Genomic DNA, 278,096 nt, shown 5'->3' on the forward strand with positions numbered 1-278,096 from the left:
AAAATGTTGCGGTAAGTGGAGCTACATAGAGGGTTATCATGGGATGATGAGTGTACTCACACAGCTATAGAAGGAGCTTCTCTGTCTGCTCATACCTCTGCTTGTTTTTTGAGATAATGTTTTGTTTTTTCTTGTAAGATTAAAGAGATTTCTGTGATTTAACAGGATTAGGCAACATTTTAGTGATTATTATAAACACGAACTTCATATTTAAAACGCAAAGTTAAAGAAAATTAGAAAATAGTATTTATTAAAATACTATATTGTAATATTAACAATCAAGAGAAATCACTTACATATACCCAGGGTATTGTTGTTTGAATAAAATCAGCTTTTATTCTGCAAATCTCAGCATAAAATATGGACACAGGAATGTTGAATTCAGTACATAAGATGATGCAGTGCAGTGCAGCCATTTGATCTGTTTGTTTATCCCATTATGAGGCACCATACACCTCCTCCATCCTGGAATTTCACATGCAGCAAAATCCTAAATACAAACTGTTATTCATGCATTCATATGGTCCCCAGCAGCTCACTGATCTGTGCTTTTGCACTGATGGTACTGCCGTTGAAACTCCCTTCCCTACACCTCGGGCCTCTTTGAATGCGACTATGATAAATGAGATCAGTCATGCTGATGAAGCTGCAGCAGCCCCAGAGAAATACAAAAACCTGTGTCGTTGCAATTCACATGGGAGGCACTTTAGAAACTGGAGAATGGGATGAAACTCCCGCAGCACATCCATATACTGAAAATCCCCAAACTCTTCCAAGACATAAAAATAACTTTGAATACTGTTGCCTTATTTATATGTCTCCAAGGGATTTTTTTTCTTAAAACATGGAAATAAATGATTTCTGGTGTTATTTCAAATGAGGATCATACAATTATGTGTTTTTGCATTTGTCAAGGGATTAGTTCAACAAGCTGTTGCGTGTAGGTTGTGTGTTGCATTTAAATGTAGAGATTTTTGTCTGTGAGTGTTTTAATGATATCCTTGCTGTCCCGTGTCTGGGGTTGAATTAATAATGAGTGCAGGAATTTTATCACTGTTAGTGTGTTCATAGAAAAATAACAAATGTCACATCTTGTTGGAGCGAATGGTAAATACAGTCTCTTTAAAAATGGGCTTTATATTAATTCACCCAAAAATCTTTCGTGTCCAATTCACCACCTTCCCTTGTAGAACAAAAGGCTCACCAAGTTGTAGCCTGATTAGAAAAAATAATGATAAAGTATTGATTGCTGTCATGGACCTTTTGAGCTTTTGTATAGTATTTTCTTATGGGTTTTTTGTTTGTTTGTTTGTTTTCCATTGGGGGGGAGGGGGGTAAGTTTAAGCTTCTTTATTCTTACTTTTGAAATGCAGTTTCATTTTACCTTTTGAGTTTCCCTGTTTTGTGTGTCTTACCTTCTGTTTTACATCCTGTATCATTATTTATGGATTTACTTCACCTGCCTCTTCTTCCCCAGCTGTTTCCATTCTCCCTTATTACCCTTAAGTGTATTCATAGCCCTGCCCTTCCCTTCAATCCTTTGTCAGAGTGTCTGTTTACCTTCTGTTGTGTGTGCGCTTTGTGCCTTCTTTGGGATCTATGCCCTTTAGTCTTATCTGCTTAACCTTACAGTACCTAATACCTTTGGATGATAGCTCAGTACTAACTGAGTATTTTGCTCAAGTACAGGTTTAATCTGCTTAATCTATTTATTCTACTATTATTATTTATTTGAAAACTTGTATTTCTTATTATTTTGCAGATTAATCATATTATTATCAATTAATCTATCAAGCAACATCTCAGGAATTAAAACTGAAAACAGCTGAAATATGAAATAGATAAATGCACATCAGTGATTTTTTATTTACCAGTAACTATGATCCATTGATCCAAAATAATTTAGGTTTTATTAATCTGGAAAAAAAAACCTCAATTGTATATTATAAATATAATTTGGGGACTTTTAAGCAGTGCACAACAGTTAAGCTGCTTAAGTATGATAATAATTATTACTTAATTAAAAGGTCTAAACACTGTTTAAACCAATTATCCGACACAAAGGGAGATTTCCGGAGTCACTTTTCACATAGCAAATCTGTAATAAGACAATCATCAGAAAATCATAGGCAATCATTTTTATGCTAGTTTTCTTCACTGATTTTATTTGTGATCAAATCTTCGAATTTCCCGGTGTCTTGACATCAAATAGCTCAAGCATTGTGTGACAGCAATCAAATCAAAGACAAAGGCAATGCAATGTGCAAAGGCTCCACACCTATTCATTTCCGGGCAGGTTTTCTTTTATTAATCTGTTCTCAAAGTCAAGGCGACGCTCCACAGGATACATACAAAAGCGGAATTGTGCTCCTTATCATAAGTACACTGCTATGATTGATTGAGGGCTCTTATGGTAGTTTGAATAGGTTTTTTACAGCTATTAACATGCAAATATTTAAAAAAAAAACACAACAACTTTCAGAATAAAATATGAAGCTATTATTTCTTCTTATTCTAAACAGCAAATGCAATAAGAGCAAGAAGTCAATCTCCTGATAATAATAAATTTGCTCTGAGGTATTTACATTCCCATCCTTCCAATTACTTATGCATCTACGCCAGCATTTAATCTTTGTCAAACTGTTCTGCACCTTCGGCAGCCTATAGCTTAGCACCTCCCTCTATGAAGTGAAGTCTGGTGTAAATGCTCTGTTAAAATGTTAATCTAGTAACATTATATTGTGCCTTGAAGCAGTTAAACTTATCTTCCAAAGTTGCAAAAAAGAGCCCAGCAGAGGGCAACCTCAACACACAGTGCACTGTTGTCAGCATCCATATGAAGTTTTTTGAGGCATCTTTGTGGGTTTTACTGGTAGCGGATGCATGTCTCTGTTGCATTTCTTTCACTCCTTGAATATGTCAGATATATTTTAACAGCAGAAAAAGAAAAGATAGGATTTATTCCACGTACTGCAAATGTCCCCCCCACCCCTTGTCAGCAACCTACTGTGGAAATTTTGACGTGCGTGGGGCGAGAGTGCATCCTGAAATGACAGTTTATGGAAATACAGTTTACCTGGTGTACACACACTCTGTGCTATGTTTAAAAAGGGAATTTGTAGTTTCTGCCAAAGATTTCCGACGCCACGTTGAGGTGGAGTGCGGATCAGCATTTATTCTGCAGTAATAAGCGTGGAATTCAGACTTTCCTGAAAAGCGGATTTTCAGTTGAAAGTTGTTTTGAGCATTAACTCTGAGTGGCATCGTTAACAAGGCTCTGGTGTGTTTACAGTGGTTCAAAAAAATCAAGCACTCGGCAAGAGACAAACTACACACAGGAATGCACGGCGATGCTCACAAACATTGACTTTGCAAATGCATACACATGTACACCCCCATTACAATTAAAACGTACAAACTCATACACACACAGATGTCCTCGTACACGTCTCTCTTCCTCCCGTCCATCCTTTCTGCTTCTCTTCTTGCCCCCAGATGAAGAAGTTTGGCTCAAAAGAGAAAAATACTGACTGAATCCTTTGCGACTGCTTCTCAATTTCAAATTTAAATCATTATTTCAAAGGTTTTATCATCAAATAGTTTGGCGCAAAGTGCTCCTCGCTAAGGATCTTTAATGTAGTAGAAAGGTAAATAGGATGTTGAATTCATAAACCCAAGCCTTCATGCTCTCATTATACTGTGGAGAAGAAGAAACTCCATTTGTGTGATTGAAAACTGTGTAAGTGTGGACTAAAACCATATTTTTATATGGCAGAACAAGTATCTTTGCCTTCACATTTCTTCTTGTTTATACATGCAAGCAGGAGTTTCTATGCCAAATAGAAATAGTACAGTAATTACAAATCTTCTCTAGAGAATACCCCATGTATCAAACAGCCTAATTTGAATGAGGAATCCAAATCATGCAAGTGTAATTAAGTATTGTGTAGCCTCATGCATAATGCAGAATTTAGGTATTGACTAAATACCTGATAAACAAATACTGTGAGTGTGGAGGAGGATATGTTTGTCATACCACAAGCAACCTTCCCAACAAATCCAGTCAGTTCGCTAATTTGCCTCCATATGTGGCAGGGGAATCTCCCACCCGCTGCAAACTGAACCTTGACCTTTGGCTAAGGAGGAATTTTGGAGACAAAACAAGACATGTCAGTCTGAGTGGCAACTGCAGGTCAAGGGGGGAGGGAGGAGGTTCTCTTATGCATGGCCGCACAGAAGTGACTACCAGGCCACCACTTTCATTTACAAGCCTGGGAAAGTGACAGGAGTTGTGCGTGCCATGGCAGACAAACAAAGGGAGGAAATAAGAAACGTAAAGCAGTCTGAATACTGGGCTAGAGGCAGATAAGAACACCTAATGCTTGAGCTATCTTTGTGTTTTATTGTATATTCAAGATGCACTTTAAAGGAGGAAAAAAATCTCGCTGTGCTGATTTTTTTGTACTGGAAGTATTTATTCAACACAAAGTGGTTTCTCTGAAAACTAACATTTGTAGAATCGCAGTGTGGGTGATCAAATGTAAGAAGACACTGTTTCTTGAAATTAAACTAATATTGCTTGGTACACTTGATAAGTTAAACCTTTGCAGAAACCAGACGTTTAATTAGTCCGAAAGGAGTTATGCACTGTTGCTGTTACCGAAAGCCTTTTGATAGCTACATCAGCGGCAGCAGAGTTCTTTTATTCGGTTTCAAACGTCCTCATTTTACAGCGATCACAAGTTCCAGCTTCACACATTCACACAAAATATGGTGTGATGTTGTTACAACCTGTCAACAAAATTGTCTCCAGTCATTTTACAGCCACATCTGCTTATAAGACTACTTGCACATTCAGAAGAACCAAACAAGCAATTTGTCAAGTGGTTGACAACTGGATTTTGGCTTTCCTCCTCACTCACTCTGTTGCTCCTTTCACATGCAAAACACCCACCACCTTTTAACCATCATCTGTACCTCCTCTATCTGAAGATCGAATCCTGATTTTATCCTCACCTCACTTCCCCAACCCCTATTTCTCCTCCTTCCCCCTCTTGCCTCACTTTTCTACCAGAGGAACAGATGGGGTGGAACTCAGGGGAGGGGGAATGATGGCTGGGTTTGAATTTAACAGGGGGACAAGGTTGCTACACTTTGTGTTACATGCCAGTCCTGTTTTTGTGTCCAGGTTTCACTTTCAGCTTAAAATTAGGTTGGAAAACATTAAATGGGGTGACTAAAAAGTCACTCATATCATTGTAGACGTACACAGAAGTTAAGCTGAGTTGCAGTTCCTGCTACCTGGCCCACCCAGGCTGATGGTTCACTGGATAGATGTTTTAAGTTATAGCAGCGGTCCCCAACCCCCGGGCCTCGGGTCCGGGAGTCGTTTGGTACCGGGCCGCGAGAGTTGAGGCTCAGGGGTGAAATGTATGGTTTTCAGAGTTTTTATCGGTTTTCAGCGTTATTTTGTTATCGTTTTTATCGTTTACTCGGTTTTCCTGGGTCTTTTCACGTCTATTATGAATAAATCTTCTTTTTTTCAGTACCGGTACTAGTTTTATTTTGTTGTATTTATCCGCGACACCTTAAAGGCCAGTCCGTGAAAATATTGTCGGGCCTAAAATATTGTCCGTGGCGCAAAAAAGGTTGGGGATCGCTGAGTTATAGCAACTCCCTGCAATTGCTATACATCTGCATGCCACTTTCCAACCCAGCCCTACCTCATGATCATCATCTACTAAGAGTTCACATCCACTAGCTCGCTGGGGCCTTTCTGCATTGACTTGTCACATTCTCCTTGTGTTTGGATAGGTTTTCTCTGGATTCTCTGACTTCCCACAGTCCAAAGATGTGTATGTTAGATTAACTAGTGATTCTAAATTGACTGTAACTCTGAGCATGAAAGGTTGTCCCTGTGTCTGAGTTAGCTAACACCCTACTGGGGTACACCCTAACAAGTTGTCCAGGGTGTACCCTGCCTCTTGCCCTATGACCTCTGGGATAGGCTCCAGGCCAACCTTGACACTAAATTGGTTAGTAGAAGTGAATGGATGGATGCTTCAGTTTTTAGTATCCCAGCATTGAAGATGCTGGTTCACTGTCACTCACCCTTAAGGATACTTGAGCAGTTCTTCTCTCTTACTTACCCTGATAACTGAAAAATGTCTCTTGTAAAACAGGTATTTTTTCTGATAATCTCACCGACCACTTTCTTGTAACTTTCGATCTGTGTTGTTACAATGTTGCCAAAGGAACACTTTCAGATGTCACAAGTTATCTATAGAGTCCAGTGTTATCGTAACCTTTACAGGATTATGGTCTGGAGCTAGAAAATTATTGACAGCTATGTGAGCAAAGGGCTGGTATGTTCTTACTTAGTCTTGGTAGTGCTTCGGCTCTCTTTCAGCTGCCTCAGGAGCACTCCCTGGGCTTGCCACCCTTAACGAAGCCCCTAGTCCACGCAGAATACACTACCCCTTCACACAGACGCTGGAAAGAGTGAACGACTGCCACTTTAACCCAGAGATTCTATTCTGAGGGAGCTCTGCCATAAAAATAACACAAAGCACCTTGCACATGATGAAATATCTCTGCAATGTTAAGTCTCTAGTTTTTAATTTGTCAGTAAATGTGTAGTCAAGTCATTATCTCAAAATCTTCTCCTTCCATCCTTCCTTCCTCCCTTACTTCCTGTTCTTTTTGTTAAACACGTGTTAAAATGTCCTGCGCTCATACAATATATAAAAGATGCATTTCCTAGCACCTACTCACTAAACCCAAACAGCAGGATAGCTGTTTTGCAGCATTGCAACTGAAACCTATTTGAAAATAAACCTCAGAGTTTTTCCAAACAGCTGCCATTATTCATGAATGTCAGCTAAGGGGTGTATTTCATATGTCACTGTCAAAGAGATTATATTATGTTACAACCTCTGGCTGGTGTCGGTAACGTGTTTTTAATGTACCAAACAGTGCATCAATAAAATAAATATTGCATGCTTTTCGCCTTGAAGGATGCGGTGTATATTCTAACCTATGCTCCAGGAAGTGTCGTGTGTCAACCATGAGAGAATTATGTCTTAGAGGAGAAGCGCTCTCCTCCTTAATGTTCATGCATTACATTTTGGAATACTCAGTAGACGGGAATCTTGCTGGGAGCTGGAGTTTGGGCTTTGGCTCACTCTCATGTAGGTCACACCTTATTATGGCAAATTTAAAAGTTCTTGCCACGACTCTGTTTAGAAAATGAGAAGGAGGTCCCCTGTGTGCATGTGTGTCACGGATTTAAACGGTACCATTTCACCTCCTTTCTGGAGTGTTTTGTTTGATCTAAATGAGAATTCGGAGAAAGTGGAGCAGCTTGTGAAGGAGCAGTGAGAAATCGAGACTGACGTTGCCACCTCATAGCCCTGAAATTGTGTGGAGTAGTTGTGCCAGTGTCTTTGTTTGGAGATTAATGTTGCGTCAGTCACATTCTTTGTATGAGGGACACTAGCCAAACTGCATGGTGAAATCTAGCTACATCAAAAACACCCATTTTGATGCAGAGGAAAATAGGAGAGCAGCATTTGGAGGGAATCATAAATTTATCTGACATGCATGGGCTCCCGCTGTTATGAGGTATTGATATTCTGCCAGTCAAAGCTTGCCATTTGTGGCATCATCAACCTCTGTCTTTTAACTTTGTGTGCATGTGTCTTTGTATGTAGGTGGAACATTGCAGGGTTTTGTTATGCGTAGTTGTACACACAGAGTACTGAATTAGAAGGCCCCTCTTTCCATTTTTTTCCTCCCCTTTTCTGCAGGCTTTGCTCAGGGGCATGACACATTTCTGAGGGGCTTTGGATCCACTGGCCTGATAATTCCTTCAATTATTAAATGGTTGGCTGGCAGATGAAGTGAGGCCATGAATAAAGCAAATCTGCGGGCATACAAACTCTGACAATACAAACACTGTACGGCAATCATTTCCTCTGCTCGTCCTTGAAGATACACTACAGTATCCTGAGTCTGTAATTATAGAGATTTTCCTGGGCATTGCTTTGAGTCTCACCACCTGTAATGGCAACAAAGTCAGTAGAGGGTCAGAATCATACACTGAATCCCAGCCAAACTCCTGCAGGAGCGATCTGCTTGTCGGGTCAGCTCTGAGGGCTTTGTCTCTCTCTTTCCGCACTGGTGTTTGTAAAATCAGAAAAGGGTTTTATCGGTGCACGCTCATTGTGAGTCAGAGCATCGAACATGCATCAGATTGTAGCTCTTTTCTTGTCAAGAGGTATGATGCCTGTGATAGAGCTGTGGCGCATAATAAAAAGCTGATCTTCTCCGACACACTATCCTAACTTAGATCAGTCAAGTGTAGGACAAAAGCAAAAGAAGGGCTGCTGTGCTCCGCCCTAATGAAGTTGTAGGTCTTGTTCCTTGCTGCGCTCTGTTGGAGAAACAAAGCTAATCATAGTGAGAGCAGCCCCAGACTGCTACAACAGAGGGACCAGGTGCTTGTTCTTTTTCCCCCCCCTTCTTCTTGCTTTTCTTTTTTTTTTTTCTCTCAGAGCACCTGCCTTTAACCATCTGCACCTGCTGTCTGTAATAAGACGACGGTGCAGCACTCACAGCACTCCCTGGATGTTCGACAGATAGCACAGTTCACTGCGATGATGCCTCAAAGACATACAGAGCACACGTATCTCTTATCTCCTCCTGGGTCTCCGTAAATAAATAAAAAATGGGGGGAGCTGACCTTTTTGTTGCTCCGACAGGAAACCGAACTTGTCATAGCAGAAGCAGAGATTTGGCTTTTTACAAGCAAAAAAGGTTAAAACACCACAGCTTCAGATTGGTGCCACATATAGGAAGCACTGGCCCCTTTTTCTTCTTTTTTTTGCTCCTGCAGTGCCTCATTGTTGCTTGATTTTAATCTCCTCAGCAACAGACTCCTGGTGGATTTGGTTCACAGGGAGGTCAAGGACGAGCCAAACACTCCACCCTCTTCTTCCAGCAAAGCTTGGGAGGAAGAAGATAGACCTCAAAAACTCAGTACTTAATAAACACACCTTCCCCACAGATGAGAAGGTCAATTCTGCTTTTCTTCAGTGTAGACTTTTACCAGGAAAAAGTTCTCTGCCTTCAATCATTAATGATATAAAAAAAATTAATTAATAAATCTTGCTGCGGATGAAATTTTGGACAAAAACCAATATTTTTAATCTATCAAGAAAAATCCAAATTTAGAAATGAATAACGAAAATGGGATGCAACAGAAGATGAACTGTGTGCCACGCTGCGCCTTAGCCTTTCACTCTGTAGCCTTCTCTTTGATGTGCGAGGTGGAGAAAGCATTGCACCTGAGGGAAGTGTGAGAGGGCGATATGGTAGAGAGAAGGGGAAGGGGAGGCTGCAGCACTGTGAGCCACTGCCAACTTACTTGAGTGTCTATCCACCTTAGCCTGGTATAACCATTGCCAGCATTATTGTGCCAGACTCTGCTCTTCCAGATAAATAAATGCTAGACAAATTTCTCTTTGTTAAACCTGTGTCAACTGCTGCATCATAATGAAGGCTGTTGCTGCCAGAGCATGTGTCCAGCCAGTAATGATCCTCCTGTCTGAGAGGACAATGAGGAAAGAATGTATTCATGCAAACGGATCCCTCTGCTGCTCTGTAGACTCTTTCTTCCCGGACTGTCCTGTCTCTGGCGTCATTGTGCATTTGTAAACACAGTAGTCCAGTTACTGTGCGCAATTATCCTTAAACGTATTCATAGGAGATCTGGACTGTAGTCATTCTAATCATTATTCTTATTATACCAACGACTTATCATTCAGCTGACTCCAGTATAACCCCCAGTTAGCATTTGCTTGCACTCAAGAAGAGATTGTTAAATTTAAATTGCAGCATGGTAGGAATACATCGCATCAGTGCTTGACAAAATGCCAAATCTGGGTGATTTTATGTCAGGGATCTGTCAGGGCTGTCTTAGTATCTGGCTCCAACAGGGACCACTGCTTGTTGAAACAATAATACATTACACTGTGCTTCTTTAAAATCCTCCTCTTGGTTAAAAAAAAAAAATGTTCGCTATTCTCACAGGACTCTACCTAATTATGCATGGAAGATGTCTGAGGGCTGTGGGGGGAGGAGGTGAGAAAGGATGGCTACTGGTGGACTTCGCATGGCTCGAGTGCATTGCTGAAGGCAGCCAAAGACTTTGATACCTGGCAGCTGGATCTCCCCGGTCCCGATTAAAATTACTTTCAGAATATCATGCATCATTACGACTGAAAAATTGGCCAGATCACAAGGTTACTGTGATAATGAGGAGAGGACGACAAGGTAAACTGCTGCAGTGAGACACGGTTTCAAATGTGACGCATATTTACCTCACAGGGTTTTCAAAAGGGGACCACATCTCATTTTCTGGAGGGCGACCCCTTTCCAGAGGTCATATCCAATTAAACAAACAAAACGAATGCAGAGCTTTTCGGTAAAATGCAAAGAGGCGATCCCCAGACTGGTGTAAAAATGCAAAGACTGTCCAAGAGGATTTGATCCACCCCCGACTCCACGCCTCCACTCACTCGTGTGTAATATCCTTTCTGTCAAATATGTATGTAATGAGAGTGTAAGGAGTACTAAAACACATTGCCCTCATAAAATGCATTTTTTACACTGCTTCATATGCAGCCATGCATTTGATGAACATTTAGCAATGTATGAAAGAGAAATGTGATCTGAAATATAAAAAAGGGTTTTTTTTTATTTCATATATACGTTGATTTTTATGTTTTTACCTTCTAAGTTTAATCGTTCTTACAGTTTATACAGTGGCATGAGATTTGTTTTTTATTTAAAAGTACACTCGTGCGTTTCTTCACATTAGCTATGTGAAATGAGAGGTTTTGTTCACCAGCCTGTGAATTCTCCTCAGTTTTTTAAGTCTAATTTAAGCCCACAAATATATTGTTTGGGTTGCTTTATTTTTTTAAGCAACAGCAGCTGTAAAAAAATAAAAAATTAAAAATTAAATAAATCCACTGTTTAACCCAGAATATACAAATAAGCTCAGCCCACATTCCCAGTGCATCAGCTGATCTCAGTTCCAGCCCACAACAGCTGATGGCTCAGCTAAATTCTGCTCATCCTGTTAAAATCTCATATAGGAGGCATCTGCCTACAATGTTGCTCCCTCTGCAAGCCGCTTAACAACCCATCTAGGTGGGCTGGAGGTGTGTGATTGCTTTGTTACCTACAGAGAAACAGGAACTCAGGCTGGAGTTATACAGTTAAGGCTAGGGGGATGGGGACTAGATGATGTTATTGACACGTGAGTCCACTCAGGAACTCAGGAAAAACATAAGGCAAAAGGGCATTGTTTGCTCTCAGTTCTGGCATCTAATCATCAATACAATTACCTTAAACGTAAAAAAAAAAAAAAATGTAACTATCTTGTTCCGTCCATGATCATTTCCTGTTGAACTTGTGACATTTTCAGCACAATGGGACAACAGGAAGTGAACAGGCTCTGACTAAAACTGGTATTCAGATATAATTCTTATTGAAATTGAATCTGCTTTAATATAAACATATTTTGTACAAGAAAATGACATTTTTAATGTTACTTTGTTCGGGGGAGTGTTTTGTTTCTTTTTGCACAATTTATGGCAACTTATGTGTGACCATAAAGCCAAAGGCAGACTCTACACATTTTGAAAAGTTAAATTCATTTTAATGTAACGCAGGTAAATAAGACGTGATGACTCTGAAATGAGACCCCCGTCTCCTTATCAGCAGCTGACCAGAACAGGCATGTGTCTCCTCGTTCTCGATGACCAAAGTGTGTTTTGGTAGCTGCCTGCTGCTCCTGCTGCTGTTGTTGCTCCTTCAAATGACAGACGCTCTGATTCAGTTTTTATTACTGAATCTTACTCCGGTAATGAAGTTGGGACTGTTATGTTTCTCTCATTACCTTTTCATTAAAGATATGACTAGAAAATGGGGTTGCCATGGAGATGGCTCCATAAAGTCTCCAAGCTGTATGCAGGGCTGCATTGTTTACTCTTTTGCCAAGACTGCTGTCTTCAATAGGGAACGAAGACTTTTTTTTTAAACACCCCTCCACCCCCCACGCACGCACGCATACACACACACCCACCCTTACCGCTCCTTCATCATTTTTCCTTTCTTTTATGGATCAAACAATGACCTGATACAAATAGCGCATTCTTCAGTGGTCCTATTTGTTAATGCTGAGAGGTTCCATTAGCTTGCTCATTGCTCCCAAAATGATAGATGATGCCACTCGGTGAAATGAGTGAAAGGGAAAAAAAAGTGATTCACAGGCTGTAAGCAGTAATTTACACAGAAGACATTCAAGAAAATGGTATTGAGACATTTTGTCTAAATGACGGTTGGACTTAATGTCTACAAAAGCAGCTGCCAGCCTCCTTGAGCACTACCTGCAAGGCAAGTAGTGTCACTGGTTCATATAAGTAAAAAGTAGCTGACATTCAAAAGTGCATGTTAACCCATCTATCCAGGCATCTAACCATCCTTCACGCCGTGTCATCCAAAAACGCTTTGGTATCATATTCAAGATGTAATGGCGCCCAGAAGCAAGGTAAATAAACGAGGGTAAAGACAGAGTCACAACCTTTTCTCCTCATTCATCAGCAGCATTTTCCAAACCATTAGCCCTGTCATTGCTTCCTGTACTTTTCGTGTCTGCTGGCTGGCTTCACCTCAGTACTGTGATTAGTTCAAGCAGGATGCCCGCTCATCGATTTTGCTCCACTGGGTGTTAGTTAACCCTCTGCCAGCTTTTAATTGCTTCTCTTGCCTGTTAAAGCACTACACATCTTCTGCAGAAAAAAAGAGCTTAAGATTGATTTGTTGTTTTTTTTTAAATTTGCATGCAGAATTGTGCCTTTCGGAATATCTAGATGTATCGAATTGTATCTACGCTATCAAGGAATACATGTTTTACTTGTATCTAAGAATAAGGTGATTAATTGAATGTGTTACCTGCTGGCAGCAATTTCTTTCATGCCGAGAGGTGGAGATAAAGACGGAGAACAGATGAAAGAAGAGAAACGCTTTGTCTTTCTCATGCGACTCTACCTCTGCCTTTCGAGCTTATTGTGTTTGCTGAAAATAACATAAATCTAGCGTGATTGACAGAGAGATGATAGTTGCAGTAAACAAAAGGTGCTGCACATACACGGAGAGACGAGGAGAGCGTGGAATGGGTTTTTTAAAACAATAAATCACAACTTGCACAAAATTCATGCTGCAACAAATCTCATTTGAGTTTCATTACTACCCCTGGATCCTTCATTACGCAATATGTATCTGTTTATATCATGAAAAAGACATTTAGACATAAATTATAAAGTTACTAGAGGACTCTTTTCCTTCATTAACTCAAGCTGTTCACTGACAGTAAAACATTGTTTGCAATGGATTTATATTTGTGAACAGAATTTTTCATTTTACACAATCAGCCCTCTAATCACACCTGCGCAAAGCTAATCTGTAGATCTAACCATTTTAATATCGGAGCTCTACTTTCTGATCTATGAAAACTTCTTTTGAGGACCCCATAAGCAATCGGTTGCACGTGCCCCTGGCTTCTTGGAAACCAACTGAGAACTGCTGCAATAAATGATCCCAGACCTGCTAACAACCCCGAAAATGTATATATGTTTGTCATGGTTTGATATTAATCCACCCATAAGGAACAGTTTGTTAAAGCTAGACAGGAAAAGTCGGCAGATGCTCTGTCATTAAGACACGAGAAACATCATTCACAACGAAGGATGATATATATGTTTTTATATTGTATCTGAGATGAACACTGTATGAAATTCTAGCAGTGAAAATGTCATCTTGTGAACAAATGGCAGAAAATCATCTGCAGCAGGAGGAGCCGATGTGTGCTGATGGATTAAATTTAGCAATTTGTGGAACAAACAATTATTTTAAATGACTCAATATTTGGTTGGAAGCAGCACCTTCTCTATGAAAACAACATTTGTAAATGAGACTAATACATTTTATCAACATGTTGACAGAAGTCCTAGAATATGGTTATGAGGGCCTCATAAAGGCAGCCAAGCAAAACTTCAATACTTTGCTAAATGCCCCCTTGGTTTTCTACTCCCTATCATTATTTGAATGCTTTTTGAAGGTCTTTAATTTGCATCCTAATGCTGTGCCCTTGTTCAATTTAATTTACAATGCAGATACAGAAGCGATAAGTGTGATGGAGGTTCATCCCCCAAGAAAAGGAAGAGAGAGAGAGAGAAAAAAATAACAATAAGGGGAAAAAATAATCATTTTACTTTTATATGTCTCTCATATGAATTGAGCTGATAAAACATTCATATTAAGCGAAAAACCATTCACATCAGCAAGTGCATTATTAAAGAATACATGTGGAGACATAAAATAATCATTTCTGAAGCTGCTCAGAGGAAATTTCATATACATCTACCGTATGACTAAGCTGCCCCTTGTTTCACGATTTGTTTATCTGCTTTTTTGCTTCATGTCTACATGTTTGCTTAGCAGTAATTTATGTACTCACAGTCAACATTAGTACATGCAAACAAACAAGACAGAGGCGCACATTTAGGGAAGTGGCAGAGCTGGCGCAGAGTGAAAATGACAATGGTGTCACAAGAAACAGATTGGATTTGGGCATTTTGGGCCTTTTTTTCCCAAGGAAAGGGTGTAAAAAGTAGGTTGCAATGCTGGGGGTGTATGTGCCCAGCCCCCAGGGCTGTTACAAAAAATATGGGGCACTCTCACTCTTTCTTTCTCCTACACACACACACACTCACACACACACACACACACTTCCTTTCTCTCTCTTCACCTCCCTGTTTTTTCTCCCTTCCTCATTATATCTTCAATTATCAAGTCAGGAGAGAAACTCATTATTTTTGGAAGTCAATGCCCATACCGGTGTTCTTTTTGACACAACACAAGAGGGGTGCAGACAAAGTCCATTTGTCGAGATTCCAATCTCTTAATACCATTAGCTAATTGTGAGAATAATCATTTTAAAATTACACCGAGGAAAATATGATTTTATATTTTCACTTTTAAGCTCCTAGAATTAACTACGCAAAATGATCCTTTTATGATCCTGTGCAGCTGTATCATTAAAGAGCAGGGAGTAATTACTGTTGGCTGATTTCACTATTTGATGCAGCATTTTAATTGTCTTACGGGACACTTTTCGCAAGCCGTGACCAAGCTTGGCGGCACGTGACCCGACTCCGGGACTGTATCTGATTTCATTATTAGCCCCAGTTTGGCTGGCTTAGCCCTCATATGTACCATGAACACCTTTACCCATGGGTGGCTCGAGTTAATTACTTCAGCCAATAATGCCTGAGATACCACCTAATAAGCATGGAGAGTTACAAATTATGATGCTCAGTTGACGTGTTGCTTGTATCACATCAGTATTTGGGGGTGCTTTAAAAAAAAGATGTTGAACTTTTGGCATAGTCTTTGTTTCTGTGTTAGCTTTGTGTTCTGAATTGATTAGCCAGTCGAACTTACCAAAGTCATTAATTAAATTTGCTCCTAGTCTACCTAGATATAGATTCTCCCTCCATAACAGAACAATAGAAGTGAAATGTACTGTGTGTGTGTCTATGCATGTGTTTTGTAAAGCACTCTGTAAAGCACTTTGAATCACCTTGTTGTTGAATTGTGCTATACAAATAAACTTGCCTTGCCTTTTACAGAACTGCCTCCTAATGAAAGATGTGCTGTTGATTTTTGGGAGATTAGTAGACCACACCGTTAGCAGTTTCCACTGAAACTGCTGTGAACAGTGAAAGCTGCTGATTAATTAAATTACCTGTGAAACTATTAACTTTAGTCACGAGCGCCAAATGGCAGGCTCTAAAGATCTTACACTTTCCTAAATATACATTTTTGTTTGTTACACTGGCTTTCCATAAAAATGTGTCTATAAAGTCCAAGCAAAGATGACACAGACGAAAAAGAAAAAAAAAAGCTGTGCCCACAGGCTGAGTAGTACTATTTCTCAGGAAAATTAAGTTCCCGTTTAACATCAGCCAACAAACACTGGAAAATACCACCATTTTCCAAATGATGCTGCCAAACCCTCCATTATTCAGACAGCACACAGGCATAGTGATCTAGAATAATGCCTTGTGCTCTCAAAGTGTCTTTTTAAGAGCTTTAGTATGAGCCCTCTTGCACTTAGCGAGGTTAAGTTCAAACTGTCTAACAGTTAGCATGTGCAAATGGGCACAGTTCACCGATGTGCAGAGGACGCAGGCTGTTTCATGGCGATTAGGTGTATCTAGGGTGGTAGGTTTGTGACTACACGTGTGGGTTGGCAGTTGGGGGAAAACTTGAGACAATGGTCCACTTCATGAGCGTACACTGTAGAGAAGCCCTCCCACACAGCCTTTGTTAAGCGTTCTCTCTTGAGCTGGCACTCCAGCCTCCCTGAGCCCATTGACTCCCCCTGGATGCTCTCCACAGTGTTTCCTGGGTGAAATATAAGGGGGCCTCTTTAATACTGTAACATCCGTATCCATTCCTTTCACACATGCCCCCCTCTCAGTAAACTACAGCCAATACAATTTAATCCCATTTTGTAGGCAACTTAAATTCATCCAATTTCACAGATTAGGAGTTGTGGTCTCTCTGCAAAATTTTGCTTGGTTGCATTCTTGATGTTTCTTTAGCTTTCATTTTTGACACACTAACACACAAGACACACAACTAGGGCAAATTTTATATAAATATATATATATATATATATACATGTTCATATTATCTAACCTTTCCACTCTTTAATCTGTGCACTAATTCTTATGAAGGCCATATAAACCGCTTGCATATTAGTGTATTTTCCATAAGCCTGCTTTATTTAATTTCAAAGACCTTGTTGGAACAAGTGTTGTTTCTATAACAACCATAAATCACAATGTAGCTATAGGGTCCACATAATTAAACTGAACATATGAACATATAGCGCGAATGGGATGCAAGTCTTATGTAGCATTTTTATTTAATTACAAAGTCTTAATTATAAAATTGAAAAAACAGAAAAAAGATGAATTGTTCTTGAGCGTATTGTGCTCGTCGTCGCAGCCCCTGACAGAAATGGGTACAGTGTCATTTGTTAAAGGCTTTCTTGTGTTTCTGTGAGACAAGCCTCTTTCCCACGTTATAATTTCACCTTCTCTGATGAAAACTTTTCATTCCTCCTGCCAACTTAAAGCCTGCGTAGGGGTCATAAAGTAGCTTGATGTGTAGTGCACTTCTAAGGGTTTGTTTGCTCAGTGGGAAATGAGAAATGCAGTAATTCTTTCAAAAACTATACAGCGCAAATAGATGTATTGCACAGAAGGATGATGGAAGAGGTGAGGGGGAAGGAGGGGGGGGGGCGCAACCTCTGACAACAGAGACTGGTCTGTTTTATGAAAACGAACACCGATGGTTTTAATTTACTGACTGCATTAGTCGGCTCCTCTCTAACCAAGCTTGGTGTTGTCTGTTTGGCAGCAGCAAAAGTTATTAATGGTGCAATAACAGGAGGCAAGCCTGGGCACAGAATATTCTATTCTTTCTTAGATTGTGTAATGATTTTCCACAAGCGAGAGTGCTGCCTGCTATTCCTCTTTGCAGCTTTCTTTTTAATGGAGTGATGAGGGGAGGAGGTAGCAAGAATGCGGTCCTTTGGGTTAATTGACTTATATCCTTCACACTGACATGCCTTGTAAGCATGAAAAAAATGTTTGACTACCAGAGAAGATATGAACCGACATTCACCTACTTCAGTGTATATGTATTATATGTCCTTTCCTTTAACACGAACTGTAGCTAAAATAAAATAAAAATTGAAAATGTTGTGTTTCCGGGGGGTGGTGGGTGGGGATACACAAGAGGCCTCTTTGTGCATATGTTACATGAAGCATAAAAGCATAATAAATACAGACAGGCCTAACGCGCTCTGTTACATATTCATTTTCTAATCTGGGAGCATATTTGTGACCTTGCATGTTAGCAGATGGATTCAAGAAGTCAAGCGGTCATTAGAAATTCAAACCAGACAAAGGAAGTGAGTTCAGTAGGAGATTTAGATGATGACCTCCTGCCTGGAGACTTGTTTTCGGTAGCTCGTTCAGGTTTTATAATGCCAGCTCTGCAGGTTATGTTTTTAACCACAATTACTGGCCAATTGTCCAAGTCTGTTCTGTGATTTATGGGTTTTAAAAAACAGCGTACGAGAAGGTCAAGTCGCAGGGCAAAAGTGGTTGGCATTACTGACATGTCCTCTCTTTTTTATCCTCTCAGGGAAACTAAATTTGCCTACACTTCAGTGAAAGATAAACTTTACATTGATCTAAATGTGCGTACAACCCAAGGTTAACACTTCCTCTACTCTGTACTTTTAATGCTACTGAGTATGAATCAATACACGCTCAGCCCCCTCTCCTCTCCATTTTTTTTCCACTAGTCCTCATATTGATTCCATGCATGAGCCTGCAGAGTTATCACAAAACAAATTGCACAGACTTGAATTTGACAATCCCTTTATGAGGAGCGCTTCATTGATTTCTGGATGGTGGCTCTGCTTGGCTCCTTTACAGAGGCGGGAGGGAGGGGGGGTGCTCATTGGAAAGACACACAGCACGGCTTATTCTAATTGCCTTATTGCCTATTGTATTCTGGTGGAAGCTTATGCAGCACAGCGTCACAGGGAAGAAAGTTAGTGACTATTGCTCACATGTACAGTAAAATATACAGTGTGTTCTCCACCTTTTTCCATGGTCATATTTCAGCCCTGCTGGGAATAGCTCTGAGTTGCCACTTTTTCAGGATGCGTCGTGTCAGCGAAATCAGTCCTGCAGTGAGAGGCTTGACACTGCAGTGACAGCGCAGCAATATTTCTCCTCTTGTTTCAGGACATATTACCAGCAGCATGACATCAGAGGACTCACTGTGCACCTAGACCCCCTTCTTACATGCACCACTGCCCCTACAGTCCTCTGGGTAAAAGGTGCTGCATGCTATGTGATTCTAATCATCTTTTTTTTGTTTTTGTTAAGTTAAAAAACAAAAAATCTGACTGGGGTTTCTGTGTGGAGTTTGCACGTTCTCCCCGTGTCAGGGTTCTCTCCAGGTTCTCCAGCTTTATCCCACAATTCAAAGACATGCAGTTAATTTGGGTTAGGTTAACCGATGATTAGAAATGGTCCATAGGTGTGAATGTGAGTTGGTTGTCTGTCTCAGCCCTGTAACAGACTAGCAGCCTGTCCTGGGCACGCCCCACCTCTCACCCTGTGGCAGCTGGGATGGACCCGGTGACCCTGAATTGGATCAACAGAAGAAAATGCATGGATAATTTGGGGAGTTTGTTTTTTTTATTTATGAGTAATTATCTTTCTCAAAATACCTTATAGCTGTGTTCTTTCATTGATTTATTCATTTGTATCTTACATTTGAAGTACGTGTGAGTCTAAAGCCATTGAAATGGGCCGCCATTAGTTTTTTTTCCTCATATAAAGAAATTATTCACCTAAGGCACTTTCCATTTTTGTATTGATAGGCAGGTAAAAGGCATATATAAATGGCTCACAGTATACAGAATGAAGAGTATAATATTATGAGACATTGTGTGTCTGTGAGCCACCTGATGCAATCCACCTCCAGGGTTAAGAGTTTATCCAGACCTCCAAGGTACCATATATTTCTTGTTTACTTCTCTACATACAGTAGATCACTTTGATACAGAAATGGCCACTAAAAGCCACTCTTCTGCCTCTGCAGAAAGTGGTATTCATCTCTGCGATGTCCTTTCTTTTTCACAAGGTTTTTAGGTCTTCTGTGTAAAGAAAAAGGGGAGGGGGGGGATTCTGCCTGCCTCTGCCTCCTTTTTCCTCCGTGTGGAATAAAGCTGCATTTTGAGGGGGAGTACTGTCATGCATCATACACCAGGAGAAGCAGGAAAACAAACAGGGCCAGATTCATCAAACAGGGGGAGTTACTCAGCAGGGTGGGGGAACGTTGGGTGTTAATCAAAGTTGAACAGCTCAACTCATTTTATTCCCAGCGGAGAAAGACGGATCGAGGCGGGGGAATAGCAGAGACTGCATAGTGTGTCTTGTCTATGAAAGCAGTGCATACGAGATGACATAAAAGTGTGAAGACATAGATAATTATGTTAAAAAGTTGAAAAATCCTTCCAGTTTTCTAACTTCAACTGAGATTCACGTTGCAAGGATTCATTAAATAAGCCCAGCTGCAAATTGTGAGTACGCAGTTTAACATATTTTCAGCTTGTGCGGCACAACCTAGTCACTCTGGCTTATTTGTTTCTACGTCCTGCAGACTTTGATGTGGCCTGTAATCTTGTCCAGTCTATTAGGATATTCAGATCGAAGCGGAGAGTAAATTAGTAGAGAAGCACTCGTCCAAATCGTGTCTTTTAAAAAATAAAAATAAAAGTAAAAAATCTGCAGTCCCTAATTGGATGAATGGATTTATTTTGTTTTTGGAACATCCGTGGTGAGGCTTCTGTTTAATCTCCGCGGGCCCCTCATCCTGCTTCCCCACCCACTCACCAGATTGATTGTATCTCATAACAGACAATGGCATCAATGAATTCAAGTAGTTTTTCCCCCCCTCTTGGGTAGAGAAGAAAGAAAATCATTTGCATGCAGGTGACATGTTCAAACAGGGCAAGGCAAGATGAATCAAAATGCAACTCAACAGTTTCCCTAATGCTTTGACCTAATTATGCACCCATTTTTCCTGCCTACTTTTTTCCCCCCTCCACATTGGCTAGTCATATCAAATCCAAAAACATGCAGGATTGGTTTTGATGGAAAAGTCTCTGCTGATTCACTGATTCTGTGTCTGCCTTAGATTAAATTTACTGGAAGATTTGATGTCTATAAAAGAATGTGCAAGATCAAATGCTTAACCATAAGCTGCGCAGAGACCAGACGAACCTTTTCCCTTTCTGATCAGCTATATTAGTGAGTATTTCCCCTTCAGGATGCTCTTAAGGTTGGACATATCATCTTACATCACACTAACCACAACAGACAAATCCAGTGGGCAGAAGACTATACTTGCGCAGACCAAATGAGCATCAAAGAGCATCAGATTTATGATGGTGGAGTATTGATCCCAGAGGAAATTAAAATCATGTTTATAGGAAATTACTTAGATGACCCCACAGATGCTGTCTTACCAAGACGAATATGAGCGCGAGCATTGTGCAAAAGGAAAAAAAATCACTGATTTGAGTGCAATATTGAACCTGAACTATAAAATATAAGTGACAAGTTAAAGTACAGGTTCAAGCTTAACGCAGTGCAGCTCAAGAAAACACATGCAAATACAGAAAGTACAACCTGCATACAGAGGAACAGGCTTTTTCCCCCCCAAGGGGCACTAAAAGGTGACAAACACATTTGTCGTTGTGGTACCTTAAAAAGTCACTTAAATCTAAAACCAGATGGCAGAAACTGTGTCCTGGCCTAATAGCATTTCCTGTTCCTGTGTGTGGTATTTGCTTTATTTAGTTGTGTTTTTTGAATTAGCAGGGAGGGGTTCCCCTAAAGGCAGCGTTAAAGCGTCGGAGAAGATGTTTTTCTCACTTTGCTTGTAATTTGCCTGCTTGCATGTGTTTTCTCAAATCATAGTGCAGCAAGGTCTCAGGGTCACCGCACTTGTCTGGACTTTTGGATAACAAAGCAGCAGCTATTTTCCGGCACAGAGAATACAGTCTGAAATGTGACTGCTTGTAGGCTTTTGTGTTTATTAAAAAAAAAAAAAAAAGTTGTAGACACTTAAGCTGCACTCATGAAATCCAGGAATGAAATTTATGCTTAAACTAGCTATGTGTGCTTGGTGGAGTTTTTTCTTTTTCCTTTTATTCTGTGGCCGTCTTATTGCTTCTTTCCAAAAGCCGTAACACACCACTGAAAGAAAAGATTCATACCATGGCGTGTTAACCTAAATGAGAAGAGTGGGAGCTGAGAAATAAAAGAAAACGTTCCAGTCATTGCCACCACCCTGTACTACAGTCTAGGCCGACATTAACACTGAAATGAGAATGACCTCATCATACGTTCAGCCAAATCATCATAAGTGACATGATATTAACTCTGCCAGACAGCTTTATTTTTTTTTTTTCTCGGGCAGTTCTCCATTTTGCTATAGTTTGTGGTTCTGTGCCCTTGTTATCTGGCCCTCCAGACTCTACTCTGACTGTGAAGCAGAGGAGCAGAAAGATGGCAGTAATTCATTTTGTGCCACGCCACAGGCAACGCTCTTTTTCCCTTCTGCCCATTACCTCTAGACCAGACTCTACGTCTCAGCAGGACACCGCTTCCTTCCGCTCTGGCCCAGACCCACGGTACTCCAGGGGGTTGAGGTTAGTGGACGACCCACTTCAGATTCTGTCAGCGCCACCCGCAAGCATCTGAGGCACTCCATTCTACCTCCAGGAAAACTGCAAAAACGATGGCAGGCTCACAGTCAGTTTAATCGAAGAAGCAGTGCCTGTTTTCTCTTCATTTATCTTCATATACAAGTTGGAACTCCATTTTAAAAGACCTCTTAGACTAGACTTGTTTGTACAATCACAGCCATATTGTGGCACGTGTGTGTGTCTGTGTGTCTTTTCGAGCTTTTTTGCAATATCCAAAAATAGCATTGTGTTCTACTATGTTTTATAGTTTTGTGGTAAGCAGGAAGGCATTAAGTATTTTTCTAAGGTAAAATATTCTAGTTTGGAATGGAATAAGGCTCAATTACAGTCCAATTCTTCAAAATGAGAAGATGTGCATCAAATACAGGATGCCTGGATGTTTTTGAATTTAGAGTGATACATTGGAAAAGCACTTTTTTTGCAGTATTGCCACAAGACCTAATTTGTTCCCCCGGCAGGCATTTGAGTTTTGTTGTTTTTTTATCTTTATTTTGACATGTTGTTGTTCATGAGAAGATGAGGAGAAATATCTCATTAACAGGCTCTCTCCTATCTCCCTTCATAAATCACTGACATGGAAATGAAACTGTCCTGACAAAAAGGGAGATGGATAGAGGAAAACAAATGCAAAAACATTACATGTACATTCATCCCTTCGCCCTCCTCGTCGCTGCTTCACACGCAGGCATTTCAACAACTGGAACAATTTCTGAATCGACAATTAGAAATGCAACAAAAACCTGAAGTGATTTAAAAGAGGATAAAAAAAATCTAAGAGGGCACTTGTGCTACACTGCAGTGTTTTCACAGGATGGCAGCTTGAGTCTTGATTCATTGATTCTTTGTTCAAATGTGACAAAGCCACAGATCTCTGATTACTGAGACAATGATTACATTTGTCTCGTGTTTGTGCAAGGTTTTTGCAGTCTCTTTCAAAAAACCACACCTGCATGGGTCAAAAATACAGACATATTTAAAGTTTTCTTCTCATTCTCTTCCTACGCTGAGCATGGGTAAATTATAAATAATATAACTTATATATCTAAGTTTTGGAACAATGGTAGTAAATAATAAAATACTCATAAGCTCTATCTTGTTTCTGCAAGAACCTAAAAAAATGAGGAAAAAAAGAAAAGGTTTGAAACCTCGTGAGTTGAAAAATGAAGCTAACATTAAAACACCCCAAAATTTTGGGCTTCTTGATTAAAGCTCCCTCCAAAAGCATAAGCAAAGAAAATTCAATACTAACGTTCACACCTTTACATGAGGAGGCTAAAAATGAGGTCACAGTCTTGTCCAAGAATTATTTTTAGTTCTCTATGTTTAATGTTCCCCTTCTTGACATGTGAACAGGAGGTGACTCAACCTTTATTTGTAACTATATATCACCTATTTATACTATAAGGCTTAGACTTCTGTAAAGTAAGAGTGTGGAAGCTTTGACAGAAGGCTATATCTGCTAGCTCTAACTCTAGAATCAGACCTCACAAGTTTTTTTGTGGTTTTGTTGCATTTGGGGGCACTTTTGATTCAATTATACATTTTATATATTCAATTTTTCAATAATACAGCTTGTTGTGCAGTTAATTGTAGTAATAGTCCAGACAGGAATTGTGTTTGTAGGTAAGCGAAATTGCTGTCTGGATTTGTTTACAAAAATGGAGTTTGCGTACATCTCTAGCTAATTAGCATTAGCAAAAAAATTGGAACTCCACCCACTCATGCAAACGTGGTTACTTTTAGGACTTCTTGCTCCTTCCATCTTTTGCAACTTTGTGTAAAAACCAAGCCGTAGCAATATTTTTTAATTACGAGTGAAGTTAAAGCTGTTATGCTGCTAACTGAAACGTTATCTTTAGCTCAGCAAGACACAGCAAGCACAAGTGGCATTTTAATTGCCTGTTTAAAAATGAACTATAAGAAAATAATGTCAACCCATCTATGGTGTACGCTACTTCTCGCCCTGTGAAACCTGGGATAGGCTCCAACTTTCATTTGCAAAAAGGCAATAAAGCAAAGTGGACTCTAAAGTAAGACCAACTGCAGATGAAGTCATTTGCAACAACAAGCAAATGCAGATTGAGATGTCAGCCAATGGGATCCCAGGGGACAGTTCAATTCACAGGTACAGTATCCACTGAGAGAGACGAGAGGTAGGCCCATGCAGGTGAGTCCACAGGCAAGGGTGTAGAAATGTTTCAGGTGATTATGTTTGAGATCGAAACTAAGTAAGCTAACTGCTTGCTTAGTTTGCCTGAGCATTGGTCTTTTTTTATTCTGAGAAAGAGGTTTAGGAAGGTGAGCAGGCAGGTGAGGTGATCCGCTAAATTCTCCAGTGAAGGATTTCAAAGAGGGAGGACCAAGTTGATGAAGAAGCCACTCTTCCACCAAACAGGGAATGCTGGGAAACAGGGAAACGCAAAGAAAAACTAAAAGGCTTAGAAAATCACATGGAAGAGCCTGTTAAACACTCAAATGTAGCAAACAATCTGACAGAGAGTGGACACTGGAGATGGTCATTGACTTGTCAGAAGATGGATGGATGGATAGATGGATATCACTGACCTTTTGAACACGGCTTCTCTTTTGTCTGACCATGATATTTTTTGTTTTGAATATACCCTGATGTGTTACAAATATATCCTCTTCCCCTCACGTTCATTTATTTTTGAGTCAATTTCCTTCATACACTCCAATAAAATTTTAAACTACATTGCATCTGACAACGCTGACACTTCTATCACTCTCCCAGACAAGCATAATCAACAATCTTTGTCAATTTTGTTGGATTTAAACTCACAGATTTACCCAGTGGTTGTTACACAAGGGAGTCCGCAGCCCGTTATCCAGTACACCTTCCTCAAGGAGCAGCTGACATTTACTAGTGTAAATCTGTCATCTCAGGAGCTATCTGTATGCCACAGTGTTTTGTGGGGAGAACTTTGACTTTGAGCATGCATTCGTTAACAGTGTAACTCAATCTGAGAAGTGCTTCAGCCTAGCGATGAAATCTAGAAGATTGCAGCTGCGAAAACAAGCAGCTGATGAGTCCCTGAGGAGGTCAAATCCTTTTGCACAACTGAAAATAAGCTCTGATGCGTATGCAACCCTGCAACGGGCAAATCTAGATATAAACAAAGTCCTTAATTGAGATAAGTAGCTGCATTTACCTAATCTTGACTATTTTCGGTCTTGTCCTAGTAATTATAATATCACTCCACAATGTGCAGGTACACTTGAAGTAATTGCTGGGTGTGGGGTAAGCCTTGATGAAGTGGGATGCTGATAGCACCCGTGATTGGATAAAATATAAATCTTTTGATCTCATGTAAAGGTTAAGAATAGTGCATCAAATTTCTCTTTAATTCTTTTTTTCTTTTGTTTTTTCAAAGCAAAAACTCGTTTTTGGAGTTTCATCTGACTGAAATAGAAAATGAATATTTCTTTGATCTCTGAATGAGAAAAAAATGCCAAAAGCGATCACCAGCCAACAGGGAAAGTACAATAACCCAAGTCTAGTAAATGGTGTTCTAGCAGAAGGAGAAAGCAGAGCTACACAATACAGCTTTTGCGAACAAATGCAGAGGATTAAGTAAGTTTCCCTTTGAGAAATTAACTAGTACAAAAAGTGGAGATAAAAGAAGAGACAGAATAACAAGGCCTATTCAGAGGTTTAGCCATGCATTAAAAATCATAGTGTTAAGCTTCCTGACAGATGCTAATGAAGTGATGTTTACATTTTTGATTCGCTGCCTAAACAAAGATAAGACATGCTCTCAGAAAACAGCAAACCCTGCAATCCAAACACATCCATTGAGTCTGTCACCAAAGACATGACAGCTTTCTTCCCTTTCTTTAACAACAATAAGCAGCTCATTTCCATATTAATGAGAAAAAAGAAAGGCAAGTGGATGAAGGGGGGGTGTCGAGCACGGAGGGGGCGATGTTGCTTCTTGTTGTCTTGGCACCTATTGACAAAGTCTTCAAATAGGTTGTTAATGACCAGCCTAAAACAAAGGGAGCAGCCTGTGGAGTAATCATATCAATATGTTGTGTATGTACATCGTGCTGAGTACTGTCGCCATATCTCCTGTGTGATTGCTCTGGCGTAAATGTTTTTTGCCACACATTTAGATATACGCACGTGTTCACGCAAGGACACGTGCGTGCACGTGTATTTGCCGATCTATAGACAGTGCGAAACATCTTTAAAAATCAGACATCCTCATCACACAGGAAGTAAGCTTCAGTACACCCAAAGGGTAAACACCAAATTAGCAGAATTAGAGTACACAAAGCCAAATTGAGAGGGGGGAGGGGTGTTACAAAAGATCTATTGGATCTCTTAGCACCGATGCCACAAAATGTAAACTGTTTATGAGAAAATGCTGTTGTCTTGACCTGCAAAGTAAAAACTGTACACTTCGGATTGGGCCATAAAATCCGACTTAAAGAAGGGGGCGGGGTACCGTTTTTACACTGGGTTCATTCAATATGTCACAGAGACTTCTAAGACTGTGATTTTTTTCTTTATTTGATGTGAACAAATAAGTTGGGTTAGACCACAAAGGTATTTTAACCACCTTGAAGAAAAGAAAATTTCAGCTTAATTTCATGATCCAGCATTTTTGGATCTTGCACCACTGAAAACTACATGTCTGCGTATTTCAGTTTCAGTTTCAGTCTAAGCATAACAGTAGATTCTTTAAGGTATGCAAGAAGTTGTCATCAAACTATCAACATCACTCAACGTATGCAAGAAAATGTACAAATGCAAATATCTGCATATTTCAGTTTCTTATATGACTTAATCCTGGATTCCCCTCAAGGATATCAGACTCACACTTGAAAGAGATGAAAATTTAAAAAAAAAAAAGGTTTTATTCACAAATTACATCATAACTTATTATAAATAATTTTGTTGTAATCCATGTATCAAAGTCCCAAAATGTAAATTGTGGCATCTCTGTAATTTGTTCCCGTATTCTGTGTAATTTCTTAGGAGGCATTCGCCAAGGCAACACTTGACTCCGAGAGGCATCTCCTAAACACAATCTTCCAGTTCATAGTGCATGTCATTAGCCTCCTAAATTACAAACATCATTAGGGGAATTGAATCAGCTTAGCATCCTGGGGGGGCTCAGTCTGCTGTTCCTACATGGTGAGCTCATTCTGAGTGTGGTGTCAATCCTATTTCACAAGTTCAAGGAGACCCATTGGGGGTCTGAGCCGTTCACCCCCTCTTTATTCTTGCATGGTGAAGCCCTGTTTCCTTATTAGCAAAATAAAAAAAAGAGGTTGTAGGTGGGTGGGTGCGTGGTGCAGCCTTCATATATGTTGAGCATGTAGGAGCAATGATGCATACTGATCTTTGCAACTTAAACAAGTGCTGGGGCATGCTTTGGCAGCCGTGCATGTTATTATTGATTTGTTTTTATTCATTAGAGAAAATAAATATATTTTACAACTCAACCAAAAACAAAAAAACAATACAAAAAAACAGAGAAATCAGACTGTAATAACTTACCAAGAAATGGAAAGTGTGGCGATGAGCAGGTGCATGAAAATTGCGATTGAGCTGAGTACGTGGGGAAAATCCTTTTGAAAAGAGTCTTCAAGGTGGAAGTAAAGTACCAAGGGAAAGCAACTGATTCATAGGAGGGGAACTGAAATATAGGAGGGGTGACTAGAAACACAACATGAGGAAAAAGAAATTTAAATAAATTCGCCCCTCGAACCTCCAGTGCAACATGGTCCTTGTACTCTGGAGCAACAACTAATTCCAACCGATGTAAAAAACATGGTGGGGGTGGTGTGCCTTCAATAATTCATCTGGAGTTTGAAAGATGTGTGTCTCCAGAGACCGTAGTGTAGATAGCATGTTGCACAGCTCTCCAGGGGACTCGCCATGAACTCTGCATGTGAATTTGTGAGTATGGAGATTGAGTTCAGGGTTCAACATGAGAAGGTCTGATATGGCTCTACACTGAACCCTACCTCCTCTTCTTACAGCATAGAATAAATTCCTCCAGTACTCAAAACTCCCCACAGATCTCCACCAATCTTTTATGTTGATGCAGTGGTGGATTCGATGTGAAATGCAGATCACAGTTTTTTGCATGTTCAGCAATAAAAAAAAAAAGTAACATGGCACTTTCCTATTATATATAATTCACAATTCATTTGTCCATCTATGATAACAACCTGTAATGGCTCAGATGCAGCATGTCAGAGGCTGTTCTAGATCTTGCTATTGGGGAGTAACAATGGTCTCACATTTCCTTCGTTTGTACACAATCTGTCTGATTGTGATACATAACAGGCAAAGTCCAAAGATGGTTACAGATGGTTTTGTGACCTTTTCCAGCTCAATGAGCATCAATTCCTTTTCTTAGGTTCTCTGAAATCTCTTTTGTTTGGGCCATGATACATTTCCACAGACATGTGTTGTGAAGGACAGACTTTAGGGATTCTTTAGAGGCCTCATATTTATACTTGAACCTCATATTAAGATAATTTTCAACTGCGATCTACAGGCATGCTGCTGCAGGAAACAAGGTGGGTTAGAAAGATAAATAACACTCAATGGTTTTTCTGTAAAAACACCACTACTTTGTCATTTTTAATTAACTGGGTTCTGTTTTGCAACTTGTGCGAAACGTTTTCAGGTCAGCTTTGTAAGGAAAAATAGAAAATTATTAAGGATTTCCAAAGTGGCACTACTGTAGATGTGTTTCTTCCTTTAGTGTGAAAATGGAGTATCTGATATCATAAAATAGTCACAGTTTTCTGCCACCATTTTCCGTTTTTCCAATTATCTCACCGAGTTCGGTTCAATTCTTGTCTTCTTGTGCTATAAGCTGCCCAGCCCCCACATATAGCCAGTGTTCTGACAAAAGGTGGGCAATCACTGATGGAGAGACCAATAGAGAAGGGAGGTCAGGCAGAATAGAGCAATAGGAAAGTTAAAAAAAAATGGCTTGCTCTGTAATGTAATGAGATTGAGAATGAGATATAGAAATGCATTGTGGTTTCTTGAATCTGTAGCAGCGTTCAAAATGTTTATCAGAGGCAACCTCTTCATGGTTTAATCATATGAATCAATGTGTGTCGTTTGTGCAACAAGTTCCAAAAAAAAAGATAGTAAAAATCAATCATGTGCTGTCCTCCATGCGCCCCACGCTTTCACAAAAAAACTGGGGACGTGCTCTTTGCTGTATATTCTTGTCAAATCAATTGAGCATGGGTGAGTCCAGTGTACAGCACAGTTAAACCATGTCTAGGACTAAATTAAATTCTCTGCCTTTACAAAAGCCACGGCACTACTTGCAGAATAATCACTTTAGAGAAAGCAAAGGAACTCCTAACATAATCAATATTGGGTTGTTGAGATTTGTACAACTCCTTTTCTGTAAAAACGCTCTCTCTACACAGAGCGAACATAAAAAAATCTAAGTGTGTCTCTCCTTAGATCTACAAGGTTTACCCTTCCTTCACCTTTTACTCACTTGGCTGTGCTGTTTTATGAGCTTTCAGTCAGCAGCATCCCACAGTGATCCATACTAAAGAGCACCATTAATCATCGGTACAATGTAATGGGGTGAAACACAAATATCACAGCCTTGTACAGTCTCCTATAACATCTTAGTAGTATGTTAAAGCAATTCCATAAATTATACATTGACTGCAGACTAAAGCACTGCTGGTACATTCATAATTCTGTGTGGTAGCATTGTATGGAGAGAAAGAAAGAATAATTTTGACATATTTGCTTGTAAAATTTTTATCACCCTATGAAGTTGGGTAGAATTTATGTGACAGGCATGCAACATTTTGTCATCCATGTTAGTGGAAGTCGGGGTCGGTGCACTCAGACATCGCATCTAGTTGAAATTTGGACCACACACAGATAATCTGGCTCTCAGGCAACACTGGCAGACCAACAGCCAGAACTGACTGCTATGGCATATTTTACAGTTAACGCCAAGTATTTGAGATTTGACGTGCCAGCGATTTAAAATGAAGATAAAAGGCAAAGAACTTCCTAAACTATTCATGATTGGCTAGATGCTGGTTTTCTCTGCCATTTGGCGAAAGACAGGAATTTTACAGGGATTTTATTGTAACTTTTCAATGAAAAAGGCTGAGTGGTGCACCAAACAACGCTGATCAGAGCAGTGAGATGAAAGTGTTGTGGTGGTGCTGTTAAGTGATTAAGATTATGATTCCAATATGTTTGATTTGATCCCATTGGTCAATGCCCTATTCCTATTGCTTAATTTTAGCTACTGCAACTATACTTAAAGCCGGATCAGGTGACCCTGAACCCTGAACCACCCCTTTCTTATTCTACTATTGGTTCAGACTTTTGCAGGACAGAGGTTTGTTCCTGTTAAAAGAGAGTTTTTTTCCTTACCACTGTCGCAAAGTGCTTGCTTCTAAGGAATCATCTTAGAAAATGCAGGGTAGAGCAATTTAATTCAGTCTTATTCATATAACGCCAAATCAAAACAACAGTCACCTTAAGGTGTTTTATATTGTAATTTCTCAATAATAAAGAGAAAACTCCAAAAAACAACCTTTTGGGTAAGCACTTGGTGACAGTGGGAAGAAAAATCTCCCTTTCAACAAGAAGAAATCCCTTGCAGAACCAGGCTCATAAAGACAGGATAAAAGACAAGGTGCAGAACAGAGTCAGATTTTAGTTTTGAGCCGAATCTTGAAAGATTGCATTATATTATTGATCATATGATTTGGTACTATAAAACTAAACATGCATTGAATTGACTAGCACTCTACTGTGATTTATATAAAAGGTGAAATCATCTTTTTTTAAAAAAAGAAAAATAATAACAGCAGGCCACGGAACCAAAACAATGAGCTCAGAGAAACTGAACTATACTTAAAAACAATATAGCCTCAACACAGTGATAAAAAAATTATAATAATAATAGTTGGTACAGTTTTTAAGAACTGAGAAGCAGAAGTTTGACAAAAAAGCCACATATAGCAATACATCAGATAGTTAACTTTTAAGAGTTCTTGAACTTATCTTCAATGCTCTGAGCATCACAATTTAAAAAAAAAGGCATTCCCCAAGAAAAGCACTCCTCACCTGAAACTAAAACTATCTCAGTTTTAAAAACTCTTTTAAAAAGAGAGAGAGAGATGCGGTCATTCCAGAGGAAGAAACCAAAAATGACCGCATCATTTATGCTCACCGCGGTAGAGGAAGGTGTGTGTATAACAGAGAGAGAGGGGGGGGGGGAGAGACGGTGGCGGTGGTGGTGGGGGGGGGGGTGTTCTTCTTCTTCTTCTTCTTGGTTTATGTCATTGGTTTAAACGACCCAAGACCCCGCCTTTATAAAAAAGAGAGTTAGACATAGTGTGACTACAGCCAAAGAGAGAGAGAAAGAGAGAGAGAGGTAAAATAAAGCAGAGAAGCAGTTAGACACCTACTCGGCGTTTATGCTCCGTCGTATTTGAATAAACAAGGACTCGCTTCAACACATTGTAGCTCGTTCCCTGCTCGGCTATCACTCCTCTCTATCCGGTTGTTTCTTCTCGCCTGCCCCTAAAAGAGAAAAAGAGAGGGGGGGAGAGAGAGAGCCCGCGAGAGAAGCCGCTCGTGCAGCGCGCGGAGGATTAATAATAAGGTGGAATCAGAATTACTCCAAATCTTATTTCGTGTCCCCGAAGCGGATGATGCTGCCGCCGACGTGTGCCTAAAAAAAAAAAAAAAAAAAAGTCGGCTTCTCAACTTGCTATCTGATACCATTCATCCAGGTAAGACTGCATTTACAGAAGCAACACCAGCCGTGCAGATTTAACTCGTGTAATTCAGTTTTGGAGGAGGGATGGTGGTGTTGGTGGTGTTGGTGGTGAGGAGGGGGGTTCAAAAGAGAGTTGGCCGCCGTTGGGTTTCGGGTCCGCATACGGCTCTGACCATGTGTGTCCACCTTACTGCGCCATGAAGATGGGGGAATGGTCGGTCGGGGTGGGTTGTACACACGGGAGGGAAATTATTTCTGACCACGTATATAGCACGCTGTGTCAAATGTGGACACGACCGGACCGCGTTTCCCTCCTTACAGTGTTGACATTTACGTTCCTCACCTTTACATGGCGAAAGGTAGCTGTTCGGCAAAGGCATGCGGAGTGTATTGTTTTTGCACACAGCCAGACCCCTCACGGAGTGCGTGTCGGTTAAAAGAAAATAGGAAGTGCATTAGTAGAGTGTCTGTTGAATGGCTGTGGAGTTGTACAGGCTGTGTTGTGCTTTCCAGCGAGACTATTTGCTCATAAATCCTCTAATACCCCATGCTTGATCCGAATGACTGAGTTTTTGTAGGCATAATAGTGTTGTAGAAGACGTCATCCTGTGTAATCTTCAGCGCTCCTCGCTGCTCAGCCTGTGTCTCTTAAAAAGAAAGAAGAAAAAGGAAAGAAAGAGAAACGCACGCGCAAAACGCACGCACACAAGTCATCCCAACAGGAGCACATTTGCTGCATCACAATGTCACTGACCATTCACGTGTTTGTGTCCTTGCACACATTTTAAGACCTCTTTTGGAGACACTTTGCAATAAGCTGTTACGCATGGTTACGGAGGATCAGAGGGCCCCTTAAACTTTTTTTTTGAATTGCAGGGCCCCGCAAATAGATAGAAGATCAAACACCTGCATCTGATGACATTTTGCCCCGAGGAAACTCACCTGAAAGGATTTGGTGGTTTAGTGTGGAGCTGCAGAGGTGCAGTTTGCCAAATAAAAGTAAGATTTTAGAAACTGATTAACTTAACAGTTGTTAAGTGGATGGCGTTCTCTTGATCCCATAGACGATGTGACTTGAAAACCGCTAGAGGAGAATAATGAGCTGTTTTCTGTAGTCCCTGCTCTTAATCAGTTAGCTGTATTTTACATAGAGGTGAGTGTATATTATTTTAATTGCTGAGCTGTTATTTGCAGCTGGAATAAAGTATCACTTCTGGTTGGGTAAACTTTAAAAAAAGTAGTAAAGAAAGTGCTTCCTCTGTTTACAGCCACCTTTAGGTGCAGGCAGCGTATAAATGAGCTGCTAATTGCCTTGTGTTAACTTGTTAATTACACCCACTAAAGTATTCTTACATATTATTGGACTAATTAATTCACTGATTACTCTGAAAATATGACAACAGGACACGTGTTGGATTAATGAAGAACCGGGGTTATCCCAATTCCTTATCGCTCATCATTAAAAACATCATCGTCAGTAATTAATTCTTGTCAACTAAGATAATTTCCATCCAGCACCCACACCAAAAGAAAAAGTATAATCTTGATATAATCAAAGTAAATAATTGGATCACTGCAAGCTAAATAAGAGGTGACCTCTTTGTCTGTGCATGTATTGACTGAGAAGGGAGGGGGGCGTGTGCGCCTTAAGGAATATCAGACTGTTACAGATGTGTGCAGCTTGGACATCTGCTCCGTTGTCAGCCATTGTCAAGGAAGCAGTTAAGATGGTGGGCAGATCAGCTCAACAGAGCTCCCTTGTTAGGAAAAAAACGATAAACTGCAAAAGTGCAGCAGGAAAGAGCTCCTAACACAGAGCGGTATTCTACATTCACAATTACTCCTGGTCCACAGTGGATCAATTCCTCATTCATAACCAATAAAATCGCTACACATACGTTAAGATACATATTTTTTTGCAGAAGGCACCCTTTGTTAGGCTCACCTTCCCACACTGTGAGTCAGTGTTATCATTTAGAATGGGACCTGTCATGTTTCCACAGAGGAAATTGAACAGACTCAGTTAGCCGACCCCGTGAAGAGCCTGCCCTCTGCCATCCTCTCCTGTGTTGCCGAGCAGCACCCTATCACTCAAGGCAATTGAACGTCTCTGAGGGGACCTCTGTTAGCCCCGTGCAATATTTATTACCATCCATCATCCCAAGACTCTCGCTATATGGGTGAATAACAGTGGCTGCTAAGTTCTGTGTTAAAAAGTTCCCTCGCCAGCAACCATTAGAAGGGATTTATGAGAGCGGCTTCCCAAGAAGTGCTGTGGAAGGGAGAGGGAGCATGTTTTAGAGTTGCTGCGTAGCCTGCCCGCTGGGCTGTGCTGCCAAATATGTCATGGTTAAAATTCTGACTGGCTGAAGAGCTGCCTGAATGTCTCATTTCCATTTCAAGTTTGTTTTCTTAATAGGTTCTATTGCTTTAATTAATTAGTAGACTGGAAGAAAATTTCCCTGAAAATGTCACTCTTTCACTGTTTTAAACCTTCTTTGAATGGAATGTGTTTGGTTTTGGGTGGAGGGAAACATTTTGAAGTGCTGGAAAGTTGCATTTGGCATTTTTCTTTATTTTGACCTTTAGTAGATAAAACAACTGATTATTTGCAGCTGCCTTGCTCAGTGCTATAGTGACACGTGTAGCATTTAATACACCATGCTGTGTAATTCCCATATTTGCTGAATTGTGAAGCTAACAAGATGTCTATTTTCAGTGTATTTTCTTTGTAGATAGTAATGATGCTGATCTAATGTTCACTGTGGGCTTTAATAAGAATCAACTAATGTATGCATGCTGTGCATACAGAGCTGGTAAATTCTGCCTTCATGTCCTTTGAATGAGCCTGTGTGCATGTTGTGTGAAAATTACGTGCTCGCTACATCTCGATGTAGTCTTTGATCCTGCAGAGATGAGATGGGAGAGGGTTTTTTTTCAGTTTTCCACTCTGCTGAGATTATTTGTTTGTCAGGGTTGAAAACAATTGCAGTGTATCTAAAAACGGGTGAAACCATGGGTATGGGACAGCACCATAAACGAATGCCTTATTACGCTTCTTTTAGGTCAATTTGAATATGTGTTTTAATTGGTCTCTGAAGGCTAAGACTAGTCGTCTTTTTTTTCCTGCGTTCCTCAAAAGTGCCTGTGTGATGTGACTGCGTAGAGCTGACGAGCCCGGGAGCAACGGTGTTCATTTGAAGCTCGCTCAACGTGCTCATTATTTCCAAGCAAAGTGAAGATTGATTTAGCTGAAAGCTGGGATAGTGTTTTTAATGTTTACTTTTTCTGCTGTGAAAAACGTGGCTGTAGAAACTGATCGAGACGGTAAATCCGGAAATCTTGGAAACAAGGTCTTTGCTACTCACGGCAACAAGAGATGTCATTACTCAGCAAGAGGTACTATCTCATGCTTTGAAAACTCCTCTCACCTTTAGAAATGCTGTATTGAAAAGATATCTCAAAGAAATAGTTTACTTGTCATTCCCATTTCTTTGCTTTTTCTCTTAAGGCATTGTGAGTCTTCACTTTTACGCACATTGAAGAGCGCGTGTGTTCAGTGTGGGTGTGGTTAGAGGGGGACTATCATCGCTAACCAACCCCCACCCCCACCCTTTCCTATAATTTCATTGACAGTAGCAGCAGTTGTGTTCTCCAGAGCTACACAGGGGTAAAGGATAATTGGAGCTGTGGATGTCTTTTTCGTGGTAACGGGGAAAGTGGAACCCTGTGCCAGCACTATTCTCTGTACTATACAAAGGGACAAGATCCAGCGATAGGGTGTGCATAAGAGATCTACAGTATTCGCTAACACAAACAGATGTATTTTATTCTGACTGAAACTAGTAAGGCTGAACCTCATGTGGCTTCTGAGTTGGCTGGCAGTTTTTTTTCCCTGCTGTTATTGGAGTGGATGCACTGCAACAGCCACTCTGTGCTTTTACCTTGCACCACTCTACATTAGTATCAGGGGAGAGCGATGTGCCCGTGTAATAAAGTGTAGGTGCATTGTCTTTCAGCAGTGCAAAAGGTCACGCAGCGCTTGTACTTTGGCCCCTGTTGGCCGTGTCAGAGACCATCTTGTTAGCATTAAGGTATGAGTCGTTTGGCAAAGCAGCACTACAGCAATTAGAGTTATTAATTATTTTTTCATAACTTAATACACTTTCGTTTAATGCATATTAATTGATGTGCTCCCAAATCTGCACTCACATAATCCACCAAGGATTTCTCAAAGGCAAGCACAAAAGGCTTTTATTATCTTAGGAGGAAGTGGTCTTTTGGGACGTAAAGTGCCCCTACTCAATTGTGTATTACAATATGAAACAGACGTAAGTGAAATGAAATTACAACATATCATCAGCACGGTGAAGGATCCTATTGAATTATTACCTCGGCAGCGCCATTGTTGTAATGTCAGGCTTGCTCTCTTGGATGTGACAGAGGGGTTTTTTTATAAAGTCTTCATGCAAGGAAGTAAAAAGCAGTTTCAAGGTTAAACTGTGTGAAGGCCAAATGTTTGGGGAGGCTGGATTAATTTCATGTCCCATAATGTGATTTGCAGTATCTCCTCCTCTCCTGCCCTTGGTTTCTTTGGAGATGTGCGAGCCTGATGAGAGCTGAAAGCAGGAGGGGAGGACGGGGGGGGTGCTGCTGTAACTATCTGCTGCATTTATAAGTGTTTACAGGACTCCTAAATGGAATTAGGGAAGATGGTGCGTGCTTACAAATTCACCATCATTCCCACACCCTGTCTCATTACTGAATACTAATTCAGAGGTTATTCCTTTGGTGCGCGGCAGAGAAAATGAGCTTTCTCTCACACATGCTAGCACGCACAACCACAGACAGACATATGCTTAAATATAAAATAACAGAACACACACCCAAAAAAGCGCAATCACACGATGGGCGCTGGTTCCCGAAAAACAAAAATTAGTGGACGTTATCAATTGCAGGGCAGGCTACGAAGGAAGGGGGACCACCATGAGAACAGCAGCGAGTCGGCCTAAGAAGCATGCTGTACCCAACACTTTATCACACAGCATCTGCAGCTTAGCCGTGTGTATCTGTATATCAGCCCAGTTAATGAAACTGTATTGCATTGCCTCATCTTATACATACAGATGTCTTTATAGATATGTACACATTTCATATGGCACCATTAACACAGATAAACTTGAAGTACGTTTGCAATACAAGGAAGTGATAAAATCAGCAACTGAGGTCACTGCAGGGAGTGTTTGAGGTGTAATACTGGTGGGTGAGTGGGTGGGTGAGGGTAAGTAGCACCATCTCATTACTGCCATGCTGCAACATCAGTGATTGAAGTACATCAACACTGGGGCTGCTCAGTTTTGGTACTTAGATTAAGATTTCTGTCCAAATGGAATCAGCAGCATGTGGGTCATTCTCTAAATTGGGATGTAAATGTGATACACTGTGCGGACAAAAGATGCTCGAGGTGAAAGACGCAGCTCAGTACACCTGTGTGGACTGTGTATAGTTCGGATGTGGGTTGAGTAAATTTAACGTGTGGATAGCTGGGCATTTCTTTCCCAGTCTCTCCTTAGGTAGCTTTCAGTGAGGGCAGTTAGTATAATGAGCTGTAAAATGAGTAGGGAACAGCGAGTTTAGGCTGTCTGTTGCAACATGTTGTAGTATTTTAAACCTCTCCTTGGCAGGGGTGCGCTCAGTGGTCTGTGCGTCAAGTTGCTGTTCCTCTCCTTCTCAATTTCCTGCAAAATATAAATGTAAGTGGCGTCAGTATCACCAGTAAATTTTGTTTTTTGTTGTTTGTGTGAGTTTTTTTTTTTTACCTCTCCAAGTTCAGCTACAGTCAGATAAAGAATTAGATCTGATCTTTTGATCTATCCTTAAGCATTCACCCCCCTAATTTTAGGGAATTGTTGCTGATGCTATTATAGGGCGCTGGCTGATGCATTTAACATATTAGGGAAATTAAGAAGCTTTTGTTTGTAGGATCTCTGAAACAAATTGTTTTTGCCCCCGCTTTTGAGATAGTGCATTTCAACATCTTGCAACACACTGCTTTTATCAAACACAGTAGAACACGTCACTTACCAGATACTTTGTGGTATAAAGTATTGCAGCTGTGCTTTGATGGTATGAAAAACACCCCATGTGAGGTATTGGCATTTCAAATGCCTTCAAACTGCACTTATTCATATTTACCCTTCACATACACCCTATAGCAACGCCAATGTAGCCCTGTAGCGCTATTATATGTCTGAAAGTGCAGTTGGTAAGAAGAATGAAAAGACCAGGGCTGCTGTCTCACACTTTCTTATCTTGTTTCCTCTTTGGCTTTTTTCTTGTCCTCTAATGCACATATCCATCTCCACACCCCCACCCCTCCCCCATGCTAGTGGAGGTCTCATTGCTTATGTAATGTCTCTAAACATTTGTGCAGCATTAGGGGAAGTCAGGCATGCCAAAACTGTGCAAAACGTCCCTCTGTGCACCCCATAGAGGTGGGACAGATGGCAACCCTCGTTCCCAGTCTTGTAAACTGCCTGTGACAGGCGAGATGGCATATACACAGCTGAAGTAGGGCAACACTAACTAAAGCTTTACAGACAGTGGTGGACACAATTGCATGCACCCTCATCAGTGAGGTGCTTACTATGAAAGCCTCGTTTTATTGCATTTAGCTGTTAATTACAGCACAGTGTTTACCGCTCGCAGATTCGTGGAAAAGTTGATCCGCACTGTAAACGCACCGTCGCTTTGCCCCGCCTGTGATCCAGATTCTGGCACACCTATAACAATTGCTATCAAATTCTCGCAAGAGATCATCCATCACAATGTTAAAGAAGGTGACCCGGAGTTGTTTTCTAATTCAGTCGTTAATCACCGCCACAGCAGAGTGTCGGGCACTTTCACTTTGTTCCCCTTAACAACTCTCTGGGCAGAGTCCATTACTGAGTAAACAGACAGTGAAACACAGAAGAAATGAATGAAGCTGCCCAGCACAGAATCCCCAGAGGTGAGATCAAATGGCAGGCCCGGTGATGATGAGGGATGTTTATGGCTGGCACTCCATTAAGAGGAGGCTCTTTCCTGCTGGCTCATAATGAACATCTACCTTGTGAAATGGTTACTTGGAAGCTTTTTTCTTTACACTGAATTACTGGTCATTTTCATCAAATTTTGCCCTAATTGCTCTCAGCAGTGAGTCAGGGGAAGGGGCACTGATAAAAAGAATGAGTTTTAGGGTAAGTTGGCAAGGTGACTGGCTTATGGCAACATTAGCCATTTTGATTTGAATAAATCTCCACCACCGTTTCTCCCCCCTTTGTATGTTAATGAAAGCCAGCTCCGTCCTTGTAGGATGATATTTCAGGCCTGAACTCTTCTTCTTTTCTCTGTTTACTCGGCAACGCCTCCTCCAGATGTCCCCCACTGCGGGAGGCTTTGAGGCAAATGTGAGAGGCTTCCCACTAAACCATACACTCTCACACACACAGACATGCACACACAAACATGCACTCTCACATCACCTCTGGGGGTAGCCACTTTAGCTGACCTGTTACGAAATATGACTTCATGGGCTTCAGACAAAAAGTGTGTTGTTTCTATCAAGAAGAGACTTAAATATTGCTGACAAAAGGTGCAGCGGATGTGTTGGGGAGAAAGGAAAAACATCTCTGAAAGGAGAATGTTTTCGTAAATCACAGACAATGTACCATCTGCACCCGGCGGGGTGTATGAGCGACACTGGACTACTGCTGTGAGGAACTATTGCATTGTTATTAAATGGCTGTTGCCTCACTGGCAACCATATTAAAGCCTCAGATCCTGTGCCTGATGCAAGGCAACGAAGAGGAAAAATTTAGGAGTGGGGTGGGTGGCAGAAAAAAAAATCCCAAACCAGCCTGGCCTTCTGGACATGTTGACACAATGTGCAACTGCAATTGCATAGATTAGAAGATGGCAGTAAAACGTCTTGACAGTGAAAAGAAAGATTTTTTTCCCCTCTCGTCTTTGCCTGCTCTAACCTCTCTTAAGTCCTTGTTGCTGTCCATCACCACTACTTGCTCAGCATCTTGCACATGCTGCTGTGAAAGGGGAGCTTTTTTCATAGGTAGGATCTATGTCTTAAGAAAGGCAGATGTTACAGTTCAGGCTATACCAGAAACTCATGGTGGGAGGGTAATTTTCTTTTCCTTTCTAGATTTTCTTTTTTTTTTTACTATGACCATATTCAAAGAAGCTACTTTTTATCCCTTAAGCAGTTCATCTTCAAAATTCATTTACCATTTTTTTTTACTATAGGATGTTCCTCCCATCTCATGGCGAAGGAGCCTGGATCTACTCGTGCTATATCAGCGTGCTCACTTATTGATGACGGGGTTCATTTTGTGCACGTTGAACTACTAGCAGAGAGTTCGTGAAATGCCACTGAAGAGCGAGAGCTGATTAGCTCGTCTTGCTCTCCCCTCATTTCATTCTCGCACATTCGCACGCTCTGATAACAGTTTCTTGTTAACTTTCTTTGTGTCAGAGGTTATTAAAATGATGCAGTTTGAATATATAGTTGCTGAATTGACGCTGACCTGTGCCAAGCTTTATGTGCAATGTCTGTCTGTTATTGAAGGAAGTATTTTTTGTTACTTTTTTCTTGTATTTCCTCCAAATGTTTTGACCCTGAACAAACTGCAGGCTTTATGAAGATTGTCCAACCTCCCCATTTTGTTTAGTTTTGGTCAGTTGCTGAAAAGAAGCTTCAGCGATGTGTAATTAAATGGTTATTATTATTTTTATTATGGGATTTGGGGAATTGTTTCTAAATATTTTCTTTTTTCTACTTTTCCTAAATGGCATGCAGTGCACATGTGCTTTTATACACATGTAAGACTTAGTCTCTGAGGGTAATCACATATTTTTCTGGGCTTCTAGCGTAGCCACTGGAGACTGGAGTCAAAACTCCCTTTTTGCCCCCCTATCATTGTTTCCAAAAAATTCGAATGAATTTTTAAAAAGTTAATAAAAAATAATAATACGATTCCGAGCCTTTAAAGGGCAAAGGTACCAAAATTCCAGATATTAAAAAGCCTTCCCTGGTGAGAAATTAGAAGTGGTTGACAAAGAGGACAAAAGACTCAGCTATTTTAATAATCTCTGCAAAAGACAGACCTCGGATCATTTTGTCTTATCATGTAGAAAAGTTACAAAAAAGAGAAATGCATATATTTCTATCACATAACACAGATTCATTGCAGGGCAAATACCACGTATAGTCACCCACCAAGGGCACATTGTGAGCCAGGAAAAACCCCGCTGGCCTGAGAAAAAAATAAATAAAATCCTAGTATTTTCTCAACTGTGACACAGAACGAGCACAAAACCCGAGCAATACTTGTAAAATGTGGAGTCAAGTGACTGTCAGATCAGTAGCTCTGTCCCATCCCTGCTCTGGTAACTCTGCGAGGAGTGAATTTGTGAATGCCCATAAATATGCATACGTACTTGAACTCTGCTGCTTCTTTTTTCTGTTGTTTTTTTTCTTTTTTTCTTGACAAAAGTTTCCGCGGGTCTGATTCTTGAAGGCCGTCATGGAGCTTGACGAAAACCTGACATTTGGAAAGGTCTGCGAGAGGGATTTGTTTGTGACAGCTTCAAATTACAGTGGCACGGAGGGAGCAGGAGAAAGGGGAGGGATGCAGAGATTGATGAAGAAAATGGCTCCTGCTTATTTAAATGTCAGTTCAGCAAGGTGAATGCCTAAGCTTCTTTTTTCCCCCGCAAGCATTACATGTGTATTCCTCACAATGGAAAAACATTTCTTGCCATCTTTTATTCTGTGTGTGTTTCTCACCGTCTTTCTGTTTGGCTCAGGCGGTGTTATTGGCAGGAGGCTTTATGCCTTGTGAAGCTTTGCCAGCATCTTGACAGTAACCACAAACCATTTAGTTGTTTGTTTTGTGTAGGTAGTGACTGAAGGACCAGTCACTCAGGTCCTATTTAGACTGGAGGTTTATTCTGGACCATATATGCAGCAGTATAAAATACATATTAATTTTCCGACTCTTGCGCTCTCTCTGCAAGCAAAAGTAAGAAAGACATCACTGCGAGTACAATCTGGGGGAAGAAAGCACACAAGGAAAATAACTGATAAGTATGCTGCAGTTTCTGTATATCCAGAGTGATTTCTGTTATGTAACAGCAGTTTTTTCCCCCCCAACAAAGGCTGTTACTTCTTGTCAGCCCTCAGCGCACTTACGAGTGCACAGGGAGCTCTGCCTGTCACTGACCTTTTTAATAAGGATGAGATGACCGAAATACACCAAGTGTCCCTCGGTGATGATAGCCAAATGTCACTCAAACTAAAGGACTGTAGCCAGACTTTCACATTGAGATTCCAACAATAGTACAGAGGAGGGAATGCAGAGCCCCCTATCTCTTTTCCTTGACAAATAGCTGATGACACTGTTGGATTAAGTCCTCACAAGTCATGCCAGCTGCTGGAATCAGATGACAAGTACCTCCATGTCTACGTGTCTTAATCTTTTTCAGACACTTCCAGCCGTCGTGTATAACTGGAATATTTATCACACAGGTTGCAAAAGCCAGTAAATTATGTGACTTAAGTGATGCCTGAGTTTGACAACTGCTTTCCTGAAAGGCATGTGCCCTTTTGCCTACTTTTTCATTGTGTCCTCCTGCCATGACACATTTTATTGAAGAGCTGTCTGCGGGCGTACCACAAGAACTCTATGCTGTCTCTAAACTGCAGCCTGCACAAGTTCCCACAGTAGAAAATAGACTTTTCGAATCAGCTACTGCAAACAGAACCTGTTTTAACAGAAGCATTGCCCATAATTAAACTAACGCATAGGAAAGTATGCTGGGGTGGCTCCCGTGATTAATGGAGCAATTACATAATCCATTACACTGAATTATGAATGTGCTAATGATGAGCTCATGTTGGGTAATGATTCCTGGAGTTTGCTTGTGTAAAATATGAAGAGGGAAGCAGAGAGGACTGTCGGTGTTTGCAGATGTTCCTCTAATCACTAGGAGGTAAGGCTAAGGAGGAAAAAGAAAATGTGCGACTTCCTACAGAGAGTGGCACCTCCACCATCACGGGTCATTGCTTCCTGTTCTAGAAAGAACGCCTCCTACTGTTCCCACTTGGATTAGATGGCGTAGATTTGAGTGTCTCCTGCTATGAAATACTAAGGCCATACTAATCTAAATTAGTGTTTTATGTAATTTTTATGATGGGAGCATAAAGTATGCAATTAAGGAGGCAAAAAGACAACATAAAGGATGACAGCTGGTGACTAAGCCCTGTCATAATTTTCTTGCCTAAAACAGTGACTGGCTGCAAAGCATTAATTTGTTGTTTACATTCTTGTGTCTTTGCTATGCTTGCTTTGGTGCAGGAAATGCCTCAAATATCTTGTATCATGTTAACAGAATTCTAGTTATATATTAAGTAAAATCAACTGTTTTTACTTTATTTGCGAATTCTGGTGTTTTTTGGTAAAGATGCACTGATCGACCGGCCAGGGGTCGGGATCGGCCGATTTTCCGTGTGCTTGGCCCAGATTGCCTGGTGAGTCTCACATATGTCCAATTATGAGCTGGTCTGTTTCATGCATGTCGTTTTCATGCAGAAAATAGCTGCTCACACAGTTACGGCTATATGCTAACATATTGTTTGTGTGCTGTAGCCATGAAGCAACCTTATTGAGAGACTTAAACACCCTCACCCAATTGAACATGCCCAGTTTGAACATGATAGCAAAAGGAAAGTGGCTAAATCTGAAGTAGCCAAAGCTCGATATGAGCCTTGGTATAAGCAGTGAAAAGACCAATGCAGTTGCAAGGAAAATTGCGGAGATGGGTCAAAACAGGGTCAATGTCAATGCAAATAACTGTTGTACCTGCTTTTGTTTGTTAAGCTAAAATATGTCAGGTAAAGTCGGGTGTACAGCTAGTTTTATTTTCAATTATGTAAGTGAGAGTAGATCCTGCAACTTACTGCAGTGTGTGGGAAATTGTAAAGTTGAATCATTTCTTTTATCATGAAAACCATTAGAACTGAAGAAAAGTTGGGTTTTCTTTGTATATGCTGTCAGTTATAGTGCTTCGAACTGAAAAGAAAATTGCAGCGGATAGATCTCTATCCTTCAGTCCAGCTGCTACAGGTGTATAAGATCAAGCACCGAGCCATTCAGTCTGCCTTTAGGAACATTTGTGAAAAAATAGTTTTGAAGAGCTTACTGAATTTAAGTGTGGTACTATAAAAGGATGCCATCGTTGTAATAAGTAAATATAAATAAGTCAACTGTGAGTGGTATTATTGCAAAGTCGAAGCCTTTAGCAACCACAGCAACTCAGACGCAAAGTTACAGATTGGGGTCTGTAAGCGCTGAAGGGTGTGGTGCGTCAAAGTTGCCAACACGCTGCTGACTGAATAACTGCAAGGTTTGAAACCTTTTCTGGTGTTAACATCAGCACAAAAACTGTGCACGGGGAACTTCATAGCATATGTTCCCATTGGTGATGAATAGTTGTGTCCAGATAGCGTAACTTTAATTTGCTAGCAATAGCCAGAATAAGCTCATATTGGACCAACTCTGAATAAAAGTGTACTAAATTGATAAAAGATGCAACAGTGAATGCAAGATGAAGGTTTTGCTGTTTTCCCTGGTATTAATTTTTAATGTATGAGTAAGAGCACTTTATCTATGCAAATTGCATTTACAATCAAACATAGTTCTTATGACACTGTGAATGAATGATTTGGTATTGTCAGAAGATTTGAAGACTTGTTTTGTTTTCTTTGTTTCTTAGTTATTTTTTCTGTGACCTTATTCAGCTTCACATCTTATTACTAGATAATCTTGAAAGTACATGCAGCGTATCTGATGTTGAAATTGTCATCTGGCATTTCTTGTGTTTAGTTTCTTTAAAGCACTTAAAGCAGTGTAGGAGGGTTTCAGTTTGTTTTTTCTATGTAATGCCTCATCCTTATTTTTCTTGTTAAATAAAAAGACTTCAATTAAGGGTTTGAATAATAGTGCATTTCAGACTTAACAGACATAACAGCTACTATTTAAATGCAATAACAACTTTAAATAATAATAACTTTAAACCCTCCTAATGACTTTTCATGAGGTTTATTTCTTATAGCTCCTTCAGGGTTTTTACAGACAGTGCAGATACCTCAGTAGTACATTCTTATGAATATACTTCATAACGTTCTCATGAATCTTAGCTTAGGTCACCTTCTTCTTTTGGTTCTGCAACAGCCTAACCACAGAGATACCACCAAATGCAAAAAGCACGTGTTTGGTCTTTGCATCTGGCAGACAACTCGCTGCAGATATGTATGTAAATACTGCATCTGAGATAATAAGAAACACATCACAAGACAATAAACTAAAAATGGATCTGAGTAAATATTTTAGTAGAACTATTGAATATCTCTCATCGATATGGATGAAACCATGGCTGATGGCTGGATTAACTTCACGATGGATGCCTGGTGATTCTGTCTGTGGATGCCAGTCTTTGTAATTGTCGGTTGAGGTCTTACAATTCTCTTACAAATAGCATTGCTGTGGAGTTTCTGTGTCTTATTTACTTGACAAGCAAATAAAAGTACTTTACTGTCTGAAAGTACACAGTTTATCTTGTTTAATTAATAAATGCTGTTAAACCATGAATTTACTATATATATTGTTGTGAACATTCATGAATCTTCACACAGCATCTCCAGAGAACAAAAGTTCATTGCAAAAACAAGTTTTAATGGGGCTTGTGTTTACCAAGCTATGACCTCCATGCCCTGAATCCACATAAATGGGCTTCCTTTTTTCCTCCAATTATATTCTTTTTATGTGTACAAATAACAGAATCTGTTTGTTGATGTAGCTCAACCTGCTTCAGCGTGTTAGTGGACCTCTTTAGCTGGGATGATTGACGTCCATTATTTTTCAGCATACCTTGTCTGTTATAAACTTGCTGTGGGTGCGTCTGCATTAGATCTGGTTCATTTGAAGTTCACCGTGAGTCCATTTTCTTAGGTAAACAAAACAGCCTGACTGTCAGCTTCCAGCTGAGGACAGTTATCTGCTTATCTGTGACTGAAAATTTATTTCTTCTTCCTAGTGGGAAATTCCTCTTTGCATTCTGTCAAGGTAACAGTGTTTGTCATCTTTGAGCGAGAGGTGTACTCCGTGCTATCTGCTGTAAGGGAGTCGCTTCGGCGTTGGAAGCTGGTAAATGAATTTTGTCTGTTAATTTTATGGGGAAACAATTGCTAGGCAAAAAGACGAAAAAAAAACTTTAATGGTTTCAAATATCGCAGTAAAAGTTTGTAACTGTTGAGAAGCGTGTCTCCTCTCCAGAAATTGCCTGTATTGTTTATTGCTATGGTCAGAATTGCAAAGAGGAAACATTATGAGAGTTTTGATGAGGTTGTTAGTTTGTGTATACTAGCACGTGTATGCGCAGGAGTCCATCCGAGCATCTGTTGGCTGTTTTCTCTCTGCGTGTGCTGCTGAGTGGAGCCACCTTTTTTATATATGCAATTATTATGTAAACATGCCATTTTGGTCTCAGAGCCACTTTGTCTCACATTGGCTCTGACTGTGTTGCAGCTCAAGACTGAATTGAATGCCACTGAATGCCATGATTTCTTATACTTAAAATACTTAAAATAAAATCATACACACATTGTGAGCTGTTACGGTTATATTTGTTTTTTTCTGATTCAGTGTGTGTTTGTGTGTTTTTTTTCTTTGTTGTGTTGTGTTTGTTTTTTTGTCTGATTCTTAGCAGGATTATTAAAAAAGGTCCGGATGGATTTGCATGGAAAGTTTTCAGAGAGGTGTGGCATCGTCCAGCTTGGAAGAGATAAACAATTGGACCATTAAAAGATAGGGCAATGCTGAATATGTCATGTCATATCTTCAAATTTGTATTTTTATTAACCCGTTTTTCCCATGACAATACTCATGCATGACGTCTACGCAAAGGGCGTTTGGATACAGACACATTCAGTGACAGTTTATTTCTGCAAGCTGCAAAACTGTGACTTAAATGAATACTTAAAGCTAGTTACAGTGTCTGAAAGAGGTTTGTGTGCAGTTAGGGTCCCTTCCTGCCCTCCCTGCTCTCCAGGCCGCAGGCAGCACAGTGTCCTTTGGTCTTTATAGTGGGCCTCTGGGCTCTGGGCCACTAGCTCTGCCTTGTTCAGGTCCTTGTTCTGCTCTGCTGGTTGCATTGGCCCTGTTGTGAAATGTGATCAGTCAGCTCCATTAGGGCCTGGACTGGGTGCTTTTGGAAACCAAATGGCCCAATTCCTGGTTGTACCACCCAGGAGTTGATCTCAGGGATTGGTCGGAGCGAGTAGTGTCTGTTGCTTTGTAGTAAGTCTGCTGGGAATGCAGCCACACTGCCTTGTTGTTGTGGTATCGCGGGCTTGTTTACCACGTTCTGCCTTTGTTTGGACTCTTTTACATGTTAGGTAACAGTGGATTATGTATTTTCTTGTGGACACACAGTATGCCCAGATATGTTTCAGGTTAGTTTAATAACTTTTCTTATTAGTTATTTTAGGGCTGCTGTTGAAGTCAGTCGTAAGTACCCTGAACTCCCACCAGTATTTTTAAAGCCACCTTTCAAGTTTACAAAAGGTGAGTGTTAGACCCTTATTAGATATTTATACGCTATATATTTGTTAAAAAATCATTTTAACCCATCACATCGTCTTTGTTGTTTCCATCTGTGTCAAAGATAGAGCAGCTTTGTTGACTTTTTGCCATTTGTTGTGCTGATTTGTGACTGTCTGACATGCTCAAGCTGAGTGACCCATTCCACTTTAACCTTCTTGTTCATGTTTTTCCAGCTGTGAAGTGAATGTCCCCGCCTTTTTTTATGTTCCTTGAAAACTTGAACATCAAATTTGTGGCTTTTGCTGAAAATATGAACAAATACAAACTCTAAATTTGGCATCCTGTTTATTAGACTGACATCCTCTAATGTGTGTTAGTAGTTCATTTGAGGAGGGTCACAAATGCACAGAAAAATCTGATACTTTACACGAGTCCTGACTTGGAGCGACCTGTTAGGTGGATACATGGGAAGTCTGACAAGCACGCTTTCACTGCAGCGCAACTTTTCTAAACCAGTCTGCTTTGCATAACATCAACTTGGCTGCCTGTCATTATTGCTTTGTAATTAACCTGCAGAGGCTCAAAACGGGCGCCCTCTGAATGGCTTAATTAACCTGTGCCTAAGAGGCGGCTATTGTCCTCTTTGCTTCCATGACCTGCACTAAGCAGCCTCAGTACCTCGTATTCTTTCTGCTCTCATGTAGAGCTATAATGGCTGAGAAAAAAGCGTGCCTGCATTTGTACTGAGATGATATAAAATCGTGCATGGATAACATTCGGGTCTTAGCTTTTAATTGGCGCCATCAAACACTCGATTTTTGGAGTCAATATTGATTTTAACAATAAAGCACAAATTAATATGAATATGCCAATTTACTTTATATACTTAGAAATGCTAAGGAGACTTTTAATTAGGTTTAATGCTAACAAACTATTTGGCATCTTATCATAAAGATAAAACAAACGCTGCATGCTACTGTCTGCTCAGCTGTGATACTACTCTGTCTACAAGACCTCTACTGGGCCACTGTTAATACTGCAGTAGTTTTGAAATTAAAGCATGCATCTGAGTTACAGTATGTTCTGTTTTTTATTGGGTCATTTCAGATGACAGATACAAATAATCTCCAATATACAAATCATCCTCCTTATGTATGGAGAAGGTCAGGAGAGAGAGATAGAATAGGGAGTGTCTACAGCCATAAAAACTGATGGAACACAGAAACGTACTGTCAAATTTTGGTCCATCTTCAATGTGTCTGACTGGCAACAGCTTAATTTTTCAGCATGACAATGAACCCAGACTCACTGCCTTTGTAGTAAAAGCATAATGGATAGACTTTCAAGCCCTCTAGAATTATACAAACTCTATTTCTGCCATATACGCTGTATTTCCATCTATGTTTGCACATGTTTCTATAAATTGCTGCTCCTATTTTTTCCAATAAAATATCTAAAAAAGAGAAAGGTGAGTCAAAACTTTTGCACGGTACTGTTTGTGGATGCTATGATAGGCTGATTTTCACCAGTGTTATCACTGAAAGTATTTACTATTCTGGCTTTTAATTACCAGGCAGGGGATTGGTCAAATGGCAGGAAAATAATTATCACTAGTTTGGCTGGTTGTTTGTTGTTTATGCTAACTGGCATTAAGGCAGTCTGTAAAGCTATTAGCGAGTTTACTGACTTTTTCAAGGCTGCTTCAGGGTTTTCAGTTTAGTCAGAGGATATATGATGGATATAAGCTGTTTTGTTCACAGTTTATTGTTGACAAAGGCAGATACATTAAAAAATGTTTTTAAAAAAAAGCTAATATGTGTATGTTAATACCAAATGCATTCTCATTTAAGCCCAAGAACAAGTACAAATTGCTTACTTTAATGTAAATAAAGACTGCTCAAGTGTGATTGGTCAGTACAACCCACACAGCAAGCATGCTGCAAATGGAAACCAGAAAGCCTCCGCTATTATAAATCGTCTCCCTTGTCTAAAGATTTGCATAATCATATGCAGATATCTGTTTATAGATATTAGCATTTAGCAAGCAAATGTGCCTAACACTTTGTTACTCTGCAAAAAGGGAAGATTTTCTGCTTCTTTTTAAATAATATGCATATTAATGTGCACTAGTGAAGCTTAAATAATAGTTTTCTTTTGTTGTCTACTTCTTATTGAATAATTAATGAGAGATTTGTTGATAATAAAAGCAGGCTAGTTGGTTTCATCCCTGGGCTCCCGCTTAGCTGAGGAAGCAAAAGTTGGGATAGCTTTGTCAGATAAGAGCATATAATTTCATGGCATCACCCTGTGGCATGGCACACCTTTTCTCATCCCACCTAAATTGAGTTGTCTCCTTGTTTAGTCAGCTTGATTTTTCTCAACATCAGCATGGAGCCCTGAAAACCCTTGGGATTTGAAATCTGTAGATGTGCGTTTGTATAAGGGAAAAAGAAAAAGGAAGAGGTAGACTGCAAGGCTTGTCTCTAGTCAGTTGGAGCAGTCTGTATGTGTGTCATCTCACGAGTGGAACACCAGCTTGGCCCACTTCTGCCTGACCGACTATACTCTACGGCTCATCTGGGCTCTTCCCTCCTGTCTCTTTTGTTTAATTTGCTCTCTCTTCTACACTCCGTCCGTCTCTTCCCTGCGTGGGGTCCACTTCTCATGTCTCTTCTCGATATTCAGAACAGACCAACCAAGGCTCGCAGAAGATGTAGAACGTCCCAGGTGAATCGGACAGAAAGTATTAGCTCACAGTCAGCGTGTACAACGAAATCAGACTGGACCACCCAGTGCAGATTCACACACATACAGTTCCACACCAGTGCATGCATACATACACATCTAGGTCAGACAGTGAAAGGGGAAGAAAGGGGGGAACCTTTAGCTTACATCATGCCAGCTCTGTTTTCACAGACAGCAGGGGCTCTGAGGCTGTGTGAGATGATATGGCCTCCCCGTCATCTATAACTAAAGCTCAGACACAAGTGGTACGTTAAGCCAGAGAAGCTGTAAATGATTCAACCTTTGTATTTGGCTCCATTTTATCTCACTACCAAGGATGGAGATTACATCAACAAGTAGAGTGAATACTTGACAGAATACCTGCTGTCAAATGTCAAGTAGGCCATTAGGCTGCTAAACGCTACACTAGGTTCAACATCTCTAATTGTGCACCTCTGTTTGGTCATATAATATAACTCACATATTTAAAGCTGTATTCTTTACGGAAAATGACGATAAAACCAAAATAAAGTACTAACAGATATTTTCATTTGCCACGTTTCATTCTAAAAATTACAGTAAGTTAAATAAATGTGGCGAATGAATGTCAATGATTATGTATTCAGAGATTTCAATGCTGGTATTATTAATATTTCACATGTCAAAAACATGTGAAGGTTATTACAATGACAGCTCAGCAGGATACGATGTGTTCATTTTGAGCAGGTGCTAGAAGGGTTTGTGTTGATGTCTCAGTAAAGTAGAACACTTGTCAATCATTTATTGTACAGCAGAGCTGAGAATGAACCAGGTCCCAAGAAAATGCACTTCAACTTTGAAAGGATGTTGAGCAAAGCAGCATTTTTTTTTCTTTCGCTTTTGGTTTTGGCAGACTATATATTATCAGTCTCTTGCTGTCTACATTTTATCTCTTAGATCACAAAATTATATAAATGGTCTCCAATTAGGTGTAATTTAAATGCTTAATCTTAAGCTTTCTTGTAGATTTGACTTATATTATGAATTAAATCAATTTTATACAGATATTTACAGATCGTTTGTATCAGGGGTTACGTTTGGATTTCATTCCAGTTTCAGCTGTTTTGTGGTGAGGGTATCTATTTGACATCATAGCCAAGATGCAGATTCTTGGCTTTCTGTTATGAAAATTTGTAATATTTATCACGTTGGCACTCTGGATTGAAAGGCCAAAAAAAGCTTCTTTTTTTCATGCAGTCTTTATGTTCTGGCTCTTTCCCAGTTCGTTAGATACAAGCTTCAAAATAACTGCATCACCAAGACAGACAGGCTGAGCAAATCATCTCCAACCTGTGGTTTACTGTTTATACGTGAGAGTTGAGATGCCCTTCTCTTTTAACAAAATGTCAAAGTATTCCCCTATTTACTAAATGACGGAAAATGTGAACATTTTTTATACTTGGAATTTTTTTTTATTTTAATATCGTGGCTAAAGCTCTTCTATAAAACATGATAAAATTTTAAGCCTTGAGACCGAATTAGGAGTCAGCTAATACACATCAGCGGGTAACTAGGAGAGTGCCAGAATGATGGATACTACAGACACGTCATCATCCTTTGTGTGCGTGTGTGTTTGCACACTCATTGCCTCCATCTAAGACCTTCTCGCCGCCCATGGCCAAAAATGTCACTCCAGGCTGCTGTGGGTTCATTATGCCATTATCTACCTCAGGCCACAGTCCATTTGCCGGGCAGAGAGTGATGAAGCTTTTTCACGGGGTCACCCCTCCTGCTGGAGGCCGGTCAGCTGAGGTGTGTGTGCGTGCATGTGATGAGAAAGACCAAAAGACAGATTGTTCACCTGTATTTGACACTAATCATGATTTAGCACAGGATGAGGAATGTGTTTTGTATTGTAACCACTCCATACATATGATTTGCTCTGATTCACATTGTCTGTAGCTGATAATATCTATCACTGACAATGTACAGCTCAAGATGATGGATTCATTATTGGCTTTGCTGCAAAGCAGTAAAAGCAGTAAGTACACTTTGTAAATGCAGCACAGCAAACAACCTAAATCAAATCTAATGGTGTATCTGTCTGTCATTTGGAGTTACGCACACTCAGTCCCAGCTAGGTAATTTTCAGACACTGCTTCATATCTCAGCGTGGGAAGGGTTAATCCATCAGAAGCGAGTGTTCTTGTGTAGCTGAACCATATTCCCTAGGCCTTTCACCCATCCGTTGCCTGAAGAGAACGGCCAGCTTATTTTCTCTGCATATTAAAAACTGCCTGGAGAGGTGGCAGGCAGGGCCTCAGGAGGATGCAGATAGCAGGGGAAAAATGAGTGGTAAGACAGAAACTGCATGGGCGAGAAGGGGTGGGGTCTTTTTTTTCCTTTCTTTTTTTTTTTTAAATCAAATAAATGATTAACTAAATACATCTCCCATTCCTGTCCAGGTCCAAAAAAAAAAGGACCAGCTTTGATCTGCGTGGCCCTTTGAAATGATCTAAGGAATGAGGGAGAGGGATATGAGGGAGGGGCAGGGGTAAGTAGGTGAGACAGGGACAGGAAATGCCACGCCTCTCTGGGTTTAGAGGGGAGATATCACAGGTATACTTGCACAGAGTGCAGCAAAAGCAGAGCTATAGAGAAGGGGGAAGTCTGCAGTGGTAAGCTTTTGGATAGTAACTGAGGTTGTGGGAGTTGTTTGGCAGCTACTGTGTAAAGTGAGCACAGCTTTAAAATGCCTTAGGATAGATTAGCCTCCCAGGATCCCCAGAGATCAATGGGGCAGCGTATGCCTCTTCCCCATTCAATAGTAAATTTGGCTTCACTTTCTCATCACAGGAGGCTGAAGTACTTCTAGATGTAAGTCTCATATCTGCCATGCTTGGCGGCCCCTGTAAAGAGCACGATGCCGACTTAGGCAGAAAGGTGCACCCTGACTTACTCCTGTAAATGTTTAAAGTACTTCTCTTCCCCTGCAGCTATTCAGCTTTCTTAACTTTCACAGCTGCGCTCTGTGACTAGTTGCATGGGCATTAAATCATCTGGTAGGTCTACTTAGTCTGTTTTGTTAGTTTTAAACCTCTCTTTAAATCACTTCAGACAGCAGGGTGCAGATTACATTCATTATCAGCAAGAATATTGCTATAAACAATGGCACAATAGTGTGTTTGTTTTATGCCATTGAGTGTACAGAAGAAGGGTAACTTTGTGTTGTGCTGCGGCAATTAAAAAAAAAGCTTTTGTTAATGCAGAATGTGTTGTAGCATTAAAGCCATCTGGAATTCCCAACTGCAGTGGTGGAGAGAGCAAGTGATGACTTGTACTTGTCTCTGTGGCTGTGGACTGACTGTGCTGGAACGTAAGCTGTATAGCTATACCTCCATCCGTTTTCCTCAGCTTATCTAATTCAGGGTTTTAGGGGGTAAGAGCCTGTCACACCTATTACAGGGCAAGAAGTGGGGTAGACCACAGACAGAACACCAGTCTAACGCAGGGGTAACACACAGAAACAGGCACTGACTCAAACTCACATTCACACCTAGGGCCATCTTGGAATCTAACATGTATGTCTTTGGACTGTGTGAGGAAGCAGGAGTAACTGGAGAGAACCCAGGAATTCCTCCAGAGGGAAAACATCCAAACTCCACAGTGAAAGGACCCAGCCGGCTGGCAGATTTAAATCTTGTACCCTCTTGCTGTGAGGCGGTATTGATAACCACTGCACCACCATGCAATATATCGTTTTTTCCGAAATTTGAGAAATGTAGTCTCCTATGTTAAAATGCCCAACTAAAGCCAAAGAAACATCAGCTAACTTATATCAAATGCTTTCTTTGAGCATTTAATGCAATTACTTAGATATCTGTGTCTGTTAATTGCATCCATATAGTTATAGGATGTGCCTTGCTAACTGCTAATCAAGCTAGCTAGCATTACCTGAAAACATATCACTCCTATCGCTCTTTCAAACATGGTGACTTTCGATAAAAACAGGGAAAAAAGGTAGTCAAGGCTGACATCGGTCCATAAATAATAGGATGACATCACGGTAGTACTGGCCATTTTTATAAACAGTGTATATGCTGAAGCTGCACTTTATGCTAACTGCTAGTCTTGTAGCAGCTCTTTAGCTTATCTTCAAAAACATTTAGAATTCCAAAAGTTTGTAGTTGCTGTCTTTTTCACTCGTTCCTCCCTATGTTTGCTTCCTTATGTAACAACAAAATCGTGGGAGGAGTGGGTGGAGGCCTACATTTTTTTACATTTCCATATAACTCTACCACTTTATATAGCTTAGCACTCAGTAACTCTTAGAATCATCCAAATGTGATGGATATAATTTAAGTACCTCTCGTAAGTACGTCTTAGCTGCCTATTCTGTTTCATTATGGGTACTAAAGATGCATCAGCTGCAGTTTTTCTATGATTACAAGGAGTATATTTCCTTTTTTGCTAAGGAAATGCCTGAATAAGGTACATGTGTATATCAGCGTGTGTGCTACACAAAGAATGTTTTGTGATAATTTCACATTATTATGCAGAAATGTTTAACACACTTCACATTTATCTAATTATAAACGTGCAAAATAGCCAGGAGCCACGCTGAGTGAAACACAGGTGTTGAAAACAGAACAGCCACCATGTTTAAACAAGGATTGACGTTGATTACCTCATCTAGAGATGTTTATTATTGAGCCAGCCTAGCATTTCACTGAAAGGCTACTGCTTTGTATCAGTGACTCTGTCTGTCCTTGTTGTTTTTTCAAAGCCAGGAAACTTGGGTATTTTCCTGAAGTCACCTGATGCTTTTAATTTCGCAGTGCGTCGGTTATTCTGTTGGAGTTCTTTCTTAGCGCTTTTGTTCCCACGAGACCGCTGGATCCTCACTTTCATTAAAGTTGTTTGGAGAGTCTCTCAGCTTCGGTGCCTCGTAAAACAAACTATGATGAAAACAACTAAAAAAAGCCCCACACAAGCCAACGCTACCCCTCTGTTTTATTAGTACATGCACACAGAAGCAGACACACATACACAACAAAATACTGTTTGTTGAGGTTCTAATGAGTCCCAGTAGCAGTGGTTTGATTTTTTTTTTCCCTCTCTTCCTAATTTGACATGCTTCAATTGGGCTGGGTCCCTCTCGCTCCGCAGACCTCAAATCCTCCATGCAGAGGCCTAATGAATCTTCTCCATGTACACAAACAAAGGACAAACAAAACAAGCAGGAAACGCTCACTTCCTTAAGCTTGTAATTGTCCTAAACATGTCAGTCAATCACAGCAGCTTGCTCGAGTCTACTTTCTATGCAGACAAAAGGGTTATTAGTCACCCATGTGAACACACAAATCTTCTGATTTCCGAGAGGTATGCTCGTGTCTTGGGTTACAACTGGCGGAGTTTTCTTTCATTTCTCTTCAGCCGAGTTGGAGCATTCAGCATTGTACTTTCTGCTTAGGAAGGTGACACGAAGAACAATGAGTCGAGCCTCACCGGTCTCTTAGGGCTCTCCGTGTTGAGGTTCAGCAGTAATTGAATCGGGGCTTTTGCTGCCCACAGAAGACAGTGTGAGTGAATTGTCTCAGATAGTTTATAGGGTAATAAACTCCCTCGACACCAACACCTGCCAGCTGCGCTCAGCTTTGACCAGTTCTATTTAATACCTCTTGCTGTGCACCTGCAGCCCACCCATAACGGTCAACTCGGATCGCACCAATCGACACAGCCAGTAGGCGGTTGTCTCTTTTTGGATATTCCTGAAAGTTATGATTAGGGCAATTAAAATCTTGACTCAATTAGCCCTGCGCTGTTGACCTTGTTTGCAGGTTAGGATGCTGTACAGTATCTCTAGCCAAATGCAATTACTGCAATCTTTTTTATCTTATCTGATCCCCTCATTATCTTACCTCTTATAAATAGTGACATTTTTTTCTTTTTTTTTCCTGGACTTCTCTTGACAGCTGCTCACAGCTAAATCAAATCCGTCTCTGTTAAGAGGAGCAGCTGAGTGGGTGAAGAGTAGGTGGGCAAATGGATGCAGCGCTGATGGCATCTAGAATTGTATTTGTCACAAAGGAGTCTTTCATACATTACACTCCGTGTTTACTTAAGCCAGTTTGAATTTTTGGTCAGTCTGCAGTGTTCAGATGTAAAAAACTAAATAAATGTTGCAGTGAATAATGCTAATTACATCCCTGACAAAACTGCACCTTTAAAATGCTATTACTGGGTGAGCATGAATCTTCTCTCTGCTTTTGCGGCCAGCTTTCGGTATTATTAAGGAATTGTGCATTAACAGGAGTCAGCAGTTTCCAGTGCTGCAATCTCATTACATTTACAAGGAAGGGATGAAGAGCAACAAAAAAAAATTAATTGGAGGCTTGCGATAGTTAGGACAGGAGCCTGGGCAAGGGCAGAATAAATCAGAGATCCATTTGACAGCTTTATGGCACTGGAGAGGGAGAAGTGGTTGACTTTAATGAGTGGAGATAGAAATGTTGAGTTACTTTATTTTTTCCTCTTTCTCCCTATGACACGCACTCCCCTCCCCCCCTCATCAGCTTAGGCACACAGCCCCTCACCCCTGAACTATTTGGCCTGGCTTGATATATTGAGTTAATTCAACCCGCTCTGTGCAATAATTCATGCGTTTCATGCATTCACTGTGATGCAGATGCAGTGTGGGGTGGATTTGTTCATTTTCTCTGTAGAGATTGCGAGCCTCTTTCCTCACTCACACACACACACACACACACACACACACACACACACACACACACACACACACACACACACACACACACACACACTTCTGTTCTGCCTGTCACCTACTCTACAAACTGTCCCCACCCCCAGCTCCTCTCCTCAGCTCTTTGGAAGTTAATTTAGGTGAAAGAGTGTCCGTCTTCAGCAAGTAATTCTTGCAGTTTCAACAGTTTGTGTCCCTTTTCAGCAAGGAAAAAAAACCACTAAGCTTGGTCGATGCCAGCACAACAGCCCAGTACGCTCAAACGCTCCATCTTTCTCCCTACCTCCATTCTAAAGTCTCCTGGTCCTCGCCCTGCGGTCACATCCTGCCATCACCCCCCATCACCAAGTTCACTAAGGTCATCCCCACAAGGGGCCAACCCCTCCCCAACCTCCCTGCTGACTTAAGCCTTGTGCTTTTATAATTCGGGGGGAAATGCTGGCTACTAAAGCAACCGGTGAAGTGGCTTCTGCAGGGCAATGGGGCCCTGCTCTGTGTGCACTTATTTATTCTGGGCAGACCTCTGTGTGTGGTGTGTGGGGGTGGCATGTGTTAGTGCTCTAGGATTGTTGTATGCTTTTGTGAGCAGATGGATAAGGTCACACCTCAGAAGGCATTGTTTGCATATTATACCACATAGTGTATACAGAAGTACCTGAAATGTAGAGCTGCAGTTAACATGTGAAATACGTTGAGCACAAGGTTGCAGAATAATGTAATGTGTTTAACTTGCATGTTTTGTCAGAGAAGATGTTCTCTGTGTTGGTAGGAAGTGAAAAGAAAATGACGAAAAGCAGCAAATGTTCACATTTGGGAAGCTGGAACCAATGAATGTTTGGTATGTGTGCTTGATAAATGACTGGAACAATTAAGTGAATAGCTGAGCCCTGCTAAAATCATTTGATTATGAGCGTGTATGAAGAAAAACAACTGTAGTTAACAAACTACACTAACAGGCATTTTGCTCTGACATTTCAATTAAGTCATCTGAAATTACAAGTGCAGCTCAAGCAGAAAGGTCTAATTAATCTCAATCTGGTACAAAAACCCAAAACAAATGTTTTGCACATTTGTAACTCTGTGTTCAAAGGCATGCCATCACTTTGCAAGCTCTGCTTTGTTTTCCTTCAGGTTTGAGCAGTGGCAGCGTTGGGTTTCTGCAGTGTTTCAGAGGCCTTGGCTAAGACCAGCCAGCCAAAGATAAACACTGAAAAGCATTTCCCCCCAGGCCTTGAACACAACTCAATATAAAGTCGAAGCCGTCACCTTCACTTTTACATGGAAACTCTCGAGCTGGAGTTAGCAGAAAGAGAAAAAAAACCTACTTCTTTACGTGGTCTGGCAGAGTTGCAGAGCACATTGTTTTCATTTATTTTATTTCAGTTGGCAAGGTAGGGGTGAGTTAAGTTTTTTTTTTCTGTTTTACTTTAGCAGTGGGAGGGAAAAAGGAGGTCACATTTGTTGGCAGTGCTGTGGGAGTGCACTGATACGAGTGCGAGGGCTTTGTGTCAGGAGACATTTTGTGGCAGACAGGAGAGAAACCTAGCGCAGTGACAAGGGCTTTTCTGCACTTTAAAAGGCGTGACGACCCCCGTGACCCAGTGAGTTGAAATGGAGGCCACTGTCAACTCTCATGCCTGATTAAGAAAAAAAAATCTCTGGCAGCAATGGTTTCCTTATAAAAAAAAAATACCAACAAAAAACCCAAACATCTGTGGGATGGCGATTTAGATTTTAAGCAGTGTAAAAATTGTTTTTGTGTATGTTTTCATGAGGTCTGTGTCACTGCTGCTCAGACAGCACAACTGACCTAAATGATGAGGTGGTCAGTGTGACTTTAGTGTAAATACAATGCCATGATTCGTGTCCTCGTCCGTTGTGTTAGGGACTGTGTACTCTCAGGAGATCTCATTGACTTTTTCCTGCACTAATACAGAGATATGCACATCTTTATGTACCCTTTTCATCCTACACTTGATGCGTTTAAAATGCGGAACACTAATACTAAATTTGTAGATAAAGCTTATGACATTATATTGATAATAATGGTTTACTGGCCGCCTTTGATGTGTTGATGGTTGATAAATTATGCTTTGATTGGTCTTTCAAAGGCGACTCTTAACTGTAACAGATGGCAGCTTGCAGTGTAAAGTTTGCCAAACTTCTCTTCAGTTTATGTTAGTGCCTAGAAAATTAGTCAAGTAGCTGAAGCATCTATGAATAAGCCTTTATTTGTCACTTGTAGTTGCCCGCAGCGAAATTGGACAAGCTATGTTACTCAAATTTGGTTTCAGCATCCCAGAAGTGCTGATTTGCTGATTTGCTCAGTTTTGCATCAATGCAAAGAGCTTATCTCTAGATTTTGGTCATTAGTTACACAAAAGAAGAGTTTACTTATGAGTGTTCCTGAATAATTCCACAGGTTTCCTCAAATTCACGTTCTTGATATACAATCAGTCATATAATGGTCACCAAAGAGCATGTGGATTATTTTTAGGGAATGCAGTGGTTGGATAATATGACATGACCAAAATTATTGTGTCTGTGTCCAATGAACTTACAGTGTCTGTGCCACTGAAATAATTGTGAGTGGTTTAGAGAGTGGTGTACAACATTTTAATATATTATAGAAACTAGTAGACTGAAAAGTTCCTTGAAAGGATTCCTCTGGTTATATAAATACATTCATATTTTTTATACATGTGTTTAAATATATTGTGTAATAGCAGCATGTAGAGCCCCTGCCCTGGCATTGTAGTAGTGTTCATTGCCCCAACTTTAGTCTTGTGGCTGCTTATTCTTTAGCATTTACCCCTAGATTTAAACTTATATTTATTTAGTGGGTTGAATAAATTGAAGCTTGTGCAAGTGCTTTGGATCTCCTTCACAAAGACTGGACGTACTAGTTCTTTTCTACAAGGTTGACTTGAAGCATTTACCACTTTGATTAAGCTCTCTCTCTAGCTGTTTCAGCTGAGTGGCTGGCCTGCTTTTCCATCAAGCACTTGCTTGTTATCTGTCTTTGTTATTTCTCTTTATTTTAGAGGTGGTTATATGGATTGAGGTTAAGGTTTGGTGTTTGGTTATGGAATATATGATTTAAGTTTCTCACATGTCAGCTTCAGAGAAATGCAGGAACAGCAGAAACGCGACAACACCGTAGAGATTGCATTTGTTCGTGAGAGCTCCTACAATGCAGCCACATGTTTGATGATTCCTAAAAGCAGTCACACAAAGTAAAAAAAAACAAATCCCACACTATCTATTAAATGCATTTTAACTGATTTCTCGCACTTTAGTATTGAGGAGATGCAGAGACATGCTCCATCTTTGGAAAGAGTGGATGCTTCTGCACTCTAATCAATTCAGGTAGGGCAGCTTTATCTGTGGAGCTGCCACCAGAGCCACGCTGTACAATAACTCAAGGCGGGCATTTGAGAAGTGTGTGAGTTTGATCCTGTGCCAGGGTGATGAATAGCTGTTTTTTCTCTTTTGTTGCCCATCAGCACTTTTATTCTGCAGTTAATCCGCCAGGCCATGCGTACCTCCCCGCTGTAATTTTTCACCTTGCTGCGTGAGATTGTGTTTGTGCATTTGTGTGTGTTTCCCTATCCTGCTGTCAGTGGTTGGACTCATGCTCCCACACAAACACAACACCTGCATGTGCTCCGCCCTGCTGGGATTGGAGGTTGATTTAAAAGTGTGTGTGTGTGTGTGTGTGTGTGTGTGTGTGTGTGTGTGTGTGTGTGTGTGTGTGTGTGTGCATTGATAGGATTGGCATCTTGTGAAAAGTTAGTGGGGAGTGAGAGCCATATATAACATGTCAGCATGCACTAGTTGGGGGGAAACGCCTGTTACTGAGATGGGTCGGGTCTTAAAAGGATTGTAATCTTGTTACAGATAATGCAGCTTATCCACCTGTTTTACTACATCAGTGGATACTGGACTTTCTGCTCAGGCTCACCTCCCACTGAGACCATGTCCGCACTAAAATAATTACAGCTAACAACCCATTTTTTCCATTTATCGTGCCCTTCTGCATGCACCAATCTTTCTTCTCATTCAGACATGGATATTTTACCAAACATTCTGCAGATTGGATACATTGAAAAACTTTTTTTTCCATCTGGCTCCAGCTTGGCTGCTTGAGACAATCTCCTGCTGTTATTCCCAACACGAACGTCTCCAGTGGGTCCATGGAAAGCTCAGAAGCTTGAATTTCACATGAGAATTTAGGAAGTCCTGTAGTCTGTGGTCACCTGTGTTTTTGAAAGTCAACACACATGGTGTTCCTATTGTCACATGTTTGAGCTATTGTGATTGGTAATATTTAAACATTCCTGTGACTCCATCTGACTGCAGAGCTCCCTTTCAAGGTTGTCTCTTTGTGCACTTCTGGACCACTTCCAGCATAGCTGTTATTTTTAAATCTCTCTGTTCTTACCACTTGCATATGTGAATCTGTGGATTTATCTCTGACCTTGCACAGAGAGACAACATTAACTTTCATGCCAGCCAACCAGACAGCACTGTTCAGTGTCCCAGCCCTAAAGAGGCACGAACAGGAGATCAGGGTCGTGCATCATGAATGTGTCTGTCAACACAGACTTCTGCTGTAACATCGGCAGCCTCTAAGGGAAAATTGCACACCTGTTAACAACACAACATTAAGTCACAACTTGCCAAATTTGGCTTCTTGGACCTTCTTCCTTAAACGAAATTCAATTTCAGCATTTGACATAATGGAGGAGATCCAGTATGTGTTGGAGATGCACAAATGTGGTGGTCAGAACTGTACTTTAAAGGAATGTCTGAAAAATGGCAGCCATCGTTAACGAGGAATGGTGGCAGGGGGTTATTCATAATACTAACAAAGTCTTATCTTTTGCTTGCCTTCCACTCATTCAGTTTACAGTTTACATAAGGTTCATTATTCTCCATCAAGACTTTGATATTTACGCAGATATAGAAGTTTGTCTTTTTCCTGTCCACAACTGCATAACATTTGAACTGGTTATTTTAATGCATCTTTAATCCTTGACACTCCATTCCTCTGATTGGTTGATTACCATGTTTGGGATCCTTAGTCCGCCTTTTACACTGGCCAGAGTTTTTTGGCTTCACTGGCCAGATGTTGCCTTCTTCTAGAATGAAAGTCTTCTAATCCTACTTCTGTAGCTCACTGGATTAAGGACACTGTTTTTTTCTTAAACACAAAAAATGAAATACACATTAGGGGCATGTATTGACAAATTTTGTGCAGAAATGGCAATCTTTATTTCTTATTTGAGAGTCCTTCTGGACTGAGTGCTGCTATGAAGATTTGTGTATGTGGTTGAGCCGGGGTGAGAAAGGTGTTTGTGTATAGAAAAAAAAGAATGATAAAATTGATCAAATGATGTCAGCAGTTTTGAAATGCCCAAGAAATAATTTTAAATGGGGGATCAACCACTCAAAAGTGCTATGTTTTTTTAATGAGCTGACTAAAACTTGCTATGACCACAGCTCAAAACGGGCATCTGTAAGCAGTAGCTGTGGTGTGAGATCAGCTATGTTAAAATGATCTGATGACATAAAGCCTGTTGGAAATTTTCAATGGTAAAGTGTGGCTACTGAAGAACAGATGATCCCCACCTGATAGTTTCAAGATTACACCGAAACTGTGGTGGAGCTTTCAGTTAGATGAAGCTGGACCCCACAGACTTCACATTTCTTCAAGACAGGAAAAGCGGATTTTCCTGTCCTCACTGAAGAAAATCGTAAATCTGATGTTTGATTGATGCAATGCAGCAGAGCAGGGACAGCTTTTACGAACCCTTAATAAACTTACAATTTTATTCTCGATGAGCTCTCGCTACAGAAGATGGGAATATATGTAAATGAGAACAATGAGATGAGGAGAGCAGAATTTCTTTACTAGATGATGGCTGGGATTTGTGTATTTACTAAAAAAAAGAACAAATGTAGATGTTACCTTGTTTGCATGCGTTATGTGGACAAAAAACCCACTATTACACACGCTAAACAGCATTTTCAGATTTAGCTGGCTCAGTGTAAATGCAGTCTGAGTTGCCGTCTTCATCCCCACTCCACCCCCCAAAAAACATCTTGGTCACTTACATTAGATCTCTTGCAGTAGATGGGTTATAAGCATACTGCACATAAAAATGGTTAATGAGGTGTAAGTGGAATGACCTGAAATTCTGTACAGAGCTTTACACCCCAACAGAAAACCTCACCACCTCTCATTTCTCTAGCTTTTCAGACTAGCTCTGATTAGGGAGTTCAGAATCCTTGTGGTCATATATTAATACAAGCCTGAGCACTTTGAGGCCCTCCTCAGCCTTGCGCTTGCCGCATCGCTTCATGGCGTTGCGGCTAGCCTGCCTCCAGAGAGCTGTTCTACATACGGCGGACAAGGAGCACAGCTTCACGCAAAAGCCTGCTGAGACTCTACACCATTTATCTCTCAGCTGCAAGGTTGGGCCAGTACTAATTGACTGAGCCGTGTGTGTCTGTATGTGTGTCTGTCAGTCTTGGTCCCTTGAAGCATGGCATATTAGTAGAGCTTGAAATGATAGGATGTGGTGGTAAAGAGAGAGGTAGGCCAACCTTGTGTTGCAAGCCCTTCCAAGGGGGCTCGGATGAAAAGCTCTCCTGTTAGTCAATTATTGGCTGTGGTTCTCCAAAATGTAGCCAGTAAAACTGCTGTGGGAGCAGACAAACCACACTGCTGATGCTGCATTTAAAGGAAAATATCCGTTAATTACAATGCATGAGTTTTTTTGTAGTTATGAGCATCACTGATGTTAGTTATATAACGTATAACATCAGTCAGATGATATAATAAATGGCAAGCAAACCCACTTAATCAGTGGGTGAAAACTGTGTGCGCCAAATACATCAGATGGCAGGTGAACTAGGAAGTCAGTATTTATACAGTGGTGGATGTTTGCAGTGCACAGGGTTTGTAGTAATGTTACAGTTAGCGTGAATGACTGAGTTGATTTAAAACATGAATTTCCTGGCCACACATATCACGTTACCACGTTTCAGCAATTAGGTTTTCCTTTTTCTTTGAACACATTACCAAACAAATTGATTGTCAAAACTACAAAACGTTCGACAATCTGGAATCATCCGTAAATGTTCATGGCAGTGTGAATCTCATGTCTGCTGCAGCACACCCTTCACTCTCTTTCTCTGTGTTCCTCTCACCACTCTGCTCTGGACTTTATCAACATGTTGTTTGACTTGGCTTCCACCCAATGTAAGCCCAAGAACAGCACGGAGTTGGCCGTTTCATCGTCCACAGGGAGAAGGGTGTGTGTGTGTGTGTGTGTGTGTGTGTGTGTGGGTGTGTGGGTGTGTGGCGTGTTCATGGGCACGTTCTTGGGGGAGTGGAAGAACCTCGTTCTCCTGGATCAGGAAGCTCTGAATCATGCTGGCTCTTCCTGGAAGGACCCAGAGGGAGCCAGGCTAAGCCGGCTGGACTCTGGCAGGCTGTCTGAGCCGGAGCCTGGCCTCTCACTGACACCAGGCTGGTGGTGAGTGCAGTTCTTACCTCACCCTCACAAGGCAGGCCACACCTTCCCTCTGCTCACCAGGTTGGCACGCTGCAGGCGTTTTCCTGTACTGGGAAGTGTTTTCAGCTTTGGCTCTGGCTGTGCTGTGTGCTGATAACCCCAGCCTTTGGAACACTGAGAAACAAGATTTTATTGATTGGACGTAAATAGCACAAGGTGGGCTACAGTGGAATACATTTTGAGACTAAATTTTCATTACTGATAGCAGTAGTTCAACAATTCTGGAGTCTGAAGGCATTCACTTTAGCATGCTTACCAAGCTAAATATAAGTGTGTCAAGCTGTCACCTGCCTACGCTGTCACAGGCCTTGTTTGGTTCATGGAAATCACACTCTCCACAGCCTGAGGTGCTGAGGATCTTAGGCATGAAAGTTGATATTAATAGTTGAGCCGGGTTGGTGCTGGAGGGTGTCCACACCTTCCTGTTTTCTCTTTCTTTGTTTTGGCCCACTGCTGACAGATTTACCTCTAGAGGAACTCCAGCATTTGAAAGGGAAAAATGGTCTCCATTGTTCAAAGGGGGCTCTAGTGGAAGGAAAACACAGGCCTTTTTTGAAGAAAATAACAAGGGGGTAATAATGGTTTGAGATTTCAATAGTAAACAACCTTGTCATTGAGACTAGTGTTTGTTATTTCTAAAGGAAATTGAGAGGATAGAGGTATTTTTCCAAGTGAAGTGTGCCTCTTTGGCTGGAAGTGTGAACTTTAGCTCGCTTTGAGGAGGTTTTCATTTCGGAGTCTCTGAAGAGGCTTGCTGAGCTTCAGCTTTTGATAGGAATCAGCAGTAAGAGGGATGGATATTGCTGTGCGTTTTCCTGCTGCACACTGTCAGATAACCTGAACCGGTTGTCTCGTCTCACAATTTTCCTGTCAAACTCCACAGGGAAATTAAGTCAGGAGAAGTAACTGCATAAGTTGTCCAACTCTATCTTAAAGCTGCTATTTTGTGCTTTTACTGTTTTGGCAAAGATCCTCGCAGAGCTCAAATTGAGACATTGCATTGAAATTGTAGCGTCAGCTGGGAAAGAAACTAAGATAAATACAGACTTTAAATTGTATTTGACATGTCTTTTGAAAGATCACATAAAGCTTTTCTGTATGAGACATAATTTGGCAACTTACTAAAAATAACCAGTTAGATAATCTAACTTTCTAACCATCCTTTCAATACAGATAAAATACACTGCCTCTCACTGCTGTTTTTTTTTTACTCAGAAACTCATTCATCATCAAAAGTAAATCAATACCCCATTGTCCGGATTCATTCCATTTGAAGATTGATAAAATCCTTGTTGTTTCACTGTGGTTTCTGTGTTTTTGCCAGATACTGAAAATGTGTATCGATTGACTATAAAAGATTGCCAAACAGTGGATGGGTTCGTAGTTACATAATGCAATTCAAACAACTCTAAATCAAGAGACTATTCCCATCTAATCCTGTAGTACCTCATTTTAATCATTGAAGATCTGCACCACGCGTCTTATTATTTTATATTTTAAAAAAACCGCAGCAGCTGTTGAAGATTTTTCGTCATAATTACTAAACAAATATTGAAATCAGCTCAAACTAGAAAGAGCTACGAGCGTGTACCTGTGCCAAGCCTCAGCAGTCTCCACATTTGTTTTTCCTAATAGAAAATGTTCACAAGTTTGTAATCTGGATCTTTATCGGATTAGACATGATAAACAATTGTGGGATGTATGTGCCAGGCTCATTTCTTGTTTCAATCAAGTAAGTGCAGTAGCTCGTGTGAGAAAACGAGTGCCATATGAAGGGAATCCTTTTAAAGCAATTACAAATACTATGAGCTGCGATCTCCATTTGTTTTCATTATCAGAAGATTTGGATTAATATTCTGTTCCTGTTTGTCATTCATTTTTATTTAATAATGGTTTCAGGTCTAATAGATAAGCACCGAAAACTAATCGCTGATTGGTTTGTTACTAGAGCAACTTTTTGTTATAATTCTGACATATGCAATACCACACATTGCTAGTTCTGGCCTGGAGCTCCTTTTCCCTTCAGAGCTGTCTTAATCCTTCATTGCAGAGATTCAGCAAGTTGCTGGAGTTTTTGGTCCATATTGACATGATAGCATCACATGCTCTATTGAGATCTGGTGACTGGGGAGGCCATTTGAAAACAGTGACCTCATTGTCATATTCAGTTAGCCATTTTGAAATGATTGGAGTTTTGTGACATGGTGTGTTATCTTGTTGGAAGCAGCCATCAGAGGATGGGTACTGTGTGGTCATGTTCAGCAGCGATACTTAGGAAGGCTGTTGCAGTTATATGTTGATTGATTGATAGTAAGGAGGCTGTGGTTTCCCAAGAAATGATCCCCCACAACATTACACGCTCGTCTGCATAGTCTGGTTGTAGCGAATGATTATTTGAGTAGCTGTTTCCTTCATGTTAGCTTGAAGCAGTCTGGGTATTCTTCCCAATCTGATGCTCAGTTTGAACTAAAGCATGTCATCTTTGTCATGTCTACATGCGTAAAGCCATCAAGCTGCTGCCATTGATTGGCTGATTAGATAATCTGCATTAACAAACAGTTAAACAGGTACAACTGTTATATCTGAAGTAGGGCTGTGCGATATGACCAAAATCTCATATCCCGATATAAGAATTCTATCATCCCGATAACGATATAAAAATGTATCATTTTCTGTAAATTATGTGAATCTCGGGCAGCTCGTCTTGTGGGAAGTGTTTCCAGCTGCGCGTCATGTAGCTGGAGTAGAGTGTTTTAACCGATGCATGAAACTATACATTTTTAGACATAAGTTGTAACAGCCGCTGTTTTCTTTGTGAGTATTTATTACACGGCGTGCTGCGGGGAAAAGCCTGTTCTAACGTTTGAGTCTAAGGTTTATTTTTTAGCACCTGGCGGCTCTTTTTTTTACTTCTTATCCATAAATAATCTGCTCTTTCACGTGATTCAGTTTATTTTGAAAAGTCTCAACAGGATCTTGAGCTTTATTGTGAAAGGTTTATGTGGTACATAAACAAGCGGACGCGATGGTGTTACCGTCGTTGTTGCTAACGACAAAACATAAAAACAGGTGCTTGTCCATCCATAGTGTGGTTATAATAAATATAAGAGAAATAGAGAACTTTAAGAAATTAATATAGCCACTACAGTGACCATCAAAACTGAGAAAAAATATTGCCGTAAACAGTTTATTTTGAGACACCGCGAAACAAACGATATATCATTATAACAGCCCTAATCTGAAGCATCCAGTGAGTTATATTGACCGACAAATTAGACAAAAAGTGCAACTTGTTGTTTTAGAATAATCAAGCAGAAGTCTCAGCAGCTATCATATTTTAGTCTAAGCATTAAGAGTCAGTGTATGCAATTGTCAGTGGCTGAAAACTCTCATGTTTTGACCCTGAGAAATAAAACCTAGGCCTGTTTGCTTTTGATGTGGATTGGAAACATGCTGAGTGTGGATTTTCTGGATTTATCTATCACTTAAATGTTTCATTGAGAAAATCCCCAATAAATGAATCCCCACGCTGTCGGGCATTAACTGACGTTTGTGGAAATGTATCACCGTTAGATATATAAATGTCAGAACCTGTCTGGTGAAGAAAAAAGAGACTCCCCCTTCAGCAGCAAGCCCAGGGCTTCACTAGCACTTGCTCAAATCCTTAGAAAGTAAAGCCTTACTGGAGCAGACCCCAAGGCTTAATGTCAGCAAATTAATTATGGATTCACCCAATTAGTTCACAAACTGCACTGTGTTCTAGGGAAAATGATCATTCCCCCAAATGATGTCTCTCTTCAGTCTTTGTCCTACTGTGCGTTGCGTCTCTCTTAGAACCGCGAGTGTGCATGCCGGCGTGTGTGAAGCGACACGCAGCAGGCAGGTAGCCTGACCTTTTTAATTATTCAATCTCCCAAACTCATCCTCAGACACTCTCATACCGTCCAACCTTCAGTTTAGCTTTCAGTTTAGCTTTTTAACTACTCCTGCCTGTCTAAATATATTTCTGTCTTTCTTAAAATAAAACATCCTGTGTGCTCTGTTTTTAAAGCTTTTCTAATCACACTGATCTGTGTCAACACATGAAGTGATGCTGTAACTCGAGTGACTCATTTGACAGTGTGAGATTGCCTTTGCTCAGTCTGTACACCCCCACCCTGTCTGATAAAGCATGTAATTATTGCTATCTAATGAAAGTCGGTCAGGGACGTTGCTCATATCTATTTACCAAAGCAAAATTATTTTCTTATTTCATCATCATTAAATTTCATCGCATTACAAGATGATGCTGCAACAAATGAATTTAATTTGGATTATTTTTTTTTTTCACATCCTCCTATGGTTAAAATCACAATGTTGGGTGGAGAATAACCAGGACAGAATAGAATTAATGCTTTCATTATTGATGACTGTATACGTTGGGTTTTTGATGTGTTAATTAATTGTTCGGTGAATAAAAGATCAAAGTAGAGCGCAAAATGCCAATCACAAGATCACCTAACAGTTTCTTCTGCCTTAAAAAAAGGTCAAACAAAGCCACAAAACCAAATGATGTCACTTACTTTATGTCTCAGCCTTGTGGTCTTCCTCAGTACATTAAAGGAAATAGAGGTCATATGTTTGGCAGACGATTGGCTTAGAGAGTCACATGGCTATTGACTTCCTGATCTGATATACATCTTTCTGATAACTAAAACCAGAATTGCACAGATCCGAATCTCCATTATACCACCTGCATTATTGCTCAATTCAATGACTTGTCATCAGCAACATGCGGTGTCTATAAACTGTTCACCTGCTCTCTGTTGTAACCTCACATATGCCTCCATATAAATGTGAAGGTTAATAGCCACACGAGGACCAAAGAGTCCTTCTAGGAAGATGATCAGAGTTATTGACTTCACATGTCTGTGTCATTAACGTTGTGCTTGATCGCTGCGCCGCTGCACATAGATTAAGCTTAGACACGCCCCCTATGTCAGTGCCAACTCAGGAAGTTAAATGGTATTAAAACCACTAAACATATCTATGGCAGCATATGTGTTACTTTTTTATTCACATATGTGTGATAAAAACACGTAACCTTTAACTTTGTTAAACCGATACATTAATAAATTAATATAACATGAGCCAGATAAAAGAATAACATTGAATAAAAAATTTAATTTAAGTCGAGAAAATAATAATGGATTATAGGTTAAAACTTCAAAAGTTCAGCACCCAGCAGCTGCATAAAACTTTAAAAATATGCTTAAGCTTAGCAAACAATCTCCCTATTTCAGTTGTAATAATACTAGGAGGTGTGAAAAAATGAAGGGGTCCTGAGACGGCCTTTTCTTATTAATTTGTTGGTGTTTTCTTCTGTCATAAATCACTTTACAACGAGATCAGTCATTTGAGACTGTTTGTCTTTGTGCTGTATTCGAAACCCCCGCTAACTGACTGCCCTTCCCCCACATCTGCGTACCATACATACTCTGACAGGGATCTCTGTGTGCCCCTGACATTGAGCAGAGTTTGCAGACTGTGATTGTGCTCACGGGTGAAGCCATCCTTGGGAGACAGAGCCGGCTGTCACAGATATGGATTCGTTCATTTAATGTTTTGGTGTCTCGCGCGCAAATGTTTCCCTTTCAGTGAGCTGTGGCCACGCAAGCGGGGGAGTTTTATCGATCATCTGACTTTTAATAGCTCTTAAATATTAAGATTCATGTATATGACCTTTGTGTTTGAATTGAGTGTGCAAAATTCCTGCCTAAATACCCTCTCATGCACTGCTGGCTGCACTGTCAGGCTTGTTTCACTTTTTCTTTTATAGTATTGAGAAATTGAACTCTTGATTCATGTGAGTTTTTCTTCTTTTTTTTTTTTGGAAAATGAAACAGTTCTCAAACCACAGCTTATAGTTGATTGTCTAACAGAAAAGAAACAGGCATATAGATGGGGAAGGTTTGGCCTCTGTGCGGGTCTTGTTAGCTTCTGTGAATCCTCCTCTTCTCAACTTCCCACCCTCTCTGTCGCTCTCACTCTTTATGTCACACACACACACACAAGTGGATGGCCCTGGAACAAGGGCCGGTGATTGATAACTCTGTGCGAGAGACCTCAGAGGCAGCGGCACTACAGAGAGATGGACAGATGAAAGGGGAGAGGGAGGAGGGACTGAGAGGAGACTGAAATGAAGTAACAGGGTGAGGCCTTCCAGCAGCAGTTAACATACTCCAGCCGGGGTACCATATTGTTAAAAAGGCACCCTGGAAGTAACCTTGTGTGCGGCTTCCTCTTGTCAAAATCATTCTTTTCTCTGCCATGACAGTAACTTAAAGATTACTCAGCTGAACAGGAAAATGATTAGCCTTTTCCACCTCTGCAGGGATTATTTTTAATGGACCCTTCTTTATCCAGGTTGTATGTTGTTGCATTTATGACCTGCTAAAGATCTTTAAGCATTTAGGTTTCCCATAAGTCCATAAAGGGAAAGAACTGAAATCATTAAAGGAGGCTTATAAACAGAAAACGGTTTTAGAGGGGACAAAATGGTGTGGCAATGTACGCTTAAATAGGAACATGTGGAGGATTTTTTCCTCAAGGAAAGGCTGCATACAAGTCTTTATACCTCCTGGTGTGATAGCTCTGCATGGTCCCATATGTGCAGAGGTGTCCTGATAATGTCACATTTCAGCACCACCCACAGTAGCATGTAGTTTCACATTTGAATAGCCAGTTCTGATGAATAGCACAGGTCGGCTCAGATCCACAACATATGAAATCTTTACCTTCTCACCCTTCTCGTGTTTTTTACCCTCGATATTTGACCACACAGGACCGATGAAGACTTTGTGTAATGACTTTGCTGTGATGCTTTCTGACACAAAGAGATATTTCAGTGATCTCAGCACTTTGTGAGAGCAAAGGCGCCTCAGGCTCTGGTCCTGGATGAGCACAATGTGGGATATGAGTGTTTTGAGAGAGAGAACGTTTAATCCCTGTTGTGCTGCAATAATTTAGTTCCATTTGACTCAGATGCTTTTCCCCGCTTTCCTTTGTAACAAAGATGCAATTGTACAAATAATTGCCTGCATGTCTGTGAGTGATAGCGAATTAAAAAGGCTTTGTCGGGTTACATTTTCAGACAGCTCAAAGTTACAAACTTCTCTTTATCTGAAATGGCAACTGTGATTATGTGTGCAAGGCCAAATCGTGGCCAAGCTAAAGTTATTTGAAGTTCAGTAATCATCTGGCTTCATATTGTGTGGATGTGAACATGTGTTTCTCTCTGGGTAGATTCTAACTACCCTCTATTGGTCTGAACGTGTCATTACATGACAGTCCATCTTCAGGTTCGACACATCACTTTATCAGATGATAAATTTCCCCTCTCCAGTCTTATCAGCTTCCTTCACATCGACTGTCGTCAGACTGAGCATTTCTGCGCTTGCTTTGTTTTGAAAAACTTTCACGGCAAAAAAAGGGAAGAAGTAGACTGAGTTGAGATACCTCAAATGTCACAGTGATCAATAAGAAATGTGATGAGTGACAAGTTAGATGGAGCTTCACATGAGTATTTGTCAAGGAAAGAAAACACACTTCAAACAGGGGAAAAGTGGAGCTTTTAGAGCACTGAAGTTTTGTCACTTTTTAGAGCAAATGGAGCACTTTGTCACCAGCAGTGTCTGAGTGCATGTGTGTGAAGCTGTGTGATTCACTGATTTCCTGTATATCTATTGCCTGCAGCTTCCCAGACTCTTTGTGAAGAAGACGCTGTGGGACTTTGTAGTCAAGGCGTCTTTAATGCATTCCTGTGTCAGAGATTTTTTTGGTGCTTTTACATCAATGATGTGTGTATATACAGTAACTACGTGTGTGTGTGTGTCTGTGTGCGCCCGCGTTGCTTTAAGCCAAGTTTCTTTGTGTTTGTGCCTTTTGTGTAGGTGTATGTGCCGAGGCGGTATGCCCCGGGGAGTAGTGCTGACAGTGCACTAGGAGTCTGAACCTTGTCAGTATTGGTGGCTCAGGAGGAGAGATACCCTGCTGTGCGGAGCAGAGCCCTGCCGTCCTGTGCTGTGCCGCGTTTGACGCCATGTCCCTGACTGACAAACACAAAGTGAAGAGACAGCGACTGGACCGAATCTGTGAAGGTAAAGTTTTGTGTATGTACCCATCTTAAACTTTTTTTGCACTCCCGACTCACATTTTCCTGCACTGCTCTTCTCTCTACCTTCGCGCCAGTTTTTGTTGTTTCAAGAGCTACTTTCAGTACGTACAAGCAGGCCTCCAGATTTTGCTGTAAATTAACTTTGACTGGGTGTCAACTGGGTGTGATGATGATTCTTTATATTTGGAGCTGCGCTGAACCAAAATCCTGGTTTGATGGTCTACATATTGAGGTTTAAAGTGACCTCAATTTGGTCAAAAGTGAGCATTTTTAGAATACAGGTTTAGCCTGGGTTTAACCTCAAAATCTGCATTTCTTTTGACCTGCAGAGAATGGAATTCTTGCTAAGTGCATCTCCTTGTTGCTTTCCTTTGGAAAATAAATCCTCACTTTTATGTTTTTCCTTCTGTCTTCATTGACCGCCTATTCTTGCTGTTCTTAGCAAAACCCTAGCACCTATCGGCGATCAGTGCCTATTGATTGCTATAATTTTCTGCTGGCACGCCGCACATGTCAGATACTACAGTAACCAGTCTATGAATGTTGACCTCAGCAGCAAACATTCATCTAGTGGATGTAAATGAAATTACTGCTTTACTCTGGCCTCTCTGCGAGCTGTGGTTGGTTTGTGTAGGAGTGTCTGTTATGTGACTTATGGTTAAGGAGAATCTCTAAACATCTGAACTCAAGTTAGATTACCGCAGGGGATTGAATGGTTTCCATCCTGTCACGCCTGTTAAAAAGCAGCCAATTTTACAGCATGAACTGCAGTGATTATTAAGCTTTAGGTGGTGGATTATAGAGCTGTGGTGTTGTATTGAAAGGCCTGAACATACAAGAGGAACCCCCTGCTGCACGCATAGCTACAAAGTAAGCCTAGGCAACAAGGAATATGAGTTTATGTGTGGGTGTATAAACTGTATCTGAAGCCTTGTGAATGTGCATTTTTAAATCCACTTGTTTGACTGCCCAGCGTGTGTTTTGTGTTGTGTGTGTATGTGTGTGTGCATGCGTGTTTGTGCGTATGGGTCTGTCAGACTGTGTCCTGAGGTAAAATCATCTCCTCTCTGCTGTCTGGGTCCCCAAGAGGCTTGTTAAGCTGCTAGGCCCTCCTGGAGCCAGCGCAGAGAGAGGCAGACATGACTGCAGTGCTGGAAAATGAAGCTAGACGCACCATTACCCCCAGTGCCAGTATATTTGTTTTGCAGCATGATGTAACCACCTCAGCTTTATGCACATGAAATGAAGGACATATGCCACACTTCCAGCATATAGTCAGGACCAAGAAACCTTGTCTGTGATGTAGCATTTGGAAATATATACTGGCATTAGGAAATTACCTTACAACCCTGAACCAATAAAAGCAAATCTTTAAGTTCAGCATTTCTCGAGTGTAATCAAGCTTTTTTTGAAAAAAAAAGTTGTCTGAATAACTAGTCATCACGAAATCAACCCCTTCATTATTTATTTAGTCAGTTTTACAAGTTTAATAATAATAGTATTGTTTTTATAGCTTTGACTACACTAACAGGTATGCAGTTCTGTATTATCTTGACAGCTAAAATTTAATGAGAGAGAAAGAAATAGGGAGAACCTGAGTTTTAAAACAACATTTTAAATGCCATGAGGTGCAATCATAACGTTTTTTGACTACACAACACCTGACTTAAATTTGGCTAATTGCTCTTAGGGCAGTGCTTGCCCACTTCCACTACAGCTGCTGACCACTCGCACTCTGGACCTCCTTTAGCGTGTTAAAACCTGGGGCGTCAAACTTGAATTTTTATTTTTGGGAAAAGACAGTCACAGGGAGGCATATCTGATATATAGGGCAGCTGATGAGCAAAGGTATTTTTTGGCTACAATACTGTGTTTTTCAAAGCACCCAATAGAAAATAACTCAGTCCTTTGGGTAGAACTCCATATTGACCGTTTGACCCTGGGGGATGAAATAACAGTGCATGTCTTAATAAGCACGCTCCCGGCTGTGCTTTTAATCTTATGCACCAGATATCCGGCTTTTCTAGTAAAGAAGTCTGCTGTTTGGTCTCATGGTTGTAGCGGGAGAACCAGCGCTGATCACCAGTGATGATCCCTGACGTGACAGGTGGGTTAGTTTTACCCAGACGTTGATGTCTGTTGTGTTGTGCGCAAGTTGTAGATCCATGATGAAATCCCTGACAGAGAAGTGAAAAGTGTTTAATAGGGGACTTTCACAGGGAGATCTGAAAATAGCAGGGTAAAATGGTAAATGCCTGTATTTATATAGCGCTTTTCTAGTCCCTAAGGACCCCAAAGCGCTTTACACATCCAGTCATCCACCCATACATTCACACACTGGTGATTGTACATTGTAGCCACAGCCACCCTGAGGTGCACTGACAGAGGCGAGGCTGCCAGACACTGGCGCCACCGGGCCCTCTGACCACCACCAGCAGGCAATGGGTGAAGTGTCTCGCCCAGGGACACAACGACCGAGACTGTCCAAGCCGGGGCTCGAACCGGCAGCCTTCCAATTACAAGGCGAACTCCCAACTCTTGAGCCACGATCACCCCGAAAGCATCAACGTTATACATGGTGCAGTGCTGCCCAAGAAGATGACCTTGAATTGGAGAACAGGCAAATCATTTTAATTAATTTATATTTTTGTTTTTTTGGTGGGGGGGAGGTGTCAATAGCAAGTTTATTCCCTTTGCACTCAGAGTTACATGAGAAGATTCATACCACATGCTACATGCTTTACCACATGCTTTATTTAAACAGCAGAACCAAGCTCAACGGGGCCATCATCTGCCATGGCTGAATGGGGGGTTAAGCAGAAAGAGAAGTGGGGGGAAAGGGAGAACAAATGGAGACTGAGACAAAAAAAACTAACTTTAGGAGAGAGAAGACAAAATGTAATGACAAGCAGTGGTGGCATATAAATACATGCCTGAAGCAGCATTCTTAAGGGATAAGGGAAGGTGGAGAGGGAGTCTCTGCCTTCCAAAATCCAAACTGGGAAGCTGCCCCCAGAAGCTGGATAGCTTAGCTAAGCATAAAGATTGGAAAGGGGGGAAAGCTGCTTTTGCTTTGCCCAAATCAACTTTCACCACCTGTAAAACTTGCGGAGATTTCTTGGCCAGGACTATTTGCCAGTCAACATGCAAAGACTCCAGGAAGTCACTTATCCCAGCCAAGAAACAATACAGTACATAACCCCCTGCTGAACTGTTGTTTTAACATGGAGGTTTTTCACTACCTAGGATTGCTGCTGATCACAAGCTGTTTCCTTTGGACAAAGCAGTGATAGCAGTTTTCTTAGTGCTGCTCAGCAAACCAACATGACAGCCTTATGAATCTTTTTTTTAACTAATAAATGAATGAAGCAATGAAATTTCCAAGATTTCCTTAAAGTTTTTTTTATGGGCTATAATTACAAATAAATTTTATAATACACAGCACAACAAGGAGATTTCCTTATAAAAGTTCTCTCTTCCCCCCCCCCCCCCCCCCCCCCCCCAAAAAAAAATAAAATTGAACAATAGTTCTTTAATAATCACCTGACCTTAAAGGTGAGTCGTAAGTAACAGGAGGATTTTTTCTATTGGTTGAAATAACTTCCTGATTACCATTGCAGTACAGATCCAGCTGCTGAATTTGCATGAATCAGACAGCTGAGGTAGTTAGTCATTCCTGAGGGAACAACAGTTTGTCTGCTTGGCTTGAGCGCAAAGCCCACAGGAGACGCATAGAGAGACGGTAACAGGTGTTGCTGTGATGCATGCAGAGCTGCTTCATGGTGAGCTTACCTGCCGACGTTCCTTCTCGCACACTCGCAAACACAAGCACGCCGGCGTGAAAACTCACACAAGATCTCCAGATGGCCGTCATACAGGATCAGTGCATCAGTCCCCTGGTTGCTATTGTGAGGGCATAAAGGGGGGGGGGGAGAGACAGCTTGTGATTTGTTCACGAGCCAGTGACCAGGCCGAGTTGTCCCACTGATTGCATGTAGTGGAGTGATAAGGCTGCTATGGCGATTGTCTCTGAGCAAGGAGAAAGCGTACATGAAGCGATCTGCTGCTTTTGGTTTCACACGCAGGTAAAAGCCTCACAGGACCTATTTGGCTACTGTCTGGAGTAACTCATCTTAATCCAGGTTCACACTTCAACCAGACTCGCAGTTGGCAAACAGATACAGACCAGATGAAGCCATGATTTGCGCTGTCTCTTCTCAATCTCTTTCAAGTGAAAATCTGGAACGTCCTCTTTGGAAAACGTCTGCTGAGACTACACTCTCTCTGCACTGTCCAACAGAGCCTTTGCCTTTGTTTCCATTGTTTTCCCAACATTAAAATACACCTCTTGTCATATCCAAGTCAGCTCTCGTTGCCACGCAAGGTGCAAATTGTAATTTTTTTTATATTATAGCATTTCCCAAATTGTTCATCCTGGCTGTCTTTATATTAGCATTTATGGCAGTGGGATCACATATGCTGTATCTCTGAAAACCCGGTGGCTAGATGACAAGGCTGATTAAGCCATTAAAGTCCTTGATATGTATTTAGCATAATCTGGCCTGTCTGCAAATAAGAAGGCAGGGAGCTGGTTGCAAATGTTTTATCAAAAGCTGCTAGTTAGCTCAATCAAAGCAGCTGCTGGGAAGCATCAGCCTTAATTCGGCTTTATGAGAAATAGAGAGATGCTTTCTATCTCTCTTTCTCACTCTTTCTCTTGTTCTGTTTCTTTCTCTCTCAGGGGTGGAGAGATTCATTTCTGTCATCTGAAGAGATGAGGAGTGATCTGCCACGGCCCATGTTCCTCCCAGCCTCAGGTCCTTTCATGTTCTCGGCTTAATTTGAGCTGAACCAATGTTTATCATTCTGCAGCAACTGGGCCGAGTGGCTGGGAGGGAGGACAGTTTTGCTCCTGATCCATTTTTTTTTCTTTGCAAAGATTGTTGTTTTTCTTGTAGACTGCATTACTCTTTTCCCTCTGGGTTAGATTAGTGCCGCTCTAATCTAGTCAGATAATGTTTTTATCAGCATCTGCATTTTATTCATGTTGTGCAACATGATGGCACTTTATGGTGGAATAATTAGGAATATAATTTATCCTTATTAGATGCAAAACAAAAGTAGTACTGCAGACACAGAAGCAGAATTGTTCTTTCTAGTTTCTGATTGCATTTGCTCATAACTGTTATAATGAATCTGTTTAGTGTGAACTTTGAACTGGATTGAGCACTTGAGGAAAAATAACGTGAGTCATGTAACTAGCTGTTTGGGTGTTCTTACCAGCTTTACTGATTCAGAGAAGCTTAGAGTCACCAGTTAAGAAAACTATATTTTTGGTGATCTTTTATTTAACTGATTATTCAATGAAGCTTATTTTGTGGCCGTTTTCTTTAAACTAGAACCCGATCGATACAGCTTGAATGAAAGGTTTAAAAATATATCTGTTGGCTGATTCATAATGAATGAATCAATGAATTTATAGCATTGAGGATTGAGGACTGCCATCCCAGGAATGGTGTCAAAATCGTTTCTTATATTTTATTGCCAGTTTATTGCCAGTTGATTACTCTAAATTAATTTTGAACTTAGAATATGTTTCCTTTTAGACTACAGCTGTGGCATGCTTTCAAGTAGTACAGTATATATGCTATATAGTTTCTCACTTAGTACATTAATTGAACAGGATAGTCCATATTTATTACCCATTATCCAGTTCAGGGTTAAGATAAGATAAGATAAGATAACCTTTATTAGTCCCACACGTGGGAAATTTGTTTTGTCACAGCAGGAAGTGGACAGTGCAAGGCTGTTGTAGCGAGGCTGGAGCCTGTCAGTGGATTTATATTTGTTAAATGTTGAATTTACACTGTAGGTACATCGCAGACATCTCTGAAATCCTACATGGTAGCATGCACCTCCCTGGAAATGTAAGTACATGTTGCTTCGACTGGCCTGTTCAGTACCGTCGATTCATTCTGTGCATTTCCAAGTAATTTTTTGCTGCAGTTTTTGAATTTGTCAGTGAGAGAACAGGAATGATTATCTCAATATAAGGACTCAAATATGTCCTGGAGAAGGATTGCAGAAATTGCAATTATTGGAATGTACGTAAGGGAATGACCCCCCAAAAAAGAGTGGAGGACCCAGGAGGGAAAAGCATCTTATTTGTTCCTATTGTGGCTGGTACCACATATAAAACACTGTGACACAACCATGAGGTAATTAACAGATTAAAAACCACACAAAGTCCTGAATGCCGGTAATGGTGTCGTGAACTGTTGGTGCTATAGGCTCGACAAAGATTTACCGCAGAAGTCTCTTTTAGCTAGCACTGGCATCACTTGCAGCACTGACAACACATCCACTGGCTGAAAATTGCTGTAATTCTTATGTCCTTCTCCTTTTGCTTTATAGCTAAAATTTTAATCACTAAGGGTAAGAAATCTGTTGCATTATATTTCTTTATAGGTGTTTTATCAGGATTACGTGCAGCTGCTTGTCTAAGACACTGATGAATGAGTAGTCTAGCTTATCTTGGGAGATGAAACATAGATTGCGGCTATTCTTAAATAAAAAGTGCCAGAAGACGTACTGACCTTTATACACTATGCATTAACACTACAGAAAATAAATAACGTTCGCCTTCTATAGCGTTCAGCGCATACGAATATTGCCACCCTTCCCCCACATCTCTGCTTTTAACTATAAAAAGCGCTCTTTCATTTAGCCGAACTCCAAATCATTTTTCACCAACGACTTAGAGAAAAATTACATTTTCTCTCTCTCTTGCTCTCTCCTTCCCTCCCTCTTCTTTCACTCAGCTGCAGCTCCAAAATGCAAGCGGGCTGTCGTCTCTCCCTTCTGTCTGCCCCATCTGTGATGCAGTATGGGCCACTGGCTTGATAATGATAGGCAGGCGGAGCGTGGGGCTGTGCACAAGGCAAAGATGGAAAATACCAACCTGCTAAAATGGAAGACAAAACTCTAATCAGTTGCTTCACCAAGTCTACTTGAGGTCTTGCCCTGTAGCGGCTCTCTCTCTGCCCTGCGTTCCTCCCATCCTTGAAATCTGTAACATGCTGAGCCGTGCACTGCAGAGATGCGAGGTGGTAAAGAGGCAGAGGACAGCGTCTTGATAACACAGCAGATGTAAACCCTCTGAAAGCCATCAGACCAGAATTGGTACCATGTGTTTTTCTTTCCTCATCGCCCCTCCTTCCTGCCTGCACTTGTGTTTGAGTGAGAAAAGGCCCAGAGGCTCGTTAAAACTTTAATATACTGTACAATCACAGTAATTGAGTAGAATTTTCAAGTTCTTCCAGTCATGGTTTTAATTTATGAAGTCCCTATGAAAGTTTAATGGATCAGCAGTTGTAGAGTCGCAGCTATCTAAATCATTCTGCAGCTATCTCTGCCTGCACTGCCTGCCAAGTCCCGCCGTTAGCGTCCTGTGCCCTAGAAAGATGGCCAGATTGCTCCAAAGGCACGACTGTTGCTGGACGTCTGTTCAACACATTGTACCTAGAGATCTTTCACAGAGCCGCATGACTGGCTGTGAGCTAGCAAGCCGAGGTTTTGGCATTAATTTTGATGCCGTTCACCACATATCCAGTGTTTAAATTTGGAGTTTCCCTTTATTGTATTATTCATACAAGCAAACACAGGATCCCTGTTGCTTGATGAGTGCAGTGTAGTATGCTCACTTAATTATGGAGCAACTCTCGTGAGAGAAAGGCTTGTCAGGGAAAATGCACAAGATGAATTTGCTACCACAGCTTCTTTTGCTAATAGATTGCGGGAGATATGATAAGCCACGTCCTTGTTTCGTTGTAAGCAACACCAGTCCGACCGTACTTGAGATGTTTATTATTGTTATTAATATTTTGTCAGGAAGCGGGAACTGAGTGACACACAGCCCTGAAAGGGGCTTATTAAAAGAAGTTATTGTCTGCGATCGCCGCAGAGAGATACAACACAGTGATTAATGGTGTGTTTTACAGTTGACAAAAAGGCGCAGGGAGACTCAGACCTGAGAGTACAGGACTGAGAAATCACTGCACGGAAATTGCTAGGTATGGGTTACCTCTAATAAAAGAAAGCATTCTTCAGATGTGCGACATCATGCGCTGCACAGAGCTGCAGGCAGAAACAAAACTGTTCTGATTTCTTCTTTGTTTGACCTACTTAATGCTCTCTGATTCAGATGTTCCATAATTAAAAATTCTCTTGTTGTTTTTTTGGTTTTGTTTAGATATTTTATCACTATTGCATCATTTAAGCCTGGAGTCGAAAACAAGGCGGTTCTAGCATTTGGCTCTGCGGTTTGACAGGTAGTGGGACAACATAAAGAGACACAGCATTATAGCAGTTTCTTGTTAGTCTTAAACTGGAATAAATTTAGCCCGTCTCAGTCACGCTGTCTCAGTGTCTTAGCTTCAGAAGCATCCAGATGATGTCACTAGAGACTTGCAGCAAAAGGTATTCCTTTAAACCCGAGGTGTCTATTTCATTGATGGGTAAAACGCAGAACAGAAACAATCCTATAGACATTTAGATGTGACAATCTATTCGGTATAGTCCAGTCATTTTCCCTTCCTTTCCTTCCTTGTCCTATTTCACATTATCTGTTTTCGAGGTAAAGTCAAAACTGGCAGCCTCTCACTTTATCGGCCTTTTTTCCTATCAGACACTTATCAAAGCTCCTTTCTTCTCCTCCTGCCACTGTTTGCATTGCTCTTATCACAGCAAGTAAACACTGGCAGTTATCTCGCTGATGGTGACATCTCATAAGCCACATCTGCTCTGCTGCGCATCTGGTGTGCAGTAGCAAAGTGTAAGTTCTGTGAGTGGATAAAAATGACGCGCACAGATGATATTGTGATGGCTCACATTGACCAGAATGCCTGCTGACAAACTGATAGATATAGTGGCTTAGTACCATGTAATAATGCACAAATTCAGTTCACACGTATTTAGATTTCTGCTACACACCTGTAATGTTCTTTCAGTGCCTTGTGCACAGTTGAGATACTATTATGTTGACACACCAGCCTACTGCAGTAGGTGTCTCTAGGATCATGCATTACAAGGACCATATAGACACTACTCATCGTAGTATAAATCAGTCATGACGAAAACAATCATTAGAACACGGCTGATTATAGGCATTCATATATGTCAACTTGCCCAGTGGTTTCCTGTCGTTTTCTACCAGTCACTAAATAAAATGTGGCCCACAGTAGTACTTGTGTGACTGGACACTGTAACCATCTCCTCCCCCTCTCTTAAGGGAAATACACCATGTCAATCCCCAACCTCCTCTGTCCCTTTGGGAAGATCCATTAATGCCCAGAGGGATACCGGCTGCAAGCCAATGGAGAGGTGAGCGGTAAACACTCGAGCTTTACTCTCTATAAACACATCCAGAGGTATCAGCAGTATGTTGGCTGTGTATACTATCTAGTTCAAGTGATGTCACAAGGGGCAGTGGATTTAAGCAGGTTTTAGTTTGATGCTAATCCCCTTGTGGCAAACGCAGTGGACAAGAAGACTACGCCTGCCAATGGCGTGCATCAACCCCCAGTGGATTAGTTCGCCTTGTCCCCTCCTCCATTCTGCTGCCATTGTCCAGCATGTGTTTTTTAACCCCAATTTCTCACCCTCAGTCTTAGCTTGGAAAGTAACCGTGATACCCAGCACAAGCATGACCTCTGCAGTAGAATGGAGCAGAGCTGCAACCTAAAGGTGTGTTAATTTTCTGTGTGTTTGTATTCTTTCTGTGTTTTTATCATGTTGGGCCTCTCTCCCCACAGATTTCTCATGTTTCCAGGACTGAATTATTTAAATAGGTTGCCAGCAGGGAGCTACATGATAGCATAGACTGAGAGGGGAGGGGGGCTTTCGGTTGCACATCAGGTAAAAGGGTACCTCCTGCTTCACCTTTCCTTTTTTCCTCTCTGTTCCTCTCTTTTGATTGGGGCTGAGTGTAACTGGAGAGTTGAAATACAACACCTGGCTCTATTTTCCGCCTTTATAGCTGCCCTCTTTATTGTCTTCACTGATGCCTAACTCAAGTGAACAGTCGTATTTTGGTGGCTCTCTGAGCCAGCGTGGTCCTGAATGGAGTGAAGGCCAGAACGATAGGGCTGCAAGTCGCTGTCACTACTGCGGTAACATTGCAGGGTGTAGAAATTCTTCTGCACTGTGTGGGGAAGACGGAGACGTTTGGTTTCACGGTCACCTAGATCTTGGGGAAAAACGGGATCCAGTCCTCCACTCCTCTCTATACAGACAGATCCAGCAGGACCAGCATGGGCAGCCACCACTGAAGAAAACCTCTGTACCTGACCTAAGCAGCAGTCTCTACCTCAAGGAGCTAATGGCAGGCCGGGCCTCAGCACCACCTCAGGATTATTACCTCACTGACGCCACCTTATCTGGTCATCCACCTAAGGAGTCTGGGTTTTACAGGGATAACCAGCACTTGCTCACCAGATCAGCCTTGCATTATGGGCCCAGCGTTGGGGGGGTTAGGTCTTCCTGGGATCAAGGACAAGCAAGAGCCACACCCTCTTTACTGGCCTCTGCTTCTACACCTACACCCGCGCCTCTTCCTCCTCCCCCTCCTCCCCCGCCTCCTCCGCCACCACCTCCCCCTCCGCTTCATGAGCTGAGCCGTTTGTACAGGGAAACTCTGGGATCTAAGATGATCCCAGACGTCCAGCGTATTGGTGGCAGCTCTCCCGCTACTGCGATCTTCGGGGCTCAGCCCCCGCTTCCTGTTTACGCTGCTGAACCGCTGTCTGCTCGTCAAACTTACAACAGTATCAACAGCTTGCGCCTGGATCCCCTTCAGCCAGCTGCCACCAGTTCATTGGTGGATCCAGCTTCTCAGGGAATGGACGCAGCTTTCCCCAGGGCTTACGGAGCTGTAGCCTCCCAGAGGCTGCCTTATGATCCAAACTATGACCCCAGCTCAGCCATGGTGGCTGCCACAGCTGGAATGGTCTCCACCTTGCCTCCTCACCAACCCAGTGCTGCAGACCCTAAGAAGATGGTGGACCCTGCTTTCTTGGCTTTCTTAAGAGGGGAAGGCTTGGCTGAAAGCACAATTACACTTCTGCTGCAACATGGCTTTGATTCCCTTTCCACACTGGGGATGATGGAGGACCATGATGTTAGGTCTGTGGCCCCTAATTTGGCCCAGGCCCGTGTTCTGTCACGAGTGGTGCTCAGTTGCAAGACAGTTGGAACGGCAACACGTGCCCGATCTAATAGCTTCAGCCATCGCAATGACCTCTACGTGCAGCCCCAGGGTTTGACTATGGACCCCAACCTGATGCAGCAACCTCCCACCACTGTCCAGACAGTTTCCCCTAGAATGGGAGAATTTCTGGGTAGAAGACCGAGCAGCGCACCCTCCCAACATCTCCTGGAAACCACCACCTACCCAGGAGCACGGCCGCTGGCACCTGGAGCTTTTCCAGTCAGCCCTGGAGGATATAGCAGTGCTGTGACTCAGGGAAGACCCTTCTCCATGTATAATGCCCACACCGGTCTTGCCATGTCTGCTCTCGGAAACCAGCCTCCACCTGCTCCAGGCACCCCTGGAGCTGCACCTAAAACCTTCTCTGGCTCCTATTCCCCGATGGAACTGATGAAGAGAGCCCCCAACTTTCCCCCAGCATCACCTGTAGGAGCAGCAAGCCCCCTTCACAGCCCACAACTTCTCCGCAAGGGGATCAATGCTGCTCCTGAGAGTACCATAGTTCCCGTCAGCTCTGCCACCACTCTTCAAGCGCAAAACCTTAACAACAACAAGATGGTGGGACGCCGCACCGGTCCACCTGTCATAGTCTCAACCATGGTCACTACGCCTGACACAAGTAATGTCCAACCTCACTTTTCTCATTAATTTATGCAAACCTTCCATCCTTATTGCTGAATAACCTTTTTTTTTTGTAAGTTGGTAATAATTTTCTTCTGTATATTAGTTCTACATATTTTGACATGGATTTTGGCATACTAGGAAAAAAATCACACTGACAGTGTTTTTGAATGGAGGAGTAGCATGCAAGATGCATCTGACAAGTTAAGTAGCTATGCTCGGAGGGGTCTTCTTTTTTGAATTACGCAACTATTTATACATGTATTGCAAGAGAGTTGTGTCATTTGCCAGAGGGGATCCTGTCTCATCATCAAGTTGAAATATTTCTTTTGAGCAGCACTGCTTTTATTGAGGTCAACATTTTTTCCATCTATTTCTTTTTAAAATTGTTGGTCAGAATTATTTTCAGGCACGAATGTGCTTTTGGAGTGGTTTGCAGCTCCGTTTTGCTTTTCAAGGTTGCCTGCACTTGATTTGGTGAAGTTAGAAAGCACATTTTAAACACTTTTGATTATTTAAGTGTAAGATATTAGACAGAGTGAGTTAAGTGACAGAATTGCATCAATGTTAAGCTTGTCTTATATGTAAAAGTTTATTTCCTTGATACAGAGCTACTGTCATTCTATTTTACGCTGCACTCTCTCCTAATCTGGGGCTTAACCGCCTCAAATCCAATTACACTAATTGGATGTATATTTGCGTCGACTATAGGAGGTAACTGTTTTTATAGACTCCACGCTTCCACTCAAATCCTGCTTCCAGTGCAGCGCAACTAAAAGAGTGTTTCTTTTGTTATAAACTCAAATTTAACTAATATATTGAGTTTATTAAGTAAATGTCCACTGATCTGCATTGTACACGTTTTCCAACATGCTCCAAGAAGCAGTATACAGTTTAGATTGTAAAATCACTGCTAATAAACAGCAGTTGATGTTCATTTCGAAATTTCATTATAGCTTTTTTCATAGTGACAGAGCCATTAAGGAAATAACTACTAAATTAATATGTTTTTGGAGCTTTCCTAAGTGTGCTTTTATATTTAGATCTGCGGAAATACAGTTATTAATGGGCCTCAAACAAGGCTAACACAAGTAGTGAGGTAGCGTTTTATGTCCAGATACTGCAAGTGAATTCTCCAATGAGGCATCATCTCAGCTTATTTTGATTTCTCCTTCTAACTAGTTGATATATTTCCCGGCTGATGAGAGCTGATGAGCTTAGGGAGGAATTAAATCTTTTAACCTTGTTTTCAGCCGTGTAACCCTGTATCTTGCCGGCCTCTCTAATGGGTCCGTGGGCCGCTGCACTTGTTATAGAGTAATGACTTTTATGAAGTGGCTTCCCTTCATGTGTTGTCAAGGAAATAAGAAGCGAGGTGTGAGAATCAGAAGAGGGAGAAGGAGATGTGGGGGAGGCAGGAGGGTTCCTCTCGCAGTTTCGCGGAAATGTACGCGTCTCTCCAAGGTCACGGCGACGGCCGAACGTACCCATAACACTTTTAGCAAACAAACTCATTTGCATGGCGCTGACATTTGTTGCTTCACTAACTTCATCTGATAATGGGCGGCCCTTGCTGCTGATCGGAAAGCGTACTTCTTAATTGTGTGTTGCCAGGCAACATAGGTTTCAGTGGTAATCAGAGGCAGATAATCTTCACATTTAAGGAAACAGGAAAGTGGAGCTCCGCATTCAGTGTTACACATTTAGTTTTTTTTAAACTTGTTACTTTTTTGCAGAGATAATTGAGTGAAAACAATAAGACGGTGTAGGCCATTTCTTTTACCCACCCGCTCCCCCTGAGCAGTGTACATCTCAAGAAATTGCTAGTCACTTTTCTGCAGAGGCGCTTGTATATCTGTGAAGAGCCTCTCGCATTACATGCATGGCGTTTTATGTTAAAACATGCATATTGATGAAAAGTTGACACGTAATTCCTTTTACACGTCCTGAATAAATCCTCCCAATACGAAGCACTGTCCTTTTCATCGTCTCACATTAAAGTGGACGTTTACACATAGCGTGAAGGCATCTACATTATCGTACCATTAAATTCAAATTTATTCTCCAAGGAGAGTTGTAAAAACAAAGACGTGAGCAGAAGTGAAATCGGTGCTTTCTTAAAATATTTATGTAGATGTAGGTGCAGGTGGGAGGGCCCTGCCTCCTCTCCGCTGGGCGCTGTCTTGGTTGGCTAAAGCTGTAAGTAGTGTTAATAATGGCATTAAACGGTTGAGTCAAGCTCTGTTGCACCATTTCCTTCAACCTTAAGTAGGGAGAGGGCCTCGAAGCACTTGCATTGGCCATGGAGTTGTCCGTCAGTGGCATCCCACAGAGCGGCACAGGTGGGTGAAACTTTCAGTGTCACGTGAAGCAGAAGAGCCATTTCCCTGGCTGTATGTGCGATTGGCTTGTAGCCTGAATTGTGTGCGTGCTCAGTAGATTAACAAAGGTGGACACTTGCACGTGGTTTCCTTGTGGAGATAATCCGCAGAACATCTTCAGCTGTACTTTTCTGGGCTGGAGAATTAGCAGGCAGTGTGGGGAGGAGACGGGGTATATTTTGGGAGCAGAGCTTGTAACTTACAGGGAGGAGTGAGACCAGAACTTGGCAGCAGCGCCTCATAGCCATATGGGATGTGTCAGTTGATGTGTTTACCTGAATAAGTCTGTTCTCTTGGTGACACACTCGGTGCCCAGGTTGTAGTCAAAACACAGCAGATCACCTTTTTTTTTGCCTCTGAGAGGAAACCATTGCTGTTTGTGGCTGACAGTTATGCAACCTTCCAGTGCATGGTTCCCATGGGGGGCCTGAATGGGATTTTAATTTCCCTGCCTGTGTTTGGAAGGACATTCACGAGGATGCATGCCTAATGTGCACTCAGCTGTCCTTGGCTAAACTGCTTTGTGTTCAGGTGTCTGACGTTGATTTCACTGTGCACTCGTACATGTTTTTCCCCCTAGCTAGGTGGAAAGAAACAACTCCCTGTGTGTCATTTTGGCCCTAGACTAGTACTTGCAAATGCTTTAGCAACAAGGTAGCGTCTGTCTTCCTGCGTAGCCACTCTGGTTTTGATTCTATGGGAGCAAAGCGCTTTGATTTATAGCTAACATGGTCACACATGCATAACTCCAGATATTCATGCATTACGATATATGGCTGTGTGTGTGCGCGCTGGTGGAACAATGAACGAGGTTGGCACAATCCACCATGCTGCCACACATGCACACAGACAACAGATGCCCGTCTCTCAACAGCAGGAAGTGCTCATTTTCATCAGGATGGCTGAATGTGATGAAGCTGACAGCAGGACACAGAGACAAGACCTTAAGTTTCCTCTATTTGTCTCTCTCTTCCTTTTACTAGCACTATCTACTATACATATAAAGTGCCGTCAGGAAGTGTTGCAGTAGAATTGTTTTAGCTCTGCTTTAAAAAAAATATCAGCTAACTTAAAAACTAGGCACATCACGAGCTACTGGAGCACAGCTGAAAACGTCTGTTTTTCTGATGTGTATGTGTATGTGCAAACATGTATGATCCAGGCTCCGTTTTCTTTAAATTCAAATGCCCTGCGGTGTTAAGGCAACACAAAAATAACTTTCCTAATACTTCCTGGCTGAACTGCATGTTTACCCTTTCCTTGCTTGTTCTTAATGCAATTATGGGTTACACATTATTATTGTGGAGGGCTAATAGATTAAGGCAGGAATAGGCGCAGAATTAGAGAGGTGGAAGCCTGCTGTCCACATGTATGTGTTTGTGCATGCTACTATACAAGCATCACGTGTTGCTGACAGTGTGTCATCCTCGCTAATCCCACTGATATGAATGAAGGGAGACAGACAAGAAGGTTCAGCTCACACATCGTCGGTACGAAGTTATTATGTGGAGCTGTAATAAGCATCTATATGTGCTTTTGTATTAACGCCTTATAATCACGCACATGCAAAACCCTCACTACTTTAAAGCTGCAGAGCAATTTATTCAGTGCTAACTCTTAGTTTTTTCCCTTTTTTGTTCACATAAAAGAGTAAATGTGTAGTAATTGTAGCCTTTGTGCTTATTACCTGTAATTTTATTGAAAATAATTGTGCAACAAACTGAATGAACTCATAACATTTGGACAATTTGTTCTGTAGTAAGTAAAACACATGATCGGTGGTAATCGGTAAGAAACTTTCCTACCCTGTGTGCTTCACAGTAACTTTGGGATTCTTAGACACTTGCCTGTTTGCAGTCTCTCTGTCATGTATCTCCAGTTTCCTTTAAAACCTGGTAGATGTTACATGAACTGTCTGCTGCTCCATCTCCATTAAAAATCCGTATTGTTTGTATCCCCGAGGAAATACGACAAATCTATTTTTCCACTTCAGTATTTATTTCAGAGAGAAAAAAAAATTGAAGGGAAAAAAAAGTGTTTTCGAGCCCCATCCTCACTCACCCCTCCCTCTGTGTTTTCTCATGGTTGATCTTTCCAAACCATCGGTTGCGTTCACAGAGGGATTAATGGTTTCTGCAAAGCCAGCCAACCCGTGGAGGGAATGGAGCCTTCGAGCGAATGAGGAACAGCTGGTCTCCCCCTGCTTGTGACAGCTTGAGTGTTTGAGTGTGTGTTTGTGCGTATATGTGCGATAGTTGCAGCTGACCTCTGCGCAGGGTCAGAGGTGTTCCTGCTCCGAAATAACACAAAGTTTATGTTGCCGCTCTTCTGCATTGCTGATAAATGCCAGTCAGTACTGTCAATAGGCCTATTTAAGTATTACGGGTTTGCAACACAAGTTTTTGTTTATACTCTGCAATTACCCTGTAATTACCCTTCAAGTTTGTGTGTTTTTCATTATTGAGAGAATTTTCTGTTATTTTGTGGTGATCAATTTGCTGTCGTCCTCAGTGCTAAAGGTAACTGCGATGGTGCGATGCATACAGTGTGAGTATGTGCGGGGGGTTTTCTCCAGCTTTTGTGGGTCTTCGTCTGATGACTTGTTATGATTGGTGGGAAGAATAATTTGGCTATTTCGAGAGACTGCATTGTCATGTTTATTCTACTAGTCTCCCCATCCCATGGCAGTTTTGTTTACAGGATAGCAACGGCGTGCGCTTGCTGCTCGTGCTGCAAGAATGGCAGCGCTTTGATATAATCTCCCCAATTATCTGTCGTCAATTCCGCTGTATATTATTCCTCTCTCCACAGCAGCTGGGGAGGAGACTGGTTTTGTGCTTGTCACAGAGGAACAGCTGCATCCACTAAAGCAGACAACTACCTCTGCATACCTCCCCAGTTATTCTCTCCTTTTTTCTTTTTTTTCTTTTTTTATCCCTCCCCCTCTTTCTCTCTCACTCAGTGGTGGGCAGGTCACCCTGAATTATTCATCAGTGTGAAATGAAAAAGCTCATGGATATTGAATATCCCCTCTGAAGTGGTGGCCAACATTGTGTTTTTTTTTCTCCTCTTCTTCGATTTTTTTTTTTTTTTTTTTTGCAACTGAAAAGAGTAAAGAGAGGCAGATCTCATTGCCAGGGTATTTCAAAGGTTAACCGATTGCTTTACCTCGTGCACATATTTACTTCTTTCATGGTCTGTGGTCAGGGAGGAGGGAGGAGGAGAGACACTGAGAAATACAGAGGATGAAGAATAAAACCTAGGAAGACAGATGAAAGCAACAGGATTTTTTTTAAAGGTGTAACAGTAATCTCTGTTCTTTTTTTTCCTGGAAGAACTTGTTTCTCTGACCACCATATAGTGGGTGATCTCATTGCCTAGCTGATGTACTAACCTTTTTTGTTGTGAGGCCTATTTTCTTCCAGTAAAAATTGCACTTCGGCCGGTTGTGGTCATCCTGATCGATCAGTTGTCATTCGTTCCCCATGTGGTCCTCTGTGCTTCTCTATTGTCTTCCGGGCTAGTCTTTTGTCCTGTGGTTTGATCTCCTGCCCGTGTTGCAAATCCATGTTACCGGTTGCCATTCATCCAGCACAATTGCCAGTAAACACAGCAGAGGCTCTCAGAACATTTCCCATGTGAGTTTATTTGTAATGGGCAGGGATAATGGGTAGAAATTAAAAATTCGGTCGAATATTTTTGTTTCCCATTTGCCGTCCTAAAAAGTAAGTGAATACTGATTTTCCAGAGGACAAAGATGTGAAACATCCTCCTTACTGCCATAGAGCAAATGCTAAAATAACAAATAAACCAAAATAATCTGCTCAGCAGCGAATCCCTCATCCCTTGTTTCCTATGTTGTACACACTAATAGGAGATGGAGTGCTTTATTTGTTCAGTAATACCTGAGAGAACAGGCAGCGCTGACCCTGCATTGCTCCCATTGGCTGCTACCTTTGCTTCCTTTCATTTTGGTCCATTTTCCTCCATTCCTGATTTCTACTGCAGCACAGACAATTACGCAGGAATGCTTTTAAAGGTATTCTCAAGCTTTACAAATGTTCCTACAGGAAACAGCCAGGGGTTCAAACGGCTATTTTTTTTTTATTTTTTTATGAGCAACAGTTCTTAACAGAGTCATAATGACTGACAACTGGAGAGAAGAAAGATATTTTATTTTCCCATGAAAAAAAGAGAAAGTCAAATTGTTTGTCTTCCAGGAAAGCCTCTTTTTTTTTTTTTTTTTGCTTTAAACTCATATTTGGGAACACGCCGTTACCTCTGGGTAATTGTGTTTTAGCTTGAGTGAAATGCATCAATTGTGACGGCGTACAAGTTGCGTGGGAACGTCGTTGTGGCTTTAAGGTGTCAGGTTTTCCAGGTGTCAAATTGTGCGCCCAAAATGCGAACTCCGGTTACAGTAGGTTTCAGGGTATTATATTTTGTGGGGAAGAGGTCTGTGCTGCCACAGGAAGTGTAAAATATCATTTGCCATGGTAGAGGGAGGTGGATGAGTAGGTGGGTGGGAGTTTCTTTTCAGAGGGTGTAGTGCGATGAAGCGGGGGGGGGCTATGATGATGAAAATGGCTGTAACTCTTTAGCAAAGTGAGCTTTAAAAGGCTGTAAGTGGACACCTCATAGTATCTGATGGCTGACTCCTGGTTGACAGGACCCCCATGACCCCAGTGTATTTATCGTAATGGAGCACAGCTGGGCTGCAGCTTCGATGGGTTAATAGCCATGTGACAGCTTTTGGGGGTTGGGGTGAGGTAGGCAGGAGGTATTTTGTGCACGTATGTGCATGCATTTTATTTACTCGTGCACTCCGTTGAGTGGCACACAGGGGCCACACTTGGGAGGGTTGGGACTTTGTGCTCCACTCTCTCTGCCAGGCCAGATGGCTCCTGTCACTGAAAGGGGAGGAGGAGCGATGGAAGGAAAAAGGGGAAGGATGGAGCTCTGAGTCGCCCTTAACGGCGCTAGAGTGGCCTGTCCCCAGAGCCACCACATCTGGAGACCACCTGCTGCTGGCTCAGCCTGCTTCCTCCATCCTCATCGCTCTTGCACACGCTCACTTTTCTCACTCTGTTTTTCCAGATGGGGGAGGTGGCGGTGGTGGCAGTGGTGTGTTTGGTCAGGCTGCGTGCCTATATTTCAGCAACTTTAGTGTCTGTGCTTTGGGTGGAGGAGGTGCAGGAAGGAGTGAGCTGAGGAGGGATGGGAAGAGGAGGTGGCGTGAGAGCATAGAAAAATATCATTTTATTTTATGACTGCACCAGCCTCTGAGAGTTGTGGGTTTTGTATTTGTTGTATTTCTTCTTTTATTCCTCCCCAAGTAAAGAGACAGAGTGAGAATGTTCGTTTTTCTTCTCTTAGCCGTTGCTGCAACTGATCCACAGGCCACGGGGGGGCTGTTCCTGCCTGGAAAATAAAGCCTGCTTGCCCTCGTTGGCTCCCCCCAAATAAAATACACTCATTTGCATTCCCATGCTGTAATTTAGCCCTTCTCTCTCACACATACACTCTCTCTCTGCCTTTGCTCTCTCTTTCACTATCTCTGTCCCTCATCCCTGCATCTTTTCAGCCCCGGTCCTTGCAGTTCCGCAGGGACTTGAACGTGGGAGGGGAAGAGAGGAAGGGAGGCAGAGAAAACAAAGGCGAAGAGGCAGTGTTGACTCAGGGTTGTTATCTGGACCGCCGGTGAGGGGGTGGGGGGTCTTGTGGGTATCTGTGTGTCTGCATACATGCCTGGGGGGTTATTTACCCTGGCTGCCACTGTCACGGCAGGTGCCTCCCAGTGGATAAACCTGGGCCTCCTAAATAAATATTCACTGCAGTGAAATTAGACTTGCATCACCAAAAATTAAACTAATACTGCCCTCTTTCCCTCCCTCTGAAGAATGTCCAGACCGCTAAAGATCACCCATATATTGATGTTGCATGGTGACTGGCTTTACGATCATCCTGATATTTTGGTTGGGTGGGATCAGAGGTTTCAGCTCTCATTTTAAGTTGTGAAGTGAACAAACATGATCTTTGGCTAAAGTTATTTTGCATTGCTGATTCCCTGTGAATGAGGGTTGAAATTGTTTTATTGGTCTGAACGGAAGACTTAGTTTGTTTGCTTTGGTCTTTTTCCCCCACATAATAAATTCAAGCAGACAATGCGTTCATAAGGGACAGATTTACTAAAGGTTTGTGGCAGTGCCAGCTCATTTCTGGAATAAAAAAACATGTTGGGATTTACTAAAGACATGCAGTGTAAAGTTAGCAATGGAAAGGTGTGGACTTTTTTTTAAGCCATGTTTGTAGGGCTTAGTTTTTCAGATTTACAATTTTGGGAAGTGGAGTCTGCTGAGGTTTGCAGTAGTCAGTTTACTGCCAAAAACATTCCTGATGCACTGAGAGTGTATGCTAGAAGGAAGAGCATTTTATTCGCTTGTGCTAATTTATTTTGAATGTGTTATCAGAACATATTAATTGCCAAGGCACGCTGTTCTTGCTGGAGGAACTCAAAGACTGCCCAACTAGAAAAAGTCACACAATTCCCGCTGCACCAAAAATCTTGCAACCCGTAATTCTTTTTTTTTTCCTTTTGTCCTCTTGTTATTTAAGTCAAGCAGGGCTTTATAATAAAACTTTTACTTTCACAAAACTGCCTTCAGCCTTAATTTCACTGAGTCTTTCCAAGTGAAAAAGTAATGACACAAAAAATTCGCATAGTTTTTCATGTTTCGGGACAAAACTGCATACAATGTTGCCACTTGTTAGACTATAACAGCCTAGCAGTCATTTATTCTATAGGTAGAATCAATCAGAATGTAGTGCTGTTGTAGCCTACACATGTGAGTTCTCATTTGTGTGTCTTCCTTACTCCATGAAGAACACCTTTCCCTACTATTGCAGTTACCTTGGCCACAAAGCTGTTCCAGATGTTCATTTTGGAAACATATTGAATATTGTGATTTGGAGGTATTTTATAATAACGATTGCATTCCTCCACTGGTCCCCAGAAGATTTCTTCTTCCACTGTTTGTGTAACTAATAGATTCTCTTGCTTATTAGATCTTTTTTTTAGGTGGATTTTCTGATTATTGGAATGAATTGGCTACATCTGAACTCACGAATGTGCACAGTGACTGTAATTACCTGCAGAGCTTGTAGTTGTAGTTGAACCTGTAGCTGAAATGAAAAGAAAAAAAGGTCTTGTCTGCTTCATTAACATTGCATTCCAGCGAGAATCAAGATATGCAATTTGTAAACTTAAAAGTCACAGTGTTTTTGGGATACTCGTGGCTATATTAGTACAGATTTTGAAATAAATCTCTTCACCCCACTGGTATGGTAAATTAAATTTGTGATGCTCAGCACTCTGTGGAAGCCAGCAGTATTCATTGGGAAAACTGTTCCGTAAAGTCTGCGGACATTTTTTGAGCAGATCAAGCATAAGTAGAAGTACAGTACAGGAGAAAATCATGGTCTTACATTGTGCTAGAAAAAAATTGCATTAAAGAATGCACAAACTCTTGATACCACTAAAACTAAAATAAAAAATAGAACACCAACACTTAGCTCTTAAAAAGGAGAAAAAAATCAAAGCAAGAAAAACGTACTGTAAAAGCTGTCTGGTGATATTCTCTGGGGTTTAACTGCTGTGGAGCTGAACCTCTTTTTGACCCAAGTCCAGCATCTGAAATGAACCCCTGAACCTCTGGTCATAATGTGGTCAGCTCAAGCCTCGTCTCCAAGCGGCAGGTTGGCTCGCTCTACCACTTACTTTCTTAAAATCCCTTTAACTGCTTTAGGGGGATTTAACGGGCCTCTACATCCACTGTGCTCTCAGAAGCCAAGTTCTAGCGCTTACATTAAAAGGGCGCACACAGTATAATTAGGCTGGTTAAAGAAGAAGGCTCCCTCTCATGGACTGTAAGAAGGCTTGGAACATTTGTTGGGTCTTCCAGAGCGTGAACGCTGCCCTTGATGTCTTACTATGCTAAAGGTTGGCGCTCAGAGAAACCATGCAGCAGGAAGGAGTGTAGACTGAAAACCTCAAGTATTATTATGCATCCCAGGAAAAGCAGCACTATTGCTTTTCTTGTAAGTGTGGTTGATTTAAAATTTAACAGATTTCTTTTTTTTTTTCCGTAGAAAGCCACACTAATTTTTTAAAGAGGCAGCTAATATAAAAACCCAGATTTACATCCTTGTGCAACTCAAAGCACCTGAGAGTAGGTTGATCACTTATGTTTACACAAAGACTGTGTTTACTATGTGTAAAGTGAAGAGAAAAATGAAAGGCTAAAATAAAGATCGGTAGACATTAAAAAAATTGGATTTCAAATGGAATTGATTAAATCTGACTTTAAGATTTTTATCGCACTGAATATTTCAGAAATTCAGCGCTAAGGTTTTTTTTGGTCAGAATTTCAATTAAATACATTTTGGGCAGCAAAACTGAAATGGTGTGGGGAGCAGGGATGGGATGCTGCAGTGCCAATCTGTCGTCACTAGTCTTCACTCGCCTCTTCCAAATAAGCATGTCGTTACATGCTCGTCAGCTTTTGGACGAGTGCTGGAGCACATCTCGCTTTCTTTGAACTGGGCCAGTGGTTCCCCATGCATAGCCTATTGCTTCTGTGCAGCTGCATCTTCCCTGCTTTAACCCAAAATTTTCTGCACAGAAAAATCGAATGAGAATTTTTGACCTTTGCGAGAATGAATGTAAATTCATCCACGTTTTCATTCACTAAAAACCAGGGGAGCTCAATGCAATTATTAGCATTCTGTCTTGGGGTGTTATTCTTAAAATACCCCCCTCACAGAATGCCTGCATCTTCTGGGATTCTGTGATATTCTTGTGTTAATATACTGCTGTCAGACAGACAACCCCCACCCCAGCTTTTTTAATATTATTAAAGAGAGAAAGATCAGAGGGGCAGCCATATCCCCACACTTTATAAGGAGTGTGAGCATGTCTGGCCGGCTGGCAGGAAGTGGGTTGCTACTGCCTTTGATGGTCAAACTCTCTCAGATGTGTCATTGCTGCAGACTGTAGCTCGGATGACAGGTCATGTCTCCGCTTGTTGGGCTCTTGCAGCTGAGATACAACAGCCCCAATAATTACCTGAGCAAGCACACACACTTTAAGCGGATATACATCATGGTCCTACACACAGACAAAAAAAGAGAAGTAGCTTTACACTTAGATGGACACTGCTTGTGCTGTTTCACCTTTCTGCTTTCACTGTGAGTGATGATCAGTTCTGGCGCGTGACCGTGCCGGACTCTTGCTGTATTGGTCACGCTTGTCACGCAGCTGACGGTGTGCGTGCACGTGTGTTTATTTGTATGTTCGTCGCCGTGCTCTGGCGAGTAGCAGGGAGGCTCCGATTGCTTTGTTATTCCAAACAGGGTGTTTACAGCCACTCATCCTCACAGTCATTCAGCAAGGCGATCTGTCAGCTCTCCCCTACAGGGACCAAACTGTGAACTTAACACGCTTGGCTCTGATGACTTCCCTGATGGTGTGAAGAACAGCAAAGTCTACAGCTGTAATGTTGTTGCTGGAGTGGCTTGAATGTTGCATTGTTCTTGCAGTTTGTGTGTGTGTGTGTGTGTGTGTGTGTGTGTGTGTGTGTGTGTGTGTGTGTGTGTGCATTTTCAAAGGGAGGTAGGCGGTATGAGTGTGTATGTCACTTCCCCAATGTTTTTCCAGTAAGCCCCCAAAATATCAGGGTGGAGTGAGTTTGTGTGCATGTTCAGTATTTTTGGTGGGGAGTGGGGAGAAGGTCTAGATGAAAGTAGAAAAGAAGAAAAGGAAACCAAATAATCAGCAGGGAAAGGGAGGTGAGGCTTAGGCTGGGAGCAAACCAGTGTGTGTGTCTGTGCGTGTGAGGGGGGGGAAAAGGGGCAGGCATTCTCAAAACACCATGGAGTCCAGATCAGAAATAAAACATAAAAAAGTGGAGAGGCAGGAGGAGGGAAAAAAGGGAGGAGGAATTGTGCTTGAGTGTGTTATGCGTGTGGATCCTGTGAAGTGAACTGAACACAGCCGTAAATTGTGCAAGCCCAGAGAGTCCAGCTCTGTATGTCCAAGCTGGCACGTCTGATTTAGACAGATCTTTTTTTTTTTCCTCTCTTTTCCCCGATGCAAGGTCTTTTTTTCTGCAGCTTCTGGTTTATTATCTGCTAAGACAAAGGCAGGAGAAAAAAAGCTAAGGAGAGAGAGCGATAGAGAGACACGCAAAGCGAATAAATGTTGCGCAGCTGACAGCAGAGGAAGCAGCGAGAGAGTTTCCAGCTACTGCGTTCCCCGACCGCAGCAGCCTTTTCTTCCTGGGAGATTTAAAAAAGGAAAAGAGAAAAGGACAAAAGCTCCTGCCCCCGTCTTTCTCCGTCCTGCTACCATCCGATCATCAGCTCTGACCTCAGCGTGTGTGAGTAAGCGTGCATATAAGGACGCCGCGGGTGTATGGTGCTTTTCTCCCTGCCCTCAAAGGCATGGACTAAAGATGATGCAGCCAGGGGCTTAGTGAGAGCCCGCACCGCAGAGACCCCTTCCCCTCACCAACAGGGCCAGACCGAGAGGAGCAACTCCAGGGGAAGGGGGAGGGGGGTTAGAGGAGTGGAGGAGGAGGAGAAGAGGAAGAAGTGGAGGGGGGGGGGGTACCCTCCATGGATGATTGCAGAGGGTCCTTCACTTTCCTTTTTTTGTGTTTTTTGTTTTTTCCACTCCCTACTCGCCTCAGTCATCTCCTGCTTTCGCTGTGATGCATAGCCTTTAAAAACGAATAATGTGGAGACAACATTTTCCAGGCAAGCAGCATGTTTCCTGTTTTCTCTTCTGGATGTCTAATAAAGTCTGGCATGTGGGAGGTGGGAGGGAAGTAGGTGAATGGGGAGGGGTAGAGGGAGTATGGGTAAGAGGAGAGGAGGGGAGCAGTGTTTTAGAGTGTGTGTGTATGTGTGTGGATGCATTGCGTGCCCGGTAAGGAGTAGTCATTTCGGGGTCTGTTACTTGTGCTGCTGAACTGGGCTTACTAGGTTTTTGCTGCCTCTGCAGTCTTGGGCTCAGAGTTGCACTTTGTAGCTCAGGGCAACGCCGAAGAATAAAAGAGCGGGAAAAAGAGAGAGGAAGGGGAGGTAATGGGAGGTCCGGCGTGGTTCTGCCATGGATGCTGTTGACACTCGCTTTTGTCCCGCAGTGGAGTGCGAGCTCCGGCCCGCCAGTGCACACAGAGGGTACCATTTAAAACAGCCGTGCGCTCATTTTCTTGGCAGGGGATGGATTGGTGTGGCGGGCAGCCGGGTGGTGACAGGGGTGGGGCACTGGCAGCGGAGGACAAGTGGCCTTTGTGTGCTACTTTTGGGGAAGTGAAGGGAGGGAAGGGCAGGGAGGAGGCTGCCAACAAAGGGTGCTTATGCCCGCCCTCCACACCCGCTCTCTTCAACTACTACAACTCATGCAATGACCTCGTACAAGCGCCATGTGAAATGGAGGGAAACTTAAGTGAGGAACACAAAGTGTTGTTTGACCTAACAGCACTGTAACCTGTGCACAGCAAGCTTCTCCTTTACCTCGCAGCAACCTCCTGGCTGTTCACCAAGGTTTGCTGTCCCATTCATTACCTCCCAGTTACATACTATCGACCCTCATGTCAACGTTTTCATAAAAATCTCACTTTGCCTTTGCAACCTTTTCCTCTACAAGAACATTTACAGCATGGAAATGTGGTTTGAAGGCCTTTTGTTGAACATGAATGTGGTTTAGAATCTTCTTCCTAATTAATTTGTTACCAATTAAAGTGCATCTGGTACACAGCAGACCATCCTATGTGCTCTGGCTTTCCTCTGTAGAGTTTTCTCATGTGACATCACATTGCTCAAGAATTGCCCACCTTAACTATCAGTCATGAGGGAAAAATGTGTATTGCCCAACTGGCTGCAACTGCAACCTCCTTTTAGTTGCTTTGGTTTCTAGCAGATCACCTCAGTTGCTTGTATAAATGCAGAGTGGTATAAAAGTGAAAAGAGGTGAGTGAAGAAGAAAGGCTCAGTTCATCATAGGAAGCACTCAGCAGCCTAGGTCTATTACAGTGTAACTGAGGGGTAAGCATCACCTGATCCAGCCATAACTATAAGATTTATCAAAAAGAAAAGTAGTATTTATAGTCAGGTATAGGGTATACATGCTGGCCTCTCGGTGCCTGTAAAACATTTGTAACATAAAGTTGGCCTACATAGTGTGTGCACCACTGTAGGCCTCTATTTTGGTTGATGCTGTTTTGCACTCTGTGGGTGATTTGGCATGTACTGTTAGGAAATGCAAGCAGCGGGGTTGTGACTAAAGTCAGGTTATGTAGGGAATCAGTAAATTATTAATATGATTTGCATGAAAATTTTAACCGGAACGTCAAACCTGAGAGACAATCGTGACAAGATTGTTCCACTAATATAAAAAAAAAAAAAAAGATTCAACTTTCTTCTCAGAGTTGTCTAAAACTTTTTCATTTTTTCCCTAACTCACAGTAGAGATGCCAATTTGCAGTGAGGACGTGAGATTTACTACAGCAGTAAGCTTTTGTTTGGCCTTTTTGGCAAGTTTCTGGGAGAATTATCTTTAATTAAGAACAGCTGAAGCAATCCACTGCGAGTGACATGTTTCTTTTATAATAGCCAAAAAAGGCATTCAGTCTTGATTTATTGTGTGGCGCATGTGACCTGAATGATTTGTAGAATCGTTTTTGCCAAGAAAATCAGCAATGATTTGATTGTAATTTGAATTTAAATCAAAACGAAATCCTTGTCAAAATGCCTCCATATTTTCTTTAGAGTGTTTAAATTATTTAAACGGCAACTGTTTCCGCTAAACGTAAAGGTAGATTGTCAACTATTTTGCCAGCCTGGGAAAGTCCAAATGAAACCACATGTTCATATGGTTTGGAACTGAATTTCCCGGAGGAACCCACCCGAGGGATTAATAAAGTTTCATCTAATCTCTAATATCAAAGCGCGCATGTAAAGCAGGCGTTACGTGACCATTTTATAACCCTTCTCTCGCCACCATCGACATGCCCCACCTCTCACACGCAGCCTGCTCCTTTTGGGCTTAGCAGGGAAAGTATATGGGTCATGTGTTAGCTCAGGGTGGCACAGTAAATGGCTGTAACAGTTAGCGGTCAGCAGCAACCCCCACCCAACCTTGTTGTTGAGATGGAGCCACCTGCAAACAGCAGCTTGGGGTTGCTAGGTAACCTGTGGCAGAAGATGATTATAGTATGGCGGAGGGCTTGTCTCTCATTAGCACTAAAGTGACTTCTGTTTCTCTGCTCTTCTCTTGATTTTAATTTCTCATTTCCCCGTTGCCCCTCTAGTCCCCCTTCCCCTCACTGGAGGCAACATAGCACCAGCAGCAGAGGCCAGTGGTAGGATAAGACTCCTAGCTCCCTTCACCACATAATGGAAACACTGGCCTCATCTCCCGGTACGCCGCTCTGCTACTTCCTGCTGCCAGACTCTGACTAAGTGTTTCTGGCTCAGAAACCGCAGCCTCCAGCCCGGACTGAGTTAGGGTTGTATTTGTCTAAAGGAATGATTAGAATTTAAATACAGATTTAAATACTGAGTAAGATTACTGGAAAAAAAGAAAGAGGAAAAACACTGATCTTATGAAGTTTGGTAATCTACATCAAGTGGTTTTAAGCTTTTTTACTGGAGGCCTAGATTTCCAAAATAATTTCCATTGTGACCCAGTTCTCATTTTCCACAACTGGTGTGCAATCTAATTGAGAAAAATGTTCTGTTTTTAGACCGCTAACTGAGCCCCCACATTTTATTACAGGGAATTAAAAAGACTTTAGTAACATAATATCTAGCAGCCATGGATGTCTTTAAAAAAAATCATTTCAAGGCTCGTCTTTCAGCGTCTTGGAGCCCTCATGATAAATATGTCTGTGCTTTTAGCAGGGAGAATTATTTTAGATGTGTTTGTGTGTTAGTTTCATTCCAAAAGTATAGTAATCACAAAGCAGAGGTATTTAATTGAATAATATAACCAGCAGATAAACCATGGATACCTGTACAGAACAGTGTCGTATCTATCAGGCTGTAAATTAAATGTTTTTAGATTAGTGGTTAAATTAAATAAGAAAATGTCACTTATGTCGCTAATTTTTGACATGTCGAAGATTTGCAATTAATTAAATAGTTGAAGAAAATCAAATAATTAATCACCAATGAAGAAAATCATTAGTTACAGCCCCAAATCTATCATTACACATATTACACCACAGCAGGAGGTGTGTATGCGTGTGAACATGCATCACATGCATTATTTCCTTTGGCAGGTAAACCCACAACAGCAGCTGCCCCCCTCAAAGAAAATTAATTCATCCCTAAACATCTCACGCGCATGCATTTGCAGCCTGGCAACAGTTAAGCGGCAAGCAGAGGACGCAAGAACTAGGAGGAAAGGAAATGAGGGAGATTAATTAATGGAGGAGTGAGTGAAATTAAGAGCACTCTGCCTCCTGCGGCTCTGACATTACCTCCAATACTCCACAATCCCCTGCCCTTCACTTAACACATTTGTTGAGATTTGGTGCACCGTATGAAAGTCTGTGCTCATGCTTCAGTTCAAATCCTCTGGCTGTTTGCAGTCAGGTGGCCAGCGGCCGCGTTTGCCAAGGCGCCAGGACGTAAACCTGCAGAGAACATGGTAGACCTGCTGAAAATGCTGTTTTACTCCTGCCTGTTGCCTCTGAAAAGGTGTTGCACAGCTGTTAAAACAAGTGAGCTTAGAGAGTGCTTGTCACAGTGGAGGTTAAAGCTTGTTTCCAAGGCTTGCAGTGCCTCTCACTGAGATTGTCTTGTTCCAAAGAGTTAAATTCATGCTGAGATAAAAGATAAATTGGAGGTTGACAGTAAATCGTAATCTTGAGAAAACTGCTGGTGGCTTCAAAGCACAAAATTATTCTAGTTTATGGCACTTTAGAGGGGATTTTTACTACCTTTTCACCCATAATTTGCAAGCCAAAAAGCCTTTAGATCGATGTTAAGTTTTTTAAACCCCGACTATTTGCATAGTTTGTATATAAATGATAGTCACTCCATTCCATCCCTCATTGGTTGATGAAATCCCATTATGAATTCTCAGGACCAGACTTCTTGAATGTACTTTCAAATGTACATTAACTGAAAAATAAGAAGGTTACATGAAAAATACCCCGTAAGGCACCACTCAGGCAGTAAAAAGAGACCCTTTACAAACTGCCGCCACCAGGTGGCGATACCTGTAGATTGAGTAAAAAATTATTCCTATTTTGAACATCTTTTTCATGTCACATTTCAAAATGTCATGAAACCACATTGGCTATCATCTTGTCAATCCCACGTCGGTAGCTAATGGGTGCCAGACCCGTCCCTCCTCATCACATCCATTTTTTGCAACCAAGATGGCGAAACAGAAACCCTCATATCAAGGATGTTACGAAGGAGAAAATTAACTATTGACGTGAAAACTGTCTTTTGAAACAGCCTGTGAACATGTTTATTTTAACACGAGAGTTTATTAGCGCTTTTGAAGCCAGCCTCGAGTGGACACTCGAGGAAGTGGATACTTTCAGGCACTTCTGCGTTGCCCTCATTTTCTAGCCCCGGGCGTTGTTGCCTGGTTACGAGACTATTACTCCCCATCCATTATTGTGACTTAAATATGAAGCTTTAAATTGTCAGATGTATGAACACATCTAAACACACACAATTCTATATTCTACTTAATTTAGATTGGTACAGACTTGTTATAGATGCACAGAGCACAGGGATGCTGTTGAGTATCACCACGGAGAAAAGAGGTGGTGAGAAAGGTGTCATGAACGCATCACCTATCAGAAACGGGTGTTGTGGTGTTGTGCAGCTGACAAACCCAGCGGTTCCGGTTGAGACTGGTTTGATGTACTTGCTGTCAATTTAACACAGAGGGAGTGTTGCCTGTCACCTCCCTGCTTTCCCTGCCTGAATATATCATATCCTCTCCATCAAAATCAACAGTGTAAGAATCAATCTGTCACACAGGAGGACATGCGCGCTTCGGCTTATAGACAGACAGACCAACTGGAATTGAGGGTCGGAATAGAAAATGGAGGAAAAGAAATGACAGTTGAGGTGAAAGAATGACAGAGAAAGGAGGGGCAGTGATTACTGAAAGACAGCTGAGGAATGATAGCAGAGGTCGGGGAGGAATTTATGTGAAAAGGGAGAAAAAGAAAATGAGATGCGCAGTGAGCAAACAGTCACTCAGGGCTAGACATCGGCAGCAAAGAGGAGCTGTCAGAAGATGCTATCATACAGGGAGAGATCTGCGAAAATACAACAGTGCCAACGATACTTTAAAATGTAGCAGAGGAAGAAGTCGACAAGAGGGAGATTAAGAGACTGAGTAAGAGACTGAAAGGTCAGAGGAACCCGGTGGATGATTCATGGAGTTCAGCCTATCTAACTTCTGCCTAAGGGTTTCACACAGCCTGTCAACCACTCCTCTCTCCTACTGCTTCATCTACAGCTTCTCTAACGTGCACACACACTGTGCGCCAATAATTGTTAGATACAAGTACACACTGGTAGGATGAAGCAGGGAGAAGCCATAATCAGTATTTTTCTTCATATCTCTGAATCAGTGACAAGTAACAAGTGGCATTTAGTTTTTAGCCTGTTTTAGGTTATTGTTTTTACTTTAGTGCACATTTGCACCTTGACTCTGAGCAAGAATAAAAGCTCATCAGCAACTAAATACATCTGCTGAATCCTAATGTTGCCACCTATGATAGACTATTTGTTAACAACTTTTATTGATAGTTGTGAGATGTTTTCTTCTGCCCTCTAGTGGACATGTAAGAAAATCTTGAATAGAATAAGCTTGAATAGAGTTTGTGTGATTTTTGGGAAGAAAAATAAGCCAAAGTATTTGGAAATGACTTATTACTGGCCTCTTACATAACTTTCAACAGTCCAAAACCCAGACGTGTTCAGTTTACAATGACATTACAAACAATCCAGTCATTTGTTTCACTCGATCGATCAACCACCATTCGTGGAGTGTTTCTGACACACCCTCGCCAGTTTGGTGTTGATGTTTTTGACCACTGCTGCCCAGTCTTTACCAGCTGCCTCTATTAATATTCAACAAGCTGTCACATACAGATGCGACAGCCAAGCTGGTAAGCCTCACCTTTCCCACCGTCATGTCAGCTGTCTTGAACAGGGAGCCTGATAAGGAGGTAGGAAGCAACGGAGGCGTTTGATGGAAGGCTTGAGATGAGGAGGCGGAGGGAGAGGGGAGGAGGCGGCTGTCTGTATGTCAGGGGAGAAAACATCTCCTCCGCCCTTTGCACCGCAAGAGTGGGGTGGATACGGCCGTTTGCGCCTCCGACCCCAACTCATGGCGCAGATGCCGGCGGTGCCAAAAATAAAGTGCATTAAAACTGGCAGCCAAAGCCTGTTAAGTGATCACCATGACAACAGGCGGAAGGCGCACGGAGACGACATCTTCGCTACAATCCTCCCCCCCTGCCCTAAGAGGCTACACTGCTGGACTGCTCGCTTTCTGTCAGCTGGGCTTTCTCTGCGTCTCTGCTGTCGTTTATGTGCTCCTTCTCCTTTCAGCCTCCTTCTCCCCTGATAAGTCTCCTGGGAGCTCTTTAAGCTAACAGGCAGTGTTTAGTCTGTTTTTATGCTTCCTTGTTTTACATTTTAATTTCACTCTTCTCTGAATCGCTCCTCTTTTTCTTTCCCCCTCCTCCCCTCCCACCTGTTGTTTTTCTCACTGTGCATTTTAACTTGTTTGTGCACACACACATCTCATCTTAAATCTCCTTATCTCACCTATATCGGTCCCAATGCTGTGTGCTGTAATCCCAAAGAGCACTGCCCTAATGAGACCTCCTCCACCTTTGCTCTCCTTTCCCTTTCTCCACCCTGCTCCTTATCGCATGGCGTCATTGTAATCTTCAGGATAACTTTGAGAGCTATGCATACACTAGTGCGTGCACAGAGTGAGGTCATGCATGAGCATCCCGATACAGATCTTAGCAGCAAACCTAGATAAGAAACGTGATGTCGTGAAGTCACAGGGAAACATCCGCAGGGGATCTTGTTGTCGGGGTGAATATGGTGACCTGTGCAGTGTTGCGATGCTGTTTCTTAGCAAGGAGCAGTTTTGCTTCTTCTAAAGTTTCTCCGTCCACAGGCCAGCATCTGAGGGAAGCATGAATATTGATGCTCCTCACTTGTTAACATTGTATGAAGCAGGGGCTGGTAATTGTCTGTCTTCGAAGCGCGACACGTCCTCTTCAGTGGGATGTGTGAGAAGGTCGATCCCGCTGGGGAGTTCGGCTTCTCTTGACTCATTTTACTTCAAGTGAGAAAAGTAGCGAGTAAGGAGAGGAGAAAGAGCTGAGCGGCGACAGAAACCCGAGTTACGACACGCACTTTGTCAAGTGTGCCGAAGTGCAGCTGCGAGTCGCTTCCGAGTTTGTTTCAGGCTTGTAGCGTTTTCTCCAATGCTCTTCATTTCAATGATGCATTGCTCTTATGAGGCATTTCTAAAGGTGTCCTCACAGTGTTTCTCTTTTCTTCTTCTTTTTTTTCACCCCTGTTCCACAGCAGCTGGTTCCACTCACACTGCCGTTTTTTAACTGGTAAAAGAGAACGACCAAAGTGTGCGTGTCAGTATGCACACAGGGGAATTTGTTCCCCTTCATATGATTGTGTGAAACTCTGTCTGCTTGCATTCGCCTATCTGTGTCAGTGTATGTAAATGTTTCTGTGTGCGTTTGAGAGCCAGACCCAGAGGATTCCTGCAAGTGAGCCCGTCTTCTAATCCAGTCTTGAGTAGGCGCATTGATTTATTGAGCAACTTTTGTTAGTTCGGAGAAGCCCCGCTTCTTGCTACATCCTAATCAGCACACACAAGTGCACACATGCATACACACAGCAGATGATTGTTATCTGAGTGTTGATTAACTGAGTGAAGACTGCAATTTAGTGATAGTTACATTTTATATTTTATTTGGATTTCATCTTTCCTGATTTTGAAAGCTACTTTCTTAATACCTTTTCTGTTTAAAATAATCTTTCCTCTTCTTGAATGTATCTCTCCAGGTATTCGGCCTCAAATCATGAACGGGCCCATGCATCCCCGCCCGTTGGTGGCCCTGCTGGACGGGCGTGATTGCACCGTGGAGATGCCCATCCTTAAAGACTTAGCAACCGTTGCCTTCTGTGATGCTCAGTCCACGCAGGAGATCCACGAGAAGGTAGGAAGACGCACGCACCGTAGTTCACTTTCAGTGTCTTCCACATCGCAGCTGAACCTTGATGGAGAGACGGAATTTACCCGTCACTCATATCTCCCTCTTCCTTTTTCTATAGCGCTGATATGTGAAGTGCGTTATATTGGCCTCATACACACCTGCCAGTTAAAATATAGTGGCTTCATTATGATTTAATGTCACTTTGTAGCACTGACTGTAACGCCTATATCAGTGCCATTGTTCTAATAGAGAATCTCGTACAGCGGGGATGCGGTGTAATTACATTGGCTTGTAGAGGCTCTTTATTGCTTTTTATGCAGCGCCGTGGTTACAAAACAATATATGGCCACAGAAATGGGTATCACCCAAGTGCTATCTCTTCATCTGCAGACAGAGTGAGGGCTGCTATATCTTCCATCGCGCTGTTTTTATGAAAATGGGACATATTAAAAAAGAAGCATTTGCATAGAGATCAATTCAATCAAAGACCTTGGGCGGTGAGGAGAAGGGGGGAAAGTGGGTAGCTTTTTGTTTGTTTTAACACTGCCTTATCAGGAAAAACATGATTGTAATGTTCACCTCGCAAGCATATTCAGCAGTTTGCAATAATAACTTGCAGTCTAGATACCCAGAGGGGCGGTATAGATTGAAAATGTCCAATCTCTGCTTTCTGCAGCATGGATGCGAAGATGCAGTGTTGATAACTCTGGGAGTTTCAGTTCAATGTTGTCAGGGCGGACAGCAGCTGCCACACTCCCGTACATATACACTAGACAACAATAAAAAAAAAAAAAATCTTATGGAAAAGATTGGCCGAGGATTGAATATGAAAGTTGCCTAAGGTTATGTGAAGTCTTCTACCTGGTAATCCTCTTTTTTCTCAAGTGATAGGGATACAATAAAGCACACAGGCAAATACCAATCAAGATCAAGTTACAATACCACTTCAGTGAGACCAAATCCTGTATGCAGCACCTGCGCTCCAGCATCATAATCCAAGGTCTCTGATCCCTCGTCTTTGTCACAGTCGTCGCACCTCATAACCACATGTGGCTTGTAAAAGTTGGATGAGAGCCCATATGGCAGGGAGTCAATATTGGCCTATTACTTTGTACGCCGCCTGACTGTGATCATCCAAAAGAGGTGTTAAGCTTGGGGCTTGCAGCTAATGACTCTTAATGTAACTAAAAGATGATAGATGGAAAAATTATGATACTGTGTTCAGTTAACAGTTCAATCTCTAAAATGCAGGGGGGGGGGGGAGCCATACATTGCGTGTTGTCGTCTCGCGTCATTAGTTAAACTGTGAATAGAAAGTCTTCACAATATCAGCAAATGTTTACTATTTTCCATTTATAAGAAACAATAAATTTTCAAAGCAGTAAATCCTTTAATAAACCCTAAATGGGGTTATATAGATATTTATAGCACTTTTCTGTTGTTAAAGTACTTCACCCATTCACATTCACATATTAAATGCTGTGCTTTATCTGTTACACACACACACAAGGATGAATGGGAGCATTTAGGAGGTTCAGGCTCTTGCACGAAAACAGTTTAAGGTGCATACTGGAGGAACCAGGTGTCAGACTAGTTTAGTGGACATACTGGTTAACATCTGTTTATTCTTTGGCACTAAGACATAACTTTTTTTGCTTTCTTGCTGCTATTTCACTATTTAGGTGGGGGACTGGGGTAAATGTGCAAGAAGCCACGTTGCTTTAGATAAGCACTGAGGCTGCAACCAGGAAAACTGGTAACCTCCCTCTGACCTAAGCGGCTGGACCTGGCATGTAGTCTTCTGTAAAATCAGCACATCTCGTGTGGACGGATTTGTTTTAGAAGTATTGAAAGATTTTGTGGAATCGATGCACTGCTAAAGTGGATTTTGAAGGTACAATGGCCAGTGGGGTCAGAGCTTGTTGTGTTATGACATATTTCACAGTATTTTGTGACGCTGTCCTGCAAAATGCTAAGCCACCTTCGTTGTAAGAAGTTTTAAGTAGTCTGTAGTTTTATGAAGCAACAGTTTGAGCAGCACAACATCCCTGCGGATCACTCACGGGATGACTTCATTGCCATAAAGTCCCCCTCCTAGAAGCTAGGAGTGTGCACTACAGTGTGCACATCACCAAATCAAAACTCCCTTGAAACAGTCTATCTTTTGCTCAGCCAGGCTAAATGTGAAGCACGGGCTTTGTGCCTTGTCAGAAAAGTCCAGGCGTCATAAGAAATGATAGATCCTTAAAGCGATAAGGGTTTGGTTACAGTGGAGAGGGGGATGTAGCTGAGGTCAGAGTTTCCATTAACATCAACTACAATCAGGCTAGAAGATTCCTTCCCCCAGCTCAAAAACAACACAAGACCTTCAGGATCAGCGCAGAGGGAGACAATTATGTATGTGTGCGTTTTGGCCGGTCGCGCATGTGCGTGTAAGGAGTGTTTTAACCTTGAACTAATATCTGGAAGGCCTGTCCAGGACACTGCTCTAATAAAAGCAGTATGGAAATTCAGAGCTAATCTACTAATCACAGGAAAGCTAATGCAGCTTGGCTGGAGGTGAATGTAGAGCTGTTATTTAGGCGCTGACAGGGGCCGGGGCTGATACGGAAGGGGAATAGTTTAGATCCACATCACAGGCCAGGTCACCTTGTCCACGTTAAGTGGCAGAGGAGCAGCATGAGCAGCATTTCACAGTGATTGTCCCCCCCCCCCCCCCCCCCCGTCCAAGGTGACAGAATTCAGACTTTTTTGGGAAATGTTTCACTTGGTACATCTTAAGATTGTTTTTATTTATTCTTTTTTATTTAACTTGAATGGATTGTCTTTGGGTAGGTAGATTCAACAACGCCACCATGTGGTTGTTTAAAAGCACAGTTAGTTTTGACCTTTACCTGCTTTAAAATAAGTAACAACCACTTTCACTTACACTTAGCTGACATGCATCTTTAAGCTGGAGTTTGCGCAGCCTAAAATTTTACTCAATGCATGAGTACAGCAGGTAAGAACATTTGGAAGAAATAACCACAAGCTACTAGTCTTGATGCATTCTCAATCATCCAAGTAAGTAAATCTCCAAAAGTTGATTCTGTTCATCTTCTCCCACTGAAAACGCTACATCCAGATGAATAGAATCAACTTTTGGAGACACAAGCTACTAGGGCAAATGCGGGATACATTCCCAGGAATCGGGAAATTTTGAAGCCTGAAATACAGAGCGGTACAGTCTGGGTAGTAAATTAGTTACTTTCTTTGTAATGGGGCTATTTTAATTCTATTATTCTATTTAATTTATAAGGCTTATCCTGCAATCAGTACCTCTCTATCCAGTCACTTATCCAGATCTTGTGTCCGTAAACGCTCTTGGTGCAATTGTGAATACCGTGCAGAACTGAGCCCCCGCAAAACAATATAATGACTGTTTCTACTTCCAGTGCAGGTCTGTTAAATGGACAATGTGTCAGTGTTGCTCGCGGCCATGTGATGTCTGTAGTTCCCCCTCGATGTGAAATCTATAATGTTCACAAATGTCGGAAGTCACGGCAGGCGTGTGATTTTCACAGCATCTCTGAAAGGAATGCGACAGTGTGATTGTCATGAGCTCTTGTATCCCCAAGTGGATTTAATAGCCGTGTTTTGCATGAGCAAACGAGTAAACTGGCCAACGGAAGACACAGATTAAGGAGGGAAAAGCATTTCATTCAGTTGTGTCATGCAAAATTTTATGAATACATGTGTCTGCAGGTGCTTAATGAGGCAGTGGGTGCCATGATGTACCACACCATCACCCTGACCAGAGAGGACCTGGAAAAGTTCAAAGCTCTACGCATCATCATCCGCATCGGCAGCGGCTACGACAACATTGACATAAAGGCTGCTGGAGAGCTGGGTATGAACTCTTTAAATAGCGGCTACTAAATCATAATCATTTTCTTCTCCACATCTGTGCTCGTGTAACAGCCTCTTTTTCTACATCTGAGCAAAGCTCTAATGTGTTTTGTGCTCCTTTGATACGACTATCCCGCGTCGCATTGATTTCTTGTGAGGGAGCAGGTCTGCTGATTTGCTTGTTTGATCGTTTGTTTGCCTGTTAATGACAAACGATACCTCAGGTGCCTGTAATCAGATTTAGGTGAATCTTGAAGGGAAGATTCATCACATCGCAGCGTTAAAATTGGACTGACCATCTAAAAGAAAAGCAGCGATGAAATAGAGCTAATAGTCGTTGTCCCTAAAGCGGACTACTTCGAATACCACGTATACCGTTTCCTTGTTTTTACTGTATGGATTTTTTCTGAATAGTATCAAAGGCTGAATAAATAGTCAGATGAAGTGCAGACATCCCGCTGTGAGCCAGAATGTTCAAAGAGACAGAGTAAAAGACACACGGGGAAGGAGAAGAGTTCAGTTTTCTCCCTGAAACACCACCCAGGCTTATATCAGCAGGCTGGTGGCTCAAAAAGCTCTTACAGTTGACAAAGCTGCCATTTCCCTGCCAATATGAGATACTGTGTCTAACTGCCACCCACTCACCGAAGGCGCTCTGCCTTGCAACACAGGAGTCAAAAGCTATCGTGCCTGGAGAAGGCGGCGCTGATATGACGGCTGTTCTCGGGGAGAAGAAAAAAGGGGCCATTGATTGAGCAGGCTCGGTCTATTTTTTGCTGTCTAGAGACGACTGCGCTGTTATTCCGAGATACAGAGTGAGATGAGGACATTAGGAGGAGAATGAGGGCAGGCAGAAGTGCTTAAGTGTTAGAACAGAGAAAAAAAAGTAGTCTGTGTTGTTGGAGGAAACGGCAAGGTAATACCACAAGGTCAGGCCTGTATATCGGCTGAAAGGAACAAAATTATGAACACTGCACTGGATAAGATCTTGACTTTACATATTTACGTGTGTATCTTCATATTATTATTGACGTTTAGCAGGTGATGTTTGGAATACTGATTACGTTGCCCAAATATAGACCTAATTAAAGATAACCCAAGTTATTAAGGGATCAGTTCACACCATTATCAACTTTTCATGTTTTTCCTCTGGCCTGTCGCGGGGGCAGCAGCCTAAGCAAAGAGGCCCAGACCTCCCTCTCCCCAGCCACCTCCTCCAGCTTATCCGGGGGAATACCAAGGCGTTCCCAGGCCAGCCGAGAGATATAATCTCTCCAGCGTGTCCTGGGTCTGCCCCGGGGCCTCCTCCCGGTGGGACATGCCTGGAACACCTCACCCAGGAGGCGCCCAGGGGGCATCCTTGTCAGATGCCCGAACCACCTCAGCTGGCTCCTTTCGATGTGGAGGAGCAGCGGCTCTACTCTGAGCCCCTCCCGGATGGCCAAACTTCTCACCCTATCTCTAAGGGAGAGGCCAGCCACCCTTCGGAGGAAGCTCATTTCTGCCGCTTGTATCCGCGATCTCGTTCTTTCGGTCACTACCCACAGCTTGTGGCCATAGGTGAGGGTAGGGACGTAGATCGACCGGTAAATTGAGAGCTTCGCTTTTACACTCAGCTCCCTCTTCACCACGACGGACCGGTGCAGCGTCCGCATTACTGCAGCTGCAGCCCCAATCCGTCTGTCGATCTCCGGCTCCCTTCTCCCATCACTCGCGAACAAGACCCCGAGATACTTGAACTCCTCCACTTGGGGCAGGAACTCATCCCCGACCCAGAAGATCTACAGAAGATATCACCCCTATATGGGTAAATATAATAAAATATACTTTTGGACCAAAAGCTTCCTTTGAAGTTTTTATAATATATGACCTGTGTTATAGTACATAATATCCATTCACGTATCCATCATCTTCTACTTGTCTAAAGTGAGGTTAGGGGTGGCAGCTGCCTAAGCAGAGTATTCTAGTCGTCCTTATCTCCAGCAACACGTTTCAGTTACTCCTGTGGGATCCTGAGATTCCCAGACTAGGCTAGATGTATAATCTCTCTAGCAGGTTCTGTATGTCCAAGGTCCTCACTCTATCTCCAAGACTGATCCCAGCCACCCTACAAAAGAAACTATTTTCATCTGCTTTTATTCGTGACCTTACTCTTTTGGTCATGACCCAGATCTCATGACCGTAAGCGAGTGTTGGAATGTAGACTGACTGGTACATGAAAAACATCAATCCGGCACACCAAATCCACCGGTCTGTTTCATCCTCGGCTGCAATGCGTGCTGGAGGTCACGCTCCAATGAAGCCGACATATTCTGATGTCATTTTCACACTCCCTTGAGATGCTGACCATGAATATCAGAAATCATAGTGACCCATGTTGGTTTTTTCGCCCTGGACAATAAAATCTCCCTCTGTACTCATATTTCACGTGTCACATACGTCTTTAATGTGCTTTTCAACCCTTCTGCCTTGTGTGTGTTTACTGTTCTATCTTTAGGCATTGCCGTGTGCAACATTCCCTCGGCAGCTGTGGAGGAGACGGCAGACTCGACCTTGTGCCACATCCTCAACCTTTACCGGCGGAACACCTGGCTCTACCAGGCTCTGCGGGAGGGCACGCGAGTCCAGAGCGTGGAGCAAATCCGGGAGGTGGCATCCGGTGCCGCCCGCATACGTGGCGAAACCCTGGGTCTCATCGGTTTTGGTGAATATTCAGTTATTCGCTTTCCTCTTTTAGCCTTTTTCTGGCTCCTTCTCTTGCTTTTTCCTCTTATTTTTATCATGTTTTTTTTTAATTTACTCCCCCTTCCGTTGCTTCCACTTTTGTGCTTTCATATCCTCTCACCACTCAGTGTGCCTTCTGTTTTCCTGCTCTGATAAGGTTATTTTTCACCCTCTGCCCGTCCCACAGATTATCTCAAGGTTGTCTGTTTCGCCTCCCTGCGGGCTGACTTCCTCTCTCTGCCTCACTGTTCTCATCCCACTGCTTTAATGCTCACCATTATATCTCTATTATACTCTCTTCTTCTGTTTTCAACTCTTCTTCTCTGTCACCACGGTCCCTCGACATCTTGCCCTGCCATGATCAGGCCTCATGGCAGACTAGATTCTTCCTCTGTGTGTTTGTGTGTGTGTGTTCTGACTTGATTCCCTCTCTGCACCTGTTTTAGTGGTGATTGTGTGTGTTTGTGCGTCACTCTGCCCTGTCACAACATCACCGGGCCGACAGATGCTCTGTCTTCTCACAAGCCTTTCCTGAGTGCCACCTTATCTCTCTGTCCACATACACCCCCCCCCCCCCCCCCCCCCCCACACACACACACACAAACACACAACCTCCTTCCTCCTCTACAGGTCCCAGACAGCTGCCTGGACTAACTGTGCCTGAACAGCGGGTCCTGGCAGGGAAGATTTCTCCCCCCTGTCTCTCCCTTCCTCATCCAGTCCTCCCATTTCCAGCCTCCTCCGCTGGTCTTTCTGGCTCAAGCTGTCTCCAAAACAATATCCATTGTCAGTGGGAGGTTGGGGACATCGAAGACCTCTTGGCGTTGGTTTCTAGGACTCTGCATATTCAGCCAGCTGCACAACTGTCAGCAAATACACAGACTGAAAAAAAAAACCCTCTAGCTCTGGGGTGACAGTAGACTCGAGGACTTGAAGTACCAAACAACCAACCATTTGATCTTCTTCTCAAAAATAAGTTCAAGCCTTTTAGTTGTGAATTATTCTGTTATTTCTCATATGTAAATGTAACCAAGTAGCTGTGGTCTGCCTATCTACCTCCAGTAAATATCCAGGATAATCCTATCAACTAAATTTGATCTGATAAAAAACTCATTTTCAACTTTGGAATTTGGGGAATATGTTAGTCTGGGAAGAGACATCTAAGATACCTTTAATCAGCATTTTTATATGAATGAAGGCTTAAATGATCATCAGGGTTCAGTGTGATAAGCTTGAAATGCCATTTTAGTTACTAAATGCAAAACAACATTTTTAACACATTATATTCCCCTAAAAATGATATTTTTAAATGTTGCATCTTATACTAAAAGTGATTGCAGACAAGTATAATTACTTTCTCTTGAAACGTCTCAAAGCAAATTCAAAACAAAGAAAATTCCACTTGCATATTTAGCATTTCCAGTTGGTCAAATCAAATTAGCCGTGCAAAGACAGTGTTGATACTGCAGCAGATGCAGATGAGGACCGATGAAAAAATGTTGGAATTCATTACCCAAGTCTAATCCTTCCCACATATTTCTGCAACATTAGCCGATTATGTGTCAAGGAAACATAAAAACTGAATATCCAACCGCCAAAGTTATGCTTCCATGTTTTAAGAGACACAATCGCAAGGTAAATAAGGACTTTTTGACAGCCTCTGGTAATTGCACATTTTTCTATGCTAACTGTACTCACTTAAATTTTTAATTAACAGAATCCCATTACATCCATCTTGAAGTTGCTCACAGTGAAAAGTCTAATCACTCAAACCAGTTTATTTGAGTGATTAGGTTTAGTTCACTCTCACCACTATGATCAGTATCATCTCCACATGAAGCAGGCAGCTGTTTTCAGACGATTGCGCACTACCCGCCTGCGCCGAATGGCACACAGACACAACTGACAAGTATTTGAAAGCTAAAGAGAACAAATAACCGTATTGCACGTTATTGGATTTTGCACTTGTTGCATCTCTTTGCAGAATATGGAAAATATCTCCAGTGATATTGTGATGTCGCCTGGTTCCTTTTGTAAAAACAGAGATAATCTGCCTGCTGTGCACAAGGACTTTTGAAACAATGTTTTTTAAAAAAAAACGTTGACCTCTTGGCCAATTGCCACCATGTTTGCCTCTTCACTGTTGGGTGAGACAGGGCTGATTTCAAGAATTGGTGCTTCAGCCTCGTGTTTTACTGCAGAATCTGAAACCTTTGTCAGCAGAAAAATTTGCAATGCAAAGCAAACATCTGCTGCCGAGTCGAGAGTGACATGACAGAGATCAAAATGTTCAGATCCACCTGAGTGGGTGGCAGACCCCCTGGTTTTCGTTGCATGTGGCATTGATAAGTGTGGGACGGGAGGGCGAGGCTTAGAAATAGAGACGACAGAGGAGCTGACATATTAAAGGAAAAATCCGCACAAAAAAAATACAAATTCTTTTTTTCCCAGTGCAACAAAGTTAGAGGTATTTTTAGATGCCAAAAACTTCAGCTGTTAACTGATCTCATTGTAAATCAAGATTGTGTAGATCTAGTTTCTCTTTAAACCCAGTTCTTTGCAGACATTTTCCAACAATCAGAGAGGCAGAAGAAATCATTGCAGAAGAAGTGATGATCCAACTTTCCACAGCTGCTCCAAAAGGTTTAGTAAATCACATCGTACTGCAGCTGCAGGATGACCTGGTCTGTTTCAAACTGACAAGAAAAATCTTTTTAAAAAATTGATTCCTTTACTGCTGCTGTCTGCATCGCTTTTTTAGCTTGCACTTACAGCAGCTCACACCCACGCTCTGTGTTGTGTCAAACGTGGCCTGTGAAAATTAGGAAAAGTAACGTTAGCAGAAAGAAATGGACAGATGAATCACTCGAAGAAAAGTAAAGTGCGCAACTGTGATCATTGCAAAATTTGTAGTTTTATTGTGCGATAGCTGCAGCTATATCTGGGTCTTTAGCATTGCACGTCTCTTATCGGCTGACATTGAAGGAGAAGAAGAGAAGGAGTGATTCTCTTCAGCTGTGGAGTGTAAGAGCAGGATATAATGCTCGATCACAAAGAGGGGACCTTGAGAGTGTAAAGGACCTTATCGATCCTTTTTACGAGCAGCAACATCCACCTCTCCATTACTCTGTCCCTCTCTCTCTCTCAGCTGCTGCTGCAGAGCAGAAACTGGCGTCTCCAGCCAACAGAGTGGATACTCGCATCCTACACAACAAATGGCTGTGAGAGACAGAGGGAGAGGCTCGAATGCTGCACATTCAGTTTCTGATTCACTGTCTCACAACTTCACCTCACATTGGGCCTCATTCACAAACAGTGTGTTTGCACAAACGTGTGCCTAATCAGCACAAACAAATGTTTTACTCACAAATCCGGGATCCATCCGTGTTTTCGTGCCTGAAGTGGTTGGTGCACGGCAAACGAACGTAGAGCTGCCTCAGACTTAGAAAATATAAACATACATGTTTTAACTAAATGCTTAGCAGGTTAAAACTGACTTAAAACAATTAAAAAACCTTTAATTTATTAAGGCAGTGGCCAATTACATAAAATAAACACAAATCCGTTGCCTTTCATCCTTGCTGGACGTCATCGCCGTCACCTCGCCACTGTTTCAACAATGTCCTACTTACGGATGTTTGTATAATCTGGTCGGTTATTCCTTTTTCCATAAACTTGTATCTTAAGCTTTTTTCTTATATCTAAGTCACGGTCTGTGCGTCAAGGATTCAGTATTTACCGCTTCAGTGATTGCAACCCGAGTCTCTTGGTGTGTCTTTCCAGTTTCCACCTTAGACATTATGTTTCCTCAGTCCACAACTTTTTTTTTTGCTTAAGTGACCTTTTTTCTCTTAGAACAGCTTCACAGCTTTCTCTGTGATCCGCCTCTAGGCAAACACGTTTCCTTATATAGAGAAAAATGGGGCCACGGAAGTATGCTGACTGCAAGTAACGTGCGTGCACCTGCTGATTTACAGTGATTCTCTAACGTGCACACGATAGTAAGAGTAAAATTGGCTGCTTTTGCACGATCCACAAACCTGACTTTTGTTTGAGTGCTTATTTTGTGCACAAATTTAAAAGCACACACGGTGAATGAGGCCCTTTGTTTGTTTGTTCTTGTTGTTTTTTAATTTTTTCATCATAGCTCCTTGTCTTCATCATAAGCCTTTTTTCCCTTAGTGATATTAAAAGTAGCCTTTTTCACAACTTTAATATAATAAAGCCGACATGAAAAGGCTGTTGCAACATGAAAGATGTTCAAGTGACATCCTGTTACTATTAGAAGAATGAAAGGTTTATTTTTTGTGAAGTTTTTTTTAGACATTGGCTTCTTTTTCGCTCATTTTCAGGTCAGAACTTGTACTTGATTATTTTCTCTTTTTTTATCATTCAAGCATAAAAAAGCACTCAAATCAGGGGATGAGCCAGTGCTCAATTTAGCAAAGAACTCATTTTAAATTGTATCTTTAGGCAGTTTGTCAATAGTATTCTATCACAATAATAAAACCTATTCCCCCCTTTTTTTGGATTGGCAAGGTGGTTTCTGAAGAGCTATAAGACAAAAACTTATATCTCTGCATTGTTTGCAGTGTGTCGTCAAAGGGTTAGAGTGGTGGATGGCTGTGGCTTAGAAGGTTGTGGAGTTCCCATACTAATTGGAAGATTCGTGGTTCAATCCCTGGTCCTCCTCTGCATAATGATATTGTGAGTGCAAGATACTGAACCCAATGAGTTCACTGGAGTGTGAATGTTAGATAGAAAACACTGCGGACGCAATTCTACGTACTACATCTTTTTTGATACATGTCTACAAACTAGTAGATGGTCTAATACGTCTTGATGCATGCTCAATCATCCAAGTAAGTAAATCCCAATCTGGATGTAGTGTTTTCAGTGGGAGAAACATTTCGTCACTCATCCAAGTGACTTCTTCAGTCTCAGCTGACTGCAGGTTTCCCCAACCTTATAAACAGTGCATTGCACAATGACTGAAACTAACATCACTGAATGAACGATGGGCTGGGAGGTCAGTTCCTTGATCATTAATGTGCAAATTCTCATGACCATTGATCAACAACTGACCTCCCAGCCCATTGTTCAGTGGTGCTAGTTTCAGTCATCGTGCACTCACCCACTGAAAACGCTACATCCAGATGATCAGAATCAACCTTTTGGGATGGTCTCAATGGAAGGGGTGGTTGTCAAGAAGACTTAAGCAAGGGAAACAGAAAAGGCTGAGATATGACAAATTACACAAGAACTGGAAACAGGTCTTATGGTATGATGAACCAAGATGAACCAGTGGTGTTGGGGATCTTGTCAAAATTGATGGTATTATGAACACAGAAATGTACCGTCAAATTTTGGCTACTATGCAATACCATCTGGAAGGCATCTGAGCAGTTTAATTTTGTGACATGACAGTGATCCCGAAACACACTGCCAATTCAGTAAAAGCATACCTGGATAGAAAACACACACAAACCATGGAGCGGTCGGACCTCAACATTACTGAAGCAGTGTGGGATTATTTTGACAGCGAACAGAACAAAAGGCAGCCAACATCCAAAGAAGAGCTTTGAATGTCCTTTAAGAAGCCTGGAGAACTATTTCGGAAGACTACTTAAAGAGTTAATAGTTAACAAGACATGTAAATGATCAGTGAACTGGTATTTAACAGTGCAACTTTTGAACTTGCCTGGCTTTTTCTGGAGAAGACACGCTCTGTTAACGTACGAGAAATCCCTCTGTGTCTTTGAGCACGTTGACAAACTTTATAAACTCTTTGTTTGTGTCCCCAGGTCGTTCGGGCCAGGCGGTTGCAGTGCGAGCCAAGGTTTTCGGCTTCAACGTCATCTTCTACGACCCCTATCTGCAGGACGGCCTGGAGCGCTCGCTGGGCGTCCAGCGCGTCTACACCCTGCAGGACCTGCTCTACCAGAGCGACTGCGTCTCCCTGCACTGCAACCTGAACGAACACAACCATCACCTCATCAACGACTTCACCATCAAACAGGTGCATTACTCAAAACAAACACAGACACGCGTCGCCCGCACACGTGTCACCCAGACAGAGCTGAACATCCCATTGAACAGCTGTGACCTGATGTGGGCTTAATGCGGTGCTATCTAGCAGGTAGACAAGTCGAGATGCTGGTATATTATTACTCTGTCAGCCTAGTGTCTGTCCTAAAGAGCATTATATCTGGCAGAAAGAGAAAGCAGGAAGAAGAAAAAAAGGACTGGAAACAGCAGCAGCCTTCCTGCCTGTACATTCCCTGCTCTTTATCTTAAGCTCCACCAAAGCTGGACACAAATTCATTCCTTTGCTCTGTCAAATGCAATTAGTGCCAGCCCACGGCTACAGCAAATATATCGACTAGGCTGCACAGTGTGAGGGGAAAGTGCTGCTCTCTGAGTCAATAACTGCACTCTTGAGGCACTGCCTGGGGTGACACCTGCAGGGCAGCTGAGGAACTGCACAAGCTGGGGACGCATCTTCCTTCTGTCAATATCACCCCGCACTGTGACACACTCTCTCTCTCTCTTTGTCTTGTCCCTCGCGCTCCATTCTTCCTGAGTTACAGTATGTGAGGAGATGAAGAGGAGTGGGTGTAGGGTAATAGCCTAACCCAGTTAACTCTGTGTCTTTTCCAAAGCACAAGATTCTCAGCTGCCTCTTAAGTGCTGCAATGAAAGAACACTTTTCTGTCTTTCCTCACCCAGAATTTGGCAGTGGCTCTTAACGTTTAAAGTGGAAACGTGTGTGTGCATGTTTGTGTATTTTCTGTGTGTCAAAACCACCAAGGCCTAATAAAAGACTGCCTGCCAGCGTAAAGGCTTTTCATGCCCCTGGATTTCAGCTTTTGTCAACATTAAGGGATTACTTTCTTCTGAGCATATTCATTTGATTTTTTTCTTCTTCCTCCCTCATACACTTTTTGTTGTGCCTTATTTTCTCCCCCCCCCCGGTAAGCAGCAAGGGGTGGCGGTGCTACTTCATCTTTCAGCTCATCCCTCGTCCTTCATTTCATCTCCTTGGTTTGAACAAAGCCTGCTCTATATCCCACATCTGACAGCATTTGTCCCAGTTGCCTTTCTGTCTCCTAGATCTTTCAGGTGTCAGGTGAAACAGAGATGTCACCATTTTATTCCTTCTTCTCAATTTATGTCCTGTTTAATATGTCTTAAGACATATAATCCAGATTGATGCTCTCTTTTAGATCAAACACATTCATTTGCCTGCCAGGCTGGCATACACACAAAAGTCCATACATGAGCTGTAAAAAAGCTGGCTTCATCTGTGCCTAGTGTTGACTTGTTTGTGTTTGCATGCCTTTTGCACTACAGATGCGTCAGGGTGCATTCTTGGTCAATACTGCACGGGGAGGTCTGGTGGATGAGAAAGCTCTGGCCCAGGCGTTAAAGGAGGGAAGGATACGCGGAGCTGCCTTAGACGTCCATGAGACCGAGCCCTTCAGGTAAATGCACACATGTGCCAAATCCTGGACAGATATAGGCAAGCAAAGTGATGGGTGTGTAGGAAGGGAAAGACAAAGAAACAGAAAACCTTTAAGAGATAGACAGACAGGCAGGAACAATGGCAGATATAGTTATAATGAGATAAAAGAGAAATCATGTGCTTCTAAAAGGATCCTTCAGGGCCCTGTGTGTAATAGAATTGAGGAGATGGAGAGCTGGATTTATTCTTGTCAGAGCAAGTTAAAAACATTTAAAGGTACAGGTGTATGCTTGAGTTTGAATAGAGGTGCAAAAAGAGGTGAATAATCTCCATTTTTTGGTATCCAAACACAACGATAACCCAAGAAAAGACCATATTTATACAGGATTATTAAAACAGACCTTCTTGGACATTTTTCCTTACGCTTTATTCGTGAGAAAGTGCCGGGGGCAAAGTGGTGAAAGGCCAAAACTAGGTGAAAAGGCATCAGTAAGTGTGTCATAACATGCAATCAGCTAATTAAGAGTGAAAGTGTACAGCTTAATTTGAAGTATAATCAATAAATCTATAATTTCTTCATTTTGGCAAATGAATGAATGAGTTACAAGTACTGCTGAATTGATTTAATAACTATTCAAATGACATCTTGACACTTGTTACTTTTGTTGTCAATTATAAACAAATTAATTCAGTTAAGTACTGGTGATATGAATAATTGGAAAATCTGGTAACAGCTTCATCATGAACTATACTGGTGACACTGGGTAACCAGTCTGAAATAATTGTAAATGAAATAATTTCAGATTTATTTCCCAAAGCTCACCTGTTCCCCTTATGATTTGACACCGTGTTTTAGCTTTGAGCTATGAACTGCTTTCATCAGAAGGCAAACAGCTTGGTACGCGTCCCACTTCTCCACCATCCTAAGATCCGTGTTTTCCGTCTCAGCGGGTAACTGGTGTTGTGTTGTTCACGCGTCGGGGGCAGTCAGAGAGTTTGGAGGCTGATTATTTCTGGACAGCTGCTCAGCTGAGTGGCTGCTCAAGAAGGCTGAAACTGAACCCGATGAATCTGGAACTCATGCTCCGCTAACCCAGCATGTCAACGGGGGAGCGTTTCATAACTTTGGACCTCCATCCCACGCGGCATGACACCGATTTCAGGACGCTGCTGACGCGTTGCAAAGCTTACACGCAGAGAACCAGGCTAGGTGTTACAAGGATGATGGAGGGGGAGGAGGGAGTTGATGCTGATCTGTTTTTGTGAGTCTCCTGAGAGGAAAGAGGCTGACAGAAAGGAAGTATCAAAGCAGCAGGAAGAAGATGGTGGCATCTGTGAATAACAGGATCTGACATTTTACCCCACTGGCCATATTTCCAGACAACTGTCATGTAAACTGTACACAAATAGTTTTTAAAGGAAAAGAAATAGTTACAGTATCAGATGGTTTTGATATACAAGAATATGTTTTGTCATTGGCCTCAAAATAAAAATAATTAATTCTACGTTTGTATTTCTTTATAAGTTAATTAGTGAAGCCCTCCACAACATCCGGTACAGCCTGTTATTGATGTTAGTTTTAATATAATTCTGTCATCATGTGCTTGTTGGAGAAAATGTGCATACTGTATTAATTTGACTGTGTGCTGTAGTTTTGCTCAGGGCCCACTGAAAGATGCTCCAAACCTGATCTGCACGCCACACACAGCCTGGTACAGCGAGCAGGCCTCACTGGAAATGAGGGAGGCCGCAGCTACCGAGATCCGAAGAGCCATCACCGGTAAGCCGCCGCGTTTCAATTTTGTTGTCCAACATCCATCGAAACTAAACATCCACGGCTTCATTATGGAGGCCCGCGCCTCGGTGCAGTCTCCCGCGTGACCTGTTGCACGTCTTTTCTTTCCCAGATGTCACATTTCCACTTCAATAGACCCTCGGCAGCCTTTATTAGATCTGGACCTCTTAATTGATGTTATCCTTAGCTTCACGACACAGAGTGGCTCTCGGGGGCTGGCCTTGCCGCCACCCTGGCCAAAAAAAAGAATTTAAAAAACTGATTGTTAAATGGTCCTAATTTGCATTTGTGTATCTAAGCCTGATATGTTTGTCAGTCTGAACTCATTAACACTTTGCATAGCCTGGCCGCTCATGCCCTGTAACAAGTCGTAGCCTTCGAGTGTGTTAGATTTATGCAGCTCTTTTAAGCTGAACGCGTGTCTCGTGACAGGCCGTATCCCTGACAGCCTACGAAACTGCGTCAACAAGGAGTTCTTTGTCACTACGGCACCGTGGGCGGTCATGGATCAGCCAGGCGTTCACCCTGAGCATAATGGCGCTGCCTACAGGTAAGGACTGAAAATACAGCCATTATTTTCATTTTAAGAACAACAGTTTTATCACCTGTGAGCTACACTAAAGTATCATAAACTAGAGCAATTTCCTTCGTTTGCTCCGCCTTTATACAGTTGTAAAAGATGTCTTGATAGATCGGTGGTTTTTATAGGTTAGTTCACCACTCCTGTAGAGCCTAGCATCTCATCCGCTAACGCTTCCCCTTAGCAGCAGAAATAAATTCTGTCCACATTGTCCCACTCTTCGCCATTCTTGATCTCAGCATTTCCACCTCCATGTGCTTCTTTCACGCAGCCAAGTGAACCAAACTCTTCCAGGCGTAACAACCGGCATCCCCCAAGACAAAATTAATGCCTAGATCAGGACCAGGTAAATACGATCATCTGGGGCCAACAGCCTCCGGTTGGAGGTCCTGGATATAAGACCCTCTCACCTCCTGAGCTCACCTGATGTGTGTCCCTCCTGTAGTTCCCCTTCAGCACTTACCTGTTTGAATGAACACAGAATAGAGATGGGTAGCAGTGAATGTGGGTTTTTGAGTGTCACAGAAAGCATGACATGAAACCACTGAGGTGCACTTCCATGGATGGAGTCATGCTTCGTGGTTTCCTTCTTATAGGTATTTGGGAATGTTCTTTCCAGCTATTTTCTCCTTCTCTGGTTGATGGATTTTACTGTGATTTCCACACCCATTTCCCCCCCTAACTAATGTGACATATTAGCTCTTTTCCACCAAACAGTCTCAGGAAGTCTGTGTTTCAGGAAGTATTAAGATAACTGCATAACTGCATTTTTTTAAAACAATAAAAGAAAAATGATGGGAAAGAAAAATATGTGGCTCATTGATAAATAGAACATGTGCTGCTTCTTTCATGAGAGGATTGTGTTTTCTCCTTTTTATATCAAATTATGACCCAATCATCTTTAAATTAGGCACTAAAACTTTACGAGCTATGAGCAGATTATGTGCATTTATAGACCAAACAGTATCTTGCCTTTTTATTTTAATTACCATAATGAAACTGAAACAGTTTCATATTTAATCTAAGCTGAAGAAACAAATCAATAAGCAAGGCAAGAAATACTTTCCAAAGTATGTTGATTAATGTAATCTCTATAAACAGGAAGATCGCCTGGAGAGTTCATGCTCCACCAATGCCCACGTCCTGTTTTAAGGAATGTGATCCAGATGTACGCCAAAGTTTAATGGATTCTTCTCTACCTCCGCTCCCTCGTTGCTTCTAGCTTTATGAAATTAAAGCCTGGTAGCTTCCGCAACTTGGTTCTGATCTTAGAGAAGTAATTAATGTCTTTTTTAAATTGTTTGATGTGTAAAAAGTTAGTAAACAGCAAAAACTCTTTTTGTCTGGCCATCTGTTGAGTCTCCCTCTCTTTCCCCATCTTGCACCTGTTTCATGTTTAGTCTAATCTGGCTGCATATTTTTCTGGACATATTAAAACGACAAGAAATTCCAATTTTATTCACATTAATTTGGACCTTTCTGAATCTGAAAATTCAGCCTGAAAGCTAAGTAACTCTTAAACACGTTCCTGAAAAGGTGGAAAAGAAGCAGCAGTTTCACTAGATGATGAGGTCTTTGCACAGAATCCTGTCTTTCACGGTTGTACGTGGGGGTTAGGCTCGTGTCGGCACCACTAACCTCTGACCTTTTCCCTCCCCAGATACCCGCCAGGTGTGGTTGGAGTGGCTCCGGGCGGCATCCCAGGGGCTTTAGAGGGCATGGTGCCTGGTGGGGTGCCCATCGCCCACACCTTGCCCTCTGGTACACACCCCTCCCAGGCCCCATCGCCCAACCAGCCCTCTAAACACGGCGACACTAGAGAGCACCTCACCGAGCAATAGCAGCAGAAAGGATACATACGGCAGCATCTCATCCGGCCTGTTGACACTCAGAAACAACCAATCAAAGCAACTGACCAACTGGGACCAAGAGACAGTGAAACGACACAAGCGGCTGCCTGCTAAAAATCCAGCCAGCAACTGGGAACAAAAGAAGTGTTCCGGGAAATTTGTACTTTTAACCCTTTTAGTTTTTACTCTCTGTCTCTTTGGGTTCAGTTACCGACTTTACTCTTTGATGATGATGTATTTTTGTCTTTCTTTGGGACATGCCTATGATTGTGGACACAGAGTCCAGTGTTTTTAGTGCTCCGGGATTACCCGATGAGACTCTGTTCAGCTGCCCCCACCGTACCACCCACCTCAGAGCTCATGGGAAATGTAAGCCCACTTCTAAACACACCAACTGAACAAGAGAAAAAAAGAAAAAGAAAAACCTTTGGCATCATACGTTACTGGATCGTATGACCCCTGACAGCGCTCCTAATCTTCCCCGCCTCTTCTTCACCCAGCTCCAATCCTCATTGTGTAACAAGTGTGTGTTATTTAGGCCCCCAATTATGCCTCAGAAGAGAATTATTATTAATATTGTTTTTTTCTTTTTATCATCAGTGTGAATGACTAAAAATGGATTATCAGCTTATATATATTTATCAAATTAAAGAAAAAGATTGTTCATCAATTATAGTAATCAAAAGTGGGCTTTAACCCTTTCCTGGCAGTGGTACATTTGACACCTGTCACAGCTGGAGTTCCAGCTTTTCACCACTAGAGGGCACTTGTACACAGTGTGAGAATTTGAGTTTTAAGTGTCTCCAACTTACTACTTTTTAAAGCAGTTGGTGATTAACGTAAAGCCATTCATTAAACACGTAACTGCAGCTGAAGCTTTTGAAAAGAAGTTATTTTGTACTTTTAGTTCCTAAAAGCTCAGCGATGCATCCAGTTCTCTCCAGAGAAGCGTCTGATGGCTAACTAATCATAATGGCAGTCTTGTTAGACATGGTGACCCAGTCCCTTCTGTGAGCACATTTCACACTGAAGACAGGAAAGGGTTAAATTCAGCATGGTTTCTTAATGACTCAGGAATAACACTTTTTTTTTTGCAGATATTGTTTCTCCTCCCGCCCCTCCCCCCCGCAAAATAATTGTCTATAAAAGGAAAAAAAGAAAACACAAAGACTGATCTGGTTCGTCTGAATATTGAATATTTCTCTCCATCATCCTCTCCATCGTGGTATTTTTATAAAAAGGACACATTCACACAATTTTTTGGTGTTAAAGAGTTTTGAGGAGTCCTGTTAGCTTCGTATTGCCTAGTTAAATGTTCCTATAACCATAGTCCTATGTGATCCCCCCTCTCTACCTGCTCCTTAATATTTCCTTTGTTCTAATGAAGGCCAGGTTCTTTGGGGCATCCTGTACTCTGTAAGAGCAATAGCTGAAACTCTTATTTAGTGTCCCAACAATAGCAGAAGAGGCAGCCAGCAGTATGTTTTTGTTTTTAGTGTGAGTATTTGTATTTGTTTCTTGTACAAGGTGAACATTTAGCATTCAGTGCAGTTCAAATAAAAAAAAAAAAAAAGAAAGAGAAAAAAAAAGATAAAGATACGATTCTGAGAACCAGCCGTCTGTACTGACTTCTTGATTTTCATGTAAAACAAGTTTACTCCCTTGTCATGTACATGCACTGGCCGCTTCATTAGGTACACCTGTTTGTTAACTCAGCAAATGTCACAGCAAGAAAATAATCACATTTAGCCATGTACAGTCAAGATTGGCCTTCAAAGGCCCAGCAGAATGCAGAAGAAAGGTGATTTTAGTAAGTATATCAGTAACTACTGATCTACTGGGAATTTCCCCGTACAGTAGAGAAGAAAGGTGAGTGGCACTTCTCTGGGTGAAAGTGCATTAATCGTGCACGGAGCATCTCTGAAAGCGCAACGCATCGAACCTTGAAGCAGGTGGCGTACAACAGCAGAAGATCACATGCGTGCTGTGTCTGTCTGATAAGAACAGGAAGCTGAAGCTACAATTTGAAGATTTGTCAAATTGGACAACAGAAGAAGAAGACTGGAAAAATGTTGCCTGGTTTGCATGTCTTGATTTCTGCTGCAACATTTAGATGATAACACCAAATTCCTAGCATGGATCCATCGTTCCTTGTATCAGTGATGGAGTGATGGGATATTTTCTTGGTACTTTTTGATCCTGTTGGTACCAATTTATTATTGAGTAATGCTGCTGACCATCTCAATCCCTTTCTGACCACAGTATACCCATCTTCTGATGGCCGCTTCCAGCAGGATAACACTATATCACAAAGCTCAAGTCTTCTCAGACTTGTTTCTCAATGTGACAATCTGCTGTGCTTGTCACCAGATCTCACTGCGCACCTTTTCAGATGTGGTAGAATGGGAGAGTCACATCATGGATTAGCATGAACGTGCAGCCAACAAATCTGCAGCAACTGTGTGATGCTATTATGTCAATATGATCAAAATCTCAGAGCACTGTTTCTAATACAATTTTAATTGTATGCTATGAAAAATGAAGGTCATTCTGAAGGCAAAAAAAAAGAGTCCACACGGTATTAGCATGGTGTACTTCATAAAGTGATCAGCAAGTGTATATTTCATAATTATGAAAAAAATAAAATAAAATAAAAATCACAATATCAGGGCTTTATCACAAGTGTAAAGCCCCAATACTTGGTGGTGGTGGGGGGGGATGAAGACAATACTGAAATAGAATGAAATCCAGTATTTGGGGCTACAAGAAATAACTTCTTATTGAATGAAAAACAAAAACAATCTCACATTGTTTAGTCCCAGAACAATTAATTTAAAGGGGAGGGGGGGGGGGGGGAGGTCTGTTTTTATAAACCTCTCTTGATCTAGTAATTCTGTAAGTTTTAAACAAAATCCTGCTGAGGGGGTAAAATAACAGACTGTATATAAAAGATGAATGTATGGAACATAAGTGAAAAGTACCTTAAACCTGCAGTTCTTCATATTGCCAGCAGGGGGAAACTCTTTGGCTACAAAAAGAACCCTGCAGGTTAATTAATATTAAAAGTCTTATTCAGAAATTTAAACTTTAATAAAAATTTGTATTTAATTTTGTCTAAACTGTTGTTTTGCACGTTGCAAATTACGGCCCACGTCCGAGTTAAAAATGATGATAAAGCTAATGTGGGGCCCATCTTGTCCTGAATGTGTAATTTTCTTGGCCAAATTAGCCCCGCTATCAAGCACCATGATGGCCAAGATGTAAATATTCAATTTGAGCCTTTACAACATAACTTTACTAACCAATAAGTGATGGTACCGAGGCTAAAGCCATCTTTTATATACAGTTTATGACATGCTTCTAAAACTAACTGTGATTTGCACTATAGAGAACTCCATACTGCAGTGATCCTACTTATATTTAGATGATGTGGGTGCACAATGTGAACATTATTGGCTGTGTCCTTGTGTGCGATCAAACATTCCCGATCCACCATCACCCAGTGACTTCAGCTATAACAGGAAGGAAAAGCAATCGTGCGTGTGTGGCGTCACCAATTCAAACAACGAATTTAACAGTGGGAATTAATGAACAATGCAAGTAAGTAAGTAGGTGCAAGTGAGTCAAATTTAATATTAACGCTGTCCACTGAAAGAGGCGGGGCGTTTGGTTTTCTTTCCCCCACCAGCATCATCACCACCCCCCACTCAAACACAAACTGTGTCACACATAGAAATGTCAGTAAGCCTGTATGTCCTCCCCCCCCCTCACAGAATTTATGTATAATCTGTGCAAAATAAAATACTTCAATACTTCAACTGAAAAGATCAAAAAAAAAAAAAAAAAAAAAAAAAGCAACCAAAAAACAGATAAAACGGGGCAGAACAAAGGGTATCGCCTCCGCGTGCCAACTCTTCTGAACAAATAAATAAATTCAACATCAAATGGGGCTTTGTAGAGGGGATCAGCAATCAGGAAAACAAGTGCTCTGTAAACCTTAAACATACACACACACACACACACACACACACAAAAAGGATTATCATCCTCTCAGTTTGAAGCAAAAATTTCTGTCAGGCAATTCTGTATAAATGAACTTTGCCATCTAGTGCAGCTTCAGGATTTCCTTAAATACAGTATATTTTTCCTATATGAGCTATTACTTCTCTCACGGTGAGATAATTACCTTGACAGGAAGCATCAAGATAACCGGTAAGGACTATAGGGAAGCAAACCAAGTGGACTTGCGTTCATGGGAGCAGTAATCAGGATTCTGTTTGATGGTGCTGGTATCTTCTCTACCACAGAGCTCACAGAACACATGCATTATTACAAGTTAAAGATTTACATTTTTGGAGAAACGAGGGAGGGGAAGGGGAAATGTAGATAGCAAGGTAGTCTCTCCCAGACCCTATAATGTCCATTCCACAGATTTAAGAGCTCTTTTCTCTCTTCTCTACTTCCCCCCTCACTCACTCATCTTCATCGTCCTCTTCCTCGCCATCGGAGAGAGAGGCACAGGGGTGGATCTGGCGGTATCTGTCCAACCACTTCTCCACCATCTGGGTGACCAAGGGGTGGTTACGGCGGCGAGAGCTCTTCTGCATGGCAGCCAGCATGCCTCCTTCTGTCACGCAGCAGTCCAGCCATTCCCTCAGCAGCTTTTCCTGCTGCTCCTCGTTGCCCATCTGAAGTCACACACAAAACATGCTATTAGTAATGTTCAGATACACGCTTTCACCTCACAATAGCACATGTTAAAAGCTTTCCTGCATCAAGACTAATTTGCAAAAAACAAAGCTAAAACTGGTCTACAGCCAAAATCACTGAAACTAATGCTAAAGATTGTTAATCGTTTCACGAGGCACTGCTACCAAAACTGGAATTTTTATTACAAAGGCCGCTCCATCCAAACTGTAGATTCAGTTTTGATGAAATGCAACAAGTATTAAATACAACTGGTAGATTTTTCATATTTTAAGATTAATGCAGTTTTAAGTACTGTGACTCAGAAATGGTACAAGTGAAAGGCTTATAACATCTGGTAGTGCGCTACATTATTACATGGTCACATGGTGAAACCAGCTTGTCTACAAGTCAAAATACACTGGGTAATTGATCCAACTGCTGTTTCTTCACATCCCAACATCCCACCTACACATAATATTTTAACCTAGCCTTGTAGACTGGGCTTTAAATGCAGTCAGCACAGTTCTTTTTGGAAATTGAGCTGGCATAACCCTGCTAGGCTTTCTAATATTCTTCATTAGCCGCTACAGTGGATCAGCCGCCTCCATAATCACACTATCCCTAGCATCCTCGTCTTTCATGCCACCCCTCTTTTTATCCTCCTTCACTACATCCATGAATCCTCCTTCCCAGTAGCTCAAATCAAACACCATCCCTCCTCTGCACATCTCCAAACCACTATACCTAAGCTGTCCCCGTGATGTACTAAATCTTAATCTTGTCCATCCTGGTCACTCCCAATAAGAAAATAAAAATTAGGACCTTTGTCTCCTCTGCCACCTCCAGCTCCGCCTCCTCTGTCAGTTCCACCCCCCGCCCCCCAAAAAAAGCAGTAAAGTTCAAAAATATTTACAGTAATACCAAAATACACTTCTCAAAATTACCCAATTACCTGCTTTTTAAAGTTAAATTAAAAAAAAATAATTAACAAATCTGCAGTTTTACAGCACAACCACAGTTCCTACCTCTTGTGCAGACAGGAAGTGAATATGCAGCAGCTTCCTTTCGCTGTCCACCAATGGCAGGAAAGTGACTGTGACATCGTCGTCAGTATTGAGGTTGGCGCCCGCACCGCGATTGTCGTAGCCGTCGTTCTCCATAGCCACCAGGGCCGAGAAGTGACCCCGTGTGTAGCCCAGGGCAATGGGGCTCTTCCAGCAGAAGCTCTGCTCCCATAACAGAGGCAGGTACACACCTGAAGACACACAAACTAGTCAAAAGGTGCTGCACGCCACAGCACTCGAGGCATCGGCCAGGAACAGGCTCGGCAACTGTTCGCTCAAATTGTGTGCAAATGTCAGCCGAGGCCGAGCGCACTCTCAGATTTGACCTGACGCTAGAGGCGGCTGCTTTTTAGCCCGCTGAAAACAACCGGTTCTTTGTGAGCAGAGACGAGCTCCGCGGTGCAGCCTGATGCTCTGCTTTTTCAGAAGTGCACCCGCCCTCACCCCTCTGGCTTCTGACAGGCCAGCTTCCAGCTCCAAAAGCACACCAGCAATCACTAAACACTTAGCGTGCAATGTACACAAAAGCTATGGTTTCAGTCTACACACATAATTACCGTAATTGAGGCAGGCCATCATAACCAGGCTGCACCCTAAACGGAACCGATACACAGCGAGGCATCACAGACCATTTTATTTATTCAAATTATCAGTGCAGCACACCGAATGAGGTCAAGATATTCTGGCAGCCACGCACTCCAGCTGTGCTCACTCTGCATCTCATACACAATAGCCTGTCTGTATGAGTAATTCTAATGGCCTTGTTTCATGTGGTGTTGCTGCAGGTGTTTAAAGCTGGCTCACACCATGATAAATGTTAGAAATAAACAGCGAAGCTCACCGGGGTCAGTTTATCACAAATTCCACTCAATTTTAAAAAGTTCTTTCTGCTTAAATTAAATATTAGCAGAGCTGTAACATAAGTGACTACTACACCCTCTACAGTGCACACACGAGGGTCCAAAGCTTCACCTTTGATAGTCACATCAATAAATATTAAGAAACATACTGATCAGCAAGTGTCAGTACTCTGTTTCCATTTTCCCCAAGATCTGACACCCTTTACAAGTTCAGGATCTGAGTTGAGAACACCGTTTTGTATTACAGCCACACGATGCCTCACCTTGAAAACGAGTGTATCCTAACGTTTCCCCACGGAAACTTTTGTAGTATTTCACTCCGTAGACTATGATGGGTCTTCGAAGAATATGTGCAAGAACAAAAATGTGGGTCTGCTCTAGGCTGGCCCCGGGCTAAAAAGGAGGAGAAAAAGAAAAAGCATAAGAATAGTTAGGCATTGTGATCATACTGCAAAGAGAAAAGTATCTTATGCGCGAGTATGAACGCTTTTCTTTCCTTCTCATTGGGCACATTACATAAGCACTTTTAAATATTCTACTGCTGCAATGATCTATCGCATAAAAAGGGGTTTCAAAGTTTCAGCCTTGTGGGATGGGATTTAAAAAGCTTGGTTTTTATCCTTCGGCTCTCATCTCTCCGTTGCTGTCAAAGCCTGAGACGAGGTCATCGCTTGGTAGCTTTTGCTGTGTTTGTTTGTGCTGCTGGTAGAGTGGCTCTAAGCTAAATGCCTGTAAATCCCAAGGTCACATGCTGGGGAGAGAGAGTGCTGCTTCAGCAGGCGTGCCGGTAGATCAGCTGTCTACAACTTCATCTTAGGGGATCAGCAGTAAATTGCTTATGTCCTATCTGTCATTCACACATGATCCACCATGCACAGTGCGACCCTTCCGACTGTCTTTTCCCATTTAGACTAATGCACATATATGACAATAGTTCATAGTTTCAGTAGCTTGTGCTTTATGCAGACCTTTATTTCCTCAAATAGAGTTGTTTAAAAAAAAAAAAAAAACCGTGGTCGAGGTCACTGCAGCAACAGAATCTGACAAAACAGCAAATCAATAGCTACACTAACATATGTTTTGCACTTCTGGTGGTGTCGTGAAGTTGGCAAGCACAATTAATCTACTTGCAACTGCGGTGTCAGCCTGTTGAATTATATAACCGCACGCCCGTACTGACGAGATAACCTATCGGCCTGTTTGAGGCGGCGGAGTGAGCGTTGTGCACGTAACACGACTACCCAGTGTTAGAGACCAGATGGAAGAGGCTCCACGAACAGACTGATTGTGTTCATGTCAAGATATTAAGCAGATCAGCTTCTAGCTTTGAAAAGACTGTTTCAAATGATTTCAATGTAAAAGGGCTTATTTAATTGATATTTGTTCAACTGTATTAATTGTGCATATTGAGTTTCTTTGAGGATAGCTGTTTGTAAATGACAGTTTTTGAGTTGAGTGAGCAAAATATAAATGCATCCAACTATCTTATGAGTTGCCTTTCCTTGATCAAATACAGGCGATACATTGCAATTTTGATGTTTTCCCACAATTATTGCAATATGACTCACACGCTTTTGCTGACTGGAGTGCTGCAAGAGTCTAATGAATATGCAAACAATGCAAGAGAGGAAAGGGACTATTGTTATGTAAATATTTTGGAGACAGACGTTTTGGGTCATAAACCTTCCCGTTTTGCCTTTGTTAGTGCATCAATTTATACATCATTTTCCAGCTTTTATTTCTTTTGTAGACCAAAAAATAAAAAAAAATTTAAAATGTACCACTGTCTTTAAACTCAATGGAAGTGAAGGTAGGCTGTAAACCAGAGACAACAACATAATTACCTGGCTGGCCAAAGACAGAATGAAGGCCCAGTCTTCCTGCCACTGCTCCTCTCTGAGGGAGAAATGTAAACCAAAGCTCTGCGAGTACCATGACTCCCACTCCTTCCAGCGTGTGTAAAACCTATTTTTAAAAAAAAGAATATTATTATACTATTTTCAAAGCTTATTGAATTAAAGGTGACCTCGAGCTCAGCCTGCTTGTATAGAATGGATTACTTTATGTATCCATTTACAGAGCTTCAAAAGAGCTACACTTTAAGTGCCAGAGGTCTTAATTATACATAAACAGAACAATCCACACACCTGCAATGCTCATTAAAAGGACTTCTACCCATGTTTTTTGTCTTGTATGAGTGTAGTCTATAGGCATGTCCTCTAGAAAGAATATTCTGTTATACACCAGTTTGAAAATCTGGATTTACAGTCACTCGTATTCCAAGAATATAGCAAAAACTTTAGAATAAATATAATTATGATGTAAACAGGTCATAAATTCACAAAGAAAAAAAAACAAAGTGCTTGTGTTAAAGTGAATCGAATCAATACAATAAAGTCTAATTAAATAAAATAGCATAACTTGGTAGAGGGGGAAATGATGAATGACTTTTTTTTGTTGTTGTTTTAATGTGTCCAGTCTTGTTTGCAGTTTATTTCTTTCAGTTCGTCTGCTCTCGCTTTGTTTTTATGCAGATAACACGAGGCCATTTTTGAATATGCAACATGAACTGAGAGCAGCCTGTGAAAATTTTCAAGTGTCAAGTATCAGACTACAGGAACTGTGTAGGGCTGAGCCTCTCACCAGTGGGAGCAGTCGTGCAGGCTGTCGTGGAGAGCCTTGCGGAGGACAGAGTCCTTGTCGTAGATGCCCCAGGTGGCCTGCAGAACAGAGTCCAACAGGCAGTCTCCGGCAGTGCGGTTCCACAAGGCGTAGAGGCGACTGTCCAGGCGTGTCCCCAGCTCAAGAGACCAGTTGATAACAGGAGATTCCTCTTCCAGTTCTACAAACAGATATAAATGTGCGATTGGGTGTTGAGGACTCCAAGACAATAACTAATCAAGTTCCGTGTTGTTGCAGTGAAAACACAAAAGAGGAACTTGTGGCTGCATTTATTTTCTCCGCTAATATATTTGATAGTTTAATGAAAAGAATCAAAACAAAAAATTGTGTTTCCAAAAACTCAGCATAGGATTGCATAGATGCTGCGTTAAGTGTTTCAGATGTGCAGCTGCTGCAGCCGCTATTTCCGCAGGGACAAAATGCAAAATGCAAAACCTGCTTTTCTGCTTTTCTCTTCCCATCGTGAAATATTATTAAACACATCTCCCTGAATATGCAATCATATTCTGCACCAGAAACTCAAGGCAGCTCTATCCAGTAGCCCACTTTAAGGTGGCTTAAATGGGTCATAACACTCCTTTTATATCTTCGTTGAAACACAAAACACACACACACAGCTGCACTGGGAGAGTGTCATTAGATAAGTATGTGGGAGGGAAACTAGTGAGCTCAATTAACCTAATTAGAAAAGGAAAAGAAGACGAAGCAGGAGGTGGGGAGCTGATTGAAGACAAACACAGGCAGGGAAGATGCTAGTTTAAAGTCCCTTCTATTGCAGGACGTGAATGGCTGAAAACATGCAACTGGACAGATTGAGAATATGACACAGGATATAAAGAATGACATCTTCAGTACCTTTCTGCACATCTCGATCTAACACCTCATCAAACAACTTCTCCTGGACAGCAGGCGGCAAGTCTTCTATATCTGCAGAGAAACATGGGAAAGATAGGTTTTCATGCTCGTTATAACCTAATGGTAGACAAGGCCGAGGGCAACATAAATGCTACAGTAATGACACACAGAGGGGATGTTCTTCACTGGATGGCATTTTGTCAATGGCACACTGTAAATACAAGCTCTGTGTATTGAACTGTGCACACACAAAGCCAGAACACTGGTGGCTGTTCTCTGGTTCAATAGTGAATGGCACTGGCTTTGTCTGAGAGCAAGAGAGACACAAACAGACAAAGCGAGAGAGCGAGTGCCCTGCAGCTGGCCTCGGGCCAAATTCACTCTGTAGTGAAATGCACACACAAAAATTCGAATTTATATGCAAAGGCTTCATAATCTTTGCTCCCAGGGGCAGCAGCAGGACTAGATCAGAACAGTGGGTGTTCTTAAAAGTAAAGTGCATGTCATTTCAGTGAAGACATAATGCCACAGGGACGAGCTGATGTTTCTCTGAGCAATGCGGCGGGGTCCTATTCTTACACTCAAGTTCACACATTGACAATTTAGACATTTATACTGTGTAGAAGAAAATTCTACAAAGAAGCCATGAATAGAATCCCAAAGAGCACAAAAGTAATTATTTCCCCGTTGCTTGCTTCCAGAGTAAATGGAGCCAGTAATATTCAGTGTCAGACATGACAAATATTAAGACTGGTTGTTGGGGTGGGAGTTTAATCTGAGCTGTTTATTGAGGCTACAGGAAAAATTATATATTTCTGCGAGCACAGGCCCATAAAGCAAAACTGATAAAGGGATAAACAGGAAGAGAGGTTAGATTACACGCACAAACACACACCAATAAAAAAAAAGAAAAAAAAAGTGGTATAAGCATTAAGACCCAAGTACCTGCGGGCAGAGTAAAAGTGACCAAGTCGGTGAGGAAGTAACAGGTGAAGTCTCCTTTACGTTGACGTAGTGAAGATGCAATCTCTCTGCGGATCTGCTCCGTCAGCTCGGGACACACCATGGAAGGGATGCACTTGGCTGCTTGCTGGCTCACCTTATAGACATGCACACAGATTAAAAAATTTTATTTTACAATGAAATTAAAAGATTAAATGAATATGTGAACTTTGGACTATATAACTAAAACTAAGCTAACTTATCTACACTTAAGATACGTCTGCAAATGTACTACCCCAAAAGATTTGTTATGCTAAATGCTTGCCCTCCCAAACTGAAAATTCAAAACCGCAAGCTCCACCCACGACATTATGGTAGCGCGCCAGATGTTGTCCATCAGCTGCAGCACGCCAGGAGGGTTAGCATCAAAAGCTGGGCAGGCACAGTGCCAATTCTATTAAACAGAAGCATTGTAGTCACCCACACTGCATGCCGAGAGTGAATGCGCTGCCATCCTGTGCACTCAGATACACTGTGTCTTCTCTTGCTCACAATTTTGTTTGAATTGTCAATTCCAGTTTTAGTAGTATTAGTGAATCTTCTCAAACAGAGACGAGATCCTTGACACATACTCATACGCCGTCGAGACATGGTTCCCATGCATTTCACGCAGCACAAAAGAGGAAGTTGGTCCACCTTACCCACCCAAGCGTTTTTCATTCTGGGGATCAAACTCTCCCATGCATAGTAAAGACCTGCCTTTCTATGCTTGCCAACATGCTTCCTGTGCCTTTTCCTAATCACTGTTTGCTCTCCGAAATCACATCAACTCTTATCATGCCCCATAAGAAACAATGACAGAATAGCAGCAATTCTAATACCCCCCTAATTCTAAAAAAGTGCTTTTCTGCTGTAATTCTATGCATTAAGAGCATCTATTTTTCATTATATAGTACACTTGGTAAGGAGCAATTATAAGCGGTTGTGGCTGATAATGAGAAATACAAAAAAGCACTTAAAAATGAAAAGTTTCTGTAACATAAAGACTTTACAGGCATGTTAGAATTTTTAGGATCTTTTTATAAAAACTGACATAAATCCTCTTAAGATTAAAAACTTATAGCAAATTTTTGCTCAAAGATTCAAGACTATGCTTACCTCTGTTAGCAGAATGGCGAGCATGTCCTGCCTTTGAAAGCGAATAGCCAGATGTACCAGAGTGAAGCCTACATCAAAAGCTGAGGACCGATTAAGGAGCTGCACCTCGTCTGCAGTGAGCTGTCGGGCAATGTCGCCACCGGATGACTTATAAGCTTCTACTGCCGCCAGGTCTCCCTCCACAACGCCTGCAGGAGAGGAAGGAAGGAAGGAAGGAAGGAAGGTTTTAAAAAAAAAAAAAAAAAAAATCAGAAGGAAAAATAATGGAAAACAACTGTTAAAAGTGATGAATCAGTGCCTAAATATTGCTGACACAGCTTCTTTTCTAGGATTGTGTGTAGCGAGGCTACCAAACTTTAATAGAGTGACTCATGTCAACATAGTCGGCCATTTATGTCATCACATGACATACACATTCAAGTGCGGTGCATCGATATAGGGAAGACTAAATGATACAACACAAGCCATTTAACAGCACTACAAGTCCAACCTCAGAGCTGACCATAAAAGGTTCAACACCTTTGTAAACATCATAACCCATCTGCAATGTAGCCTTTATTACTTTGGATTAGTATTACTTAGGCATACTGAAACAAGCAAGTGTATTCAAAAGATAATCAAAAGAACATACATGTATCAGCAAAAAAAAAACAACAACATTAAAATCCATTTTAAAAATGGTTTAGATATATTTTTTGGAGCAGCTTCAATCCCCATGTCTGTTCTTGTAGAAGCAAGATGTAACAGACAGCTTTAAATGTGCTAACACAACATCGCAAATCACAATTTATTAATATTAAAACCTGGGAGAAATTTGTAAAACAAATTCAACTAGAGGAAAAAATTAAATAGGGCCTTGATGTCATTCGACAGCTCTGATGACCTTTAGATGTAGCCACGAGCTAACCGAGTGCAAGAACAGTTATCACACTGTCGGGCTACTACATAGCAGAACAGACAGAGCAGTGTAGCTGTAATGTGGCGCTATCAGAGAGCTGTGTAACACATAGGACAGTGTGTTGAACCTACTAGTCTCAACATCTGTTATGAGTGAAACAGCCAGGTAGCAAACAGGACACTGGAAGAGCTGCTTTATTTAAACTGGCTGCCTTACATCAGGATGTTCTCTCAGGCAGGGAAGAGGACAGTTGAGTGAATCTGGACTAAAACATTCCAAGCATGACCCTTCTCATTTTACACATACTGGGTGACATTTTGCAAACAGATCTATAAATACATGCAGAATGATTTGAGTTGCAATAGCTGTTGCTATGCGGGAGACCTCAAAGGAACTCAAGAATGCGGTGACCCGTTTTCAGTGAATACAGGCAGTTTTGCTAAATTTAGACTTAGATAAACAAACCGTAAACCTTTGTCAGCGTCAAGCTGAAGCTGTTGATTTACTGGTCGATCTATGTTCCTACCCTTCCCTGTGGCCGTGAGCTCTGGGTAGTGACCCAAAGGAACTGATTGCTCATTTCCGCTGCTTTTATCAGCAATCTGCAACTAGTGTACCCTTAGAGATAGGATGACGAGAATGGCAGTTCGAAAGAGGGTCAGTGTTCAGGCAGTTGACTATGATACCTCCTGGATGGCTCTTAGTTGAGGGGATTCTAGCATATCCCAACTGGGAGGAGACCCAGTGCAATCCTAAAACATGCAGGAGAGATTACGTTTCTCACCTGGCTGTCTCCCATGACATCACTGATTAGACTGCTGCATCAAGTCCCTGATAAACAGGAATGGATAGATGGAGAGATATCCTACTGGTTAAGGCAGCTAGGTTTGCAAAAAAACAAAAAAAACAAAAAAACCCCCAGACCTTTCTTGTGTGACTCATACCAATCTTTGTAATATAAAACAAAAGCAATAAAAGAGAAGTTATGAAGACTTTCTAAAAACCGAGAAACAAGTAATTGGATGGTCAAGTAATGTGCATTGGCATGGTGAGCAAGCATTAGTGCAAACCAGATTTCTCGACCAGTATTAGGGCTGCCACGATTAGTCGACTAGTCACGATTACGTCGACTATCAAAATCATCGACGACTGATTTAATAGTCAACGCGTCGTTTGAAGCTTTGTAAGATCACAAAAGACGCAGGAATAAGTAGTAGAATTTAAGAGTGCAATAACAGACTGAAACAGAAGATGGCAGCACTGCATGTACAAGGATGCCAGCTGCTGTTAAACCCCGAAGAAGAAGAAACTGTGTCCCAGAATTCATAGCGTAGCCCAGCTCAGTTTCCAACAATGGTGGCAGCTAGTTAGCTTTAATATTACTCTTATTATTCTTTCTGGGTCACAAAATAAATGTTTAACATATTTTCAGGCGAGAATGTAACTGTATAAACCTCAAATATCTGCTCAGTTTATCAAGACACCACATATTTTCAAAAGCGCTTTTCGGAGACGTCTGTTACCCACTAGCTCGATAGCTAGCCGGGGACAAGGCTCACTAGAGCCCGTGAGAACACCGGACTCCCAGCAAATAGTTTTCAAACCCACTGCCGTCTTTCGCTACTCAGGTTAAATATATATAAGGCTACGTTCACACTGCAGGCGAAAGCGCATCAAATCCGATTTTTTTGACCCTATGCGACCCATATCCGATCATGGTATGACAGTGTGAATGGCACAAATCCGATATTTTCAAATCTGATCTGGGTCACTTTCGTATGTGGTACTGAATCCGATACATATCCGATGTTTTAGAAAGCGACTGCTGTTTGAACGGTCAGGTCGCATTAAATCCGTCTTTTACGTCACAGACACAAGACAGACGCCAATTATCAGCTCCGGAGAAGCACCCGAGAAGACATCGTGAACGCTTCCTGGCCATCCAGTGTAGATGTCAGTGAAACTGTTGGGAAGACATCGTTGGAGAAACGTGAACATTTTATTTGTACTGTATAATCTGCAGATTCTGACAGAAATCTGCAACTATCCTTTGAAGCACCGCTCCTCTAAAACAGCAATAAGGATAATTATTAGGTTATTTACATTATTATGTAAATAACAAAATAACTTAAAGCAAAAATTGGGAAACGTAAAGTCCGAAGTCTTTATATTAACGGCCATCTGTCAAACAATACTGTTTGGTCTGGGTCTAAACAGAGCGCGTTGTGTGTGAAGTCTTCTTTTGCGCATGCGGGCCACTTTGAGCGTTCACACTAGAGCGCGTTTGCTGTCGCATTTTATTTGTAGTGTGAACACGCAGACACAAAAAAAATAAAAATCGGATTTGATCAAAAAAAAAAAAAAAAAAAAAAAAAAAATCGGAATGAGCAATAAGACCTGCAGTGTGATTGTATCTGCAAATTTCATTCAAATTTAATAAACTATCATCTTGTCTTTATTTTTAGTTAGCACATACCATAAACACTTAAAGCTGTAAGCTAATGATAGTTATATAAGAGCAGATGCATGCTAGTGCAATAAGCTGTACGTTTTACGTCCAATAAATGCATGATCTGATTAGTTGACTAATCGCAAAAATAATCGGTGACTAGTCGACTATCAAAATAATGGTTTGTGGCAGCCCTAACCAGTATTTTATCTTTCGGAGCGCTGTATGGGTCCTTTCATTTAATGTAAATGAAAACATTTAAGTTTTAGCAACTGCAACCCATTAAAAGATTAGGCTATGTAATATTCGTCCCCATAATGACCCAATCACCCAGAGATGGGTCATAGAGGTTTTTAGGCATGATGGTTTGTGGTTTTATCCCAACTAGAACGCCTCATTACGCCCTCAGTGAACTAACATGTCAGAATATTTTGCCTTTGCATGCTTGACAAGGTCAGCTTCATGAGAGCATGTCTGATCCCAGCAGTGCCTACAGTCTGATCAATGCACATCATGCAGGTTGTGAAAGACTTTGAGCTAATATTGGTCTGCGCTTAACAAATACACAGTCTGACATTGTTTCTCAATCAGCTGCTCCACAGTAACCTATGGTTATCTAAAAGTAATGTGCTGGAACAAATGAAATCAATGTCTGTTTGTGTTTGTTTCTCGATATCTCTCACCATAAGTACTACAAAGTGGTGGGCTTGCATTTTTTTTGAATCATCTGAAAAATTCAGTTCATCGTCGAGATTAATTTAATCTTCTGAAAGCAAAACAAACAGAGGTCCTTGATAATGTTTTTTTCTCCCACACCACATTATCAGGAACCGCATCGAAATATAAACAGAGCGGCAACAGCAAGAGACACCAGTTAGGTTTTTCACTGAAACAAAAGAACCATAATACAAAAACATGTCCGCTTCCTTTTGTGGGAAAGCACAATCAATGGGAATCATCTGATTTTGGCTCTTGTACGGAGCACAAAAAACATTAAAGTAGAACTGCAGGAACACAGTAAAGTGAAGTGAGATCGTGTTTTCAGACCTGAGGAAGTGCTTGGCCATAACATACTCGACTCAGGCACTTCCTCCACTGACAAACACTTTGAAGAGCACATGCGGTATAACCGTAAAGAGTCAGAGACATGGTATGAAGAAGAAGAAAAAAAGGCTCAGCCATATTTAAAGTTAATACATGAGTCTTCCCATGTCTTTAAGGACAGCGGTAGGGAGAGGGGAAAAAAAGAAAAAAAAAAAAAAAAAAAAAAATACTGCCAAGTTCAATCAGTGCAAAGGTCAAGGGGGCGTTGATCATGTGCTGCACTCATGTTTTTTTTTCCTTCTGTTTTTTGTTGACTGTTTTTAATGTCCTGTCAATGTTATTTTTACCTCTTGGGGGGCTCTGTTCAGCACATACGCGTCACTGTTTACAGGGTCTATTGACTGTGAGCCAGGAGACTCTCTGCTCCATGGGCTGCACTTGCACTACGCTGCCCAGACGGCCCATTCATCCCCACCAGCTGGGAAGCACTCACACCCTCTCAGTTGCTCAAAGATGCTCTCAGAGCCCAAGTAAAAGCACTGGGAACATCAGTGGTGAGTTGGACCAAATTCCTACTTTCCCTTTTACCACATTTTATGGTTTTTTCATTGCAGTCAGCAGTATTTACCTGATGGCACCGCCCTATGAAATAACACAGCAGGAATTTCTTCTGTACTCTAATATTTGGAGACTAAACAATGAGTCATGCCGTCACTCATTTATAAAATACAAAGTGGCTCTTAGTGCTGTGCAACCTTGGCACTTTGCAGAGTGATGCACCATCTGCAATGTAATAACACAGAAAATGTGTTGCATTGGGGACAATAACTGCCACCTCTGTCTGGAGTACAATGCTTTGCTGTCACTTAGCATGACATCACAGACACACAAAAAAAGTGTTGTTATAAGAAAAACATGACATAGGAGAGTGTATTCTTTTTAAACAAAATTAAGAAACAAGCACATTTTCACATCATTCATTTGCTATGAACCAACTGATCTCCTAATCCATGCAGAAATTACATGTAACGTAGAAAGGAGGAAAAAAAAAAACTCACCAGCACATGCACTAAGAAACAGCCAGTCAGTTTTCTTCATTCGGTTCCTAATCTGCTTTAACCTCTTGAAGTCGACTTCTTGTTCCTCTTTGCTCATGGCTCCAGCTGCAAGCTCTATCCTCTGGAAATCCATAGTGACATGATCTTCCCTCTTGGGCATAGGAGGGGATCTCCTTTGCCCCTGGCCTTCGCTGCAACTGCCCCTCCACCGAGCCCTGTCTTGCTCGTTGATTACGAGTGAGGGCTCCGCAGACTCGGCCAGCTCTATGGCTTCTTGGTTGTTGGGCCTGGGGAGGGCACACACCACACATTTTGTAGTTCTGGGCCAGTTCTGGTAAGTGCAGGCGGTACATGTCCAGTGCTGCTGGTGGGTGTTGAGTCTGTTTCTGTCATTATACTCCTCACAGGTATCCACAGGAGAGTGGAGAGCAGGGCGGCAACCTGCATTGGAGCCTGACGTCTGTGGGGACTCAGTGGGGCTGCTGGTCCTCGGGCGCTGACAGAGGCACTGTGTGCAACGGATGGCACGAGGCCAGTTCAGATAGGTGCACATCTGGCAGGACCACTTATTGGCAATCTCAGCCATACTGGGTGACCTGACTCTAGGCCTGGCACTGGAATCAGGACAGATGAGGAGGCTGCTGCCACTTTCACTTCTAGAAGGCTCCCACTCCAGCCCGGGGTCCAGATCAGGACTGTTTTTGTAAGGTTCCTCTGTAATAATGGGTCCCCTCAACCTCGGTGCACGGCACATAGTACATTTGATTGCAGATGGCCAGTTTTCATAGGTGCAGTAGTCACAGGCCCACTTTATCCTCTGCTCCGTCATTGTGGACTACTTTAGTTGGATGCACTGTTGTGAAAAATCCCGTTAGAGTTGAGACATAAACAATAGCTCTGCGAATAATCTCGAATAAGCAGGTGTTACAAACCATTGTGTTTAGATATAAGAATTCCGTCCAGCATATGCTCCAGCAGTTTGTAAACTAACCTGCATCTGATCGGGCACATTCAATGACACACTGGCAAGATTACATTTTAGAGTGTTTGATTTGAATCCTTAATAATCCGTAACTCTAAGAAGAATGGTTAACAGCGCGGTTTTAACTCATCTGACTAAAGACACTATTGCGTTACTCTGCAGTTGTGTTTTTAGTCTTTAGCTTTAGCTTGCTAGCTACTGAGCTAACCTCCTAGCATATATAGAGCTAACTGCCATCAAATCCAACGATTAACGCGCACGACGGAGCATACAGTCATGGAAAAGGTCATAATTTCATTCATGTGAAGAAAAATGTGATAATCTTACCGTTTCGTGACTGCGCTGCGCCGCCGAAAACCACAACAAACCCTTCTCGTTCACTCCCCCTCCTCCCCTCCTCTCCTCCTCCTCCGGCTCAATCAAACCTTTCCCAATCCGAATGATTTCGACTCCTCTGCCCTCTCACATGTTTACCTTCGTGGACTCGTTAACCACTGGCGGAACAAAGCAATCCCCGGCAAAGCCTGGAACACCTCGAATCATCGTTTAAATCCGCGACTCTCCGTGGTTTACATTGCCTCCGTGTTGTTTAATGGCGGCGACAGCAGACAAATGAGTAGCAGAGCCAAAATAAACGCTGGCCTGCCTCCGTCACCAATCATCTGGCTGAGTTCTCAACGTGATTGGACAAAGGTAAAGTACTGTGTTGCCTTCAGGAACGTCCGGAACAGTCAAAACGCCCTGGGGGGTTTAATTTTTAGGACGCAGAAAGAGTTGATAACCACGTCGCTGAAATACTTTGCATATTTTGTCGATTTTTAGGCACATTGCACTAGACAAAAACATGTTGATGTTAGTCATGCTAAGACATTTGCGATTGGATAGTTTACACATCCCCAAAGATTGGGATAGAAAACTGGATTACATAAATATGACATTATCCGTATGGATATTAAATCCGATATTTATAAGCAGCATAGAAACCATGGTGAGTCTGTAAATTGTTTAATTTCTTAAATTATATTTTGAATACATTCCAATTAAATTCTGAACTAGCTGTGAAGAATAGCAAAAGCGTTAAGTATATGCTGATGTAACTGAAAAAAATAGGCTTTTCGGTTATGAATCAAGGGTTCCGCTTTCTCTGGACACGCCCCTTTCAAAACGTCACTGAAAACATGGCTGTTTTCTTGAGCCGGTTACACCACGTTTCGCTCCACGTTTCTAACGCGGAGAAAATAGCTAATGACCTTGTCTCTAAATTCAAGTTTGATTTATTTGCTGCCAGATTAACTGACAAGTCCAAGCAGTTTGCTTTCAGGAAAGGAGCAGCAGTTTTCGTCGTAAATGAGAGACCCAGTAAAAGCAGCGTGGGACTGAATGAAGGGATACTGGGATTAGCTGATAGATACTCCATTGATCCACAGCGGGCTAACTTGGAGAAGTACAAGCAGGGTAATAATTCTTTGGGATGTCTTTATGATTTAAGCCCTCTTCATCCGGTGGATACTGTAAACAACGTGTGTTTCGAGGTAGAGGATGTCCAAAGGTCATTCAAGGTTCTTCGCGATCTGGGCTGTAATTTCTTGGTGCCTCCCACCACCGTTGAGGACGTGAATGGTCCTGTCACCTACTCGGTAGTAAAATCAATTGTGGGAAACGTGTGTCACACGCTAATTGAGAAGACAAACTATGAGGGAGTCTTTTTGCCAGGGTTTGATGTCATTGAAAAGGACTGGAGCTTGGGAGAAGAGGACATGTCTTGTCCTGTCACACACTTTGATCACATAACTTATGCCTGCCCCAGGAAGACAACCCACCAGGTCATGGGGTGGTATGAGAAGGTCTTTGGTTTTCAGAGGTTTTTCATTGATAGGTGAGAAATTGCTCCGAGGCATTTGTTGCCATATCTTTTCCCCAGTGTGGTGTCAGTAATCTCAAGGCTGTTTGTTCTCCTGAATAGTAATGAAGACGTGGATGAAGGTTTTGTGATAAACCAGGAGGGCATTGGGCTTCGACTTACTGCCATGGAGTACTGGAAGTGCAGCAAAGCAGGCATCGCTCTTCCTTTTGCTGGCAAAAAGGAGCCTGACTGCAAGTTTGTCATTGCGGAATCACTGCCCGAACAAGGTAATAGAAACCCCTAGTTTCTCATTTAAGCCACTATTTATGATCTCCGCCATCATTGTTTGCATTTGCTTTGTCAGGCCGGAACCAGGTTGACACCTTCTTGGAGCAGCATAGGGCCCCAGGGATCCAGCACATTGGGCTGTACACTAAAAACATTGTTTCTACTGCGCACACGATGGCTGAAGCTGGCGTACAATTTTCCTCCCCTCCTCCAGCCTATTACACTCAGGTTTGAATGATTTTGAACTATAATCACTGCAAGAAGCGACCTGTGTTTTATTCATATTTTCACATTATAGTTCTGTTTAATTTATATAGTTGGCCTGGATTTTGAAATTTTGGGAATTTGGGAGAAGCTTGTCCTCATACTTCCTGCAAGGCAGGCTTTCAGAGATTTTTCAGATCTTGTTAAAAGGGTACATTTTGATCCAAACCATGATATATTACCACACTTGACAAAGTAGTTATGCCTAAAACCTAGCTGAACTGTGACTTAAGGCTGAAAACGATATCAAAGAAAAGAGGGCTTTGAAGGCAAACTTCTCCCACTAGAACACATAATCCAAGTCATTATCACACTTTTCAAGGTTATGCCATCACCACACAGAAGGAGAACAGGGTCTGCTTTGTACCAGTAATCACAGGAGCAAACACTATAATTACAGACTTTGTAACAAGTTCAAAAATAAAGGAATTTTCCATCTTTTTAAACCCATCCCATTCGCTGTGGCAGCTGGGAAAACAGCAGGAAATAGAGGAAGCAGGTCACAGCCCCCAGATGCTAGCACAGCATGGGATTCTCCTGGATACAGACCTGCACCAGGATCCTTTATCACAGAGAGCATCCAGTGAAAGTAAAAGGTAAGAGCCAATCAAGAGTTGTAATCTCTCACAGCCTTCAAAGAATGCCTCTCTTGTAAATTGTTTTAGTCAATGGTTTCTTTTAACTATCTTTGGCATTATCTTATTAAATAAGTGAAACACTGTGAAAGTTTTGTGTGATGTATGGCTGCTCAATGTCAGCAAACAATCTTATCAGTCATCTCTATTAAAATGAAGACATGTTCCTGTTTTACTATTCAGTACAATTACAGAAGCCCGTTTGGCTTGCAACATGCATGTGAAAACTGCTTGACTTCGTTTAAAATTGCTGCAATAATGATGAAAGACACGAACCACAATTTTTTTTTATTTTTTATTTTTATTTTTGTATTCACCAATGAAAAGTTGTGGAAACAGTCCCGAGGCTGAAAGTGAATCTACTGTGCTGCTTTTCCCCTTTCAGACATCTTCTACAGGTGTTTACCAAGCCCATATTTGCTGAGAATACCTTCTTTCTCGAGCTGATTGAGCGAAGAGGGGCAACGGGATTTGGCGAGGGGAACATCAAGGCGCTGTGGCAGTCAGTGCAGGCGTACATGGAAAATGAGAGGGTGGATCGTCAAGAACCTCAGGGATCCTCAAAAACTGCACAAACTGCTCTTAGTTAGCCACTCCAAACATTTCTATAACAGGTTATGTTATTTCATGTGGCTGCACTATTTACTGAAAAACATATGAAATATTTAAATTAGTCTCTAAAAAGTCCCTCGTTGCACTGATGACACATTACTTATTATATAATGTATTCATATCTGTTGAAATGGGTGCTGTGTTCTGTACTTGAAATGATACAACAAAAGACACTTGCTGTAGGAGTAAAATAATGTCTTTGTTTTCACTGTCTCAAAGTAAACCACATTGCTCCAGAGTAACCTCAATAAACTTGACTCACAGTAAACTGTGAAAATCAATTGCTGGCTTCAAAATATTGTGCTCCGTTTTTCTTCTTGTGTGGGCCAAACTTCAGAATAAGCACACTTAAAACCTCTTAGACCTTCCTAGACAAAGACTGACAATGGCCAGTGCATTTTAGTAATTGTCAAAGATACTGGAACTTACAGTTACTTACATTATATAGTAGCACTTGCATGCGGTACTTTTACTTTGCAATGCTTTTGGGTGCAGTGGCTTGTTCTTCATTGTTAATGCAGCATATGTATGTAAAGTGTCTGAACACCACTTCCACATATACTCAATGAAGTATGCACAACAAGCTCAAGCTGCTAGAAGACTGAAAGCTTGCTAATGCATCAATGATAGTGTGCTTTTTTTAATGTATACTGTGCTATAATAACACTGTATATTAAAGTATTTTCACTTAAAACATTTAAGTGCATTTGCTTACTATAATGCTCATAGTTATGGATGCAGGAAAAGTGAGAAATGTTTATTTTTTTACATTTTATACTAAGGTATTATTAATTGATTTAATGCATTAGCATCACTTAGTCAAAGTCACTGTCCATATGAGAAAAAGTGACCACTTCATTGGCTTGTAATGTAGAAATGTATCCCAAACTATTATTTGCTGTTCACTTCATTATGTAAGCATTATGTTGGTGGAAAATTAAACTAGGCTCTTTGGCCCTTTTTTTCCCTAAATAACCCACCCACACAGTCACTTGAAGAACTGTTACTGGTCAAACAGCTGCACCTCTTTCAGAAGCCGTAGTGGTTTTAGCAATGTGCATGCTTTGGCAAAAAAAAGTGGCTTTAGAACCTCTTAGAAGGGATCTCCAATCCCACAGAGATGTGCCAGTTCAATTAACTTGGCTATAAACATTATGGATGAGGATTAGTGGGATAGATGAGAAGCAGTGAAGTTTAATGGACTTCCATGAAAGCCATATGTTCTTTTTATGCCCTGTCTGTAGTTACAGTATCCTATTGAGTACACAAGAGAGTCACTGTAAAAACAAAACATAAAAACTCAGCAACAGGCAATTTATGAAATGAATGTACTTCTGCATTTTGACAAATGGTGTCAGTGTTTTTCCTTTAATCAGGGGTCACCTGCTCAGGCAAACTGCATTTTAAAAATGTTGATTCTGTATTAAGGATTTATGTTTTTCGATTACATAACAAGCAAACCGAAGCAGCACATACAAAATAGATGCACTCCCCTTTCTTCATTCACCACTGGAACTGGGCTGTGCTATGGCACGAGTTTCTAAAGTTTAATTTTAATTGCATTTGCTTCGAATTATCTGATATAATAGGAAATTATGCTGTGTGATAGAGAGGATTAACTGTTCATTAAAGTTGAGAAGGGATGGCTCCTGTAACAGGAGTCTTTTAGCCATCTGTCTCCAGCCACAGTGTGAACCCCAGATGGTGTATAGCATTCTGCATGGGGTCTCAGTAAATGGAGCTGGAAGATAACTCCCTATTTACTGTTAACCATACGCTAGCTACAGATTTATTAACAAAAATCATAAAGAAATATGCAAAAACATCATAATTTGTAGCTACATCAGCAAACACACTCCAGGTTACTTTTTGTAGCATTTTCCTACACTATAATTGGTGCACACTGCCCCCTGGTTGTGATAGTCACAACACACACTAGCAAACCTGTTGAACAGGAAGACTTCCACCCCTGTTCTGCAAGGTACTTTCTTCCTAAAGAGTGACTTTTAATGCTATGAAACAGAAAAGCCAAAAGTTTGTCTTATTATCTGTTTGCTAAATACCTTCTCTATAGGGATTTTGTGAAAAACCCCAAAACTCTAGCCCGGATAGTAGAAGAGACAAATCCTGGGTGCCCTTTAACACAAAAGGCAGACAGTCTAAAACCGAGGAGGACAGCCTGACAGTCTGGGGGAGATTAGAGGCACACAACAGATGTTACTCCTTGATTAACAATAGTGTCTGCCAGGGGTGAGTCTCAGCTCCCCACCCTTCTGAGGCCCACTATATTAATTCCAGCTCCTAGGAAATATATTGATTTACTGTACATAATGTTATGGGACAGGGATGATAATTTGCAGTCCTTTAACAATGCATAGAAAAAGCATGGACTTCATGAATTGAATTGCCACTGGCTCATCCAGTGGACCCATATTTAAACAAACAGTGAGCTAAACCAACTTTAAGGTGAGATACCCACCTCTTGTAAAAATACTTGTTTAAATAAACTGATAAAAGTGTACAACGACCACAAGCACACGTCTGTTTTATATGTTTAAGAAGTTAGAAGGCAAGCAAATATTGTGTGCAGGTTACCACATATACACCAGCTGCACAGCGTTTGTGTGTGCATGTATGAAAAGCTAAACTTGTATGGCTTTGCTGCTGTAGGTCATGATAAAGACTGAATTTAGTTCCTGGAAGAACATCTGCTTGCAATAAATCTATTTATTCAGGATTGGCCTGTGCTGTTCTGGAACTGATAATGTAAGGTGGAACAAGCTATGTATATAGAACATGCATTTTACTCCCTCACCCTGTCTGTAAGTCACACGCACTCGGTAGGTTATCATGTTACACTGCTGTGTATTGTGAAAGTACCCTGTCTATATGCTCAGATCAAAACTGTGATTACTTTTCATTACAACAGGGTTGCTCACACCATTAGTTGTAGGCGCGGGGTGGTCTCTTTTACAAAAAACATCAGAGGATAATATTTTCATTTCTACCATAACAAGCTTCGACTGAATTGTGTATGAGGTATAAATAAACTAAAGAAACGCAAAGAATATGAGAAAACTAAAAAAGATTGTAGCATAAATAACTCGTGGGACACCCCTCGCCCCTACCCAAAGTGGTACGGCTCGCGTATGTTGTCACAGGCTCATTAGCGTGCAGTCTTGTTGGACAGTAGAGCACTGGGTTAATGTTGTAGTCTGCAGGAGCTGCCTTGAGCTGAAGTAAGCTTCCTGTTCTTTTTTTTCTTTAGTAAAACAAAACTCAACACGGTCAACCGAAACTAACCAGTTGCCCGGTGGTTGTTGAAGATACGAGACGCTCACCGTGATGATTGTGAGTGGCAGTTTTTAGTCTAAAAAAAACTTTCTGGCTTAGCTAACTTTGAATCTGTTACTACTATGTCATAAAGAGTGAGGTGCGATGTTCCTCTGTGTTTTGAAAGTGCGTGGTTTCTGTTAATGTAATATTTATGGTGACACATTAGAAGTAACTCCCAGCAAAGTGTTGTCGGTGAAAACAAAACATAGCTAAAAGTAGTAGTTAGTTAGCTTAGCAACTTTTCCTCTTGTGTACTGCCTTAGCCATGCCCTTTTTGTGTTTTGCCTAGGTTATTACTTGCATAAATTCTACTGTAAATGATTTTGTCTTCTGCCGCTTATTATATTTATGTTTTGTCACTATAATTTGTGATTTAATATTGTAGGGACTTATAATAATTATATATAAAAAAGATATAATAGTAAGTTTGTCCATTCATCCACTCAGCATTTTTGACAGTAAGTATAAATTCATCCACATACATTTGTAAAGTGACTTTGAAGTCCAGACATTCTGATCTCATACTGGATTTTCCCTCACGCATTGCAAAAGAAGTCAGTGTTGGTTAGTTAGTGACAAATGTATAAGACTTTTAAAATACATTTTACAGGTATTTATTTGCTGGTGGGACATTGGTGGCCCATCTATTTCTCAGATCCGTGTGTAGTTACACTCTATGCTGTTTTTCTTATCTTTATCTTACCAACCTTACCCTCGGGTATGAAGTCAGGACTGGCTGATACACAGTCCAACAGATTCTGCAATTTAAGTGGATGTTGGGATCATAAACACAAGAACTTGTTAACTTGTTAAACCTGAACTACTGGCTGTGTCCCATAGCTATAATTGGGTCTGATAAAATTTATAGGTGGCTTGTATCATTTATTAGGGTTACATTAGGTGACTTGTCCTTGAAGTACAGATGTATTTATTTTTTACTTTCTGTACATGCATGTGTAATATCTATTTTTCACAATTAGCAGCTTGTGGCCTTTCTGTCATAATCCTGTTTGCTTCTGTGAGCTCCCATCACAGTAATTTCTTTGCCAGACTCATTTCCCTTTCATAAAGGATTTTAGAAAAGGGGTTTAAGGGAGTGTTTGTGTTGGTAACTTGGACTAGCTTAGTTTTCAGGGCCTTTTCTTCTAAAATTAAGAGGCATCCACCTGGATGGTTGGCAAGCTCCTCTGAAAAACTGTTAAACAGTTTTAGCTCAAGGACACGAGTGACTGCCTATCAGAACTTGCCTTAAACAATATGTAAATATCCTGTGTACTGTAATGCCATTGTTGCAGCATTGTTCACTTCCATGAGACAATGTTGGGACTACATGGTATGTAGTCAGAGGGAAGGCAGTGTTTAGGTTGGATAAATTCCTGCATGTAAACCCCAGGAGTAGTCTCTCCCCTGCATTATAATGTCCACTCAATGTGCCTTATTCTTATTTTGGTCCATTAACATGCAATGCTATTCCAATGTCGTTGTTGTGTCTTCAAGCCTCTGTAATTAAGTGACTTGGCTAGATTTAGAATTCAAGTGGACAGCATTTCTCTCCAACTTGGACAAGTTTGTTGAAAGCCGTGATTACAGAGATCCACAAAGCCGTTGTTCTGGACAAATGTATACAGTGCAAGTGATTATGTATGAGAAAATTAAACAGCAGGCCTGCTTTAAAACGTAGGCCTCCTTGGCTGCCATGCATAGCCATGCTGAGCCTTTGTGTTTATGGTAAGTGGGCAGCTGCATGCTTGTGAGACCTTGGCTGTACCCCAGGCCCTCAACTGAGTCTGATAACTGCTATTGAAGCCTCCCAGCCATGCTCATTTCTGACTATTCACTCACTGCTTTAAATGTAGTGCACCTCCTGTTTGACATAGCCTAATTTCTGTGAACATGCAGACAGCTGTGGGCTAGCCTGCCTCCTACAATGAGTTTCATAAATTTCATTTCAGTCAGTCAGCCGTGACAGTACTTAGTAGCACCTGCCCTTTGTGAGACCAGCTTATGAGAGTACCAACAAAGAAAGTTTCAGGTTTCAAAATCTTGAATTTCATAGTAAGAATTCTGCATGTTGATATTGTTTTAAATTTGGATGTATGTTCCAGCATATCCACAGATACAAAAGCGCAACACTAGTTTGACACTATGTCATTCACATATCTGGTCTATGATGTAGTATCACTAGCTATATTAATTCAAACACCACCATGTCATTAGAGACTGTTCAAATGCGAGTCCAAATATGGGGCCTGCATGCAGCTCAAAGATGAACAACATCAGTGCCAACAGCTTGGGGAAACAAGCTTTTTAGGAACATGCATATTCTTTCCAAGGGAGTGTTTCTGCAGAGAGCCACAGCCAGGCATTTACCCAGCATTCCTTTCACAAGTGGTGCAGTCATGAAGAGCAGCATAAATCCCTCAGTTCGTTTTTAAGTCTGGCCATCTCAGGTGCTCAGCAGATGCTCAGATTATTGAGATGGCCACAATCCTGGGATTGTTGAGGGCAGGACACAGCTCCAGCTGCCATTCTTTTGTGCACATCAAAAGAGGATGCGTGGAAATTTATCTTGACATCCTCGCCATCACAAGATGTTTGTGTATCAGTGTACCCAGACGAGAGCTTTAAATTTAAGCACTGCGATATCTTTCAAATGGGTACATAATAATCTTATAAGTAGTTTAGAAGTGTATTATACACTTGATTTGGGGCTAAAACAATCATATGTTGTTTTCCACCAGCTGTCCAAGTGCTATATAGATGGATTAGTATTAGCTCTGATTGCCCATCAGACACAAAGCTGCTAAATCCTTATATAATGGTGGCCCAACCCATGGGATTACACCGTAAGTCATGTATGGCAAAGCTGTTCAAATTGACGAAACAGGGGTGCACTTATTTTAGATGTGCAAACCCAGTTTAAGTAAAAAAAAAAGTGTCATTTCTTTTCTTTTTTCATAGAAAAAACAGTAGGGTATCTGGAGGTTTTGAGACCTTGGCTGACTTTAAAGCAGACATTTGCTTTAACTTGACCCAATCAATTCTGTGGTTTCCTGTCGTGTCCTATCTCATTTACGCTGTGCCATAGCTTTCTGTTTCTGACAACCTAAAGCTGCGATGGTTGAAAGCCTTCTAGTGACCACAAAGGAAGCGTGGAGTCCCATCAGCTTGCCCAAGGCGGCTTATTGTTGTGTTTCAGAAGGGCTGCTGTCACTGCAGACTTGGCTGCTGTCACTGCAGTCTTTGCTGCAGTCAGTCAGCAGCCTGTTTGCATGTGATGGAAGGCCACGTCTGAGGAGCACGTCCTGCAACGTTGTTCCCCTTTTATAGAGATTAGACTTCTCAGTTGTCATAGTGTCAGCTGCCCTGGCTCAGATAAAGCGTTATCGCGCTGCAGAACCATAGAGACTCCCACTGATTCCCGATAATGCCAGCATCGTTAATGGAGGTGATTCGAGTTTTGACATCAGAAGGGGAGTGGCACCCCTTGGGCAGAAATTCTAGATACCTCATTTGGCAGATTACACCGTCTATGAGCACAGCTGTGCATGCAGTATTAGGTGAGTGGGTTGGGTGTAACCATTAAGCACTAGTCATGCTATGGTATGGCTTCCACATTTGTTTTACAGGTTTGTCTGTACAAGAAAAGGCAGACCAAGCTAGCCTTTGCCAGAACTTATTCACACACTGACACAAGTTTAAATGGCTTTTAAAGGCTGCAAGGTTAGGCTTTTATAATTGTGTATTCAACTCATGTCATGGAGCCGAGGAATGTTTATAATTATGTCATAAACCTCACCCATTTAAAGCACTCAGTTCAGATTTATGGGAGATGGGATTTGTGGGATAAAAATGAAATGCCCAAGCATGAGAAAGATGATTAAGCCGCTGCTACAGCGGTGGTTGTTTACAATTTTAGAATTAAGAATGTAGGACTTGATTTTTTGTCTTTTTCCATCCTTCTAGGGAAGGGAGACGTAATTTAATTACCTCTTTGTTCAAATAAATGTCAGAACTTTTCTCATGTTTGGGCAAACTTTCTTTTCTCTTTGTTAATGTCGCTTACGTATGTCACCAAGTCATTCAGTGTAATATATAAACAACTGTTTCCTCTGTCCAAGCACATCCATAGCTATCTCTGCAGTGAAACAGATCTCTGAGGTTAATACTCATGCACAGTGTAATCGGCCTGACCCACTCCAGCTTCAGGCTTTTATGTGTCCTTTTCTCAACACACAGGCCACAAGTTAAAACTGCCAGACATCCTTGAGTGGTGTTGATCTTGTTTTATATAACTCTGCTAAAAACGTCCTTCTAGTTAAGTTGTTTTCTTCATGTGGTAAGTGCTTGTAATGGAAATCATATGCCGAATGCAAATGCCACCTTCAGCATGTCAGCTCCTGCAGGGTCTTGTGATGCTCTTCCCCCAACATCCCTCACGCACACACACTTTACCCCACCGCCGGCAACCTCAGATGTCGCCTTTATTGTTTCCCACGGTGTCTCATCTTCTGCACAAAGCACTCTTTTGTTTTGCATGCACCATCTCCCCCCCCCCCCCCCCCCCCCCCTTTTCTTTTACTCCACTTGCAGTTGTTCTGTCATTTAAGTGCACACCCTCTGACCTTGCATGCAACGTACGAAGATCTTGTGTCCACTTCACTTTATTTCAGTCGCCTATCTTACTTGGCTTCGTGTGGTACTGATCTAGTGGTTGTAAAATTCTTCATGATGATTATATAGATTTATATCTGTGACTAATCAGCAGTTTTACTGTAATCATGGCGCAGCATTAATACGAAGAAGGTTGTTTTAATAACCGCAAGGTCAGCTATTCCCAGCCAGCCCCTGAGGATTCAATTACACAACTTTGACTTTGCTCTATTCCTTGCTGTGTGCTTAATGGAACACTTTTGAGGAAACTTGCTCTCTGTACTATAAAAACAGGCAAAAATAAAACAAGGTATAGAGTTCCACTTTTGTTGTTAGGTTGGAGAGAACATTGAAGTGAAACACCTTGTAATATTAATCTATCGATGGCAGCATGACGAAATAGGTGACGCCTTGTCAATCAAAGCGAGTGTTTGCTGGGAATGTTTACTCCATTGAGAATAATAAACAGAGCTTGTCGAGCCATTGACCTCCTTGAAATTTCCACTATCTATCTTCCAGATGTTGAACAGGATGCTCCTGTGTAGAGTGACGGGCGAGTTGGAGAATTTATCAGTATTAAATGCTCATCTCTGCACATGCAAGTTAGATCTAAAAAGTTAAAAGCTTGCTCATTCGTGAAAGAATGTGTTATTTGTGGTTTCATGGTTGTCATAAGTGTGCGTGCCTGTGCAACGTTAACAGGCCAGTGATTGAAATCATTTGATAGACTTAAACTAAGCATGCATTATCTACCCAGGGTATAATTTAATCTGATCAAACCATCCTAACTAGCTTTGTACTGTTTAGTTTGACCTAATGGTGACAGGTTACCCCATGTAGTCCTTATTACAGTACTTGCTAATAAGCATTGTTAAAAAAATAAATAAATACAAGTATTAGTAAGTATTAATTGAAGTAGACTATGAAACCTGTTTAGATTTAGCTGTGAAACTTTTTTTTACCTAATTCTCTCCCTTGATGCATGCTATTTGTGCCAAATGACCAATGAAGGGGTTGACTTACAAGTTGGCTTTTATAGTAGCAAGATGAAACCTTATAAAGAATGTGACATTTGCACATTTTCCCATTTTATACAGCTACAGTAAGAGTGAGAATGTATTTCAGTGTTTAAGCAGTGACACAAATCCCCCTTTGGGGATGGATGAGAAAGGGCATCCGGCGTAAAACTGCCAAACCAAACGTGGAGCTACCTGCTGTGGTGACTCCTTGTAACAAGGCAGATGTATGCAACAGTTGAATTGTCTCCTGATGATTTGAAGAGCAAATGTACTGGTGATCAGGTGGGGAAAGCCCTGACCCACTTTTTAAGTTTTGCTTCTTGGTGTGGTAGAATTAGAATTATTGGGTTTTTACAAAATGTTATGGGATTGGTTTAGATCACTGGGTAGAGCAGGAGACCTATGTGCTGTAAGACTAATGCAGAGGTTTGGGTTTGAATCTGACACGAGGACATTTACTTGTGTTATAGTTTGATTACTTAGCTGAATACATCGTGTAAATTTTTGTAAAATTGTTGGAAAGCTACAACTGGAACATGACAAATGGGTAATGTTTTACATAGCATAAGCATGTTATTATTTTCATTGCATGCCCACATTAGCATATAGCTCAAAGCATACAGCCTGACAGCTGCTAATGTGACTGTAGCTCTAACTATTCTCAAGGAGAGAGATTTCCTGTAAGACTTTTAAGATTAACTTTTGATATCATTAGGAGTTTAGTAGTTGAAGCTGAGATGATGATAGTGTCCCTCCATAAAAAGGAGTTTGTCTTCTCCTCCTGCTTGATGGCTCTCTGCTTATATGGTCGACAGAATGTCAGAAATGTACTGAATTATAATCCTGGGCTCATCTTTGTGTGTCTGCTCAGGATTGGACCGAGGAGTGAAGCACATTCTGGGAGGAGCCGAGGGTGGGCGTCTTTAATTTATGAGAAATCAGTCTGCTAACGCCGTGCTCATCGAGATGTCCTCCAGCTTAACTTGGCATTACCGTAACGACGTGGGACAAGCATGTGCGTTGCCATGGTGATCATTTACCCCAAAACACTGGAAAAGAAGGGTGCCGATGATGTAACAACCAAACGCACAAATTTTGTCCCGGTAAGAGGTTATTTTTTATTCATGTGAGCAGATGTTTTGTGAGTGTGTGTCTCTGTGTGTTATTTCACATGTTTACATAAAATGACACAACCTAACCACGAGACTTCACCCAATGAGGAAGAGGACAATGTTCTGCTCAGGTTTAGGAAGTTATTGCTGGCCACTCATTACTCCATAGCACTTTTATGATTCTGCATTTTATTTTTCTAATTTGCCAACTTTAACCAGAGCTACAAAATCTTAGTCAGTAATAATCCACTCTGTTGAACCCCCCCCCCCCCCATTTTTTTACCAAAATGATATTCACAGATTCACTAGAAACGAGTATTATAGTGCTCTATCTACTAGGATAAGCAGCTCTGACTCAGCACAGAGTAAAAATTCCCCCACTAATATGGACTGACTTTGCCCTCTTAGTCCCATGAAATGAAGTCATCATGTTCACGGGCTGAGCATCCATCAGAGGAATTTATGGTGGAATGCTTTCTCTCTCTCTTTCTCTGCGTTGCCGAGTTGCACGTAGGACCAGTAACGCATACACAGAATCTGTCTTTCCAGTAGTTGTTGTTTTTGCTTCTTTTTATTTGTTGGTTTACTGACTTGTAATTATTAAAGCCTGTTCTACATTTTATTTTTGTGGCTTTCCTGTAAGCTGAAAATTTTCTTTTTTTTTTCTTTTTCTACAGTTCCAGGCACAGACCATGAGCCAGGGGACAGCACTTTTCTCTTGCGGACTCATGGGTAAAGGTTTGCATTATGTGACATGGATAAAATCTTAGATCTTTAACTTATTTACATGTTGCACATTTCTTACAATAACAAACAGGACAGGAAGTGTTGTTATAAAGTAGTTACAGTGGGGCAAAAAAGTATTTAGTCAGCCACCGATTGTGCAAGTTCCCCCACTTAAAATGATGACAGAGGTCAGTAATTTGCACCAGAGGTACACTTCAACTGTGAGAGACAGAATGTGAAAAAAAAAATCCATGAATCCACATGGTAGGATTTGTAAATAATTTATTCGTAAATCAGGGTGGAAAATAAGTATTTGGTCACCTCAAACAAGGAAAATCTCTGGCTCTCACAGACCTGTAACGTCTTCTGTAAGAAGCTTTTCTGTCCCCCACTCGTTACCTGTATGAATGGCACCTGTTTGAACTCATCATCTGTATAAAAGACACCTGTCCACAGCCTCAAACAGTCAGACTCCAAACTCCGCCATGGCCAAGACCAAAGAGCTTTCGAAGGACACCAGGAAAAGTATTGTAGACCTGCACCAGACTGGGAAGAGTGAATCTACAATAGGCAAGCAGCTTGGTGTGAAAAAATCAACTGTGGGAGCAATCATCAGAAAATGGAAGACGTACAAGACCACTGATAATCTCCCTCAATCTGGGGCTCCACGCAAGATCTCATCCCGTGGGGTCAAAATGATCATGAGAACGGTGAGCAAAGATCCCAGAACCACACGGGGGGACCTGGTGAATGACCTGCAGAGAGCTGGGACCAAAGTAACAAAGGTCACCCTCAGTAACACACTACAACGGCAGGGAATCAAATCCCGCAGTGCCAGACGTGTTCCGCTGCTGAAGCCAGTGCATGTCCAGGCCCGTCTGAAGTTTGCCAGAGAGCACATGGATGATACAGCAGAGGATTGGGAGAATGTCATGTGGTCAGATGAAACCAAAGTAGAACTTTTTGGTATAAACTCAACTCGTCGTGTTTGGAGGAAGAAGAATACTGAGTTGCATCCCAAGAACACCATACCTACTGTGAAGCATGGGGGTGGAAACATCATGCTATGGGGCTGTTTTTCTGCCAAGGGGACAGGACGACTGATCCGTGTTAAGGACAGAATGAATGGGGCCATGTATCGTGAGATTTTGAGCCAAAACCTCCTTCCATCAGTGAGAACTTTGAAGATGAAACGAGGCTGGGTCTTCCAACATGACAATGATCCAAAACACACCGCCCGGGCAACAAAGGAGTGGCTCCGTAAGAAGCATTTGAAAGTCCTGGAGTGGCCTAGCCAGTCTCCAGACCTCAACCCCATAGAAAATCTGTGGCGGGAGTTGAAAGTCCGTGTTGCTCGGCGACAGCCCCAAAACATCACTGCTCTCGAGAAGATCTGCATGGAGGAATGGGCCAAAATACCAGCTACTGTGTGTGCAAACCTGGTAAAGACCTATAGTAAACGTTTGACCTCTGTTATTGCCAACAAAGGTTATGTTACAAAGTATTGAGTTGTATTTTTGTTATTGACCAAATACTTATTTTCCACCCAGATTTACGAATAAATTCGTTACAAATCCTACCATGTGAATTCATGGATTTTTTTTTCACATTCTGTCTCTCACAGTTGAAGTGTACCTCTGGTGCAAATTACTGACCTCTGTCATCATTTTAAGTGGGGGAACTTGCACAATCGGTGGCTGACTAAATACTTTTTTGCCCCACTGTATGTACTAGATGGTCTATGATTAAAGTCTAGTGCATTTTGTTCATTGTAGCTTTATGTTTGGTGAAACATGTCTGGCAGGTGTTTTTGCCAACAGAAATAATACAGTAACGACTTTGTGTTGGGGGTTTAGCATTAATTTAAATTTTGCGGCACTCCTTGATGCTTCAATACTCCAGACATGCTGCAAAAGAGTCATATCTTTAGTTTTCTTCTAGCGGTAGGACATACTTTACAGTCTCTGTTTTGTATAATTGGATGTATTATGTCCTTGCAGTTACTTGGCATTGAGTGTGTAAGAATTGAAAATGTCCTGGCATAGAACAGAGCTATACCAGAAGGCCTTTTGTTCTTTGTCCTACCCGTGTATTGTGGATGGCATTTTGGGGAATTTTATCTCCAGTGAAGAAGAATAGACCTTTTGCATACCAGAAGTGGGCAGTGGCCTCGATGTTTAGTATCTGACTCAGAGTTGACCAACCAGTTCATTTGGCATATCTGTTCTGTGGTTTACGAGTGTTGTTTCTATGACAATAACAGGTGTTTGCATGGTAGCTTTGGTTTCAGAGAATATCTGACCATTGACTGCAAATACCGAGCTGGTCTGATGCATCGCTCTTGTAAATCTCAACGAAGAGATGAAAAGCTGTAGTTAGAAGCTTATTGACATTTGCTCAGGCATGTTGAGTCAGTTGGACGTTGAGCTCCATTCCCTTTTCCAATCAGCTGTACTTACAGACGGTGACGCTAAAGCAGTGGCTGCAGGGCAGTATTTATTTTTAGTGCCAATTAAACAAAGCAGTGAGTAGTGTCAACACAAAGTACACATGGTGACACCCATGCTTATGCATTGCATAAGTTGCGGGTACTAAACAATTGTAGTACCTAGGACTAAAAGCAATTTTCTTTGTTTGAGATTCATCTCCTAAAGGAGTTTGCACAGTGCTGCAGGGGTGTATAATGGTGGATTTTTAATTGTATCTTAATATATTTTTAAAATCTTTGTGTAAATTTGACACTAGGGAGTAAATTTGCAGTCCTGCATGAGTATGGAGCTGTTGTTGAAAACTGCTGAAGAGACTGAAGTGAAAAAAGAGGGAAAGTAACAGATTAGCACTGGAGTTTGAACACTGCATTAAGATCTGTGGGCAGCTGTTGATTGATCAACACACTTTCAGTTCAAGTTTAGCCCTTACATTGTTTCCCATATTGTAGGTGGGATTGTGTTTGGGTGTCTTTTGTTTTTTAAAGGCAGTTTCATTCATATAAATGTGGTCTGTCTGTTGCAGACACAAGCCGGTGGAGGGACATGGGTCACAGGTGTGCCATCCAGCGGAGGCCAGTTGGAACCAGCCTGGAGAGCCTGTGGGATGTTCTGCCAGAAGTGCACACAAGTTCTGCCCACTGGGACTGGGATGTTGGCTCCACTTCAAGCACAATCACTAACTTGTTGCAGGACCTAAGCCTAACTGAGGCCTCGCACTCCACCGCTCCCCCCAGCAAACGACAGTGCCGGTCCCTGTCTTGCTCAGACGAGCTCAGTGGTTGTCGCTCTTCCTGGCGTCCTCAGGGCTCTCGCGTGTGGACAGCTGTGGAAAAACGGAGGTGCCACAGTGGAGGAAGCGTCCAACGCAGCAGCATTGGAAACATGCAGAGTGGCTTTGCGGGCATGCAGCGCAGCTCCAGTTTCAGCCTGCCTGCCCGATCCAACACCCTTGAGCTGCCGTCTTTCACCCAGCGCCCTCCATGGTCTTCTGCGTTCACCAGCCTGACTCCCTCCTCCTCTTCCTCAGTGCCCCTGTCCTCCGACCCTTCATCGCAGCCCCTCTACCTCTCTCATGAACAAATTTGTCTCCCTGAGCCTCGTGGACCGTCACCTCCCAGCTCCCCCGACTCCACTCCAGAACTGGAACGGCGTGGAGGACAGGGGGGTCTTCCCCGTAGTCGCTCACAACCATGCGTCCTCAATGAGAAGAAGACTGGTGTGAAGCGCAGGAGACCAGATGACACACACAAACAGAGGCCTTCACTGGATCTGGCAAAAATGACACAGGTTGGTATTTAACATGTAGATCAGATGATAATATAATATTTTTCTTTATTTAGACAGAAGAAACATTAAATACTGAAAACCTGCCAGTTTACCTCTTCCATTTAACAACACGTTGCACTCAAGATGCTGTCTGTTAATACACTGTATTAACTTTGAAACTGAGCCAGTCATAATTTATTAGGAGCTTTTTCCATTGGCGTTTTTATGTGGCATTTATTTATCGGTTAAACTCGCCACAACCCCATGACTTCAAGGAGGAGGATTACAGGAAATGGTCATACCAGCTGGAAGCTTTGCGAGGTCAATCAGTGTCAGTCACAAGCATTTTTCTCCTTATGTGTCGGATAAACAAAACACTTATGGTTAAGGTCACTCCATTGTTTCCCTCAGGCGTTGTCATTAAAGGCAATTGTTAATTCATGCAAGCCTATTCAGGGTCACATTCGATTATCTGAGCTTGTACTCACAGAGTTTGAAGAAAAGTAGCCCCATTAAATGTGCTACTGAATAAAGATAATTTGATCAAAGCAGGAATTACTAGAGGAATGATTAGCTTCGGTTGGTCGCTTCTGAAATTTGGATTTATCTGGACATCCTGGCAGGCGTTTGTCTGTTTGCCCCTCGAGCTCACACACACACACACACACACACACGCACACACACGGTGCAGTTTCACACATTCACTGGCTGGATCATAAACTTGGAGCTGGACTTGGCCCCTGTGAGAAAGTCACCCAGAGTTCAGCAGTGTCTTAACAACAACGCTGCTGTGACACGACAAACAGACGCCGCACGCGCTCCAAGCAGGAACGAGGTCAGCGTGGCGAAAACAACCTTAGATGAGGCAGAGAAATTTCAGGGTGCTTAGATTTGGATCTTCCCTGCTGCTCTTTGTCTCTGTTAAAAAGGCACAACTCTGACAGGTAGAAAAAAAACAAAAAACACTTCCAGTGATCGGTAAATTTTGTTGCTTCACTTTCTTTTGAATTGAAGTGACTGGCGTAAGGCAAACCCTGGAGGAAATGACTTCCAAATGACTAGCATGAGAGGGATAAAATATCATTTGACTTTTAGCCTAGTTACGCAGATGAACTTTCTTCAGTCTTTTCTAAATGATTCATTACAGCAGTAGAATATAGAGTTTGACACGTAGGTTTATCACTCAAGCTGCTTACAGGTGGATGTTGAGGTGGTGGACGGGTGGAAACAGCAGGCATCCACACAAGGAACTGCAACTGGAATTTCAGAGGGAAAAATGGGAAATGTTCAAGTTTCCAGCCTGAATTAACTGCAAAAATCCCATTATTCATAAACCCTTAATTGTCGTTATTGCTCTAATTGGTTCTGAGGAACAAGCTTTCACTTAAACCTATTTACATTTTATAGGTTAAGTGATTTCATTGAAAAAAGGACTAAATATGTTATATTTAAAGTATGAAGTGTGTAGTTGCCTTAGATTCAACAGAAATGACATTCACGTTTGATGATAGAGTAAGTCTGTTTGGCACTCAGCTCAAGGGCTTATATCGCTTCACACCCGTCGCCCTATCCGCATTCAAAGTCACCTTACTATTCAAAGATCGGTCTCAGTGCTGAGTGCGTCTCTAAAGTGTCCTCTCATCCACACGCCTCACTGGTGTGATTTACTCTCTGCGTGGTTCACTGTGACTGCAAGTGGAGCAGCTGTGGCAGAGGTTATAGATCGTCTCACAGGGGGGGATATGTGTCGGGTAAAGAGATATTGATTTCTGTAAATTCAGCTCAGTGCGTAGATCGCTCCCACTACCAGGCCTCATGAGCTATTGATCAGCTTTTATTGACGGAGAGTCAAGGTCAGTATGGATGAGGAGACTTTCTGCTCTCCTCTTCGTTTCATTCAGTGGGTGGGTGGGAACGAGGGAGCGTGACAGTAACAGACAACGCAGGCAGTACTTACTCATTAGCCTCATTTTTATTGGTGCAGTAAGTTATGTGAGGATACGCTGTCAAAGAAGATTTTGCGTGCATAACAAGTCTGCTACTCTAAATTAGAATTGTATTTGGTTAAGTTAACATCCGTGCCACTGTTTTTTTCCATATCCCAGACTAATTGTGACCTTATCAGTTTAGTCTCATGGTCTCTCAGGCGAGAAGTCTGAGAGACCTAATGCTGAAGGCAGCAATGTGACACTGGCCTGCTGCTGACAAATGCACCCGCTTGACTAGAGCCAAGAAAAACAGCAGCGCCCTTTTGATCTAGTAGAGACTTTACTCACTCATGCATAGATCTGACCACGATGCTCTCTATGTTTGCAACTCTTAGTGGGTGATAAATCCTGAAAAAGTGAGGTTATTTGTGAACTGACATTGAATCAGCTAGATTTGAAATCACATTTTTATCTATGCTGAGAGTAAAGAGGTGTGATTTGTCGAGTCATAATTAGGGAACTATCATTACGAATTGTTATGAGTTAAAACCTACAAATATTTCCCTCTAAAGGTTTTATGTATCTCATGTTACTATAAACTGTCCTTTCCTTTGTGGTCTTAAAACTTACATTTGATTTATCTCTTATCTATTTATTAATCGCAACTCACTTGGCTGTGAGCTGCATGTCTAACAGTCCCATGCTTGTTTCATGTTATATAAGCACACAAGTGACAGCAGGTTTCACAGAGCTCCTATTCTCCCGTGTCCCTCTGCCCTAACACCGTAACAGTCAGGCATGAGGCAGCTGTCCTGCCTTCTACACATTAGCTGTACAGATTGGAAAAGCCTCAGTTGTAAAGCTTCTCGTTCCAGCGTGCACAGCTGTCACAGGACTTGCCCACAGCAGTGCTGGCACACATGTATTTGCCTACAAAAGGTTCTGGGTTTCCCAGATGTATGTGGGTGTTGTGCAGAGTCAAAAGGCCAACATGAGTGATGTCTGCCTCCTGGGTATCTGGCTACTTGCTGTTTTCCAATCTCTCCCATCGGCCTTCAGATCACAGTTAACAGTCTCACATGCTGTCTGTAATGGAAGCTAAATTTGTATCCTTCAAATCTTGTTATATTTTTATATTATAGAGTTTCTTGACCAGTGTCCAGCACTGACCTCACTCAGTCACCCACATGCTGTTTGAGTACAGTAGTGGGATTGTTTTCATAAGACGTCTGTGTGCCTTTAGCCATGCTTGTGTCCTCTTTAGGATATGGGTCATACTCCAGGAAGGGAAATGTTTTGTGGTTTAAGTGCAAGTCTGCTTCCTTGAGAGCATGAATTCAAGGCCTCTAAAAAAATTCATTGGCTCTCCACAGAAACTTCGGAATTTCCACAGTCTGAGCTGCCCAGGATTCACAGGCGAGGACGGCCGCGAGTCCAGCCAGGCTACCCCCACCCTCAGGAGCACCACTCAGCGCGATACTGACGACTCAAACGAGCACAGCTTCAAGGACATTCAGCCTCAGACCAAAGAGGGCGAGATCACCAGCACCGTGTCGTCAGACACCGCTACAGAGGATGCAGACTGGAACTCCACCGATTGTGACGACATGACACCAGGAACGACCAATGGGAAAGACAGTGAGCCTTTCTGGGCAGGTCTGTGCAGCATGAGGAAGGATCAGCTTGGAGGCGAGCTAGATATTGAACAAATTGAGAGGAACTGAGCGGGACTGCCTTCCTCCTGGGGGAAGCTAATTTAGAGGACTGAAAGAAGAACAGTGCTGATAGTCTTAAGGAAAAAGCAAGTGGAAAGCTAATACAATGAGTGTTCTAGCACTTGTCTTTATTTTTTCCCTTGTGGAGAATTTTGAACAGGAGCTTTGTGTGCTAAACGCCTATTTTTGTGGACTTTGTGTAGTCAGAAGCTACTCCCCCACTGTGTGGTATCTTAAACGTGTCTCAGGAGAACAAGAAAGTCAGGGAGGATGGATGTGGGTGAAAATAGAACTGATAAATATAAAAATGATTATGTTGGCTCACAGACTGGGGTCTTTAACATTTCTCTGTAACCCTGATTACCCTAATTGTACTAGATATGGAGAGAATTCACAGCGGGTTTGTAAAAATTCTCTGCTCCAGGAAGAGGGTCTTTTCCTTTGACGTTCTTCAGTAGTACGTGGGTACATGATGGAGAAAAATGGAGACTACTTCCTGAGTTACTGTTAGTAAAACCCCTTTCACTTTTACTGAGCAACAGGCTGCACGCACACACCATAAAGTATACTGAAGAGCTTAACATTTCACACAGTAACATCGGGCTTATCTCTGGATCTCTGCTCCTGTATGTTTGAAGAAACGTGATGCTAATAGCGTTAATATTCTTTCTTTTTACGATTTGTAACTACAGAGTTATGTAAAACATGAGCATATTTCTATACGAATAAACACACTTTTTAAAGTGTCATTTGTAACTTCATTATTTAAGTGTTTTTTTCTTGTCATGACATATGGGATCTCTGGACTATGTTTAAAGCAGATTTTAAACTCAGCTAAATTATTTACCATTGGAGCAATTAAAGGATTCTGTGACTGCCAAATCCCTTTCTGGCCACTTGCACGTCTGCTATTTCACCATGGACTGCAAATTTAAACAGACAGAGGGGGAAAAAAGATAAATAATTATACTTTTGTGCAGCCGATTAACAAAGGTGATTAAAGCTAGATCAGCAGCTGCATCCAAGCAGTTTTCATCAGAGTGTCCAAAAATTTTGTGTGCGCGGAAATCAACTTTTACATCCTGAGGCATCTGAGGGGGAGCCATAAATTCAGCCTCGTAACCCTTATCCAATTCAGCGTTGCTGGAGTCTGACCCAGCTGTTGTAGTGTAAGAGAGGTGGGCTACACCCTGGACAGGTGGCCCGTCTATTGCAGGGCTAACACAGAGAGGCAGTCATTCATGCTGACATTAACATTCACAGATAATTTAGAATTGGCAAGTTAATATTCACGTTTTTGAGCTGTGGGAAGAATCCAGAGTACCTGGAGAGAGAACATGCAAATTATACACAACAAGGACCAGCCTGCCAATGAACCACTAACCACTGCACTGCTCAAGGAGAGCAATTAGTGCAAACTGCCTAAACTGACCGATGCCTTGCTGGTGAAAATCTACCATGTGTAGGTGATGCACAGGATTTAAACAGCGTAATCTTAAAATACAAGTTGTCCTAAAAAAGGTGCAGTTTGTCATTGGCAAAATCACACAACTCTTAAGTCAAATGCTGGAACAAATCAGTTTAAAAAGACTAAAATCTTCACAGTAGAAGGCCATCGAGATACACTGAATAAAAGTACTTTCATGCTTAAACTTAACTTGAATGTTGGATTTTATTTATTTGAGGAAAATATAATACTTTTTCCATAAACTAGCACATGCTTTTATATTAATACATCTGATATTTTAAGATAAAAAAGGTAATACAATCAAATACATAATAATATTACATGATTGTGGGGTATAATTGTGCATAACTAGATCTACTTTTGATGATTTTAAGGATATTTTTCAGAGGAAAGTTGCACAGTACATTTTAATGCAGGGATTCTTTGCTATCTTATAAGTGTTACACACTAGCAATGTTACTTTTGGTCAAGTAAAGCAGCTGAAAGACCTCTTTCATTAATAGCAGCAGTGCACAGGACAGCAAGGTCATTGTTGGCGACATCTTTAATGCAACGATGCAGACTGACCCAATTAAGTTGCAGGAAAAGACAATCACAACCGTAGTAGTGGTACTACTGATGAGCCTGTGTTTGTGTGCTGAGGCGGCGAGTAAGTATGGAGGACGCCAGGCAGAGTTGGGAAGTCCGGTCCCTTTTTCTTTCTCTCTCTTTTCCTTTGATGGCGGGTGGAGTAGTGGAGCTGAGCGACGGTTCACCCCAGAGACCTTCCTCCCTCCCTGCTTTGGGAAACAAAAGGGGCTTTTTCTCTGAGGAGCACAGTGACGTGGGAGGCGGCTGTGAATATGGGCCATGTGTCAGGGCTGCTGCTGCTCCGTTTGTCTGTTTCCCCTCCCCATCTCTGGTGCCTGTGCAAATCTACAAAAATTTATGCCGTCGTTACATTTTTGATTCACTTCTCCCTGACGGCCGCACGCTCCTCCTGCAAGTTTGTTCACACTTGCAATGATGCTTGTCATTCTTTGAAAGCAATGATGTGCCACTGAGGGAAGAAAGACTCCTCATTAAAGACTAGCTGAGTAATTTGAAGATTGCTTGACATGCTATACTCAAGACTCAAATTTCAAACGAAGCATATCTGCAGGTCGCCTGCAATGCCTTGTAAAGTGCTGACTTGTGGCTGTTGCACGAGAAACCTTTGAGGCCATATTTACGCTCAGAGTCACCAGTGGTACACACAGCTCACTAAACCTTTCTCATGTACTGAGTTGAGAAGGAAAAGGGTAAACACGAGCCTTTTTAAACGTGCCGTGCAGCAGCCCAACACACTCAGGGCCCCCGGCCTTTAATCAGTAGAGCGACAGAAGTGAAGCGAGACGATAGATACAGCAGGAGGGGTGCATGACACTTGCTCAAAACCCTCCACCACACATAAGAGAAAGGTGGTCACTTTTGAGGGGCTTTTGGAGGTTAATGACACTTCACTTCATACGGCATACTTCAGCTTTAAGACAACAGACGTCCCACACTTTTCACCGCATTCGTTTGCTTCTCTATTATGAAAGGGTTGCGCTGACAGTTTTCCGTCCACATGTACATAAATAAATCATTTTATTTAATATTCAAATATGATGCGTGCTTTACAGAATTTTTTTTACGCCATTTTTCCGGGTGGAAAAGTCAAACCATATGTGAAATGAGCCGAATATTGGCAGGAGTCTCGGGTTAGTTGCCAACCACAGCTTGGCAGCTCAAATGTGGTAGAGGTGAAAAGCAATTTAGCAGTACCACCCAACCACAAAACATTTCCAGTAGAGCAAATGCTTTTTTTGTTTGTTTGTGTGTGTGTGTTTAAGTAAAATTGCGAGGAGCTTAATTTTGAAAAGTCAAACCAAAATATCAGCTCAAACCTCCAGTTACTGACTGGTCATGTTGACTACACTTTGCAGGATTCACTCTGAAGTACTTCTGGGAAAAACTGTATTCATTGTCGTGTCTTAAAAGCAGACGTCTGGTCTTACACAAAGAATGAATCAGAAAAGTCATAAATTCTTATTTTTTTTGTCAATACCTTCTGAGTTCAGTCCAGTGTCACTTCACAAGACAACTGCAGGGTCTAAAATGTGAGTCCTCACCTCACCGACCAGTAAAGTTGTAGTTTTTACCTGTTTTGCCTATTAATGAGACTTGTTCCCCATCCACACCAAGGGTCTAGGAATAGAACAGGTTATTTATACTTTCTTTCTAAAGCTGTATTCACATGAGACAAATTCAATAATAGTCGCTTTATGTACAACTATGAAGACTGTTGGGTAGAAAATCGGGGTGGGGTTGGGGACAGCACAGAGAGGGAGGAAATTTAGGGTTTGGCTCCAGACCTAACATCTTCAGACGTTTCAAATCCCTCCTGCACCACCAAGAGCTGTTGGCACAGCTGCCCACAAGGGAAGGAGAGTGATGAAATGTGGGGAAACCGCGTGTCTTGGCGAGCAAAATCAAGAGGCCTCTTTTAGACCAGCTTGCTACACGCAGAAGGGAGGGGATAAATAACTGGCTGCTGTAAAAACAAGTGCACGTTTCTGTGGATAATGGTGCATTTAGAGCTGCAGGTGTGCGACGTTGTCTGGTCAGCTGACCCTCCATTTCCTGTCAAACAGGAAGAACCGAATGAGCAGAGATGAAAGTTCAAGGTAGCACACAGCTGGCAGTTGTTAAGGTGGGTAACTGCAGGTGCATTACAAAAGCGGCTGTGTGCACGCTGTGTAAGAGGAGCCTAACCCAAATAGATGACATACAAATGTAGTGTATGTGAATATAGTCTGAGAGACACACTGCAGCAGGGAGCACTCTGCAAATATGCACAGTGTGTGTGTAATGAGCTGGGGAAAATCACTTATAAAAGTATCTGACCATAAGTTCGATTTACATTAAAATAATTTCAACAAATAGAAAAAAGTATCAAAACTTTGACTGGGATTCTGTTGCAAACGCAAACACTGTTGAAATCATACCCCTCACAAGAATGTTAGTACTGAATGCCAGAAAGTGGCAGGATACTTTCAGCATACAGCCACATTCTGTTCTTGATCCTCAGACTCATGTTAAAGGGATTTGCATCCCTAAGGTGTCCGTCAACATAAGATGAAAATGAGATCATCAGCTCAATGAGCTGAGGTTGTAGGAGAGGAGGGCGGGAGGGGTGAGGATACTCTTGTGGTCGTAATCATATTCTGCTATGACCAGAGAAGATGATACTTCAAGACAGACATGTAATGAACTCTGCCTTGAATCAAGTGCACTAAACGGGAAATGACATTTACAGGTAAAATGCAGAAAAGGCTATAAAAGGGAATTCTTCTGCCACTTTGACAAGTTGTATTTGATATCCAGTCTCGACACATGAGTAGTCAAAACTCTGAATAGGTGGAAAACAAAGGTTAGTATCATTTAACTGATCACTTGTGAAACATGGTCACAATCTCTGCTATTCCAGGTATTCCTGAAATATTGCATTCACAGGATTGGCACAGATGGAGTGTCACTGTGACTCTGAACTTCGGACACTGAATTCTAATCAGTTTAACCTAATGTAGCCCCTTAGTGGAGATCTCTATGTAGGTCCAGGGGAAATATATATATATATATATATATATATATATATATATATATATATATATATATATATATATATATATATATATATATATATATATATATGACACAGGCGTCTCCCAAAAGATAATAAGATGATGTACAAGAGGCATCATTGTGGAAAAAAATATTTCTCAGCTTTTATTTACATTTAAGCAAACGGAGGAAATAGGAGTTTTCCTATTTGTTAAGTCACTTAACACTACCTGTGAATCATTCAAGCATTTAAAAAGCACCTAGCTCAAAGGATAAACCAGTGTTGCATCGTCACATAACTGAAAAATTAGCAAAGAACAAATTTAAATCGTATCTTTAGTCACTTTGTTACTAGCAGCCTGTCACAAAAACAGATGAATCTAGAAAGAAATGCCCCTAATAACTGTTTGACAGGCATAGATAGTATTTTTGCACCAACAAGGTGTGGTGTGTCTTTTAACAGCTGAAGAAGTGGAGGACAAAAGAAAAAGGGGGAGGCTTAAAAAACTTTTCTGTTAAGTTTTTTAGGTCACGACTAAGAAACAGGAAAAATAAATCTAACAAAAAGGAAGGAAAGTTAGGAAGGAAAATAGGGGAAAGGCAGAGGTATGCCAAATTACACAAGAACTGGACTGAAAAATCGGTGGCAGAAAAAACATCTTTGCAAATCAATTATGGAGTAATGAATCCAAATTTGAAATATTTGTTTCAAATCGTTAGCAGTATGTACGAAAAGGTCAGGCAACAGTTACTGCCTATGGCCATCTGTGAAACACTGTGGAGACTCTGTCAGGGTTTGGATGCATTTCAGTCAGGGATGTTGGAGATCTTGTCAAAATTGATGGAATTATGAATGCAGATTTTGATCCACCACATAATACCATCTGGGTAGAATTTGATTAGAAACAGTTTCATTATTCAGCATCAAAATGATCCAAAAAACACTGCAAATAAATCCCAGCAGCCATTTCAAAATTTCATCGCAAAATATACCGAAATAAGGGGTGGCTCAAAATTTTTGCACAGCAGTGTATCTTACGTATTTTATTTCATTTCTAGCATAAATTGAAGTACAAGACAATACAGTTATTTTAACGTACTGAACACAATGCAATACCAAAAAGGCCCAAAGGTGACAAACTGATGTAGCAATCACCTTTACATGTTAATCTCCATAACAGCTTTGGTGAGACAAGGATTTGCCAGTCTATCAATTTGTCCCATGACAGTGAAATCCTACTCTACATGCCCAGACATGTCTCCCAAAATGAGGTCACCTCTATTATCTGAAAGCAATCTTGCTGTGCAGCGACAGGAAAAGAATCAATGTACTGCACCCCATTAGGAATACAGTATATCGCTGTTTAACAGTGCAGACAGCCAGGATAGGTAAACTGTTGCTAATTTGTAACTTATGTCAAACGGGTGGCTAAACTCAGGCTGGCCTGAGAGGTGAGGTTAACAATCATCCAGCTCTGGGTCATGTGTGTGTTTGAGTTTAAGACCTAGTGATGGTGAACCTGCCAAAAGGGGTGTATGTGTGTGTTGTAAATTGTGGCCTAGATCCCTCAGATACTTCACTTCCCTTAACTGGAAAAATAACCTAGTTAAAGCCAAGTGAATTCATTCGAGAGTATTCAAATGCATGTTTAATAGTTCAATACGAGTCCAGCAGGCAGTAACATAATGGACAAAACACAGGGTCAAACAATGTGCAGGCTGTTAGAAAACTGGGTACCAGCTGCTAGTGCTTTTCTGCGTACATTAACATTTATTCCTGAATTGCAAATAGGAGTGGTATAACCAGTCAAGCTGCAGTTTCATACTACTGCATAACATTTCATTACCTCTGAATGCCCAGACATACTCAAGCTTGTGTCTGCTAATGGTGAAATAAACCTAAGAGACCTCAATGTATCACTTGAAAACGAGCTTTTTTTTTCTTGTCGAATTTATTTGGTACAGTGGAACCTTGGGGGCAACGATTGAGAATCATTTGTTTTACGCTCCATTTCCAAAGATCTCAACGATCCAGCTGTGACACTGAAGCCCAATAACCAATCTTTTTTTCTTTTGTTTTTTTGGCCACGATCGTTTTATTAACCCTCGGTGTGGATACCGTGTGTAATGAGTGGCTTTTGACAGAGAAGCTATGACAGGACCGTCTCCAGTAAAAGCCCGCTTAAAGTCAAGTAAATAAAGATAAGCAGTTGAAGATCTGTGGTTCTTCAATCTGATGGAGTGTCAGTTTCATTTTTGTTTACACAGAGAGAAACATGAGCCCAAGCATCAGCATAATTTATCGCATTCAGCAGTGGTTGCATTTATCATCTCTTAGACCAGCTCACTTCCCATTTCCAGCGATTTATTATTGTAAAACAAAAGCCTCTCCGATATGAATTCCAGTTTAAACCTGAGCCAAGGCTGAATTTTCCCCAAGTGCTTTAAGACCTTGAGCTTTTCTCTGACAATGACTCAGACAAATTTCCAAACTGATGGAGATTCCACACATTTTCACACAGACTCGAAAATGATCTTTCTTTATAACAATCAAAGAAAAAAATCAAATATTTCCTGCAGCCCTGTATGGGTTGTGCACGTTCTCTGTTTTCATCACATGACGCACAACAATTACTCTGCGTTAAAGTGCAGCAAATGTTTAGTGCAAACTGTGAGTACAGCAGCTCTTCGGAGAATTTGACTGTGGGAACTTGAACACTGCATTTCTCTCGCCTTTTAACTGTCAGTCAGCAGCTGGTTACGGCACACTCGTGTCATCTTGAGGTATCTTATCTATGCCAATCATGTACTGACAAATACACAGTACAGCTCAAGCATGCTCAACACTATCTCTTGCAGATGGGATAATTGTTCTGCAAACTTCATTCCAGTTTGTGTCACACTTCGCAGAGCAACAGATGGGAGTCTTTCCCATGTGTGACAATACAGTTGGCTGTTAAGAGTTTATAGAGGCCATGGGCTAATTAATTTAACTTTCATAACAAAGAAAACTTTCAGAAGCTACTTTTTAATGGTACTGCTGATCAGCTAGAGTTCAGTGTCCACTGCCTGGTGTTCAGTGCCCCCTCTGACTGAGGATCATGTCCACCGCCTGGGCCAGGTTGTCTACAGTGCCGTCAGCCGTCACCGCCGGGTGCCTCTCATCAATGGGCCTGAGGGAGGAGAAGCAAATGCACAGGTTTGAGGACCTGTATCGCAGGACAAAGGAAATCTTGGGCACAAAAGGGATGGTAAACAAGGACTAGCAGTTTGACGCAGTCGAGTGGATTAACAATGCTGAATGCATTATGTGGGGGGATAAAAACAAAACAAAAAAAAACCACAACAAAACACAACTGAAACGAAAAAGAAAGTTTGTTATCAAAACTGTCATCCTGTGTGGTAACTCTGGTTCTGTTAAGAGCTTGTTTAACAGCATTGTATTTTTAGTTCTTTTGGCTGCTCCCCTTACAATGTATCATCTGCCTCAATCGCACCCTTTCCAAAGCATACCTACACTCTGAATGTCTTTGACTACATCCAGAGTACATCCACAGTCGTCATCCTTTGCCCAACATATTAGTTGATTTGAAGGTATTTCAGGGTAACAGTGGCTCCATAACCACACCTTTCTATCATATGTGCAGGCTACTACACCACAATTATAGTGCTGTTTTGTATCAAGGTTAGGATCAAATCGTAATATACTGTTAATCTGTGAGGCTGTAACAAAACACATTACTTCCACACATGGTAACAGACCGATTTCTCCAAACTTGCTGTTCAGCTGTGCTAATCTCGTGGCTCTGTGGCCCCTTGACTACATTGACCTCAAATTTTTGTTAAGACATTTAGAGACACCAGTGCAAGAGACACTTGCAGTATTCCCCTGACATTCTCATCAGCTTAATCGTTACTCTGCATTTAGGACAAATTAGCAAATGAACTAATGCCAAGGTGCTGAAAATGGTTTACCTCAGACTTGTGCACAGTCTTGTTCTACATTTGTAATTGGATGGACTGCACAGAAAGGGTTATTGTATTTACAGCACGCACACAGAAATGATGTTTACATTTTTTCCCATATAAAGTACCCTACATCAAAAGGTCACGGGCCAATGTCCAAAATTACCCTACCCATAATCCTGTTTCCACATGATTTCCTAAATTGTGGGAAAGCTGTGGACTTGGTCAAGACGGGCAAGGCTGTAGCTTCAACACTGGCTGCTGCCATTGTTTGGATCAAGGCCCAGTGATGGATGCAGATTTGGTTGTTTAATCAGCTGGTAGTGGAAATGTAATCCATTTGGTGTGGCACTAGGCCCAAGCTCACACGGAGGACCTCCTTTCCACCCAATTCCATCAAAAGACAGAGACGCCCCTTCATTCATCAGAACTGCCCTGGAGTCCTGCTCATTTATGGAGTGGTGCCTATAGACCCCCCCCCCACCGGCCGCCTTGACCGGGCTCTGTGTGCTGCCTGTGTTCCTCAGTCACGGCTTGGAACTCCAGATGGGGACTCTTTGTCAGGCCCTGGGTGTGAGGCACACACCACCATTAATCCTGACTTCTGAGAGCTTACAGAGCCCCATGGCAAATATTTGTGAGCTGCCCAAGTGTAGTGACAGAAAGAAGAGGCCTGTGGTGGTGGAAATGGGGGAAGAGGTGCTGAATGCCGAAGCCACGCTGAATATGGCAAAGCAGTGCCATGTGTTTACGCATGTCTGTCAGCTGCCAGTGCTTGGGTTATGTGAGCTGGTCCACTAATGGTTGGGGTTTTATGTCTCCTGTGCTGGATTACTCCCGCACCCTTTTCTGCCCGAGGACTGATTGAGTTCACACACGCATGCACGCACAGGCATGAACGCACAAGCAACATAGGTTACATGGCTCTTATGTTTCAAGAAGTGAAGCCAAAAGTATCAACCTCACTGTCTTTTCAACCCGATGCTTCTTTAAATCTCTCCCCGACTCCATCTTTTAGATAGATGCATGCGTGTGTATTCATTTTGCTGCCTTCCTCCCATTCCCATGAATAATGAAGAAGTAACCAGGTCAATGTGACCATGCAAAATTCAGCACAATACAGCTAGTGTTACCGGTGAGGTAATCTGCGGCTTGCTGTCCTTCAGGTCATTGCAATATCAATACACGTGAATAGATAGGTTTGGTCCCTGAGCCTGACTGACATTGCAGAGCCATCACATAGGGATGAGGTCAGCTATGAGGCAGGAGGTGGGGAGCAGCCAAGGCTTTAGTACAACACAGCTGCCCCTACGCTGAAAGAGCAAACTGCCTCATCAGATGGTTAGTAAATGATCACACGATTTGTGCTGCAAGTAGTGCAAGAAAAAAAAAAAAGATTAAAAAATCCAAAAGGAGCAGGTTGGCTAGTGGTGAACAAGCACAGCAGCTGATTTGACAAAAACGATTTTGACAGCTGATTAACACTCAAGCAAATCATCAATCAAGATGTCAAACACTTGTAGGCTCCAAATTTTTTTTTGACAGTTGAAAATTTGAATATCTTTGGTTTTAGACAGCTAAAGACCTCACATTGGGCTCTAGGAAGATTAAATGCTGATCAAAAAGGAAAAGTGGAGCTTTAAAGTTGGGTTCTCTAATGCTGTCGATCCTTTAAAGCTATGAATGCCCCATGTGATTCTTGCAGGTTGTCACAGGACTTGCTTCCAAAATAACAAATCAGTTGTGAGTGATTCGAGTGTGATATGACATATACAGTATAAAACTTGACACTATTAAAAACACTTTATTTGCAGCCACTGGTTGTTCCTCCGTGAAAAGAAAGTAGATAAGAATGACTCATGTAGTGAGTGCATTTGTTTGTGAAAGTCTGCTGTGAGTCAGAGACACACAGGGACGAGGTAAGATATAGAAATAAAGAAAAGGACTCTTGTTTAACCTGAAGAGAAGAGGGCGGCTTCACCTTTGTTTCGTTTCGTTTAGATGCATTCAGCTGACTCCTGAGGTAACTGACCGCAGGGTGAGAGAGCATGAAAACGCTCTCGCTGGTTAATGCTTAACTCGCCTCGTGCACACAGGGAAGCAAAACCGTCACATATACCCGATTTGGATTTATACTTGTCTCTTAACCTCTGCACCTCTGCTGAGCAGGCATTTTGCTTGACACAATACTGACGAAAAAACAAACAAACAAAAAAAAAAAAATCAGGTTAGCAGCGTGCAACTCTCGGTGATATTTTGGTGTGAAGGCGGTTACATACTGAGCAACTCAAGCTAGAAATATCTGGGTTTCCTGTGATTTGACTGTAGGACAAAAGGCAACGTTGAAGCTTTGATCTAACTTTTAATGGCTGCTATTAATGGTGTAGTCAAAGAAGCATAAGCTAGTATAAAATCCAAACTGCCTACATGAAATATGGCTCCTATTAGACAGAAATTAGCATTTGTTAGCAATGAAAGAGGCTGGCTACTCAGTGTAGGCTTTAAAAGTAGTACCGTTTAACTTTGGGAGGTTCTTCTGATCAGTGTGTTTGCGCACTCTTAAGTAGGAACATGGGTGTGACAAATTCAGCCAAATATTTCAATATTTCAGCCACGTTACATACTTTATGACTTGGCTTTCCGAGTCATCATGAGAATTTTCCCAGTTGGAAATCTGTCACAAAAAGTCACAACTCTAAAGAGGGCTGAAGTTACCAAGAAAGTGTACTGAAAGTCATAAAAGCATTTAAAAACAAACCCACAACAAGAAACAGGAATAACCAATAAAAGCTTACCAATAGAGACATCACATAGCAACTAACTCAATGAAATGACATAGTTATCACACTGCTCCTCTAATAAATAGGAGCTACAGGGTATCATTGTAGGCTTTGTGTAAAGTGAGTTGCCACCTAGCAACACAGGGAAGATAACACTGAAAGTAAAGAGTCACTCTGCAAGTGAAAGGTGGAAAAACAGTCAACCCAGGCCAGTGTGTTGTTTTCATGCCAGACTAGTGAAGGCAGCAGGAGCTGAAACGCAGCCTTTTTTCCACTATAAAGACGATGATATTAAATATAACCTGAGGGAGATCACATCTTGATGACATTCATAGCCTTTATGTTGAGCCAAGCCGTGTGGGTGACATAAGATGCAGGCACATGACAAAGCTCTCTACCTTCACCCTGGGGACAGGGAGAAAAGGTGTGCAGCTGCTCGCGTTTCCTGCTGCACGGTGCCGCTTTAGCAGCGTCGGCCTGGAGGGTGAAAATGTGATCCGTTTGACTGACTCTGTTGTAAATAAAATGCCACAAGACCGAGTGAAGATGTAGCGGGGATCGTCGACACCAGCGATGCTACAGCCTGGTTTTATTACAATCCGCTCCGAGCTTCACTTTTCCTATCTTTCTGTTCTCTTTTACCTGATAGGTACAAAAGCACAGATAACATCCTTGAAATAATACAGCTGCACCTTCTTAGGAAAAACAGCCCAACTGAACAGAGGAAACCACCATGTTACGTGCATGTTATGGCAACAGAAGTGACAGATGCTAACTTGAAGCCTTCACATCCTCTGCCGAGTTTGTGGCAGTGCAGCGACCGTTATCACTTCACTTTACAAAAGGCTACATAATGTTGAATCATGATCAGCAAACAGCTGCGGCATGGTTTTCACACTTTACGCAGATTAACGGTTCTTTCCAATCGAGCTGGACACAAAAGGGGGTTCCCTGGTTGCGGCGCAAAGAGCTACTTGATTATTTTTTTCCATCCTGTGGCTGTACGAAAACCTCCTGTGAGTACGAGCGATGACTGTGAGCGTGTGTGAGAGAGAATCCTGACCTGCTGAAAACCACCTACTGGAAACTTTCTGCCTTTCACAATAACAAAAACATCCAATGCTACGTGAACAGGATGCAAACCATAAATTTTTTTATGTCCTCAACGACTACTTAGGACATAAACTTTTAGACATTATAGATTAGACTGACTCTTTATATTTGGTGTGACGCTCATCGCTTTGAAATCTATTTAATGAATTACAAAAGGTTTTGCTGCTATGGTTTAGGTGCTAATTTGTGGAGTCATCTTAGGTGATCCGGTGGGAGCAAAGGGAAAAAAAATATATATCTAAATTTTAGCTTTTAAGAAGCCATTACCTTCTTCAACATTTAACAGCTGTCCTTGTCAGTGTTGTGCTAAATATGCAAAGCCTTACGTGACCCAGATCTAACCACACTGTTTTCATCTGTGTGCTGTTATTATTAGCAGCACTGCTGATGACTTGCTGAATTGTCTTTTTGTGCGTATATCTCAGGGCGCATGGGTGTTATGCTAGCTCTGAGGTGCTGCTGAGTCACCTGCATCAGATAAAGAAAATGCAAGTACAACCATGCATACCCACTTGCTAAAACAAATCCTAACAAAAAAAATGGTTACAGCAGAATCCAGGCAAAGGCCCAAATCCCTCTAGCCAAGCAGCTTGTCAATTGGTAATTGCAAGAGGGATTGGTTCCCCATTGAAACGGCTACGGGTCTGTGTTCATGTATTTAAGAGGCAGTGCCATGTTTCAGCCTGCCATCTGTGGGCTACAACTCGCTCTACTCTCCCACTCTCACTCATTTCCTCTTCTCTTTCTCACGGGTGGAAAAGTACTGTTGAAGGAGCTCAGTGACTGAGGCCTGCTTGGTTCCTTTGTCTTACCGTGGGAGTCTGGTCTCACTGCAAAAAAAAGCTCAGGTTAATTATTAATATCTCATTGACTTATAACGCACAGCAGGCTTTAAAAGAGCCTGCAGGCAGGGGGAAGCTAACACCCATGGGTGGGGAGGCTTCTATAACCTCTTTGTGGCTACTGCCACTTCAATCTATGACCTCAATTCAATATATGGCACACTATCAGGTGTTCGGATTACACATTACTACGATACTAAAAACAAAAATGAAACAAGCTTTTGAGATTTTGTTGAAGACGAGTCTCACTTTGCCTTTCAACTGTTCAGTTCAGCTTTGTTACTTCTTGGATTTATGACTAGGTAATTGATCATAGGGCTCTCTTATCTGTCACATAAGACAGGACAGCAAACTCAGGACCCCATGTAAATGATTTAAACTCTATATTTAACTGTATAACAAACAGTAAGACTGTTGGGTTTAAAAAGGGGGGGGTTTCAGCAACCTGGAAACCACCTAACAGCTTTTTACACATACATTTAAAGTTTTTGATGTTTTTAAAAAAAAAATTGGCATGATGCTTTTCTGACAGATTGTAGGTGAATGTAGGGCTCCTCCAGCTTGTATGTAGAAATGTCCTTGGACAAGACACTGAACCTTGAGCCTCCCAACGCTTTCATTGGAGTGAGATTGTGTGAATGTCAGAATAAAATTTTAAGTGCTTTATGAATGGGTGTGTAATTGGGATAATGATGCTTGTAGTAAAAACATTTTGAATGACAAATCAGACTGGAAAAGGGTATGTATAGTTTTTATATACCCATCATGGTCATAAACATCATAGTAATTTGGGGTTTTTAGATTATTAATGTGAACTCTTCTTCTTCCATAGTGAAATTGTCACCCAGTCTACAATGGGACATCTTTGACTTTGAAAGAAAGTTTGAATTTATTTTGGATTTTCTCTAATCTACACAGGTTCAAACATATGCATACGCTCAGGTGGTGCTGAAGGTTCTACAATGTCTTTTAATTTGATGCTGCTGCCATGAAATAAAACTTTTATGGTGGTTTTAAGACTTGTTTTATGCATTTAGATGCATAATTGCTAAAAGTACGTGCTAGGTGGTTGCTAAGCAATAAGATGGAATCAAAATATGTGATATAGATAAGAACCTTGACAGACTTAAGATGTAGTTCTGTGCCAAGTTTGGTTGCTCAACTCCAGATTGTGTACGTGTAGTTGGTAGACAAAGAAACAAATACAAAAAAAGATTTTGCGATAGCCAAAGTATAGCTACACAAATCTGTATCTTACCAAGTATGGATTGTCTGGAAACACCATGCTAAATTAGCATTTATTTTTTGGAGCAAGTATGCTTGCATCAATTCAGATCCACAATTTTGTACAAATAATTTACAATAACAGTTTCAGTTGGCATCATGATTGGCTGATTTTGGTTGCACGCTACAATTGGAAAATTTAAAAGGACTGACCACAGTAGTGAAAAACTAGAATGATAAATAAAGCAGTTACAATTTAGGCCCATCCGCTCCGCATTTGGAATACACTGGGCATAAAGATGGAAAATTAGGAAGTGGCCCATTGCATGATGGGGCTCAAGTAGCTGTTAGCACGAGCAAGAACTAACAAGCGAGTCTCTTTTTTTCCAGTGGAAATGAACACCCATTTCTAGAAACATGCAGCAAAAGAAATCCAACTAAAAAACACAGCTTTCATGTGTTATCTGTTAAATAGAAGGGAAATCCAACAGTGGAAATAGGAACCTTATGCAACACACATTTATCCCAGTTTACCATGCATCCTGCCAAGGCCCTGCTGCTGACTGACAAAGGAGATGCTGAGAGTTGTTAATGGCTTGTCAGACATCACTGTGCTTATCTGTATGCTTCTGATGATGCATAATGTCAAAATTACTTTAGAATTATGCCTTATTCGGTCAGTCTAATAAGAAATGAACACAGATTTATATACAACCCATTCTGTACAGTCAGGTTTACACATTTCTATATAAAGCTAACAGGTTAGAACGTGCTAGCTTTAGTTCCTCTGAACATCTGGGTGGACTTGGACACAAAAGAGGGCCCCTGTGGATTTAGCTTTAGCTCAAAGGCCACGTTGTGCACATGTCACGCATCCCTTTGCTGGTGTAAAGAGTCCGTGTTCTTGTGGTGCACAGATAAACAGACCTAAATGACACATTTAGAAACACTGTAGCTGACAAATTCACAGCCCACAGCCTCAGCGGAGAGGAGTGCACTTCGATAACTTCACTTCCTTCCCACACAGACAAAACTAATGTGTTAAGAGTGGTTAAGAGGACAGGGTGTGGGACTGCGCTGTTACACGAGACACTATGAAGTGCCTGCACTCTTTTCTACAAAGCAAAATGCTGCACAGATCAAGACAATGCAAAGCGAAAATGTGACTCAAGCGTAACCTGCTCAGGCAAGACTACACATTCAATTCAGTTTAGTGTGCTTGAAGGAGAGAATTAAAGGCATTATCTTAGGTAATCTACATTTCATAACTGTCTAGGTTAAAGGAAGGCCTTGCAGTCATACATGAAACCATGACCATTATCATATGTGCTGATCTATATGTCGTGAGGAGGACTGAAAGCTAAGCTAAGCTGAAATACATAATGTATCTGGGAGCCATCCCAGAAATAACCACAAAATAAAAGCTAACTGGCACCAACAGTCCAGCAATAATCAATTTCAACATCATGCCAATATAGATTTAAAAGCAAATATTTTCAGTCAAACTGCCAGATCTGATCACCATATGGAGGAGGTCCAACTTAAATTTGGATCACTTCATTTTTATTAGACAGCCATTCAAATACAGGCAAATGATTTATGAGGAATAGTGCCAAGTTACAGCATGTGGTCTCTTAGGAAGCGGGAATACAATTAACCTGCCCTAAATATGCTAGTAATATTGGGGTTATTATACTAATTCTGTCCACTTTATTATATTAAGCTGACAGCAAACATTTTTCTACTTGAAAAGCCTTCTCTTGTGTTTGCTGAGGCTGATTGGCCATTTGCTTTCTTAATGAGCTGTCTTTCCTTTCATTCACTGCACTCACAATGGCTTTATTTTCAAGACTTCATTACAGGTTTCAGTGGAAATCTGCTCAGGATATCCACACTAATCACAGGTTATGTGCCACTCAGAGAGAGCCAGTTCAGTCTGGGCTGGGAAGGTTTCTCTGGACTGGTCTGCTGGTGGACAACTGTACAGTGTATTGTAGTCTGTTAAGCTGTTAAAATCCTTTGGTGCTTACTCACAGATTAATTGTACCATCACTTTTGGATTAAGCCAAATTATTTTTCTACTCTCAGACTTGTTGGTTCTGATCATACTAGCAGTTAAAATCATAGCTTGGAATATTTGCATACTAACGCATTGGATGAGAACTGCGTGTCCTCAGGGATATTACTCATTGCACAATGTTGCAATGTTGCAAGCTCATAGAAACTTCATTGACAACATCCATGTTCGTGAAATATGCCATATGCCAAGCATTTATCGTTTTTTTTTACATATTCTTGTCTGTCAAAGAGCATTTTCAAAAACTGTTAGCTTTTCTTCTAGTTATCTCATTACTACACTATCATGTTTCACTCAGTTCTCATGAATCTCAGTTTACCTATGCGTCAACTGTAATATCCGTCTAGTAGCCTTAAAGTCAAAGAATCTGACAGTTACAGAACATCCCAGTTGGAGAAAGTTGCTACATAAGAATAACCGAAAACACCTTTGGACTAAACTAAAATAAAGACTAAATACAAGTGCAAAATTATTGCTTTAATTTGAGTACATTTTACAACAATATTGAAAGAACTGCTTGTAAGACATATAATACCATACATAGTGCCTGTGGGTACAACACAAGCAGGTTTTCTTTCAAATTGTTTCCTAGGTGAGGTATGTGAACACTAGTTCATGCGGAAAGGAGCTAGCACACAGCTCAGAGTTCCCACAGAGTGTTCTTAGGTGACTGAACACATGAAAAGGCTATTATTGAGGCTCATAAAGCCAAAAATAAATACATTTTAAAAATCAGCAGAGCGATATCAAAGGTAAACCTAGTAAATGACACATGACCTGGGAGACCAAGACTGCACAGAGAGTCAAGAGTGTTCTCATCAAGAGTAAAGTTCATGGCACCCTTTTTCACCTTTAGATGCCTTTCAAACATGTTGGTGGCGAATGTGTTGTGGGCGGGGGAACATACAGCTTTCGTCGCGCTTGCTGATAGACAGGAGTACGCTTTTACACCCTCGTATAATCTATATGTTCAAAAGGCAACACCCGCCACACCCTTCTTCTATATAGATGCAAAGCAACAGCTAACTAAAAGAGGCTACTCTGTTGTCTCTATTATTTTTTTTATTAAAAAGCCACAAAAAACGAGGAAAAATGTAATTCTAAATGTTTTGTGAACCATTTTAATTCATTGTCTTTGACTCTTTCTACTACGCTTGCAAAAACTGTAGAAAAGCTGTGCTTCTGTCTAAATATTTATGGACATGATTGTACTTGGTGTGCCCACAAAGGCAGGAGTGGAGATATTTCTGGAATGATCGGTGGAATCTCAAACGCTGGAACAACATGGGGTTTTCCTGTTCTTTACACTGTGCCAACAAGGGCCATGAATGCAGCATTGAACTAATGAACCGTTCTTTCTTTAGCATGTTCTTTTGCAAACATGCATAAGTCAGCATCTTGATGCATTCTCAATCATCCAGGAAAGTAAATCTCCAAAAGTTGATTCTGTTCATCTGGACATAGCGTTTTGTGAGAGAAACGTTTCGTCACTCATCCAAGTGACTTCTTCAGTCTCAGCTGACTGCAGGTTTCCCCAAATCTTATAAAAAGTACATTTGCATAATGACTGAAACCAGCCCACTGAAGGGACAATGGGCTGGGAGGTCAGTCTTCTCATGATAGTACTTTCTATCATGAGAAGATTTTGTCACTACTCAGTGATGAAAATACTTATGAGCCCCTGAAACGAGACCCAGGAAGTGGCTACAGCAAGAGGGCGATAGACTGTCTGAAGCAGTTAGAACAAGACAAGGCTATTGACCGGACCTCATACCACAGGCTGTACCCAGGGGAGTCTACACCAAGTCTGTATGGTTTACCGAAAATACATAAACGGTGCACCTTTAAGACCGATTGTCTGCATGATCAACTCTGTCACCTATAACACCTCCAAGTTTCTGGCTTCGATCCTCAACCCGCTGGTGGGCAGCTCTGAACACCACATCCAGAACACCCTAGATTTTGTTGAGAAGGTGAGAGATGTCATTATGGAGGCAGATGAAACCATGGTCTCGCACGACGCTACATCTCTCTTCACTTGCATCCCAGTGACGGAAGCGTTGGAGGTAGTCCGTAAGAGATTACAGGATGACACCAACCTCAGCAACAGGACCACTCTCAGCATCGACCAAGTGTGTTTGCTTTTGGAACTGTGTCTTCATTCCACCTACTTCACATACAAGGATCAGTTCTACAGGCAGAAACATGGGTGTGCCATGGGCTCCCCAGTTTCACCCATTGTGGCCAATTTGTACACGGAAGAAGTGGAAAAGAGGGCTTTGCTTTCCTACCCTGGAACACCACCAAGCCGGATATGTGGATGACACCTGGGTGAAAATCAAATCTCGGGATGTACTACATTTCACGGATCACATTAACTCGGTGGACCGACACATCAAATTCACCAGGGAGGATATGAAAAGTGGCAGGTTAGCCTTCTTAGACTGTGAGATTGCCATCAGTAATGGGGGATATCTAAAAGCTGACGTGTACACAAACTGGGTGTCATCAGGACGCTACAACACAGCGCGAACACCATCCCCACTGACACAGCGGCCAGGGAGACAGAAGAACAGCACATCAAGAAGGCCCTGAGTAAATGTGGTTATCCCAGCTGGACTTTTGTCAAAGTGGGAAAGGCACCTAAAGAAAGCTCCAGCCGATCCAGGAGAGAAGGACAACCGCTCCCCAAGCGAAAACCTATAGTGATCCCATATGTGTCAGGAGTATCGGAGCAGTTGAGATGCATTTTTTCAAAACACCAGGTCTCTGTGGCTTTTAAACCCCAAAACACGCTGCACCAAAAATTGGTCCACTCCAAGGATCGGGTCCTCCGACACAAACAGAGTAACATAGTGTACGCTGTTAAGTGCAGGAGGATTGCCAGGATTTATACATCGGGGAAACCAAACAACCTCTGGCGAAGCGGATGGCACAACACAGAAGAGCTACCTCATCAGGCCAGAACTCTGCAGTCTATTTACACCTACAGGCCAGTGGACACTCTTTCAATGATGAGGATGTACACATCCTGGACAGGGAGGAACGCTGGTTTGGGGGCGGAGTCAAGGAGGCCATTTACGTGAAAAGGGAAAGACCATCTGTGAATCGAGGAGGGGGCCGAGGGGTCATCTTTTGCCATCTTACAATGCTGTGATTGCAGCCATTCCCCAACTCTCTGTGAATGGTACTCATGGCCATTGATTAGTGGCCATTGATCAGTGGGTTTTGGTCAGTGGTTGTTGATCAATGGTCATGAGAATTTGCATAATTATGATTAAGGAACTGACCTCCCAGCCCATTGTCCCTTCAGTGGGCTGGTTTCAGTCGTTATGCAAATGTACTGTTTATAAGCTGGGGAAACCTGCAGTCAGCTGAGACTGAAGAAGTCACTTGGATGAGTGACAAAACATTTCTCCCACAAAACGCTACGTCCAGATGAACAGAATCAACTTTTGGAGATATGTCAGCATGTTTGTTTTAGTAAATACAGTAGAGCATTGGCTTGGTGCAAGCCATAAAATTACTGTAGGGACAGTAATCCATGTATGGTAAGCACATGGCCACTAACCCAACCCACCCCCCAACCCCGCTATGCTTCTTTCCTGTTGTGTCCCTCGTTGACGGCCACAGACAGAAAGGGCATGAACCAGGGTGCGGTTTCAGCAAACTATTTCATAGTTTGTATCATCAGGGACTAGTTCCATCTTGAGAGCTTCAATCTGGCTCAGCCTGCTTGTTTCCACACATTCCCATTAGCAGCCAAGCGTTAGCCGCAGAGAGAGTTTCACAGTGTAAACCACTCTGACGATGGTTGCTGCTGTGTGAAAATGTTTGCTGTGTGCTCTTTGCCAGATTCCAACTGGAAGCCACTATGGGCTTCCTCTGGCGCCCATTCAAAACACCTATCAAAGCTGTGCCGGTATCCCACTCTTTGCTGCATAGCTTTCTCCCCGGCACAAGCACACACGCCAGCGCTGAGGGTGTATGCACACGCAGCACATGGGGAAACGGCAGTAGCAATTAAACTGGTTTACCACTGCTGCATGCAGAAACAGCATGATGTGAACCTGCTTTTATGAAGCTTCAAAGCTTCCCAGTTCTGCGCTGATGCAGTTCCTTGAAGATAAGAGAACAGAAACAAAGAACACACGATCAGTCACAGGAACAGGCTGCTGTAGATCACTATTGAAAAAGGTAACATACGCTTGAAAGAGGAAAACAAGGGCATCATACTCATAACCTTACTGCTCAGTAACATTTTTTAATTATAAACGCCAAGCTCACAGCTTATTTGTTTTTTTTTGTACTTCCACAAAATAATTACCAAAAAAACCCCCCAAAAAAACCCCCACATTGACCCACCACTCATTCGCTAATATTGCTTTTATAATAAAGTGGCCCTTTATGCTCACTTCCATCATGTTTCATAATTAAAGGTAATCCTTATTATTTTTTATGCAGCTCTTAGGTCGTCACCTGTCGCCATAAAACCCTTTCACCTTCCTTAAAGCTATTTTTCTTTTGATTGGCTGTCCCTCATAAACAAGGATATTAGCCTATGCTGTTCTCAGTTACATACGCAGACCTTTAATTTAACACTATTGTAACAGTGCATACAGATAATAAAGGCTTGATATGGCCACTTTATAGTCATTCAAACCATTATTAAAGAAGCAAAATGGTTGGGACAAACCTGCAGGGAACACTGCAGTTGTGACACTTTACTTCAGGTCGCTGTTTTGGTTTCTAGGCGTAAAGAAAATTCCCCGTTTCAGTTCAGCTTCGCTGCTTGTGTCAATCCTGTTTACTCCCGCGGCAGATAAATGTTTCCTCCCAATACCAAATGGCAGACAAACAAATTGAGTGCCTAGTTGGTGATGAGCGTAACACTTAGCAGCCAAGGACCCAGACACCAGCTCTCTGAAGAAGTGTTGCTTTTGCATAGACTTGCGATTATCAGCTGGCCATAAACATTACTCCAAATGAATGCTAAAGCTGCTTCATGTTAGCTGGCAAGTGTTTCCTAACAAGTTAAAAAGGTGATAATTAGTCAATATCAGGTTTACAGCTTGAATCCATGTGACTATGAAATCCATTAGCTTTAATACCAAATGTTGCATATAATTGGCCCATTTCGCTGGGAAAATGTGTTTTTTTTAAGTACAATTATGCATAATTGTCCAATCAATTATTGTTACAATCTGCATTTCAGGCCAACATCAGTCCAAGAGCTTTTTCCTACACACAGCAGAGCTTCATCAGAACAATAATTTAATTTGTGTTTTTAAAATTACACCTGAAACCTAACCAACTACTGATTACTGATTTTCAATAGCATAAACAGCAGTTATGGATAAAGTGTAATATGGATGGTATTCAGTAACCACTGAAATTTCATATACAGCTATAATGTTCTGACTGCCATTAAGCATGTAACTTGAGAAGTGAAAGCCTGAGTGGGGTTTGGAGCAGAGCTCAGTGTCTGTGGATTGTTCCCATGCAGCTGATTAACATCAGCAGTCCGATCTCTATACTCTCAGTGTAATTTCCACCCACTTTTCAGTGGTAGGCCCCTCTTTGCAAACCTGGTCTACATTAAAGAGCAAAGGGTTCTCTGGCTCCCTTGAGGTGCATTAACTTTCACTCGTTATATACAAGAACAAGGGAAATTTGACTGCTAGCAGAACTGCCAATTACAAATGCCCTTATGTTGTGCCTATAGCTCACCAACTAGTCCAGCAAAGTCACGTTGCTAGCTCCACTTTTGAATTTAATCAAAATGAGCCACATATATAAGAAAATACATCTTATTTAACACTAAAGTGAGCACTTAAGTGCACATAAAACCCTCTTATCGTATAGGTTTACTATAACATGTATCCATTAAGTTCTATTTGATACTTTAAAAAACTACAGACTTTAGCTTTTAACACATTAAAGGTCAAAGACACACATATAGCTTCAGAATGAGCGAGGCACAATTTTGGCTCTTCATCCCTGAAGCAGCCAACAAAAACAAAACAAAACCGGCTTGTGAACCAACTTCAAAGGATGTAAAACTTTAGAGAGGATTTTTTAAAAGTAGACACTCAAAAAAAAAAAAAAGAAAAGAAAAAAAAGCTTAAAGTTGTCCAGAGCTATGAGTATGTCAAGTGAAAAGCATTTTCACACAAGCTGATACGATTTGATTTGTATCTTTTTCCCTTCCTGTCTTGTCACCGAGTCTGGGGTATTTGAATCCGTAATTTCTCCGAGTGTGATGGGAACTGGAGGCCTGCGCAGCATCTGGTTGACTTGGAAACAGCTGTGTTTTCACAGTTATGACTGAGGGTTTATAGCCGCTCAAAGCGAGCCTGGGTTCACCGGGCCCGTTTAGCTAAACAATGTTAAATCTCAAGTCTCCCCCCACTACTCAAATTCCCACTGAAACACTGTTAATGTCAAAGTTACTCCTCTTCCTCTCAGAGAACGTGTAAAGTCAGCAAGTCTGGGCACTCCGAGTTCTGGGTTATTATTAAGTTTCCCATGTTTAATAAACAAAGACAGTTCGCTTTAGGTGTCATAAATGAACAGCCTTTATACTCTGTTCCTAGTTGTGGGCAAAAGAATACACAAATACTGTGAGGCTCTTCTGTTATTACTGTTTCACACCCACATGATGTGCTGTTCAGAGCTGCTATTGCAGCAATACATTCGAAACACAGATGATTTCTTAATCATTCATAATAACAGTTTTGGTTTCCTTTGAGTCATTATATTGCTCTGCTCAGCTCTCCCCAGATAAACCCCTTTGATAATACTAATAGCAATAAATCCACAGCTGATAAACAGCATGTCATGGAACCCAACACTAGTTTCACACATGTTCCTCTGCTAATCTATAACCAGATGCTTTCTCCACAAAACATAGTTAGGCAGTGATATAATTTAATCCCTTTTACCCTGTTTAGTAGAATTGACACTGTTCAGAGTGTCAGCACACTGGAGCTCAACCGAGCTGCTGGGAGTAGACTATGAAGTCACACAAACCAGATGAATTCATGTGCTTACTCCACTGAGACTCTACAGTAGAAAAAGTTCAGCCCACTTGGCTTCTAAGCTAAACATGCAGAGATGTGCAGGTCTGTCTTTCTCTCTCTGAACGAATGACTGCCCAGACAGAGGGCAGCTTTTATAATGAGTGACCATGCTCTTAGCTAAGGATTAATGCTGAGTGATGCTCAAGCAGATTACTCAGCGTTCTCTGGTCACATGACTGCAACCTGCATGCCAGTCTACGTTGGCAGGGCAGGTAATAAAGAAGAGCACTCGTCAGATTGATGCGTGGTTTGCAGGCAATTTAAATATTTCCATATTCATATTCTGTTGCATGCATCTGACAGCTACAGTTGCTAGCTATCCATCTTTACATAAGGGTTACTCAACGTTAAGACAAAGGTAAACATTAAAAGCCCACAATTTTGTTTGTAGCAATTATTTTACTTTGGGGAAAACCTGCATAAGCTGCAAGAGTAAGGTAGAAATAAAAAAAATAAAAAAAACGTCATCACTTTTCTCACATATCCTTAAATATGCATATAAAGGGTAAAGCATTTATATTACTTACCAGAACTGCAGACATACTAAAATTATAGTAAACAGTACATATGGCATAATGTAGTTCTATACCAGCATCCTCTCTTACACCCAGAAACTCTTCTCTTTTCTTTAAACTGTAAGTACCACATGGTTCTAAAATAATCAACCATAAATTTCCGTAATTACACCATAAGGAAGGCGTCCCAGTACTCCCCAGATTTGGGACTATAAACCCTTTGGTGACTATGACCTTGCGGGCAACGAGCATCTACATGTGGAGAGAATAAAGCTTTTTCTGGCAGATTCTCAATCAAATAAACAAATCTGAGGATTTAAGAATATGGTGGCTGACTCACAGGAAGCCTGTTCATTACAAAGGAAACATTGCGCCCCAAATCTGGTGTAATGCTGCCCCCTTGTGGACAAACTAAGCAGCTTCTTGCAAGGACATTTTTTTCAAATGCACTCACAGAAACCCTAATAGGTACACTTTGCTAGTACTAGTTGAACCCCATGTTGCTTTGAGAACTGCCTTGATTCCTTGTGGCATAGATACAACAAGGTGCTGGAAACATTGCTCAGAGATTTTTGTGTGTGAATTGTGGCCTTAGGTTCATTTTCTTAGCTTACAAGAGAGGCAGCCAGTGTGGTCAATCAAGGTTTGACGTGTTGTGCGTTCAGAGATGCTCCTCTGTATACCTTCGTTGTAATTGGTGGTTATTGGATTAATGGTTACGGTCTTCCTATCGGCTCCAGCAGTCTCTCCACTGACCTCTGGTTTCAACAAGGTACTTTTTACCCTGCCGCTCACTGGATATTTACTCTTTTTAGGGCCTGTAAACTGCACACTTGGTTGCGTGGGAAAATCCCATTGGATCAGCAGTTTCTGACCAGCCTGTCTCACAACAACATCCACAGCACGATCAAAGTGACTTAAATTGCCTGTCTTCCCCATTCTGATGCTCAAATTCAACCTTAGTAGGCCGTCTTGATCATATCTTCATGCCTAAAATACACTGATTTGCTGCCATGTGATTAAATGAGTAGATATTTGTTAATAACCAGCTTACGTGCCATCTGTGAAACAAAAAATTAAATGAAATAAAATGAAATAAAATGAAATGAAAAGGAGTAGCAGCAACATGGCCGATGACAATATTTACTTCTATTATTTTTATCTTTAATAACCATATAACCAAACAGATAAGTAAAACAGACAGTAAGAATATGGATTATTCAGGACAGAACATACTGACTGTAACCGTTAGATAAAACGGTTACCCAACATAGACAAATCACAGTTCACATAGCATATTTGTAGATTTAGGATAACACTGACCTGTACTTGCCAGTCCGCACCTGTACACCTTTCATTCCACAATGTTGGGCCCCACCTACATCATTTAAAAGATCGTCTCCAATCATCAGCACCTGAACGTGAGAAGGGAGAAGAAAGAGAAAACAGCAGTTCCATAATCCGTGCAACTGATGACAATACTTGACCCTTTGTGGTTAACCAACTGTATCACTTGTTAATACCACTACAGTATGTTTTTGAACATTTGGATACACTACAGATCATTACTGCACCGAGCTGCCAGAAGTTATTCTCTGATGTCCTTGCTTCCTTACTAAGCTTCATTAGCGCTTGGGGAGATCAGTTTCATCCAGGCCTCCATTCTACTCATGTTTCCTTTCAAAACCTGCTTAGTCGTCATCTCAACTGACCAACCTTTTGCACCACTGCCCACTAAAGAAGCCACAAAGGGGGATGAGGACAAAAACAAAGGAGCAACCCATGATGGGCTCTCTACAACACAAGAAAAACAAAAAGGAGACATATTAGAACAAATATAGTGCACTGGGAGAATTAAAACAAAAACGGGGATTAAGAATTCAACCAGCGTCACTAATTTTAGATAAAATACGACTACTTAAACTACTCGCGAGATTAAACAGGAGCAGCTTTTTTCCCCCTTCAATGCAAGTGTGTCAAGGGCAAAAAGAGGTGGCTACAGACTCCTAAGAGAACCTAGTGCAGATGTGTTTTAAAAACATCCACACCCTAGACCTGCTTTGCATGCTCAGTGAGGTCAAACCATGGAACTACTTTACTTTATTAATGAAGCAGAGGCACAAAGAAAGGAGGGGAAGCTGATGAAAGCGGAGACAGAGCTGGTACAGAGAGTTCCTTGAACACAGGAGGAGTTCAGTATCAATTGACTGGGCCAAACAGGCCGTTGTTCAATGATTCTAAGAAGGCATTTCTTAAAGAAACAAAGAAGAGAATAACAGTGGGTCTGTAAGGGAGCTTTTTAAGTGAGTGACTCGACAAACAAGGAAAAGAGCCTGGGTGAGTAAATGAGTGCTCTGGAGAGGATGGCAAAGTTAGCTGTGAATACATCCATGTATCTGAGAAAGAAGGAAAATTACTAGAGTGAAACTTGTACTGAGATTATTGAAACTTTCGTTAACATTCTTGTGTCTGTGTTGGTGGATGTGTTCTGTTAAGGTTCACAATTGAGGAGGGAGAGTACAAACCACCCTTGGTCCAGAAGGTCTTGGTCAAACAATGATTTTAACGAATACACACGTGCGGGAAGAACACTCTGTACGCCGACAGCAAGTGATCTCTGACTTACTAAAGCACAAACAATTATTTTATAACATCAGGGTTTGTTTACTGACGCCCCTTCATGCGTCACAGGTACATTTTATACATGGATCAGATCAACACCACAATGACTTTTAACCCAGAAAATCATCTTCTATTTACATGGCTGGTACTTTCCGTTCTTGTCTTAAAGTGAATTGTTCCTCTTTCTTGTCGAGACATAACTAATCTCTCCTCTAAATAAATCTAACTAATGTGTGTGTATGTGTTGACCTCACATGCTCTTTCTCAATTCACCTGTTGCACTTCTGACCTTTCACTAGACCAGAAGCTCACTGAGACTATGTGTATGTCTTCTACTAAATAAATGTTTTAACCAAGAACCTCTACTTAAAACCTTAATATAAAATGATCTGATATATAAGTGTTTTGTAAGCATGTATTGCAATTCCTTCTATGGCTCCAAGTCACTTGCACAATAGATTGTCCGGACATCGCGCCGAACAAAGCTTCCAACCCCCAATTAATTGACCGAGCTCCAACTCTTTAATAAGCACAGATATGCATTGTGTATAAAATAGTCATAACTGCACCTGAAATACAAGGTCAACATAATAACTGTATGCATAACATCTTAAGGCCATCTTAAAGCTATCTGTTACATGGTTAAAGCAATGATCATACTGCAGATTATATTATGCTGGTCAAATACTTTTTGTTCATCCCCACAGTTCCTCTACATGAAAAAGTAACCAAAAAAAAAAAAAGCCTGTAGGAATTTTACAATCAAATCAAAAGACCATGTTTATCTGTTATATATTATAATTCCACAAGTATTACAAAACTTGTGTCATAATATGAATTACTTGTTAAAGTGTCTTCTTTTGCATTCTTCTCATACAACATAACACAATGCTTACTCTTACAAATACTTTCAATAATGAAACATATGATATCAGACTTATAAGAAACAAAAGCAGATATAGTGATATAGTTGATTCGATGTGTTGAAATCATATTGTGCAGCTTTTAGTTGTCATTTTAAATATTGATAACATGTTGCTGAAAGCATTGACGCCCATATTTTGGCTGAAAAGACAAAAAAAGACCCATCAGAGAGATAGGAAATCTTTAAGAGTGGCTAAATCAACACTCTGGTACATTCTTAAAATGAATGAAAACACTGGATAGTTCAGCAACACCAAGAGGCCTGAAAGACTGTAGAAAACAACTAAATTACAGGATGACAGGATTATTATTTTTAAAAAAGAAAATAAAAAAATTAAAGCTGAAAGTTTGTAAAGTTAGCTATATGTGACTAAAGTGCAATCTATTGTGGTAGACTACAGATGCAAAACTAGAAAGAAAACACTGTGTCATTGGTTCAGAATTTGTTGGAAAAACTGGAACAGGAGCGTCAGAGCACAGAGGAACAAGCTCAACAAAGCAAACCTGCAAAACAAGAACTAAAGGCAGCTGGTCTTTATTGCACAACTGACAGTAAACTTTTCCATCCTAACTTGTGCTCTGTGCACATGCAGGGCCATGTATTGCTGCATACCTCATGTGGTTTAAGGCCCATATCATTGAGAACACTCCGGAAGAATGTCGGGGAAGGTTTTCCAATTACTTCTGCCTTTAAATCACAGGCATACTAAAAAGAACAAAAACACAAAAAAGCCAACATTAAAAATAACTTATTTATTTCCACTGAACTCTAAAAAAAAAATATATCAAAATATCGGTGCACCTATTTTACCTCCAGAGCTTTCATGTAAACACCAACATCTAATTTTAAACCGTCCGTCTCCTTGTAGTATCGCCTATGAAGAAAGATTAACATCAATAAATACATTTCATTATATAATGATGCGTTACTTGGAATAAGCAATAGAGTAATGTCGGTTGGCTAGTAATATTTAATTACCCCTGGCCCAGGGAGAAAAGCACCGGCTTTTCCAGGCCTATGAGGACCCTGAAAGCCTCGTTCAAGTTCTGATAGGAAAACTTTTCAGCTGCATCTCCTACAATCACACAGTTTGGGTTGGTTTTGTCAACACCGTCAAACTCCGGGAGAAGTCCTGCAGAGAAGGAGCAAAGTCAGTCATAAATGGGTTATTGCATCTAAAAATCATTAAATTATTAGATAATTTTCAGCTCAACCCGCTTTGATTAGTCTGAATATTTTATGATTTAAAATTTGGGCACGATGGACATAATGATTATTGTGAAATTTTAGTTTCATACATCAAATATAATTTATATACTGTATATGGATTCATGCCAGGTATTTGTAAGAATAAGTAATGTCTTATGCTGCAAAAGGGGAGACTTTACCAAGTAAATCATATTATAAGACACATAAGTCTTGTTTTACTTATGAGACGATTTAAGTTCCATTCAATAGCCAAGTTAGACGTGGTCCAGCAGAACACTCAAGATGACTTGAGATTAAATGAGTCAGTTTATAATTTAACACCAGAATGTAACAGAAAAAAACCCTTTATGTACTCCTCACATATATTATACCAGGGCTTTTAATGTGCATTTATTCCAAGTGCACTCTTAGAACACAATCAACTAAAAAGTGGTCTGAAAACTTTAGATGCTCAAATATGAATCTTACCATCATGCACCAGCAAGTGAGGACGTAAACCTCTTTCTTTGAGAACAGCTATGGCTGCAGGCGCAGGAGGGAAGACTTCAGATACAGAGATGTCAAAGTCCAATCTTCGAAGCTTGGCTACAAACTTCTCTCTGGTGGCCTGGGTCTCATTGGTGCAGAATCGCAGCTGCAGGTCGGATTCCTTGAGCCTTTCAATAGGTCAGGAGGGCAAAGCAGGTGGTCACATACATCATTAAGTCTGAGTGACGGACTTTGACAGCTATTCAAACTGAAGACGTAAAGCTAATCAAATTTCTACGTAAAATTTTCACTCACTTTTTCACAGCTTCGATCGAGCCAGGAATTGCAACTCCGTCGCCCTCCCCGCTGTCATATAAAACTCCACACAGGTCCAAAATGACACCTTTTAAACTCTTAGCACAGCCCGGCCAGCCACTGTCCGCCATGCCGAAGTGATTAGTACGCATGCGTGTAATATAAAGCGGCATGTGGCAAAGCACGTGTGAAGTTTAATGTGTTTATCGAAAACATACAAAACAGTATTTTTTAAATGTACATCTTTAAGTATAATTAGACTCACCATTGGATCCCAGACGAAGTGCTTTCAATAAATTCTGGACGGAACATTAAAAATAAACTTAGAAATTAATTTCAAAGAAGTAATTTATTTATTCATGAATTAATAAAAATACCTAAACAGAATGAAAAAATACATTTTTATTTCAGTGATATAATACTTGCTGTCTTTTAAATTATGCAATTACTGCGTGAATTGCAACATGTAGGCGTACCCCATCTCACCGTGACGCAGTCGCATTGAAAGAGCCACGACACTGCCTTCCCACTGCACAAAACAGAAGAGCTACCAGCTGGTGTGTCTATAAAGGACAAGCATCATCGACTTGGAAAGAGAGATTTGACCACGCTCGGCTTTCTTCTGGTACTGTCTGACTTCCTTTTATTTTTCCTTCCTCTTTTTGAATTTTTTTCTTAAATAATTTAGGGATGGAAATTTGGCATCCGGAAGTTGCTCATGTTCCTCTGCTATCCGGTATTACATAAAGGAAACAAAGCACCTGTGTCTCTGCAGCAATTTAGATGCGTTTTAAAGGGGGACGAGATAAGATAAGGAACCTGTGTTAATTCATACTGAATCGCTGATAAGCATCACATTTAACCACTCGATCATTTTAAACTACAGATCGCTGCAGCTCATGTCTCAGGGCCACGATACAGGTTTGTATAATCCGGGATTGTTTTGGAGAACTGAGATATAAATATAAATATACATAATCTGAAAGAACTCTTAACTGCCCATCTTTATTTAGCCTGCTGGGGCTGGTGGGTGTATCCCGGAGGCAGCTCCCACGACAGCCTATCATGGCTCACCTAAAAGGAGCTTTAATGCTGTCTGCGGCACATCAGCAGGGACACGTGCAGTGTCATTACATTAAACCTTCCAATTTACAGAGTGTTTATTCTGTGCTGTACATGCTAAAGCTGCTGTCTACACTCTTGTTAGTTTAATCATATTGACTTAGGTAATAATAGATTTCCCTCAGAAGGTGGCTTATAGCATTCCAGAGTTATTGCAATAACATTATCTAGTTTGTCTTCTTAGTAATAGAGTTAGGGATATAATAAATAAGGAGATATTTTTCCGTGATAAGATATTAAAGAGGTTTACAATAGATATTAAACTACAGGCTAACTCACGAAGAACTGCAACTCTCAATAAGCAAATTAAATGATGGTTGTTCCAACAAAGAGTATTGTTTAGGTTACTTCCTGTATATTATTTTTATAGTTAAGTTGGTGTATTTATAACACTGTTTTCTGCTGAATTTTATTTTCGTAGTTATGTTGTCAAACTAAAATTACATGTGTAGTTTTAGTTAACTGTAATAAAACTTAAAAAACAACAACAACTTTCCAGCGAAAAGACAAAAGCCCTAATAAACACAATGATGTGAGACACATCAGAGCGATTTGTTTTACCATGTATTTCTCACCTATATTCAAGAAAGCCTATTTTCATGAACAGTGGAAAAGTCTAGAACAGCTGCCATACTGCTGTGGGATTACTTTTTTGTTAACCCGCCTTTAGTATGGGAGTGTTTTACATTCAACACATTGTGCTGGTTTTGAAAGGGAAGCATTGTTCAGCAGGCCTGTAAAACCTATGCAGTCTGTGGAATTTCACATTGGAGTATATCAGCTTATTAAAGTTCCAACTCTGATGCTGCATTTTATTTTGAAACAGTCTCAGGCATGAATTTACAGTAACCTTTTTGTAACTATTCAAATTTTTTCTTGTTTACTTAAAACCTTTGAAATGTTTAAATGTAACTTCATTATTATATGTTAGAAATTTTCACGTTTACGCAGTCCTAAAAGTAGAGAGGGAAAGACGAGGATGGAAGAAATAAAACTACAGAGAAGATTCTTGGAAGTAGTAAAGAATGACATGCAGATGGTTGATGTGACAGAAGAAGACTCAAAGATAAGGATGAGATAGACTCTTAAAGGGAGCAGCCAAAAGAAGAAGAAGAGTTGTTTTTCAAGAGAACTTTATGAGACTTCTTAAAAGTTCTACTTTGGATTTTGGCTGCCTTTGGTCTGTTCTCTGTCAAGATGACGATCCCTACCTGCTTCAGTAAAATTGAGAACCGGGCTATGGGGAGGCCAATTCATGACTAATAGTGTTCCATTGTGTTTTTTTTCTAAAAAATGAAGCTGCTGTGCCGACATCCCCAAAACCACTGGCTGATATGATGCCTAAAACCATGACAGATCCTCCACAGTTTCAAGAATAACCTGCAAACCATAGCAATAGTTCTTTGGGTGTCTTATCAATACCATTTTGTGCATGTCAAGCTGCTACATTGTTATTTTTTGTAAATGTTTGTAGATTTAACTAAAAATGGGAACAAATTATGATTTTTTTTTTCTTTTCCTGACATGCTGCTGGTAATAAAGTGTGGAAAGATATTTTCAAAAATTGGTTCTTTGTTACGTGTAGATTCAACAGACACAAAGGTTCATCCTTTTAGTTAGGTGCCTTATGTTTGAGCGATTCACAGATCAGTGTTAAGTTGCTTAACGAGCAAGAAAACATTCCTTTGAGAAGGGCTAGTTACAGTATCCAAAGAAAGCCTGAAGTATGTCAAGGCCACATTAAAAATTACAAGAAAGTCTGACTGCTTGTAAGTTAGCTCATTTTTCCCACAGTTTTTTATTAGGTCGTGGTTTCACTTCACTACCCCAAAACATTTACTTTAACTTTATTCTTTACCAATGCCTTCTTAGAACAACTTGCTTAAGGTTTTGTTTTGCTGCCATCAAACTGTTCCTTTTATGCATTAACAGGCTCTTTCAATTAGACAACAGCATCTGCATGACTGCTGACGCTGCACCAATCCTCTGCTGATCTCCCCTTACTCATGAACAAGACCCCGAAGTCCTTCCACTGAAAAGAAAATTACACTAACACTAAATGAATAAAGATCTTTTTTCCCACAAATTTGTGGAATTAGCTATTTTTAGCTACCTTATGGAGTTTTTATGTAGTGTTTTATTTAAATCCCCATATTTTGTTGAAATCATTTTATTTAGAAAATCATTTTATTTAGAAAAACCAAATCTATTTCTTAATGAATAACAATAAAAAGTTCTTAAAATCTGCAGTAAACTGCTTGAATGTACTTCTGTGCGCCATTGTATCCATAGCACAGTGAAATATTAAGGACTTTTATTATGAAAGGACAAAATGGGCTGAAACTAAAGTTGTTTTGGGTGAATCTGAAATTCCAGGCAAGGGAAAGGTGTGGGGAGGGTCACAACTTTGGCTGTTGTGCTGTCAATTGTTCTTGACCTGTAAGTGAGTAGTTTCTTCTGCTTTTATTGATTTTAAATGTTTACACATGTGCCATTGAGTTAATTAATAGATGTACTTGTTGTATTGAATTTATGTAAGAAAACAAGTTAATGAGCAGTTAGATTCTATCCTCGACCTTGTTATCGTGCAAAGCTCACTGCAAACATAAAATGCATATTATGCTTACTATATCATATTATATTAGCATTTAAGATACTGTTTCTCAGCGTAGTGAGTAATGGGTGAAATTCCATCTCATGTATTTGGATATTTGTGTTAATTCTAGTTGAGGCCCTTTTACCTCGCAGTGATAACTACAGTTAATTTGGATAGCATTGTTTGATAGAAATGGTGATTAAATCTTTATTTTATCTTATTAGTTATATTTTTACTGTAGAAAATTATGACATTTCGTCTATCTGTGATTATCTGAGGCTGAGAGAAGACCAAGGCCATGTAAAAACATTATTATTAAGCAGTATCCCTTTAACCAAAAGTAATTTTAACCTTAGCTAGCAAACAGCAGTTAGCTAATTAGCTAGCTAGCTGGCTAGTTCATGTGACTAGCCTCATTACACTTTGCCAACATAATACAAATGTGTCATTAAAATCTACCACTATTATATATTTAAACTCAGTTGATTCAACACTGTACTTAAGGTAAAAAATCCTGGTGTTTTTATGTCATATTACGTGGGGTCTTTTCTGTTCTGATATATCTCAGAGACAATTGTTGCTCTTTTAGCATATTACAACTAATGCAGTTGGTTTTAAAATTTAGTTACTTTAATTTAATTATCTCATAAAGTTCTTCATATCAAGTGGTGGGGAAAAAATGGAAAGATCATTTTGCATGTTTGTGATAAAAATGAAGGCCATTTAACAAACACGTATGTTTCAAACACATCCTTGTAAAATATGTTGTAATGCTGTATATTAAATTGCCCTAAAATATATAAAATGATGAATAGCAGTAATGTGTAACAGACACGACAATTTAGCAGTAATATTTACCCAAAAAATGAGAGAAAACTAAAACAGACAAAAAATAGTACAAACATGGTACAAAAGCACTCCAAAAATACCACAGAAAGACTGAGAATCTTCCCAGCTACTGCCTGTTTATAATTAAGGTCTCTATTTAGAATTAAAGCATCTGTAAATCTGTAAACTTTGGTTATTGGGATGTTGGATTACCAATATGCACTGGCCCCTGTGAATAAGTCATCTATTTCCTATCTCAACTCAACTGAAGCTGTCTGCTCAATTCTCCCTAAAACAAATATCAAAGTACACTTTGTTTGGCACTGCCAAATAGACTCAGGTGAGTTAGCCAACTAACCAATGTAACTGTAATTAATCTTGAAGTTTGTATGGGGTTTTAAAAGGAATATTCATCTGAATTAAAAACAACATTCACAACTTGTTTAAAGTTACTTGACTTGGAGTATATTCGCAGTAGTTATAAATTCAATTCAGTTTTTTTTTAATATAGTATCAGATCACAAAAACGGTCACCTCAAAACCCCAACCCTTAGACAATCCCCTCTGTCAGCAAGCACTTGAAGCAGAGATGGTTCAGGTTCACCTGATCCATAAGTTTTAAGATCTATGTTTTAAGTCTGGTCTTAAAAGTAGAGAGGGTGTCTCTCTCCCAAATCCAATCCGGAAGTTGTTTCCAGATTAGAGGGGCCTGATAGCTGAAGGTTCTCCTATTAATCAATGGTAGAATCTTGAGAATTTTTGCATGTTGATGGTAGGGCTGCCACGGTTAGTCGACTAGTCACGATTACGTCGACTATCAAAATCGTTGACGACTAATTTAATAGTCGATACGTTGTTTGAAGCTTTGTAAGATCCTAAAAGACGCAGGAATAAGTAGTAGTAGTAGTAATTAATTTGCTAGGCGAGGAGAGACAGCGTGTCTAAATTTCAGCAGTTTTACTTGGTCCGCCTTTCTACATTTTTGAAAAGAAACCTGGAGTTGGTCCCATTTCTTTGAGTGATACGTCACAAGATGTCCTAGCTTTATCCAAAGCTGTTTTTTCAGAAAGAGAAATACAACAATTTTCCTTGCTATATAAAGATCTTCTAAACAAGTGCAACACTATTTCCTCTCCAGCTTCCAAGTTATCTGCTTTAAGGAGCGCATTTGTGAATTAAGTACGAGTTAAGATTTGTAGCTTTATTTGTCAGAAAAGCCACAGTATCCAGTGTTGTACACAGTGAGGATTTAACTCTAGTAGCAAAGTAATTGACTTCTGTGGGAGTAAAATTTAGTTAGCTCCTCTGGATTGTCTTGGCAGAATATACCATTGGAGGAATTGCTGCCTTAAACTTAGTTACTGCGCTTTCAAAAGGACATCAGCTGTAATGAAATCTGTTCCCCAGTGCTGTGTAATACATAATAGTAAATTTAAATGTCATCAAAAAGTGGTCCGATGCAGAAGGATTCTGAGGAAAACCTGTTAAATTATCAGTTTGTTGTCAGGACAAGATCAAGAGTATAATTAAAAAGATGAGTCATTTTGAGAGAAGCCAGTTGGGTCTAATGGATTATCCAGGCTGTTGTTTTCAGTGTCTACAATCATGTTAAAATCACCAAAGCTAATTAATTTATTTGAACCGATCATTAATAACATTATAAAGTCGAAGAAATTGGATAGAAGCTTTGAGTAAGTGCCAGATGGACGATAAACAGCAACAACCCACAATCCATAAAATGCTCACAGTCATTGTTATTGTGGTTGTGGGTATTTTATGGATAACTGTTAAGGTCAACCTTTCAACGGCTTCTGCAAAGGCCTGAGATGCATTAAGTCGTTTTTCGCTCACAATCTGAAATTTGTATAACTACATTACTGAATGAGGTAATACTTATTTTGAAACATGTATTTCTTGGGGTTGCATCAGGAAGGCTGTCCGGTATAAAAACGCTGCCAAATCAAACTGTTGCAACATGTTTTATATCTTGAAAGTCCCATGTAAGAGGCCTGTGGAATGACCTTCAGGTAGATTCAAACCCAGGCTGTCTGTTTAACCCAGTGAGCTAAACCAGCGCTCATCTGCCAAGTTTTGTTAAGGACCTATTCTTTCTCTCTGTGGCTTAAGAACTTGACCGGGAATGCTCCTAGGAAAGTTTCATTGAGGGGTTTCAGGGCGAGCACCCAATTTGCTCTCTCAATGTTGGGCACTAAAGAGGCTCCAATCCTGTTGTCAATAACAATTCCACAGAAAGTCAATGACGTCATCTTATTTTGTTGTGAATGCCCTTCCCTATGAGTCATTTTAACTTCTGTTTATACCAACTCTGACAAACGTCTTCATGGGAATGAATTTCAGTCATTGACATTATCATTTTCTCCACCGTCTTTAATTCTTAGGTATATTTTATTTATAGGTTCAATTATACAGTTTAGGTGCTGTTTGGAAGGTTTTTTTTTTTCTGTTACACATTTTTGTTTGTCCGTTGTATCTCCAATTTGAAAATGTTTCAGATATGTACAACTGTTGTTTGTGCTTAAACTTGCAGACGTGTCACACAGCATAAAAACAAATGAAGGGAATGTTTCTCCAGCTGAGCCGTGCGATCCATACCGCACCTGCTCTCCGTTATGGCATCCATTCTGGGACGCGCCCCGTCTCAACTGCCGCCTCCAAAAAGAGGGTTGAGCGCTCGTTGACTTCTGAGGAAATCTACGCTCGTGAAGGCAAGCATGGAGCGCACAACTACCATCCCCTTCCTGTGGCCCTGGAGAGAGGAGAAGGTACGTTTGGCATATGACTATTAAAATTAATACAATACAGAACTGTGCAAAAGTATTGAGCCACCCCTCGTTACTTTATATCTTGATACAATTATGAGCTTAGAAGTCAATATTTGGTATGACCACCTTTACTCTTTAACACAGCCTCTCTTAGTTAAGCTTTCTCATCATTTCTTGGCATAGTCGTCAAGAATAGTTCTCCAGGCTTCTTGAAGGACAGTCAAAGCTGTTCTTTGGCTGTTGGCTGTCTTTTGTTCTGTTCTCTGTCAAGATGATCCCACAGTGCTTCAACAGTGTTGAGGTCTGTTCTTTCTATCCAAGTGTGGTTTTACTACATTGGCAGTGTATTTGAGGTCTTTGAAAATGAAACTAGTCAGATTTCAACACATTGCTCTTTGGAAATTGTATTGTTGTTGCAAAAGTACAATTTTATGCCTGTCAGACTATCTTTTAAATTGTTCATTGTTTCAACTAAAGAAATGGGAACACATATATTTATGCAACAGACTTCTACTAACAAAGTGCCTCGACATACAATTTAAAGTTGTCTGTTATGTGTAGACATAAAACCGGTTCATTCCTTGAGTTTAGGTGTGGTCCAGGACTTCTCCACAGTGATCTATGACTATTAAAGCTAACACTATAATTAATATAACAGGTTTGTGGTTTCACTGTAGTTTTTCTGGAGAACTTGCTTTTCTTCTTGACCATTATTACTTCTTTCAGCGTCTCTCTTTAGGTGTCTACATGGCAGATCACCTGCCTCCATCTTACTCTATGCCATCCATAAACTTTCTCTGCAATCATCCACTTTTCCTCTTGCCTGATAGCTCCATCTTTAAGGTCATTTGCCCACTCTTCCTCCTCTGCACATGTCCAAACCATATCAACCTTGCTTCTCTAACTTTGTCTCCAAACCACTTAACCCTGACATGTCCATCTGTTTTTTTCCCCTTCCTCCCAGGCATCTATGTGTGGGATGTGGGGGGCAACCGGTACTTTGACTTCCTCAGTGCATACAGTGCTGTAAACCAGGGCCACTGCCATCCCAAGATCATAGCTGCACTCACCTCCCAAGCATCGAAGCTCACCTTGACTTCCAGAGCGTTCTATAATGATGTGCTGGGAGCCTATGCGGAGTATATCACCAACATGTTTGGCTATGATAAAGTTTTGCCAATGAATACAGGTAACATCTAATCCTGACTGCGCTAGCTATCTTTGAAGGTCATTGTGAGTAGATTTGTTGACTCTAATATTTTGTAATGCAACAGGTGTTGAGGGTGGTGAGACTGCCTGCAAGCTCGCACGCAAGTGGGCCTACAATGTAAAGGGGATTCCCAAAAACAAGGCAAAAATCATTTTTGCAGGTAAGTTGGTTTTTTTTTTTTTTTCATTGAAATTGACTTCACTTTTCGTGAGTGTGTCCATTTTTTTTCACCTTACGCATCATTCTGTAAGAAATAGACCAAACGTTACTAACGTTTACTTTAATAAGGTAAGATGACCCATTTCTTGACTTGGCAGGCACAATAACCGCCACTATTACGGGATTAGGAGACCAGTGAGCTAAACCAAGCAAGTTACTTCTTAGAAATTGTATCTTTCAGATGTTCTTTGTTCAAAAAAATATGATCCCCCTCCCCCCAAACAACAATAATATGATAAACACACCATCTTCTTTACTCTTCTTGATTAGAGGGAAACTTCTGGGGCCGCACCATGGCAGCCATCTCCAGCTCCACTGATCCCAGTAGCTACGAAGGTTTCGGCCCCTATATGCCAGGATTTGAACTGGTCCCATTCAACGACATACCTGCACTAGAGGTACAGGTTTTCATGCACAAGATTTTCTGTACAGTTAGTTTCATGCTAAGTGGATAATATAGTCTATGAGACTCTGACCATCTGTGTACATATAGGGTAGAAATTACACATTGAATTTAGCTATTTTTGTGAATGCAGACCTTTTTTTAACATAACAGGTGAATAACTGACTGAAGTACTGTTTATTTATTGACAGAATTATCATATACTTGTCTTTTTATTTTCTTTTTTTTTGTCCGCCTCTCCAGAAAGCCCTTCAAGACCAAAATGTTGCAGCTTTCATGATGGAACCCATCCAAGGGGAAGCTGGTGTGGTGGTGCCCGACCAGGGCTACCTGACTAAAGTCAGGGAACTTTGCACAAAATACAATGTAAGTCCTGCGCAGAAAGGAAAATAAGTGTTGTAATTACCTACAGGTTGATATGGAAACAAATGTTTCCCTTCAAACTGAACTAGAGTCTAGTGTTTGTTATAAAAACAAGTATATTTCGCATATTTCCTGAAGCTTGCTTCATGCTGTTTTATGGTTTCAAGCATATGAATGTCAACATCAAAGAGCGGGCATTTAGTAGAGGTAGTTAATTCTTAGGTGGTTGATAAAAGCTGAAAGAGAAGTGTTTTGACTTTTCTGGAAACAGCTGTGTAATGACTTAGTGGTCTGTTTATGTACCAATAGCATAAATAAAGGCATGTCAACAAAATCTTTAATCAATCTTTGTTTTTTCTAAGTTTGACAACAAGATGTCCATTTACATTCCACGCTTTTTTCAGGTGTTGTGGATTGCTGATGAGGTGCAGACAGGCTTGGCACGTACTGGCCGACGGCTGGCTGTGGACCACGAAGACGTTCGTCCGGATATGGTCATTCTAGGCAAAGCTCTTTCTGGAGGAGTTTACCCAGTAAGCATTTTACTTTGGTTCAATCACGCTTCGTTACACGTTATGAATACTCGGAGTTCAAGATTTGTGAGACAAAGTAGACTCAGAACTTTTCACCTTTGCTTAACCTGATCTGTTTTTGTCTGCACTAGGTATCTGCTGTACTGTGTGATGATGAGATAATGCTGACCATCAAACCTGGTGAGCACGGCTCCACATTTGGAGGTAACCCGGTGGGCTGTCGGGTAGCTATTGCTGCGCTAGAGGTCAGTGTTAAAATGCACTTTACATTCACTTATTGGCATACGTAAAACAAGTCAGCAAAAGTTTTTTTCCTTATTGAGTAAACAGATTAAATAAAATGAACATAAAATTTAAAATGCATAATAAAGTTGACAGTAGCAGAAGAATAATCAACCTGTTTGTTTTCCACTCTTGCTGCTCTTATTTGTAGGTGATAGAGGAGGAGAAGCTGGCAGATAATGCCCAGAGGATGGGGGAAAAGCTGCGGGCTCAGCTCAACAAGCTGCCCAAAGACATAGTGACAACAGTGAGAGGAAAAGGCCTCCTCAATGCAGTCGTCATCAAAGAGACCAAAGGTATAGTAGTGATCGTTTCTTGATAGCTAACATGAAATATTTTAGTCAGTGAAATCAGATTACAAAGCTAATCGACGGTCGTCTACTTTTATTATCAGATTATCAAGGCTTGAGTGTTGCCATCATGTTTTAATGCAGTGGTTCTCAAACTGTGGTACGTGTACTTGGGCTCTCTCTGGTGGTACGTGGGGATCTTTTTTTAAAGATTAAATAACATAGCATTGTTGAGGTTCCAGAGGCTCTTCTGGGAGCCAGAGTAGGCCAGGAAATGTCTCCCCGAGCATGAGTCCTCTATGTAGAGCAGCCAGGGAAATGAGCCCGCCAGCGCTCTGTAGCAGCCGCAACTGCTGCTACAGAGCGCTGGCGGGCTCGTTTCCCTGGGTCTTAAAACTGCAAAGGCGGCATGGTGCTGTCACGCCCTTTCTCAGTGATGCCGCGGTGCCTCAATCCCAGCCAGCATCGATGAGTCAGAGACCCCCAGAAGAATCGGTGCTGGATGCCGAAGCTCCTGGTAGCCAGGAGAATGCGATCTATTTCTTCTGCAAGTGAGCAGTAATCATTCGCAGCCAGCAGCGGGGAGTTGGTGAGGCCAGCTCGTACCTGTAACTGTCGGAGGAAGACGTGAGTCTGGAGAGCACCATTCCTAGCAAGGACAGCGTGCTCTCCATGAGCTCGAGAGCGGTACCTTCACCCAAGCCCGAGAGAGAGAGGAGTTTCTCTGCATTGGAGAGGGAGTAGTGCCGCAGCAGCAGCGCCTTGAGAGCAGTGTATTTCCCTTGGGTGGTTGGATCCCGGAGGAGGGTCATCACACAGCCGATCCAGTGAGGCCAACACATGATAGTATTTCGTGTCATCGGCTGAAATGCCACAAAGAGCAAACTGAGATTCGACATGCAGGAACCATGAAGGAGGGTTGTGAAGCCAAAAATCTGGTAGCTTATTTGCCACAGCAAAAATTTAAACGTACAGCTCTGCTATCACTTCCGACATAAATGAAGACAGAAAACTAAACAGCAGTAGCGTTTGTAGGGTTACTGAAGTTGGGATAGCTGGTATATAATGATGTGCTGGGTGGTGGCTAGCTACACAGCTATGTTAGCATAATATAAACACAGTGAAGCTGGAGGATGAACGCTAAGTTTTTTCCACTCGATAAAAGTTAATGTGAGAGTTTCTGATGGTAGGGACAAATGTAATCGCATGACAGGATGCTGTAAACAGACCAAACTTCAATCGGGAGAAAACCTGCAATATAAGGTTAGTCATTAATATACTGCTGCATGGGCTGGGCTGTAGTTACATCATAATGCTTTAAAATGAACAGTGATCATAAAAACTGAGAGAGGCCGACGGTGATCACTGACTTTGACATTGAAATGACAGTTAAAATAACATTTATATAAGAAATAAAATTGTCTGTGTAAACTGTATGTGGTGTTAAATAATACTATTGTACTTTAATGTTGGTCATAAGGGTGGTACTTCAAGAGCCATATATTTTATGGTGGTACTCATTGTGAAAAGCTTGAGAACCACTGTTTTAATGAGTATAAACGATATATTAGTGTAACTTATATTAAAACAATTTCCCCCAGACTACGATGCGTGGAGAGTGTGCTTGCGTCTTCGTGACAATGGTCTGCTGGCAAAACCCACCCACGGTGACATCATCCGCCTGGCTCCTCCCCTCATCATCAAAGAGGACGAGCTAGAGGAATGCATTGATATCATCCAAAGAACCATCATGTCTTTCTAAATAACTGAACATCACACTGACATCCTTCAGACTACTAGCTTAAGTTGTGATCGGTCAAGTAGCTAGTTTTTTTCTTTTTTTCCAGAATCAGTATTTCCGGGCTGGGCATTGCTGTAGAAATACAGTATAAAAGTACTGTGTATTTAGTGTTTGCGTCATTGAGGACACTGACACTGAACAGACAAACTAGACAGCCTCAGGAAAGAGTGCAATTGTTAGAACAGTGTTTGTAGTAATATTTGCTTTTAGACTCTCGGTAAATGGAGTAAAGGATGAGTTTTCTTTTTAAAATTTTAATTTTAAAAAGAAAAAGGTCAAAAGTTACAAAAGATTTTCGTTTTAATAAGCCTTCACAAGGCTGAATGAACACTATCTTGTGTAAGTGAACAACAAATTTATTAGTCTGCTGTTACTCATTTTTTAAAATTAGACTAAAGACATAATTGCTGTTTCATTCCATGAAAACTATCTTAAGGAGCTTTAGAAGTCAATACATTTATAAAAGTTTTAAATCCCACGTCCTTAAAAGCACATTTTTAAAAATCAAAAACAAAAGCTAAATTATTAACAAGGATACAAATGATTGTGCATTGCTGGAAGAAACGACCCCACATGATTGTAATAATTTACACTTCATACTGAAGGATTTGGTATTTTGATTTATATAACATCATATTGTTTAAGGACTGTTGAATCTTTGGAAGGCTTATGCTGCTAGCTTTGTTTGGCATGGAGTTAAGAGTTTACTGTATTCATGTTTTACATTTCTACAGTATCTATAGATTGTCATCTTACAATGTTACCTTTATGTTGTTGCATCTGTTTTGCTCTAAATAAATTATTCTCAAATTATTTATCTCTTTTCCGTTGTCTCTTGCTCTCTGCTTGCACCAGTAATGCAGCACGTCAGGAAGTGAGGTCACGGACTTATTCAGATGACTTTGCTGATTGCAATCTGGAAGATATCCCATGTAAAAAGAACCTTATCTGGGTTGTACTCACTTTGTAACTTAGGAAATTCGAAATGGGACAAAGTTCTCGGTCACAATACACAACAGGGGTATTGGGGTATATCAAAGTTTGTTCCTTGTAAAGGACAAAGTTTAACGAAGGAAAAATATCCAGATTACTCTTTTTTTTGTTTTTTGTTTTTTTTATGGATCAGATCCACAAACATGCATCTAATGACTTATATAAGCTTGGATAATTTAGCATGTCACAAAAATGTTGCATTGCATTAAAATATTTGCAATGACCACAGATGTGACACTAGAGGGTGCTGTGCTCTTTTTAAAATGAAACTGGATCCAAAAAACTATCCAAGGCAAACATGCTGTAGAGAGACAATTCGAGCCCTACTGACAGAGTAAGGTATGCACCCTCTGCTTAACACTGTCAGACAAACCACAGATTGGATGATCCCTCTTTTAGCACAAACAATCCTTCAGGCTAGCGCTACGTTGGGATTTCCACATATTTACAGATCTACTCTGACTTATTCTTTGGAAGTGGTCAGTGTCAGAGTCCAGTATATCAACTTTATTTTTCTTGAGCAGAAGCCAGCACATTTTTGATCATGTGACAATTCAGACGAGGAGAAGGAGAACTGGCTTTTTAAATATGACTTAAATATGAAGCAGTGGCGCATCTTATGCTCTGAGGTGGGCAGATGTGGAGTTGTAAGTCAGGAGGGATAGGAGTGCGAGATAAACGCTACACTGAAACAAATATTTAAAATTTCAGGATGTAATTGTTACTTTTAATCACCTCTGACAACACAGTAGTCTCACAGCAAGAATCTCTGGTGAGCTGACTGAAGTAAAAGTCACATGAATTCCTGTCCCTGGCCACACACACTCACAAACAGAAAACAGTAAAACCAAGAGAAACGAAAAGACTACATATACTGTAAGTCACTGTGTGATCAAATAACTTTATGCTTACAGTGTCAGCATATCCCAGTGGTCCTACATCCCAAACTCTCTAACAATAAAACATAATCCCATCACTAGTTCTACTCCACTTTCCCCCCGGTGTTTCTCTGCACTGGGGCCTGATCCACTGCTTGAGAACCACAAACATAGCCTAAAACTTAAGCCATATGACCTTCAGGCAGTGCAAATTTATTAGTGTAATTACTGTGGAATAAACACATTAGTCTGCAGTAATTACCCTTTTTTAAATGGATGTTATTTCAAACCCTTTATTTAGAAAAAAATATGCAGTAGACATCAGGTGTCACTTTGAGACAGATACATAAAAGCATAATGAATGCACTTAGAAATCAATAAAGTCCGCAAGGTTTAGTTCAATGCGTTGCACATGTGATGGAATACTAATGGCCAGCTTCTCTTCAGAGGCTTTGTATTGAGTGCTTTTTTTGTCAACAATCATTCTTCCAAAGAAAGCTTGGATTATGTTTTGTGGGAATGCATGGCTTGCAAAAGAGCTGGACAAATTCTCAAGTGGAAACTGCAGACTAGCCACAGTCTGATCTGCAGAGCAAAGAGTCACGGTGTCAGATAGCATGTTTCCTAATCAAACCCACAACTATTTTCTGACTTTTTCCCGAGGTTTAACCTCATCTGCTCTCCAGCAGTCTCTGAGTCGCTGCCATCGGAGCAGGTTTTGTTTTATCATTGATGGGAAACATTAGGTGGAGGTCTGGAGGTTCACACATAGGACTTTTTGAGACATTTAAATGTGTTTCAAGCAAGATTTCTGATAAGCATCAAAAATTTCTGCAGATTAAAAAAAACCCCATCACAATTACCTTTTGAAACGACTTCAGGAAGACAGATCAGGAAGATCTCAACTACGCTACGGAGGCTAATTAGTTTTTAGACTTTTTTCAAATTATAATTTAGGTCATCATCTAATGATGAAGTCTTTGTTTGTATCAACTGTTAAAACAGCTGGTATATCTCAGGAGACAAATGTAAACAGCACTACAATCTAAGATAGATTATTATTTTGCATGAAGGAGGTCAGAGAAATGACAGGGGGAAAAAAGTGCAGTTTGCTTGTAAAATATGACTGGAATCCAGTTTGGCAGGAGAAATAAGGGTTATCATTGGGTGACACTGAGAAATGTGCAGACTTTGATCCCACACTCTACTGAGACCTGCATCCTACCCAGCCGTGGCAGAAAGGCATACCATATTCCACAAATGAGCTCCAGTTTTGGCAGGAGAGTGACAGGTCAGAGGATCTGGGAACACGTAGGTCCAGGCACCAGTCAGGCTTTGATTACCTCAGCCAAGCCTAAAGATGCTCCTGTAAAGCCACATGAGTTGTTTTCCCTGCCATGCACTCAGTGCCGACTGCCAGCCAAGTCCATTTGAGCATGGGGTGGATTCAAAGCCTAGTGTTTGTTCCATCACAATTCCTCATACCAAGAAGGTCAAGAGAGGCTCATCCAGACGACATGGCTGCTCTCAAATCCGCTCTTTCAGCTCTTTGTTCTTCACCTCCTCTTTGTCTCTAACCCCCTTTTCTGTCTCTCCATCTGCCTTTCTTTTAATTTGTTATCTCTCCCCGTGCCCCTGCTCTCTTTCTGCCCCTTTGTCTCTCCCTCAGCAAGCCCATTTGTATTCGTTCCTTACATAATGGAGAAATCAGATTGTGGTACTTAGCAAGGATGTAATCAAAGTCCCGTGCCAGGAATTTAATTCAGGTGAAGTTGCAGTTAAGAAGAGCATACATTATAAAGCTCTGTATGTATTTTTCCGTGGTGAATAAGGTGCCAGCTTGAGAATTATGACCGATGCACTGCTGCAATAGTACAAGCTATTCATTTTTCCTGCACCACCACAGATAAATCAGAGGAAAACATTGGGCTCGCCCGCCATTGCTCATAATAATAGGCCTTTTGCATTAAGTTTATGACAACTGAGTGCACCGATAAGAGACATATGCATCTTAAAGGGCAAATGACACATAACCACTGAGGAGTAATGCACACCGACTATTTCTCTCTCTCACCATGACCGTCTTGTAGTTCACACCAGAGGGATATTGATCAGGCATGGCAAGGTCCTCTAAAGGACACGTCCCTCCCCACAGACCTGAAGCACATTGGGCAAGTGGGATTCTCAGACCAGTCATTTTAGTTGTCACCCCCTCACCTGATTTATTTCTGGATTGTAGACAAGCGTGCAGGCTGTAAAAATATGATCTTCAGAGGTCAATTTTGTAGGGACTGATGTTATTAAACATAACGATGGAAAATACTGATGCCATTCAAGGGCTCTACCTCATCCTACTGACAGTGAGGAGGTTCAAAAATGAAATAACATAATGTCTGGTTGGAAATGGTCATCAAATACACTTTAACTCATTTTTACCTGAATCTAATTCTCTCGCACAACAAAGCTTTTTGCAGCCTCTTTCTTTGGTAATCGTTATGCTTATTGTACACTGTGGTTGTAAAGGAATAAACATCATTAGCGACAATACTCGGGTAGGCTGTGCTGTTTAAAAAATGCTCAGTTTACACTAAGTGGCCAGGAAAATATCCCCCACACCATTACACCACCATACAAGGCATATACATATACAAGCTCCGACCCTCCAGATATCCATCTATCTGTCGTCCTTTTTTCCATTTCATTCTCTGACTCATTAAGATGGAGCTGATTGTGAAACCTGATCATGGAAGAAAGCATAAATCAAAGTGTACCTAAGAGTATCTGATGTATTACGTTTCTAGGCGCATCTCTTCGTGCAACCGCAGCTGTGGTACCGCATTCAAAATGTCTGGCAGTAATTCAAGACGAGGATGACTCATCTAACTGCCGTTCACTTCTCTGGGCACCGTCTCTTCGCTTTGCATTAGAAAATAAACTTGATAACAAATTTATTTAATTTTATTACCCACAGCCGGGAACACTGCTGTCTGGGTATTTGATTGGAAAGACGTAATTACAGTCAATAGAATTCCACTGATTGAGCTCCGCTTCGATATAATGAATGAAGAAAGGTTCACAGCAGAGGTGAGAGGCGGCTACATCCGAGACCCCGGGTGGTGAGCCTGTTGCCAGAGTGTGATTAATTCAACTGACTTCAAATACAAAATACAAACACACACAAAGAATGCTCAGAATATGCACAGCTGAGACATCAAAGGAATTACTTAATGATGAATGTGATCACGATCTGGGTATTTCGCAGTGGTCAACATTACCTTTAAAGGAGTACTGGGTGGTTCCTACTATACAGACAAAACAAAAGGCAGTGACGGCCTTTGTCTTTACATTCTGGCATAACTTTGATGATCACAGAATTGTTATTGTGAGGTTGTTAAGTCTTCAGATATAAACCAGACATGTTTTTTCCAAGTGTTCAAACGCCCATCTTCTCCTTCAGTCGAGCAGTTAATTTGGAACTCCCCATAAAAAGTCTTAACACAGCTGATTCTAATTTTAGCCAAACTATGATTCATCCTAATCTAAACTGCTTGCCACTGATTCCACTGTTACATGTTTGGCCACTATTCCAGTAGGAGGTACCCAAGGTTCACATGAGTCTACCGTGACACCGAGACCACAGTAAAATGAGAACACACCGCCACTCGTGGCCCCGAAATATGCCTATGAGTATTTGAAGGCTGCATAAGCCGCAGACAGAACCAGTCACCGCCGCCCTCTTGTCTCTTCAGGTCAACCAAAGAAGCTGGGCGCTAACTCGGTCAAAACCATGCACAAACTGATGTTTCATAAGGACTTGGCTTAGCCTGCAGACTGGCCACAACAGCTCCACACAAAGCCTCACTGTTTACAGTGTTTGGGACTGAGGTGAGCGAAGAGGAGGAGGCAGCAGGAAGGAGGAGGAGGAGGAGCGGGGAGAGGGATGTGGGCTCAGCTTGCACTGTTGGATGGAGAGAAGAAAAAAGAAAAACAAATGACCAGGAGAAACGGGACCATAATGGTGCCCACAGGAATTTGAGTCTCAGGCCTCAAAACACTGAAAGGTCATTCTGCATGTCCTACAAGAGGATTTAGACAGAGTTTATACGAGAAGTAAGTGCATGGCACATTTAGGAAACAGGAGGGGGAGGATAAATTAACCCAGTGCATATGGTGTTTGTTTCTTCAACAAAGGGATGGATGTACTGGGCTAAGTGCTGCTCAAACCCAAGGTGATGAATCAAAAGAAAAATGTGTTTGCATGTAGGGCCCTTTCAAAGGAGACTGGAAGCCTAAAGTATCAAACAGCGACTTGCAGTGACAAGGAGATGCAAGTCTGGAATGGGCAAGCTGCCACAGAAGCTCTCAGTGTCATAAAGGATACATCACAAGTTTAAGCATCGCAGTGGCACTCTGCAGCTGATGCAGCACCACGTCTCTGTAAACAGAGCTCTGCAAACATGAAATGTCACTTTTTAACTTCAGCGGTTTCTGCCAATGTCTCTCACGATGGAAGCCATCAAAGGTGCATTAAAGTGTTGTGAGAACTCACAGCGTCAGTGATAATGGTAGCATGGCGCAACACTGTGTAAAAAGGCGGCCCTTGGTCGCTGGAGGACAGAAAGCCTTTCCGTTCATTATCGGCCAGAGATGATATGAATCAGCAATGTTGCTCCTGCTCTTTGTCTGAGCTAATTTATCACTAAAAAGGATGTCACATTTCTTTTTATTAGCTAAGTCAGTGAATGTTGGCATGCCTTCAGTGCTGAGGAAAGGTCTTCAGCCATCAGGATAATCTCACAGTAAGGTCTGTCGAGACACAACATTGGCTAATCTCTTGAGTTAGATGCCTTCCTTATGTTTGAATGACCCCTACGCTTGTGTTACATGACTTAACAAAGAGCAAACATTCCTCTGAAAATGGTCAGGTACAAGGACTGGATTGAAAATTAATGAAAAAGCAACCGATGTCCAAAGAACTGTGAAAGACCTTCAGAAAGCCTGGCAAACTACTGCTCAAGGCTAATATAAAAATTACAACAAAGGAACCAAAATATAAAGAAATTACGTGCGGCTCAGGACTTCTAAAGCTAGCACTATAATTAATGTGCCTGACACGCATTTTACTGTAGTGGTTTGTCTGGAATCCTTTATTATTTTCCCCAGAATGTTACAAAACACCAGTTTTTTCTCGAGAAATTGTTTTTTTTTGTGTTCTTGTATTTTGTTTACCACAGTCTTTTGCCTGGTTAATGTAGGGATCACCGCAGAAGATTATCTGCCTCCATCTCACCCTATCCCTCACACCTTCTTCTCTCACACCAACCCTCTTTCTCACTAATCCCCCCTCTGTGGTCTTCCTCTTTCTCTCCTGCCTGGCTGTTCCATCTTTAATGTCCTTTCTCAAAATATGTTCACTATTCCTCATCTGCACGTGTCCTTTGAAAGACCTTCAGAAAGCCTGGGTAACTGTCAACTGTCAAAAGCAAGCGGAATATAAAGAAATCAGGGGTGGCTAAAACTTTGCACAGAACTGTATTAAAATAAGTACTGCATACACATTAAATGGCTTTCTGTCTAACTGATGAGTTTCAATCATAGTTCAGAGCCCTTGAGTTTTCACATTTTTAACGTGACTGATGATATAATATCTATCATGTTAGGTGTGAAACTACCAGCAGACTACATTTGCCAGGGTTTTCTAGCCACGTAGGATGTATAGCAAGCATTGACATCTCTAGCAGACAGAAGCAAAGCAAAGAGTGACACTTTAATTAAAAGTTTTATGCTTTTGCCCAAAAGCATTCCCTTTTGACACATGGTAGGTAGGAAGGAAATTACATATGCACACACACACACACACACACACACACACACACACACACACACACACACACACACACACACACACACACACACACACACAGGGACAAATGATGAGAGCTTTTGATGTGACAGCAGAGTCTCCTCCCCGGTTTGTCAAAACGTGACAAAGTGTGTGACATTCCTTATACATGTGAGTGAATGTGTGGAACACCCTTTGAACACCACTCACACACAGGAAGTTGCCAGTTATTGTTAGACTGAAGCACATTCACATAATCTTTTATCCTCTGCTCCTTTCCTGTATTAAAATCAAATCCCTCACAGGGAAGCACTGATGAATAAAATCACACAGTCACACACAAAATTCTGTCATTACTGCTCCCTCGGACTTTTAACTTTAAATTCTGACTCATGCACCTCCAGAATTCAAAGGCATTCTGCAGGGCTTTGATCCTTAAGTGTCCTTCAGAATCCTGCTGAAGCTGCACATTCAGACCTCATGGTATGTTAGTTGCACACTGGCCCTCCACTGGGGGAATTCAAAACAGCCCCCTCTGCTTCATCCTTATACACGCCACAGCTCCATGCCTGGGGCTATCAGCATACCATAGACCTGGTGATGCTAGGGGAATATGCCATATCTGCTTGTCTTTATAGCAGTGTGGGGATGACCTCCCAATAATGTCACATATTGATTTATCTGGGATTACTCTCTGTTGTAGATTTTGCATTACCCAATGAGCAAGAACCAGTTGAAAAAAGAGCTAAACTAATATGATGCATTAACATTAATGTAATGTAACAATACAGCTCAAAACGGACTCACTTTTTTAGCCACCTACATGTGGTTCAGTGCTACGCATCCACCACCAATGGCCTTCTCAGACTGCCTTAATGCTTTTCTGCTGGAACTGCTTAGAACATGTCTAACTTGAAATCACTGACCTTTTTGTTAACTGCAATTTAATGGGGTGATTAGGTCTACTTCACTCTATTTTCCAAGTATACATCCATCTTCTTAAAAGTGTTGACATTCCAATAACCCTGCTTTTGAGCAGAGTCCTCTCAATGCGTGCTTGCTTACTACTGAAACACCAAACAAGCACACCCTTGAGATTTTGGCACCCCACTTTATGAATTCCATAAATTCAGTGCATTTATGATGGGCCTGCCTGGTGCTCTTAATGAGACTCGTGAAAACTTTGCCTGGTAACACTTTGACCTGCTGAGCATAGGAGAATACACAGTAGTTATTTGAGGGGTGATGTCACACCCAAGTGATAGGAGTTTTCCATGTCTGCTGGCCTTACGTAAGACTGAAAATATCACACCACGACCTAACAACGATAGAGCTGGGTTTTTTTGGTTTTTAGCTTGGATAGCCCTCCCCAGAAGATGGAAAACAAAGATTTCTCTTTCAAACTAATGAAGTTCCACAAATCTGGAGTTTCTATATTAACAATCAGCCAAAAGTCCTCATCAAAGATCTCTGCAGTCCCAGTAGTAGGTTTTGAACCTTTAAACCTGGATCAACAATGAACATTTTGCACTGCAAAAGGTAAGGACCTAATCCCCAAAATCTAACACAGTTTTTAGTTACTTCTAACCAAGACTACACCTAACTTTTGGTGCAGTAGTGCTCTTTAGTCACATCTTAATTCTTTATATTTTGCTAAGTAAATGAGGCACATGACCAAATGTGCATGGAAATACAGTATAAATGTCAAAAACGGAATTTGTACAATTTTAATGAACTTCAAAGTCAATATTTAATATGACAAATGACATCAACAGAGTCTGAACTCTCTTAGACAAGCTTTCTTGTCATTTCTATTTCAAGATGATCCCACGCTGCTTCAATAACTTTGAGGTCCGGACCTTGGGGAGGCCAATCAATGACTGACCTGGTCCAATTGTGTTTTCCAATCATGTCGTTGGTGCAAAAAAATACTATGTTATTCCTGTCAAACTGCGCTACCTTTGGCATTTGCCACAAATTCAGGAACAAATTATTATTATTTTTTTAATTTGTGACACGCTACCAGTAACAAACTGTAAATTTATAATCTAAAATTCTCTAAATTTTAAAATCTCTAAAATTCTCAAAAAAATATGATTGCTTGAAAAGTCTGAAGAATTGAGGGATGGTTCAAATCAGCGGTCCCAAACCCCGCGCCCCGCGAGAGTTGAGGCTCGGGTGTGAATTTATGGTTTTCAGGGTTTTTATGGTTATTTTTTTATTATTTTTATCGTTAACTCGGTTTCCCCGGGTGTTTTCCCGTGTGGTATGATTAAATCTTGGTACCGGTATTGGTTTTATTTTGTTATGTACCTTAAAGGCCAGCCCGTGAAAATATTGTCAGACGTGAACCGGTCTGTGGCGGAAAAAAAGGTTGGGGCTCTAAATGGCCCTTAACCATTTTCTGAATCCACTATTAACAGGAAACCACATGTGGATGCAACTAGTAAAAATGACCCTTGCCACCCAGAGGCTGTCTGACCAGCAGTTAGATTCACATGAAAAAAAAATAAACAGCTACATTTAATCAAAAATGGTCCCTTAAACCAATTTTTAAGCCCTTGGTAGAATAATGAGAAATCAGACACCTAACAAGCTGAATCCTGCTCTGTTTCATATTGGCCAGTCACTTCCCCGCATTGTGGCCATTCACCTTTGTGACACAGTTCAGCGGTTTGTGTCGTCAGACAGGGCGGCTCTGTAATGCTTCATAATCAAGCTTATCTATCCAAGCGTGGAGAGCAGCTGGACTGAGCTGATATTAGTATGCTCCCGGTGTGGCTCAGTGACAGAAGCTGGAGCTCACTCTCCCTTCCTCTCTCCCTCTCATTGCGTGGTATCAGATGAGGAATTTCATGTGAGAGAGGGTAGAATGAAATGTGCTGGCGATCTGCAGCAAACTTAGATTGGCTTTGTAGCTTTTACTGTTTTGAAGTAACTGATGGTCAAAGCACACATCAGTCTAAGCTGGATAATACTGACCCTGACAGCTTGTTTGCAGAGGCAAAGGCGCTGTGATTCAGCAGAGGCCCAAAAGAAAAACTGGACCACAAGTTGGAGATAGATGTCAAATAAAAATGTGTGCTAGAATTTTTAAACTAGCCCCTGACAGTGAGTTCAGAAAAGCAAAGTGAGCTGCTGGTGTGGAGCCTTGCTGTAATCTGACAGACTGATGTGATAAAATCAGGCCAAGCAATTGCATCGTTGTACCTGGAAAAGCTTTTTCTCTCCTCTAAAAGGACAAAGGCTGCAATTAGCGTTAGTGATGACTGCCAACTGCTGACATGGCTTTGTATCACCCACCCATCGTGGCTCTGTTTGTACCGTTTTTTGAGGTGGGAATCATTAGCTTATCTCAGTATCATGTCTCCAACAGAGAACGCTGACCGTAGAGGCAGTTTGGGCTCCGGCAGGTGTTTTTTACCCAGTGGGGATTGGCTAGATGCAATTTGCTGTTTCAGAATTGGACTCTTTTTCAAGGTTGCTCTTCTCCCACATACAGACTCCACTAAAAACATGAGAAATGCCTGGCAGCCAGGTACCCATTGTAACCACACTCGAACAAGGATCGAGACAACTCTCAGGTAATTATAGAAGGTAGAACAAATTTTAACCAAAGAAACAACCTTTGCTTCAATCTAACTTAGAAGTCAGTACTCATAGAGAAAGAAGATGTGGGTTAATTTGACTACAAACAAATATGGATAATGTAACATATATTATAAGTCATAATAATTTATAATTTACTTTCAACAGCTTACCAACTTTTAGAGATTCTTTACTTTTAGTTGACTATATTTTTCTTCTCAGTTCATAAATGAAATTGCATTTTATTTATTTATTTATTTATTTAAATTTTGTGATTTTAAGTTTAGCTGAACTGACCTGTCCTACTTGCAGAAGTACCATGTAATGTAGGTTATTCCTAACCTCTTGCTAAGGTATCACCGAGGGCCTGTAGTGATGCGTAACACATGTGGACCGTGCTTTACAGATCCCTAAACAAAAGCAAACCGTCTTATTTTCCTGTGACGGGCAGCAAGGTGCAGAATGTGACTGCAGCCTTAGCTAGTAACAATAATCCATTTCTGAGTGCATCCACTCTGCAAATGATCTACATTCAGCGTACCCACTGGGGTCACTCTGCAGAACAAAGCATTCCTCTTCTTCCACTTTGTTAGGTACCCTTGTTCAGCTGCTTGTTAACTGCAGATGGTTGACAGCGTGCTATCTCTCTGGAAGAAAGGTGATTTAAGTGACTTTGAACGTGGCATGGTTGTTGGTGCCGGAGGAGCTGGTCTAAATGTTTCAGAAACTGCTGATTGTGCCAGTAGCCTTTAACGCCATGTGTTCTCCTCAGTAAGGATGAGAGAGAATGGGATATTTACACACAGTTTTTTTTTATTCTTACCATTTGAGTGCCAACTGCATTACAAAACCACACAGCGATCTGTGTCCTCCTCTGGTCCCTAATAAGGCGATATAAGTCAGGTGTGCCTCTTTCCTCAGCTGCCACTATTCCCCAAACCACACCACTCCATCTATCCATCGTCCAGCTGAGCCAGAAGGGCAGGCCATCTACCAGTCAGGGGGCTGGTGGATCGATCCCCAGCACCTTCATTCCACATGTCCTTGGGCAAGATGCTGAACTTTGAGCTTTAAAAAATACACAGGCATAGAAAAGAAGTGCTGTATAAATATGTTTCTGATTAAATGAATTCAACTTGTGGTATGATGTGCTTTGAGTGCTCAAGTTGAGTAAAAAGGTGTTATATAAGTGCCAGTCTATTTAGTAGAAAGGTGTGCCTAATAAACTGTCTGTTGAGTATTTATATACTGTGTAATCATACACAAAATACAGACTCAGCAGGAGTAATAATTTAAACACTTTATTTAAGTAAAAATGAGTTTGGTGACATAAAAGTGCCTCCAATGCTGGAAAACTAAGTACATATTGTATTATCTGGCAGAGAAGAGAGGGGAAAAACAGAGTTTACACAGGGGAAACAGTCAGGTACAGGTGAAACACCTTAGGATGGAGACACCAGAAAGTAGGGTTGAGATCACCTTGAAATAAGATAATCATGATGTTCCTGTGTTCCTCACATCCTTCTGCATCTTTTGGAAAGCTAGCAACATTTTATAGCTCTCAATATTAGACTCAGGGGTTGTTTCTGGAAATAAAAACATAGCGGCCAAATGGCCTTCTGTGCAGATGTCGTGGATTTGTTCAAAATACCCTCTTTTTAAAAAATGTATTTATTTATTCTGATCCTTTTAAGCACCACAAGGCAAGTATGAATGGGCCTGGATCTGTTATATTCAAGACAATGGAGCCATTTCTACCTTCAAAACTGTCCATCTGATACCAAATCAATGTGGATGGATAAACAGAGCAACAGTTCAGGGAATAAATATGCAAATTTGGTTTGAGGGAAATTGTCACTTTAACAGTTAAGCTCCAGCATCCATCATGGTGGGAATAAATTACACATTACGATGTTTACAAGTTCAGTGTTTCTTTTCCACTGTAAGGCTGAAAGAAAGACAATTACGATATGGGGAATAATTCCCCACATAATCTCTCTCGTAAAAACACCCCTCCTGGTAAACTTACTCATTTACTCACATGACAAAATAGCCGGTTAGATTTTTATAACGCATTTTTCTGAATTCACACAGGGTCATAAGAATTTGATTGCCCTTTATTGTCTTGAATATTGCAGTAAATGTGCATGGACTTAAGAACAAGTTTACTATTGTGTCACACAAGGTGCACTTTCAACTTGGGCCGCTGAGAGCCGGGAGCAAAAAAACACCCAAAGAGCCAGAATGGCCCAATACAGTGGATATGCTATGGTGGTTTTTTTTTGCCTCTCTTCTTGTCCATCCATTAACAGTGAATTCATTGGTTGCCAAGTTGAGAGTGAACCCCGGATAGGTAACAGGTAATGTTATCCACCTTGACATTTCCCCAGTTAAATGTAATCTCTGGAATTTAAGCCACATTTCTTCAGAGAGACACACTCTGACACACTATTGCTTTTCTCTTCCTTTGTATCGATTTGTTTTGTATCAAAGAGCAGTGAAGGCAGGGATAGAGAAGGGAGAGAAACGCCGTGGCAGAAGCACAGCTCTTCTAAAATGTGTTTTCACTATGTTAGATCAGGCTTTGTGGTGACAAAACATAAATGGACTGCATTTATAGTGCTCTCATCTCATAAAGGATGTGGCTGCATGAACATCACTGTATGCCACTGCAAACTACAGATATGGAAAAAAAACATAACATGATGAAAAGCCTGTCATTCACTTTTTCCCCATGAAAAGTGAAGAACATCTTTCACACCTACACCTATATGTATATATATATACAGAGGGCTGCACCAGCTAAAGGAAGTGTTGGCATTTTTAATGTGCAATCTGTGTAGAAGTCTTCCTGGAGTGTTTCTTATTTCGTCGTTTTTAAAATAAACCTCAGATAGCACAGGAATAGAAGAAATATAAGTACAAAGAACTTGCCAAGGTCCTTGGAGGGAGGGAGAAAAGAAAGCTGCCAAGCTTGTGTGGGCAGCATTAGAGCAACATCCATCCCTGGTGAGGGGTGGAAGAAGGGGAGGGAGGAACGGACCACAGAGGACCCCAGCTCTTTGTTGGGATCTGAAAGATGGACAATGCTGCTACTGTGTGCCGAGAGAAGGAGCCATGCTGCTGCTGGTTCCATAATACTGTCAAAGCTTGTCACAATTATGCCACTCTTTTATTATGTTCTATCGTTTTTTCTAATTCACCCCTGCTTCACTTCCTTTTTGCCTTTCTCCCCTCCACTCTCTCAGCCTTTTGCTTAAACCTCACCTTTCATAGTAATGATTTCATGTAGCGCTTGCTTGTGACCTCCTGCAGTAAGCCACAAATGGCATCTGCAAATGATCCAATCATGCCACTGTGCTTAAGGTGGTGGCGTGATTGTAAATGTTAAAGTGAATAAGTAATGTCTCTAATTTTACACCAGCTGGACTGCAGATGTGAGATTTGTGATAAGTGACACATGGAGAAATTTAAAGGACTCAACCAGTTTGCTATCACTGTGTAAGAATTGACTTGGACTTATCTCAAATGAGATGTTTGATTTGGATTTGCCTTTCACAGTAAAATTTGGCTTGCAATCTCAAGGGTTGGTCTGGACCTGTCACACATGGCCATTTGTTTAAATTTTCCTGATGCATTCCAAATATCACTTAATAAAAGTTTGGACACAGGAATGGGACTTCCACCCGTCCACCGCATTCACAAGTCCAACATGATGAGAATCTCTGTCAGCCTCTGTGAACTCCCTACTTCATCTTAAAAAGAAAGCACTACCTTGTTGCACTACTGGGAAGGCAGATCTCTAACTATTTTTAGCTGATCTCTTCCTCACAAGGAGTCACCACAGCAGGTAGCTCTGCATGTTTGATTTGGCAGATTTGTTCACCAGATGCCCTTCCTGAACCAACCCCAAAGCACTCAGATTTAAATCATGGAGCTTTTGCTTGTTAGGCAAATGAGCAAACGATATACTTTGGAGCCACTGAGAGTCAGATCACTAAATTAACCCAAATGTTTTTTAAAAAAATTCACATTACACTGATAGGAGTTCCTCAGCCATGCCATGAATCTCACAGTACACAGTTTCTGTGCTGATGTTAATGCCAGAGGAGGTTTGGAGCTCTGTGGTTACTGAGTTAGCAAAGCATTGGTGAATTCTATGCTTTATGCAATCATATACTGTGATTCTTAAATGCTTTGCAACAGTATCCCTTACAGGTCATTGTGGAACTGCTAGGAGGGGTTGTGTGATTTTTTTGAGGTTTTTCTTCTGTTATTGTAGGGTTTTTACCTTACAATATAAAGTGCATTTAGGTTGTTGTAGTCATTTGGCACTATTTAAATTTAATTGATTCAAAAATTAAGAAACTGAACGGCTCATTTTGTTTGTCTACAGAGTGTAAGTGGTGATGGACTTGGCTAAATGGATATTTCTGTCCGTTTGCCTGACCTTTTACCAGACCTTAAATCAAAATGGTAAAACTTGACTTGGACTCATCTCAGTCTAAAATTGCATTATGTCGACATTTTGCTTAGTGTTATTGAAGGAGTTAGAATTGGAGTAGTCTGCTGTGTCCGACAGTGTAGCAATCAGATCTGTTGTCTGAAGGCCAAAAAATACCAAACAGATTTACTTTTACAAGTGGACCATTACAGCATTCGCTATCCGGTCGTTAAGTCTGACGTCACTAGCCGTGTCTGGGCCTAAACTCCGCTGCAGGTCCATATATCAAACGATCACTATGGCATTACTGAGAGTTGAAAAACTGTCTAAAGTCTTTCATCTTTAATAAAATGATCAGCGTTCTGCTCTACCAGGTGTAACAATTGAGTTTAACATCCAGGCCTCCATGAAAACGGAATTTATGACATTTAACGGAGTTAGAAGTTAGCAGGAAGTTAGCTCACTAGCTTCCATCTAAATACAATATAGCATGTCCTGACTGCAGGGTTTTGGAAACAAATTAAAACGTACAGCTCTGTTATCACTTCTAACATAAATGAAGACAGAAAACTAAACAGCAGTGACGTTTGTAGGGTTACTGAAGTTTGGCTAGCTGGTATATAATGATGTGCTACGTGACCGCTAGTGACACAGCTATGTTAGCTATAAACAAGCTAACTTTTTTTCCACTCGATAAAAGTTAACGTGAGTGTTCTCGGTGGTCTGGAACAAATGTAATCGCATGGCAGGATGCTGTAAAAGGACCAAACTTCAGCCAGGAGAACAACTGAGATAATCCATTCACAATACGAGGTTAGTATTTCATATACTGCTGCATGGGCTGGGCTGTAGTTACATCCTAAGGTTTTAAAAACTGAGCTTAAATAAATGATTAGTGGTAATAAAAGCCGAGGGAGGTCAACAGTAATCACTGACTGTTTTAGGAGCTTTTTGAGATTAAATAGAAGAAAATACAAAACATTAAACATGTTAACAGCACAAAAGCCATATTAAACGCAGACTACTTTAGGCCCCGAAGCAGGATTCGTCACGTCATCACTTAACGACCGGATAGTGGTCCACTTGATAGTCATATTTTTTAGAACTTTATTAGGATTTTTTATTTTGAGCAGAGAATAGAAAAGAAAAAAAGAAAGAAAATATAGCTGGAGGGACAAGTAAACAGACCGATAGGGACAGAGAGAAAGGCAGAAAAAAACATGAGAAGCTGTTTCAACACCAGCAAAAACCAAAACCAAACTTGTCTTGACTAACTTAACCTGGTGTTGTAAGTGCTCGATGACATTAAACTGGACTTCTCAGTAAAGTTTGCAAATAACTCTTGCAGCAGAGGCTCAGGGCTTGATTTGGACATCTCATTGTGATTTTCTCTAACAGATTTTAAAGGGCCACAGAGTTGTGTGCATTGTAATAGTGCCCAGCCGGTGGCTGCCTCCACCCCAAACACGGCAATGATTGTCTGAAGAGACCTGCTAACAAGAGAAAAAACTGAAATAACACGAACACGGTATAAAATGTGGTGGTAGTGGTGCTTGTGCTTTCAGACTCACTTGAAGTACGCATGAAAAAACGCTGCATAAAACGCTTCACGTAAATGTAGAGGCAGCCAGCTGTGGAATATTGCAGCCGTAAAGTGGAGAGGTTTTTTTTTTTTACTGAACAAAGCCAGGACAACCGCAGAGGAGACCGTGTGGTGCTTATGTTTTATTTCAAGAAACTTTAGGGAACAACCCTTGACTCATATTCAGCATACTATAAAATGTGAATAGCTTTCCAAAAGATGCAAATGGATTTGAGGAAGGCTCAGAATACGTATGATTGTGCATTTCAGTGGTATTGTGTATACATATATATATGAGAGCAGAGGAGAGAGAGGATAATTAACGCAGCAAGACTAATGATTTGTATCGCTAGGCTGCAATCTAAAAAATAGGGCGCATTTAATTGAGTTACTGAAATGAATGCCATTTGCAGTTTGCAGGATATTGATTTTTTTTCTTTCTTTTTTTTTGCTGCTGTATTCAAAGCAAGTGGCTGTTGTTTCAAACAAATTTGAACAGGGAATGAAGTTGTTTCTTTCGTGAATCTGCTCTATTCACCATGTAAATGCAGCTTGAGGCAAACAGTTTATTTTGATGAGACAGGGTGAAAAGAAAAACGTGGGTGAATGAAAGGTCGAGAACAAAGTCTGAAGTTTGCAGAGAGCGTCAGCTGCAGCCAACTTCCCTCAGTTTTGTGTCTTTTCTTTATGTAAGACTTTTGAATTTTGCTCAACGAGCACTTGTGCAACTTATTTTCGTTCTCTGTCATGCTAGTGGAATTTGTGCTCTCTTCAGATGCCTCAGGACATGAATATTGCATTTAGTTCGACCCTAAACACTGACATTATTTATAAAGGCAATCATCATCAGCCGTGAAGTGAACCCTGTCTGCCTGCACCAAACAGCTGACTTCAAGGACTGTCTTATATATATATATATATATATATATATATATATATATATATATATATATATATATATATATATATATATATATATATATATATATATATATATATAATATCAAACTTCCTTGGTGCTTAAACATTTCCATAATGTCCATTATTATGTCCCACTTTGCGGTTGCTTCTCTCCTCAGCAATTTGATAGAGAGCCTGTGTCGTCTTTTACCCCAGGTATCTTCATTGTGTGGTTGATGAGGCTGTCAAAGACAGTGTCTGGCCAAGTGATGAGATATGACAGGAGTGAAGACTTGCCTCACTAGGTCTCACCTGCAGCTGCTGGCAAAGTCAGGATGTGTGCGTGTGTGTGTCTCACATGTGTGTTTGTCTGTATTATAAAAACCCCTGGTGCTCATTTTCAGTTATACCCTCAAAATGGCTGTGGAAAACCCTCACTGGGCTTCAGTCACAGCCAAATAATTTGCACTCAGTTGGTAGTCGAAATGCAGTCAGTAAGTATACAGGCATACACACTTTTTGCTGTTGTGTTGTCTCTGGGATCTATCACATTAGATTAGACACAATATGATATGCACAGAAAAGGGATTCCAGTAGTTTATTACACAAATTCATTAACAAATGGCTTGCTTGACTCTGAAGACAGCTCCCCTGTATTGCTGCTACTGCTACATGTTTGACTGATACAATATTGTGCAAAAGTGTGAGAAGCCCATGTTGTGTCTACATGTTACATAATTTTTTACTAGTTACTATTTGTTACTAGCACTCTTTAGGCAAATCTATGAAAATTTCCAAAGGATAACACAGTTTAACAGGCATAAAAAATGTATTTTTCCACCAATAAGGTGATTTGCAAAGAGCTATTAACTTAAACTTGGTATAATGCTGCATGAGGTGCAGTGTGGCGTTAAAAAGAATTGAGAAAACTGGATAAGTGGAAGACAAGAGAAGTGGCAGGTGTGAAACTATCTACAGCAGATGGACATTATCTGAAAGTCCTACAGGACCTGAGAGGTTCATCTACTGTTCACTGAAGTGTCTTAAGAAATGGTTTCGGTGGCTGTCAAGAAGTCATTCATAAGGAAGGAAAGCAGGGAGAAAGGTATGCTGAGGTATGCAAAATTACACAAAAACTGGGCAACACAAAATATGCGGCAACATTGTAAATTTAGAGCCGGTCTACTGGAAAAACAATGTAACGCCACCATTTCTAACCCCAAGCATTTTTTATGTTTAATGTTCCGTTAAAACATTTTCATATCACTGCATTTTGGAATTACCAATTACCAGTACTAATAAAAACACAAAAACGCGTGTGAGAATTTCCAACAACTGTTATTATCTGCTTAGATATCACCATCAAATCTTGGATACCTCACAGTGGAATCTGAAGTTGGGAATTTCATTTTCAATACCACATGAAATTGCAATATCAATAACAGCTTTAAAAAAGTGAGTAGAAAAGGTAATGCAGCTGAATCTACAAGTATCAGCTTCTTGACCAGTTCCATCAACTAGATCACCGTTATATTTTCTGCCCTGTATGGTAGATTATAGCCAGAAATACAGAAAATTTGTTCCTGTCCAAATTCTAACACTGTATGTCTAAGTAGGTCAAGAGAAAATGAATAGGAGAGTTGGGGAGGGTGGCTGGTGTGAAGTGATAAACAGAGGAGAGTTCAGCTCAGTATGAGTCATCATGGGTGGTGAGGTGGTGGGCAAACAGCTTTCCTGTGTCAATAATGAAGGAGGGACTCTGTGAAGAGCAGAGCCATCACAAGGCAAACTGTGGATTATCAACTCACAGCAGCTCATAAATGACAAGGAAGATGCATGTATGTACATTCACACATTTGAGGAAGGTGCCCAGTGAATTTCCTTCGAAACGATGCACGACACAGAAACAGCATAAAAGTGTCTGGCTCAGACCTCTGTGCTGACTTCAGGTCATTAAGGTGTCACATTAGATTTCACTCTAAATGGCCCAGCAGGGCTGAACTCCTTCCCTAATGAGCATCTGCACCACTGTCAGCGCCACGGTACATGTTTGATGGAAAACACTGTAATGCATTATTCTGTTCAAATGAAAAACAACAAACAATGTGAAGAAGAAGAAGAAGAAGAAGGGAAAAAAAAGTGGAGGACACCCAATCAGGCGCTGCACATCCAAAGCATGAATAAAACATGAGCAGCAGAGCAGGACGGTTTTGCATTATGTCTCTCTGTGGACATTTTTTTTTTTTACTGTACACTGAAAAACTCTTCCAGGCAGTAGGTGATAATGCACAGTGGGAAACTTTATGAACAGTTCACTTTTGCTCTCCACATATTCTGCAACACATGCAGAGCTATAGTTAGACACAAGTTTGGAAACTCTAATGGGGGATTAAATGACTGCACTGTCGAAGTTTGGTTTTCTATGACCTCCACTATTCATTCTTTAAGGCTCTGGAAAGCTATTTTCTCAATCAGCATCTTAATATGACTAATACGATCCAATTTCATGTGACATCCTCATTATATTCCCAGTGGCCTGATTTGGATGTGACTTACCTGATCTGTGTTCAACTCCTAAACATTTCCTGCTTGTTTAGTCATGAATAGTTACCTTATACTGGATTTAGAATATTATATTTTACTGAATATAAGCTTTATAGATCTGCATAGGCTTTTCTGTAAATGATCATGGCCCAACATGGTTGCACAATTATGTTACACAAACCCACAAACATGCTGCAAACCAGTTTAATAATATGTTATTTTTATAATGCAACATAACACCATTATTTTTTTTTGCCTGTAGGTACAATTCATATGTAGATTAGTATGTGGCTGACTGTCAAATGTCTTTTATGTAATAAAACTACACTAACTTTCCTCTCCAAATATTTGGTATCCTATCATACTCTGTAGTTTTACCAAACAGTGGGTCTCCCACACTGCACTGACTGACTCTCAAACAATAAATGCTCTTAATGAAAATAGTTCTGACAGTGTAATATCAATAAATCCTGTAAGTAATTGGTCTGATAGACATTGTGCTAGTCTTGCCAGACCAGAGGGATAAACTGAAAGAAGTAAAAAAAAAGTCAGGTTCTCTGCCTTGACGAAACCTAAGATCCAAGTCAGACATACGGTGGATGAGCTTGAGCTAAGATGAAACCACCTGTAAAGCATTTATATTTACATGTATGGAGGAGCAGAGGGTTTCCCAGATGGCACAGAACTCATGGAGAGACATTCTGCAGCTCTCAGACAACCGTGCTGCAACAGTGAGTATAAATGGATGTAGCTGTGTGATGATGTCACCATCGGTGAATGAAGCAACCAATGCAGTGAGGATAAATGCGCCATTAAGCCAGGCTTTCTGCTTCACACTTATTGCGTACTCACGAGTTTCACACATCATAGACTTTTTCTGCACAAAATTATCTTCCTCCAATCAGAGAGGCTGTCAGTTGATGATAATAAAATAGTTATAAGAATCTATAAAGAACATAAAAATGTGACAGTAAAAGGAAACATTGTTGCAAATGGGATGAGAGACTAAAGTTGAAGGAAATTTTAATCTGCTTATTTCTAATATTATAGCTGCACATTTGGACTTTGAAACCTTAAACTGGATGTATTTAAACATTAAAAGTTACTGTATCATAGTCTAATAAAATAATATGGAAATTGTTTGCTAATAGTTTGTGGTGAAATCAAACTAATACATATATATATATATATATATATATATATATATATATATAATCTGTGCTGTAGCAGTTCCAGTTCCAGCAGTGTAAAACAAGTTATCCGCAGATTTAAACCAAGTATAAATGCTATGATACACAGTTTGTCCAGCAGTAACTTTACATTTAGGTGTCATTCAGTGGTTTTACTATGGTAAATGGAGATTCGTGACATCTTAATAAAAGAACCACCATCACATTGTGAAAGATCTGCGTGTAGCTGTGGCCTCTGGGTACTGTCCTGATTGTCCAGCTCTCTGAAGGTGCCACGATTCTACCTGTATTTTTCCTCAAGCACTGTAAAAACTGTGAGAACGTTCTTGTTCCACTCAGCTCGCCTCTACCTTGGTGACAGGCCAAGCCAGAGCTTACATCTATGAGAGGCCCCAACGTTTTCATATTACAAGATCAGAAATTCCTGAGGGGTTGGTGCACAGTGCTCTGACTGTTTGGTGCTCCTGCCAAGTCCTTAGTAACAGACAAGCCTATATTTAGCCAGGTTTTATGGGGTGTTGGAAAGTGCCTAAAATAGTTTGGAGGGAGACACTTCTACAATGCTACCCCACAAGGGTCTATCACACTCGGGAATATCAAACTCTGCAAACACAGCTCTTATTTTGCTGTGATTCTTGGCACTTGAACATGAACGTGATTGTTTACCTTTCTGTCTGAGGCAACAGTGAAGGCATCCAAAAACTTAAGTGAAAAGTCTTTAAAACTCAATGAATCATTTAGTCTGTCAGGGCTTTCAAATAGAATTTTCCCTGCACGGTTAATCTGTGGCTGTGGGATAAACTCAAGCTAAAATGCAGTTGATTTCCAATGCAGCCTTGACCCTGTCTTCTTATCTGACAGTTTCAGTCCTCCAACCTCCATCCTGGGGGAAACCTGCAGTTTTCAAGAAAAATTCTGATACCAGAAGAGCTCCATACCTACAGGAAACAATGACTGACAGTCTTCAACATCAAAGGTTTAACCTCTTGTCAGTTTGATGCAAGAGTTTCAGAGACACAAGCAGAGGAATATCAAAACTCCAGAGTCTCCAGCCTGAAGTGCAGATACAAATACATGAATGATCTCACATGTGCAGTACAGAGATTCACAGCTCTGATAGAGTTCAACTAAACACACACACACACTCACTCACTCACACAATCGCACACATACAGAGACTCGCAGCTCCAATTGATTTCAGCTATCGTTCTACATTTTACATGAGACTTTGAAAAGCCTGCACAATCGAAGGCTCAAAGGGAATTATAATATCATGAAAGACATGTGGGCTGTACCTTCGACAAAATATGTATCTGATGTATTTTTAACTCTGACTCATAACTCTGAAAAGTTTTGTTTGAAAGTTGGCAGAAATATAGTATTGTCGCCCTGCTCCAGAGTGATTCCATGAATATGTTTATGGCCTGGGATTAAGTGATAATGAAGTGTTACGTACAATGCTGTGCAAAGTAGGCCTGATGCAAAAGATGTTGGAACTTGCAAGCGATGGAGCAACAAAGTGCAGCTCAGACTCAGAAGAGTGCTGATATGATTATGTGGCATCCTCAGTTAAACCAGCAGTATGAGTCAATAACTGACATTCCCTCTATTGTAAACACAGCAGGATATCACCACTATATTAAGCCTGAATTTCATGGAGCCTGTTTGGATTATGCCTTCTCTGTTGATATTACAGATACATATCCCAGCTGAATTTTCCACTAGTGGACAGAAAAATGAAGCCAATCCATGCATGTGCTATTTAGTTCAAATTCACTCCAGTCCACTGATCCAAGCCTAAATAGAAAGTCGCTCCCAGTCTGAGGATGGCACCCGTAACCTTACAGGAAACCCAGGGTTAGAAAACAAATTCTTCAGATGCTTAGCTATAATTTTAAAATGTGCATAAAACCGCAGCGAGTAAACAATTCTGTCTGTGAATTGTTTTTCCACCTGCAGGAACTACGAGGATGTGAAATTCAGTGTGCAAAGATATTGGGAGCAGAAAGGTGGAATGGTCTTTTTTTTTTCCGGGGCTCAGAGTGGGCTTGGTGGTCTGGTCTTGTGACCCTTCTGTGTGATGGTGTTAGAGGACATTTCAGACAGCACCTAATATCTTGCAAGCTGGAACAAGTTCCCAGAGAGTTTTTGGCTTGTTCACTGTGCTGTTGACAGCAAAGCCAGTGCCCTGATTGCCTCCCTCCCTCCGCTCTTTGGACCTGAATAGCTATTCCAGTGAAGCACCGAGACGTTGATTATGCAGAGCAATGCGTGCTGGGAGAGGACCAATTACTCTGATGTGCCTTTTCATGTTTGCACATTGTTGAGAAGCACATCGGCTGGTGTCCCAGGGGCACACACAACAGTACACGTCTGAAGAGGCAATGCCAGCAGCCGTGATGGTGGGCGCAGTCATAATTGTCACAGGAAACATCATGAATATAAATATACAAAGAGAATATGCCAGTGAAAAGCTCTTTATTGGTTTCAGGCAATAACAAAAGGGAAATTAAGTCTAAAACTATTTATTGCATCAGGAAGAAAACTAGGTCTACACACACAATACAGACAAATAAATGGCAGTATAGACATTTAATATTAAGGTGCTAGAAACATTCATCACAGATTTTGGTTCATAGTAACATGACAGCATCACACAGTTGCTGCAGATTTGTTGGCTGCACATTGATGATCCTACATCCTACCACATCCCAAAGGTGCTCTGTTGGATTGAGATCTGGCGACTGCCAAAGTCGTTTGAGTACAATGAAGTCAATGAACTCATTGTTCAAGCAAGTCTTAGATGATCTGAGCTTTGGCCAGTTATCTTGCTTATGGTAATAAGGGAATAGACATGATCTGCAACAATACTCCCAGGTAGAATATGGTGTTTAAATTAGGTGCAGTAGGGGGCCAAAGTGTGCCAAGAAAATATCCTCCACACCATTACGCCAAAAGTAGGCAGAACTAGTGATTCAAGGCAGGATGGATTTCATGCTTTCATGTTGTTTACTCTAAATTCTGAACTGAAATATGCTGCAGGACATGAGACAGCAAATGTTTTTCCAGACTTCCTTTGACCAGTTTTGGTGAGCCTGTGCAAACTGTAGCCTTAGGGCAAGGCAAGGCAAGGCAAGTTTATTTGTATAGCACAATTCAACAACAAGGTGATTCAAAGTGCTTTACAGAGACATTAGAAACAAGAACAAATAAAAAGCATGATTTAAAATTGATTAAAACAAGCAAATAAACTAACTAACTAATTAACAAACAAACAAACAAAACAGTATATAAAATCAAAACAGATAAAATCAGAACAGTAGATAAAATCAGTAGTTAAATGTAAGTTTTGAAATTTAAGCTTAAAGTGTGGATTTGGTGCTTTATTCAAATGCAGCTGAGAACAGGTGAGTCTTCAACCTGGATTTAAATAAACTGAGTGTTTCAGCTGATCTGAGGCTTTCTGGGAGTTTGTTCCAGATATAAGGAGCATAAAAGCTGAATGCAGCTTCTCCGTGTCTGGTTCTGACTCTGGGAACTGATAAAAGACCGGATCCAGATGACCTGAGGGATCTGGAAGGTTCATACTGGGTCAGGAGGTCATTGATGTATTTTGGTCCTAAACCATTCAGAGCTTTATAGGCCAGCATCGGAACTTTAAAGTCTATCCTCTGACGGACAGGCAGCCAGTGTAAGGACCTCAGAGCTGGACTGATGTGGTCCACTTTTTTGGTCTTAGTGAGGACTCGAGCAGCAGAGTTCTGAATGAGCTGTAGTTGTCTGACTGATTTTTTAGGTAGACCTGTAAAGATGCTGTTACAGTAATCAAGCCTACTAAAGATGAATGCATGGACTAGTTTTTCCAGGTCCTGTTGAGACATCAGATCTTTTATCCTTGAAATATTCTTGAGGTGATAGTAAGCTGACTTTGTTATTGTCTTAATGTGTTTTTCTAAGTTTAGGTCTGCATCCATCACTACACCCAAATTTCTCACCTGGTTTGTGGTTTTTAGATGTATAGATTGAAGTTCTCTGGTGACCTGTAATCGTTTTTCTTTGGCGCAAAGACTATTACCTCAGTTTTGTTTTTGTTTAGCTGGAGAAAATTGTGGCACAACCAGTCATTGATTTCCTCAATGAATTTACCAAGAGCCTGTACAGGGCCTCGGTCTCCTGGTGACATTGTGATATATATTTGTGTGTCATCTGCATAGCTGTGATAGTTTATTTTGTTGTTGTTTATAATCTGTGCCAGTGGGAGCATGTAGATGTTAAACAGAAGGGGTCCCAAGATGGAACCTTGTTTCCTGTTCGTTTCCTGTTCTCAGCGGACACCCGATGTGGTCTTCTGCTGCTGTAGCCCGTCTACTTCAAGGTTTGATATGTTGTGCATTTGAGTTGCTGCTGCATTCCTATCAGCTCAAAGCACTCTGGCTATTCACTTCTGACCTCTGGCATCAACAAGGCATTTCCGATGAGAGAACTGCCGCTCACTGGACCTTTATCTGTAAACCCTAGAGATGGTTGTCTGGGAAAATCCCAAAAGATCTTTCTGCCTGCCTGTCCGTTATCAAAAACCATGCCACGTCCAGAGTCACTTACTGTAAATAAACTTTCTTCCCCATTCTGATGCCAAGTTTGAACTTCAGCAGGTTGCCATGACAATGTCTACATGCTTAAATGCATTTAGTTTCTCCAATGTGGTTGACTGATAAGCAGTTGAACAGATGTACCTAATAAAGTGTCCATGAGTTATTCTGATTTTAGAATCAAATACGAGTCGTTATCTCAAAATACTGGATCCTACCTTTCCCATAGAGTAACCAAATCATATTGTTTTTCTTTCTCTCTCTTTATTAAAATTGCATGTTGGATGAACTAAACCACGTAGTGTCCTTAAATTATTACCCTTATTGTTTCGCCATGAAGTCTTTTTTTTATATGTTTCACTGCATTTAAAAAGCAGTAATAGTTTTCTGCACCACAGTGCTTTTTCTAATGGTGTTAAAAAACTGGCTGACCATAACCACATCTCATATTCGCACATTAGCATCAACCCCACATAACATTTTCCAGCTTAGCATTCACTGAGTGCTTGTGGTTTGATTTCAGCTGAAATAAATACCGGTAGATGACCTCGTGTCGGCTCTGTACCTGCACTCCGACCTCTGGGACCCTTTGTGCTGTTAATAGCCTCGCTGGCACTGAGCTGATGCAGCTTCTCACATTTCCCACATCACCACAAGAAGAGAAAATAGAGGAAAAAAAGCTCAAGAAGGCAAACAGCACCATTTAAATTCACAACTGATAGTCTGTAATTTTTCCCCCCTGAATGTTTACCTGCAGGATAACAGCCTTTCATTTTGTGCATTAAATTGTTTAGTATCTATTGCAGCAAAAGACAGCAAACTGTAATGCTTTTTCTTCCAGCTTTCTATAATGAACTCACAAAATCCCAAACAGCAACTGAATGCTGATATGTGCATTAGTATAAAGAAAAAACAGTCTGTCACGCACTTATCCCTGTTTAAGTCCTTTAATACTTTAAGCTTTGGCTGACTCATGGTATGCATTTGTGTATTTATGGGACAAATCATGTAGCATTTGGTTGAATCAACAAAGAAAGCAAATACTCTATGACTGAAAGGACTTTCTTTTAAATGTCCAAGTAATATTGCTTGTTCATGTTTGATTGCATGTCTGATTTGCATGCGGTTACTCTCGAAAAGTGATTTGTTTTTGCGTCCGCAGGTCACAACTTAAGTTAAATAGTCCAGTTGTTTGGTGAGTCAAGCAGTTTGGGGCTACAAAGCAATGGATTTCTTTCTAGGCTTGTTTGGGGAAAAACAAAAAGTTTTAGGAAGCAAAACTCTATTTCTTTTCTGATCATAATGCCTCTGTCCATCCTCCCAATCTGAAAAACAATCCCATTTTAGTTGGAGGTCTATGAGTGTCTGCCGTCATTCAGCACCTGCCTCGTTTTGCTAGTTTTTTGAATGACAGGTATGTTGGATGGCTTTCATGTACTCGAACAGAGTCCAAAGTGTTGTGTTGCGTTGGGAAAGTTTCCAAGGTATAAATTTATATATAGTAGTAGTTTCAAAGAAGACAATCAATAAAAACGCACAGCAATGGGATGCAGGGTTGCACATACATCAAGAAAAACTCTACTTCTGCAGAAGAGACACCTTCAAGTCAACTGCTATGGACAACCTGGAGAAGAGAAAGATTATGCATTTTCAAAGTGTGCCCTTTGGTCAGATGAGACAAAACTGGATGTCTTTGGCCACAGAGCCATTTCTTATGTTTGGAAAAAGAAGGCGGAGGTGTAAAAGAACATGGTGGTGGCAGTATTATGCTGTGGGCATACTTCAGTGCATCTGAAACTGGGAATCTCGTTAAGGAATCATGAAGAAAGAAGGACATATGGAGATTTTGAAAGAAAACCTCAAGCAGTCAGGAGGAAAACTGGGTCTGGGTCGTTGCTTTGTCGTCCAACCCACTTTTTACAAGGAGAACCTGGAGAATTTACTGTATGTAAAATTTATCAACATGAAGAATCTTATTCTAATGACTTTTATAATTGGTTTGAACTGAGCACTGTTCAGTTCATCAGGAGTGAGAATTTGGTGAAATCGTGCTATGAAAATAGAAACGTAACCTCAAACATGAGCACAATTTGGATGAAGAACAGTTCAGCAATCCCTGTGTGCAGTTTCACAAAAACCTGACCAATTCTATGTGAGAAGTAGTGATTCCCATGATTTGTGGAGGGATAGAAAGATCTATGACATCGGTGTTTGCCATGCCATGAGCTCATCAGTCCTTTGGCTACATTACAACAACAACAAAAATGAAATCTACAGCAACATAAAACTAAAGAAAACTATATGTCACCTACAATGAAACAAAGAAACAAAAAAGACGTCAATCTTAGTGACTAGCTGGTAAAGAAAGTAACTTTAAAGGCAAATATTTCCCACCAGAAGCAGTGAAGACCAAAGCAGAGCTAAAAAAAGAGTTTCTATTGGACTCCATTCATCAGGTGGCAAATAACCTGATGTGTCTCTGTTATCTGTACCCATATCTTTGTTATAGTCTACAGCAGAAGAAGCAAAACACTATATATCAAGGCACATTCAAACAAGTAATTTTTGGATACAACATTTTTATCTCCTCAGCCAAACATGAATGTTTGCGTCCAAGATTTATTTTTTAATATGCAAACTAAGAAGGCAGATTATAACAGATAATTGAAAATGTACTTTTTTTTTCTTCTTCAGTCCCATTCAGGACTGAAGTGCATGCTGTCTTAGTCTTTGCTGTCCACGCCCTGAATACAAATGAAAACTTTTTAGTATGAGCTGGGCATTAGTCCGGTAAGCATAATATAAAAGATTTATCCAGGGGTTAACTGTTTAGATTCAATACAGAAACTGCCCAAACGAAGGGCAGGCTTACCGAGTGCTGAGAAGCATCTTCAAGTATTCATTAAAGGTTTAAATGTGAGCGGTAACATCTGAAGAATGTGAAATAAGGGCCTGGGTTATTGACTGAGCCTACAAGTTAATTTAAGCTACATCATTAATCAAAGAAATTGGTGTAATTAAAAAAATCAGGTTGGGAATGTTAAGTTGATAGATGACAGCTTTTAAAGGGTCAGAGATCTGCAATCCCATGTGTGATATTTAGCTATAAACGGAGTACACAAACACAAGGGATTATCCACAATTAGAGATGCAACTTCATGAATATGCACGACAAGACGTTGCAAGTGTAACTGAATGTGCCTCATTATCAGCTCTGTGCAGATACTTACCTGAGGCCTTTTAGGAAATCAGACGCCTCTTTTGATCCTCTGTAGTCAATTTACAGTATCTTTAGTCAAACTTTATTTAGGCAGATTCTGTTGGCAGATTATGTGATATAAATAATGTACTTTTGTAAAGTTAAGAAGCTTGAATCTACTTTAGAAACTTTAATTCTTCAGGCATCAGTCCAATGTGAGATATGTATGTGAGATATAACATGTATTAACAGGATGTAAGCGTGGGCTGTATTACAGCATTGATACCAAGTCAGTCTTCTATTAAACAGATGACTATGTTAGCCACTGTGATCCTCTCTGTTATCAATTCAATTCAATTTTATTTATATAGCGCCAAATCACAACAAAAGTCGCCTCAAGGCTCTTCATAGATACAGAGAAAAACCCAACAATCATATGACCCCCTATGAGTAAGCACTTTGGCGACAGTGGGAAGGAAAAACTCCCTTTTAACAGGAAGAAACCTCCAGGAGAACCAGGCTCAGGGAGGGGCGGGGCCATCTGCTGCGACCGGTTGGGGTGAGAGAAGGAAGACAGGATAAAAGACATGCTGTGGAAGAGAGACAGAGGTTAATAACAGATATGATTCAATGCAGAGAGGTCTATTAACACATAGTGAGTGAGAAAGGTGACTGGAAAGGAAAAACCCAATGCATCATGGGAATCCCCGGCAGCCTACGTCTATTGCAGCATAACTAAGGGAGGATTCAGGGTCACCTGGTCCAGCCCTAACTATATGCTTTAGCAAAAAGGAAAGTTTTAAGCCTAATCTTAAAAGTAGAGATAGTGTCTGTCTCCCGAATCCCAACTGGAAGCTGGTTCCACAGAAGAGGAGCGTGAAAACTGAAGGCTCTCCCTCCCATTCTACTTTTAAATACTTAAGGAACAACAAGTAGGCCTGCAGTGCAAGAGCGAAGCGCTCTAATAGGGTGATATGGTACTACAAGGTCATTAAGATAAGTTTTTTGGACATCCTGACAATAATGAATTGCAGTAGTCCAGCCTGGACGTAATAAATGCATGAACTAGTTTTTCAGTGTCACTCTGAGACAGGATATTTCTAACTTTAGAGATGTTGCGCAAATGGAAGAAAGCAGTCTTACATATTTTTTTGATATGTGCGTTGAAGGACATGTCCTGGTCAAAAATGACTCCAAGGTTCCTCACAGTGTTACTGGAGGCCAAGGTAATGCCATCCAGAGTAAGAATCTGGTTAGATACCATTTCTAAGATTTTCAGGGCCGAGTACAATAACCTCAGTTTTATCTGAATTAAGAAGCAGAAAGTTAGCGGCCATCCAGGTCTTTATGTCTTTAAGACATTCCTGCAGTTTAACTAATTGGTGTGCGTTATCTGGCTTCATAGATAGATAGAGCTGGGTGTCATCTACATAGCAGTGAAAATTTATGCTATGTCTTCTAATTATGCTGCCTAGGGGAAGCATGTATAGTGTAAACAGAATTGGTCCTAGCACCGAACCCTGTGGAACTCCATAATTAACCTCAGTGTGTGAAGAGGTCTCCATTTACATGTACAAATTGGAGTTTATTAGATAGATATGATACAAACCACTGCAGTGCAGTACCTGTACTACCTACAGCATGTTCTAATCGTGCTAATCCGGTCGTTAAGTGATGACGTGACAAATCCTACTTCCGGGCCTAAAGTAGTCTGCGTTTAATATGGCTTTTGTGCTGTTAACATGTTTAATGTTTTGTATTTTCTTCTATTTAATCTCAAAAGCTCCTAAAACAGTCAGTGATCACTGTTGACCTCCCTCGGCTTTTATTACCGCTAATCATTTATTTAAGCTCAGTTTTTAAAACCTTAGGATGTAACTAACCTCGTATTGTGGATGGATTATCTCAGTTGTTCTCCTGGCTGAAATTTGGTCCTTTTACAGCATCCTGCCATGCGATTACATTTGTTTGTGACCACCGAGAACACTCACATTAACTTTTATCGAGTGGAAAAAAAGTTAGCTTGTTTATATTATGCTAACATAGCTGTGTCGCTAAATTCCGTTTTCATGGAGGCCTGGATGTTAAACTCAATTGTTACACCTGGTAGAGCAGAACGCTGATCATTTTATTAAAGATGAAAGACTTTAGACAGTTTTTCAACTCTCAGTAATGCCATAGTGATCGTTTGATATATGGACCTGCAGCGGAGTTTAGGCCCAGACACGGCTAGTGACGTCAGACTTAACGACCGGATAGAATATTATGGTCAACAGTATCGAATGCTGCACTAAGGTCTAGCAGGACAAGCACAGAGATGAGTCCACTGTCAGAGGCCATAAGAAGATCATTTGTGACATTCACTAAAGCTGTTTCTGTGCTGTGATGAGCTCTGAAACCTGACTGAAACTCTTCAAATAAGCCATTCCTCTGCAGATGATCAGTTAGCTGTTATGCCTACGATGGGTCAGTAAGCTGCAGCACCAAGTGTCATCAGTCAAGCAGTATGGGTTTGTGGAAGAAAGGTGCTATTATGGTTCCTGCTACGCCCAACCTCAGTTTTACAATAATATATTTTCAGAGCAGGTAACCACATATATCAAATCCTTTGAGTATTAGCTTTAATTCAAAGAGTTTAACAAAAGTAACTGCATTAACTGTTTAGAAATTACAGCCATTTTTTACAGAATCTCAGAAGTCATTGGATTACTGACTTACAAGTATTTTCACGGCCAGGTGAGGCCTGTTATTTATCCCTATTATTCCAAGTTTTCTACTTGCATTTAGTAGCTGTTCACTGGAACTCTCAATATGAGGTCAAAAGAGTGGTCAATGCAAGTGAAAGATGTCACTGTTAGGTTAAAACCAACCAACCAACCGACCAACCAAACAACCAACCAACCAACCGACCAACCAACCAACCGACCAACCAACCAACCAACCAACCAACCAACCAACCAACCGACCAACCAACCGACCAACCAACCGACCGACCGACTGACCGACCGACCGACCGACCGACCGACCAACCAACACACCAACCAACACACCAACCTACCAACCAAGCCCAAAACAAAATAAACCTATCAGACAGATAGAAAAAATCTTTAGGAGTCGCCAAGGGAACACTCTGGATTATTCTTAAAAAGAATGAAAATATGGGCCAGCTCAGTAAACACCAAAAGGCCCGAAAGACCACAGATGACAACTAAAGCACATGATCACAGAATTATTTCCATGGTTAAGAAAACCAGGAATACTTTTGAGGAGGTGGACACACTATTGTCAACGTTTACAATCAAGAGACCGCAATAACAATGCAAATACAGAGGTTTTAGGAAAAGATGTAAACAACTGATTACACTCAGGAACATAAAGGATAGATGAGCCAGGATTAAACAAGATTAACTTATACCAGATTGATGGGAAGAGAAAATTATGGAGAAGAAAAGGAATAGCTCATGACCCAAGGCAGCTGTCAAACCCTGTGGAGGCAGTGTTATGGCATGGACATGTTGGGCTGCCAGTGGAACCAGGTCACTAGTGTTTATTGATGATGTGACTTCTGATAGAAGCAGCAGGATGAATTCTGAAGTGTAAAGGACTGTACTCTCTGCTCAGATTCAGCCAAGTGCTTCAAACTGATCAGATCGTGCGTCACAGCACAAATGGATAATGACTCAAAGCAAACTGCAAAAGCAACCCAAGAGTTTCTCAAGGCAAAAGAAATGGGATACTCTTCAGTAACCAAGTCAATCACCTGATTTCAACCAAGCAGAGCATGCTTTTCAGTTATTAAATATAAAGCTGAAAGCAGAGAGATCCACAAACAAGCAGCAACTGAAGGCAGCATCAATGAATACCTAGCAGAGGAAATACAGCATCTGGTGATGTCCATGGGGTTTAAAGTTCAGGGAGTCATTGACTCCAAAAGATTTTCATCCAGTCATTAACAATAATACTTATATTTAATATTATGTTAGTTTTTCCTGTTAATTAATTTTGAGCCTATGAAAATCGGGGGAATGTGGATAAAAAGTTGTAATCACTAAACAGTTTATGCAAAGTTGTTGTTAATCCCCTTGATTTAAAGCTGCAAGTTGGCACTTCACTCACATCTTGGTAGTTTGTTTGTAAATCCATTGTGGTGGTGTACAGAGGCAAAAGTACAAAAATGTCTGCTTTCTTTTTTCACCTGCAACAAAGATCATATGTAGGTATGAAAAAAACTGATACTGCCTAAACCCTGCAGGAAGAGATTAATATCTGCCTCCGTGTAATCTTGCTCTGACATCCTGTGTGTGACAGTTTAACTAAGCATGTTCCCTCCCCACAGTGTCACTCAGATTGCGCCAAAAAGCAAAAAAAAACAAAAAAACAAAAACAACCCCAAATAAAACATATCAAACACTTTGCAGCTGTTTTCTAGAGGCAAGATGAACAGAAGGAGACAATCACGCCAACTTCATCTATAAATAAGTGAGGCTGTTGAACCTGCAATTTATCTCCTCTAACTGCTTCCTTTGTCACATTTAACAACTTTGTTTTTGAAAGTGCATAAATGTGCAGCTGCATTTCCAGCTGCAGCACACAACACTGACCTTTTCTAAGATAAATGAGGAGGAAACTGTGTGGCTGTTCTGAGACACTCTGTACTGGCTGCTCAAAAAAATTTGGCGACCTATGAGGACATCAGCGCTGACCAGAAAGAAGTTTCCAGTGGTATGTGGCCTTCATAATTTCCACATTTAAGAAACATGAGCACCGAGAATTTTCAAGAGCATGTCTCTTTGAAGAAAAAAATTGCAATGACAGACAAGAAAGCCCCTCACAGGTTTATATGTGGGCCCATGCGGTCAGATGAAATTTCCATTAATACACCATAAAATACCAGTGCTGTCCTCTATGAAAGGAGAAGATCTGCGATGTATATCATACTATAAGTAATTGCAAATAGTGGCAATCCTTACATCTATACATGTCTATAAAAAAAGACAGGCTTATAGAACAAGAGCAAAATTGTGTGCTCACAGAAGATTATTCAGTGCTTTAAAGGACCTGCAATCTTACTGGGTCTGTGATCTGAAAAGTGAATTTCTACCACTGTACTATACTTCTATGTTATCCTGAAAAAGATGTTTTTGGAAACAGTGCTGTTTAAATACTCAGCCCAGTAACATACGTTCACTGAATAAATATTTTGGACCTATTTAAATGATGCGTATTTGTAGGTCACGTTTGCTCGGTAAACACAGAGGGCATTGTCCAATTCAGACATGCTGTTTTGTTTTTCAGTGTGAAACTGGCCACTGGCAGCAATGGAAAGATTCATACATACAGCACTATGCAAAGATCGTTTATATTTTTCTAAGAAAATAGGAAACAGGTGCAAGCATAAATGTAAATACAGTATATAAGCGAAAAACACAAGTTTGTATAATTTTAACACACGTTAAAGTCAGTAATTGGAATGACTACCTTCTTCAGCACAGCCTGAACTCTCTTTGGCAAGCTTTCTTGGAATTTCTTTAATTAGTTGTCAGGAATAATTCTTCAGGCTTTCTTGAAGGACATTCCAAGCTCTTCTTTCAATGTTGGCTGTTCAGTTCTCTGTCAAGATGTTCCCACACTCAATAATGCTGAGGTCAGGGTTCTGGGGAGGCCAATCCATGATAATAGTGTGATTGCATGTTTTTACATGCTTTTACTGTATTGGGATCATTGTCATCCTGAAAAATGAATGCGTTGACAATCAAACATTCCAGATGGGAGGATCAAAATATTTTCTGTCAGTTTTGACAGGATCCCCAATAAGACTGGCTGAAATGCATTCCCAAATCATGACATAGTCTCCACTGTATTTTACAGATGTCTGTAGACTCTCGGTCTTATACCTCTTTCCTGATCTTTATATTAACCAATGTTTGAACCAAAGGTTTCAAATTTTGATTCATTACTTAATAAATTTTAAGTCCAGTTCTTGTGTAATTTGGTCTTTTTTCCCTTGTTTTCCTTAACAACGGGTTGCTGCCAGCTGGCCTTCCACCTTTCTGATGAGTCTTTAGTAAACACGTCTTTGCACGTCCTATTCTTTAAAGAAATGACTTTCAGGAACTGCTCATCTTCTGTAGATAATTTCCTATGCCTGCTTCTTCTTCTCTTGTCCTCCACTTGTCCAGTTTAGTCACATTTGTTAAGGCCACGCTGCACACTGTGCTGAGATATGCCAAGTTTTTGACTTAAAACTGTTTGAGAATCACCAAATGTAAGTACAACAATTGGAATCAACTCCAGATCGTTTATCTGCTTAATTTGTCATGAAATAACAAAAGAACGCGCCTCACCAGGCAATGAAAATAATTATGTGATTGTTATCCAATTACTTCAGAGATTCTGAAAAGAGGAGACTGTGTATAAAATGACTGTAATTACTAAACAATTAATGCAATGCTTTTGTGAAACCCACTGAATTAAACCTGAAATTGCGCACTTCAATCACATCTTTATTGCTTGATATGTACACTGCGGTGGTGTTCAGAGCCAAATCTACAAAAATGAGTCATCTCTCAAATATTTATTGACCTGTCTGTAATTCTCATTTATCTCGTACTTTAATTTCAATTTCCATTTAGAGAGCTGCAAGTATGCAGCTCCGCTGTCACTTCTGTGGTAAGTTAATATGCATTATACAGGCTGGATATATTACTATGATACATATGGTTGTCTGATCTGTGTCTTATTATATACCGAGGATATCAGGAACAGTGATATGCCACGATAAGCACCCTTCTTCCGCAAAACTCCTACTGCTTGATCGATGCAATTTGGTGCTGCAGCTTACGGACACATCATGGGCAGAATAGAGAGGACGATAGTGGCTTCAAGATGAATGTACATGTGGTAACATGTTAGCTGTCTTGTCATTGAGAGTACGATACGGAATGCTCCAAAACAGCGTCATATGCATTCTTCTATTTTATTAGTCCTGCATGTTGTCCAGAGCAGGTAGTCACGATTTTCCCTCTTAGTAGCTGCAGCTTCACCAACAAAGTCTAGTGCACTGTGCATGCTGTGCAGTGTACTAGTGAGCCTTACAATGCAGTATATCTCTAGCTGTTTAAAAGAAAGGCAGCCCATAGATTTACCTGACTTGAAATCAAGCCATCTGGATTTCTTAACGCTTTGTTAAACCATAAAAATACTATTTTGTGCCAAATTATGAACTTTAACAACAGGTTGCTTGTAACAAAGAGTCTAAAGATACTCGATTAAAATAGTTTCTTTTACTCTGTTATGACACAAAACTGATTCATCCCTTGAGTCAGGTGCTCTCTTTATGCTTGATTGATTTATAGGCAAGTGTTAAGTAGCTTAACAAACAAAAATATCAGTTTTCACTGATTTCCAAGGACTGGAAATGTTCAAATAAAAACTCTGAAAGACCTTGAGAGAGCTTGGAGAACTATTTTGTCAAGAACACTTTAGAAAATGAAGTCTGACTCCTTGGAAGGAATATATATATATATATATATATATATATATATATATATATATATATATATATATATATATATATATATATATATATATATATATATATATATATATATATATATATATTAGGGGTGCAACGATACACAAAATTCACGGTTCGGTTCGGTTCGATACTTTGGTGTCACGGTTCGATATTTTTTCGATACAAAAAAATGTTCATGCATTTTTAATTTGTCATTTATTAAAATTATAAATATATATTTTAACTCAAAAGTACAGTTTTTAAATTTTAACTCAAAAGTACAGTTTTTAAATTTAACACTAACCCTTGTGCGTGTTTTTTATTTTGACAGCGAATGCGTACCTGCGGACCACTTATGTGCAGCCCTGGTTATTTCGCTTGTCATATCGCAGCCACAGAAATTCTTTTGTCCATGAAACCATAAAGCTGCACTTTCTTTTTGCCTTATAGTCTGATTTGTCATAACTTCTCCGTTTTGTGGTAAGCTTTTCTTTGGCTGTCACTTCTTCACCCTGACCTGTCTTATTTGGCTCAGCAGAACTGAAATGCTTTTGCACACGGACTCACATAAGCTCAGCGATTCTCTGCGCGATCAACCTCTCACATGTTTAAGCTGCAGGAGATTTCACTTGTCATGTTTGCATAGTAAGCTAACGATTAATAAGACGATGTCAGAGGAATTGGTGCGCAAATTATCATCACTCACAGATCAGTGCTGTCGCTCTCTATACACAGTTCGCGCGATTGCAAAGTGAAAGCAAAAAAACAAGCGCAAATTCAAACGCGATTTCAATATGTCACATATTGACAGTGGCTCACCGATGCCAATGACATAATTACCCAGCTACATTTCTGAAAGAATGCAAAAGCATTGACATATATTTTTCCTTCCTACAATAGCCCGACGGGCAGGGCAGAGATAGATTTTGGTAGCCCGACTGAAAAAATCGCTAGCTCCAGGACGTCGGGCTAGCGATATTGCAAGCCCTGTATCTGATTGAGGAATCACTCATTTTATATGTACTTTTCTGGGTTTCACAAGATACAGTAGGATTCTGGATGCTGCAAAGGCTCTCTGCAATTTGTCTGCATCTGTGCAAAATGCAATGAAAAACTACAGCAGTCTATACAATGACTATGGCTGTGTCTGCTCATCCTTTGAGACTGCAGTTTTGGTTGCAGGCTTATTTACTGTGTTTCTAGTCTAATTGTAAACAACCGAAAAGAAAAGATTTTTTCCCCAGCAGCAGTTAAGATTCCAATATAAACATCTCAGACACATCACCTGCTAAGTGGCGTAAATTAAATCTGAGCCGACGCTTGGTGATAAACAGCAGAAAATAAACGGAGGAACAGCGCAGGGGTGGGACAAGTAACTAAGCATAATTCATCCGATTAAATCCAAGCAATCTGAGGAGGATAGTAACTAACCCACAACTACTGAAGCAATGACAAACAGATTTAATGTAAAATGAGTCACTTTTGCTCGGAAAATGTGAGGCAGTTACGGGGAGGTTAAGCCCATAGTGTCTGCGTCGTGGGACACAGAGCTGAGCCTACTTTGAACTTTATGCCCCAGTTTCTCATAGTCAGACACAGCAGGCATCATCCCAGTGTTTCCCTATGAAATCGGCTCGGACCAACCATTATCCGGCAATAAAGCCTTTAGCTCTGCTGTATGGTGGCCAAAGCCCTGGGGGATGAGATAAGACGCGAGGGTGGATTTGGCTCTTAAAGCTGTAAATCTTTTTTTACATGCCCTCCTCTCAGCTCATGTTGGAGACTGTTGCTGTCTGAGCTAATTGGCTGAAAGGACTCTGGCAGCTCAAGGCCATGAAAAGAAAATGAGCGACAGAATCCAATTGGCTTTGCCTATACAAACAGCAGTCTGAAAAATGACAAAGGGAACACACAGGGGTGAAAGAATTCAAAAGAAAGAATAATGAGAAGGGTGTAATGACATGTCACAATACAAATATTGAAAAGATTGAAGGAATATTTGCTTTATATTTGAGCTGCTATTTGCTCGTCTGTTAATTTAATATCTGCATGTATGAAGCTGTCATCACCAGAAAAACAGCCCGTTCCAGCGTAAATCGAGGTAGCATTCAAAGGGAGGAAGATTGTTTGTTTGTATTATATGGCAAAAATGAAGAACAAAGCACCCTTTGTGTATGGGTTACACATTAAATATGTAAAAAGTTATTCTGACCTTGTCAAACCTTTGGGGAGGAAGCAAAAAAAATACTTTTCTCAATAGACCAATCTGGAGTGGACGTTATGGTTACATTACTGCAGCTGTGTGCAAACTCTGTGGGGATAAAATGAAAGAAATACAGCAAAAAGCCATAAGTTCATGAGGTCATTTTGTGCCATTTTAAATGCAAAAAGAAATAAAATAAAAATGACCTTGAGTTTTATAGAATATCGCTGCCCTTGGAAGTGAAAGGCAGAAGCTGATGGTTGCATGCAATTAAATAGATACACTGAACTGAATAAAATCTCTGAGAACAAGACTGCATGAAATCTGCAGCACAAAAAAAGGAAAATAAGTGATGCACAGGACTGTGGACGTTTCTTTATATTTTGTCAGGAAAATGGGAAATTGTTGCCGTGATATATTTTGATAAGATGTCAACACCACTGGCTGAAATGCAGCGCCCAACCATGGACAGAGGCTTTACCGTATTTCAGATGGCTGCAGACACTCACTGTTGTACCCTTTTCCTGATATCCTCCATACATATTTCTTGACAGCTGCTTTTCAGTTGAAACCATTTTTGATGAGGCTTCGGTGAACAGTAGATGGCTTGGCTAACGGCATGAATCGTGTGTCAGGTCGTTGCCTGACGTTTTCCTATTTCTTAAGGACATGACTTTCAAATATAATTTTGTTCACCTGCAGTATGTTTTTTGGCCTGCCACATCTTCTCTTGTCCTCAAATTGTCCAGTTTATTCAAATTATTTGAATTTTAATCTGATATCTCTTTAGAAACCTTGATTTTGGTACTTTGTTGGTACAAAATGCTATTTTATGACTGTTAAACTTTCTCATTTTTGGTATTTTTTTCCGATTCCATTTCAAAGGGAACAGGTTATGTGGTTATTTTGACAGGCTAGACAGGTACAAGGACTGGACTGAAAATGAGCGAAAAAGGAGCCAATATCCAGAGATCTGCGTTATGATTTTACTGCTTTAAATTTGGGCGTTTCCACGTACTTAACATTAAAATGGTCAATATTTTAGCTGTGGCGTGACATAAGAAATCAATGGCCACTGACAACAGACACAAATTGAGGACATGAATTAAGCCAAATGAAAATCGTGACAATTTAATGACTTTATGTCATAAAGGTAGAAGAAATAAAAGCAAAAAGTGGAGAACTAGACGCTTCAAGGTGAAGCTAAAGCACTCTGCACCATATAAGCAAAGCCATTTTTGGTAATGTCCAGTCTTCAGTTGGAATTTTATTTTAGTTTCTGTTAACTTAAATGTTGTTTTCATTCCAGTTTAATTTCTAGAAATCATAATAGATGTGATCAACTGTGTATCTTACCAAGCTGTGAGCTAAAGCACCCATTAATTAACAAAGAGTGATGGTGGCAATAAGTTTAACTCGGTGCAGAAACCTGTATTTAGGAAACAGCAACTTGGAGGCGAATAATGACCTTGGATGTGTGCCCACGTCTGTTTCATTCAGCAGACTGTGTACTGCTGCTGTGAGTGCGGCTGCTACGACACCTGAATGAGCGTGAAACAGCAAGCCATCACAATAATGTTCGGCTGAGAGGAGGTGGGTGTGCGGGGGAATTTGTAGGAGAGAGGAATCATTGATATGAAGATTACAGACAGCTCTCCGTGCAGCGTTCATGAATTCTTATCTTTGCATTACTCATTCTGTCTCAAAATAAGAGCACAATGTCAAAATGAAACAAGTCATTTGTGGCGATAAGAAACAAACCCCTGTGGTGGTTTTTTAATTTGTGCTCTATTTAAATGTGATCCCCAGCAGGGAATAAGATCTGTCTGAGAAAATCCTGTCTCGGAATTAATTCTGTATTTTTAACCTAGACAAATTTTTAAACTTTACTGAAATGATGAGAGGAGAGAAGCTATAAAGATGTTCAACATCTTTCAGATCTAGCTAGCTGAAAAAGCAATTTGAAGATATGTCATAGTAAAAAGACCAAGTGATTAATCAGTTTATGTCTAAATTGTGAACAGATGGACCATTAAAGAGTCTGCTTGTGCTTTTCACGTGTTCTTTTCAGTGACATTTTTCTATTTCCTCCCAGGCACTTTGCATTAATGTCTCACTTTTGCTTTCGAGCGGTGAGAATCAGAATCAGAATCAGAATCAGAATACTTTATTGATCCCTGGGGGAAATTATTTTTTGTTAGGTAACACTAGGTAACACTAGGTAAGGTAACACTAGGTAACACTAGGTAAGGTCAGCTTACAGAATGGAGCACTTGACCATTAATGTCCTCAAACAACCGACCGATGTTAGCCAGCTAGCTTTTGGGCTGGGTAGCTAGGAATTTGTGTTCATTTTCAAGTAAGCTAAGAAAAAAGAAACGTAGTTAAAACTATCCAGCCAGGCGGTTATGTTATGCTCAAGGGATGCAAATACACGCTTCAAGCAGCTTGAGCCCTAATGGCTTCCTGGATATTACGCAGAGGACCTTTAATGAAAACAATCATTTCCTGCAGCCAGAATCCTCTTAATCCTCATAAACCCAATACGGTGAAATTTGTTCAGTTTTCCAGTTTATATGTGAGCATAATACTCAATTTTGCCAAATTCATGTGATGGGTACTCTATGTCCACTTTATCCTCCCCTCCTTCTACATTCTTCCAGTGGTGAATGAAAGGGATTCACTGTTAATGGAGAATGTGAAGTCACTCCACTGGCAGAAGAACACAGGCTAGCACCTGGATGGAGCATTTGTCTCGCTGTGTGTCACTGACGGATTGCAGTTTGTGAAACATGGCCAGACAGACAGTACACTGGATACCAGCCATTCAATTTAATCCCACCAGCATCAGTCTCATGGCCATTATGACTCAGCCACAAGTACTCTGATGGAGATTTACTCACCTGTGTTCCCACTTCAGACCAGAGGAGTGGAGCCAGCTAGACGATATCCTCCTTTTCCATTTCTCCAACCTGGGATAAACACAGTCACATCCAAATGATTTGACAGCAGAAATGGATACACAGACCTCTATATCTCTCTAACAGAATAACATTTGACAGATCCCACAAGGCAAGTCCAGCAGGATGTATTTCCAGTAATACAAACCAACTAATCTTTTCCACAGAGGTTTACTTTGGTTCTTGAATGAATAGGTACATTTTCTCAAACCATTAACCTCGTAGTCTAAAGTTGCAGTATATGTCTCCATGAAAGCCCACAGTCTGTCATTTTGATGACCCATATCACCTTTCATTTGTTTTTACCATGTTTAATTCAAATATTGAAATGGTAAATGTTTCAGAGAGCAAAAACGAATCATAGTGGGTTAGTAGACAGATATTTCTTGAATAGTTTTTCGGTCATTGATAGGATGGTCTCCGCTGATATGGAGGAGAGAATGAAGGTAGATATATTGTCTGTACAAAATACCAGGTGGAAGGGAAGCAAGGCCAGGAGCACTGGAAGTAGATTCAAGCTGCTGAAATTGAGTAGGGGTAATCTTGGAGGAAGAGTACATAAAGGGCACTGAGGAGATGAAGAGAGTGTCAGACAGGATCATGAGTTTGAAGTTAGAAATACTAGAGGTGATGTTGAATGTTGTCAGTGTCTGTGCCCCACAGGTTGTGAGTTAAAAGCGAAAGAAGAATTCTGGAGTAAGTTGGATGAAGTGCTAGAGTGTCCCCAGGGTGAGAGTGGTGATTGGAGCTGACTTCAATGGATCTGTAGCTATTAGAGGGGTGATGAGAAGGTGTTGGATAGGTATGGTGTTAAGGAGAGGAATATTGAATAATAGGTGGTAGTGGATTTTGCATAAAGCATTGAAAAGGCTGTGGTCAACACAGATTTCAAGAATATTGTATGGCGAAGGGGCAATCTGAAGGAGACAGGAGACTGCAAGGTGGTGTCGGGGGTGAAGGTGGCTCGGCAGCATAAGGTGACTGTCTGTTGGGATAAGTATGAAAATCAAGAACAGGGAGCAAGTGAAGGTAGAGGCAATAATTAAATGATGAAAGTTTTATATATTGCAGAGTTTAGAGAGGAGATGAGACATGCTCTGGGTGTTAGGGAAGAGTTAACAGATGACTGGGAAAATACCACTGAAGTGGTGAGGGAAACTGCCAAGAAGGTATTTGATGTATCATCCGGATGGAGAGAAGAGGACAGGGAGACTTGTTGGTGGAATGAGGGAGTACAGGAAAGTATTCAAAGGAAGAGGTTAGTAAAGAAAAGGTGGGATGGTCATGGAGATAAAGAATTTAGACAGGAGTACAGGGAAGTTAGGTACACTGCAAAGAGAGATGTAGACTTTTAGGGAGTTGAATGTGAGGTTTGACAGTATGGAAGGAGAAAAGGACTTGTATTAATTGACTAGACAGAGAGATTGAGCTGAAAAGGATGGAGTGGTTAAAAACAGAGTTGGAAATGTGCTAAGGCAGGGGTCAACAACCTTTAACACCGAAAGAGCCATTTGGACCCGGTTTCCACACAAAAGAAAACGCTGGGAGCCGCAAATACTTTTTGACATCTAAAATGAAGATAACACTGTATATATTGTTTTTTACCTTTATGCTTTGTGTGAACAACTAAGGTGTGTTGCTTATGAAATCCATGAAGTGCTACAGAGAAAATTACATTTTATTTATGTAATGAACTCATTTTGAACTCTTAAAGAAATATAACAAAAGGAAAGACACCCAGCTGAACTAAAATGATCCATGTAGCAAACAAAACTGTTATATTGCCTTTGGGCTTTTGGAGCCTTGACCTGACTTTTAAAAAATAACTGGAAAAAAAGCACTATGCTGCTACAAAATGAAAAATAGATATTTGCAAAATTCTGCCTAAATATGTATTTTACCTGGTTAATGTGTGTGGCGGGGCGTGGTCTGCAGCACCGCTGCAGGGGAGGCGGACGCACCTGAGCGGCACCCGCAATCATGCCTCACCGCCTTAACGTCTGTGCTATCTATGCTGTTGTGTTGGTGTGTGTCAGGCTGTGAGCTGAAAAGCTACAGCCGGCTGTATGCGTCAGCAACCGTGTGTGAAAAGTGGTCAATAAAGAGATGCTGAAAAGCGTGTTCATGGAAACATCGTCGGGTCTGCCGTGATATGTTTACAATGGGACTACTGGTCCTGAACCTCTGCGCACAGCGTCTGCAAATCGGGGCTTTCATCTTTACGCAGGACTGTAAGCTGTCATCTGTGAGGCGTGAGCGGTGTTTGTTTTCAACAGAGTTCAAGGTGAAGAATAGCTGCTGACATAATGTGGATCCGAAGAGCCAAAATTGGCCTACCTGGGGTTGAAAGTCTCGATAAATGCACGCCGTTTAGGCAGGTACACCGGCTTCTGCGAGTGTGACGCTTATTTTGAGCGATGAAAAAATAATAGAATATAATTTTATTTTTATATTTCAATATCACAATAACCTTCCAATTTAGAACTACAAGTTAAAAAAGAACTAACATAAATAAAATACACTTCAGCTAAATACTTCTAATTTATTTTCCCAAACCACGCGGAGCCGCACTATAAGGACTAAAGAGCCACATGCGGCTCCGGAGCCGCAGGTTGCCGACCCCTGTGCTAAGGAATGAACAGAGAGTACTGAGAAAGTTGAAGGAGTACTTTAAGGAGTTCATGAATGAGGAAAATAAGAGAAAAGACTATGGACTATGAGTCTGGAATAAATACAGATTAATTTCATTGGCTGATTAAAAGGAATGCAGATGGAGAACAGTTAGTGAATCAGGAAGTGTAGCGTATTTGCAAGGCAGAAGTGAGGCAGCTATGACAATGATTAGAAGTGGAAATGCAGTGGATTCAGATGACATACCAGTAGAGATATGGAGATGTCTGAGAGAGTGGGCAGTCGATTTTTTAACCAGACTGTTTAACACAATCTTGGAGAGTGAAAGTATGGAATGGGGGAATGGAGAAGTGTACTAGTACCAATTTTTAAGTCTTTTTTTCCTTCCTTTTTTGGGGATAGGTACCAAAAGTACTTGGTGAGATTTAAGAAGTGATCGTGGTTTGGGTAAGAATATAATTAATTGTGGTCTTGTTTTCTTCTAGCAATAAGGGATTAGCTATAAAGGAAATCTTGTGTTTATACCCGAAACAGCAGCAGTTTTAACTACTAAATTTGATGCCCTAGATATTAGAATGGGCTCACTTGTCAATTGTCAATACAAAAAAAAAGTAAAATTAAATACAACAAAAGCAATGCACTTGCCTGACTGTTGCAAAAACATTTAAATTGTTCCCATTTTTTCAGTTGAATGTACAAAAATGTCAAAGATAGCACAGTTTTACAGGTATGAAGTGGTATTTATGCACCAAAAAGGTGATTCCTAAAGATTAATCAACCAAAACTAGGCATACTTGGTCACGGTGTGAGTAAAACTAACAAATGGAGGAGGAAACAAAAAGCTATCTGGAGCTGGTGAACAGAATCCAAAAGCCACATCCAATCCAGCAAAGATCTGACACAGCACCTTAGAGAGGCAGCTGGACTTTCAGTTGATTTATCTATGAAGCCTCATCAGAAATGGTCTCACTGGAAGGGTGACTGTCAAGAAACCATTATTAAGAAAGTTACACAGGACAAAAGGTTGAGAAATGCCAAATTAAAAAGAGCCTGGAAATCAGTGGCAACAGGTCTTATAGAGTGAGGAATGCAAATTTGACATTTTTGGTTGAAGTCATCAATATGTACAGAGGAGATATGAGAGGTAAAACTGTGAGTCATCTGTAAAACCCTGTGGTGGATCTGCCCTGGTTTAGGTCTACATTTTAGTCAGTAGTGTAAGAATCTTTCAAAATTGATGGAATGATGAACAGAGCAAAGTACTATCAGATTTTTATCCACTATGCCATGTGGAAATCATCTGATTGCAAAGGCTTCGTTTTTCAGCGTGACAGTGATCCATAAACACTGGCAAAGCAGGAAAAGCATAGCTGGATAGAAATAAACATAAAGGAACACTATCCATTCAATAACACTATTATTAAAGCAACATGGGATCATTTTGTCAGAGAAAGGAATAACAGGCAGCCAGCATTCATAGAAAAGCTTTGAATATCTTTCAGGAAGCCTCGAGAACTATTCCTCAAGACTAGTTAAAGAAATGACAAAAAGGCTTAGCCAAGAGAATTCGCCCTGTGTTGAAGAATAAAGGTTGCCATACCAAACATTCACTTTCAAGCTGTAGACAATTATACTGGCTCTTGTATCAGAAGTTCAATTGTTTAAAAAAAAAAAAGATCATCAGTGAATAAACAATCTTCTTATTGGCTGTTTTGTTTCCCTGAGGTTGTCCAGTTTTATTCATGGCTGTGCTTCCTAACCATACAAAATCCTCCTTAATGGAAGTTGTCTTCCTGCTCAATCTGTGCATTACATTTTCCTTGACAAACTTACAGGCTTTATGACCTTGTGCTCTTTGAAAAGTTCTGATGATTACAGAGCTGCGGAATCCAATTTAGCTTCCACGAGCAGCCGTTGATATATGAAATAGCTGCCTTTGGCCACGGCTCGAGCATCTCTGTGTGCTCTCTGCTTTGTTAACCCACCAAAACCCCCGTGTTGTCATATGCGAAGACAAATGTGATCACACTGTTGTAATATGTTACATTCATCCTATCCTGTAATGCAGAGTTCAAATCTTTTGGGTTAAAGTAATTATTTGTGTTTGGTCTATAACCAGAACATCAGTAAAGCCTTGTGCTTGTCTAATCAGCTCTAATCACACTTATTTGGATGAAAATTGATATTGATTGGCAGAAACAGCCGCACAGCTGCAGTGCCACTGACAACAATGACAAGACAAAAATGTGGTTTTGAGACTGCAGGTCCTCAGCATGAATTCCTACATAAGGACAAAAGTATGCAAAGGTGAAGACACGCAACCAAACTGCTTCATATGAAAAAGAACACACACACGCGCACACCCCTCATTGTGCATCTGTAACACTGAGGAAAAGAGTTGAAGTGAGCGGAATGAAAAATAACATGTGCATCCATGCTCTGGCACATCGCGATGCAGTGCAGAATTCATAATACTTCAAAAGAGCTCTGTGGTCCCACTCATTTCAGACATAAACACTACAGAAGTATGCTGCTCAAGCCGTGTCTTTGGTTACCGAACCGGCAACAATGGGGTTGCCATTGACTGTCAGACAAGTGAAGAAAGATGCTTAGCCAGTGCCTGAAAATAATGCGGATCTGATTGACGTGTTTCCATTACTTTGTAATAATTACTTCATCATTGCCGTCTTAGTGTCTACAGTTTATTTACATGATGGTGCCTTTCTAAACCTCATTAAATCCCCAGAAGATGCAAATGAGGAAAAAAACCTATATGTACCTCATTGTCCTCCAGCCATTTTCCAGTTCATGTTTTTGTCTGAGTTGCTATTTGAATTCCTTTGTTGGCTCATTAAAATCTTCAGTGCCAAACCAGTGATGTTTGTTTCACATCACCTGGCATGTTTAAATTTTGGAAGACACAAGGGTGATAGTGAAAGAATTTCCTGCCCACAAAAATAGAGTGGAAAAATGTGGAAATGCAGAGTCCCAGCAATAACCTGAACAACTGATACCGCCAATAACATTGACATTTTATTAAAAGGTTCCTGTTCACAGTTATTATGAAAAATGATGTTTTATAAACTGATTTCCAACTTTATTAGACACGCTTGTTCAGCTGCTCAAAAAGACCTGCTGAAGTTCAAACTGATCATCAGAGAGGAGGACAAAAGTGAATAGGGTGACTTTGAACGTGGCCGGGTTGGTACCAGATGGGCTAGTCTGAGTATTTCAGAAACTGCAGTTCTGTTGGGATTTCTAGGGATTATAGAGAAGGATCCAAAAGAAAAAATATCCAGCGAGCGGAAGTTTTCTGAGCAAAAAATAGTTTGTTGATGCCAGAGGTCAGAGGAGAATAGCCAGAATGCTTCTGGAAGGCAACAGTAACTCAACTAACCACTTGTCTTTTGTACAGTCATGGGTTTAGAACCAAGTTATGCAGGAGACCACACTGGCTTCCACTCCTAAGAACAGGAAGCTGGAGCTATGGCTTGCAGGCTCAACAGAATCGAACAACAGAAGACTGCAAAAACATTGCCTGGTCTGATGAGTCCAGATCATTCAGATGGCAGGATCAGAATTTATTATAAACAACATGAAATATGGTAATTCTTATATAGCGCTTTTCTACTCTCCCGGAGTACTCAAAGCGCTGTATACAACATGCCTCATTCACCCATTCACTTCTAAACACAAGTGCAAACTAAAGTACATTCACACACATTCATACTCCGATGAATGCATCGGAGGGCAACTTGGGGTAAGTATCTTGCCCAAGGATATTTGGCATGCAGACTGGGGAAGCCAAGGATTGAATCACCAACCTTCCGATCAGCAGCTGATCTGCTCTACCACCTGAGCCACAGCCACCCTACCTGAGCCCACTGCACTAAAACTGCCTCCACGGTCACCTTATGTCAATCCAACAAGCCACCTTAGGGATGTGGTGGGATAGGGAGAGTTTTCGAAGGGGTTGAATACGGTACTAATTAAATATAGCTAATAAAGCGGTCATTGAGTGTACATGCATGCAAATACATCTCATGATGTATGAATGATAAATGGAAGAGAAAAGGGACGTTATATTTCCTTCTACAGACTTTCAGACTGAGTGCTATCTGCACTGTTTGTACGTTCCAACCTCGGGTGTATTATTTCAGTGTTTTCAGCAAACATACAGTCAGTCTTGAAAGAGAATGGGCTCAAGGTTAAGATGGAGACAATCAGACCGTTTCTATTCACCTTGCTGAAACCTTTTAAATGAATCAGTGTGTCTTTGTGATATGTGACTACCACGGTTTTTGTGCTATCACTTTATTTTGAAGCAAAACACTTTTAAAGTGAGGTGCAGTGGTTCTTTTTTAAAGCTTCTTTTGATTGATTGATTGATTGATTGATTGATTGATTGATTGTAAAGTTTTACACTTTTTCTTCATATGTTGTCTTAATTTTCCTTATTTTGTCCGGTTAAATGCTCAAGACTCCATAACATTAAAAACAACATTAAAAATGAGTCAACTCAACAACTCACAGCACTGCAGTGCAGAATCTGAACAAGGACCTCGTCCCCTCTTCCTAAAGGTGAAAGCAGAGGCATAAAAAATAATAAGCATTAATTAATTAAACAAATGCCATTTAATTATCTTTTCCAAGTGATAACTGCAGTCATAATGTCAAAAAAAAAAACCCCTCTTCAGCCTGCATGAGGTTATTCTGGCACACGTGGAATTCATTTCTGTTTATGTATTTCTGGGAAGTGTGTTGTGTTGTTATAAAAAAACAATGGGTGATGAACCTGCCTGCTAAACTGATGTATGGGATCCTGTTCAGCACTGCAGGAGTTTCTCTATTGGCCCTCTCCAGAGATATGTCCTCCTCTCGAAAAAATGGTCTTTCTACTAGACAAACAAACAGGCGCTCATAAATCAAACATGTATTTTAAGAAAATCTGTCTGTTTTCCCTGCAGTGACTCTTTTTGCTCAGCTCAGTTAACACATGATGCAATTTATTGAGTACTGCAACAGAAATATTACATTTTTCCATTCATTTGATGAGTCAAAAGGAGCAGCCTCCTAATGCACAGAGACGTATGACGAAGACAATGCACTGTGGCAGCTTTGGCCCAAAGTCCTGGTTTAGTGAAGTGCTGAGGCAGCAACGTTCACTGCGGTGTCAGGTACAGATGTCTCCCTGCGAATGCTGAATCAAATGATTTAGCAAGCATAAAGCAGATTAAAACATGCTGTAATATTTGTTCTTTTGATCTGGGCTATGGGTCCACATCAGCTTTGGTCATCTGACCACAGAAAAAACCCTGCTTCCTGAGAAAATCATCAACTGTTCCCCCATTCTGTGCAAAGCCATTAGGGGATTTTCTGTGATTTATTCACATGGTCTTGATCCAAAGCACTTTCCAGTATACATCACTGAAAAGGTCGTTTAAAAGTCTACAAGAAAAACCCAAACATGAAAACCCACACTTAAAAAAATAAGTTATTAAATTCTCTTTTATCTTTAACATGTCTGAGAAAAGTGATTACTTGCAGACTGTGACTTTGATAACTTGCCGTAAGACGTGAAAAACATCAGAAAAATCCTACGGTTATATTCCTCTCTGCCATAGACCATAATTATTGTTCAAAAACTGCTAAAACACATCAGTAAACCAACTTGACACAAACATCATCTTCTGGAAAGCCTTATAAGAGTGTACAACACTGCCTTCCACCAAATCAAATCAAGTCGTGTTTTTTTTAACCAAACAGAGTTAGAGGGCAATGTAATCTCAGCTGTTGGACTGTGTTCAGGAAAGCAGGAACATTTTCTAAATTAAGAATATGCTCCATTTTGTGCCACATGCAAGTTTTAGGGAGATTGCCAGGGTGTATGGTGGAGATAAAGAGATACTGAGGCCCACTGTGAGGTTAAGATTAGGAAAAGATTTCTTTAAAAAATGGAAACTATATATTTCTGACCTATTTTTAAAGATTGGCAATGTTTGGGGAATCTTTTGAACAGTAAGGGATAGAGCTGTGGCCACAGGAAAGGTAGGGAAGGCAGAAGGTATTGAGAAAAGATTAAAAATTGATTTTATTAATTTTATTTACATTACATCAAAAATATTTTGAAAAGATGTAAGTGGTTGAATAGTTAGGGGTGTTACATGCTTAGAACGGAAAATTACAATAAATTCAAAGAAGATAGGTGCCATCTAATTTACTTAGGCTACTGTTGCTCATCATCTGTCTTATTGTTAACAAATAATTATAAAAAACATATTCTGGGGTAATACTTTATATATATATTGGACTTTGGACATACTAGTCTAAAGTCCAATACTGATTAACCCTAATGACTGTAGGTTTTCAGCAAAATGACAAATTTTTAAAGCTGTCAGCGTTAATCTTGTTAAAATGACGTTAACGCCATAACTGCATTAACGCGGCAAATCTCCGTTAGCGAGTTAGCGTGGATCGGCCCGTGAGTTGGGTTGCATGGCGTCAACGCGTTAGCACGGTTAGCTTGTTAACACGTTAGCGCCGTGCGGGGCACGGGGTGATCTGCGCTAACTCGCTAACGGAGATTTGCCATGTTAATGCGGTTATGGCGTTAACGTCATTTTAATGAGATTAACGGTGACAGCACTACAAATTTTATTGCAGTGTACGACATATAATTCACTTTAGTAGCTACACTTTGCTAGTAGCCAAATTGAACATCGTTCTGCCTTCAGAACTGCCCTCATTCTTGGTAACATAGATTCAACATTGTGCTTAAAACATACAAATTGCCTGTTCCACATCCAAAAGGTGCTTGGATAGAGGTTTGGTGACTGTGGAGGCATATTAAATACAGTGTACTCATTTTAATGTTCAAGGAACTGTTTGAGATGACTTGCGCTTTGTGACATGGTGCGTTATTGTGCTGGAAGCAGCCAGCAGAAGATGATTCCACTGTGCTCATAAAGGGATGGACATGGACAGCAACAATACTCAGCTAGGTCGTGGTGTGTAAAATATCAACCATTCTATTACACCACCAGCAGCAGCCTGATCCATTAATATAAGGCGGGATGGATCCATGCCTTTGTGTTGTTTACACCAAGTTTTGGCCCTACCAATTGAATGTTGCCACAGAAATGGAGACAGCTAATGTTTTTCCAGTCTTCTCCTGCCCAGTTTTGGTGAGCCTAATCAAACTGTAGGTCCAGCTTCTTGTTCTCAGCTTACATCTGATGTGGTCTTCTGCTGCTGTAGCACATCTACTTCAAGGTTTGACGTGTTGTGCATTCAGAGATGCTCTGCTGCATAACTTGGCCACATTCTTCCAATCTTCTACTGTCCATTTTTGCTGAAATAATGTAAATTGTCGCTTCAGTTCAGCGTTCAGAGATGCTCTTCTGCTTCCAATCAGCTTGAAGCAGTCTGGCCTTTCCCCCCTGACATCTAGCATCAACACAACATTTTCACCCAGGAAGCTGCTGCTCACTGAATATTTTCTCTTTTTTCTTTTTCAAGTTGGTTGTGTGGGAAAATCCCAGTACAGTAGATCAACAGTTTTTGAAATACTCAGACCACCCTATCTTGCACTTAAATCATATTTCTTCTCCATTCTGATACTTGTTTGAACTTCAGCACATCATCTTGACCATGCAAGTTGCTGCCATGTGATCGACTGATTAGATGCCTGTGTAGTAACTGAACAGGTGTACCTAACAAAGTGGCTTGTAAAGCTTTTAATAGGGAGGACCTTAATAGGTGGCCACCAAAGATTAGGGTAATGAGAAATTTGCTGAAGATTCAGTGTGTGTCAGTGTGAGGTTGAGGTTTGACCTTTTATCATTCTAGCTATGAGGCATTTGTATGAAACATTTTTAAAACGAATTCCTGAGTTAAACCTTTTACCAAATCAAACTCTAATCAGTTCATCCTTGAGTCCAAATGAATGTTTGTGTTGAATAAAGAAATACTGCCTTTTTGTGAATGGGACTACCAACTCAAAAACATAATGCCTGAGGGCACGACTGTCACCGAGAAATAATAAAATCATTATTCAATCTTTGAAATTGCATCCCAGGGTCTTTGTTTAGTCCTCATATTAGTGCTGAACAGCGCACACATATTGCCAGGGTCAGGCTGTAATCACTGCTCAGCCTTCACTCACACAACGTGAAATGAAAGAGATGAGTAATGCGCAGGCTGGAAAGAACGGCATGGCAGAAGTTGCCTGACCCCATTGGAGTTTAAACCAGACTTAGCAACAAACACATCTTCACAGAGCACGAAATAAACACAGTTTACCCCCCCTTTCATGACCAATACTGGAAACAGACTGTATTCAATGGAAACCCAATCATTTATGCATGAGCTCAGCATTTATCCTTCAATTATCATGACTCATGATTTTATCAGACATCATTTCCACCCCCTCTCACCAACAGGCTTGCGCAAAAGCCTCTGCTTCAAATCTCATCTGACTGTCCTGCTGAGTTCTTTGCAACAAATTAAACCCTTCCTATTATGCAGAATACAAAAGAGACCATGTTAAGATTTGGTAGTGCTGCGGGTCATAGAATGACTCAATGGTAGATATTTAACAGACAAACCGTGAAGCGTCTCGCTCAGTTCAGAGACTCTTTGTAGAGTTTAGTTAAATTGGGATAGAAGAAATGTTCTCATCTCAATCAAAGTGTGACAGCTACTGAACTACTGCACACCTGAAGCAGAAAGTGCAACAAAGTTATATTTGACTAAACTGCAAAAAAGAAGCTTTTCAATTTGATCTACCTTGGCTCCAATTTTGAAAATATATGAAGAGAACTTGAATTCATGGAATATTTTGTAGTCCTTTGATCAAATTTGAAGGTTTAAAGATGCTGCTTTCCACTGCCCCACTGTTGATTGAATATTGCAGTGACATGTTAATGCTTATAAAGGAGCTAGTCATTTCTAGCAACGCTGCCAAAAATTAGAACTTTGATCTTTGGCAAGCCATATTTTAAAAAAGCAATCCTAGGATGTGTGTGATGAAATAATAAATCGAATACCACTGACAAACTGAATTACATCAGGTTGTGGTACGAACACCTTGCCATTCAGTACTTGAACTAGCTCAAAGAAAAAGCTGCTTGCGAATGAACGCACATATTTTGCCCTGTCCTCAGAGTTACATGTGACCTAACACACAAAATAAACTTGGAAATGCAATTTTCTAAAACGCAAAAAACCCCAAAAATCAACAACACAGGAAGATAAAACAAACAAAAACGAGCTGGGGTTTTTTTTTTGCATCTGTTTCCTTTTTTCTCTGATTTCCACCAGGCATAAACAAAGTGGAGGCAGTTTCTGATAGGCAGGGTGGCTCATATGATCTGGGTGACTTTCTGAAGAAAAAAAAACAGGCCTACCACCTTCCTCATAATCATCGTCATCATGTTGTTGGTCTCAGTAGTGGATTACATTAATATTATCCATGAGTGAAATGCAGCCAGCAGTCAGGAAAAATTCATATTGCGAGAAGATGAAATTCTTGAAAATCTATAACACCTATTGGGTATCTTGTCTATTAGCAGTAATGGACGTTGGAAGCTTATGAAACCAGCATGTGGAAGACAGCGTCTGAAGGCTTAATGGTATCCAGTGCAATGATTGCGATGATGATGTGATTGCTGACTCAGTGACAGCAGTTACAGAATTACGGCAGCATCAGTGAAACACGATATGAGACAACACATTTTCCAGCTGAGAGCTCTCTTAACTGGACCCCCACCACCACCACCACCACCCAGCTGCTTGCAGATAGAAGTGTGTCCATGTGCTGTACGGTCACCACAGTCAAGCTATTACCCGTTTAGCTTTGAATCCTTCAGATGTGTCACGATGAATCATCTCCCACATCTCTGGCTGAGATTGCATCTCCCTGTTGGTCTTCATCATATAAGAATGCACGCTTGTTCTTGAAACACCAAGATTAAAAATAACTAAATAAATAAGCCCAAGAACATGAATGTGTCACTTGTGGTCTTTGTGTCTTTTTTTTTTTTTTTTTTAAGTAAGTGTATTATGCTATATTCATTTTTCTTTGGGGCAAACAGAATACTGTTGTAGTTTTTAATCTTTTGGCATTTGTTGACTATGTAAACACATTTACCGGGATAAATAGTTATTTTACGTTTTATAGTGTTTATTCTAGCCAATAATTAGGATGGACAAACTTTAAACTACAGCTGTCAATAGCATAACCTTGACCTAGGGGCAGTCATGGCTCATGCAATCGATTATCTAACAATCGGAAGGTGGATGGGTTGATCCCGACCTCCTCCAGTCCTCGGGCACGATACTAAACCCTGAGTTGTCCCTGATGCATTTGTTATCATGTTAGTTAGCATCATGTCAGATAAATGAATGAGTGTGGTTGGATGAATGAAAGATGCTATATAAGTACCAGACAATTTACCTCCCATCTGACTCCAATAACTGCTTTGAGGTGGTTTATATTGCAAGGTAGAAAAAACCCTACATAATTCAAAAGAACCATCCACAATCACATGATCCCCTATAAGCAAACACTTGGCAACAGTGGGAAGGAAAAACTCTCTTTTAATAGGCAGAACCAGGCTCGGGGAGGGGCGGCCATCTGTTGTGACGGTTTGGGGGATGAAGGGAAAGAGAAGAGAGCAGAGAGAAACAGGACAAAAGGGAAACTGTAGGACAGAGTTTGCTTTATTTAATCATTAGAAATAATTAGTGGTGTATAAACAGACAGAGTTTGAAAACAGATAAATGAAGGAGAAACGCTCAGTGCATCATGGAAAGCTTAGCTAGTTAAATTAGCTGGATGAGCAGCCTAGTACGATCAGACTATTTTTACAGTATTATCACTTCATAAACAGTGAGCGTGGTCTTAGGGCACGAATGGTGTTGGCTGTTTCTAGTGAAGAAGGCAATTTCAGATTCTGGGTTATTTCCCAAGGGTCACCACAGATTGATCCACCTGTCACATATTTTACACTGGATGCTTGTGTCTCCTCCCAGAATCAAACCAGGGATTTAGGTCTAAAAGGGAAATGTGCTAACTACTACTAGAACCACTCTTGCCATTTCTAGAGTAAGCCATTTAATTATTTTTCTTTTTATTCTCGTTCCCATCCCAAAACAGTCAAATGTCACATGTCTGAACGATTTCAGACCTGTGGCACTCACCCCCATTCCCGCCAAATGCCTGGAGAGACTGGTCATTAAACACATCAGAGCTGCTTTTCCACCATCCCTGGACTCGCACCAGTTTGCATACAGGGAGAACCGGTCAACCGAGGATGCGATCGCCACATTGCTGCACACATTACTGAAGCACTTGGAACACAGGAACACCTATGCACGGCTCCTCTTTGTAGACTACAGCTCGGCTTTTAATACCATCCGGCCATACAAACTCCGTCCCAAACTCCACCAACTGGGACTTAACTCCTCTCTGTGCAACTGGATTGTGGACTTCCTCACTAACCGTAGACAGAGTGTCAGAGTGGGTAAGAACACCTCTTCCACCCTTGTGGTCAACACCGGTGCCCCTCAGGGGTGTGTTCTGAGCCCTCTGCTATACACTCTCTTCACCCATGACTGTATTTCCTCCTGCGCGTCCAATCTCATTGTTAAGTTTGCAGATGACACTACAGTGCTCGGACTTATATCCAACAATGGTGAGACAAACTATAGGACAGAGGTGCAACAACTAGAGTCATGGTGCCACGACAATAACTTGGTCTTAAACACCAAAAAGACCAAGGAGATCATTGTAGATTTCCGGAAGAGGGGTCATAACAACCATCTGCCTCTCTTCATTGGCAGTGAGGCGGTGGAGAGGGTGAGCAGTTTTAAATTCTTGGGGGTAACTGTGACCGAGGACCTGTCCTGGGGCAACCATATCACCTCAGTTGTACGGAAGGCCCAACAGCGCCTCTACTACCTGAGGAGACTGCGGAGCGCACACATTCCCAGATCTCTGATGTTGAACTTCTACAACTGTGCCATCAGCAGCGTTCTGACGTATGGATTTCTAGTGTGGTTCCCCAGCTGCACCAAGGCCGATCAGCAAGCACTCCAGCGGGTGGTGAAAGAAGCTGGCAGAATTATTGGAACAAGTCTGCCAGAGATCAGTAATATCTTCCCCACTCGCTGTCTGAGGAGGGTGCACAGTATCCTGCGGGACCAACATCACCCTGCGCGCCACCTTTTCCATCTGCTGCCCTCAGGGAGAAGGTACAGGTCTATACAGGCCAGAACATCCAGACTGGCCAACAGCCTGTATCCACAGGCTGTGAGGCTCCTGAACTCTCTGCCCCCCTCTCACGGACAATAACCATATCCAACTTCTTAATAGCAATGAACTGGTCTGCATTGGTGCATCATATCTTTATTCTCTTCCCCCTCCTGCCCCCCCTCTTTCTTAAATAGATAACTATCATATCTGATATCATATCTCACAGTACAATAATATTGAATGGGTTGCATTGTTGTATTTTGTCATGTTTCTCAGGTCTTTGTCTGAATTTCTACGAACATTATTGCTAAGGATTGTCTTATTGCATTGGAGTCACACTGGGTTAAATATGTACACTTGGGTTTTAAGGGGTATTTATTATTTTCTTCTTTTTTTTGGGTTGTATGGAAGCCCCAAACGCAATTTCATTGTTCTTGACAATGACAATAAATAAATAAATAAATAAAATAAAATAAATATATTTTATTTATACATATTTATATATTTCAGTTGGATTAAAAAACACTGATTATTTTTTGAAATTCATAGTAATCTAAACATGCTTACACTTGCTGATGTAAATCACTCATAATGAACCTAGTTAGAGAACCCGCCTTGGGGAAGAAGCACTTGAATAGGATAACTTTGTCTAGCATCGCATCGTTTCCTTTGTTTACTTTGATGTCTGACATTTGTTAACTTAGTTCGTTGGATTTAGGACACGAGCAGCAGAGCTGAAAAGCTACTATTTATGTCAATACTTTATAACCAGTCTGCATGGTGTAGGGCATTGTTTTGGAAATAAACATGTCCTCTCCAGTCTAGAAGGTCATTTCAGATGCGCTCTTATTTCCCAAGTGTCACCACAGCAAATGCATCACGGATTTTTGGCATGTAAAGACAAAGAAGATCCCGGCAGAACCACCTCTGCCATTTCTAGAGTTAAGTTATTTAAATAATTGTGTTTTAATTCTTCTTTAAATCGTCTTTTATGTTATTATTTGTACATTTCATGTTACATTGAAAATTATAGTAGGTAACTTTGGAAATCTAAACAGTTTCTATTTCAAATTTATTTTGTTGGTGTCAGCTTATTTATAACACAATAGTGATGACTCTTTGCAGGGTCATTGCTCCCTTTCTGTGAATTTTTGCTTAAGGTCCCAGACTCCACAGTTAGAACTGATTTCTACATTTCTTCTTAGGAAACCCGCGTGTCATCCGTTTGACCTCTCACCCAAGCATCACACAACACCAGAGAGAGACTGAGGGAGAGAGAGACTGAGGGAGAGAGAGAGAGAGAGAGAGAGACTGACTCCCACTGTTCGCGTTGGGAGCCTGAGCGAGAGGCAGAAGCGAAAGAAAGACTGTCACACAGCCTGGCTCGCATGCTTTAACTTGTTCTCATGTAACCGCCCGTGAAGGAAAGACGCAGAAGAAGAAAACAGAACAATTGCATGGATTTACAAATGCCTTTAAATCTCGTGACCACTGACCAGGGAATATGAGCCGGCTATGAGAAGTTGTTTGATCCGACCGGACGTGCGAGCGCTGCCGGCACAAATAAACTCATGGTAGGTTTTATTTCACACAGCAGCCTGCTGTATTTTCACGGCTGTTTAACCTTTTTAACATCAGTTTTCTGCTGTGAAACCTGTTGTCTGCGCCAGTTCAAAATAGTTTATGCACTCGCTTCTCTGGCTGTGTGTCTGAAGGGAGCGGGTGCAGAAATGGAAAAGTTTATGGCTGATTTGACTGTGCGCGCACAGTGTATAGCTACGGAGACATCATAAGTATAACGGACTCCTTTCAGCGCAGAGGCGCCCGCTCTCCCTAAAGGGAATGAATAGGTCACTATGTATTCTAATCAAACCCAAGATTTGACTCATTTTAAAGCGGCGGAGAGAGCCGCCGCTCCTGAGAGTTACCGAAAAGAGCTTCAATCGTGGGCGAACATCGTGGAGATCATTCGCAAAACTATCGAGGAAATCTTATTCGAGTCGCAATCAGTGAAGCGGTCGCTTTTATTCCAAAGTAACCACAGCGAGGTCTTTGGTTACATTTCCTGCGAGAAAATGTGGCTTCCATTCATGAGATGCAGGATTTTCAACCGTGAGAGACCAAACAAAAGGTTTCCTGCTGACCAATGAGAGCAGGGGAAGCCTCTGGAGGGACGGAGCGGTCCTCTCTTTGTCCAACAACACCAGACCGACCACTGATGCCTGCCGCGAAGCCAGCCTGACCGGGGGGTGTTTGGGAGTGAGACGGCATCTTTTTGCGATTGCGCGTAAAGGCGCACCTCACAGTCAAGCAGGATCTGAAAACACCTGCACATTTATCTTTAACTGCCTGAAAGAATTTGCAGGAGGTAGACATTTAAATTAGAATATGCTGGTGCTTTATGGAGTCATGTGATGTGCTTGGTTAGTGGCTGACACATGCCCCTCGGTGTGAATCACCTCACTTTAACCTCCTTCCCCCTTAACTTTCGGCTTGGTTAAGTTAATGTGCACAGTAGCTACTACAAGGGATTTTAATTACTGTAATTGAGCTTTTAATTGAGCACAGGTAGCAAAGTGGCTGCAGTGGTCTCAAACGCTGAGAGAACTTAATCGGCGAAAGAGAACTTAAGTAGCAGGACAATGCAGAGGTGATGGGAAATCTGTCAAGAGCACTAGTGCTGGCTGGAGCAGTTCATTGATTAGATGAATGCCAGGGAATTAATGAAGTGTTTAAAGAGCTGAGACATTTATCAAGCAGAAATGCCACGCATCCTATAGCGACCATCAACTTAAATGATTTGTGTCACCATACATCTCATATTTGTGGGATTTAAGGGCAGTTAACTGTGCAAGCAATGTGAAGACGTCATCTTTTTTTTAATTACATATCATGAACTACTAAGCACTCATTCAAAAAATAAATTAAAGAACAACCCGTGATGAAATTAATAATTGCTATCATCCATAAAGAACACTTATTTTTAAAGCTTATATATCATGTCATGTTGTTTACATTGGCGCGGCAGGATATATACAGTGTGTGTGTGTGTGTGTGTGTCTGTGACAGGATGTGTAGCTGTTTGTAAGTTGACACAGTCTATGTGGGAAGGCGAGTCGTAGGCGTAAGTGTGGTGGGGATTCTCTTTCTCACTGCAGTATATTATTATACAGTGAGTGGGATGGATGATTAAAATGATTTAAATGCCTCGACTGAGGGTAGCGTGCGTGGCCTCTAGCAGCCTCACTGTTTTTGTTCAAGCTCTTTTTTAAAGATTTCTACCCACAACAGATTTCTGGAGTGACTGAAGCACTTTGATGAATTACTCTGGCCAGCCCAAGTTGATCTATCATATCAAACTTCTAACTGGTGTAGCGTCAACGTCTCTCTTCATACTGGGCTGATGAGGCATTCATTTCGCATCTTGAAGAAGCAGAGCTATGAATGAATAATATTTCTGTCAAGTATGAGGAGAAAGATTTTTTTCAATGAGGCTTTGATTACGTGTAAATGTGAGCACAGCGGGATTAACAGCTTCAAACACTGGTTTTTCTCCGGTCCTGAAGATGATCACGCTTCTTTCACAGAAAGGATAAGATCAGTTTTGATGTGAAACATCACGTCGGCAGAAAAATGCATATAAATATGACGTGGCGATCATCTTATTGCTAAGCAGATCACAGTCTGTATGTAAAAGATTCCTCGGTTTCTGAAAAACGATGGGGAATGCATGAGCAGATCAGCAGAAGCCAAGAAGAGAGAACTTTAAGAGAAAATAACCCTACTTCTCTCCCGATGTATGACCTCAGTATACTTTTCTTTTGTATACATTTCTTTATTTTTGGCCTTATTTACAAGTTTCAAGCCATATTTATTGCCAACACGTTCTCACTCCCTAAGGGTTATTGCAGCACTATAATTATTTTCCAAGAAAAGGTTTAAATTGACGTAAAACACATGATAAGCAGAAAATGACTATGACAAGTTGTTACCCAATAAATGACTGACAAGTGACTCCTCGTAATGGGTAAAGATTCACTTCCACTTCCCGCCCATGACATCTGAGCAAGGAGTGGAAGCGATGTCAATGGCCAAAATGCAGAACTTATGATAAAAAAAAAACTTGCGGCTTAAAATTTGTCATCTCCAAACCGTTACGTGTCTATATCTCATTTACAAAATCGATGGCTCAGACTTGATGTAAATGATTTTTCTGCTGGTTATGAAGTGGAAGCTGCTTGTCCTGAACTTTGCAGCTCTCTTTTTTAGACCTATCTTTGTTCATTGCAGTGGTGAGTTGTGCGTTTTCCTTTGTTTTTCAACCCACCGTTTAGTCCATGAATAATTGCCTGGCTCCAAGTGCCTCTACTTTCACCAAGAATCTTTCAAAAGGGCCCGAGTTCATTTAAGTTGATATGAGATTTGTATAGATCACAGGAATGTAAATAACAAGCTAAAGCTGTTTAAGCAGGGTTTGTTTTTCCTAATGCATTTTCTTATGTATTCAAAATCAAGCATTCTGTTGAGCAAATGACAAAGGCTAACTTTAAGTATATTTCCAAGGATGTAGTTTTATAAACTACACCCAAGCTATAGGCTGTTATATATTGTAAGTTTGATAAAGAAGAAATGCTAACCTATCTTTGTTGGAATTTTCTCAGGAGAAGGGGATGCAATAGACACAGCAGATGCATTCTATAGGAATTCAATTTAAGTGACCTTTACCATTACAATTACCATAGAGAATTTAAAAGAAAATATGCAAAGGGCTGTGGTCTTTTCAGAGTCATGGATTTAAAGTCATTAGACACTGACAGTGATGAAACGTATCCCAATGTTTGGACGAAGGATGAATTACACACCGGATTAGTGCAAGTGCACAAGATGAACCCAAGTGTTTTGTGCAGTGAGGCAGCTTTTATTAGCAGAGAGAAGTGAAGACTTTCATGTGAATCGTGCCATTGTGCATTTAGTGTCACATGCATTTGCCACGTCGGTGCGTTTGTTTATTCATGCAGTTTTAATTTAGGTGTAGTTTTCACCGGGTAATCCAGCCCATAAATCTTGAAACGTTTTCATATTCTGCTGGTGGTGTCATAATTTATCAAAATGAACTAGAAAGCGGAAGTATTAATGAACACTGGTGCATGGTCTGTCTTCCTGCCAGCTTCCTTTTGCCCCACATTTCTTTGTTTTCAGTGAGAACTCGTTTGGGACATTTTGCACCAGATGGGGCAACAGTGTGTCCCAGAGCAGCTCTGTTTCATCCCAAAAGCCTCTGATCAGACCCTGTGGCATTTTTTCCCTGGTGGTCAAGGGAAGCCAACTACCCCCCCTTCTGTTCAGATTTTAGTAGTTATTTAAAGAAAAAAACAATCTGTCCAACAGTTTCAGTAATTCTTCTCCCCTCCTGTTATCTTTCTCACTCATCACTGAGGACTCGTCTGTAAAATGCACTGAAGCACTGTACTTCTCAATGCTGGAGAGATTGTGGCTGTTTACAGCTTGTGCAGGCTTGTTTGTGTTCTCAGTCTGTTATGCTGGGCCCTGAACATTTGATCTAGCTTTAAATGATAAGGAAGCATGGACAGTATCATTGTACATCAGGCAAGTAAAACAGGGTTTGTAAGCAAAGGTGCCCTGATTGCACTGGGAAAGAGAGCACACTGCATGTCGGTAAACGTCAGCATCGGGTATGTTGCATACTCTCTGCACATCCTGTATCTGCATGTTTTGTGTAAAATGCAATCGTGTGGTTTAGGGTTACTGTCTCACTTGGCTTCCTCAAAATTGTACCTCACACCACACCACAGATCAGTGCTTTTGATATTGAACACAGCTTTCTTTTTCTCAGTGACTCATGCATTCCAGCCCTGCTCTGATAACTGGCACCCATTTTGTTCTCTTACATGGCCTTTTTCCATCCTGTAGCACAACTGTGTTTCACAAGTGAAGCATCTGACCTGTGTCTTGTTTCTTTGAAATAAAAATTCAACCACTGCTGCAGGATGCTTTATATCAAGTTTTCACTGGTGCACCGATCATTAGACATATCGAAATATGAAAAAAAAATCTGTCAAGTTTTCACCTTCCTTTCAGGCTTTTTACGAAACCTTTGTTTTCTTCAGCACTGGCTGCATGTTGCATGCTGTAGATTCAGTATGTAATCAACCCTCAGCAATACAAACCCCTCCCACTCCCACAACATGACGTCTTTTCAGTTAAGCTGTGTCCTCAGGGTCTATGAGTCTGCTCTGAGGATTAGAGAGAAACTTACATTTTTGAAAATGTCCATATTTAGTATTCACCTCTTGCTTAAATAGTTTCAGTTCTGCTTTTTCAATTTTAGATATCTGTGTCATTTTTCCTATTAGAGATTTTCAGTGTCATTGGAGCCCCGTTGTGCTACTGTTGACGCATACTGACACATCCATGTTTTCCTTTAAAAGGTTGCTGTGAAGGCATTATTAGAAATGCAGCGTTGTACAGATTCTGTACTGTTTGGTCAGTTACGGAGTTTTGCGTGGGAGAATCGTATGAAAAGAAGCAGCCATAGCGAGATGAAAAGGTCGGCACGTGTCTTGGTCCTTGCTGTTGTTTTCCACTGTCACGCCACAACACATCAAGGTGAAAAGTTGCACAGAGCCAGGGCGACTCAGTTGCTCTCAGTCGCTCATGGCATAGTTTGGTGTGACTAAACCCACCACAGTGGAAAAACCCTATAATACCTGTCTTCCTGCAATGTGCATTCATAAACTGTGCCCACGGCCGCAGAGCAGTTTTGTTTTGAAAACTAATCTTTGTGGGTTAGACACCCACTTGGCTAAGAGATTTCTGGTCAGTGTTGAAACTAGAGATGGCACAATACCACTTTTTCATGTCCGATACCGATATCATAAATTTGGATATCTGCCGATACCGAAATGAATCCGATATAGTGTGTTTTTTAATCAATAAAACAGTTTTTTTAATATCTTGCTCCTTTTTGTATAAGTTCATACTCAAGTTTAAAAAAAACACTAAAGCTATTCTGTTATACCTGTATGCAAAAAATACACTGCACCCAAAATATTTCATAGTTCAGCAATACTGATCAATCTAATAAACTTAAACCTACTCCATTCTCCCTATTCTGGTATTTTAAAGAGTAAGCAACCTAACTAATAGGGCTCTAAAACTCCCAGCAAAAAAAAAGAAAAAAAGGGAACACCCCACCCTCCACCTCATGATGCTTAATTGACGTAATCAACTTTAATTTGATGCAGTGTGAAAGAAAATGCACAGAAATAAATTATTTTTCAAGAATAATTAAATAGAATCAACATCTTTCTTCAACAGAATTGCAGACTGCACAGATCGTACCTTCCCAAAGAAAAAGTACTATAGCTTACTAGGGTATATTAGACTTAATAGTTACTATATACAGTAATGGACTTCTATACATTTTACATCAGATTAAAACTTTGGGTGTAAGATTTGGATAATTATTTATTAAAAGCTCGACATTTTAAATGAGAATAAGAAAGAAAAGTATGTCTTTGTGCCCCCTTTTCCCTGTTCATGCCCTATCGGCCCCCCTGGCTAAACTTTGCTAGAACCGCCCCTGCACAGTTACCAGCCGTCAGCTACGTAGAAAAGGATCCTGGTGTAGAAAGTAAATAAATTCTAACAGCTTATCAAGCTTAAACGTGCTGCTGTTGTTCAGCCGCTGCTTTCCTCTTTCTGGTGCGCAGTGGGCGATAGACAAGCAAGAGAGACGGACTCTTGACAGAAAAGCCAATCAGCTGATCATTGATCAGTTTCATGATTGAAGTAGCAGCAGGAGAGGGAGGGGGAGAGAATGAGAGGCAGTCGCTCCATATATCAGTTGTAAAGCTTACGGGAATGCTTTACAAACATTAAGAGATGAACTTACACACTTGCTTTACTTCTCTCTGGGATAACTTCCTCGGAGATGAAATGCCAGATTGGTAGCAAGGCTACAAATACACACAGCCACTCTATCACATGACGCGTTCTGTGAGGTGCTTTTTTTGATATTTAATGGATCGGATTACATTTTTTATTTCTCTCCGATATCCGTAATTTACATCAGTATCGGACCAATACCGATACATAATATCGGATCGGTCCATCTCTAGTTGAAACCCTCAAAATCTGTAAAGTGTTTACCCTCCCTATATGTCAACAGAATATTGTCAACAAAACAAAAAACGTCCACCTTGTTTTTATTTTCTGTATTCAAAGATTTTCTCTAATTTAAAACTGAATATTTTTTTGTGTTTTCAATGTTTGAGCAAAACAAGTAATTTGAAGACTTTATTTATTTGCCAGAGGTTTATTATTCAACTAATTCTATGTCCTGTGAAGACTGCACATCTTGCAGACTTTAGTGGAAACATACATGTATCTCATTAGTATGCAAAAGAGCTCTTTGCGTCACCGTAAACAAACCGGCTGTCAGAAGCTGTGTTGTTCTCTATGTCTATTTAAAAGTCTTAGGCCATTCAAGCAGTCTATCAAAAGAGATGTCAGCTCTTAAATATGTCGTCTTCAGCTTCTCGCCTGTCACAGGAAATCCTTTGTTGCCTTTGTAAATTTTCATAAACAGACTGGTGTTTTTGTAAGCTAAGTGACAGCGGGCTTCGGTGTATGACTGAATGATCTGTACTAGAAACAGTATCCGGCTGCATTCTGGCTGTGTTTTAGTGTGGGAGTTGGACTTTGAAACTAACGGTGCATGCAGGGTGCCCGGTGATAGATGGATCCTCCAATGAAGTCATGTTATGTATTCCTGATGAGACTAGTGAATCAGAGGAGAGGATTTATGTGGCGGTGGAGGAGCAACCACTCCAGAAGATGTTGTCTGTGTGAAGTGGTGGACTGAGGCTGTTTGTCATTGTGCTGAACATCCAGTGATTAAGCTACCATGCTGACAGACATTCATCTGCTTTATCAAGTGAATGACTTGCATGCAAAATTCATTTGGCTCCAGTAAACAATGGGAAGTTTAATGGCAAGTCACATGCTTGATCTTCTTTTTGGTGTAATCCCATAAGTCACAAAGGTTTGCTAGTCAAACAGTGGTTTGTCTCTGGTTCCTTGCAAATTTAAAGCAATGAATAAAAAAAATTATAAGCTACTACATGTACTGCTAAGTGGGAAAAATTAAAGGTAAGGAAAAAAATCACATGAAAAACAACCTGTTTTCAAGCAGCATGCGAGTTTTAATGTGCAGAAATGACTGTTGTGAGAAACAATTTCAAATTTCTTCAATAACGCAACAAACCTTGTGCTACTGAGACATCTCACTGGGACTTTGAGGTGCTGAGTAAGTCTGGCAACTCACGGTTGCGTGACACTGCCAAGCTGGGGGTCATTGCTTGTATTAATGATGCATGGGGAGCTGAACTGGCTTTTATTTCCCACACCATCTGTATCCAGTTGTGCCATGTAGATGGATTTTGGCGAGCTGAACAACCCCCCTTAGCAGCCAGTGGTATGATTTATGGGACTGTGGCACAAAGGGATAATGTGTGCAGAGAAAACTATTTGCAATTATGCAAATATCCACATTCACGATATACATCTTATTTATTTAATGCAAGGTTTAATATTGTGTTTTCCACTAAATATTCAAAAAGAAGTTCAGTGATTTCAACTGTTTTTGTTTAGTAAAAGCAGAGACATTTATATCTCTCAGGAGAACATAAAAACTGAAAAGGGTTGGAAAAGGAAGAAAATGTAATTTAGATAATTGAGAAATAATTGAACAACATAGGTTTGTGAAACCACTAGGTCTAGATGTGTAGTATGATATTAAAATAAGTAGTGATAAAGAATCTTAGTAAAGCAGAGAGAAAAAATGGCTGATATCAAGAAATCCTACCAGTGGCTGGGCAAAGCAGGATTGAAGCACAAGAATCATGTGTATATGAAATATTTTAAACTATTTATATTCACAATATTATTGGATGACCACCTTTATTCCTAAAAGCAACTCTTTTTGGCAAGTTTTCTTTCAACAGTCTTCAGGAAGCTCTCAGGAAGATCATGAAGCCTGGTTCTCCGGGCTTCATGATCAATCATTTCTGCTGAGGCTTTAGCCAAAAGTAAAGCGGATCAGCTGAAAGGTGAGATTTATCTCTCAGATACTGTGTCTGATCTTTTTCCTATTTCTTAAGGACATGACTTATACGTTCATCTGCTGTAAAAAGAATAGTTTTTGTAATTTTTTTGTTCTCCACTTGGCAAATTTACAAATTTTCTTAAGGATTGGCTGCACACCAAAGATAATTCACGATTTCCTGTAATAGCTGTTTGGAATCATCTTCCTTTTTTCAAAAATACAATTTGAGGCCTGTCAAACTGTTATCTTCAACATTTGTCATTCTATTATTTAGTGCTGAAAAACTTGTCCAGTGTGACCTTTCATTTTGTGACAAGCAATCCAAACATTTCATGAAAAAATTAGGAACTACTGTGAAACCTACTACTTCTCATCAATTATTCATTTTTTCATATTTGTGAAATTTTTCATGTTTGTGAAATATTTAATTAATATAAATTTAAAGAACAGACAAATATATACCACAATTTCTATTAAGACTAATGTGACTTAACATATTAGATCATATCTTACTTTCTTAACTATTCAGTACGCAATTACTTGAGTTTGGATGAGTCCAGCATACCATCACACTATCTCTCTATCTCTATTTATAGATATATCTATATATCTATATATAGATAGATGTGTGTGGGTGTGTGTGTGTGTATGTTCCCATGGAATTTCTTGGGGTTGCAGGGCAGTAGAAAGACAGAATTAGTGGTTCTCTGTGTGTGACTCCAGTATCTTTCTTCCAGATGTCACTCTAATGGGGCTCAGCACAGACCTGTGGGCACCTCAACAAAATAGAGCACCACAGATAGATGTGTTGATTTCCCAATTACCCCTGGGTACTCTTTTTTTGATGAGCAACTGGGAAACCTTTCAGTGTCCCAGTCATTTCTCACCTGTGAGATGGGATTTTTTAAAATAACCGCACTATGCTGAAAGCTTTTGCTTTTGGTTGTGTGTTACTCTGTGTTACTTGCAATGTACCTTAACGCAAGGTTAAAGCTGCAATTAGAAGTACCAACAGCAACAGCTCGGGGGCTTATTTAACCCAAAGAAGAGGATGCATCTTAGCATGCACATGCAACTTGGCAGCACGTCTGGTTTAGCTGAAAGGCCAACACCGAGTTCCGTTTACCAGACAGGTCCCAAATGTTTAGCTAAAGTGTCAGACGTACCTGTAAGGCTGTTTACTTTTTTGTGAATTTTTGGCAGTGAGGACACAGATGTGGCTTGGGTCACAAGGGATTTGTACAAATGTTATTTCCATCGCTTTAGCTATCATTTCGTGGGATTATCCCTGCCAAGTTAATTTGGAGCTGGAGTTTTATATCTGTGCCGGCAGCTGCTGCCAATATGAACCTTTGGTGTAGCAGAGAAATTGTTACACTTTGCAAGACGGATGTGCTGTTGTAGTTAGAGCATCCCTCAGCCTGCTGCAATTCATCAGGATATGGCCAAGCAGGTAGAATTGTGTATATATAATCTACTTCTAGGAGGAACAGGACAGATGTATTACCGTGATTTACCTGACACTCAAATTACAGTGTAAGTAATCCTTCTGCTAGAGGTGAAACATAGTGACAGCCTTATAAATTAAAATATACCATGGAATTAATCCTAGCTATTAAAAAGGAGACCTCTTAATGCTCACCTTTAATTTGGAAAATTAACCTGCCTGGCTGTCTGTTAAGCCTGTCCAAGCCTTCGTTACTGTTGAGTCATTTGTATAATGTAGCAGGGACAAAAAAATAAAGCACAGCACCTTATAAGCTGAAAACCTACAGGCCAATTTATTATTATAGATCCGGTGGGATGCCCTTGAGTAGCCTTCTTAAAACTGTTTACATCAGACCTGCTCCCTAGTGAGGGAGCCAACTGACTTAGTAATAGCTTACATTTTGTTAATTCACACGTTTTCTTGGCAGTCATAGGCTAAGACTCAAACCATGCTCATAGCTGGCAAGACAAGCTCTGACTGCTAACTAGGTGTGAAACACTATTGCATAGGCTTACCATATATGTCTACTAGAGATTCTGCTCAGAAATCAATGAATTACAGATAAAACAGGAAGCTGCTCTAAACACGTCATGGCCTTTGGTGCTTCTCCTCATCATAAGATAGTAGCAGATGAAAACTTGTCTGACTCCAGTTTACTAAGTGGAGATGGCGCCTTGCTGGGTATCAAGAGCGTCCAAGTTGTATTTGCAGAGAGAGGCTGCATTTCTCTGATTATGTCAAGTTGCTTCTGGAATCCTCAAAACAGCAGGATTTTATTTTATTTCCTCCAGCTTTAGTCAGAGTCTCACAAGTAAACAAGTTTATTTGCAGGAGACTGGAGTGGAGTGGAGAATGAGCTCAGCTGGATGTAAAATTTCTATTAAGACTAATTTAATTTAACATATCAGTTTCAGTTTTA

At 41.1% G+C, this 278,096-nt stretch overlaps 6 protein-coding genes across 16 annotated transcripts; 4 read left to right on the top strand and 2 right to left on the bottom strand.

The window, feature by feature from the left end:
- Positions 1 to 31,902: 31,902 nt before the first annotated feature.
- Positions 31,903 to 127,677, top strand: ctbp2l (C-terminal binding protein 2, like). Of its 7 annotated transcripts, none has more exons than XM_026178442.1 (10): positions 31,903 to 32,290; positions 72,917 to 73,135; positions 106,564 to 106,718; positions 110,460 to 110,604; positions 113,101 to 113,307; positions 119,132 to 119,346; positions 120,681 to 120,811; positions 122,445 to 122,572; positions 123,020 to 123,137; positions 124,828 to 127,677. In XM_026178442.1, exons 2-10 carry the CDS (start codon positions 73,066 to 73,068, stop codon positions 125,006 to 125,008), a joined length of 1,350 nt encoding a protein of 449 aa, XP_026034227.1. In that variant the 5' UTR covers positions 31,903 to 32,290; positions 72,917 to 73,065; the 3' UTR covers positions 125,009 to 127,677. The 7 variants fall into 7 exon arrangements, with proteins under 7 accessions (XP_026034227.1, XP_026034228.1, XP_026034230.1 ...); XM_026178443.1 differs by having other exon boundaries at positions 31,904 to 32,290; positions 72,917 to 73,123; XM_026178441.1 differs by lacking the exons at positions 31,903 to 32,290; positions 72,917 to 73,135 and adding exons at positions 82,904 to 85,025; positions 123,439 to 123,513 and having other exon boundaries at positions 124,828 to 124,887.
- Positions 127,678 to 128,855: 1,178 nt separating this feature from the next.
- zranb1a (zinc finger, RAN-binding domain containing 1a) lies at positions 128,856 to 144,683 on the bottom strand. Of its 2 annotated transcripts, XR_003273221.1 has the most exons (11): positions 144,026 to 144,683; positions 142,717 to 143,569; positions 137,268 to 137,455; positions 136,113 to 136,266; positions 135,168 to 135,239; positions 134,274 to 134,472; positions 133,475 to 133,595; positions 131,894 to 132,023; positions 130,732 to 130,961; positions 129,204 to 129,705; positions 128,856 to 129,013 (listed from the first exon to the last, which is right to left on the bottom strand). XR_003273221.1 is itself a non-coding variant. In XM_026178448.1 (10 exons), the coding sequence occupies exons 2-10, from the start codon at positions 143,543 to 143,545 to the stop codon at positions 129,490 to 129,492; spliced, it is 2,139 nt and encodes a 712-aa protein (XP_026034233.1). In that variant the 5' UTR covers positions 143,546 to 143,569; positions 144,026 to 144,683; the 3' UTR covers positions 129,053 to 129,489. The 2 variants fall into 2 exon arrangements, 1 of the variants encoding a protein (XP_026034233.1); XM_026178448.1 differs by lacking the exon at positions 128,856 to 129,013 and having other exon boundaries at positions 129,053 to 129,705.
- A 67-nt stretch (positions 144,684 to 144,750) lies between these two features.
- On the top strand, positions 144,751 to 147,636 carry hpdl (4-hydroxyphenylpyruvate dioxygenase-like). Its single transcript, XM_026178449.1, has 5 exons — positions 144,751 to 145,574; positions 145,662 to 145,828; positions 145,906 to 146,057; positions 146,562 to 146,689; positions 147,114 to 147,636. Exons 1-5 carry the CDS (start codon positions 144,820 to 144,822, stop codon positions 147,316 to 147,318), a joined length of 1,407 nt encoding a protein of 468 aa, XP_026034234.1. The 5' UTR covers positions 144,751 to 144,819; the 3' UTR covers positions 147,319 to 147,636.
- Positions 147,637 to 150,511: 2,875 nt separating this feature from the next.
- fam53b (family with sequence similarity 53 member B) lies at positions 150,512 to 166,333 on the top strand. Of its 2 annotated transcripts, none has more exons than XM_026178450.1 (5): positions 150,512 to 150,691; positions 157,220 to 157,451; positions 158,138 to 158,192; positions 161,199 to 161,962; positions 165,243 to 166,333. In XM_026178450.1, the coding sequence occupies exons 2-5, from the start codon at positions 157,362 to 157,364 to the stop codon at positions 165,591 to 165,593; spliced, it is 1,260 nt and encodes a 419-aa protein (XP_026034235.1). In that variant the 5' UTR covers positions 150,512 to 150,691; positions 157,220 to 157,361; the 3' UTR covers positions 165,594 to 166,333. The 2 variants fall into 2 exon arrangements, with proteins under 2 accessions (XP_026034235.1, XP_026034236.1); XM_026178451.1 differs by having other exon boundaries at positions 150,525 to 150,579.
- Positions 166,334 to 171,705: 5,372 nt separating this feature from the next.
- Positions 171,706 to 196,347, bottom strand: lhpp (phospholysine phosphohistidine inorganic pyrophosphate phosphatase). The gene is made up of 9 exons (XM_026178455.1): positions 196,301 to 196,347; positions 196,080 to 196,113; positions 195,815 to 195,934; positions 195,500 to 195,687; positions 194,801 to 194,954; positions 194,633 to 194,696; positions 194,435 to 194,527; positions 191,599 to 191,690; positions 171,706 to 173,849 (listed from the first exon to the last, which is right to left on the bottom strand). The coding sequence occupies exons 1-9, from the start codon at positions 196,314 to 196,316 to the stop codon at positions 173,753 to 173,755; spliced, it is 858 nt and encodes a 285-aa protein (XP_026034240.1). The 5' UTR covers positions 196,317 to 196,347; the 3' UTR covers positions 171,706 to 173,752.
- On the top strand, positions 196,342 to 209,059 carry oat (ornithine aminotransferase). Of its 3 annotated transcripts, none has more exons than XM_026178452.1 (10): positions 196,342 to 196,439; positions 202,909 to 203,143; positions 204,108 to 204,332; positions 204,418 to 204,513; positions 204,843 to 204,970; positions 205,219 to 205,341; positions 205,743 to 205,871; positions 206,003 to 206,116; positions 206,305 to 206,449; positions 208,045 to 209,059. In XM_026178452.1, the coding sequence occupies exons 2-10, from the start codon at positions 202,933 to 202,935 to the stop codon at positions 208,203 to 208,205; spliced, it is 1,332 nt and encodes a 443-aa protein (XP_026034237.1). In that variant the 5' UTR covers positions 196,342 to 196,439; positions 202,909 to 202,932; the 3' UTR covers positions 208,206 to 209,059. The 3 variants fall into 3 exon arrangements, with proteins under 3 accessions (XP_026034237.1, XP_026034238.1, XP_026034239.1); XM_026178453.1 differs by lacking the exon at positions 196,342 to 196,439 and adding an exon at positions 199,298 to 199,375; XM_026178454.1 differs by lacking the exon at positions 196,342 to 196,439 and adding an exon at positions 199,311 to 199,379.
- The last annotated feature ends 69,037 nt before the right edge of the window (positions 209,060 to 278,096 follow it).

This window comes from Astatotilapia calliptera, chromosome 8 (assembly GCF_900246225.1).
Source record: "Astatotilapia calliptera chromosome 8, fAstCal1.2, whole genome shotgun sequence".
In the NCBI taxonomy this organism is placed as follows: Eukaryota; Metazoa; Chordata; class Actinopteri; order Cichliformes; family Cichlidae; genus Astatotilapia; species Astatotilapia calliptera.

Bases quoted from the DNA above. Each gene is read 5' to 3' on its own strand.
- ctbp2l (XM_026178440.1), top strand. From the start codon at position 83,201: ATGCCTAACTCAAGTGAACAGTCGTATTTTGGTGGCTCTCTGAGCCAG. The intron at 85,026-106,563 runs GTAATGTCCAAC...GTATCTCTCCAG, and splicing joins GGTCACTACGCCTGACACAA to GTATTCGGCCTCAAATCATG. The intron at 106,719-110,459 runs GTAGGAAGACGC...ATGTGTCTGCAG, and splicing joins CGCAGGAGATCCACGAGAAG to GTGCTTAATGAGGCAGTGGG.
- zranb1a (XM_026178448.1), bottom strand. From the start codon at position 143,545: ATGACGGAGCAGAGGATAAAGTGGGCCTGTGACTACTGCACCTATGAA. The intron at 136,267-137,267 runs GTAAGCATAGTC...CATGTCTATAAG, and splicing joins TCGCCATTCTGCTAACAGAG to GTGAGCCAGCAAGCAGCCAA. The intron at 132,024-133,474 runs GTAATTATGTTG...CCTCCTTTTTAG, and splicing joins TTCTGTCTTTGGCCAGCCAG to CCCGGGGCCAGCCTAGAGCA.
- hpdl (XM_026178449.1), top strand. From the start codon at position 144,820: ATGAATCAAGGGTTCCGCTTTCTCTGGACACGCCCCTTTCAAAACGTC. The intron at 145,829-145,905 runs GTAATAGAAACC...TTGCTTTGTCAG, and splicing joins GGAATCACTGCCCGAACAAG to GCCGGAACCAGGTTGACACC. The intron at 146,690-147,113 runs GTAAGAGCCAAT...TTCCCCTTTCAG, and splicing joins GCATCCAGTGAAAGTAAAAG to ACATCTTCTACAGGTGTTTA.
- fam53b (XM_026178450.1), top strand. From the start codon at position 157,362: ATGTGCGTTGCCATGGTGATCATTTACCCCAAAACACTGGAAAAGAAG. The intron at 157,452-158,137 runs GTAAGAGGTTAT...CTTTTTCTACAG, and splicing joins AACGCACAAATTTTGTCCCG to TTCCAGGCACAGACCATGAG. The intron at 161,963-165,242 runs GTTGGTATTTAA...GGCTCTCCACAG, and splicing joins ATCTGGCAAAAATGACACAG to AAACTTCGGAATTTCCACAG.
- lhpp (XM_026178455.1), bottom strand. The intron at 194,955-195,499 runs GTAAGATTCATA...CCTTCTCTGCAG, and splicing joins TCACTTGCTGGTGCATGATG to GACTTCTCCCGGAGTTTGAC. The intron at 194,697-194,800 runs GTAATTAAATAT...CTTTCTTCATAG, and splicing joins CTTTTCTCCCTGGGCCAGGG to GCGATACTACAAGGAGACGG.
- oat (XM_026178452.1), top strand. From the start codon at position 202,933: ATGAAGGGAATGTTTCTCCAGCTGAGCCGTGCGATCCATACCGCACCT. The intron at 204,514-204,842 runs GTAAGTTGGTTT...CTTCTTGATTAG, and splicing joins GGCAAAAATCATTTTTGCAG to AGGGAAACTTCTGGGGCCGC. The intron at 204,971-205,218 runs GTACAGGTTTTC...CCGCCTCTCCAG, and splicing joins ACGACATACCTGCACTAGAG to AAAGCCCTTCAAGACCAAAA.